At 43.3% G+C, this 242,750-nt stretch overlaps 8 protein-coding genes across 23 annotated transcripts; 5 read left to right on the forward strand and 3 right to left on the reverse strand.

Annotated features, from left to right (window-relative positions):
* Window positions 1-7,729: 7,729 nt before the first annotated feature.
* Window positions 7,730-13,451, forward strand: MYOG (myogenin). Its single transcript, XM_053393747.1, has 3 exons — window positions 7,730-8,401; window positions 11,350-11,431; window positions 12,535-13,451. Exons 1-3 carry the CDS (start codon window positions 7,847-7,849, stop codon window positions 12,654-12,656), a joined length of 759 nt encoding a protein of 252 aa, XP_053249722.1. The 5' UTR covers window positions 7,730-7,846; the 3' UTR covers window positions 12,657-13,451.
* Window positions 13,452-14,878: 1,427 nt separating this feature from the next.
* PPFIA4 (PTPRF interacting protein alpha 4) lies at window positions 14,879-119,538 on the reverse strand. 8 transcript variants are annotated; one of them, XM_053393749.1, is made up of 32 exons: window positions 119,422-119,522; window positions 113,525-113,611; window positions 84,413-85,288; window positions 66,842-66,943; window positions 64,784-64,948; window positions 64,058-64,132; window positions 63,041-63,142; window positions 62,415-62,636; window positions 61,192-61,338; window positions 60,233-60,367; window positions 59,228-59,311; window positions 58,228-58,359; window positions 54,527-54,589; window positions 53,520-53,611; window positions 49,301-49,442; window positions 47,442-47,647; window positions 45,508-45,748; window positions 45,108-45,143; window positions 41,318-41,451; window positions 39,235-39,401; window positions 38,342-38,435; window positions 37,653-37,734; window positions 36,485-36,685; window positions 35,111-35,173; window positions 32,385-32,411; window positions 31,057-31,232; window positions 29,975-30,072; window positions 29,189-29,364; window positions 28,388-28,456; window positions 19,659-19,836; window positions 18,710-18,806; window positions 14,879-16,089 (listed from the first exon to the last, which is right to left on the reverse strand). In XM_053393749.1, exons 3-31 carry the CDS (start codon window positions 84,647-84,649, stop codon window positions 18,748-18,750), a joined length of 3,705 nt encoding a protein of 1,234 aa, XP_053249724.1. In that variant the 5' UTR covers window positions 84,650-85,288; window positions 113,525-113,611; window positions 119,422-119,522; the 3' UTR covers window positions 14,879-16,089; window positions 18,710-18,747. The 8 variants fall into 8 exon arrangements, with proteins under 8 accessions (XP_053249724.1, XP_053249723.1, XP_053249728.1 ...); XM_053393748.1 differs by lacking the exon at window positions 113,525-113,611 and having other exon boundaries at window positions 119,422-119,538; XM_053393753.1 differs by lacking the exons at window positions 54,527-54,589; window positions 113,525-113,611 and having other exon boundaries at window positions 119,422-119,538.
* A 3,460-nt stretch (window positions 119,539-122,998) lies between these two features.
* On the forward strand, window positions 122,999-131,469 carry TMEM183A (transmembrane protein 183A). Of its 2 annotated transcripts, XM_053393757.1 has the most exons (8): window positions 122,999-123,311; window positions 123,415-123,504; window positions 125,081-125,233; window positions 126,033-126,192; window positions 127,806-127,986; window positions 130,526-130,600; window positions 130,805-130,960; window positions 131,179-131,469. In XM_053393757.1, the coding sequence occupies exons 1-8, from the start codon at window positions 123,248-123,250 to the stop codon at window positions 131,359-131,361; spliced, it is 1,062 nt and encodes a 353-aa protein (XP_053249732.1). In that variant the 5' UTR covers window positions 122,999-123,247; the 3' UTR covers window positions 131,362-131,469. The 2 variants fall into 2 exon arrangements, with proteins under 2 accessions (XP_053249732.1, XP_053249731.1); XM_053393756.1 differs by lacking the exons at window positions 130,805-130,960; window positions 131,179-131,469 and adding an exon at window positions 128,816-128,964 and having other exon boundaries at window positions 123,071-123,311; window positions 130,526-130,599.
* Window positions 131,470-132,699: 1,230 nt separating this feature from the next.
* On the forward strand, window positions 132,700-137,706 carry LOC128416259 (probable G-protein coupled receptor 142). Its single transcript, XM_053393758.1, has 3 exons — window positions 132,700-134,021; window positions 135,438-137,093; window positions 137,203-137,706. Exons 1-2 carry the CDS (start codon window positions 133,949-133,951, stop codon window positions 136,361-136,363), a joined length of 999 nt encoding a protein of 332 aa, XP_053249733.1. The 5' UTR covers window positions 132,700-133,948; the 3' UTR covers window positions 136,364-137,093; window positions 137,203-137,706.
* A 1,303-nt stretch (window positions 137,707-139,009) lies between these two features.
* Window positions 139,010-162,919, forward strand: LOC128416260 (alpha-1,6-mannosyl-glycoprotein 4-beta-N-acetylglucosaminyltransferase-like). Of its 7 annotated transcripts, XM_053393761.1 has the most exons (6): window positions 139,010-139,324; window positions 150,616-151,050; window positions 151,625-151,658; window positions 152,647-152,826; window positions 155,559-155,706; window positions 159,521-162,919. In XM_053393761.1, the coding sequence occupies exons 4-6, from the start codon at window positions 152,725-152,727 to the stop codon at window positions 160,663-160,665; spliced, it is 1,395 nt and encodes a 464-aa protein (XP_053249736.1). In that variant the 5' UTR covers window positions 139,010-139,324; window positions 150,616-151,050; window positions 151,625-151,658; window positions 152,647-152,724; the 3' UTR covers window positions 160,666-162,919. The 7 variants fall into 7 exon arrangements, with proteins under 7 accessions (XP_053249736.1, XP_053249739.1, XP_053249734.1 ...); XM_053393764.1 differs by lacking the exon at window positions 151,625-151,658 and having other exon boundaries at window positions 152,585-152,826; XM_053393759.1 differs by lacking the exon at window positions 151,625-151,658.
* Window positions 162,920-163,877: 958 nt separating this feature from the next.
* Window positions 163,878-171,217, reverse strand: TIMM17A (translocase of inner mitochondrial membrane 17A). Of its 2 annotated transcripts, none has more exons than XM_053393767.1 (6): window positions 171,090-171,217; window positions 169,191-169,290; window positions 168,693-168,756; window positions 166,995-167,123; window positions 166,459-166,569; window positions 163,878-165,052 (listed from the first exon to the last, which is right to left on the reverse strand). In XM_053393767.1, the coding sequence occupies exons 1-6, from the start codon at window positions 171,113-171,115 to the stop codon at window positions 164,982-164,984; spliced, it is 501 nt and encodes a 166-aa protein (XP_053249742.1). In that variant the 5' UTR covers window positions 171,116-171,217; the 3' UTR covers window positions 163,878-164,981. The 2 variants fall into 2 exon arrangements, with proteins under 2 accessions (XP_053249742.1, XP_053249741.1); XM_053393766.1 differs by lacking the exon at window positions 171,090-171,217 and adding an exon at window positions 170,440-170,570.
* Window positions 171,218-174,701: 3,484 nt separating this feature from the next.
* On the forward strand, window positions 174,702-199,661 carry LMOD1 (leiomodin 1). Its single transcript, XM_053393770.1, has 3 exons — window positions 174,702-175,155; window positions 194,566-196,305; window positions 198,829-199,661. Exons 1-3 carry the CDS (start codon window positions 174,895-174,897, stop codon window positions 198,853-198,855), a joined length of 2,028 nt encoding a protein of 675 aa, XP_053249745.1. The 5' UTR covers window positions 174,702-174,894; the 3' UTR covers window positions 198,856-199,661.
* Window positions 199,662-211,761: 12,100 nt separating this feature from the next.
* Window positions 211,762-234,035, reverse strand: SHISA4 (shisa family member 4). The gene is made up of 5 exons (XM_053393780.1): window positions 233,821-234,035; window positions 218,431-218,602; window positions 216,581-216,714; window positions 214,818-214,997; window positions 211,762-213,611 (listed from the first exon to the last, which is right to left on the reverse strand). The coding sequence occupies exons 1-5, from the start codon at window positions 233,876-233,878 to the stop codon at window positions 213,565-213,567; spliced, it is 591 nt and encodes a 196-aa protein (XP_053249755.1). The 5' UTR covers window positions 233,879-234,035; the 3' UTR covers window positions 211,762-213,564.
* Between the last annotated feature and the right edge of the window lie 8,715 nt (window positions 234,036-242,750).

Genomic DNA, 242,750 nt, shown 5'->3' on the forward strand with positions numbered 1-242,750 from the left:
CCACCTCCTGCCAACCTAGCAGTTCAAAAGCACACCAGTGCAAGTAGATAAATAGGTACCACTGTGGCAGGAGGGTAAATGGCATTTCCATGCGCCCTGGCTTCCGTCACGGTGTCCTGTTGTGCCAGAAGCGGTTTAGTCATGCTGGCCACATGACCTGGAAAGCCGTCTATGGACAAACACCGCCCCCCTCGGCCTAAAGTGAGATGAGCGCCACACCTCAGTCACCTTTGACTGGAATTAACCATCCAGGGGCCCTTTACTTTTACCTTTTTACTTGTCATTATCATCATCATCAATAATAATAATAATAATAATAATAATAATAATAATAATATTTCAGGAAATTTGTACACTGCTTGATTGTTAAAAAAAAGTTACGTGGTTTATAAAATATGGTTATCACAAAGTAAAATTAACAATAATTAAAAACCTTTGAAATGTTAAAATGTCAGTAAACAAAATTGTTTTTATCAGGTGCCAAAAAGAGTACCACCTCCCACATATCAATAGGCATGGAGTTCCAAAGTGTGGTGAGAAAGAAAGAATAATGTTCTGTAAAATTTGAAAGCTGTCCCTGCTTCTCATTGAGAGAGGTAGGTAGGCAGGCACCATTGGTGGACTGCAAAGTTGCCAGGAGTTGTGCAAGTTCAGAAAGAGTATTTGTTGAAATGAGAGAATGGTGGATGTGTACAAAACCTGGTTTGTTTATTTATAAAGGGAGGAATGCTGTCATTGCAGAGTGCAGGACAAGGTCAATATGACAGAGCAATGGTGGAATAAGAAACAAAATGTGAGGTTTTAGTCACCCCAAGTGCAGGAAACATTGGAGGAAGATTAGCATCCATTTTAAGACGTTCTAACTTTAAGGATAAGAAACTCCGGAGGCACATGCTGATCAGGACTGGCAACGAGGCGTAGACAGCATGAGCTACTTAGATTTTCTCAAGTACAAATAATTTGCAATTAGCTGTATCCCCAGGGAGGTGTGATGTTACATGACTGATTCAAGATGGTATAGGTAAGACTGATTTGTGGCGGAGGGTAATGCAGTCGAGAGCCATGAATGGAAGGGGCAATGAGCAAGAAAGGAAAGCTCTGCCTGGAAAATTCAGAAAGGCTGATGGCAAGATGCCACGCTGAGACTGCCATCCTATACACACTTACTTAGGATTAAGTCCCATTGAACTCAGTTGAACTTCCTTCTGAATAGGCATACATAGGATTTTTGTCTATCACCCCACCCTTCAGGCCAGCTCAAAATGTGCAAACTTAGATTTCACAAAAGTTATATACAGTGGTACCTTGGGTTAAGTACTTAATTCGTTCGGGAGGTCCGTACTTAACCTGAAACTGTTCTTAACCTGAAGCACCACTTTGGCTAATGGGGCCTCCTGCTGCTGCCACGCCGCCGGAGCCCGATTTCTGTTCTCATCCTGAAGCAAAGTTCTTAACCTGAAGCACTATTTCTGGGTTAGCAGAATCTGTAACCTGAAGCATATGTAACCTAATGCGTATGTAACCCGAGGTACCACTGTAAAACAATCAAGCAATGAGACAGGATGGGGATGCAATTAATAGAAACATAGGAAAATGCCTTATATGGAATCAGAGCTGTGGTCCATCTAGCTCCATACTGTTTACACAAACTGGCAACAGAAGCTGCATTGCCTTACCCTGACTGGCAGCAGTTTTCCCGGGTTTCAGAACAGCTCAATCTCAGGGTTGTGGGTTTGAGCCCCACCTTGGACAAAAAGGTTCCTGCATCGCAGGGTGTTGCACTAGATGACCTTCACAATGCCTTCTAACACTACAAACCTATGATTCTATTACCTGTTTCTCTCCCAGTCCTACCTTGAGATGCTGGGAGTTGATCTGGGACCTTTTACAGGCAAAGCAGATCCTCTGTCACTGAATTAAGGACCTATCAGGGATTATTGGGAATTAAATCCTATTGGACACAGTTACCAGGATTAAACTCCACTGGATTTAGTGAGGCTTACTCTGTGTAAACAGTCACCTCACTGAAATTAATGAACATGATTAATTTAGCTCCACCAATGGGTCTACTCTGAGCAAAACTTAGCTGGCTACAAGCCAGTAAGACCTATTCAATGCAATGGGGCTTGTTTCCAAAGAAACATGTGTAGGACTGAGCTACAAACTAGCCCTGGCTTCTGCGCTTTTACATATTTATTTATACGAACTATATTTATACCCTGCCATCTCACGCCAAAGCACTAAAAAAAGTGGTTTATGACTAAATAACAGGAGCAATGTTTTTAAAATGAGCTAAAACAATAAAATAGGCACAGGTGCAAAAACATTACTGGGGTGACGCGTTGCCAAAAGAGGTCAGATTTGCATATGGATAGAGGCGAATTTAGAAATATCCTAATTTAAATAGAAACGCAATATATCTCGCCACAGTAGGGAAGAGTGGGGCTAGGGGACCTGTGTGCTTGCTCCATCTGCTGCCCAAGTGCTCGCTGTGGATGGGCAACTTCAAGGTCCTCTTGCACTCCCTTCTTGGGGGTCCTTTATTTATAGACGCTGTGCATGGTTCTAGACAAAAGTTAACGGTGCTGAGATTATGGAGTAAATGGTTGGGGAAGAGGTCCTCACCTCCTGATCCCTTGCTGGTTTAGCCAGACTGTAACCTTTTAAAAAGGTTTTAAAAAGAAGTGTGCATGCACACGAAAGCTCATACCAATAACAAACTTGGTCTCTAAGGTGCTACTGGAGGGATTTTTTTTTTTACTTTTAAACACAGTAGTTAAAGGGGCTGCCATGCAGGAAAAGCTCCTCCCTTGAAACACTGGAGCTGTTGTCAGTCTCAATTTTATATGGTTTTATAGAGAGCAGATACTGATCCTGAATAACAAGAACAGGGTCTTAATAGGAAACCTATAGATAACCTTCCATTGGACATTATGCACAATTTAACATATACTGTCATACAACCCAGTATTTTCATATTCAATTCTGAACCACAGAGTTTTACCTTTGTTACTAAATTTTCTAAGCAGATTTATCACAATGCACCAAAGGTACAAATTTCAAATCTGTGAAGTAGTCCCACTGAGTTTAGCAGAACTGCTTAAGAACGTTGAGTTGAGCGTTCTTCCTGCACGGACTGTGGTGTTTGAGCTGGCTTTTAAAATTTATATTGTCCTTCCAGTGGTTTTTGCATACCTTGTAAAACAGTCTGTCTTGAGATATCAGACAGTGCTGCTTTTTCAGCAGACAGAGGATTTCAGTTTGAGGATTGGGTTACAAAGGCCCTAGACAAAAGGTTTGTTCCCATTGCATGGCTAAACCCTAGTGATTCTTCTGTGTTCTTCAGCCCACTGGGATCCACAATCCACTAAAAGGATGAGAGATAGCAGGGGCAGAGTTTGGTAACTTGGTGCCCTGAGCGAGGACAAAATTGGGGAGGGGGCTAAATATTTCTTAATTTCATAATTCCTTTGGGTAAAGTTGCTTTTTATAGATCTTCTTAGTAGGTACCTGTATAAGATAGTAGTATCTTGCACCCCCTTGGTTTGATGCCCACTGTAGGGGAACCACCTGCACCACTGTAAAGCTGGCACCTTGAATGTCAGGGTGGTAGCATAGCATGGTTTACATTGCAGCCATGCCAAAGTAAGAGATTTCTATGCACGCACATCTCCATCCTCGATCCAGGCAAGCAAGAAGCACCATCACAGTTCAAGGACACATTTCAGCCAGGCAAAAGTATTCTAGGAAGATGTGGGACAGAACTAGTGAAAGATGTAGCCTGGGAAGACTCCTGAGAGGCCTGGAGGACTATATTTGACCTACAGATCTGAGGTTCCTCCCCACTGGTTCAGATGACTGTCCAAACCCAGCCTGTGAATTGTGGCAGAAGAAGAGATGACTAGCCAAGATATTTTGCTGCCAAAGGCAAAGGACAAGATCAGGGCTGGATTTAGGTTTGATGAGGCCTTAAGCTACTGAAGGTAATGGGGCCTTTTATATGTCCAGCTGTCCTTTGACAACACCAATATTGTCACTTTTTTGTGTTGAATATATGCTACATGGTAATTTATGGACCTAATAGGTATCTAAAGCCATTTGCACATAACAAAACATGTATTTTATCAAAGTAATTGTTGAACTGAAATACAATTAAGAAGAAGTATATTAATAGTGAAATTTGGGGGGGCAAGAGAGTGGGGCCCTAAGCTATAGCATGTTTAAAGGTAAAGGGTAAAGGGACCCCTGACCGTTAGGTCCGGTCGTGGATGACTCTGGGGTTGCAGTGCTCATCTCGCTTTATTGGCTGAGAGAGCCGGCGTACAGCTTCCGGGTTACGTGGCCAGCATGACTGAACTGCTTTTGGCGAACCAGAGCAGCGCACGGAAATGCCATTTACCTTCCCGCCGGAGCGGTACCCATTTATCTACTTGCTTTCAAACTGCTAGGTTGGCAGGAGCTGGGACTGAACAACAGGAACTCACCCTGTCGCAGGGATTCGAACCTCTAACCTTCTGATCGGCAAGCCCAAGGCTCTGTGGTTTAGACCACAGCGCCACCCGCATCCCTTTATACGTAAATCCGGCACTGGCCAAGATGCATCTCTCATAGCTACTTCATAGCTACTGGGACCGCTTCCCCCACCCTACCTCAGGGCAGCAGGCTAGTTTAGAGAGTGTTCAAAGCTCTGTCTGGGTGATCTATGCAACTCTGCCCTCCAGTAGAGGTGAGCGGCTGTGTGTGTTCAGTGGAAGAACCATAGCTCAGTGGCGGGGCATCTGCTTTGCACACAGAAGGTCCCAGGTTCAATCCCCAGCATCTCCAGGTAGGGCCAGAAAATATCTCAGCCTCAAATCCTGGAGGGTTGCTGCCAGTCAATGTGGTCAGTGTCTTCAAACTCTGCCCTCCAGATGTTTTGGGACTACAATTCCCATCATCCCTGACCACTGGTCCAGCTAGCTAGGGATCATGGGAGTTGTAGGCCAAAAACATCAGGAGGACCGAGTTGAGGAAGCCTGGTTAAAAGGTATGTTGCTTTGTTCCTATGAACAATATGAAGGGGGGACTGCTGCCCCTCTTCCTCCAACCCTAGGCATCTGCCTCCCTCTCCCTTACTATCCAGGCTGGCCCTGAGGCGACAGCAAAGTCCAGTGAATTACACACACAAGATGGTGATGACTTGTAGGGAAGGCCAAAGCTCCCGTATTTGTATAGAAGAGAGAATTTTGACAGGTTGCCACTATTGTCACCCTGCAGCGCGATGACATGAATAGGTTGCACTTGTTGAAATTCCTTGGTTGAATACAGCCAAAATTTCAAGCGAGGGAGAGGAACGCATTCTCAAACCAAGGATATTTGTGCTTTGTTTAAAATTAAACCTAAGATTCTGGTCTCGTTCGGCAGCTCAGCTATGAACTTCCAAAAGGGGCCCAGACTTATCAGATGAATCATAGGCTGGTTTGATGTCTAACTGTGAAGAGGCAAACTTGAAACATGCGAGCCATCTGCCCAAAGTCCCTCCCCATTGAGCTTGTGGGCTGAGAAATGTGAATAAAATAGAAAGTCCCTCCCTACTGGTAGGGGGATGTTGAAAGGGAAAATATTATCACATTTTTGGCTGACATTCTTTCCATTGACCAGTCCCTTGGCTGGTATTTGGCCTAAGGGAAGGCTGTACCCAGATGTATGAGCAGACAGGAGAGACTCTGACAGTACACTCCAATGCATGTTGACTCAGACGTTAAGTCCCACAGAGTTCAATGGGACAGACTTCCTAGTAGGCATGCCTAGGCTTGCAGCCACAGACCTTGAAAGTGGCCAATGGAATTATGTGGGGAACTGAAAAATAAAAGCTTGCTTGGTATTGTAGTATAGCAGCTAGAATTCTGGGCTTTTGAAAGAGGGCAGAGACTTGGGTTCAAATTCCTGCATGGCTGTGAAGGTCACTGAGTGGTTTTTGTGCAACTTGTTGCCTTGTAGGCTAAGGGTTATATCCAAAAGTTAAAGTCATTGACTAGTATACTTATTTGCACCAGCGGAACATTCTTGTGCAAGAGAATGCATAAGCAGTTTGCTGGCAGCTTAATTGCGCAATGGATTGCACTATCATTGCATAATGAGTTTCTGCTAGTGCTAGTGTGTTGGATTCCTCTGTTGTGCCACATAAAAACTCACCTGTTCACTAACCCTTGCACTAGTGCACAAAGATCCCTAATCTACCTCTCACAGGGTAAAATGAGAGAACCACACACATTCTTTCTGAAGCCCAGCTGGCACTGCCATTGACATTATTCCAGCACCAAGGTAATACCATGCTATTGACATAAGCATTTGGGTGGCATTGACTTCCATTGTATTTGTTCTGCTTATGTTGATTCTTACTGCTGAGGACTGGGATTTAAATTTATAATCTAATCACCATCACAAATATGCAGTATGAATGTTTGTGATGGTAAGGTTGTATGTTGTCATTTTATGGATTGTAACTCTCCCTAAGATCATTTCATATAAATAACAGCAATGTCTAGAGTCGTGGAGGCAAGGGAAGGGTCAAATGATGCTGAAACACATAACCCTGTTCCCAGCCACATGAGGCAACCACTTAAGGCCAGTGGCGCAGCGTGGGGGGTGCAGGGGGGGCCGGCCGCACCGGCCGCAACATCTGGGGGGGGGCGCTCGCACTCGCAGCTCTCTGCCCCTACCTGGCTCACTCACTCTAGGGGGCGCAAATTACTTGCCTTGCCCAGGGTGCTGACAACCCACGCTACGCCACTGCTTAAGGCATCTCATAAAAAGAACAGAAACCAATCACAATGTAGTCAAACAAATGCCAATATGAAATACAAGCTGGCACCAATATAAACCACCAGAATGAAGTATTAGTGCTTTTCCTGCAAACATCTTTACTGCCTACCATGAGGTGATACTGACTCAGGCATACTTCCCCACAGAGCCTATTCTCTCATCTAGCTGCCACTACTGAGGAGGGTCCTCTTCCATATATCTGTTCAGTGAAGCTGAAGTTTCTGGGCAACATCCATGGGCAGCCCCACAGAGAACACATGACAGGATCCCAACCCTGGTAGTGACAAGGGCGTTAATAACTTCTTGCCTTCGGTTGCTGTTCATCACCTTTTTTCAGTGGACGCAGGCACCTCAAGCTTTGACCCAGGTGTCATGATCAGGGTGGCCATCTGTAGAGGCAGAAATTCCATGCCCCTCACAGTTACCTGCGAGACAGAAAACCAACTTCTCCAGAAGCGTTAAGAAAGGGACTTCACCTGTTGGCTTTCAGCCTCTCACACCGCTGTGTTAAGGACACATGGTTTCTATTCATAAACAGGTGGTGCAATGCTAATGATGCCACCTGAGCCAAGACAGAAGCAGAAGTGTTTGGCAGGCAAGTGGCTCTTCAGCTCAGGAGCAGCTTTGGAGCTGCCTTTGTGCCTCTCCCTGCATTGCTGCTGTTCAGGAGGGCCAAGAGGCCTTGGGACTGGCAGGGAGCAGTAATTGAAAGCAGCAGATGAGGCAGGAATGCTGTGCAGAGCTGCCAGCTCAGGGAGCCGACTGATCATCAAGATCATTGTAGGAGAGCAAGTGAAAATAAATCCAATGGGGCCGTTGTTTGAGAGGCGGCTGGGCTTCTCTGGAGCACATGCCAGCTCCCCACCCCCCCACCCCCTTCAGCCACACAGCACTACCCCAACCAACAGACTAATCCCCACAGGGAGAGTACATGAAATCAGATGGACAAGTTTTGATGCGAAGCAGCAGCTTAGGGCAAGCTCAGGTTTCCTGGAGGTTTGCTATATTTATCTCCATGATTTAATGCCCGCACGGGGTTTAAATGCCACCAAGCAGTTGGTGCGAGGAGCCAGAGTTTCACTCCCTGACACAGGCTCTGCCTTGCCAGACGCTCACCATGGAACTCCTCGAGACCAACCCTTACTTTTTTGCAGACCAGAGGTTTTACGACGGGGAAAACTACCTGAGCCCTCGCTTGCACGGCTACGAGCAGACGGCCTACCAAGACCGAGCAGCCATGACCCTGTGCCCCGAAGTCAGGGCTGGCTTAGAGGAGAAGGCCTCATCCCTGCCGGACCACAGTCCCGGCCAGTGTCTGCCCTGGGCGTGCAAAGTCTGCAAGAGGAAAAGCGTCTCCATCGACAGGCGCCGGGCTGCCACCCTGAGGGAGAAGCGCCGGCTGAAGAAAGTCAACGAGGCCTTTGAAGCTCTGAAGCGGAGCACTTTATTGAACCCCAACCAGCGGCTTCCCAAGGTGGAGATCTTGCGCAGCGCCATCCAGTACATTGAGCGCTTGCAAGCTCTGCTCAGCACTCTCAATCAGCAGGAGAGGGACCAGCGAGAACTGCGCTACTGCAACTCCAGCACCCAAGCGGTGGTAAGTGCCAGGGGAAGGGTACGAGCGAGCTGTTGCCATCAAGCGTAAGAGCACCCATGCCACAGTCCGACTGTAGGAGCCAAATGACTACTCTACTGGTCGCTCTTACTGAATGACTATTTTGGCCCATGGACATAGGAATATAGGATTTATACCAAGTCAGATAAATTATCCATTTAGTTCAGTATTGTCTACACTGACAGTCAGCATTTCATGCAGGGGGCATCTACATCCTTACATAGAAAACCTGGGGACCTTCTGCATGCAAAGCAGAACTGAATGATGGCCCTTCCACAACAGCACCCAGCAAGATGTTCCTAAGTTGGCAGTGAATGACAGCTTTTCTAGTTTCAGTCATTGGCTCCTACACCATACCTATCTTGCATAGAATACATATATTTTGAGTTAGCTGTATCTTCGCAGGGAATAGCATGCATCATGTTTCCTTACGTGTTCTCACAAGGGGTTTTTTCACCGGAATTCAGTTCCAGCACCTCTCAGGTGGGCACTATTGCCATTATAAAGAGAACAAAGGAGGTGTCCGTGGTGAGGTCTGGAACCTTTTTTCCTAGAAAAATTGCACTGGTTCTCACCATTTATGCAGCCTAAGGCAACTGTAAAGCCAGCCTGAGAATTGATGCAGAAAAGTCAGCATGGACTGGAAGATTCTACCTCCCCCCCTTCCAAGTGAATTTATCACAGTGGGGGAAAGAGTTGTTTTAGCATTATGTTGCCATATAACATTGGTTGAGTTACAGCCTTCGTGTTCTCAGCATGCAGTGCTAGTGGATAACCTGCAGGAATATATTATATTTCTTCGTTGTGTTTCTCCAAAAGTGCAGTTGTGGCTACCTTGCTACCTCCCACTTACAATTAAGTACCATTCAGCTATTTAAAAGGCTGCAATAGAACTGTGGTAGTCAAAGCTGGGTTGAATAAAAAAAATCAATTTTGAAATATACTTAAAGTGCATTAGATGCTTTTCATACCAACAGGATGTTCCCTTTATTGTCTACATAGAAGATGGGAATAAACAGCAGAACCATGACTGGCACACCCCTTGTAACCAAAGTGACCAGCATACAGGACTTTATTCAACAGATGACAATTCAGAAGCGAGTTCTAGCATATGTGCCAATGAGAAAGTATGGCTGGGGGGGGGGAGCATTGATAGCTGGACACCTGTTGAGTTCAGATGGGTTACTGGGTCTCCATTTAAAGATGCACAAGGGCATTTGGGTACAAACCTGGACCTACAGTCCAAAGGGGACAGAAGAGGCGATTAAAAGGTGAACAAATGCTTTAGAAACATTACTGAGTTTCTCTTCTGAAGCTTCCCTGTAGCAGGAGGACTTGCTTAGCTCCACCTTTCAGGGCATCCTTTTCAGGATCTAGATCTTGCTACACATTTTGTTTCATGGTCTTCTTGACATTGACATGTAAACATCAATAATGATGGAATACACAGGTGGAGAATATTTTTATAGCTTTATTATTTGTAAATGTGATCTTTGCATGAGTTAATACTATTATTCATTTGGAGCTGCACTGTCCTTTCCAGGCTGTGACACTTTATGGTTTACATTTTTTATTTTTGCTATGTCTGCACTTAAAAAATAATAATACAGAAATCAGGAAGACAGCTGTTGATAAAAGAAAGAAATGTGTGAAAGCAATTGTTCTTCCTGTCTTCTGAAAGCTGTTTCACACTAGCTGCTGTCTGAAACCAAAACTGTAAACTTCAGGGCTGGTTGCAGCTTATACTGATCTTCCCCTTCCATTGTGTTGAGCAGCAACAAGTGTTTTGATGTCTGTTGATCAATTTCAAAAAGGGTTTGGGAGGAACAGCACTAGAGAATTTTTGAGGTATTTTGCAACATCTAACAGTTCTATTTAAAAAGCAGGGTGAAGTCTTCCTTTTTAAATAGGAAACTCCCATTTCCTCTACATTGTCTTTAAGAATAAGAAAACTATTTGCATGGTCACTTTTTAGCCCAGGAAATTCCCAGCTGTTAATTAGTTGCAAACAGAGGATAGCTGCACTTCTGTTTACTAGCCCTGAAGGATTCCTTATGTTTCATACCTGGAAAATTTTCCACACATGCAAATGTATCCTCCTTACTGCAACACAAAGAATGTGGTGGCCAGGCATAACTTGATTGTTGTGGGGGATATTTTGTGAAAATCAACAGAACTCCCCCTTTCATATCTGCCTCACTTTGCAAAACTTGCCCTCTGGCTCTGCTGGACTAAATTAAACACTCATCCACGAGCAGTAGTTTCCTTTATTTTTAAGGTCAAAGAGCAGCATGGTTACCCCATCTTCTTTCCAGCTACCTTATCATTTCAGGAGTCTTTACTTTTTGTAGGCTGCATACTCCCATATAGCACAAAGCCGGCTCTGGAATGCTCATCCAGACTGAGAGTAATGAACAGCTGCATGCTACCCACCTGCCCCCCCCCCACTCACATGCACACAGCATGGCTGTACACACATTGCCATTGAGGATAGGTTACTGTACTACTGGCTCGGAATTCAGCTTACAGGACTCCCCCCCCCACACACACACACATTTATGGCACTTCTTTAATTATGCAGACACAAAGCAAAAAGAACAGTGGGAACACCAGTATCACATGCTATAAACTAAATCACCATCTCTCTCACACACACAAACAAAAACAATAAGCTCATGCACACACCCCAATCTAAATTCCAGGGGGATCCTGTATACAATGCCATTTCACTGCCTTTAGGACTTTGTCAGTATTTTCAATCAGACAGCTGAGAGACCATTCCTGGCAAAATAACAAATAAATTCCATACAGGATGCTAAAAGGACAAAAATAACTTTTGAGAGTTAGTGAAGGAACAAATGCAAGGGCACATTCCTAATGGAGATCCTTAAATGTAACCAAACCTAACAGCCTCCATCTTCCCATTTCAGGTGACTAGTGACCATGGATCCAGCAGCACCTCATGCAGCCCTGAATGGAGCACCCAGCTAGACTTTAGCACTCATCCTGGAGGTAAGCAGGAAGCCTTGTCCAATGACCAATTCCTCTTTGGAGGTTCCGCCCTGCCATCAGCCAGCACCATCACTCTCAAGAGCTCCTTCCAGGCTTTTCTGCTCTCTCCTCTCCACCTCTCTAGGCATGTTCCTGCTGCCTGCTTCCAAGGTCCTAGAGGCAGGAAAGCCATGCACAGTCATGAAGCTTCTGGGTTTCTAAGCACAGGCATCCCAAAATGTTGGTTGATCATTAAACCATTGTTTTTCCATAAGCAGTTGACATCCAATATAAAAATCCATTGGTCTATCAAGATGTCTCTTTCTCCCTCTGATCTGAATCAGCTTTGATTTTAAAAAATCAGAATTGAGAGACCATTTGATTAGGAAGAGACTAGCTGATGGGCTTGACTCCATTTGTCTCCTGATAGAGCATATATTTTTTTGGAACCTGTCTGTTCCATATTAAAATATACCATATCATTCTGATGGACTTTCAAAGGTGTCTACCAACAGTTTGATGGGATAAAAAGCTCTGCAAAAGTATCGATACAGTTGTACGACGGCATTGCTAAAGTGCAACAGGAAATTAAAAAACCAGAGCAATAGCCCAAACCAAAAGTCCCAGGATTCATTTTTGTAACCATGCAGTGGAATGTCATCAAGGGCAGAGGATCTGCCGTACCTTGTATTAAAATTAAAACCATTTTAACTTAAAATGCAATTTTGAATAACCATGTTTAATAACACTGCTTCTTAAATTCCAGCCATTGTACAAATGAATAGAGTTTCCTCTGTAATTAGAAACCAGAGGAAATTCAAATGAACTGGAACAGAATCCTTTCTTGCAGGTGCAATGGATGCTGAGTTGTACAAAAAATGGGGTTGGTGTGCTTTAGCCTGCAATCAAGTATCATTAGATTTAGTATGAAGGTTGTGGGGTGGAGTAGGGGGGAGAGAACACGTCCTTCAGACAGAGAGAGGCATACACAGCACTAAGCTACATTCCACAAATAGTCTGAGCCTTTATTTCCCCCCACCTAGGATTCCCTCTACCCTTGTTCAGCAGCAACCAAATTCTCAGAGAAAGCCACCTGCTTAAGGTCACTCTCTTGTTCTCCGCAGATCATTTGCTGAGTGATGATTCTTCCGAAGACCACAATCTTCACTCGCTGTCTTCGATTGTGGACAGTATTGCTGTGGAGGATGTGGCCGTTGCGTTCCAAGAGGAGAGGGCTCAGAACTGAGGATCCAGACAGTGATGTCCATCTCAGTCTTTCTTTATTAAAAAAAACCCCAAAGTCATTACCCGCAGATTGTAGGGTAGAAGAAACGTGATACTAGGACTTTACAATTAAGAGAAGTTTCTCTGCTCTCTTCACTAACACTGGATGATGTTCCAAAGGGGGAAAAGTCCTCCTTCCCAACTAACACTGGATTATTATTTTTTTATTTCCCATGCCAAAGTCATAGACTTTAACCACTGAAGCCACTTATCCAATTCCATACACTTGAAAAGTGGTTCTTTTTTCTTCTGCTTTCCCCCAGTCAGAAGCAAGCTAATGAGAGAGGGGCCTAGTAATTTTCATAGTCTGCTTGCTTTCCAGAAAGGAAGGGTATCATGGCTTTACTGATAAGCTTATGGATCTCATTTCCTCTGGAAATTGGGCTGGAGTTGACTGATCAAAGCATTCTGATGTATTACTGGGAACACTAAGTATGTGAGAAATTACACTCCTGTGTAAAGGAAGGATTCCAGTGTGGCCTTTATTCTTTCTTCCGTTTTTGTAGAAGTTTTGTTTCTTTTGGGGGCCAATGGTCTTTTTTCTAAAGAAATGTGGGTGTGTGCAAGTGTGTATTTTTTTATTTTACTTTAAAAATACTGTCTGACCAACTTCTTTTGGCAGTCTGCGATTTCCAGGCCCAGAAGCCATATAAAATGCTGCCTCTGAAGTCTTTTCTACTGTGTGAAGTTGCCATTTTTTTGTATTTTTGCTAACTTATTGTGGGATTTCTTTTTTTAAAAAAAAAAAATAAAGGATTTTTTTGTTTGAACTTCTTTTGAGATTGTATGGAAGAGTTTTGGTTTCCTATGGAAGTCTTGAATCAAAGTAACTGAAATGCATTGGGCAATATGTCATCTTCAATATAACTCTGTGGTCTTTGCCCCCTTCTTACTATAGTTGATGCCTGCCCTCATTCATTCCATCAGAACAAAGCAAAATATGCTGTGCCGTACCAAAGGGGCAGTACACATATATCCCAAGTGTCAGACACCCAGCTAACACCAAGTATTAGTTACTGTCATGGACCCTGTGACAAACTGCTCAAGGTCTACTGTACCTGGACAGACAGCAGAAGGAGAACATAGCCATGAAATTTCCCTTTTTCCAGCAACCATTCTGAATTATTTTGTTCCTCTACATTCATAAAATGGAACTCTTAAGAACTTCCAGGGACATAAAAGCTGATCCCTGCAAAAGGAGGGAAGTCCAGCCACAATTTCCAGTGTTACCTCTTGCAAGAGCATAAATGCTCAAGCATACCCTGGTTCTATGCGAGAAAGTATTGATTGGATTTTGGGGTGGCTCTGTGTGTCTACCAAAAAAAGAATCACCCTCTGTGATCCTATTTCATTTCTTGATACTTTGCCATTCAACCTGTGTTATAACTGATAATTATCTCATATCTCTGTACTGGATATGATTAGATCCATCAAAACCCAGTGTAAAAAACCCCCAGCAAAATTGCCGACCCTCAAATAAGCCTATCATTTGTTTCTCTGCATGAATTATAAAATTAAGAGCTATACTCAAAGACCCACCTAGTACAGCATTCTATTTTCCGCAGTAGCCAATCAGAAGTGCATGGGAGCCCTGTAACTCATACACATTCCTCAAGTAAATCTTTTTTTGAGTGTATCCCTGTATTTAAATGTGCTTCAGCTATTGGATGTCTAGGGGTCAACTGCCCATGTCTGTTATGTGTACTGCTACGGGATCTTCATACATAAGATCAGCACAAAGGATGTGCGCCTTGTGAAATCCCAAAAAAGGAATCGGTGCATCCAAGGCCCCAAAATGTTTTGTGCACACAGGCCCTTGAAACACCCCTGATGCAGATGCCAAAAGAATAGCATAATTACATCTTCACTCCCTGGGCTGCTAAGGGACTCCTAGATGACTGGGTCTAAAAGCTTCTGACTGGCATGCCTTATTGAAGTAAGGAGACTACAGTGAAAAGGTGGGTGGCTTTGGGCTTTTCCTTACTTCTCATCCCACCCAGCCATAAGGATGTAAGATGGTGCTAAAATGCTCCATCAAGCCATAGGAAGTGTTCAGTCAACTAGTGGGCCAATTAAGCATCATCATTATCAGGCCAGATATGGCTCACATGCCACCAGTTACCACAAACATCGTGCCCAGAGAATCCGCTTTAATGCAGAAGAGAATTATGAATCCACCGAGCCTTGCTTTAAAATCAGATTTATTGGAACACACATACACCCATTCCTGACTTTTTTTGCAGGGTTTGGAATCCATGCAGTACCAATAATATGACAAAAGAAAGAGGTTGTTGATATAAAGGGATCACTTACTCTTTAAATTAAAAAAATATTTAATACTGTATTAGGCAAGTCGTACACCAAAAAGACATTGCAACTGTACAGTCTCTTGGATATTGCACTTCCAAACAGCACGGTATGAGTATAGGGCATTCCAGCCACCAAGAAATACCACGTCAGTAATAAGAGGGCCACACTAGGCAAAAGGCAGCATGAGGAGACAAACGGATCCTACCCTAGAAGGAAGAAACAGCTAGGAACCTTTTTGGATCACAGGCTATCTGTAAATGCAAAGAGAAGAAAGGGGAGATTTTCTGTTTGTCTACAGGGAAAGATAAGAGCATTTACTGTTTACCCAACAGAGATCTGAGGACATCACTTGAACTCCCAGCGTCAGATTTCATTTCATACATGACAAAGGGACCTGGAAGACATACAAACTTGTTTGGTAGCTACTCTCTCCTTCTCACCAAGCACCTCCATGCCCTGCTTTCAGCCCTGGCCCTTTTACATCAGAGGAACAATACTGCCCATTGGCAGATGTTCCTTGTTGCCTGTGGCATGGTGGGCAGTCCCAGCAGAAATGCCTGCTGCTGCGTTTGTGGGGGAGTTCAGAGCTGGGTCTCCCATAGTCTCATCATTGCCTTTGTCTCCTTAACGATTGTCTTATTGGGTCTGAGCTGTACGGTGGGAACAAGCAGCTACTGCTGCTCTCAGGCATATTGGCAAAATGAAACACAGGCAGATAATGGTGCAGGGACTGCTGCAGACCACTATTAAGGTGCTTCCATGTCTTACCAGACCTACATCAAGATCACTGCATCACACACAGTGGGGAGAGAGATGTCTGTTCTCTTTCTCAGTGAGAGCATGTCTAAAGCCAAGGGAACGGGGGAGATAAATGGGAAGCCACAGATATAATTGGGGTTTAAGGACACCAAACAGGAGATCAGGGGTTGTGTACAAGCAGGAGGAAGAATCTTCTTTTGGCCATGTGGCCTAAAATGGTTGGCCTGTAGCTTCTGTTCTTTGGAGCCAAGGAGCAGGCACAGTCTGGTCTCTGGCCTAATCTCGGAAAGCAGCCAGTGTATAACCATACAAGTAGTGGGAATGTGCTGCAAAACAAAAGGGTACAATGTCTACATTAAACATGAAGGATGTGATGCTGTGGAAAATCTGCTCTGTGCCTGTGCTCCTCCTACAACTATTCACTAGGGACCGAGTGAAAGATTAGGCATTCAACAAAGCCCCAACAGATACAACAAGGCCCAATGCTCCAAGCACCTTTGCATGGAGTACCTAAGAGGGTCAGAGAAAGGTTGAGAGAATCCGCAGTTTGCATACCCCACCTCTGCCAGGTTAGGAGATCCCACTGAAGCTGCCTTGCTCAAGAATCCTCAGAATCCTGATGCTGGCAAACTGCTATTCACCAGCCTTTAGCACAGATTTAGAGTCCACACGGATCAGCATAGAAATAGCAGAAGCTAGACACAAGCACAGTCATGGCTGATCCATGGATTTTGACTGTGAGACCCACAATGAACATGGCCAAGTTTGTTCTTGTCACTGGAAGCGTCAGTGCTGATGTTGCCTTGGGGAGAAAGGGATAAACTTTGCTATCTTTATCCAACAGCTGTCCCCTTCATTTCTATAGATGCCTCTCCAGCCCCTATTCAGCACATTCCTCCTTCCTCCTCCTCTTTGTTAGTATGATCCATTAAGATTTTGCCGACACTTCAGTCACCGGAATTTCTTGGTTATTGAGCTTACAGCATGCAACTAGACTAGAAAGTTTCCTACTAGGCAGGAAACAGCTTCTATAATAATCTGAAGGAGAAAGTATCCAAATGGCTCAACTGTAGCAATTTCTCTGCCAGTAAATGGGCCCTGCCTACAAACACCGTAACTATTAAACCAGTCTTGGAGGACAGCTTTATAAAAGGGGAGCAGTTTCATCAAAATGAAGCTTCTGTTGGAATAACAGCTTGATAGTCGGGCTGAATATATTGACCTAAAATTCGTATGTAGGCAATTTGTGGCTCTGTAAATAGTGTTGGATTGTTGTTGTTGTTGTTTAGTCGTTTAGTCGTGTCTGACTCTTCGTGACCCCATGGACCAGAGCATGCCAACTCTCATTATCCCTGACCACTTGCCATGTTGGCTGGAGCTGATGGCAATTTGGGTTTAATACTGACAGAGCCACAGGTTGCTTGTCCCTGGTTAGGTAGGTAGGTAGGTGCATCTTCTAGGCAAGATCCAAGATGTTTTGTCATGTACTATCAGTTTCTACCAAATATTCATGTTATAATCCTATTCTTCCTTTCTTCCAAGAAACTCAGAATGACATTTTAACTTCACAGTAAACCTGTAAGGCAGATTAGCTTGAGGGAGAGTGACTTCCCCAAAGTCATTCAGAGAGCTTCAGAGCTGAGCACAGAATTACAGACAGGTTTTCCAGATCATAGCCCAACAATATATGGTTCTCTGCTGAATCAAACACATCTAAAAGTAATGTGTGAACTCCGTTAAAGTTTAAGAAACTGTGCACAATATTTTTTCAGAAGCTAAACCCTCTACCATCAGGAATATCAGCAGTTCTTCTTCATAGAGAACCCGGGTGGCCAACAATTAAGCCAAGAGTGAACTGCACTCAATCAAGTATAATAAAAGAACAGCTACTATGGCAATTAAGTTCTTTCCTGCACTGTGCTATATAGAACTGGGTGATAACCAACTCTGGAAAACAGCTTGTCAATATGTTTTAGATGATTATTCTCTTCCTGAACTGAGCTCTGCACTGACCTTAAATAAGTATCAACTAAGGGATTGGCACTTCTGGCAGAAAATGTTTGGTTTCTTTTGAGAGACAATAATAGCTTCATAACACACTGAGTGGCCCTCTATGTACTGGCTGCAATATATATATATATATATATATATATATATATATATATATATATATATATATACATATATATATATAAAACAAATCGTGAAAAGGGAGTTAGATAAAATTGCTATAACTTAGTTGTTTTAGTAATTCAGAGGTTTAATCTGAAATCAAGCTAGATTTAAGCTTCTTGGTGTCTCTCCTCTCTTTCTTCATGGATGTTGGCTTATTTTATGGGCTCCATGGCTTTGTCCACTTGTCTTTGCTTTCTATTATTTAAATGTTGGATTGCAATATCTCTGAAGAAAAATGTGCCTGTGCCTTATTGCCCTACAAAGAGAGGCCACTGAAGCAGTACTGGATGTTTCGTGTGCATTGAGAAATCACCTATAACACATGCTAGATATTGCTGTGCTAACAACTGCTCCTGCAAACACCAAGACAGAGCTAAAGTGTTGAAGCCCATGTTTGTTGTTGTTGAGACTAGGGTTGTTGAATGAATAAATCTGGCACCCATCAGATATATAACAACTGTGCTGGGTCCTCTGGTCTGACATGGACTAGAGAAATTGTGAGGCCACTGGGGTGCTGAAGTTCAAACATGGGAATACAACACAATCTCCTGTGCAACTTCTTTTGTCATGATACTGACTCTCACACATATAGCACAAAAAGCTGAACTGGTGATACAGGAAACTTCCCTGCAAGTGAATTAAGGCAGACAACAAAAATTGTGTTTAGAAGCCTGACGACAGAGAAATTGATTTCTGGTTTATTTCATTAGTTTCTGGAAGTTCTCTAGACTACTGAGAATATAGCTACTCTACCCTAATTTCTACACTTACCTGGGCCCTGGGCCAATGGTCCCATTGGAAACTGAATCTCAGCAGGAATATGTGCGAACTGTGGATGTCTCCAGCCTTTGGGACCCAGATGCACCAACTGCAAACCATTTAGCAACAACACATAAAAAGCATGCAATTAGTGAGATCAGAGCTCTCATGCAAAGCACACCATTAAACTCTTGGTACCCTGTTGCCTGACTGCCTAGCTTGGCTTATTACAAAGGTCAGGCGCAATTAAAGTCAATTAAGCAAGTTTAGTCAGTTAAAAAGTACTAACTAATGCTTTTTAAAAGGCATGAAAGTGCAGCTGCCTAGCATCAGAGGTATATGGCTTCAGAGCTCAATAAGAAATAAAATGTCAGACCACTGAATGACTAAATAGACAGGAGTCTAAAGCAGCCAAGGGAGCTATTCAAGGAGCAGAACTGGAGGGAAAGGAGTTGTTCTATTATGTGAGGGTGTAAATTCACATCAGTTGGACACCACAGAACAACATACCCAATTTGCAAGGTCAGATCCTTGAAAGGTCCTTTCTTCCAGACTGATTAGAAACTCATCAAAATATACAAAATAGCTTTCTCATTTATCTTTTCATACCTTCATCCCTGGGCTAAAGCAACTCAGCAAATCCCCTGCATGAGATTCAGAAAGGGGTAATCTTGGCAAGATCAAATGGGACATCAACTGTTCTCAGAACTTTCTGTGCCTATCTAAACTCTCTGATACCAGCATCAGATGCAGGGAGTTCATGAACCAAAAGTAAGGTCCATATGTAGTCTGGGCAGGCAAACCATGTTAGAAGTCCAATTAGTAGTGACAATCTTATTCAGGAAAACAGAGTGTTGGGCTTCTTATCATCAAAGATCACACACCATGCAGCATCCAAACACTTGGCGGTTTGAAACTGTCTTATTCATCTCTCATGAACAAGAGCAAAGCTGGACCTTACCTTCTGGTGGCATTTTTTTCGGTGGTGCTGAAGGAGGTGGAAGGGGCACCAAGGAGGTCACTCGGAACCCTGCTGGGAGCGTCTCTGCTGATCCACTGAGCATGCTGATGCTGTGAAAGTCTCGGGGGCGGAAGCGCTTTCGCCAGGAGGGAGTTCGTCGAAAAGTCTTGTCATCACCCTGTAAGGAAAGAGAAGATTATACCACATACCAAGCAAAGCAATCAGCTAGGCCTTCCTCAGGGAGAAGTAGTAAGTACTGGCATTTGTGGAAAGGAAAAGACTCGTGCAGGTCTCTTATGCTACAGGAAGATCGGCAAAGTCTGAAAAACATTGACAGAGAACTCATTGAAGGGAGTTGGGCTGGTTCAGACCAGCTAGTTTTCCTGGGTTTGGGGCATGCCTCTGAATCTTAGCTAGCAGCACTGGCCACTGTGAGCTGTCCAAGGTACTGACAAGCTGCCTTTTGCTCTGTCCTGCTTTCCTGGCTGGGATCAAGCAGAGTTGACTCGGACCGGATTACCCATTTTGCCATGATCCTGCTCTTTGGCACACAACTTCTGTGCTATCAGTGAGCACCCTGGCATCAAACTGGCCTCCCCTCCCCTGAAACTTTAAGACAAGACTCCACAGTGCACATTTTGTTTCCTGCAATTAGTCTTCCACATACTGGTGTATATCTGTTCTTAATTTGCTCTGTGTGGCATGCCGAACCCATGCTTCTTCTACATTTTGTCCACTGGCTGAATCTTCATTACCAAATAGGCATGTTGATAAAGTAGGTTGTGCGATTACTTCATTATATATCCACCTCAACTCACATAGACTACACTAATGCAAAGATTTTGAAAGTGGGTTAACATGTGGTATTGTAATAAATTTGGATTCAGTTGCAAACTAGGATTTGGATGAAATAATCACTCACTTCTATATTTCATGCTGAACACAGCACAAATCAGCTCAATGAAATTGTGTGAATAGGCCTTCAATCTCCTTTTTATGGGGTCAAATAGTACAAAAACCTCAGCATTCACAGTAAGAAATCTCTCAAGGATTATATTCTAATTTTCTAACTGAGTCGCATACTTTTCAGAAATTGTCTCTCTTTCCCTATGGAAACAATCTAGAAATTTGGCCATCCTACGAAGTGGGATAATGAAGATAACAATATACCAATAGTGTTTTAAACCAGCATTTGTCTTGGTCAAGTGATAATTCTATCTCAGATACAAGGAAACTTAAGCAGAACACAGTTATGGAAAATTAATGAGAAGCCCTTGCAGACTTTATTCTTTCCTTCACTCACTGACAAATACTGGGATGCTGATGGTGATTAACAGAAATGTGAAAGAATTCAATTTTACTTCAATTTGCTTCGAATAGAAATAAGAGTTAACTTGCCAGAATAACAACAGTAGATGTTGTTTACTTGAAATGACCAAATCCCTTTTTTACGTACTTTCTAATCCGGTGTCAAAGTTTCTGATTCAGTATCAGTTTTTTTAAAAAATGTTTGCCTTGAGTTTTCTAAATGCAGCCTACTTGCCTTGAACCCCTAGATGTTTCCCTCTTAAAATTTTAAAAATTCATCACAAAAGATGATTTCAGAGTGTGATAACCCAAAGAAGATTGCCCAGTGTCATTATTCCTCATAGCCCCTTATTTTCTTCCTTTTGAAGTTTCCTCATTGTGACCTCTAAAACAAAAATGTTGCATATTGCTGATGGTAAATAGGTTGTTTAAGCACATAGATAGCTGCTGAAGATTCAAATTCAGAGGTAAAATTAAAACACCTCATTAAAAGAGATATATTCATTTTTAAGGCAATCAAAGCAATTGGAACGCTAGTTTCATGTTTGCATTGATGGCTCCCAAAATGGATTTTTACAATAGAAGCCAATAATGTTAAGCTGGTGAAATCTTAGCAATCATGATCCATATTCACTCACATAAATTGTACAGGTTTCACAGTTCAGCATCCAGAGCTATTCTCTCTGGCCTGTCACTAGCCAGTTTCTGACTGGTGAATACCAATGGTGATGCCACACCTGTGGAATTCTCCCTCTAGAGAGATCAGAGGTGTTCCCATTTTTTAAAGGCACAAGAATATGTTTATTCTAGAAGGCATTCAATGATTGACTATTTTTATTGCCTTCTATTGGTTCTTAAAGCTACTGGGTATTCTTGGTGTTTTATTTGATTTTTAATATTCTATTCTATTGCTGTAAGTAGCTTTGGGAAACTTAGCCAGAAAAGCCAAGTATATAATAGCTTAAATAAATAAACACAGGCCAGGGTCTTCACAAGTTCAGAGCAAAATTACCATTTCCTTATCATTCTTTATTTTCTGAAAATCAAAGACCTGCCTTTCCCAATACAAGCGTCCTTGAGTATTATGGTCATCAACAGAGGCCCTTCTGCTCTCTGTGAGGAGGGAGCGGACTTGTTCAGTGGCTGAGTTCAGGCTCTGACACTCCCTGCCCAGGTAAGTCTGCCTCATTGCTTCTTTGATGGCCTTCCACCGCAGTGTGAAAGCCTTCTTTCTTATATCTTTAGTGGCTTAAATGAAACCTGCTTTACTAATTGCAGTGGTTATTCTTATGGTTTTACCAGCTCATCATTGGCTGCTTTTCTTTTTAATAACAATGCATTCCATGTTTTCATAGTATTTGTAACTTTTTTTATTGCGTGTGTATTCTCTGTTTAGTTAGCTGCCTTAGAATAAATGTTTTAAAATTTAAATGCATCGCCAGTTGAAAATACCATGAAATTGGTTGTTATTATGGGATGGACTAGTACTATGAGATGCAATATTATGCGAGATACATTCTCTCCCTCTTCCAAAAGGGAGGAAGTCCCCGTAATGTACTCTCTCTGGCTACTTATTTAAAAACACTTAAAAACTTTAAACCAAACTCTGTATATGGCATTGCCATACTCCCTTCAAAACTTCCATGCTCATTTTTTTCAGCTGTATTCAAAATGGCAACAGCAGAACAGCTTTCTGGGTGGCTTGACCAAACAAAATGCAATGCCCACTCCTTCACTAAATTATTCCTTAAAATTATGGGTGCTCAGCTTTGAATATGGTAGAACTCATGTTCTACACCTTAAAAACCTTGAAGTAGATCAGAAGTGGGCAATCACAAGCCTAATTTCAAAAGCCCTGTGCAAGTGACTTGTTCAGGCCTCTGGAAAGTGTGATCTGTCTCTCCCCAGCAGCCTACTGAGTAGAAAGGGGAGAGAGGAGAGTGTGTCAGAAAAAGAGAGAAATGGTGACCGTGTCCACTTTTGGCTCTGGTCTCACTCATCACTGGCTTTAGCCCTGCCCAGAGAGTCAGCATGCAGTCCCCCCAAATTATCCCCACGTGAATGCAGCTTCTGACAGAAAAGAGTTTGCCCATCCCTTAAGTAGATTAATAAATGCCCCTCAAGGAGCATAATACATTTCTTCTCCCCAGACAGACAGTTCAGTCAAGAGTTGGGGAGAGAAGTATTAGTGCCTTAGGAAGCCACAAGGTTAGTAACTAGATTTTGAAGACAGATGAGGGACATTTACTGCCTAGGCAGAGTCCTTTATGGATGAGCAGAGTAGTCTGCAGCTCCAGTGCTGCAAAAGAGAAAACTATTCCGTGCCAGCAGAGTCTCCTAAGAATGCCCTTGAGAAGGAAACACAAGACAGCACTGTGCTAAGTGGGCTAGAGCAGGGGTTTTATTCCTCCAAAGTAGCACATGCTACTGTACATGCTACTGGATCAGCTCTATGGGATGGGAATTGGGGCACAGTGTTATAATGGCTCCAGCACTATCTACAAGACCATCATTAGAAGAGTCCTTTTTAGACGCCAGGCAGTTATGCTAAGGAGTGCTGCAGGGTACTATTTTAGCTCTAATACTAGAGGATAAGGCAATGTGGAGCATGGTGCTATCAGCATGCTGATGATACTAAGCACAGTTTTTTCATATCAGAATTAGGGGATCCTGTGCCTGAATGCTGCTGTGGGCTAGCTGTGGAAAATAAACTGAATTTGAGTCCCCAAAAGATGAAGGTGCTCTGGGCACGTGGTCCCAGTTTCTGAGAAACTAGTCAACTGCCTGCTGTAGAGAGGGCTGCACTCTGAAACTACGTAGTCTAATGGGGATGTAAGCTTTGTCACTAGAGGCGTAGGCAGCCTCGGTGCACCTTTTATCAGCTCCAGCTGGTACAACAGCTGTTGCCATTGATGGACTGGGATAGCTTGACCACAGTTGTCCAGGCACTGGTAATTTCAAGAGTGGATGACTGCAATGCACTCTACATGGGGCTTCCTTTGTCCTTGAATTTGGAAGCCACAGTTAACAAAGAATGTTGCAGCATGATTACTGACAGGAGACCTTATCAGTATATTATAACACTGGTCAAAGATCTGCACTGGCAGCCAATTTGTTAGCAGAACAAATTCAAGATATTACTGGCAGTATATCAAGCTGCCAACAGCTTAGGACCAGTTTGCTTGAAGGATCACCTAACCTATTTGTGCCCATTTGACCACCCAACTTTTATATGTGCTATATAATGTCTGTTCCACACTTGCGATGAATTAGTCTTTTACTGAGGCAGTACCTAAGCTCTGGAACTGACTGCTTATTAATATCAGGCAAGCAACTTGGTGGTACTGTTTTCAAGACAAGCTAAAAACTTTTTTCTTTAGGAAAGCCTACCCAGACATGTATTTTCATTATGTGAACTCAGATCTTATTTATATAATTTGATCATTTTATTATGTCTACTTGTTTTTAAAGTCTGCTGATATTTTCAGCAGTTTCTTATGAGTATTTTATACTATTTGATGCAAACCTCTGAGAGATTTATTTAATGTTTAATTGAATGGTGTATAAACCTTGTTGAATATGAACTGATGGGGACCCTGTGATCATGATCTTCATGTGCCACCTCCACCAGAGGTCCAGAGGGTGGCAACACAAAAATAGGCTTTTTCTGTGGTTCTTCATTTGTGGAATGCTTTCCTCATGGAGGTTCACCTGGCACCATCATTATCTATCTTTAAGTACCAGGCAAAACCTTTCCTCTATAACCCGGCCTTTGGCCTGTAACTATCACTCCACCTCAGATAGTAGAAATTGGGTACATGGAGATCAGAGTATCTGGGGCATTTCTCCCCTCTAGCCCATTCCCATTGTAGCACAGAGGATTGAATGTTGGATGTGATGTGGTCAGACCTGGGTTCAAATTCTAGCTCAGCTACAAAAACCACAGAGTAACTTTGAACCAGTCACACATCCTCTATCTAATCCACTGCAAAGAGATAACGTGGGATAATTCCCATATATGCTGTCTGAGACACTGGGGGAAGGCTTGTTGGTTTATACACCACCCTTCAGCAATGATGCTCAATGACAAAAATGAGATAAAATGCAAGATCAAAGTGACAGCATACTAAACTAACAATACATTTAAAACCCTGGGATTTTATTTTATTTTATTTTATTTTAAACTTCCTTCTGGGGCCAAAAAGGTAATGGGTGGAGTTCACCTAACCATGTGCAAGGGGCTTTTCCTCCATACTCCCTCCCAAATTGGTTCTGGAGGGCAGTCAAGAGAACCTCTGAAACAGCGTGGGAGGGAAGGGGCTATTGTTCCATCTGGTAAACTGAAATGCTTGCATAGACAGAAAGTTCGTAATACTGTGATATTGAATTCCTCCCAATTGCAAAATTTGGGCTGGGCTACAAATAGTGCATACAAAGCACATGCTCCTATTCTGGGCTAAAATGTATTAGTTATGCTGTGATAGCCAGATTATTTGATTTCATTTCTGAAGTGGAGATTATGGGTCTCTATACAGTAATTTGCAACATACTTACCAGTACTGAAGCTCACAGAGATCTGTGTGCTTACCTGTATATCACTTAGAAACTTCCTCCATCTCCAAAGATTTGAAGGTACAGAATCCATTGCATCTGATTGACAGAACCTTCCCTATATTGTGGAAAGCTGAACATACCATCCTATGTGTCCTCTCCTCTCCTAGAGAATGTTGCTTCTTACTTTATGATCTGCTTATCATCAGCTGCCCTACCATTAGGCTGCAGCCAACCTCAGGTAGTAGATTGTGCAATTTCATTAAATGGTTGTAAATTTTTGATGATATCGTTTATTATACATTTACCCACTGGAGAAAGTTTGGATTTTCTGCCTTCAAAACCAACACTTTGGTGAAAATAAAAGTGTGCATAGTAATGATGTCTGAAAATGGCACAGTATTTGATTTTGCTTCAGTTACATGAACATTGAATCTGATCTGTACACCAGTTTCCATCATGAGTAACTGTGACAAAATAAAGCTATTGCCTTCCAAAATTGTGGTGTACATGGTGTAAATATTACCTGCACAGAGATTATCTCTCTGTAGAAAAATGTTGCTTTAAAGATTAAGCCACTGGTATTTCTTCACTCTGTAAACAGTGGATCACCCCTTTAGAATGAGTAGATCCTCACAAGGGTTTTTATTTTTGACCTACAATTTGCACATTATGAGTGCTTTAGAAGCATCAAAAACACATACACATTCCTCAGGGCATGTTTTATGGATAGTCTATGTGATAATCTTAGTGTCAAGATGACTCTACATGAGAAAGTAGAATAGCTTGCAAAATCTTATGAGTGTAAATGTTGAAGTGGAATAACAGAACCACTTGAAAAATAACTCCAAAGTACTCCAGAATATTCAGCCCATGCAGGAAGTGGTACACTGTCAGCTGTTGCTACTGTTTTTTATGAGGACTAAGTCACAAAAGGATATATTGCCTAACTCACATAAAGACAACTGAGCGTACCACAGATTTTATCCTAAAGCAGCCGAATGCAGTTATGGATAAGAAGGAGCACCATCAAGAGAAACCAGATAGGTAACCAGTACGTATATATACCAGATTTTTCTTCTTGAACAGAGAATAGAGTTTTCAGCTTTGGGGAACCATTTGAATAATTTCTATTCCACTTTGAAATTTTAGGTGGTAATATTCATCATCTAAACAGGTGGTCTTCAACCTTGGGTCCCCAGATGTTTGTATGTTTATCTATAATAGTATTCCTATACAGCCAACATTTCAGTGAGGTAAATGCACATGCAATGCTCAGGTGTGTGCCAGTTCTTTTCACTTGATACATTCCCTTCCTGAAAATGCAACAGATTGCAGGCGAAATCCATACCTTACCCTTGTCCTTGAATAATGCTTCACTTCAGAGTTTCTTCTCATGAATGGATCATTTCATGCATTACACTGAGGAAACCCTCAGGCTTACACTCAACAAGCAGCTGCAATCAACCAAAGTTCTGTAAGAAGTATACCCGTGCACTACTTTCCCCATGAAATAGCTAATTTCTGGCCAAAAGTAACTCCTCTTGGTAGAAAAACTGCTGGGGAGAAGATGTGAGGGGAGGGCAAGTAAGTGTTTCACTCTCCCTCCTGCCTCCCCATGCTGCACTTTAAAACTCCCCATACTGCCCTTTGCTTTAGAAGAATTTGGCATGACCTGTGTTAGGATGCGCTACTGTCACCTATAGCTTTGCGCTAGGATCACTGAGGGAACAGTTAGTGTCTTCTATTGTTGCACTAAGCATTCCAGGAGATACTCCATCCTCCCTCCCATATCCCTCCCTCAACTATGTCAGCAAGATGTGTGTTGATACGATCTTATAATGATTATTTAAAAGGCTCAGCCAGAACTGTCAACTACATCAAGATGTTCCCAGATCCCCAAGTTTAAAGAAACCCTTCAATATATTTCCAGTCCAGTGTTTATAATTTATTGACTGACCAATACAGATAACTTTGGTACACCAAGCAGTGTGACAGTGATTCACAAAGCATACAAAAAGGTTGTACTCCACAGAGCAATGTGTCTGTGTAAACTCACTTCTGTTACAATAGTACAAGATCATGCTGTTGACAGGGAGAGCAGCTCCTCGCCTCATGGGGTTTGGTTCACAAGAAGTTATGACAAAGGAGGGCTAGGAGGTCCCAGCTGAAGGTAGGAGTGTTTTCAACATCACTGGTCTTCAGAGCTTTGTCCAGAGCAGTATGAAAACAATGATTCCTACTACTTAGGGGAGTAGATTTCAGATAGTCCACAGACTGAGCTTTTGTCTATCAACATACTTACATCATTTTGACTAGTGGGATGGATTTAAAATGTATGCAACCATGTTGCTGCTCAGATTTTAGTTTATAGTCCTATTCAACAGAAAATGGTTTATGGGGAACTAAAATAGGAACATTCATGCGGGGATGGTATTACATTTCCTAAAGGAAAGAAGAGCAGGTTTGTTGGAGCCAATGCACAAGTGAATGGCAAGCAGAATTTCCTTGCAGATTTACCAAAAAAAAAAAAAAAAAGTAAGCAGCATAGGCTCTACTAACACCAATCCTTTCTCACATAAGAAGTGAGAAGGCAGTCTGGGTTCCAGCACTTCTCACAGCAGACAATTTCATAACAGGGGATCCTATACCTGTCTGCAAGTTGAAATCTCTCTGGCTTACCAAATGCACTTGCTCTCTTCATGAACAGAATTTCAGCACTTACAATGTTCCTTCACAGAAGATAACTGCACTGCCAGTCCTACTTGCAACACTTCTCTTGCTTCATCAGTTTCTTAGCCAACAGTATGGGCCCAAAATTTCTCAAATTCCCAGCATGTTTTAGTCAGAGGATAGTACTTTGTACTCACATCGTCAAGCCTCCTATCAGTGCCCAAGGCAAGCAGATTGTTGAATTCTCTCTCCATCACTTGTCGTGCCTGCAAAAAGTATTAGATAAGCCAATAATAGTTGTCTATCAAAACAAAAACAACACTAACAGTGCTGCCAAATTTCCAGTCACAGTAAATGAAATATTTCTTGAAAGTTGCTTTCTCTCCATGGAAAGGGCTATTGCCTTTATGTCCTGTTTGTATTCTTCCCAAAGCAGCTGGTTAACCACTGTGGGGAAAGGGATGGTGGACTAGCTAGACTTTCTGCCTTGTTTGCAGTATGCACTTTGGGGCAAGTCATTCATTTCTCAGCTTCACTAGTTTGCCTTCAGTGAAATAGATGTTGAAATAGATGTTGTGCTGCTGCACAATTGTAGGGCCAAACAAGTGGTTGATGTTTGCTACTTCAATCCCAGCTCTGTAACTTAGTTTGTGGCCTAGGACAAATCACTTGTCTCCATCTATTCCAGAAATTTGTTTTTAACAGTGCCCAGACAAATGCCTTTGGGAAGCTCATAAACAGGGAATGAAGACAACAGCACTATGTCATTCTGCCTAACCAATAAGTTGGGTGGCCGGGGTCTTCCATAGGTGAAGTCAGTAGGAACAGTGTTGGGGAGAATCAACCAAATGAGGCACGTAGGGGAAGTAACTTAGCAGGGAAAGTTGTAGACTCCTTATTTTTTGGAGATGCCAGCTGCCACTAATAAAAACACATCCAACTCAGATCTCTTTAAAAAGAAACATATCATGGTCATCCTAAAAACATCAGTTTCCTACCTGAGTGTTCTGAGTGGGTATTTGTAACACAAGTGCCAGACTATTATAATCAAAATTTTCATCCAATGCTATGAGGGCTCCATGGACTCCACTCTCAACAATATTGTTTGCATATTCTCTAAGCCCAATAGACTGAATCCAGTGAATTACTTGATCATTGGTCCAAACCAACACATCTAGAAGGAAGTGAAGCCATACATTCAGGACAAAACACAACAATATTTAAGTCCACATAAGTTGGTTAAGAAAAAATAGAAAAAAGCACAATGACTGATATATTGTTTAAAGTTTGCAATGGAAGCCACAAGATTAAAAACAGACAGGTTATAGCATTTTCCTAAGCTTGCACCTATCAGTCACATTGCCCAAAGTGCAGCAGTCTCATTTGTTCACATTATCATACACCAAAAACAGAATGGTCAGAGCTCTAGCACTGAAGGAAGAAATCCCAGGAGGACAAAATTAAAATGCAGAACATAGAAGGCTGGTGCCCCAACCATGTAGTAAACATGAGCCAACCAATAAAGATAAATCCACAGAAAACTATAATGAAGAAATGCAGGTACCATCTGACAGCAACAGTTTTTCAGTGGCTGAAAAGCCTCTAGAAGTAATAGAAGTAGAGGGGATGCCTGATTCCCCTTCTCTGCAACTGACAAATGTTGAGTTTGTAAAACAGCACTGATGATGCCTCAAGAAGGGGAAAGCAAAATGGCATCAAGAGCTCAGTCTCATTTCCTGTTCCTTTGAAGCCTGCCACAGGCAGATCTCTTCATTGTTACCTACCTTTGATTTCATGCTGACTTTCCTCCCGCCTCCTCTCCAGCTCTTTTCTATCATAGTTTAGTCTTTTCAGGCACATGATACCATACTGCAGGCTTGTGCTGCAACGATACAATACAGCACTTACTTCAATGCATTTCAAACCAAAATCTTACTATTTGAAACATCATTTATTATATTTAATTGCAGCAATTATAACACACTGTGAGGAGGTTGCAGCATTTGTGCCATGCCTCTGTGAGTCCTTGAAGGCTCAACCAGTGATAAACAAGGTCTGTCTCCTCTGCCAGTGGACAGAGATAAAGCACAACTGTTGAGGGAGAGGTGTAGAATTGAGGGGGGAAGGAAGGAAGGAAGGAAGGAAGGAAGGAAGGAAGGAAGGAAGGAAGGAAGGGGGAAAGAAGCAGCTGTAGCAAAAGCCCCAAAGCATATGGCCCTATTAAGAGCACAGTCAGGCATAAACAGGCAAAGAAGAGAGTAGCTCCTTCTGTGTGATTGTTGCAGATTTCCAAAAGCCTGACAGGTTTAAGGAGGGTGGCAACCACAAATGCTAAGAACTAAAAGGAAGCCTAAGACAGTGCTCTGGACTATTCAGCAGGGCTAATCCTAACTGTGCCATCTAATTCTACACAAATAAGGCTTGAGAATGAACTGTAACCATCTCAGATCGCTGTATAAACCACACAACCCAAAATGTGTTTCTGTCCCCCCCCCCCCAATTACTTATGCTAACAGGTGAAACTCTTCACATCTATTTCCAAAGGTTTTGTTGCTGTTTTTAAAGTCTGTGGCAAATATGCATAACAATATATTGTAGTTTCACTGCAAATGATAACCACTGCACTCATCTCCCCTTTTGCTTTAAGTATATTATAACATGCAATTTCTAATACATATAGTAAACACACAAATCAACCTCAGCTTCATCAGTGTGCTTCACTCCAAAAGAATAAACTGTATGTTTAGGTGAGATAAATTCAGATGGGGGCGGAACAGGAAATGAGCACATTAAACCATTCTTAAATTGGTTGCAAGAAATTCTAGTTTCCTGGGATGAAACAATAACCCTCCAAGAATTTGCTTACCGGTGAAAACTGTCCACCATCTTGAGGTGCACTCGAAGATCTTTCTTAGTCAGATGATCCAGCATTCGTGCATCCACAAGACACTCCATGAAATAGCTGCGATATTGTGGGAGACCCAGACTAGGAAGCCATTCATTCCCTATCCACTCATGATTCATGTCCCCATAAGCCAATGTCTTTGAAAGTAAAGAAGAAGAATGTAAGAGCAGGTTCCTCAGAAGCATTAAGAGAATCCTATTGGGAAGTCTCAGAAATGTAATTTAGAATAATTTAATAAAGGTACAGTAATCTCATGTCTTGGATTTATCTTGATTGTTTATTGATGCCTTGATAATATATATACACTATTGTATGTGATAATGATTATCACAAAGATGAGAGATTCTCATATTGTTGGTGATACCACATTGGCAAGTTGTCTGGATCAACCAGTGTCCTAAATATTGCATATCTTGAAAACCTTAATCATGAATAAAACATACATAATCTGTGCTCCATTTTCAGCCCCTTGGGCAGAAATATACCACAAAATATAAGGAACAAAGCTACAAAGTACTGTGCAGGGATCCTTCCTTACAAGCTCATTTGGATGCAGTGGCTTCTGGGTCCTGCTATTAAGTCTAAAGACCTAGGGCAGTGGGCTCTATTATACATACTTCCCACTGAAGCCAGTTCTCACTGAAGATCAGCCATTCTCACTGAAGGGTTTGGATAAACTGAAGGGTCTGAATCTATCTCTACCCTGTATCTACTTTCAGACTTTCCAGTGATTGGGAAGAAATATTTGAAAAGAAAGGAAGCAGTGATGGCCTAGTCATGCATGCCAGAATTTTATTATGTCTGCCTTCTATTGGCAAAATGAGGACACATCTGGTAAGGAAACAAAGGGCCCCAGGTATTTGCTCCCTTTGCATGGGAATTTAGAGGTGTTCCAAATCCGGCTGAGAACAAGGAATACTAAAATTAATGTGGGAAACAGCAGTAAATCAATAGAGTAGATCTGTATGGTTTGCAAAACTATAGCTGTAAAGGACTAGGTGAGGGGGTGAGAAATGAGAGCTCTCTTTTATTATGGAATCTTTTTTCTATTTGGAGAAAACTGTATAGCATTAGTAATCAGAAAGTGTAAGCAGGGTTAAGAGCATTCTACATCTGTCTTCATTGAGAAAAGTCTTCCCATCTTATTGAAACAAAACAAAACCAAAGCAAGGTGATATAATCAGATTGTAAGTGTCATTGTAGAATCAATTTTGATGTGTTCTGACCATTCACATAATTCTGTGTCTCTAAGCACAGTGGAAAAAGGCAAGATAATATACAAGTCTCACCTGTGCCCAACTGCCCTCCTCAGTGTCCTAAATGTAACAATGCAGCATGTCAACAAAACAACAGGCAAAGTAAGTTATCACCATATGGGGGCTGACAATATTTAAGATACAAGCAGAGACTCCTTTATTTTATTTTCATTTACTACATTTACATGCCAACTTTTCCTCCAAAAAGCTCAAGGTGCAATACATGGTTGTTCCCTTTCCATTTTATCCTCACAACTTTGTGAGGTAGGGTATGCTGAGAGAAAGTGACTGCTCCAAGGTTACCCCAGTGGGTGGGGATTTGAACTCTGGTCTCCCAGGTCATAATCCAACACTCCAACCATTACACCACAGTGGTTCTCCAATGAGTGTAAAACAAAATAATCAGGATACTTTCACACAGAGACCACACACATGGCACAAGCACAAATATGATTTCACTTTCAGGCTCTCATTCTTCAGCATGCATAACATGAGGGATCTCACTGTAGGCAATATTTAGAATCTCTCAATAATGAGCAGAAGAGTCATATTATACTGCACATGCCACCATGTTACATGACTCAAACAGAGAGGCATATTCTAAACTCAAGAGATAAATAACAGATGCTGCACTAAAGGAAGGAGCAGATGAGACTTCCTGGAGATTGATTGATTGTTTATTAAATTTCTGTATCACCATTCACATAGGGCAGTTTACAAAATAAAAACACAAAAATGCACTGCATAGTAACAAAAACATTAACATCCATTCTTAAAAGACTTATTAAAATTGGCAGTGTGAACATAAGCACTGTTAGTAGATGGTTCCCTAAACCGGATGGAGGGGTGGTGGCCTGTTCTTGATGAAGCTACACTCCCTCTAAAGTAGTGGGTACGCAGGTTGAGGGTACTTCTGGATCCATTGTCACTTGATGCTCAGGTGGCCTCAGTGACATGGAGCGCCTTCCATCAGCTTCGGCTGGTGGCCCAGCCGCACTCCTATCTGGACAGGGATAACCTAACTTCTGTTGTCTATGCTCTGGTAATCTCTAGGTTAAATTACTGCAATGCATGTTACGTGAGCCTGCCTTTGAAGACAGCTCGGAAACTTCATCTGGTACAAATTTCTGTGGCCGGGTCGCTCACCGGGGCAAGAGGGTTTGAGCATGTAATACCAATCCTGGTATGACTGCACTGACTGCCAATTAGTTTCCTGGTCCAATTCAAAGTGCTAGTTTTGACCTTTAAAAGGCTTGGGACCAAAATACCTTAGGACCACCTCTCTCCATATTAACCGACACCATCCCTGCAATCATCATCTGAGTCCCTCCTTCATGTGCTCCCTTCCACAAGAGGTCTGGAGGGTGGCAGCACAAAAATGGGCCTTTTCTGGGATGGCTCCCCATTTCTGGAATGCTCTCCACAGGGAGACTTGCCTCGCACATTCGTTATATATCTTTAGGTGCCAGACGAAAACTCTCCTCTTCTCCCAGGCTGACGTGGGTGAACAGTAGCCACAATATGTCAATAGCCACAAATTAATTTGTTTTCCTGATAAATGTATACCTTTCATCTTCAACCGCTAGTGCTCGCAAGCAGTAAATACAAAAAAGGAAATGATGCTGACATGTGCCGGTGAACAACTGCTAGCTACCTATGGCTGCGGTCACCACACAAATAGGTGAACAGCAAGTTGCCAACTACATGAGACAGATAAATGTGCTTCTTGTTAGGCATAACCCACATACATTACACTTGTATCTGCTTAAATAAGAGCAAGAAACCTGCCAGTCACCTTACATAAATATTGGCTGGGCAAAGGCACAGCTGCCAGCCACCCTTTAGGGATACATCTCAAAAGAGACCCTTTACTGTTATTTATTATTAATAATCTACAGGATTCATAACCTGCCAAACCAAAAAGGCTCTCAAAGCAACTTTCAAAAATCAGTTCTAAGATGGTCCCTGCCCTCAGGCTCACTATCTAAAAAGACATGACACACAAGAGAAAGGGAATGGGAGGGAAGAAAAATAATCAAGCTTAAGCATATGTTCTTAAAAGTTACAGTTAACTAGAATAAGTCAGTTACCATGCATACTGCGGGGGTTCCTAAATATTGTGGGTCATGGTTACCCGATAGAAAAGAATAATATATTTAGTTATAGCTCACATTTCCAATGGAGTAAACACCAAAGATGGCTCAAAGATTGTTGAACCCTCAACAATATGAAGTGTCCTGAACAACAATACATTTTGTATTTTTATCAAAGAAATGAATCACCTGGCCAAAATTGAACCAACCTCTTATCATGAGTAAAGTACAGTGGTACCTCTGGTTGCGGACACAATTTGTTCCAGGGTGCCATTCGCACCCCGAAAAGTCTGCAACCAGAGCAGTGCTTCTGTGCATGTGCGAAGCATGATAGAGTGCTTATGCGCATGCGCAAACTGTGCAGAATGCTTCTGCGCATGCGCAAACCATGTAGAACGCTTCTGCGCGTGCGGCAAAACCCGAAAGTAAACACTTCCAGGTTTGCTACGTTCCTAATCCGAAAAAACGCAACATGAAGCATTTACAAGAAGAGGTATGACTGTATGCTGAAATAGGTATACTGTAGTATTAGTCCTGAAAAAGCCTTACATTTTGATTAGATGCAAAATTATTTCCCTGCCTGTTTTTATGAGGATGAGATGGCAGGGATCTCAGACACTGAAGGACAAATTATACAAAGAAAACTATCACACAGAAGAAACTGACCGTTTTGGTTGAAGTTGCCATAGTTTCCATCTCTTCGTGTGTCACCCAAACATTTCCAGATGACTAGGGGGGAAAGATGAAATAAATTAATGAGAGGGGAAGGAACAACTGTGATCTTGTCAGTAAAGCATTTTAATCTGAAGTCAACTTAAATTAAACTATGGCTAATGTATGGATGAAGATAGTTTTCAGTGGCTGTGGAAATGACAATAATGCTATGAAAAATCATGCTCAATTTACATTAAGATCCTGATTTTTTTGTACATTAAGTTCATTCAGAAAAATATTTGAGGCTTTTAAAGAACAAGACCTCCTTTCTTCCCAAATGGTAGACATTGTACCAAGCCATCTGAATGAATATGCAGTTCTCTTTAGAGTTTTCAACAATATTAGAAGACCTGTAATTGCAGCCCCGTATTTCCTGTGCCTCACTGCCCCACTTGCTGTCTGATCCGCCTCCCCTTATTGTGCCAAATTCTTGCATTAAGTCACCATGCCCTTTGCTTCTTCAGGAAAAAAGAAGGGGGAAGGCGAGATCTCTCAGCATAAGTTAGTTAGTCCTTATATTTCTACCTATTGCTACTTCTCACCCAGTAAGCAGGGAAGTCAAAGCAAGAATATGATTTGAGTTTCTGAGAGAGCCAAGCACTCTTCAAATACAACCAATTCAGCTAGTGCCCTGGAAATAATGTTTGTTTGTTTGATTGATTGATTTTTTTTATCTGGCCCTTCCTTCCAAAAGGAGCTCAGGGCAGCAAACAAGAAAATAAAAAGTCAATTTTAATATTTTTAAACAGAACCTAAAATAATCACAACTAATATATCAAAGGTTGCCAAAAACAATATGTTTTAGTATTCTTCAGCCCTCCAAAACCTGGGTGAACAGGAACAGGTCACTGTCACTAATTACAGGAACAAGTCTAGAACACCTAGCACTAGAACAGCTACAAGCCAGAGATAAGGTTGTTTTGAACTGTCTACTGGCAATGACAAAACAGGTGGGCAAGGTACAATACCTTTGAGCAATTTTACCTGCCATCTTGACAGAAAGGCTACAGGCTCCCACTACAGCCAAGCAAATAAGTATGGTAAGTTAAATGATCCCCTAGTAAAAGCCACTGGCTCTCACAAGGTGAAGTAAGGGCCAAGCCTTCTTGGATCAATTTTACCAGTTACACCTGAGGCACAAGATTTACCAGACGCTGACCACAAAAGTTACCAGAATACAATGTGCTAGCAACAGCCTGCACGACTCTGCCTCTCACTAAAAGGCTTTAGGCTTGGGTTTTATCCCTTTACGTTGGATGCAGAATGAGCAACTGCAGTTTTCTAGGCCAGTTTGTTAATCTCAAGAATGCAATATGAAGCACTTACTGTCCTTGAAGTAGGTGGAGCTGAAGGGCTTGTTAGTGATACCATTTCCTGAATGGCCAAGCGCAGTTTTAATCGGTGAAGAGCATTACTAATGCCAATCTCCCTCTGGATCTCTGTATCCGACAAGGCAGACATGATAGCACCACTCTTTACATTGGCTCTGCAGGCTGCAACATACCAGGCAGGCATGCCTACCCAAAGCTACAACACAGAAGGTCACAGGTGAGCTTATGTTTACATCTCTACTCATCCTTCCCCACAGCAGAATTATTGTTAAACCACTTTGTTAGTCTGAGAGTACTGATAGGGAACAATAGGAGTGATTTCTCACTATTGTGACAGTAGCCTTGGTCCAGTATTGGTAGCTTAATAAACAAAATAGAGAAAGAGGGAAGGGCAGATTTTCTGCAAGAGAAAAAAAAGTTTTCCATTCCATCTTTCTAATTGTGGCTGCTTTTCCTAGTTCAATACAAAGTGATGAAATTGACTCAAGCAGTTTCTGGTCTAGTCAATTTCACCACTCAAGAGTGAACTTCAGGTGCTTTTTTCTGTTTTAATAGACTATACATCTATGCTTTCATGAAACAAATGGACTTTCTATGTCTCAGAAAAGCTCTGCAGCCCTGACTTGTGACACATGGTAGCATTAAATTGTTCACTTGTTTTGAAGAACAAATACAATAAGGCTGCAATCCTATACCAACTTACTTAGGAGCAAGCTCTCATTGGGAATTCTGCATAGACATGTTTAAGAATGCATTGCAAATCTAATTAAAATTTTCTCAGCAACACACCTGCTGAAACTGGCAGAGGCAAATACAACAAATAAATAGATGAATAATTGGGAGGCTGAAGCCATTATTGAAGATAGGAACCAGGCTGCAATTTATCTCCGGGTGGGAAATTAAAAGGCAGCTGCTTTAAATTAACAACACAATACTGTACCATTGATATGCAACTTCAAATAGCTTAACTAAAAATATATTCTAATTTAGGGACACAATTTTAAAGAAGACGCGAGAATTCATTTCAATGTGTGGTAGAGAGTCTGGTTGTTTGAAAAAACACTAAGTCAAATAATTGAAATAAATGTTAAATAACCTGTCTACAAAGAGCCAAAGTCATCTACTAGATACCATTAATCATCTGAAGCTAAAGGCAGGCTTACCTCCAACCAGGAGACTACAGTTGGGCCATCCCACTGAGCAAAGGGAATGCCCCTTCTTCGAGCATCTTCCAAAAGTTCATGTCTAGAAGGAGAAGCAGTAAGCAGTAATACAACCATTTCCTTACTAGCTAGCTGTGCACTCAACAGTTCACAGCCAGTAATTTATAAACTGATATAAAAAAATTATACTGTTTTCAGTCCCAACAAGTGGTTTATGTTTTTTTAAAAAATCAAGTAGCAAACAATAAAGCTAAAACCTTGAAATAAAAACGAGAAGGAAAACCTCCAGTCATATATTAGACACCATTAGAAACCACGTAGTGTGTGTTCACTGCCCATTTAAATGCCACCTGGAATGGGGCTAGTTTCACCTCCCTTGGGAGAGAATTCCATGAGCTACCCTAATAAACCATAGATTTAAAAAGATAAACAATACTCTCTTGCAGAGTGTAGCTGCAAGAAAGTAACTAGAGTCACTTACAGACCAAGTGTGATAGTTCTAATAGGGCTGGCTGGTGCCCCACATAAGAATTTACCCTGGCATACCTCCCAGAATCCTCTGCACCACACAAAGATTCTGTGTTCAATGTACAAAAGGTACATTTTATTTGGCAGCCAAATAAATGTTCTCTGAAGGTAGTATGTTTAAACAACATATCTGAAGGGAAGACTAAAGCAGGCATTCTCACTTTTTTTTGAGCCGTCGGTCTTTTTCTGCTTGAGCTCCTAGTTTGCCAAGACCAAGAGAGTCCTGTATGTTTATCTCTGAATCTGTCAACATAACTGAGAAACACAATAGATAAAGAATTAGATTAGATTGTGACTCACAAGTGCTAGGGCCCCCAAAAACTAAAAATAAGCTAATTTATCTACCCAACAAATATTTTGCATCATTTTCCCAGTTGTTGCATTTCCTTTGCTACCAAGAACTTAACTATGACTTAGTGTTACATGTGAATACAGGCAGTTTCAACTGATCATCAAGCCATCAACTTTATTATCTGCTCTGCATCTCCAGAATCCACTTTGGCTACAAACCTACACACAGTTGGCCTGCTAAAATCACACTGATTTCCATATGCTTTAAGCAGCCCAAATTCAGATAGGCTGCAGTGTTTGCTTTTAGTGCCTTGTATGGATCTCCACAGTTTTTGTGCTACCTGCTCCTCATCCCCACTGATTCCCCTGTCCTTATTTCCTCCCTTATTTGCACTGTGCTACTTACTTACATGGGCACCATATAAAGATGTTCCACACCAGTACTAAAGGGAAATTAAATCTGAGTCTTACAATAATTCAGGGGAAAGGTATAACTGGCATAGCGTCCTGATCTTATCACTTAAAATCATGGAATCATAGAATTGTAGAGTTGGAAGGGATGCTGAGAATCATCTAGTCTATGCAATGCAGGAATATGTAGCTATCCCATACGGGGATCAAACCTGTAACCTTGGTGTTATCAGCACTGCACTCTAACCTACTGAGCTATCCAGGCTGACATTTATTTTTCCTTTTTACTAAGGGTGGGTGAGTGAAAAAAGGACCCTATCCAAAATGGTCAGCTTTGAAGAGAGTCAAAGACCTTGCCCAGTAGCGCCTTCTCTGCTGAGCTGGATCAAGCGTCCTTTCTCTTTCTTTCCAAACAAGCGCCCAATAGAAGATTTGATGCCTTTCCTTTTGGAACCTTTGTGCAGAGAATCCTGGCTGCTGTTACTGCTGCTGGGATTACTTGCTTGGTCCTCTAAAAAGCTAAAGGGTGTGAAAGAAACAGCAAGATATTCAGTCTGTCAGCATCTACAATGAAGTAAATGCCATTGCCCTCTTGGAGTCAGTCCCATGTCTTCTTTTTACAAAATCCCTAATACATTTCACAGAGAACTGTTCAATCACTCCCTGTTTAGGAGGACAGCAGTCAGCATCCACATGTGCCAAATGACTGGGGATAAGAAAACAGGAGAAAGACAGAAAATGGAGTTCTGTCTATGGAAGGGTGGTGAACCTCCATGGACCTAATTAAGCCTGACACATGTCCCTATTTGGTCATGAAGCCATTCCCCATGGCCACTTACCCCACACCTGATATTGTATATGACATCAGGTGTGGGTCGGATGTAGACATGCCTACAAAAGAAGTATCAGAAATTTAAAGTGAGCTCCCAACTGTTCCTCTGCAATCAGGGCTGAACGTCTCTGACAGGGAGCCCTGTTAGGTTGGCTACACTAGAGAGTTCCCTATTGGAAATTCCCTAGCATAACCAAGGGAGGAAACAGTTTTCATTCAAATTGCTTCCTCCAAATATAGCATTTTTCCCTCTGCTTCCTCCAAACGGGGCTTCCAGAATCTGCCGGCTACAGCATCCTCCTCTGAACACTGACAGCTGTCAACCACCAGACATCATTATGTCCAACTGTCAAAGTTGGCCTGCACGGGTATGGGAATTAGGAATCTGGCTCACTAGTTGGATCCAGTCCCCCATCCCTAGTGTAAAGGGATGTGTTATTCTTTCAAATACAGGGAATGATAGTTATCAGAAAGACCCTAGAAATTCCCTAAGGACAAGTCTTAGAAAACATCAGTCTTCCATTTCCGAACAACTTTGCCTTCATGGGAAGGAGAGGTACTGTTAGAAAGTTAAGAGGAACAATGAGACGAAAGCAGCCAACAGTCTGGAGAAGAGCCAACCTATCACCTGGCAGAGATCCCCACCCTTCTTAGGAATTAAACAGAGACTCTTACTGCCTTAGGGAGTCTCACTGCCTTTGTGACATCCGCAGTCATTAAAACAATCACCACACACATCTCAAATTCACACCTATTTGCATGCCATGCAATCAAGGAGCAAAGAATGCCATACTTACAGGCCAGAAAGCAAAGGGCCAAGAACAAAGTTGTGGGCATATAAGGGTGAGATACATCACTGACCCAACCACTCAACTACAGCTGATGTTATAGCCATGTTTTCATGACCATTCCTGTCATTTAATGGACATTTCAGTGATTAGATGTAATGTTCCAATTTGTTGTTGTTTAGCCGTTTAGTCGTGTCCGACTCTTCGTGACCCCATGGACCAGAGCACTCCAGGCACTCCTGTCTTCCACTGCCTCCCACAATTTGGTCAAACCCATGTTGGTAGCTTCGAGAACACTGTCCAACCATCTCGTCCTCTGTCGTCCCCTTCTCCTTGTGCCCTCAATGTTCCAATTATGCCTCATCGATCCTTTACTAGGAGTTTTCTCCACAAAGGAAAGGTCAGATCATCTACAGGACATTCTGAAGAGCTATTGCCATCTATCTTTGAAGGAGCTCAAAGGAATGAAAAGTGCATGCTTGGGGTTCTAACAGCTAGTTGCAGACTGCAGTACACATTTAATTCTGGTACCTTTCTCATCAGAATTGGGACACAAAATCAGCTTTAGACACAGGAAACTTTTGTAGATTTTGATCAAGTACTTTATTCTGCAGGAAACTTTTGTAGATGTTGATCAAGTATGTACTTTATTCTGCAACACCAATGTGACACTCTCCTAACTGAATTGGAAAAGATTTCAGATTACTTTTCCATAACCTCTGATCCACCTGTCAATGTAACTGAACATACAGTACGCTGCTGGCTACCTACAGTAGGCGGAGCCCCTCCTCCCCTCTCTTTTCAGCCCCCTATACCTCTTGCCTTCCTCCTGGCTCAGAGCAGGATGTCCAAGCTTCTCCAGCCGCAGTGTCCTGGGTGAGGAAGGAGGAGAAGTCTCACATTTTATGGTGGTTTTATCTTCTCGACTCTCATCTCGACCAGCTGGTGACTGAACAAATAAGGGGAGGTCAGAGTGCAGATCCCTGTCCAAGCACCTCCCTCCCATCTCTATCTCACTCACCATCAGCATAGCTCACCTGCCAGTTCAATTAAAGGAGAAGGTGGAACAGGGTCACATGCATTTTCAGGGGCTGCTGCTCACTGCATGCCCTAATCCAAAGGCCTGGATGACTGAGTGACAATTATCAGTGTCACTTGGAGTGATGTAGCCCTAATGGGAGGGAATGGAGCCCAATAACAGCAGGAAGGAGGAGACAGGTTGCGACCCATCACCATCGTAGCAACAAGGAAAGCAGCCTCTGCCTTCCCAAGGCCTATGCTCTAACTTAGAAGCAACACATATACAGAGCTGCTTTTGAGTCTGACCATTCAAACTGCACAGATCTCTGAAGAAGGTAAGTGTTGTCATCATTTAGATGAGCATATTTCCATCTGGTACCATCAGGTCCAAAGTAGCTTCCCACTGTTATAAGGGTCATCCTTGAAGTATCCTTCCATAGTATGTTGTCCACAACTGGGAGCAGGCAATTTACTGCCTAAGCCAAGGAACAATCCTCAATCAGCACTATCCAAAGATTGACAGGAGGGTGAACATGTACCCTGCTTATGCCTCCTTGGCAACAGCAATTGAAGGGGCAGGCTTAAAGAGCACTGCATGCACTAAGTCAAGGTGAGAGAAAAGTGGTAAACATAAGCTAAGCATGTGCCAAAATAATGTATTGTTCTCACAGACAAGAGCCTCTTACGGTCTCTTATAAATATGACACGATTCTCAGTGTTATGATTATCTTAGGACTTCCATTTCTGTCATGCTGAACTATAAACAGGAAGTCAAGGGAAACTGCTTTGGCTTCCCCAAAGCATTCTCCTTAAAGTAAATAGAATCTGACACTACAAGCAAGATCTAAGCACCCAAACAGAGGAAGTAAACATGCTTCTAGAGACATAAGGCATAGCCACTGGAACAGGAGGTAGGTGGAGAGAATACACGCTACTGTTTAAACAGGAGTCATCTCCAAACTCATTTGCACTGAACAAATCACAGGCAGGCACTGAAGCTGAACACAAAGACAGATAAAAATGAAGAAGCGGGCGGAAGCATGCAGGGAATGGTAGGGGTATGCTGCTGCACACTACCATAGCCAGCCAGGCTGCAATTATGCTATTCATCATGTAGAGTGGGTTTTGAATGCAAAATTGGTAGGGTTTTTTTTGTGGTTTTTTTTTTTTTTTGAATCCTAAAACTGTGTATGGAGGTAATTTTTCAGAAGCAAAAGGAACACTTCCTTGTGTTAAGGGCACTCATAGATAGAGCCCCAATCCTGCACCAATAGTGGAAGATAATTGGCCAAACTAGATGGGTGTGGAGTGGTCACTATGAGGAAGAGCCACTTTGCCACCATTTAAAAAGGTTAAACAGGGCAAGCACATCCTGCCAAAATAAAATGGGTTTGTAGATTTCTCCCACCAAAACGTTTTTTACTTGATGGAGAATTGGTTCTTTTTTCTTGGTTCTCCATGTTTTAAGCTCTACACAAGCACTGCAACACTGCAGTGAAGAAGTGCTTCCTGAGAAGAATTATTTTTAAAGAACTAAATTCAACACACATTCCCCCACAAGTTCCTTGTCATCAATAATGCCACAGCTACTGTAGGCTAAGGATTATGAGGCTTAGAATTGGGAACTTCGGGGTACAAGACTGGAGACTGGTCCAGTGAAGTTCCATGGGTTGTGCTAAGGCTACAGACGGAAACAGGGGTGTGCATCAGTCTCTGCCCAGGCATGGTATAGATCAGGCACAGGCAAACTCGGCCCTCCAGATGTTTTGAGACTACAATTCCCATCATCCCTGACCACTGGTCCTGTTAGCTAGGGATGATGGGAGGACTTCTGCCTTTGCTTGAGCAAAATAGTATATTCCATTTAGTGCACCTCAGGCTTCAATTCTCTTCTTCTTCTCAGACTACTGATGTCTGGGACCCCTGAGCCAGAGAATACATCCTCCAGCTTTAGTTATGGCCACAAACCAGTTCTAGTCTCAACCTGGCAATCTCTAATCTAGTGCCTCTGACAGCCATACAACCAGCACAGCAGTTTCAGGGAACTGTCTGAAGTGCCCAGTTTAGGTATTGGGGAAATGGCAACAAAGTTTGAGTGAAAATGTTTGTATCCACTGTAATTAAAAGATGGCAAGGTTTTCTTCCTTTCTCACTGAAGATGTTGCCTGTGCACGGCCCAGAGATCACATTTTTATTCTATCATAGGTTAACCATTATGTACTTTGAGGAGGTGCACAGACTTGAGAAAACTACATTAGCAATGTATGCGTAGCACAGCATAGTGAGTTATCATAGATTAAGGTCCTCTTATGCACTTTATTTTTAAAATAAATAATGGCACAGTCATGGTGGGTAGAGTTATGATGTTTGTCAGTGATGTTACAGACACTGACCAATATGAATCTACAATAATATTTGCATCGCTACACCACTCTATAAACTGCAATATATGTTCCAGCAGAAAAGCACATTCAATAGATCTTGGTTTGAGTGCAGGGTATCTTGGTTAAAGACCACTGGATCCTCAGCAACCAACTCAGTTAGCAGTGTATTTACTGCTTGACATACAATTATCTATATAGCATTTAAAATGGAGAACCAAATAGTACCTGTGACTACAGCTACAGGATAAACTTTCATCAGCATCTTGAATGTCTCACCTTAAGCCAACTATAACAACAAATAATTGACATTTCCTATGCAAAGATTCTTGTTTAAAGCATTTTCAGTGTAACTATCTTTTACAGATGAATACAGTTGCTAGGTTGCAATCTAAAAAAATTGATTTTACATTTATCATTAACAGCATTAGCAGAGGGAAACTGTCCTGCAGCCCTGCTTCTGATGATTCCTCCTCTGATCTTCCTGTTGTAGAAGATTGTAATATTCCATTACAGCACGCAAAGGAAGAAGGTACACAGAAGACAAAAGTGAAATCAGATTCTCCAGGTTGCAACTTGGCAGCCCTAAGGAAGAATTTAACCAATTCTCTGCTTTTTGTGTGCAAACGTAACATGAAGGCTGTCAACATCAACCCTGCTGTGTGGGAATCCCTTGCAGAAGACCACAGTGCCTGGAGACAGGTTATCATGTCATGTAGCCACAGCAGTGACCAGAGGGGGAATGATGGCTGCGAGGAGCGCAGAGAGAAGAAACACCATGGTGCATCTGCAGCAGCAAAATTGGATGCCTTCATCTGCCCCAGCTGCAACAAAATAGGTCTCTCCCATATTGGTCTCTACAGCCATAGCAGGCGCTGTAACTCTCCAATGGTTTGACTTCACCCCCAAAGGCACACTCCTTCATTGTCTCCTGAGACAGATGCCAACAACATTTGTGGAAGCAATGAAGGTAGTATAAGCAAGTTAAGAGTCCCTACCTAAAACAACACAGTATTTTGCAACCTCCACCACTTCTCTTTTCAGCATACAGAGGTTTCCCACAATAAAGCCAGCTCCACTATGCTAGTGCACTAGACCGGCTTGACAATAGTTATGACAGGGTTAGCGAGGGAGCAGAAGGGCAACGAGGTTACAAAAGTGGAACAAGAATACACATAAAGAGAAAATAAACCAATAGACTCACAAGTAGCTTCCTCCTGTGTTTCCTCAAGTCACTAGGCTGCGAAAAACAAGACACAAGAGTAGAGAAATTAGTTTAAAATAACTGTATGAAGGAGAAAGCAAACTGTTGATGCTGTAAAAGGCCTGCTACAACTTGGACTGAAGAGAACATCACGAGATTGTGGGCATCAACCAGGATAGACAAGGCCTCCTGAAGACAAACAAAACAGCATATAATTTTGTCATTGAAGTAAATGCCTATGCACGATAAATAGAACCCATGTGGAAATGCTAAAGACCAGAAGTCCTGCAGTCTGCACAAACAATATTCGGAAGCAACAAGACAATTCTAAGGAGAGCATATATAATCAAACAGCCGACCTGTCTATCTGCATTATCACCCCTCCTCTTGCCCTGCTTACCAGGGTCATGCTGCATATCCGATCAAGATCCTGAGCTGCGCTGCGAGAGGTGAGCTTGGGAGTAGAGCGCCCACTGACAGGAGGAGATGAGCTGGCCAAGGATAAGGCAGTAAGGGAGGTGGGGATAGATGCTCTTTTGCGTAGCTGTGTTAGATTCAGGGCCTCCATGCTACCACTGGTGACACGGCTCTCCAACTGCTCAGCCCGCAGCTCAGTTGATTCTTTCTCCTCCTGGATCATTCTAAAGGGAAACAGGCATTTCAGCTCTGCTTGCAATGCATTTTAAAACATTTATTTAGACAAACACCACTTGGAATTCTTATCCGCTTACTCGTATTATGCAGAAAAATATAAAGGTATTCAATGGCTCCAACTCAGAACCATGTCACCCAGAGGGCAGCAATCTACCCCACTTCTCCTTGATGTGTTAGTTACCTCCATCTCCCCAAGGGCGTCCCTCAAGACTTACTCCATGGTTTATGCATCTACATGACTCAACAAGCTATAGCAGAGTTATTCAACCTGGGATCTCCAGATGTTGCTGAACTACAACTCCAGTCATCTCCCACCATCTTAGCCAATGGATAGGGATTATGGGAGTTGCATCAGTGCTTTTTTTCTGAGGGTACTCAAAGATATGCAGCGCCTACACCTTTTTTCTGTAAGAAAAACACTGGTTAAAGGTGTGGCACTTACTGTAACAACTTCATGCTGAGTACTGTCACCTTTTGTCTAGTAGAAAAGTAATGAGCTGCAGTATAACTTTGGGCACCCAAGGCTGAAGAACTCTGAGCTAGAACACAGCTTCTGATATTTCACTAAAAGACTATTTCCTAAGAACTGTTTTGCCAGGCTCTCAAGCTCATACTCTGTAAACTTACATATGGATCACATTTGTAATACTTTCAAAATCTATAGGGCTAACAAACTAATGTTTTTATTAAAAGTTAAGCTTGGCCTCCCTATGCTCCATAAGCTCCTTTGGCAGATTTATTGACAAATGATAAATGCAAGGTAACTTAGGGTAGGATTCACCTAACAAGTTCCATCAGTAGAAGTCCTGCATGAAGACTTCTGTTTGTGCAAGAGAGCTGTCCCCTCCTCTCCTCCCTTAGCACACACCCTGGCTTTTGGAGCGGAGTTGTGAGAACCCCCAGAACAGTGCATGTGGGAAGAGTGGAGGGAGGGCGTGTTCTGTCTGGCAAACATAGCTCAATGTTGAATTCTTCCCTTAAATTAGAAAATTAAAGCAGGAATTAGAATCCACCCTGTTTTATCACTTTGCAGAATCTAGGAAAAGATTTGATGGAAATCACCAAGCTTCCTGCACATTAGTTTCCTCAACCTTAAAAAATAAACAAAAAACTTCACAGTTTCACTTGAAGGCATTAGAATCACAACAAAATGTTTTCTTTGGACTTGCAACTATGATGTTGAGTTGGGGACAGATGGAAGATTACTCATTTTTCTTTAATTAATATAGCAATGTTGAGTTTTCTTAGAGCATGGGAGCACTGAATGAGAATATGCTTCCATTTAGTACTACATTCAAACCAGTGCTGAGACAACATTAGCAACTAATCATGTGCCTTTATGTGGCTAGGTTACTCTGCAGCAACCAAAATTGGTTGTTTCAAGTCTTCATCTCCCTCCCAGGTTCAGCTCTTCCTCGCATCTTATTTTGTTAAGGTTTCCAGAGAGAATGCTACAAGGTATTTCTTCAGGCTTTATGGATTATGCAGACTACTGTATCTTTTTTTTATTTCATCTATATTATGCTTTGAGATCTTCAGAAGGTTGAGATTAGAGATGACTGAAAGCAGTTCACTTTTTCTGAGAGGTAGTCCAAACAAAATTATTTAGATTTTTTTCAGCGTCACTGTGAAAATATAGATTCAAGTCAATATCATGAGATAGACTGCTCCATTCCATACCTGATCTCCTCATTGATGGCATCAAGCTGTTCCTGCAGCATCATAGCAAGGGTCTGGGCATCAGAGTGACCGCTTGGAGACAGCATGTCCATGGAACTAAACACAGTCTCCCGATCATCCTCATCAACATCAGAGATCTCTGGGTCACTGTCAAAGGTGTGAGATGTAGCGGCAAGGACCCCACCTGGCTGAGCAAGGTCCCAGTCCTGAATACATAAAACCACAAAATAACTCATGCAACCACCATCATGTTAAAACTCCAATAAGAAGGAGCCAAAAGGAAGAATGCCATTTCCCATAGCTGTACTCTGAAATGAAGGACCTTCCATTTATCCTGGGCTATGGGTGATTTCACCTAGCCAACCTTGACAAAACTATGCTGAGACTAGAACTTACGGGAGTTTGGATTTGTTCCTCTGAAACGCTCCAACTTTTGAAAGGTATAGCAGCATCAGGAGGACTTAAGGAAATTATTTAGTGGATTAAGCAGCCTTCATTGGCATTCACTTGGCTACAATAGAGCAAAGCGTAAATGGAAGGCCAGAGAAATGGCTAAGAGAAACATCGTTTCTGCAGTCTGGGAATGGCTTGCTATAGCGTTGGAGTTGCCATATTTGATACAGGTCAGCAGCATGCCTTTAAATAACTGTGTAGAAAGACGTTCCGTAGGCTTACTAAACCATCTCAAAGTAAGCAAGCAGTACTGCTATGTTGCTTTGTCTGGACCACATATTGTTGAAGCACAAAAACACAATTTATAGTCTGCCAGAACATCATGCAAAACATGGTTTTAAGGGTCAATAAAACATTTTGATATACAGTACACATAACAGTCTACTATTTAAATCTCAGCATAAATATGACAGTTTGCTCCCAAAAGAATAAGCAACTAATTTTTCTACAGTATCCACGTCTCTGCTATTAATTTCATAGTTGCCCATTCTCTAACTGTATTTGTGAGCTCCATACAGAGCTGTAAATTCATTACACTAGAGTAGTCTTCCCATATTTGGTTTACTATTTGATGTAGAACTACAACTCCCATCATCTCTGACCATTGGACATACTGGGCTGGGGTTGAAATTGAACATCTAGAGATCCAAATTTGAGGAAAGATGCACTAGAGCTTAACAAGAAAATCCTTGTTCCCTGTACTCTGCAACTACGGTAATTGGTCCTTTGAACTCTTCCAATAATATACTCACTACCTTGAGTTTCCTGATGGAAAAAAGGCAGATACTACATCTATCCACCCTTGAAACAAAACAAACAAAATTCACCAAGGTGTTCACACTTTGACTTTTGCCTGTTTTAAATGGACTGAATTGAGCCACATCCACTAAAACAAAACTTAAGTGAATTCAAGTTGCATTCAAGCTTGAAATGGGCCTTAAAGGGATGATATGCAACACATTCTCATTCTTCTCAACATGTAGCTACATCTATAGTATTCAAGCAAGTCCTGTGGCTTCTAAGAGTAATTACTGTATAACAATACAAGTATACGCTCAAACTAAGCAGTAAGGCATAAGGCTTCTTTCTTGCCCAGATTTCACAGCACAGCAAAGACCTTTGAAACTTCATCTCACCACCCTCTGCAGAAGCCCATCAAATAAGTACTATCCTGGCCACCATCCAGTGGCCTTTCTGCACAACAGGGAGTCTCTTTCCTTCAGAAGGGGTTTAGGTCTGCAGCTGTTACTGCTGAGTGAAAGGCCAAAGCCCCTCGTTTAAAGGCGCAGGACAGCTGCTGCAGCTGCTGCCATCACAAAGATTTTGTGATATGCTCCAAGATACAGGCGTAACTGGAGCTGCCCGCTACAGATTAGCTGGAGCAAGGCAAACATCAGGAGCTTTACCTTGGAGGGGTCTTCCCGCAGAGTTGTAAATCGGCTCTTTGGTGCCCGGTGAAGACTGGAGGGTGCTCCAAAGGGCTCGGCTGGTGCATGGACAATAGTACTCAGGGGATACCTGAGGTCTGGAGTGCTTCCAACAAGCGACCTACAAAAAAAAAAAAAAGAGCGGGAGAGGAGAAAAGTCCTAAGTAAATATAAATAGCATAATTTAGTTTTGTTTAATGGGGATAATCCATGATAAATAGTTTTAATATTTTTTTACTTATCTTTTTAACCACTAGTCTAAAAATAGATAGTAATTTCAGATACTGACAGTATAACACAACACACAATGAGAAACACAGTATGCTATCATTGTCTCACAGCCAAAATATTCAACTAATTGTAAGTCTGGAAAAACAGGAAGTCCATACAAGGATGCAAAGTGAATGAAGTTTTGGATAACTGAGATTCAGACAGCAATGTGGGTCCATAGCCAGTACCAGGGAAATCCAAACTGGGTGGGGAACAGGGTACAGTTCTGGTCAACACAGGTCCATCCCTTGGTAAATAAAACACCTTGAATTTAGTTCTACTTTTAAAGAAAACCAGTGACCTTCCCTTAGTAAAATCAGGAAAGCAAGCTATTCAGTAGCGCCCTGATTCCCAAGGGTGAAAAGAACATTCCAGGAGTTCATTTTTTTACAATGCTTTTTACTCTATAACAAAACAATTTAAAGTAGTCACAAGAAACTTAAAACAAATGCCACAACAGACTTTAAATAGCAATCACTAAGTTGGAGTTAGAGTGCTGCCAATCATCAGTCAAGGAAGGAAACCTCCATTTTCTCCAAACAGATGATCAGTGGTATTCAAGATCTTGCTCCAGAATCTCTTCATTGCTGGGAAACACATGTGCAACACCCATTTCCATGTCCCTTCTTGTTGGACAGAGGCCAATATATATAGCTAAACAAGCACTTAAGAGAGTGCAGGATGTGACAATCCAAACTTTGAAGAACTTGACCCTGAATATTAAAGAAGCATTCCGTTGATTAGCAAGTAATAAGCAGCTCATAATTTTCTACTTAAAGTTTAATGCAAGCCCACCAGGTCAATTGAAAGGGTATTAAGTTTCAGTTCTTTAGAAGCAAGCCTGAAATGCAGGGTGTCTTATTAAAGTACATGTGTGTGACAGTGCACACACACACTTTTGAAATTTAAAATCATACTCAAGTAATATTTTAAATGTTTATATGCCAAGCTTATCACATGCCACACCAGGCTCACATACAGGCTACCAAGCCATCTCTCATCACACTGGCTGAGCCTAAGAGCCTCATTTCAGTCTGGAGAGAAGGAGATCAAAGTGAAAGTGACAGCTGAGATCCCCAGTGGGTGCAGCTCTTTCCAGCCCTATCATTTGAGCACTCCAGTGTTCTAGGATATCTGGGGGTGAGGGAGAATCCAACATGATTATCTGCCCCTGAAATACAAAGACACATCCTGTAGCAAAACCTACAGAGTCAGTTTCAGTCCAATCTACCCTTCCATTCACCCTTTGGCTCAGAAAGACTGTTATGGTTTATTTTGCAGCATATCCCTAAACAAGAAGTTATTCTAGATTGCTAAAGTTAATAGCAGAATATGAAAATCATCATTGAAACCCCAGGTATTCAAACAATGGTGTTTGAAGAAGTTAGGGGTCTGTGAGACACCATGGGGGGGGGGGGAGAAATCATGGTAAAATCCCTTCATAGTACAATACATGTAATGTAAGACTGCAGACCCCTGTGGCTAAATGAATAATTTACAGAGTGTATGGAACCTGAACACAAAAACGGACCATTAGTAGGAACATATTCAAGAGTAATTGATGTGAGAAGGCGAAAGACAATAGTGTTTCACTTTCCCCCTTCAAACTCCAGTATCTATAGTACATGCACCTTCTTGTTCTGCTTGGAGACAGCAGTAGGGGAACATAGTATCCACCTCTGCAAAGCAGGGGAAAGAAAAACCTGTCAGGTGTTCCTTAAACTAGGCATGATTCAGACAAAAGAGGCTGAATTCAATCCATAATGGCTGAACAGTGTAGAGAATTCAGGTTGCAATCCTACACAATATTTACCTGGAAGCAAGCCCCAATTACCTCAGTGGGGCTTACTTCTGAATAGATATGCAAAGGATTACGCTGTCAGAGATCTGTCAGTAGGCTGTTTGAACAAGCAATGATAAGTGTACATGGAAGGGATATCATCTCTTTTCTTCCAATGAAGAGACTGCCACAAGTGATGAATTAGGAGTGAAGTGACATGATTTCATATTTTATATTTCATCTTACTTTTCTTCCTTATCTCATAAAAAAGCAGAACATGTCATTATATATGAACATAACAGCCACATATTCAACTATGTCTGTATGCCTCTTATTACCAGAAACTGTGATCAAACAACACAGCACATTACAGGGCTTGTGGTTTTTCTCTGAAGATTACAGTTTCACAGATTACGGATTACAAGGGTTAGCAAGACTCGGCACGACAGTTCCAACGGCTTCCCTTTACAATACGGCTTCAACTTTCTTTTCTCACCATCATCCCTTTTTTCCTGGCTTGTAAGTCAATTTGCATGAATAGTCATGGTTAAACACAGCACTCGCGGCTGATTTGATAATTCCACAGTGATATTCAACAATGAAGCTACTTTAAAAATGTTACATACTAGCAGGGTAAATGTGGGCTGAACTGCAACAATGTGTTCACTGTAGCAATCACATGGCTGTCAAAGACAGGACAAATTCCATTCAGAGCTGCATTATTCCAAATCATACCAATAGTCCATCTAGCCCAATACTACTTTATCTTCAGCATCTCAGGAAGCGTTATCTCAACAGTTTGCTTATTGGAGAATCTTTAATTGGACATGCCAAGGATGGAAGGAGTCATGGGCCACCACAAAAGGTGCAGAGTGTCTACTAACAGCAGGATTAGCACAATGGCGTAGACAACCTACTAAAGGTTACTGTGTCCACTATTAAAGGTTGCAATCAAAAGACAATACCTGACGATCAATATTTATTTTAGATTAAATCACAGAGGCTTAAGACAGGTAACATTTAAGACCACAATGTACTGACTAAATAAACTTTAGCAAGATAATCAGGTACAAAATGAAACACACCACAGTTGCCTGTTAAAAATACAGGTTTGAATTTCACCCTGTTTTATAAACTGAAGTAGTATCAACATATGAAACATGTAATGTGTGAAGAGAACAGATGCCCATTGGAGAGGTCATCCTTCCTATTTACCAGTGAGGCTCCAAAACAAAAGCAAAACACTGGTAGCTAGAGCACTGCAGGTGCTTGCTGTCTTATCTATTTTGCTGGCATGTTGTGTAATTGCACCCTCTACTGGATCACACAGTGATAGCAAAGAGTCAGATTTTGCTTTCAGATAAATTTTATTAGGCCAGTTTAGCATTTGAAGAGGCAGAAGAGAGTGGGAAAGCTTCTTTTGCGCTATTTGCAAGGAGGATTTGTAACAAAACATAACAGTCTGCAGTGTTCCTGTTCAGATCTCCAGGATGCCCAACAGCATGAGACTTTTAATCTCAGGTTGTAGGTTCGAGCCAGATGTCAGGCAAAAGATTTTGGTACACAGTTGTACTAGATTACCCTCAGGGTCCCAATTCTACAATTCTATTCTATAAACTGTGCAGCTAAAACCAAGTTGGACCACCAGAAATCAGGCTCTGCTAACAAATGTCAGGTATGCAGAAGACCTATGTTTTAGTTGCCATTAAGATGAAAACAATTTGAGACACAGCCACTTGGGCTCTGGTAGCCCTTCCATTTCAGGAGCATCTATCAAAGTTACAGAGGCCAAAACTAAAATTTTGCCAAGAACATTTTTACAAGTTTCAATAAATGCAGCCCACCTGATTGCTCATTCTGCCTCAATGTGAAGAACTCTGGGATGTGAGAAACATCAATGTAAAGTCTGCAGATACAGCAACACAGGCTGAGGCATTGGTTCAGAGAGACAACCCCTCTCCCATTAGTATGTGGGGTCATTGGTTTGTGTTTGTTTTATTATGTATTTTGTATTTTTCTGTTATGAACTGGCCTGGGATCTTCAGATGAAGGGAGGTATACAAATTTAATAAATGATTAGGATGACAACAACAACAACAACAAATTGTCATAGAGGTATTTGCAATGAAAAATAAATAATATTCTCACCTTGTATGTACACTGTCAAGAAAAGATCCACTTCTTGTCTTTAACTGGTCAATTTCTAATCTCAATTTGTCAATTTCATCTGACAGCCTTCTCTGTTCACAACAAAATAAGAAATAGTTTCTCTATAGCCAGTACAACTATGGTAACACACACATTTCATACCATCTGTGAAGTCAAAAGTCATGCAGCAATTGTAGATTATCATGCTGAAGGGAAAGCAGGGGAGAATAAGGGGACAAAGAGGCAGGCAATAGCGTGCAGGAAAAGCAGGCACTTATTGGTTGTTGGCTGTTACATGCAGCAAGTGAATGCTACTTGGACACTAATTGTATTCCTGTTGTTGCTCAGAGAATGTATTTGGTCATGCTAGCAAACAGTGAGAAATCTAGAGCTGTAAACAGAAGTGACCAAAAAGCCAAGGCTTATCCTAAAAATCATTGAATGCAAGCCTCAATACCATAAACAAGAAGATCATGCAATATAGTGCAATTTTTGTCCACATATTAAAGGTAAGGGAGTGAAGTAGTCCTGCTACATCCATACAAAGGGTGGGAGTCAATTAATGTGCCCTGCCAGCAGAAGCCTACACAAGAACTTTGGCGAGGGCAAAGGGGTTGGAAAGGTCTCCAGTTAAAATGCTGAGAAAACACTAGACAGGACTCCAAAGGGAGTTATTTGCAGTTTACTTTACTAAGATCCTTTTAGCTAAGATCCTATCCCTACTAAAATTCTGCCCCAAATGCAGTGTTTGTGGGCAGAACAGAACCACTTCAGTCCTCTATGAGGACATCCTGCTTACTGGAAATGAACAGAGTTTGATCAGCTTCTCTTCTAAAAGAAGACCCAGCAGGGAAGCAAAAAACTATTTATAGTGATCTATAAAACTATTTATAGTGATCATGATACAACCATTTGACAGTTTCTGATCATGCAATTTCAAGGCAACAAAAATGCACTTAACAAATATATTTGCCACTCCTTCCACAGTTCCCCGGAGTGGCATTTACCTTGTCATGCTGCTGCTCCTCTATTTGTTTTTGGGTATTTTCCAGTTCTTGTAATAATGTGTTCTTAAAAAGCAAAGGTGAGTAATTACAAGAGAGAGAAAGGGTGCTTCAAATTTGATTTAAAATTGGAGCTCTTGGCAAACAAATCCACTTCCCAAAATGATCAAACTTTTTGCGGTAAGGAATATGACAGAAAAATGCACTGGAAAGTGTGGGTTAACACTTTCTTGATGCAATTCATCTAATCTCCCCACAAACAAATCAGACTGAACACTCATTAAGAAACCAACGTTGTCTCATCTCTCCACAAACCAATCAGGCTGAATGCTCATTTAGCAAGGGACCAAAGATATAGGTCTCTAAGTAAAGTGTTCAAGTGGCTTTCTGGAGAACTCTGAGTATTGAGATTGAAAGCCATATATCAGAACAGACATCTGCATTGTCCAAAAGATAATTATAGAAGTGATCCCTCCACAAGAGTTCACATGAGCCTCTAGGGAGGATGCCAAAAATTAACTTCCAAAGGCAGCAATGTGCCAATTTACAAAACAAATTAAGCACTTAATATTTTTATTAGCATTCATAAAGGCAAATGGTATTGGGGAACCTACAAGGCTACTCAGATTTGACAGTGACAAATCTGAGCCAATGAAAGTTCTTTATGCCAAGTTTCTAAACTTGAGACCAGTAGAACAGGAGGGGTTCCCAGATGGTCAAACAATTAGGATTTTAGCCCACAGCATTACTCCCTAAACTCACATAAAATCACTTACACCTGGATGCAGAGCATGCAAAATGCTATTATTATTTTTCTTCAGCACCAGTATAAACGAGATAATGGAAGAGGTAATGACCCATTGGTGCCCTAAATTCTGGGCTCATTAGCTACAGAGGAAGAATTTGCTATAAATGGCAATGAGTGCTATCCTTGTTGATAGGAAGAAAAGCTGGCTCCCATAGAGCAGATCCCTACATGGTGGACCTTTTTGCAATTCAGAGAGGAGATGAGCTCAGCCTAATGGTTGCTTTGTGTGTTACCTGCCCATACACCTAACTCCTTGTATGGGAGTTTCCTCTGTTCCCTTTTCCATGCGGGGAGGGGGGGAGAAAGAGAATGAAGAGGTGTGAGTCAGGTCCAGAGTCGTCTTTCCCATATGACTTAGTGGTGCGTTGTGCCAGGGCGCCGGCCTCTCAGGGGCACCCCAGTCAGTGGGGGAGCTGTGCAGCTTTGCCGGCAGCCTCCCCTTTCCCTGCACGCCCGCCAGCTGCGCCCCATCAACCATATGGCTGGTGGGCGTACAGCTTGCCTCCCAAGCCTCCGCGGGAGGAGAACAACCCCTGCAGAGGCTTAGGATGGAAGCTGTGCCCCGCTAACTATATGGCTGGCGGCTGCGCAGCTTCTCTCCCAAGCCTCTGCGGGGATTGCTCTCCCGCAGCGGCATGGGGGAGAGTTGCGCACCCCTCCCATGGCTGGCAACGCGCAGCTTCGCACCCCCCCCCCACTATCCATGGTTAATTTGGGGGCGCTGAGCGGATATTTGCACCCCGGCACCACATCTGCTAAAGACGGCCTTGGTCAGGTATCTATCATACTGGCAACATAGCAGAGCTAGGGCTGAAAATGGGTAGGCTTCAAAAATGCATTCCACCCCTGAAAATGTACTGTACTGAAGAAGTCCCTGTCTTTCCCTAGCAGATTTCAGCTAGGCAATTGTGCCTCACTGACTGCTGTTATGGCTCCTTTTTGTGCAATTTGGAACCTGTCACACCCCAAGAGCTAAACAACTCTAGTTACAGGAGAACTGAGACAATTGAAGTTAGCATTCAAAATGCATAGGTGTTCTAATCAGGTCCATGAATTGTAAATGCAGAGAGGAATACTTTCGATAGACCTTGAGCAGAGCTTGTCAAAGTCACTAATGTCTGAATATCCAGCACAACAGTCATTTAAAAAAAAAAAAAACACCCTTTGAGATGGAATGACTAACACAGGGGTCATCAAACCAGCACCTGCAGGCACCGTAGCATCTGGAAACGATTTTGCTGGTGCTCCCGGACAGGTGTCCCACATTCTGAGCAACAACTTATTTATTTTTAGGTAAGTATCAACCCCTCCAGGACAGAAAGTTATGGGGCAAAATGTGCAGGTACCTACGAAGTGAACTCTGTGAAATGAGAGTGGTGTTGCTATCTTCTGTATTTTCCTAGTACTGAGAATTGCTCCTTGTTGCTATTAGACAGCAACAGCATCAGCGTGTGCGTATATGAAATAAATATTGTGTGAACTCCACAATCAAAACCAAAACTACAGAGCTGACTTTCTATGATAAGCATAAGGTTTTCCAGAGTGGCTGTCTCTGTTATGCCCCTCCTCATGGCATCCATTTTGCATTATGCCGCACCACACACAGAAGGCAAGTTTTGACTGGTGCCCCCAGAACACTCTCAAAATTCTAAATGTGCCTGTGGGTACAAAAAGGTTTGCAGCCCCTGGCCTAACACAATCAGAGCTCAACAGACAACTAGACCAAATGAAGATTATTTTCTTTATGACATTCTTTTTATCACATTTTTGACATGTGCAATGCAGCTGATCATCATTGCACATTGTACATGATAATAATTAGAAGAGAGTGGAGTGATTGATTCTTACAGAGCTTATTCTCATTGAAGTTGACACAGTGAAGATCCAACTTCACACAGTATAGATATTACCATTGCTACACACTAGCAGAAGAAAAAGAAAGTGGTAGGGACACTTAAGACGGTTCAGCTGAGGTATGAGGTAGTAAGTGAATTGATATCTGTGCCATCCAAATTACTAACAAATATTTATAGACCCTTTGCCATTACAGCAGTATTTATCTCAAAAGTACAGGCTAGACTGCCCCTTCAAAACCATGCACATGAGGTAACAATTTGGCAAAGTAAAGTAACAAAAACATTTTTAAAATCTCCCCCCCCATCCAGCCAATTACCCATCCATCCTCAATGAACAATGGTTTTTTGATACCACTACAAATACTTAGATGCCAATACATGAAGATGTAGGTAGATGAGACTTGATCTCACACAAGAGCATCCTAAAAGCCAAAATTTTATTCCACATTTATTGCAGCAGCCAGTTACATTGTACCAACAAATCATTCAAGAAGCCATCAGTGCAATCCTCTATCCCCTAGGATTAGTTAGAATACACTAAGTCCAAAGGAAGATGCAAAGGGACCAGCAGAGCCCAAGGCAACAAAGAAGGAGGCCTTCTCTGCAAAACCAGTCTCTAAGATCCTCTACTTGTGGCTTCCAGTTAGCTAAGCCAAACCATGGACCCCCTACTTTTGAAATTTTTGTTATCTCTATGGTAGTTTTTGTTACACATGAGTAGTGTCACAGACTCTCTGGATGGGTTATGCGGACCCCTTGGGGTCAGAAACCACCACTTGAGAACCACTGCTCTACTCCATAGCAATAGTATTTTGCTAACATTCATTTTTAAAAGAATCTTGGGCCTGACTCAATAGTTGGAATTAATTGATCAAGAATAGCTATGATCTCAATATCTTTTTAGGATGGCCCCAACATTCCAGTCAAACCCTGACTGTCAGCAAAATTATCTTTTCGATCTTAAACATAGCATGGCAAAAAAGCCAGTTGTGTATGACACCCATAGACCTAATTTTATGAGGTGTCTAATACATACGTACCTTCTCTTCAAGGGCTGCCATCCGTTCTTTTAAATGAAGCTGAAGCCGCTCATTGGACTCACTCAGCAGTCTATCCACAGTATCAGACAACCGCTTGTTGTGTTCCTCATTCATTTTCTCCCTCTGGCGGGCCTGTTTGGGAGTTGAGGGGGAATCATGATCAACCAAGTAATTCAAAGAAGATTGGCCTTGAAATTGCTGTAAAATTAGTCCTAATCATTGAAGAATCTCCTCCAAAATAACCTTCTTTCTAACCACCTAATGTAGTAAAGTTTTCACAAGCATACTATGTCCACCATATTGATTGGAAGATTTGAGAATCCACTTTCCAAACTGTTATTGGTTCCACTACATCAGCTTATACCAGTGGGGAGCCCAATTCCTATGAATATTATTTACACTACAAATTAAGAAGTGATTTTATATCATTCAGTGGTACAGATTTATTCTTGTGTACAATAATGACCAAAAAACCTTTCCTTGCAACTATTGTGAAACTGCTTACTGAAATTAGTATTAAAAGTCTTTGAAATGGCAACCCCCCCAAAAAAATAAATGCTTTGTTAGTATACATTTTAGGGCTATCAGGAAGGAAGATGAATAGATTTTGGTAGGAGTGAAATTATAAGAAGTCCCATTTTATTTCAGAACTTGGATTGAATTCAGAAGTGCTGACCACCATCTGTGATACAACTGTTCCACTACGCAGAGCTGAATTATAAAGGAGTTTCCTGTGTGCCTGGGTGTCACAACTTTAACCATGCCATCAAAACTCAGCCTTAAAGAAGCAGGCTATAACAGCGTGGTCAAAGACTTGCAGAAACCATGTGATGCAACACTTGTGAATAAGACACTGAAATCCTAGTAGCAAATGTAGAAGCTAACTCCAAATCATCTTTCTCCCTCCCACAACAGGATCCTGACCTAAACTGTGGTGCTGTAAATAAGGTGTTAAAAATGATAAAAAGCAGTGCTATATACTCTACAGAAGTCAACCTACCCTTGCTAGTTCTTGGTTCTTCTCCTCCAACTGAGTCTCCAGCTGCCGCAGTCGCTCTTCAATACTGCCATGCCTTTCTTCTGCCTACACAGAACAAGACAGTCCCAAAGGAATGAGCAATTCTTACAAGCTCTGGGAATTGGGATAGGGAGCAGGGATAAGAGATACCTGTTCTTACATAAGAACATACTGACACAGCAATTAGGCAGAGTGCAGTACTACCCAAATATATAGGAATGTGACCATAGTGGATTTGTTCTCATGAGATATTTGGGTGGGTGTTAAACATAAGCTGAGGGATACTGGGAAAGGTCTCTCTCAAGCACTAGCACATTAATACACTGGAGATTCTTACTCTAAAATAACCTTGCACGAAGCTAGGCTTGAGGAAGTGTCATATGGAACTTCTGAATCTTGCTGTACAAACTTCACAGCAACTTCCTGGTCCATATCAATGGACCTTGCAATGCCTATTTCATTTAACAGCTGCACAATTAGTTTAACAGAGATTTATGCTCCTGTACCATTTTTTTAATGCCTGTATGAAGGTAGCAATCTCTGAGGGAAAAGACTCAGGAATGGTAAATGGACCTCAAACCCTTGTTCCAAGTTTGCCTAGTCCAGTGCAGTGCTTGGCTTCTTGGTTGAAAAGAATGCACTTTAGGTCATTCTTGAGAAGCAAGCCCTGCCTTCAGATTCTGGGTGCCTAAAACATACCTATGAAAAAACCCAGTATAACCTGCTAGAGCATCATTTAAAAACAAACAAACAAACAAAACCCTCCTTAGGAGAGGCCACCATCTAAAGAGGTGGCTCATGATACCCAGCTACTGCAGAAGAGACAATACAGAGCAGAAAGGAAAAAGTAATACTTGTAACATGAATTAAAAAGCTCCTCTTTCTTCCACCTTTCTCCTCCATCCCAGGAAAGTTCTAAGTTCTGGAGAAACACTAAACCCTTTCTGTACCCTGGGCTTTGAAGCCAGCTTCTGGTTGCGTACTTACCTTGGTGAGTGCTGCTATCCTTTGGGCCAGCTCAGCTTCCACCTCAGGCAGCGTCTCAGCTTTCCTCATTGTCTGCTGAAGTTTCTGCTCTGCCAGTTCGAGAAGCTCCTGGAGATGCCGTGCTTTCTCCTCACACTGTAGAACAATGCAGAATGGCAGTCATGAAAAAGGGGGTGACCAAACACAGCTTCAGCCTGCATCCGTTCCTGGACAGGAATAGTCTGGTTACAGTAGTCCATACTCTAGTAAGTTACTCACAGACTTACTGTAACAAGTTGAACATGGGGGCTGTCCTTAAAGATGACCAAAGCTTCAACTAGTGCAGAATGTGGCTGCCAGAATGTTAATGGGCATTGACTAAGGGGATGCTATTGCACCAATTCCAAGAAAACAACTTGGGCTGCCTATTTGCTTCTTGCCTCAAATAAATGTGTTGGTTTTAATCTTTAAAACTTTAAAAGGATTGGAACCTGGGTAGCTTGACTATTTCTTCCTATATAGCTTGCCTGTATCTTAAGATCTTCTTAAAGTACTTCTTAAAGTACTTTCTACACACAAGTGTGTCAACCAAGCTAAGCCTTTTCCGTCATGGCACCCCAACTGTGGCACCCTCAACACAGAGATACAACTGGTGCAAACTTATTGGTGTCAAGTGAAAACGTTTCTGTTTCCCCAGGCATTTTATTTGTGTATTTTGACTGTATTTTATTGTTTTTCATTTCATGGTTGCACTTTTGGTTGTATGACCTTTTTGGCCTTATACTATACACCATGCTGATACCTACTTGCGGTTGATTAGTGTTAAAATCATCTAAAAATTAAAAATTAAAGAATATATATATATTCAAGAGAGTGTGTCAAAGGAGGGTCTTGAAGTACCTATGACTGTAGCCACACATGCCCTTGACTCAGAGGAAGGAAGCTGGCTTTTCAGATGGCATGCCATTAAAGCCTGTTACCTGGCGATGGAGAGACTCTTTATTGGCCAGCTCATTCTCTAGTTTATCATTGAGGTCATGAATGGAGGTGGCTTCTCTTTGGGCTGCCAAATAGCGCTTCTCCAAGGTGGTGATCCTCTCCTCCATGTCTTCTTTCTGTGCCAAAGCCTGGTAAGATGAGCCATGAAGAAAGTCACGAACTTTGTGGTTGTATGGCCCTCATGATGATAGAAAAATCTGCCTGAACCACAGCATGAGAAGGGCTTGTTATGACTACTGAGGTACTACACTGAAGCTCAAAATGCAAACTCTCTCTGCATTAATAAGCTGGCCCCATTTTGAAAGGTTATATTGGAACCATTTAAGCTTATTCCAAATGAAAGTTGGGCTCACACTTGCCTCCACCACTCTCCAGCCCTGCCCAACAGCCTCGTCCGTCTTTGCCCCTCAAAACAACCATAACTTGAGGGACAAGGCAAATGGTGGTGGAGGCTCCCACCACAGTCAAACCTCATGATTGCAAGAAATAATGCTCTATGCACCATTTGCAGCCACAAGGCCTTTCCTGTGTTGTTGAGAACCCTCCCACTATCTGTCATGTCTTTCTCTTCCCCAGGGTTTTTGGCTTGATGAAGTAGAGAGCTGGCAAGGAAGGGAAAGTGGCAGGAAAATGATAATTGTACTTTTAGAGTACAGTGGTACCTCGGGTTAAGTACTTAATTCGTTCCGGAGGTCCGTTCTTAACCTGAAACTGTTCTTAACCTGAAGCACCACTTTAGCTAATGGGACCTCCTGATGCCGCCGTGCCGCCACCGCGCGATTTCTGTTCTCATCCTGAAGCAAAGTTCTTAACCCGAGGTACTATTTCTTGGTTAGCAGAGTCTGTAACCTGAAGCGTCTGTAACCTGAAGCGTATGTAACTTGAGGTACCACTGTAGTCACAGGGAACACCTGAAAAACTGGTTCCCCCACCCCAAAGTATTCTACTAGAACACTGAAAGCCCAATTAATTATCTGGGCAAACTGAGAGAAGGCAGGGTCACAAATCTCTAGTTATGATAGATTTTTTTTACTTTGACACTGAATAACTAAGCTCACCGCTAGAAACAGCAATAACTTTCTGCAAGCAGATGCTCAGACTATTTTATTTTTGCTACACTTGGAAAAAATAAGATGGCTTTTAAAGTTGCTTCAGAGATTCTCTCAATAACATAGTTTATGCTGCTGGAACAGAACTCTCTCACCTCTCTTAGGTCCCTCTGGTACTTGCCGCTCATTTCTTCTGATTTGATAAGGTCCCTCCTGGCCGTACTTAGATCTTCTTCTAGCTCAGCAACACTGGCAGCCAAAGCAGCTATTCGTTCTTTAGCTTGCGCTACCTCAAAGTTTTGCTTCTCTAGAAGTTCCTGCAGTTCCACAGTCCGGCTTGCCTCATCATCCGGATGTATAGAGCCATTAGGAAGTCTCTGTGAAAGTCATATAACAAAGAACTATGTTTCCAAGGAATATACACTACCCAGTCAAACACAGTACCAAACAAAGGCCACTGAGCAACATTTCAATAAATTAGCTTACCAAATGAACTATTGGTTTTTCTTCTTTCTAACAGTATGCAAGAGATGCTAGATTGCTACTGTAACACTGGTCTTTTCTGAAAAGGAGGCATTTTGAGGTAGCTCTAACTTGCCACTCGACATTTATTCAACAGGCCTATTATTGCAGAGTTTAAAAATAGTAAGGGAAGATAAAATTTATCAGTAAGCAAAGGGTTCCCATTTTGTACCTTTGATTGAATGACCCACAGCTGTAAACACATAGTACTTCAATATTACATTGGATACTCTCCACTTCCAAGAAAGATGACTCTCACCTTCCAAAGTAGCTTCTGCCCAGATTCTTTTCCCTCAGTCCTTTTATCATCTTCTCCTACAGGTGCTTCCCTCTGGGAGGGGCCTTGCTGAAGAGCACTTACCTGCAAAATACATTTTAAATAAACACTTGTACTTAAGGTTTCCTTAAGTGTGAAAAATAAGAATGCAGAACATGCAGAGCTTCTTGTACACATTCTATTGTTGCTGTCACTGTTAAGAAGCTGTCATTGCACACGCTTATGAAGGAGAGTTCTGTAAAAGCCAGGATTTTTACTATGCAAAGTGATTCAATAACTTAGTGTGGGAGCATAGGTAACTGGCACTGTAACAGGTAATTTGACTTATTTTTGTGTAAGACCAGCCTGGAAAGTAAGGGCCCAACCACACAATATTGTAAAAGCATGAATAGATTTAATGTGTCCAATTATTGTTTTTCAAGTAGAAGCCGTGAGGTATGAGCTGATCAGGTCTGTGACATGCAGGGGTGTATCCTGTATCTTCCTTTCACCTTTAATCTTGTAACATATTTTTTTCTTTCTGCTACCTAGTCACATTACTTACCGCAATTATTTTGGGTCCCCCCCCCCTTTGCAATATTCTCTTGACGTAAGTTTGCTGCTGCAATGTGTGCTTCTTAGCAACTGGTCCTTCCTCCCCCTTCCTGTACATTTTTTGTTTTTTCCATTTATGAAACCCCATATAGCCTGGGTAGCTTTCCACAATTATTTTAATTATCTCTCATAACAATGGCTTCAAGTTTACCTTGGTTGTTACCAAAATTCCTTATATCAGTATAAAATAGCTTTAGAGGAGTATTTAAAAAGGGATTCTTGTCTAAAGAAAATAAGAGAGAAATATACAGGAGTTTGTGTCATAAGTCCAACAACTGAAACAAAAATATAAAGATCGCATGTCACATAGTGCTGCAGATACATTTTTTTCTGCAATCAACAGTCTTAGTTTCTTTTATTTCACCTCCCTGAAATCCACAGTACAATCTAAAACCCAGTATTTACCTGTTGGTGAGCACTAGAAAGCTGTTCTTCTAGTGTAGCTACTCGTTCCAGTGCTGCCCGTAAGCGCTCTCTCACCTGAAAGGAAAAAAATATATTTTCAAAGGCAGAGTTGACCCTTAGAGGTGCTTCAGGCAGTTTAGTGGCCTACCACCCCTGCTCCCAACCATCAGGAAATCTAGTTCATAACACAGATAATTCAATTAAGCCACACTCCCCTCATCATGAGAAAGGACACAAAAGAACAGTACATGGCTCCAGAAGCCCGGCATCTCAGCTAGATTTGCAAGCAACAAGAAATACTAGGTATGATGAAGCGGGCTAAAGCCTGGAATCTTGAGTTAACCTGCCAATTAGAATAAATGTAAAAGGATCTCAGCAGAGATCTGCCTAACTTAGAAGAGCTACTACACTAACACCATATAGCAATATCACTGGGTGTAGAGCTGAACTGGGGTTGGGAGAGTGGAAGGCCAGAATACTCCTTCAAAGGAGCATTGGCACAGATTCAATCCTGCTAACATATTTCTAGGATGCAAAGCAGTAATTTTTGAGACCATTCTTCAAAGGGCAAATGATTGGCTCAGGCTGGAAATTACTCATAACCAGAAAGTTGATGGGAGATCTGCAGGATAGTGCTGACCAAAAGCAATACTTTGGGCCATTAGAGACCAGTAACTTAAAGGTCGTAGGTTATAAATAGCTGGTTTTGCTCTAGCTATGCCTTACCTTCTCATCCAATGCTTTATGATGTTCAAACAAAGACTTCAATGCTTTTAGAACTTCAACTTCACTGGAGACACCAGATGGAGACTGAGCTTGCCGCTTCACCACAGTCATCCTCAGGGAGCGTTCGTGTCTTGAGACCAGGCACTCCAGGTGCTCTAACAAAAGCTGCAAGGCAAGGAACAGCTCTAGACATTTCTCATTCAAAGTCAATGTGAGGTGAGAAAAGGCTTTATCTGTCCCCTTGTTGATTTCAGAGTATAGCAAAAACAAATATTAGAGTGTAACCAAAAAAAAGTAGCCAAGTTTTACTAGCAGGCAATTTCTGCCATGAGCATGACTTGAAATACCGTATTTTTTGCACCATAACACTCACTTTTTTCCTCCTAGAAAGTAAGGGGAAATGTATGTGCGTGTTATGGAGGGAATGCCTACGGGTGGCATGCCTGCAGATTTTCCTCCTCTAAAAACTACGTGCGTGTTATGGTCGGGTGCGTGTTATAGAGCGAAAAATACGGTAACTTTGCCAGGATCTCTAACAAAAAGCACTCATAAACACATTGCTCAAACAAAACTATGATGACACAAATGACTTTTTTTTTCAGAGCTGAAAGCATTTTGAAAGAGACTCCCTTGTCACTTTTGCCTCAGATAATCAGGTTTTTGTAATAATAATAAAAAACACCCTGTTGTACCACATGCAAAAGTTGGACCAAAAAATGTACAGTATGTACACATCATAGGAAGCAATGCATTCTCAAGTCATTTTCATTTCTCTTAAAAACAGCTATCTCCAGCTAACATCAGCAGCAAGCTGCTTTAAACTAAATTAATGATGTACATTCGGAACAAGTGTGATGTATGTCATTAAAGAATATCAGCATGCAAAATATGTTACATAGATCATTTTGTTAAGTAACAAAACATTATTTCTGCCAGTGTCCGATGAGTGTCTTGGGTTACTACAGCTAAATTAATAAATGTTATGTGGTAGATGCATACAATATCTACTGGCTTACAGATAACCAACTTCTTCTTTCAAGAATGTATGTGTGTGTGTGTGTGTGTGTGTGTGTGTGTGTGTATATATATATATATATATATATGCCAGTAGCACCTTAGAGACCAACTAAGTTTGTTCTTGGTATAAGCTTTCGAGTGCATGCACACTTCTCCAAGAACACACTTAGTTGGTCTGTAAAGTGCTACTGGACAATTATTTATATATATATATATATATATATATATATATATATATATATATATACACACACACACACACACACACACACACTGTGTCAGACCAACACGGCTACCTACCTGCTTCAAGAATCTAATCAGTGATGTTCACATTTGTTCCCCAAAAAAAGGTGATGCAGTGAGATGTGGGTTCAGCAGGCAAAAACAGTCGAGTATAGCAATCTGCAGGGGCTTTTTGCCAGTCAAGGATTTGCCCTTCCCTTATAATCCCAGACCTAGGGCTATCACAAAACTTGATTTCTGCAGCACTTCAAGAGCATGCCAGAAAAAGCATCTGAACAGTAAAGGGTGGGTGCTATGCAGAAATGGTCCAGTAACAGGGAAATTCTGGAAGTGTACACAAAGCTATTTCCCTAGAAGGGGCAAGTTTAAATCTGCACACTAGTAATGGGGATGCTGCAGGCTGAGTTTTCTTAGCACACCTGGAGGCTCAGGATTGTTGAGATGTAGGGCAAAGATAGTTGTGACAGAGGACTGAATGGTCTCTGCAGGCATAAACATAAGCTGTACTGGAATAAGAATTCTCCTATCAAACTCTATTCACTGGGTGGGAAATTCCATAAAAAAGCCTTCTATCCTGTTAAACCTTATCGAGAGGGCAAACTGGATACCTCTGGCACAGCCAAGAGAACTTGAACTATGCTGGCATATCTTGAGCCTAGGTCAAACCAAGAATTTTTATCTATTTGTGTTTGTTTCATAAAGTTTATACACAGCTTGATTGTTTTAAAAAACGCTCTCTTTGAAGGTGGAGGGGGTGTTTCTTTCAAACCAGGCAGCCAACTGGGCTTCTCTACTCACCCTTGTATTATTACGCTCTGCTTTCAGTTCAGATATTTCCTCTTCCCTTTCCAACAGCTGCTCTCGGCATGCATTGAGTTCCCTAGTCAGTGCTGCAAATTCCTGCAAAGCAATCACATTTTTACAATCATGCGGAGCCACGTTTCCTCAGATTCCCCAGCTTTAAGTTAGCTTTTTTATGAAGAAAAAGAAGTATCTACATGAAAAAACATGGTTGCATCACATGCACCCAAGAGGATCCCCTTGTATTACCAAAAATGGGCTGTCACACAAAAGAGGATGAAAGTCATGAAAACAACAATCAGAATTAACAGCAACAGAAAAGTATTACAACTTTTCATTCTGGGATCTTTGGTGGGTTTTTGTGACACTTCAAAGGTAAGCAAAGGCTCTGTTTAGTGAATTACAGTACTTTGACATACAGTGGTACCTCGGGTTATGAACTTAATTCGTTCCGGAGGTCCATTCTTAACCCAAAACCGTTCTTAACCCGAGGCACGCTTTCACTAATGGGGCCTCCCGCTGCCGAACAATTTCCGTTCTCATCCTGGGGCAAAGTTTGCAACCCGAGGTACTACTTCCAGGTTAGTGGAGTTTGTAACCCGAAGTGTTTGTAACCGGAAGCCTTTGTAACCCAAGGTACCAGTGTATAATAAATGATATACAGACTAGTCTCACCCAGCCAGCTTATGTATCTGCAAAGCCAATATCAAAACTGCCACCCCAATGCATTCTAATAAGGCAGTACTGGTTCCACCAGAACTTCTCTCCTGGGTAAGAGCTTCTCACCTACTCCCCTTTGTACCAATTAAGGAAAGTAGAAACAGCAGGTAAAGCATTTCATTACAATCAGTTAAGGCAGTGCAACATGCCAGCAATCAAGTGTATCTTCTGGACAGAAAACAGCTTGAGACTTACATGCCAGCTGCTGCCATATGTGAATCACAGTAGTGCAGATATACAGTTTTTTGTTTTTTCCTCCCACATCCAGCAAAATTCAGAATACCCTCTTTAAAAATAAGCAATGTGGGCATCTACTTTTTTAGCAGTAGAACTCAGACATCATAAAACTAAACACAACAAAGAAATTTGCAGGCACTTCTTACTGTTTCCTTTCAGATTAGCTTTTGCTTCCATTATGGACTAAGGAACCGGTGTGGGTCACACACCAATGAGCCTTGCATTAATTAGAACCAATGAAAGGCTAAACCTGACTCAAAATACCCTAAGACAGGATGAAGTAGGGCAGTGAAACAGGTTATCACTTATTCAATGTTCAATAGATTTTCTTCACCTTTTCTGCTATACCCAATGCCTTGTAAAAATGATTCTAGCAAGTAACAATATCTGAACTATTTAAAAAACAAATCCTGTTATTTGCCCTGAGCATTTGGTATGAGGCAGGCTACACATCTAAAAAAACGCAAGTAAGTCAAAGTATTGTTGTCCCAGCCAGGGAGCAATGTCAAAGGTGCCCGTCAATGCAATCTTCACAATGAGCATGAAGTATGTTTCCCACAAAAGTATTCAATAACTACTGTTTTGCTTTTTATAACAACAGGGACATATATGGATTAATTTGTTACAGAAGCTGCTGTGATTATGTCTGTGCTAGGCGTGTAGAACCTCCCTGGCAACACAAAGATATGCACAACAAAGCAGGTAGTTAAGGCAGGCGGCTAGGGAAATTAAAATAACAGCAGACACTTCCCAGCCAGCCTTTCCTCCTTGTCCCTTCTCTAAACTGGAGGCCTTACAAAAGTAAATTCCAATTGGTAAATTCTAACAGCTGCAGGGATTACTTCTGAAAGGGCAAGGCTGAACCAAGTAGAGTTCAAAACAGGCAACCAAAATAAGAACTGTGCCAGGAGCCCACCCACCCACTTGATGAAGCATTTGAAATAGCTTGAAGGGAACTGAGTGGGCCTGTCGCTATGTTTCTTGAGCTGAAGAATGCAAACAAGGGAACAGCATTTATGCAGTCATCCTGAATTATCACTGCTTTATAGTTCGGCATACAAATTAAGATACTGTAGTAGTAGGAGAAAAATTCCTGCGTGCATGTTGATTTTTCACTGAGACACTAGAGGCCTAGCTTGAATACATGCATATTAGATGTGGCAGTCTGTAAGAGGATTCAGACAAGTTAATGGGAAAGGATCCAATAAGCTTCATGTTAATTTTAATATTCCTGACTTTCAAGAGTGGAAATTAGTCTAAGATTTCATCATCTGCTTATGCAGAAAACCCAATTCACAACATTCCAGCATATTTTTTAGAGTGGCCAAGAAACATAATCCAGAAAGAAACTATATAAACGAAGGCGCTGGGTTAGACACAGGAGCAGACTTGCTTCTCAACGCTGGGTCAGTAGAAGCAGCAGTGGTGTGTGGTCAATGGACTAGGGGGACTAGGCTAAATGTTCTTGGTATATTAGACTATTAAAGCCTAGTGCCTCCTTCCCAAAGTCCAGGAAGCTTCTGCCCGGTTTAGGGAGGGAGGTGTGATTCTCGGATAAGGTGCAGGGCCCTCCAGCCACCTTCTCAAAGCCTACCCAGCTTTGGGAATGAGGCAGCAGGGCTCCCGCATCCTGTCAGAGGCCTGGCGCTTCCTTTCCAAAGCCCAGGAGCTTCTGCCCAGATTAAGGAGGAAGGTGAGATGCCCACACGTGGGGCATCAGGACACTGACCCCCTGAATCGGCCTCACATACTGGTGCCTCTGGCCCTAACTGTCCCCTATGAAAAGAATTCACCGCACGCCACTGAGAAGCAGGGTACATTTTCTGCTCCTTCTCCAATGGTATTCATGTGCATTTCTTAAACAAGTGAACTGCTGCCCAAACAGCTTTCATTACATTTCCAGTAGTTTCCCATCAAGGTATTGATAAATAAAACACTGGATTTTGATGGATCTTGATCATTTTCTGATAACTCTGGAGGAATTACTAGCTAACATGGCTGGAAGTTCTGTGAAAGCAGCCTTTCCCAACCTGGTGCCCTCCAGCTGTTGTTGGACTCCAACTCTAAACAGCCCCAGCCAGAGCAACCAATGGTCAGGAATGATATGAACTGTTATCTAGAACAGGCATATCCAACTCCCAAGAGACTGCGATCTCTCCCAGTATAAAAAAACTGACAGTGATCTACCCATTGTCATTGCCCAGAGTTGTGATTGACCTGTTGTACATGCCTGATCTAGAACATTGGGAAGAAGGCTCCTGTAGTGGATCTTTAAAATCTGGAGTATCTCATGCTGAAGACATGGTTACTCACACACGTCATCTCACTAACTGGTAGTGATGAGTCAGTTGGTAAAGCAACATGAACACAAACGGAGAAAAACCCATGAAAATCTGACCAACCACAAACCTATGTGAAGGCACCTTGCAATGGTGATGGCAATGAACTATACATTCTTTACCACTAACACTTCTGTTCAATGCCATTTAGTAAACTGCACCTTGTAATACTTCAAATACCTGCATCCTAAACCATATACAGCATTAAAGGACTAGCAGGCCTTTGTTCTGATCCTATAAGGCTCTTCTCCTGTTCCTGTAACTGTTTTCCCAATGCCATCTTGAGGAATCCATGGCACAGGAAAAGCTTGCATCCAAGCCTTGACAAATCTAGGAGTAGCAGGTATTTTGAGACATTTTAGAATCCTTTTGAAATGCTAAGTCTCTTTTCTTGATTGCATATAACGGCAACTGCAGAAGCATCTCTAGAATAGTTGTTGATGCAGCTGTAGATGTTTGATGTTATGGATCTAAATTAAAAATGCCCTGTGTTTTGCCAGCTAGCAAATGACTGTGAAATGTAATGGGGGGGAGAGATTTTAGCTCCATCCTCCATCATTCTCCCCATCCCTTCAACTCAGCTCTATCCTGCCCTCAACACAACCTAGAACTCTTACCAGGACACTCTTCTTTTTGCCCATCCAATACGTCCTGGTTCTCATTCTCTTTATCCCCTGCCCTTTTGTTGCATCTCTTTGGCACTCCCACCACCACCCTTGGCTTTCTCCCCTGAACACTGCCCCAACTATTCCCTTGAATCCCTTCTCTTCTCCAGCAACATGTTGGTGCTCTAATCTTCCCTCCCCACTCAAATGCAGTGCTTTACATTTCCTCCCTAGTGACACCACACATACTGTATATAAATCATACTCCTTTCTGCATAACCATATCCTGGTTTCTGTTTCTTTACCCTAAGTGTGATGGAATGTTGCATGCTTGCTTTTAAGATTTAGTCTAACAGACAGACAAACATGTCCCCTAACTGATTAATATCCCATCTTGTATCATCTTAATTTCTGGGAATGTGAAGTCTCCTTGTGAACTGGGAGGGGGGAGAGGAGAAAGAAAGAAAAATGTTTTCACACCTTTTTTCTGAAGTCCAAATTTGGTAAGGATGTATACACAAAGGGATTAAGGCAAGTGACAAATTTTACTTCAAACTCTTTCTCTGGGCCTTGAATGGCAACAGAGAGACTGTGCAACTTGTATGTTTAAACCGTCAAAGAATTGTTCATGACAAATTTCCTGTAGCCAAAACGAAAATTGCCCTAATCATCAACCCTGTGATCAGACACTAGTGCATGTAGAGCATCTGACTTGTACTTTACTTTTTGGCTAATAACTTTGTTTTTTTAAGTTAAATAAGCATTTCCTTAAATTCAGTTGCATTTATCTTTAGGTTCAAGAGACTGCGCCGCCACCTATAGGAATGTTGCTTGCTACTGATTGCCTTCATGCCTGAAAATGAGCTATGTGCTAGAAGTGGTAAAAGTGTTGGCCTAGGACCTTAATATGATATGTCACATGGTGTACTCAAAATATAAAATGTAAGTTACAAAATTTAAAAAGTTAAAAGGCAATTTTAAAAATTAATATAATTTTTGTTACCGGTAAATGTATTATTTAATATTTATAAGAGCTACAACAAAATGCATATCAAACAAAATTAGAGAGGGGGATTCTTACACATTAAATGGGGCTGAAAACATTATACTTTACACCAAACGCTTTTCAAGAGCACTGGTTGCACGTTTCATTTTTTGTCAAAGTGTGGGTGTGGCCAGTTGCAGTCCTTGGTTCAACGCTTGTTGGAACTTGTGCTCACCCTAACTTAAGTACATCCTAACTAGATGGGTAAACAAATGATGATGCTGGCCCTGGCGGGTGTAAGGAGGTCACAGTTGCTTCTTCACTTTCATAGTCCACCAACAGCATATAAGTTAAGCAACATGTTTTATTGTATCCACAGGTCACATACCCAGTTATCTCAGTCATATCCAGAGATTTTGTACCTCCTTCACTGTCAAACTTCTCACTCTCATTGTTAAACGAGTCCACATTGGTCACAATTTCTGTTGGACTGGATGTAGCAATGAAATCCTTATGTTCCCCTGATCACTTTCACTCTTTCAAAGCGTCTTTCAGGAACATTTCTTCTTTTCTGTACTCATTTGTTGAAAATAAGAACTGGATAGAAGGGATGTTATCTCAGCACCAGTTAAACAGTTCCAGCCGTGTCATAATTTTGTTTGATATGTATTTTGTTGTGCTTCATGAAATAAAGTACTAACAATAATTCTTTCAAAGTGTTAATTCTATCATGCAATAGCAAGCTATCACTCAGCTTTGGAACACATTTTTAAAAGAAAAGCCTGACTAGCTTTATATAACTTGATAACTTTATAACGAAATGCCTGAAGCAACTAATATTATGGTTGTGGCCTTGTTTATTCTGTTATATTTTTCTTTGAGAAGACCCATTTATCCTAAATAGAACCCAATAAGGCAGACATGTATGTACAAAAAAAAATTTTTTTGTAAGGTGATCCCATTGAGATCCCAAGATGAAATTCTGCAGGTAGCTCTTAGAAATATTAAATGATCAATACTGTACAATTTTTTGGAATTTTAAAATCATATTAATTTTTTTATCACTTTAAAATTTTGTAACTTAAATTTAAAATTTAGAGTAAGTTCATCATGTGACATATATTAAGGCCCATGAAGTTCTGAAGAGATTGGTGTTTTAGGTCTTGACATATCTCAATCTTGGGCTGAGCTTTTAAGGTTTTTGTGTAGGTCTGGGAAGGCCAAAATTGTCAAATTTTTTAAATTTCAAACCCTCATAACTCAAAAATGGGATGAGATAAAAAAATTAATATTTTAGATTTAAACTTAGATTTGATCATTCAACAAGTGTACAAAATATTAAGAAAATTAGATGACATGAGATTTAAAAGTTGGATCACTTGATATGGAATGATCCCATTGAGGAAGAATGTCTCTACAATATCCCCAGGCAGGATGTTCTAATCGCCTAACATAGAAGCAAGAAAACAAAAAGGCTGCAGCTTTTAGAGATTAACTGGTTTATTACGGCATGAGCTTTCATTCAATTAGATGAAGATTTGGGAGATTTATTCTAATGTTAAGCTAAGTACTACCTTTCAGTCCTATGCTGCCTAGTCACTTTGGAACCATGTTAGAAGATGGTTGTCTTGTGGACAAGTTTAACAAGTCCTTCATCCTCAAGTTACTGAAATCCCTTATAAGCTTATACTTTTTCCAACAGACATTTTAGATTAGACCTTACCAGACCTTTTCTCTCAACCCTTGGATGGTAAATTGCATAGCCATAAGCTTTCCAGATTAGGCAGGGACACCTATAAATGGATTAGAAAGTGAAACACGGATGCCTAATCTTGGCTCAATTAAGAACTCTTAAAAACTTAAGGCTACTGAGAAACGTCAGAAGACACCAAATGCGATTGTTCAAGTATTCGAAAGCAATGAATTATTGGACGCATTTTATATCAGAGATCTAAAACCTATACTTGCTTCTCGTTTGCTTCCCGGTGTAGCTGAAGGTATCAAGTTTAATTTTAAAGCCTTAAGTGGATATGGCACAGGCTACCTTAAGGGGTATCTGTCACACCTCAACTGTTTGAGCAAAAACAAAAGAACTTGTGATTTTAAATGTTAAGAGCATATCAATTATGTAAAGTGATTTTCTTAATATCGGAAGAGCCAAACACAGCAATGACTGAGAATGTGGAACATTTTTTTCAGATACAAGGACAATTCTTCTTTTCCCTACTGATTTGCCTCAGAGTTCAAGGAATGAATTGGGTCCATTTAGGATGTAAGTCACATTTTGGGCATCTAATTGGAATAACTGTTTGTGCCAGGCATAGTGGATCAAAACAGATACAGAAGCAATCAGTGTTATTAACTGCATCACAGATAATAATTAGTCCAGTGTGCACATAGGAGAATTTTAAAGAAGAAAAAAGAATGTCCAAATGAATCAGTATTGGACTTAAGGAACCCATCTCCTGATGGATCAGACCAAAGGCCTATCTAGTTCAGCACTGTGCTTCCCACATTACGCAGCCAGATACTCAGAGGAAGACCACAAGCAGGACATAAGGGCAATAGTTCTTTTCCATGGTTAGTCCCCAGCAGCTGGTATTCAGATGTCTGCTGGCTCTGTGCAGGCTGCTTGTAGCTGCTATGACTAGTAGCTTTGTTGTAAATGAATTGGTCTAATTCCCTTTTAAAAGATTGGTTTTTCCTACAATCCTATGACAACTGCCCACTGTCAGGGGAAAAGCCGCTAGGTCGGGCTAGAAAATGACGAGATGTAAGGTAGACCATTATGCAGTCACCTTTCTGAGAGATATCAGGGGAGAATAAAAATGAGACTGCCAGGTGCAATCCATGATGTTAATCACAGCCTAATTCCAAAACTAGTCAAGCATATAGAGCAGGTAAAGAGACTTTATTATTTCTCTTGGGTATATCCAATAGATGCCCAGGATGGTCACAGGAAAATAAATACAAATACGTTGCAGCAGCAACACTGGTCGTGCTCCTGAAGGAAAATGTATTGTCTGTTCACAGGCTGCCTGAGAGGTATGCATACATAAAGACAGAAATGAAAGGAAGGAGTAGGCAGGTTTGAGGGTGGAAAACAAAATTTCACACATTTTTTGATAGGTGTGAATTTTTAGGTATCAGTCCCACATGCATGCCATGTGTTTTGTCCAGTTCCATGGTGCTACCAATCAAAATTCTAGGAGTCTGGTGACTATAGAGTCCCTGGGATTTTCTCAGCCCTCATAGTGGGCTTGGAGAAGTGCCTTTTGGGGCTATGGCAATTAGTTCCCAAAAAGGTAAATCACCTATCGTCCACCAGGAAGGAAAAACTTCAGCCCTTTGAAAGTATGACCCTAGTTCACATGGACCCTTCAAAATAGAAGAACTAGCCATTTTACCATGATGTACAGTGGGCAGCTCACAAAGTAGTTTCAAACAGCAGGGGGAAAGCAACAGGCTATATGTTCATACTTAGGCATTTCCCACTTCTAAATTCCAAACCTGCAGTCTCTGTTTGTTCAAGCATGTTAAGGTAAACAGATCAGTTATAAACCAGAAGCTACCAAAGGTCAACTGCTCTAAGGGTTCAGCTTGGTAGGAAATCTCTGCTCCATGCAACTCTCTAGGAAATATTCTTTGTCTTATCTGTCAGGGGAATCACCTGATAGCACTAACTGTGCCCAATACTCTTTCCCGGTGCTTCTTTTCTGGGGGGACATGGGGGGACGCATACCCCTAAACATTTTGTGAATCTAAGTTTGGCCTTATTGAGGAGCAGTATTTCAATATGAATAGGAAAGTGAGAGTACCCCTAAACATTTTTAAAGGGGAAAAAACTGCTCTTTCCCCCTCTCCCCTCAAGACATTTGGAGTAGCCTATAGCACTGATACTTCCATTTCTTAACAAACAAATATGAACAGAAGTTCATGCCTATAGGCAACACAACTCCTGAAAGAAGTAGAATTAGAAGAAAAGCAGCTGCTTGTGGAGGTTCGGATAGGCCTCAACACTTGCTTTAAGAGCCTGGAGTATTTCCATCTACCAAGAAAAGGTGAAATGCAATGGTAGGCAGACACTGCAAGGGGTATCCTGCTTACCTGATACATGTACATGCTGAAATTAATGCCATTGGACAGATGGATGGTTATGGATTTGTTCCCTGTATTCATGCTGGGGAATCATAGCCAGCTTGATCTGTAAATCCATGGCTCTGCCAGGCTGAGGGGAGAACAGCAACTAAATCCAGAGATGAAGAGTAGAGGCAGCCTAAGTTCCATGTCCTGCTGCAGACCCTGGTGCCTGAGGTTCAAATCAGCAGGAAGTTGCTTCTTGCAGAATCTGTCTGTCCGGGAGGAGGAGGAGAACTGGGCACTGGAATAGTGTCAGCGAAGCCCTTGTCAAGAGGAGGCATTTGGAGCTCACGGAAATTCCCCATCTGCTGCCTGTGCTAATCACATCCCTTTTCAAGATCCAGGGGAGGCAGCAGTGCGACTTGGTAAGGGAGGCAAAAATGCTACAAGCAGAAGCTGGGAGCCGGGAGAGCCAGCAGCCTCCCCCAGAGGATCTCACAGATGCACAAAGTCCCTTTGCAATGACCTAGTTTGCTCTGCATTGCTTGCATGTTCCCTATACAGAACGTCGGAGGGAGAGGAATTGAAGCAAGAGCAGAGAGTAAATCCGCATAGCCCCTTAATCCAAGCGGCTGCAGAGCTCGAGAGGCGTAACCCTCCCTTGGCTGACCTGGCATGCTCTCTGCCCAGCTGCTCAACATGGATGAGTGCAGACACCAGAGCTGTGGCTCTCAATCCAAGACGTGGGCATTGAGCATGTGAGGCCACAAAGGGGCGTGTGCCTGAAAATCAGCTACGGCAGAGCCCATTTAGGGCCACGGTACCTTTTGACCAGCTTGGAATTTATTGGATCTGGCTGACCCAACTGGGAATTTGCCAAGGGCAGGAGGTCACTCAGCTCAGTGAGGAAGCAGAAAGACCAAAATGTGTCAAGGCCAGAAGGTGCTCATACTGGGCTTGTAAGCAGCCTATCTGGCTGAGTGCTTAGCTCTCCCTCCCTTGCCAAGCTCTTGCAGACTGCTGTCGCTGCTCAGCTGAATGTGAAGTACCCTGGGGTTGGTAGTACTATAATGCAAGAAATATTTGAGTTTCTTTCCCCCTTCTAAAAATACAGGTCCTCCCCCTTCTCACTACAAGCCAGAAAGTGAGCTGTCATACCCTTGGCTAGGCTCTGCAGCATGCTGCAGGGCCTAGCATCTCAGTTTGGGGTTCATGGTTGACCTGCTAAATAATCACCTCAGAACATGGCTGCCAAGGTTAATCCCAACCCTGGGCTGTCTTCTGTTCTGAGAGATATGCACATGAGACTCAGAGCCTTGGACACACAATATTAGTAACAGCCACGCACACTGTTTTCAAATAATCTTGTCTGCATTTTATTGAGGGTAAACTCAACCATCCCTACTCCACACACATACACATTCAATCATCGGAATGTGTATTCACGGAAGAACCCCGACCAAACCTAAGAGGAGGCGTGTAGTGGTGATAGGGGATTCCCTGCTGAGGGGAACAGAAGCAGTGATCTGTGGGCCTGACAAGATGTCTCGGGAAGTGTGCTGTCTCCCCGGGGCTAAGATCCAAGACGTAACTGAACGACTGCAAGGAATCATAAAACCCACTGACAAATACCCCTTCCTCTTGGTTCATGTGGGAACCAATGACACTGCAAGCAATAGCCTCCAGAAGATCAAAAGAGACTACGAGGCTCTGGGCAGGAAATTGAAGCAATTAAATGCACAAATTGTCATCTCATCTGTCCTCCCAGTTGAACGACGTGGCCCAGGGAGAGAGCGTGATTCTATGATTCTATGATCTGCATGAAACAAGGAGACAGTGACAACTACATTTAGGATTGGCTTATTATCCTCCTGCCTGGAAGCTGCCAAGTGCTACAGTGTCGTGCCTACCAATTTTCTTCAGTAAGATTGCTAAGACCACAGGTAGCCAAACACAATGCTCTTCAGATGTTGATAGACTGCAACACTCATCAACCCTCACCACTGGCCATGCTGACTGGGACTGATGGGAATTGTAGTTGAACAGCTTCAGGAGGGTATCACATTGTCTGCACTTGCCTTAGACAATAAAAGTCCATGTCAGTTAATGTTGGACTTCGTGCAAAATCTTTGTAATGCTTTAAAACTGCAGCTGTTCCTAGTGGCAAGGAACCTTCACTGCACTCTTTTTGGTGCCTGCTAAAAACATTTTCATTTAGGCGAACCTATCCAATACGTGAAATGTTGACATGCACTTTAACCTGGCTTTTAAGCATATACCGTAATTGAATTTAATTTTTTTTAATGTTTTAAATAGTTGTTTTTAACTATTTTCTTTACTGATAATTCTTACTGTAAACCACTTGGAGGTTTTATTGCAATCTAGTGGTGAAATAAACAAACATAAATAAACCTAGGTATATGGATTACTTTTGATTCAAGCCAATGTCAAACTTTGGCTTGGATTTTATGCATCCTTTGAGTAAAATTATAATGTGCGTGGAAGGGTAGAATACTTACTCACATCTCATTGAGAGACAGATAGTGGTGTGCCCAGAATTCAGGAGCAGCTTAGTACACCATTGTATGACTCAAATACTTGCCAAAAAAAAAATCCACTGTCTGATTTTGTATGAATGACTTCTAGATTCAGCTCCAGGAGGAGTAACGTGGGAAGTAGACCAAATATATCCCCTTTGAAGTCTTCTAAGCACTGAAGTTTAAATAATAAATATATGGGAGACACCCATTATGGTGCCCGGATTTCAACTACCAGCTAATGGAGTAGGCAATGAAAAGGCCATGGCCCCAGAGACCTGCTCTGTGCAAGATCTGCCTCTCTGAGGTGAATTTCACAACCTCCACCTGTTTGACAGTATACAGCCCTCCTCCACTGCCGACAGCGGCAAAGGTGGAGGAGGAGGAGGAAGGAGCAGCCCAAAAGGGCTGCTTTCAGGCTGCTTGTTCCTCCTCCACTGACAGCCACCGACAGCTGCCGACAGGGACCCTCAATCGAGTATAAACTGAGTGGGTCAGCATAAAAAATGTGTTCCACCCACAGCATCTTTGGTTGGGTAAGGTATGCCTTTTCCTAGGCTGTTACAGTAAACATCGAAAATTACTGTGCTAGATGATGTAATAGCACAATAGTTACCCATTATTGGAGTATTTCTGCAGCCTAGAAGTCTGCAAGATTTATGATAAAACAAGGTATTAAGGTCTGTCTTCTCTTACCTTTTAAGTACCGTGTGAAGCTGGATTGAGCAAACTATTTTCTCTGGGCTCATCCCTCCATGGTCCAGATCGTGGGTGCACATGAGCGACCGCAACCGCAATTTCCAGCATCTGCGCAGACGTCTTTTCCAGCGTCTGCGCCAACGCGATTTGTGGCACTGTACTGTGCCGGTTTAGTGCAATGCGCAGGGACTCATTGAGCGAGCGGCTTGGTTCGGGGGCAGCTCGTGAACTGGTAAAACAAACCCCGTGGGCCGCTTGTGGCCCATGGGCCTTAGGCTGCCAACCCCTGGTTTAAATAATCTGCTTCCTTTAGGTGTACCTGCAGCTGGCTTGCCACCACCATCTCAATCACCTTGCTCAGGAAAGGAATACTAGAGAGGGGACAGTAATTCTCTAAGACCTCTTGATCCAGGGAGGCCATCTTTAAGACAGAGGCATTAACCACACCCTGGAACTGTATTACACATATTTTTCCCTATGACAAATATTGTCATATGTATGTATGTTGTTCCTTTGCAAGAGAACTTGAATGCCTTCTGTCAAGCTTCCAAGTATAAACACTGTATCTTTTCCCTATATAAACTGTCTTCCAAGTGTAAATCTGTATTTAATGCCCTTGATATAATATGAATCAACTGTAAATGGTGTGATCAAGGAATAAATGTTTGGGTTTGAAAAGAATGCACGAAAGAAGCAACAAATGATGTTGATAAGATACAATGCTCATACTTGGAATTGTGACTGGAGGCATCCAAGTTCTCTTATAAACGAAGAACACACATAGTAATGTATGTTATTATGCGTGTACCTAACTTATTAAAACGCGTAACAGAATGGAACAGTTTGGGAGAAAATAAACAGGCAAAGGCATGATTAAGCAGTTCCTGCAGCATTGTAAATGAACACCTCCGATTCCACCTGAATTGGGGGGGGGTGGGGGGGTGGAAGCTAGCATAAATAAAACATTACCCTGGGCACCAGCTATGGGTCTTCCCTAGATTTCAGCACCACCTGCTGGTACTACCACGCCACAACACTGTACCAAACCTGTTCAGCTTCCCCTCAGTTATCAGGGATGGATTTTCATGAGAATAAACACTCTATAGCATCACAGTATTAATGTTAGAGTACCTGTAGAAAAAATGCTAATTATGAATTTGCACAATCTGTTTATAAACATACTGCAAAAAGATGGTAAGTTCTTCATATCCTACAGTGCTATGTGCTAGCTCAGAACTTCACATTTGGCTCTCCCTCACGTAAAAGGTAGTAATACAGGTAACTCGCATCTTGCACAAGGGTTATGCTCCTGGTCATTTAGTGTATAAGCAAAATTGTGTAAAACCAGAGCAACCTCTTGAAACCTCAAAAAACATTGCTTCACTTACCAATGAGGAACAAATGCAGCTCTTAGTCTCCCTCCTCCTCTTCTTTGCTAATTGATGCTTTGGGGGATTATGTGCGGACGAGAAAAAGTGCTTGGCTGTGGTTTGGAACCACAGGTGGGTTGCGTGGGCTCATCTAATGTTGCTACTGGTGGTTTCTTCATCAAGAACATTGTGATTGGCAACTGCCACTGTTGTTTCTTGGGTTTGTCAAGCATTTCCTTTTATGGTCTCACAGTGTCTGTAATGCCACGGATGATCTTGAGGCTGCATTCCATGGAGGCATGAAACTCTGGAATCAGATCATTTGCGTGCTTTTTTACTTGAAAGAGTTTATAAAATTCAGATGGGTAGCCGTATTGGTCTGACACAGTAGAAATATATATAAAAAATAATAAGAAAATTGTCTAGTAGCACTTAGAGACCAACTAAGACTGTTCTTGGTATGAGCTTTCGTGTGCATGCATACTTCTTCAGATATGAGTTTATTAAAGTTATGCAGGTTCCAGCTTGCTGTCTCACACTCACCATCCTCACATTCTGAACTTGATCTGACCAGTTCCTCAAGCTCTTCAACAGTCAATACCTGTTGGCCTCCAATTAGCTTTCCCCCTAAATATGGTCAACAAAGCTATCACCACCCACTTGCCTGGCACAATGTCCTCAAGCTCAGTGGCAATGCTTGGAAATCCTGCAAAATCATGCAAATACATGTTCTGTCAGCATGCATTCACTGTTTCAGCCCTGATTGCATTCACTGTCTGTTTGATGTAGGTGATGCAATGGGCAATATTGAAGGACTTCCAACATCCATCACATTGATCATCCAAGAGAAGGTGAGCTTCATGTAAGCAACCTTGAAGCAGTGAATCACACCATGATCCAGAGGCTCAATGAGGGAAGTCGTATTGGGAACTATGTGCAAAGCAGAGTGCCTTGGGCTACCCAGAAGCAGTATCCACAAGCAGCATCACTTTAAACTCCAGGTGAGACTCTCTCAGTTCCTTCCAGTCCAGAAATGATGGGAAAGGCATCCAGGCCTTTTTGTTGGATTGCCAAACCACAGGAAGGAGACCTGTACAGCAAGCATGGCTTTATTAGGTGTCCAGCCACTTTGCCAGAGAGCAGCACAGTCACTGGATCTTTTGCAAGCCAGGGACTTGTTTTTCAGCTTTGGCAATCTAAGTCACCTCAGGCATTTTCTTCCAGAACAGCCCCATCTTGTCTGCACTGAAGACTTGCATTGAAGATATACCTTGTCATACATCAGCATCTTTAGTTGCACATGGTATGTTTTTGCAGCCTCTTGTCTGCAGCTGCAGTTTCCCCAGTCATTTGGACATTCATGAGGTTGAAGTGGGCCTTAAAGCTGTTATGCCAAACTGGGCTGGCTTTCCACAACTGTGGTGGAAGGTTTGAAGCGGTCATAGAGGCTGAGAACCTTTTGGAATAAGATGCTGCCCTCCACAGGAACACATTTACGGTTCATGTCTTCCAGCCACAAGTTCAGTGCCTTCTCTGTCTTCACCAAGGCCTTGTCCCACACCTGGCTGGTCACCTTTGCAGTTAGTGATGTGCTTGCTGCCACAAATCTCCTTCTCACGCACCTTGATGGCACAGGGGCTGGACTTGTTCTGTCCATATTTGCATGCCGCAGCACACACAGGCATGGCATCCTTCAAACAGTCCAGCACAACCACTTTCTCTTCCAGCATGGGAGCCACCCTCTGCTTCTTTGGTTTCTCAGTAAAGATAAAGGTAAAGGGACCCCTGACCATTAGGTCCAGTCGTGACCAACTCTGGGGTTGCGGCGCTCATCTCACTTTATTGGCCAAGGGAGCTGGCGTACAGCTTCCGGGTCATGTGGCCAGCATGACTAAGCTGCTTCTGGCGAACCAGAGCAGCGCACAGAAACGCCATTTACCTTCCTGCCGGAGCGGTACCTATTTATCTACTTGCACTTTGACGTGCTTTCAAACTGCTAGGTTGGCAGGAGCAGGGACCGAGCAACGGGAGCTCAGTAGCTGATGACAATGATACCTTGTGTTTGGGGGCTGTTCTGCAGTCTGCAACTCTCTCCAAGTACCTCCTCCACACTCCAACCTCCCCCAATGTCTTTCCAAACTCCTCCACAAGTCTCTCTGGCCTCCTCCAATCTCTCTTCAACCACCTCCCAAACTCTCTGCTATCTCCTCCACTCTCCACACTCCAATTACTCTCTCAACCACTCTCCCAAAGACTGACGGATTGCTGGCCATTTTTTCCTCACTCTGCCTCCTCCCACCCCCATGCACAAAATGTATTTAATTATTTAATGGTGTTCAGCATAAAGCTGTACTCAAGTACAGTATAATAAGCATAAGATGCAAGTTACCTGTACTTCATTTAATTAGTTACAGAGTAACCTTCACTACATGTACATACACATCATGCCCCATCCAACAGGTAGCACACTGCTGCATCAAATTCCATGAAGGCTGAGTCAGGAGGGAATCACAGAATTGTAGAGTTGGATCATTTAGTCGAACCCCCTGCAATGGAGGACTATGCAGCTGTCCCAAACAGGGACTGAACCTGCAACCTTGGCATTATCAGCATAACGCTCTAAACAACTGAGCTATACAAGCTGACTTAGGAAGAAATGAGAACCAGAATTAAAAGGACTATGAAGATCAGAGGAAATCTGTTATTGGCACACTACTAGTTAAGGTGTTAGAAATTAATTAGAACAACTCTGGAAATAAAACTGCAAACAATTATGACTGAACAGTTCTTTTCCTTGGAATTTAGCCTGGGGCACTGAGGCAGTCTCTAGTTTTAAATAAATAGCTACAAAAAAGACCAACATTCAGTTGCTAAATGTAGTATTTTACATGTGGCAGCTGGCCAATTCCCCAAGAACCAGATTTTATGTTCCTTACACAAGCTTTCAGAACAGCCTTCCTGGACATGTGGAGAGATTAAGCTCCATCGTAATCAGACATGGGTGCAGTTATGGCCATTTGTGACCTAGGCCTATAATTCCTGAGCCCCACAAATCCTGCTTGGAACTGCCTGCAATCATGATAGATAGACATATGAAGTTATGACTGTATATATAAAGTTACTACAGCATGTATAACAATGTCTAGTTTTTCTCCAGCAAACGATCAGCTGGAAAAGTAGCTGTATTGAGCACTTCCAAATTGTAAACCTACTCATTCACAGGGAACTGCAACCCCCTCCAGAAGAGGCAACCCACCTGCTCCTAGGCCGACTGGCTCATCCATTATCAGCTCCCATCATATCTTAATTACACTTAAGCATTTTCTACCTCATCTAGCCCACCACCAACTTCAAGCATCAGCTCAGAGAATCCAGACACACCTGGATCCGAGGACAAGGATAAAAAGAGTTAGGCATCACTGATATGTCACCTCTGGTTCCCATGTTCTTACCCACAAGTTTCATATGGATGTTAAATTTCTTAGAAGGCAAATTGGACTCTTATTACATCCAACAAGATGAATTTCAGTGGAGCCAACTGGTGGTCTTCTAGCACTATCTCCTAGTCAGAGCAAAACCACTGCAGAGTTGTACCAGTCAGTCCAGAAAGACACTGTTGTCAATGCTATTGAAATATTGGGAGCAAGAAAGTATTAACACTGAGAAAGTGATTGCTGCAATTAGAGCTGGAAGGGGCCTCAAAGATCACCTAGTCCAACACCTTGCTAAAGCAGAAAATGCCGTATTATATAGTACCCGCTATAAGCAGCTATGCAGTTAATTTAGAAGGAAATTAGAAAAGGTTTCAAAACTCCATCCCTGGCAAGTGCCTACAGTGATGAGAAACCAATGCATTATGCATTATATTCATGTCCAACTTTAGCCATATCCTCTCAAATTAGACTAAGAAAGCCATGCCCTCTGTCTTGGCATGCCCATGACTTTTCCTGCTGTTGCCATCTTTTAGTTTCCACAAAATCTGTGTATTTATCTTACCTGAGGTAAAGCAGAGTTCAGTTGCCTCTGCAGCTGGTCTCTCTCATGCACGGTCTCCTGTAGCCGGCCCTGAGTCACAGACAGAGTCTCACGTGTTTCCCGAAGAGTCTCTAGCAGCTTGTCTCTCTCATCAAGCATATTCACCATCAGCTGTTCAAAGTTGGCATCAGAATCAGAGCCCGGCTGTGACCCCAAGGGGTCACTCTCGCTGATGGTAGGCATTACCTCACACATCATGGCAATACTTGGCAAATGCCCCGCGTTACAGTAAGATCAGAGACTGGCAGGAAATTCCTCCTCAGGATGCCTCTTAAGGCTCTATAAACAGTAAGCTAAGGTCACATGGTTACTGTAGCCAACTGCAGGTTGTGGCAACTGTCAAATGCAGGCTGCATGGTAAGGTCCGTAAACCCTCCATTTCTCTTTGCAAACAGCTGAAGTTTACATTACATCTATCAACGTCTGAAAAGGTCATCAGAGCATTTTTAACATCAAATACATAAAGTAATTAAGACCAGCAAGACCCCAGGACTGAAGGGTAATCCTGTGAGGGTTGTTCCAGATAACTCTGGCATATATTCCTGAGACCCCTCCAGTGATGGTCACCAGCCATGGCAGAGCTCTCTGTCATTCAGAAAATAGGATGTCCCCTTTCAACACACATATACACACACATTTGCTGCCTTGAAAGATTCAGAGGTATTAGGAAGTCCATTAAATATTTCATTTTCCTTGATATCGTTAGCAGGAAGTCAGCTTGGACAGATCAGCCAATGGCTTGTGAAGTCTTGAGTGGCATCAGAGCAGACTGATCACTCTCCAAGCAAGGTTACGGCTTTGCCAAATACCTGTTGTACTTCGCTCTTGATCTAGAATCTGTGGAAAAAGAACATTTTATGCATTAGAAAAGTGTCCACCTATTGCTTTGCAATTTTTTTCCTCTCAAGAACTTAGATTAGTATATTGCCTTTTTTATTTCCATGAGATAATCCAAAAGAGGGTGTTTTTACAGCAAGCTCTGCACCACAGGTTTCAATTAACTTGTTTACCATCTGTTTCTTGTTACCACCCTTAATTTAGACATGATATTTCTATGTATAGATTCTAGATGCCATGAACCACTTCCCCTCATTTTGATTGTTTTTATCTTGTTTGAGGTTCCATTTCTCAGCCCATTTTTATAAGGTTGTGTCTTGGAGTTAAGTATCACGTTCACTTGCATCATTCCACCACATTTCCAAAGAAGAATATTGTATACATTATTTCTATTTGCTATCTTAGTTATTGGCCTTTCTGCATGACCAGATAACAGGTACAATAAAAAAGCAGTAATGTTTATTATTTATTGAGCACTTATAGTAAGTAGGTATGATACAAGCTGAATAAAAATACAAGGACCTGCCACAAAGCTTAATTCAAATAAACAGAAAAGAAAAAAAAGTGGAGGGGTAAAAATAATAAAGTCAAGATACACTATATCAATTAAAATGTTCTTGTAAGAATCAATGAGATGCAGATGATCATGCTTTGATATATAATATACCGCAGGTACAAGTACTAGCTAATGAATGGACATGAAACTGATTTAAACAAAAGAAAATTTAAAGCTTTTTTTAAAAGGAGAAAGAACCAGAAATATGCAAAAACAGGGAGGACAGAGATAATAATAATAGTAGTAGTAGTAGTAGTAACAACAACAACGATTTTTACCCTGCCATTCTGGGGAAATGAAGGAATAAAGGTATAATAATTTGTTTAAAGCATTTCTATGCCATATTTATGGCTTAATAGAAACTCTATCAGCCAGCTCTACAAAGGAAGGAACTGAGAAAGAATTATTTCACATTCCTGCTAGATGAGTCATAACTATTAGCAATAGGGACCCTCCAGATTATAAGAGAGTGGGCAGATTCATGTTAGGAGACTTTTAGATATCTTCTTCCTAAACTGTATGGGGCTTTAAAGAGAATAACCAGTACAGAAACACATCAGTAACCAGTGCAGATAACACAACTCAACCATATGCCCCAATCACAGACTCAGGTATGTGGTGCTTCTGCTGTGTGTAGGTGCTCATATACCCACATATGTAGACACACACATGCCTGTGGACTAAGCAGACTTTTGTCCTCTCCAATTCTATGATTTAGTACCGTATTTTTCGCACGATTGGACGCACCGGACCATAGGACGCACGTAGTTTTCAGGGGGGGAAATCAAGGAAAAAATATGATTCCCCCCCCCAGCTCTGGGAGCAGTGGACAGGCTGCACGCAGCCTGTGCGCTACTCCAAGACCTTCTCCCTGCTTTTGCGGGAGGTGGCAGAATTCCCTCACCTCCCGCAAAAGCCCACAGGAGCCCCGCGTGACTCCTGCGGGCTTTTCGACCAGGAGGGAGAAGGGACTGAAACGGCCCGTCAGTCCCTTCTCCCTCCTTGGGGAAAAGCCCCCAAGAACCGCTCGCTCTTTAAAGGCTGTGCGGCTCCTGCGGGCTTTTCTAGGAGGTGGGGGAATTCCTAGAAAAGCCAGCAAAGCCGTGCAGCCCCTTTAAAGAGCGCACGGCTTTTGCCTGCTTTTGCGGGAGGTGGGGGAATTCCCCCATCTCCCGCAAAAGCCCGCAGGAGGGAGAAGGGACTGACTCGGCCAGTCAGTCCCTTCTCCCTCCTTGGGGAAAAGCCCCCAAGAGCCGCTCGCTCTTTAAAGGGTGCGCGGCTCCTGCGGGCTTTTCTAGGAGGTGGGGGAATTCCCCCACCTCCTAGAAAAGCCAGCAGAAGCCACGGAGCCCCTTTAAAGAGCGCCTGGCTTTTGCCTGCTTTTGCGGGAGGTGGGGGAATTCCCCCATCTCCCCCAAAAGCCCACAGGAGGGTTGGAGAGTAGCGGGAAGGCGTCGCACGCCTTCCTGCTGCCCCCCATCCTCTGGGGCTGGCGATGGGGGAAGCCCTGCTTTCCCCACCGCCAGCCTCCAACCCGGGTTGGAGAGTAGCGGGAAGGCGTTGCGCGCCTTCCTGCTGCCCCCCATCCTCTGGGGCTGGCGATGGGGGAAGCCCTGCTTTCCCCACCGCCAGCCTCCAACCCGGGTTGGAGAGTAGCGGGAAGGCGTTGCGCGCCTTCCTGCTGCCCCCCATCCTCTGGGGCTGGCGATGGGGGAAGCCCTGCTTTCCCCACCGCCAGCCTCCAACCCGGGTTGGAGAGTAGCGGGAAGGCATCGCTGCCTTCCCGCTGCCCCCCAATCTCTGGGGCTGGCGATGGGGGAAGCGCTGCTTTCCCCACCGCCAGCCTCCAACCCGGGTTGGAGAGTAGCGGGAAGGCATCGCTGCCTTCCCGCTGCCCCCCAATCTCTGGGGCTGGCGATGGGGGAAGCGCTGCTTTCCCCACCGCCAGCCTCCAACCCGGGTTGGAGAGTAGCGGGAAGGCATCGCTGCCTTCCCGCTGCCCCCCAATCTCTGGGGCTGGCGATGGGGGAAGCGCTGCTTTCCCCACCGCCAGCCTCCAACCCGGGTTGGAGAGTAGCGGGAAGGCATCGCTGCCTTCCCGCTGCCCCCCAATCTCTGGGGCTGGCGATGGGGGAAGCGCTGCTTTCCCCACCGCCAGCCTCCAACCCGGGTTGGAGAGTAGCGGGAAGGCGTTGCGCGCCTTCCTGCTGGCCCCCATCCTCTGGGGCTGGCGATGGGGGAAGCGCTGCTTTCCCCACCGCCAGCCTCAAAGAGCAGACTCTCCTGGCTTCAGCGGAAGCAACGCAAAGCCTCCGGAGCGCAGGCTTCGGAGGCTTTGCCTTGCTATCGCTGAAGCCAGGGAGCCTGCATTCGCTCCATAGGACGCACACACATTTCCCCTTCATTTTTGGAGGGGAAAAAGTGCGTCCTATAGAGCGAAAAATACGGTAATTCCTGCACTAGCAACTTCAGGCACTGTTACACAAGTGCAATGAATTATTTTAGCATCAAACTAAAATCAGTAACAAGCTAAGAAATCAGTTATCTTTTAAGGAATTATTATCCACACAAAAAGGAAGGAGTTGCAAGGAGAATCTAGCCATAAATTTGATGAAAAATACACTCAGGGGGGAAATTTATCACATTGTTAGAGTCATTCAAGCTGAAACAGTTCTGCTTCTGTTACAAGAAGATAAATGTCAAGCATTTCTGGGAAGAGGTTTTTCAGCACCACTTTACCCGGAAAGAGGGTACTGGATGCCACCAGCAGAAGACAATATACATTCTCAGAAAGAAAAAAGCAGTCTGCAATTTATTAGTATGTAAATATAGATTCAAATGCCAAGCTTTACTGAAGAGGATGCTACTGAATGCTAGAGCTGCATGAAGACCCTGATCAGCTCAGGTTCTTGTGGTCTTCATATTTGACATAGCAGAATGTTGGAGATAGCACCATCACTGAAACAGCATTTTTGTGTCATTTCTTCCAGAGACTGAAGTCAGTATGCTTCAATGACATACTTTTCTGCTGATGGAGAGAAAGTATTGACGAGGAAAGGAAGCAATATTTGTATCTTAGAGAGATTTGTATCTCACTATTATAATGCAAAATCTTTACTCAGGATGATTTACTATCCTTAAAACAATAATCTAACAAACACACACAATACACATAAGAGTATAAAGGAAACCAGTGACAGGCTCAGCAAATAAACTAGCACCTGGCAAGACAAAAAAATCTTCTGGCATAAAAGTTTCCACTGCCTGGCAAACACTGGGTAGAGGGGACCTGAATCTGTTCCAGTACCACCAGAGTAGGTTTGGGAGGTTTTTGTGGGGGGTGGGAGTGGGGGTGGCGAGATTGAGGGGAAATTCCAGCAGGTGAGCAGAAGTTATTCTACAAACACTGTTATTGTGAAGGATACAACCCTTAATTTCACAGAGTATGCTTTCCTGATCATAAGTTATAACAGGAACATTTTCATGAACCATGCTGCCTGCCTCTTAAACCTTGACCATGTTTCATTCTTGAATGAGTGAGCCATGCCTTAACTACTAAAGCTGGGGTAGCCAACATGGACGCAATGGCAACTTTGTTAACTTTCCCCATTCGCAGAAAGCCACACATAAATGGCCTACAATAAGCAAAAAAAAAACCCAAAAATAGTATGCAGTCATCACCAGTCCACTAATGAATACCCAGATGAACAGGTGAGTTTTATCCAGGCACCAAAATGCCAGTAAAACTGCTGCCAGGCATACCTCTTGGGAGAGGGTGTTCCCAAGTCAGGGTACTACCCCCAATATTATTGTAACCTCCATGTATATGCCATTCCACCAAGAAGGATGCTGTAAATACAGTATTATTTGTTACCTTGCCTTTCAATCACCTTAACAATTCAAATGTTTGAAATTTGACACAATGAAGATGGGGTGTTTCACTTATTAAGACAGTGCACATTATTTGTGACAAAAAAGAATGGGGTTGTAAGTATTGGTCAAGAATATTTTCAGTTTTAACTCTTCCTTGGATACAATGGTTCAGATTCAAGCCATTTCTCCAATTACATGAAATGCATTTCAGTTATGAGCTGTACAATTTGTAACCACAAAGAGGCTGAAATATAGAAACTGATTTTATTTTGTTCTCTTTGCATCACACATTCAGAATAAATAATTATGACAGCAGCAGACCAAGAATGCAAACCTCAAGACTTCTCATCTTGTCCTGGAATAGAAACTAGAGCTAGCTTGCATTCTTGGATGTTTAGGACAGAGCAGACCTCACTTTAACTCCAGAATACCTGGTTAGGAAGTAAAGCAGGCAATTTTCTTCTCTTTTTCCCCTTTTTGTTTACTTGTTTTCACCAGACCTCCTAACATTCTGCATCTCTACTGCCCTCACCCATAGACTAAAATTATAGATCCGCATAATTGGTCCAACTTTTGATCCCTTTAGACTTTCCACACTCCCCACAGCAGAAATCAGAAATGCCTAGAAAAATAATAATGGTGAATTCCAAAACATACCATTTACTTTTTTAAAGCCATTCACACAATTGTCTGGTTTTCAGTAAGATCTTTATTATACCATTGATTTTAGTGGGTTTGTGCAAATAATAATGATAAAGAAATAAAAGAAATACTTTATTTATACCCTGCCCATCTGGCTGGTTACAGGTAGGTAGCCATGTTGGTCTGCCGTAGTCAAAACAAAATAAAATAAATAAAATAAAATAAAATAATTCCTTCCAGTTGCACCTTAGAGACCAACTAAGTTAGTTATTGGTATGAGCTTTCGTGTGCATGCACACTTCTTCAGATACTCTAGGTGGCTTCCAATACATATAAAAACATAAAGTGTCAAACATTAAAAACTTCCCTATACAGGGCTGCCTTCAGATGTCTTCTAAAAGTCAGATAGTTCTTTATCTCCTTGACATCCAATTAGAGGGCGTTCCACAGGGAGGGAGATACTGTGTAAAGTGCTAGCACCTTCAGAACCTTCAGTGTGAATATTCTCTCCACCCTAACCTGCAAAATAGGACAGACTCTAGAAATAATTTCTTCTGTATAAGATAATGAAATGACAGTTAGTGGAAGAAGATCCTTCTCTGGTCAATAATCCTGTACCATAATTTTCTATATGAGAGAAAGGCCAGCTGAGTTTTTTAAATGTGTAAATCAACAAGTAATCAGCTAGCATATTATGTCCCATCTCTCTGATATAGAGGAGTCACAAGGAAACAGGTTACTGGATCCAATTTTTACCTAGGCCCCATGGGAAAATGTGTGCTCACATGTGAAGATAATTCTACACTGGAGGGTTCTTCTCAGTTGAGCTGTCACTTTTCCTGAAAGTATGAGTAACAGCTCAGGATGACATAAGCAGCAATGGAAAGAGCTGAGGGGCTCAGTTGTACTGCGCCAAAGGAGGAAGCAAAGAAGAGCTCAAACTATTTTACATCCAGATTCAGGTAGGTAGCTGTGTTGGTCTGATGCAGTAAAAATAAATTAAAAAATTGTCTAGTAGCACCTTAGGTAAAGGTACCCCTGACCGTTAGGTCCAGTCGTAGACTATGGGGTTGAGCGCTCATCTCACTCTATAGGCCGAGGGAGCCGGTGTTTGTCCGCAGACAGCTTCCGGGTCATGTGGCCAGCATGATTACGCCACTTCTGGCGAACCAGAGCAGTGCACGGAAACGCCGTTTACCTTCCCTATTTATCTACTTGCACTTGACGTGCTTTCGAACATCCACATGAAAACTTATACCCAGAACAAACTTATTTTATATCCAGCGCACTTTGAATACTTCAGCAAAGCTCACATTCATATGCTCAATTAAAACATAATTCAGTGACACACACAGAGAGCATCAGAAAAAGGAAACTATATCTTTCAGTTGCTTTTTCAGAAAGCCATATGCTTCAAGCAATCTTGTAGAAATACAATTTCCTAAAGAAAACAAAGAGAATAATCTTAACAGTTGTTCCATAGCCAAGTAATTCCAAAAATACAGCACTGTATATACCACTGGTGTTATAAATGTTTATTTATATACGCACTTAAAACAACTGACTAGAGTAAAATGTGATACACATGTTGTTTTTTAAGATCAGCTTTCTGCAAATGATAAAAAGGGACTAAAAAAAGATCAATCCTAGCCCCTGCCAGATGGCTGATGGACATGGCAGTGTGGTGCAGCCGCCACCACATCCACAGTTCTGCTGCTCATGCCAGCCAGGGTGGAAGGCAGGGAAACTTATGCCAGCTGTGTTTTGGGCTGGGTGAAATGAGCCCTCTGCCCCATCCTCCACCACAAGTGCAAAAGATTGGGGATTTGAATTGCAGCTCAAGTAAAAAATCTCTCCAGTGATAAAAACAACCACCACTTACTTCCCAAGCTATAGAAATAGGAATAGCAGAAACAGTTTCACCAGACAGCAAAGCATATACTGTTGTCTAATTTAAGGTAGAGTCATTAAGATACAGCATTCTCTGGCAATATTCCAACAACAGGTAAACAAAGCACTTCCCAGTCCCAACTCTGACTTCACTCATTGGCTAAAAACACTGACAGGCAGGAGCTGCCAGTCTGGCTCATTTAACAAAAACAGCACATTATACTTCATTATTTCTTTCTAGAAGGACTAGAAACTTAAATTTAGAAAAAAGAAAGCTCAGAGCCTGGTGCCCCGTTCTGGAGCACCAATTAAGGCCAACGAAGGAACTGGGTTGGCAACCCCTGTCCTAATTGACAAGCCTCCACAAACTTTAGAATCATAAAGTTGTAGAGCTGGAAGGTACCCCAGGGTCATCTCTAGTCCAACCCCCTGCAATGCACTTTAATCAGGAAGTAGTACAAATAAAGAGTGGAAGCAATGAAATAAACTGAAATAGCAGAATTCAACAATGGCAATTCATGGTTCATAGGTTTATGTTTCAAATGTTAACAGTCTCAGTTAACAATGTACAGTCTACAAATACCGGTAACTTTGGGTGGCCATCAGCTATAGGGAGGTCTAATTCTACACATACCTATAAATCCACCACTGGCAATATGGCTCTTATAGGGTTACAATAAATATTTACATTGTGTGTGTCTCTGGTCTAAACAATGCTTCAGCAGTCAGGCTAAATATTTTGTCTCTTTTGACTTGCAAGCCTGAGAAAATATTCTGTATTGGGGTGAACCAATGAAAAGTGGAAGTACCACTTGGTAATGAGTGAGGGTTAAATATAAAAAATCATTTACAAGCAAGCTACCAAGCTGGAGACTACACAGTTTCAAAGAATTATTGATTAAATAATGTCAAAACTACCAAGGACCTCTGATAAATGATAGGATGCTGCAGAGTCCAAGCTGCTGCTTTTCTGGCTACTCCAGCCAAAGGAAAGATCAATGTTCTAATCAAAACTCAACATTCTACCATGGATTCTGGATAGGAATCCACAAGCAGCAGCTCAGAAACTACAAAGCAAATGCACAGCTTTAAATGGGGGCAAGCCTTCCTTATTTCAGAAATGAGAAGTGGTGCCAGCACTTATTTACCATTCACCTTTCAGACATCAAAGCAGAAGGAGCTCCCAGTGTCATGCAAGTGCCAATATATCAGTGAGTAATTATCAGTATCACTGTGGAAATGGAGCAGCTCTGCAGCTAAAGCAGTCACTGCTTTCTCAACACACAATTCTTCCTCTGCATTACTGAGATCATGACAACAAGTGCTAATTTATTCAGAGTCACCAGCACTGAACAGCACTGCCGAAGTCTATGCTATAACACACTAAAGCTTTGATGAGACAAATAATTATGCCTTGCTCTTCATGAGTTGCAAGCTTTAACATATCACGCCCCCTGCCTTAGCACCCAAGTCACAGTGGGGAGTGATTTCACCTCTAGATCACAGACAAGAAAACTGTTCTTGAGAAGGAGGGGTCCGACCGCCCATTCTATTTGGAAAATGAAAAAGCCAGCATCAGTAAGAGCATTTGCCACCAGCTGCCTCTTTCTGTATCAATAGAACACATTGGTCTGCAATGACTGCAACAATTTAGCAGCTACTCAGTCTCAAAATATGAACCTATTTTCCATGGAACTCACAAAATGCCAAAGCAAACCAGAGAAACCAAACAAAGAGCTCAAAATTCAAAAAGCATCATTATAAAAACATGCAGATAATATCTCACTCAAATTCCAGTTCTAAGGCAGGCTATACGTATTGGGTGGCATTCATCTAATGCGCTGTCAGTGGTAATTCTGCACAAGAAAAAAAAAAGAACTTTTGCTTGTGCAATGGGGTTTTACCTTACTTTCCTCACCTTACTCTCCTCTTCCTACACCCCTCTCAGAATTGGCAGGGGGGCAAAGGAGAACCCTGAGAACAGCACATTGGGGAGAGAGGGATCATCTTCCACAATACTCTCACACAGAGACAGAACAGTTGTCATAACACAGCAGTGAATTCCATCTTTTATTTCTAACTTAACCCATCAACCATGCCGTGCCAATTACATGACTTTTTAAACAAGTGCTGGCATATTTTAGCCAGACAGACCAGGACACTGATTTTCAGATAGGCTGAAAAGGCCAAACATAGCCTGTTTTATCAGCCACCAAGACTGACATGAAATTGCACCAGAAATGGTTCACGTGTAACCTTCAGGTATAGTAAAGGTGTCATAGAAAGAGAAAGACGTAGAATCTGTCTTTACAGGCCTTCCCCAGAACTAAAACAAGTAAAGAAGGGACATGTCCCAGCTGCATTGAAAGACAGGCAAATGTGTCTCTATGCTGTCAATTAACATAAATGTCTATCTAAGTGTGCCAGCAGGCTTCTCAGACTAGAAGGAAAAGCATCAAGAGGCAAAAATAAGCAGGCACATTGAAATTTTAGAGATGGAGACCTTCAGGAAGGGATTACATGGGCATTCCAGAAGACAATCTGCATGCCTATATACAGGATTTTTTCATTGTAGCAGGCATCCCACTCTATTGTAGATTTTAAAAACAACTCTTTGGCAAAACAGCAGATCCACCCCAACTACATTTTCCTGTGGCTACAAATGGGAGCATATGCATATAACTGGGGAAGGGTTTGGAAAAGGGGGAGTGTGTGAAAGACCCTATACAACCCCTCATAATCTGCTTTAAAATGTAGGCAAGCAGTGCAAGAAGTTGAGATATCCCCAACTGTCTTAGAGACACCTCCTTCCACTAGATGCTTCAACAGTGTTTGCCAGTCCATACTGCTTCTCTCTCCACTAGTACATTATGACTATAAACAAAAAATCCGAAAACCTAATATTGCAACCAAAGCAAAGCATAGGAACTAAGGAAATTCATGAAAATCAATCCATTTGCACAATTTGCTCCCATTAAAGTTCTATACCACCTCCCATGTCAAGTTCGAAGGTGGTGTGTTCAACAGTATTTAAATACATGCCAGTACTTTAAAATACAGAAAGAAAATGCAGTTGAAAAACTAAGGCAGAATTAAAATTATAATATACAGAAATCAAGCACCATTGAAGATCTGCAAGCAGAAATGTGTTTTTAAAAGGTGCCCAAACATCATTAATGCAGGTGCTCACCTAAACTCAGGGAGAAGGTGGTTCCATAGTACAGGCACTGTCACAGAAAAAGCCTTCTTTCTAGTGGCTACAAACCATGCTTCCATGGGCAGCCACACAACCAGGACCGCCTCATCAGTGGATTGTTACAATTCTGCAGGCCAAAAGGGAGAGAAACACTCCTTCAAGTATCCTGTGTCCCAAGATATTTAAGACATGGAACACAAGGAAGATTAAGCACATGGGGACACTGAGGGTGGAGCTTGCAAGTGCGCTGTTGTCCTCATAAACACTTTGAGCATTTGTGTGTACAGGCAAATTGTCAAGAATTGCTGTATTTCTGACCTCTCTGAGGGGAATTCCATCTGTCTGATCATCCTCACCCCTCTGTCCTGATGTGAACACTGACCAGGCAAGGCTAAAGTGGCATGGCTAAAATACTATAGGAGGGCAAAGCTCTAATGCTGCTTAAGGGTAGCACTTCTGTCACAATCACAAGCTTTGCTTTACAAAAATGTCCCTCTTCAATTAAAGAGGTCCAATCTTTAAAGGAAGGGAGGATACTCTGGCTAAACTGTGGCTTCTGCAATGACGTCCTGTTCTCACCATGGCCACCAGATGCCTATGGGAGGCCCCAAAGCACACCAGCACTCTACCCACTTGTGATTCCCAGCAACTAGCATTCAGAGGTCATGTTCAGTACATGCCCAGAAATACTATATGCATTTTGTTGTCCTCCAGTAGCTTCCAGTGAAAAGTCCCTTATGCATTTATCTTCATCTCTACCCATCACTTTCAAAACCAGTTTCAAAGTCACCTGCCCATAGCAGTGTTTTTTCTTGCCACAAAATAGAATTTAAGAATAAATACTCTCATAAAAGGAACCAAGCTGGCATCATTTACACGTATGCACAATTTGTTAGTGTTGAGCCTCCTGGATGAACATTACATAGATTCTGTTCACACGCTTTCCTAGTTTTTACTTTTTTATTTCCACTAAAAGATAAGGTGTGTGCTCAGTCCAATCATTCAAGATTCAAAGCTCCAGGAATTAATCAGACAAGCTTCTGCTTTCCCACCAGTTTAAAAAGCTTGTTAATGGTTACTTTCACTATCCACTTATTTCAGACAAGAAAAGTAGTCAGCACAATAGCAAGGCCGTTTAGATGCAATGTCAGAGAACCAATTAGTATTTCATGGCTAAGCTCATACACTGGCAGGCAATTATGAAATTGCCTCCAAAGCGAGTTCTGACTGGCTCTGGCTCTGGCTAAGCTTTAGTCCTCCTGGGCATGCATTTAAAAGAAATCCCACTTGGGGTCTCTTAAACCAACACTAATTAAGTCATATTCAAGTTAACAGCTTCCCTGCTGGCTTACTCAACTGGGATGTCCTCAATTATAGAGCTTAATTTTGGCCACCAAAGAAGTTGGGAAATAGGAAAATGGGCTGAACATCTGTCTCACCTCAGGTCTGAAAAACCAGAGACCCTGGAGGAAGAAAAACAAGTTGCTTACCTTTAACTGGGGTTAAAGGTCATTAGTGCTGCCACACATACAGGATCAGAACATGTGCAGAGCCATCCACGGAACCTTCTAGCACTTTAACTAAGGAGATGGTGCTCCTGCCCACCCACCCTCTTAGGAAAAGCATTTTGACTCTCAGCATCTTGACTTTCATCACAATTGCCACAAAAAGAGGAGTACCTTCTAAGAGCAAGACACACGTAAAGCAGGAAATGACGATGGATTGTGGGACTAGACTTATGGCCAAGCAAAGGGAGCCAATTTCAGGTAAGCAATGTATTTTCTTCTTGGGTCTTTGCAGTCTCATGTAAGAGCGCCTAGGGGGCTAAAACACAAGAAGGAATGTACCTATGAGAAAAGTGTATAAAGAACACCATCAAAGGCAGTGTTTGATCTGGCACACATAACCAAGGACAATAGTGCTTTACGGATGTGAGCAGAATGGACCATCAGTCAGGGTCTATCATTAGACAGAGTGAGACTACCGCTTCAGGCTGCGGATGCTGGAGGATGGGTAGTGGTAGGGAGATGTTGGGAAGACAGAGCTGTGTGGGTCAAACACCCTGCCCTCTGTCAGCCTGTTGTGATACATATGGAAGTGGGCACCAGCCACAAGAAATGCACAAAGAGCTGAAACTGTCCTCCTGAGCAGGAGTGACAGCTCCCTATCTAGAGCACTGGAACATTCTGGAAAAAGTTTGCACAGGCACATACATACAGATCCCATTTGTGTGATTAAGAAGAATGCAGGAATCCTAAATATTGCAAATATATTACTTGAATCATTTCAAAATCCAGAACCTTGGCTCCCCCTAGCTCAGGAGTAGGCAACCTTCTTTCTGTTGAGATCTGCATTCCCTGGGGGATAATCTGTTGGGAGTTGCATACAGACAGTGGGTGGGGCTTAAGCCCAAAGTAGGTAGGGTCACCTTTTCTCTCTGCCACCCCCCCCCTTTATTCTCTGTCAACCAAAAGTACTCAACGACAGTTGGGAGATAGAAAACATTGTCCTTTTTTACAGCATATGTAATAAAACAAGTCTTTTACAGCATCTCTGAAATTTTATAATGTCATCTCCGGGTCTGTCTGCTGCCCTGGGCTTAGGGTAAAGGGTTTGGTGAGCTCCGTCAATATCACTTTCTGTCAGCTCCATTTCAGGAAACAGACCATTCAGCCATACAAGCAGATCAGTATAGCAATTTATAGCATTATTTTCATCATCAAACTTACCCTAAGGTTGTCTGCAGCAGCATTCCTTCCAAATCCCCCATTTGTCTCTTTATACCTAGCTGTTCCTCTACAAGGTTTCTAATGGTTTCTAAGTCCAAATTACTTTTCCTGACCCATCAGAGGGAAGAATAGAAGGGCCTGATGGAACCTGCTGTCTTAGGACACTGTGCAAAGGCGGGGTGGGGATCTTTTTTGCCCTGGCAGACCAGATGCTTATCTCCTCCCTACCCCTGCAGGCCACCTTCAACAGATAGCTGGGAAACCCCACGTCAATCATCTGGCATCACAATAATTGACATGTGTCAAAGTCCCTTATGCAGCACTTTTTACAGTACTTTCCAAACGTTCAACAACCGGTCAAAAAAATGGCCAATCCAGTGTACAGTTGTAGAAGAACAGCAGCATTAGCAGCACTGGTTCTGCAATACAAGCATAAATCTATTTCTTTAAATTCTGGGTCCTTGTTCTATAGGATAACAAGTTTTTGTTTCAATATGTTTTTGTTTCCTCATATTTGCAAAGAACCCCAAATCATCTTAATGAAACAAGTGTGAGGAACCTTTGGCCCTCCAGATGTTGCTGCACTACAACTCCCATCAGCCCCAGCAATCATGGCCAAAGGCCAGGGATGGGGACTTTTGTAGTTCTGCAATATCTGGAGGATGAAACATTCCCCATACAGTAGAACCTCAGGTTACATACCGTCCTCCTTAAGAACGCTTCAGATAGCGAGCTCCGCTAACCCAGAAGTAGGTCTCCTGGTAGCGAATTTTGCCCCGGGATGCAAGCAGAAGTCGCATGTCGGCAGCGCGGCAGCAGCGGGAGTCCCCATTAGCAAAAGAACACCTCAGGTTAAGAACGGTTTCGGGTTAAGAACGGACCTCTAGAACGAATTAAGTTCATAACTGGAGGTACCACTGTACGTACTTGTAATAAAAGGTAAAAAAGCCTAAGAGGCATTGGAAGTATAATGAAACATGATTTCTCATCCCTTGCCACTGTTCATGTGATTCTGCATTTTAAAAAATAAATATAAATTTCAGGAGCTTATTTCAAATCTATGAACCAAGTTAATCATGCAGTGTTACATAAACTTGAATTTATTATAATCCAGGTAGCAGCACTACAAATGTCTAGAAGAGAAGGACTGCAGAGGCATGACATCAATGCAGAATTTTGCTCAAGGACTGCAAAACTGAAGCCTTTAGACATTAACACTGCAGCTGAACAAGATGTCTATGGTTATCACAATATTATGAACACAAAGAAAGATTGAATGGTACTCCTCTTATACCAAATTGCCCAGAGGCTACAATGCGCTTTGGGAATTTATGTGCACCTCAGTCCACCATACATAATGAAATTTCCTGGAACCAATACAGAGTCACAAAGTCTTGACTTCTAAAACCCTGTGGGAATGAGTACTACAATCCACATCACTGCTGAACATATTTTTATTTTTTCAAAAGACAGACAGCAAGACTTAAACTACAGTATCAAATCAATGGTATTACTTTTGCTATTCTGTTAAACTTGGCTGCCTGTAAGTCATGAAGACCCTTCAGCACTGTGACTATTTTCATTTACACATGTGAAATTTTGGTTTTATCAATAAATAATTAAGTTTGGGAAACAACAATAGACAATTATTACTTTTGGGGGCGGAGGACAAAACACACAACCCTCATTTGCCAATATCGTAACTTTCAAGCAGGGAAAGGACAGTAGGTACTAGACAATTCACATGAGGAAACTGCACCATATGAATATATATTTTTGTATTACAGCCAGCAGGAGACATGTGCCTACCCCTTGACATCCAAAGAATTCCTGCACCAGAAGGCTCATTCTACATTTATCTGTATATAACATATTATAAGCACTTAACTACCCAAGAGGTTCAATACACACTTAGATAACCCTCACTCTTATCTATTAGATTATAATATTCCTACTTTCCTAGAGGTCATGGTAACTGATCTCCCTGGCATAGAGAGTTTGTTCCAAGATCTGACAAAAAGCCACTATGGAGAGAAAGTTTTACATGGATAGGGGCAGGAGCTGCCACTACAGAACCCAAAACTAGTTTGGAAATGCAGGAATAATCTATAGAACATTAACTCCTTGGGACCCAAGTCTCTCCAGTCTGAGTTTTTCTGAGTTGTCCTTAACACAGACCGACAACCTGCCACATTCTTGTCTGCTAAAGGAGGAATGAATGAGTCATACGATTCTCCTACATCTGGCCCTTAAGGTTTAGCAGATGTTTGGCTCCCTTAGTAGCACAGAAGTACAGTACTCTGTTCAATTAATTCTGTTTTTGGAAGCACAATATGCTTTTAAGCATAAAAGTGGAACAAAGACAAATGAGGCTTTGAGTGTTTATTCTTAATGCATTAGGCCATCAAAGGTCCACTTCAAAATCAGAATTTACACTCCTAAGCCAGTGGCGGAGCTTCATGCTCTGGCACCAGGGGACAGAGAGCAGGTGGGGGCAGGGCTGGCACGTATCCCGGGGGCATGGCGCACCACCTGTAGGGGCGTGGTGCGCATCATAGGGGCGTGGCGCACCGTTTGTAGGGGTGTGGCACCCAGCACAGGCAGGGGAGCAGCCACAATGGCACCCCGCCAGGATCGCGCTGCCGGGGGCGGTGCACTCCTCCCGCAAGCCTCTTCCTCCGCCAGTGTCCTGAGCATCATGCAACTACCCTGGGATCCTATGGGAGGAAGGGCAGGATCTAAATTTAATAAATAAATCCAAGCACATGGATAGGTTAGTAACAGCAACAACTGTAGCAGCAAAAGGATTTCTTCCCTATCTGGAAAATGAATTCTATGACTATGAAAAGAACTACCTATTTATTTGATTTTTATGTTGTGTATTGTTAATTCTCTTCAGAGACCTACATAACAGATTTTGCTGTTTGCTTCCTAGCAACGCAAACTAATTTAGCTGCTACATTCCTAAATGGAGTTAATATTTTTAACATTACGTAAGTGCAGCAGATATATTAAAAGTCAAAAGAGACACAGGATCTTATGTATCTCTTATGTGTCCTGGCCTTTTTTGTCCCATTTTTCTATAGCCCTTATCTTATCTCTGCCTGCCAAGAGTAACACTTTTTCTCTGATTAAGTGGGCTCTGGTCTACAATTAAGAAGTAACAATAAATCTGTTGTTTTTAAAGGTACAGTAAGATTTATTTCTGCTGTAACAAAAGTGCTTTCTTTCAAGGAACATTTTTTCTCAAACACGAGCGGAAGCAGATCTAGACATGGTTTGGCTATTTAATAAGTGCATCATCTGTAACAGATGAAAACCAACATATGCAGTGGTCTGGATTGAGAAACATTCTGCACTAAAGAAGATCACAAATGTCACAGCTGCATATTTGAGTTTAAACTAGTTTTCTATAAATACGCACATAAACAAAATTTGTTTTCCTCAAGGTGTAATACAGACAATCCACAAAAAATGCAGAAATGTTTCAACTGTCAATGTCTTAACACCAAAAAGCAGTGTCAAGCCTTTTGGATCAGTAATAGAGCAAATGCTTTGCATGCAGAAGGTCCCAGATACAATCCCCTACATCTCTTGTTAGGGCTAGGAGAGAATCCTGCCTGAAATCCTGGAGAGCCTCTACCAGTCAACATAGCCAATACTGAGCTAAACAAACCAATGGTGACTAAGTATAAGTCCGCTTCGTATGTTGCTATATAAGTAGTGTAAACCAGTTAGCTGCCTCAGAGGTAGATACTAGGGGGAGCAGCAACCCCCAAACCATTCCTTCTGAACCCCCTCTGCACCTCCCCACATACCTCCTTAACTAGTCTTCTACCATCAGCTGCAAACCTTTTCCTAATTTTGAAAGCCAATGTAGTATAGTGGTGAGGGTACTGGACTAGGACCTGGGAGACCAGGGTTAAAATCCCCACTCAGGCATGAAGCTAACTGGGCAACCTTGGGCCAGTAACCATTTCTCAACCCAACCTACCATTCAGGGTTGTTGTGAGATACAATTATGACTGGTGAATAAGAAAATAAAAAGTTACCACGTCTGTAAAATTTATTTTTGGGAAATAAAAAAAAAAATAGAAGACTAATTAATTTGAAGAAAACAACCCTAGTAAGCAAGCAATGCAGTGGTGACAAATAGCAAAGAAAGCTTAAAACTAGTTAAAATAAGATAGATAATATTATATTCAAGAATTTGGTTTTGTACAGTTACAGTTATCAAATGAACAGGTGGACTTATCTCAAAAGAAATCCTTCAGAACTGACATAAGAATAATTTCTCTGCTCTTTCTGTTATTTGCTAAAATGACAGTGCTAATTTCACTCCAAAGAACATAAATAAACTTTCTGAATGTTGGGTTTAAAACTTCCTTACTGTTAATATTTGAAGAAGTAAATTACTGGACTTATAAGGCTCCATTATGTTATGTCTGCAGGGCTCATTAGATGACATTATCTTACAGAGTTTTTCTCATCTTAAGTCTTTTAAGTCCTGTGTTATTTTAAATCCATTTGTGAGAGCATTTCTCACACAGATGTGCTTAACTGTAAATCAAGAGGTTGTTTTCAGATTCTGTCATCTCAGGAACAGCATCTAGAGGTTGAATATCCTCTGACATTTGTTCTCATCACAGGTGTGAAAACTACTCATAAAGATAACTGTTGCCCACCCCTGGAAATAGTTTAATTGTGTAAAATAGTCATTATTCCCATATCTTTAGACTTCCACCCAAAAAGCAAAGCTTACACTGAGATGCTTAAAGAAGTAAAACTAATCTTACATAGCTGAACTCTGGCCTAGCCAACATAATTTTGAATGGATACCTTCCATTGTTTGGAAGAGGCTGGGAAGGCTAAAAGCACTAAGAGAGGCAAATTGAGCTTTACATGCTGATCAACTTTGGGATCTGGGGCAATGAGAAATAGCAGTACAGTGGTACCTTGGGTTAATTCGTTCTGGAGGTCTGTTCTTAACCTGAAGCACCACTTTAGCTATTGGAGCCTCCTGCTGCCGCTGCGCCGCCGCTGCACGATTTCTGTTCTCATCCTGAAGCAAAGTTCTTAACCCAAGGTAATATTTCTGGGTTAGCGGAGTCAGTAACCTGAAGCGTATGTAACCTGAAGCATATGTAACCCGAGGTACCACTGTGCGGTGACATTGTAATGTTTGCCAAAGGATAACTCAAAAGCTTGATGATGATCATAGGTTGAAGTATATATGCCATTATCATAAAACAGCAAGATGGAAGAGACAATAGGGCTTGCGTAGCCACCCCCTCAACTTTATCGATTACAGAATGTGAGCGGTATTGGCTTAGGCATTGAATGGACCCGAGTATATCTGACTCGTGCCCCATGAGCAGGAAGTCCGGCAAGGGTAAACCACCGGAAGGGGGAGCCCTGTCAATACAAACCAACTCGAGCTCCCCCTGGTGTTTCCGTCTGGGTCGTGTCATGGCCCTAGCCCCTGACCCGGGCTTCGAACAAGATCAACACCCCCGGATTCCTTTAACGGAATACCCTTAAGCTTGGAGGGGCAGGTGATGGCCATACCTCCCCTCCCCCACCACAAAGTCATACAATGCCTAACTGCAACCCTAACAAAGTTGTGACAATTGCTACAAGGTAGGCGAAAACCAAATGGCCAGTGCCAATTTGCCATGTAGAAAAATTCCTACCAGGCCCCTTAACGGCGACCAACCGAGGTCCATAGCAAGGCCAGTGTCTAAAACCTGCAAAATAGGCAGGGAGGGCAGGTGATTGAGGAAGCGAGCCAAAGAGGAAGCCCTCCGGCTTGCGCCTCAGCTTAAACGGACCCGACCATGCCTGCCCCCCCGGCCAGCGGATTGGCCGGCCGGGCTCTGACATGGCCGGGATCCCCCGGACAACGGGGGACAAAGTCCCCCGCCCCCGGTGGGGAGCGGGTGGCCACGCAATCCACTGCAACTCCTCCCCACTGAGAAGTGGAGCAGATTTGCATGTCAAGAACCCGTAGCCACCCCCTCGTTGGGAAATAGCTCACACAAGGAACTATAATCCTTATCTTTTCTAGAACTCATGGAAAGAGAGATGCTGTAAGATATTAGTGTTGCCTACATGCTTACAGATTGTGCTCGTGTAACAAATAAAAATACAAGGTCAGCTCCCAGTACTGTAGCATGCACTTTTATATTCAAAAAGCTCCAATTACACACCAGGTAGCAGATCTGTTTCCAGTCAGATTCTGCTGATGTAGTTTAACTATTAGATTTCCTGAAATCAGCAGAAGTGCTGATTCTGCCAATTTCCACCTCACACTCTCAACATCAAGCAATTATTGGAGTAGTTAATGAGTAACATGCATTCAGCTTCTAAGACCATCATCAGCAATGTCCTGAAAGGTTGCTGTGCCAAGAGAGTACTAAATAGAATGACTGGACCTGTTTTAAACTTTACGAATTATTTACGGTAGTTTACAATCCTTCATATAAGGCAGCCACACCATGCTAAATGCAAGTGAGCTGAAAAAGGCAAATATGCTTGCTTCAGGGTTAACAAATTAGTTTTAGAAGGTACAGGTATGCATGCCCATGTCCAAACATGTGTTAATATTCAACTAACCACTGGAGGGCAACAAGTATATTTCCCCAGAATTCAAAGCATATATTTTCCAGTAACTGGCCCAACCAGTATCTTCTTTATAAAACTTATTTAAAATAAAAAAGGGGAAATATCCCTAGAAGTCTGAGTGCATTAAGCATGTTCAGAGTGGCAAAAAAAAAATGTCCTTATGCATTTCTAAATCATTTACAGATCACAGAAATAAATATTACTTCAGAAAATTTGAAGTCCTATACTGAATTTCAGAACACATAGCTGCTAGTGTTCTGCTAAAATGGTGTGCATTACAGAGTAGAAGATCTACACTTAAGCTGATCATGCACACAGCAAGTTGTATGAAGAGTCAGATGCTACAAGGTGCTGCTGACTCCACAGAAAGTTCTTCAAGTACGGTACTTCACATTTATTTTTATTCATATGCAATTAGTGTATGTCCAACATGAGTTCAGAGCAGAGTACATGGGGTTCCAAGTTAGTCTCCAACCAAGGACTAGCTTGGCTTCAATTTACTTAGCTTTAGAAAGAGAGCTACACCAGGTGCCATCAGGCTGTGATGTGGGGCTATGAAACCATTTCATTGTATGAATGCAGCATGATTACTCTTAATTATTTAATAGCACTGCTAACAGTATTTTTAGTTTGAATTCTTGTGGCAGGCGATGAATTTGGATTCAAAATTATCTGGATGCAGTATTCACAGACCAGATTGTGATCTTCTGTTACCCACACTGAGGGAACAGATGATGTACAATAGTGGTCTGTTCACATGGAAATGTGCCCAGATTATTGCAGAAACAAATCCTGTACTATCTGCAGGTCTCCAGAGCCACTATGGTGGATTCAGGCATGCACATTTCCTCACCAGCAGAGGAAGAAGAGACACATATGTTGTTCATGCAAGATAATGTGGCTTCTAAGCCTAGGTGGGGAAACTGTAGTCAATTCTTGCTCCATAGTATTTGCAGAAGTCCACCCTGATTAAAATATGTTTAATGAGTAAAAAGCAAATACAAAGGAGCACTGTGATGCTCCACGCCAGAAATACTGTGGAGAATTCTCTATGGTGCCATACAGGTTGCAAATGAGAACTCTGAAAAGAGCTGCTGGGAAGCAGCAGCAGTGGGGGACTGTCTATATTAGGAAAGTACACTGTGTTACTAACACAGATTAGCATTCTCTGTCAAAACATATTTGTTCACACAATTTTTCCTTGAGGACTGGTAACAATAGGGTGTTATAGCTCACTTAAAGTTTTAACAGAACAAACAATGTATTAACATGCTTTTAATGCCTCAACAAGACACATACTAACAGGCTGGTTCAGACATAATATTCCTAACTTCATAATCCATGGAAGACAGTTTATGAAGTTTCTAACTTCAACAGCACCGAGAGTCCTGCCACTGTGCACCAGTTTTGGTGCAGATATCCTGTTTCTTTAAAACAAAGTTCCCCACTCTGCATGTAATCCAAAACAAAGGAGGATCTCCAAGTCAAACAAGAGGAAGAGACTACATGAACAATGCTTGTTCCTGGCTTCAAAACCATAGTTTATGGTTTATGAAGCCAGGAACATGACACTTGAACTGTTCTATTAACACATGCTGGCTTATTAGCATTTTTAAAAATCTATATTGTATTACACTTGTGGCATTAAAGCCTTTGGAACAGTTTGGGTGATGGTGTGAAATATTTGGGAAATTAAAAAGGGAAACTAAGAAAACTGCAGCCTGGCTTTTCAGAGAGAATGCAAAGTTGTCAAACTGATTAGTTTTCAAAGCCACATACAGGTTAGGTTGAATATGGAAAAGAGGTACTGTGTGGGACATAGTTACAGGTAGGTAGCCATGTTGGTCTGCCGTAGTCGAAAGAAAATTAAAAAATTCCTTCCAGTAGCACCTTAGAGACCAACTAAGTTTGTTATTGGTATGAGCGGTATCTGAAGAAGTGTGCATGCACACGAAAGCTCATACCAATAACAAACTTAGTCGGTCTCTAAGGTGCTACTGGAAGGAATTTTTTTTATTGTGTGGGACATAGTGAGGCTAAAGGACAAGGAAAAAAGTATAGAGTAAGCAACGGATTGAAGAGCAAACATGAAGGATAGATAGTTGGAGAAGAAGATTTGAGGATGAAGAACAGAGGTGGCAAGGAATCTGTGACACAAACTAATAAAGGAGGAGATTCTGAATAAACTTTAGAAATATTCCATGACCCTCCCTGCCAACAACAGGCACATTTGCTCTGTGATCACAAGAATGAAAAGCAGAAAGAGCCACATGGAATTTGATCCCATGTCAGAAGACCATTGTGCCTAGCAGCATAAAAATCTACTTGTGCCCCAAAGATGCTTTGGTCAGTGTCATTATCTTCTGTCTCATCAACATCAGTTTATCATGAGTCTAGAAACTTAGAATCCTTTGCCAAGAAAAAAATGAAGTTGTAGTCTCCAAGGCAAGCATCATAGATCAGAACTGCCTCTCTTATTCACTAGATGAGACTCAATAAAGATAATTTGGAACAGTATTTTTTGTTTTCATTAACTTACAGACCAAGATGACAGGTGATAGATCTAAAGTTTAGATTCTGACAAGGAATTCAGTTATGGTTTCTGCTGTCACTGCAACCACCATCAGTATGAGTCCTCAACACCACCTTCAAGACCAGCTCTGTAAGCTCGACTGCTGAGCAATGATGCTGGCAGTAAACCAGCAGAGACTGAATTTCTATAGACCACAGCAACTTCCCCTTCCTCAACCCTCAAGTCTGCCCTGATGCTGCACCATGTACACAGGTGGGAATAGCTGGATGAGACCAACTCCACCCTGCTCACCCACCCAGGTCTCAGTGATACAGAGCAGATCAGCTCTTCATCCACAGTCGGATCATGGATGAGGGATATCTTATTCAGAGCCAACCTGGCATTCAACAGCAGCAGCAGCAAACTTGAGGGTTGGCGGATAAGAAAAAGTACTGATAAAGTATGTCACTTGTTGGGTACCATGACATTTAACATTGTGTCCCAGGTCCTCTAGCCAAAACCAGTAAACAGTTGGATGAAAAGAATACCTCTTGCTGTACATAAAACTCAAAATTTGTTTTCCCTATGGTGTCTGAAACAAATAATGACATCAGTAAAATGTTTAGCAAATTTAAGTCAAGGCACAAGGGGGAAATGCAGCTTCACATCCCCAATGTTCAGCTGATTATTATTTAATAATAAGATGCTCACTGGCATACAACACCACTCTATCTCAAAATCGCTACTGAAGAATCTGTCACAATTTTGAAAAATTAACATACCCTACAAGCAATTTGACAGACCAAGACTTAGCAGTGCAAATGTGGCATTAAGCATTTGTGAACTGTAGATTTCTCTCTAATGTACATAGCAAGAACAGAACATGTTATCTCAATGCAGGCAAGTCTTGGAATGAGCAAGCAAAAAACCAAGAAGAGTGCTCAACTGGCTCTTCTAGCCAAGACACCAATTAACGGCACACACTCTTGACTGCATGCAAAGACATGAACATGTGCAGGGCTTGAAATATTCTAGGCATCTGCCCACCAAAATGCTTAACATGATGCTGAAACTCAGAGAGACAAAATATTTCTCCCTACTGAATATATACAATGAATTTCAAAAATCTGGTGGCTGTTAGATTCAAAACTGGCTTTAATCGTTTCTATGAGAAAACAAAAAAATAAAAAGAATCATAAAAGTGTGTCAAACTCACACAATGTCCACAGGCGTCTCAGCTCATATGTACAGCCATCTGACTCAAAATAGTAATAATGCTGAAAGTACAGAATCCAGTACTCACAGGCCCAATCCACATGATTGCCACCCCTCAGAATCAAAGTGTGTGTTCAGCCATAATATATACCTGCCCTGTGCATACTGGAGTATGTGCATAGGCCTTTTCCCAACATTATCTTCAATGTGTGGCTATCAGGCACCCCTAGTGGTCAGAGATAGCAGGTACAATCCCACTCCACACTGCATGGGCTCCACACAACTGGAGCTCTCTGTTGATCAGTTCAGCAATATAGAAATAAAGTCAAGGCTTTGGGGTAAAGACCTCAGACAATAAGTAAAATAATAAGAGAAACTAAAACGAGTTGCTAAGAGTTTACAACCATACCCTGAAATAAAATAGCAAGTTAATTTTCAGATGGCAATAATTTACTATGAATTCTTCAAAACTCCAAAGAGAGTCAGATACTTGTTAAGAAAAGAAACTGCACTCTACTACCATCAGTCTTGCTCCCTCGTCATGCATGCTTGCTCTACCTACCAAAGCTGCTTTGGGGTTGCTGAACAATGTCCAAATGATCTAGCCTTCTAGGCAATCTCTACTGGCTAACAGATTTTATGCTTGTCAGTTTTCAGTGCTGACGTTTTTGACACTAGCTGAAGTCTGAGACACTTCAGAACTTAAACATCCCTTCGTCCATGGTTGCAGATGCATGCTAAGTAGGGATGCAGCCAACATTTACTCTTCAGCAGTTTGAACAACACCCTATCCCCTCATATTCCAGCCAGCTAATCAGAATACTTGGTTTTAAGAACAACTTAGTCTCCCAGTCAGTCTTGGTGCCAAAGAATCTACTCATTGTCACAGTCATGCGTTTTATTTTTTAATTGAGGAGTACTGGATGGAAAGCATGGCTGAAAAAGCTCTCACTGCTAATTCCAGATACTAATAATAAACCATTACAAAACACCCCTTTATAAGCAAGTGACTACTTTAGCTGCAGATCTTATGTGGATAATTACAGAGAAATATATTCTAAAGATATTGCTTTTTATATTAATGAATGGCATAAGAAAGAAAGCATTGTTCCCCACTTTACTTTAGAAATAATCCTATTGAGGGTATGAAATATTTTGCTGTAATTTCTTTAAGTAACTGCCTGAAAAATCCCTAGAGTTGAACAGCTTGGGCAGTGCAAAGTAGGGGTGATGTGTTGTTGTTTTTAAATAAACAGAAGGAATGCAATGCTATTTATGAATTGTGCTAGAGAAAAAACTGTTATCTGTCAAGGTAAGGGAGCTAATATTCAGGAAAATAACTACAATGAAAAGGTACAATGGCCATGAGTTTTGGCACTGGCTATAACATTGTTTTACTGTTTTTAATGTATGCTGCTCTGACCTCCCCAGATAAGAACAGCAAAATATAAATTATTTTAAATTAAATAATGTGTTTTAAGTTTCAAAACCACTGCTACAAAACACTGGTAAAAGGAAGTGTGGAAAGAAGAATATGAGCAGGACTATCTGTCTGCTCATAAACACAATTAGATCATGAAGATTTGCACTTTAGCAACAACTAATTCAGAGTTCAGTGATACTGAGGGCAGCAACTGTTATTAAGCAAAGATAATATCTAGGACTTCAAAGCAATACTTCTGCAATGTAGTATTTCATGGCTGAACTAGCAACGTTTAGGTACAATGTTATTTGTTCAGCTCTACTGCCATACATTCTTTGAGGACCTGGACTTACATAACCGTAGCCCCTACTAAGACTGTAATGTCACCACCCACTATCCTCGTCTTACAGTATTTCCCACTACCATAATACCATTGCTCTATAATTCACAAAAGCATAGTGTGAGACCTCAAACTGTATTAGATTACAAACACGTGGGGATACTGCAACTATTCAACCTTTGTGCAAAGATTATCTAACTATATAAACGATTCCACCAATCCAGTTTTAGCCACCTCAAAAGCATATTATTTCCATGGATCGGGAAATACAAAACTAATTCTTATCAAAAGAATTATCATTATAATTTAGAGAATGCCCCCCACAGCTTGGTGGATTAGGGCAAATCAAACTGTAAATGAATGGGTGAATCCATTTAAATCAAGTGTCCAATTCTAAAAGTCAAGTGTTTCCAGAATAAGTATGCTTATTCTAATTAATTTGCAACTATACCTTTTATACCACCTAGCAGTGCAATTCAATATATTTCATCATACAACCCACAAATCTTTTGCCCTGCACATTAATATCCATTCAAAGGTGAGACAGATTTCTGCTTGGCTTTCTGTGTATACAAACAGATGCGGTACTTATGCTCTCCAAACTGAAATAGAACCAGTGAAAAGTTTCAAATGGGGGGGGGGGGAAATCAAGCATAAATACAGCTGCAGAGCAGCACATGTGTGACTCAATGCTTCATTAACACTCCCTTACCAGAAAGAATTAAAATTGAAAGGTGGGAAGTGTTCACAAAAGACAGTACTAAAGAAAACACAACGCACTGGGGAAATCAAATGGTGACAAAATAATCAGCATAACTATATCATACCATAAGGGTTGCAATGCAATGCCAATCTCTTGCTTAAACCACTTAAATGAGGCCAGGATCAAAACCCAGTGGTAACAAGTAAGATCTTCCCAATACTGCAAGACAGTTCAAATACAATCAGTTGGGGAAGAACTAATTAAAGCAGTTGGATGGAGAATTGTGATTGACACAGGAACTGAAACATAGAAATGGGTGCTTTGAGACAATGCATTTTATATTGAATATAAGTAATGCCATATATGATGAGCACCATGACCAACTATGAGAGTCCTCAGCCCCAGCTGTTATTTATGAAACATCTAACTTTGTGCTAGGTGCCAAATTCTCACTTGAATGCTGGTATTTCATTATAGAGGAGCACAGAAAAATAATTTTACCTGAGCAGGATGTATAACACATATGCTCTTGAAGATTATATTTAAACAGAGAATCTAGCATACTGAGACTCTCAAGTTCAAATTTTAGAAAAGCCCATTCCTAGCCCTTACAAAATATTAATAATAGGCTAGAGGTAGAGTTGTTGCAAGGTTAAATACCATAAACTGTAGACAGGGGGCAGCAACAGGGCTTCAGTGTCCTACAAGCTCCTTCCTCATCTCATAAATGTTGGAAACAGAATACGTTATTGAAAATAAGCAGAAAGACATTAAATTCTATAATTAATTCTGGCCACAGAATTATGCTTGATATAGAATTATGATCTTTTTTCAAAGTAGAGAATGCACACACTTTATTATCAAGAGGAAATATTCAGAACTCAATTATGTGCCAGAGAACAACCCTCTTGCCAATTTACCAGAGCCTCATTTCAACCACATTCTGTGGCAATGAGTGCCATAATACAATTAATTGCATATATTCATGGTTTAGTTAGGTAATTTTAGTCTCTTGACTAAATAGACTCACAAGAGCCTGCTTTTTAGATGAGTTTCTATAATTTTAAATACTTCAGAATATGCCAGGCCCAAGGGAGTCTTGGTGTTACTGACTTACTACATCTCTCATTTTGCTGAGTGGGGTCCTAGACTTTTCCCCCAGGTCTTGCCTAACAGCATAACTTGTAGTAATTTTTTAACACCAACTAATACATGTCAATCCTACACACATCTCTTAGAATTCCCACTGTTTTCAATGGAACATACAAATCACACTTACTTTGAAGTTCCCTTGTCTCAAAAAATGATCTCATAACTACATAGGTCTCTTAACTACTATCAGCAGGTGGTAACATCAGCAACTCTTTTCAATGTATAAAATTTAGAAATATCTATCAGTTCCCTTATCTACTAATTCATCAACAAAGAATTCTCTTTGCTTCATATGCTTGCAAAATAACTGGTGATTTCAAGAGACTCTAATTTATCTTTTAATTTTTTTGTTTAATTTGTATTACATTCCACTAGTCTACACTGCAACTATGAGATTTTTAAAAATGTTGTTTGTTCTGATTCAATGATAAAACATGGTTTTCCTGGGGAAAGCACTGAGACAAAAAACTAAAACCAAAAACTGCCTGGACATGGAGCTTTAAAGCTTGGCCCTGTACCTAGAAAGGTAGCATAAAAGGCAGTCCAGACGAGCCCTTGGGTCATGGTACTCCATGCTCTGGTCATTTCCAGACTGGATTATTGCAATGGGGCTACATGGGGCTGCCCTTGAAAACAGCTTTGAAACTTCAACTGATTCAAATTGCAGCGACCAGATTACTGGCTGGGGTTACCTTTAGAACTCATATAACCCTTGTTCAAAAACAGCTGCACTGACTGGCAGTTCATTTCAAAGCCCAATTCAAGGTTCTTTGGTTACTGTTTAAAGCCCTGAATTTGTGAGACTGCTTCTTTCTCTACAGACCTCCTTGGATGTTAAGATCAGAAGAGAGGGCCCACTTGGTAGTTACCAAACCCTAGATATTTGGAAACGAGGTGGCCCAGAAGAATGCATTCTCTGCGGCAGTCCCTAAATTGAGATGTGTCTGGTCCCTTCACTATACAGCTTTTAGCAAATCTTTACACTGGCCTTTGAAACATGAGATGGTGTTTTCAAAACCCACCCTATTTCTGTGACTGTAATTAATTTTAACTGTTTTTAATACTGAATTTTAAATTGTTGTAGCCCACCCTGAGACCTGCTGGTGAAGGGTGGATAATAAATTTAATAATAACAACAACAACATGCAATACTTAAAGTTACTTACAGAAGTAAATATACAAAATAACAATTATCTAATATCTAAGAGAAAATAGCAATAAACAAACAAACAGGCCATACATCTTAACTGGCTTAGTGGAAAAGACTACTAAAATAATGATTTCCATACTCATGAAACAAGCAGGAGTGTGTATGTATGATGCAGAGAAGAGGTTTTGCTGCAGGGCAGCAGCCTTGCTACAGAAAAAAATCTTTGCTCACCCTCCTGCTAGTTGCAAACCTGCCAGGAAACACGTTCCATGGTGTTGAGAAGTGGAGCATGTATTCAAAGAAAAGTTTGTTGAAATGCTGTGTGGAAAGGGGGAGAAAGTTTCCTTTATTACCCATTTTAAAATATCCGTATCAGGTATGGGAAGCCTCTGACTATCCAGATGCTCAAAACAAACAAACAAACAAATTTCTTTCCAGTAGCACCTTAAAGACCAACTAAGTTAGTTCTTGGTAACTTAGACCAACACGGCTACCTTTCTGTATCCAGATGCTGTTAGACTACGACTTTCATCACTCCTGACCATTGATCATGATTCCTGGGCTATGGAGAGTTAGAATCTAACAACATAAAGAGGGCCACAATTTCCCCATCTCTGGTATTTTTGAATGCTGATGTGGTACAAAGGCAAAGACTGAATACAGTAAAGACTGAAGACAAAGATGAAATCTAGTCTGAGGTTTGGGTTCCTAATATGCTAGGCAACTCTAGAAATGTGTACATGTATTCACTGGCCTGAATCTGCAGTACAGGCAATTTCAACACTAGCATAATGTCTCAGTGAAAGCAATGTCTTATTCCTAGAAACATAAGAATGCTTAACATTGGAAACAGGCAGAGAAGGTTCTTAAATACTGCAAAGAACTATTTCACGGTGCAGCAAATTAAACTGCATTCATTTTCTGTGGCTATGCAACAGATAGAAATAAACTAAACACGCCATTATGGAAAGTCAGTACATGAAAAACCCTGAATATTTCTCCAATCTTAGAATTGCTATGAAAGGAGAACTGCAGCAAGAATTAGATTTATTTAACATTATTTAACAAATCTAACCTAATTTCTTAGGCATTAAGAAAGGATTTATGTGCAGCTTTCTCACTACAGAAAGCTAGCCATCTTCTATTGATAACATATTCAGATTTAGCACCCCAGTTACTATTTTGATTGACTTAGTGATTATTTCATAATCTGATGTAAATATATTGCTTTAAAAACTAGTTTGAAAGAATTATCCTAAAGTCTTGGAAGCCCAACAAGCTGATAGCTACACAGATTACAGTACAGATTAATTCCTCCAAGAAATCTGCCAATATAGAGTGGTACCCAGTGCTTCCATTCTGCTAGCATAAGAGACTTGCAGTGGCAGAACAGAACTCGTACTACATGTGCCCTCAAAATCAGCTCCAAAGGGAACCCTCTGGAGAATATTTCGGGTGGAACACAAAGGAAAAAAAATGAAATGGAAATATCACTACACCAGCAGATCTCTGCTGACACTACTTTAGATACAACCTTCAGACTTGATTTCAATATACTCCAGTGCTTACCTTCTCAAGAAAGATATGAGAATTGTCTTGAGACAAGAAAACTATGAGGGGAACCCAGACTAAGTGAACTGAAATCTATTCAAATCAGTGGAACAAATCAGTCCTGACATATTTGTCATAGTTCATCTAACTTAGTCTGGATCCAGCCCAATGAGTTTAAATTTCAAGGATGCAGACATAAGGCTAGAATCCCTCTCACTTTTCCTTCTTTTTTCTGTATCACTTTAATTCTTTTAACTGAAATCACCTTAACAAAAATAAATATGAGAATCCAAAGTACAGTGGTACCTCGGTAGACAAACTTAATTCGTTCCGGAAGTCCGTTCTTAAACCAAAGCGTTCTTAAACCGAGGCGTGCTTTCCCTCCTGCCACACCCGGTGCCCTTCCACTGTTCGGCTTTCGTTTGTCTTCCGGGGTAAAGTTCGTTAACCAGAACACCTACTTCCAGTTTTGCGGAGTTTGTTGCCCGAATAGTTCATTAACAGGACTGTTCATAGACTGAGGTACCACTGTATATTCACTATGAACTTGTTTATTTTACTCATGGTGGGCAGGCAAGAAAGGAACAGGAGTCCAGTAACATCTGGAGGGCATTATGTTGGCTACCTCTGGCTTAGATACTGCTGTGCCTAAGCCTGAGGTAGCCAACATGGTGCCTTTCTAAGCTTTGCACATGTGATACAAGTCACAGAAACATAAGAAACTGCCTTATAGTGAATCAAACCATGGGTTCATTTAGTACAATATTGTCTACACCAGAGATCAGCAAACTTTTTCAGCAGGGGGCCGGTCCACTGTCCCTCAGACCTTGGGGGGGCCAGAATATATTTTGGGGGGGAAATGAACAAATTCCTATGCCCCACAAATAACCCAGAGATACATTTTAAATAAAAGGACACATTCTACTCATGTAAAAACATGCTGATTCTCGGACCGCCCGAGGGCTGGATTTAGAAGTCGAATGGGTCAGATCCGGCCCCCGGGCCTTAGTTTGCCTACTCATGTTCTACACTGATAGCAACCCTTCAGGGTTTCAAACACAGGCCTTTCCTGATCCCACCTTGAAATGTCACACAGTATGTACTCTTCCACCGAACTATGCCCATCTCATTTTTCAGAATCCAAGTTCTAGTAGTCCCCAATATCTTAAAGAGTACAACCATCCATTTTTTATTTATAAATGTGAATAAGGCAAGGAAATTAACACCCAGAATAGAAAGGGAGACCCATATGGCACAACTCAGGTGGCTGGGTTTCCAAAAAAAGTTTGGCAACCCTATAGAAACCTGAATACTTGTGTAACACACTGTGAGGGCAATATTGCAAGGTACATTCCCCTGCATTTACTAATTGAGAAACATGCTTAGGATCATGTTTTAAGTCATGTTTAACAAAAACTCAAAACTAAATTCTGTTTTTCTTAGTATACATTAGATAATTGAGTGTAAGTATATAATATTTGGATTTTTGGAGCCCAGAATATAGAAAACTCTGCCCAAAGAAAGACCTCTACTTCATTCTTTCTCCAATTATTATTTCTAAAGAGCCTCCATTAAATAGTTGCTATCCATAAATCAAACTGAATACAGACTTGCAATCTAAAACAACAGACCCACAAGGCTGAAGAGTGAATTATGACAGCTATCAGTTTGATAGTGGGAAAGCAATGAGTACACTTTTAACAGGCAGTTGGGAGTCAGATTAATCTGTTGATGTTCTTGCTAAGATTAAGGTGATGCAACTACTCAGAGGTCCTTGGTTCTTTAATCATTTAGACTTTTGAGGTGGTCTTTTGGAACTGAGGTGGAAAATAAGGTCCTTGCAGCTGCTCATTCCCTGAAAACTGAGCCTAAGATGTTCTTCTCCTTGTTGTGTGCTCTTTATGGAAGACAAAAGGTACAATATCCCTTCTGTGTAGTGACAATTGCTAGACTGCCCACTCCCCTCATTGGTTTTACCAAGTCCATGTTTAGAATAAAAGTACTGTATGCGCTGCCAGAAAAGACAGTCTTTCTTTATTGTAGATATTACAGATGAGTTGTTTTACAAGCAGCTCAACCCATTTGTTTCTTGACTTCAGGAGATCAAGAGCTTGTCTAGAAAGCATATTCTCCTTTGGCCGCAGCAGAAAGCTAGAAGCAGAGGTGAGACACTAAGCCATTGATTCTCAAAGGGTGTGAAGCATCATGCTGGTGTGGCAGGAGAGGATGGCAAGTGTGGTGAGAAGATTCAAGGACAATCAATATTATATTTTGGGAATGATTCATGTTCTTAGTGGTGCAGCAATGAAACTGCTAGCACATTTGCAAAGCTAAGCAGTCTGATATGGTTTCAAACTTAATGGGGGACCACATGTTGAGTGAGGTTCCTGTATTGAAGGAGATCCTCAGGGTCCTTTCCAACTCTAAGATTCTTAAGTATCTGCACTGTTTTATACTTTTTGGATGGCCCATGATCATATGATAGAGTAGTCATGTTCTATGTTATAAATCACTGCTAGAAGTTGTTTATTTTTATTTTCCCATTTATTTCTTATCAATAAAATATTCACTGTGGCATGAACAAATTTTTATTCTGAAAGTGTGGCCCAGAAACAAAAGTTTGAGTGCAGTAAGCACTGCTGGGTAGTGCTACAATCAATTTGTCTCTGCTACCTATGCCAACCCTATTCATCCATTCACACTAGGCTACAGTGATTAACAGGGGCATCACAAATAGACCCCACATAGCTTGCAAGTATTAGGTGCATGGATAGAAAGAACACTCCTAGCACTCAAAAAAAGCTTCAGATTAAAGAGCTAGAGTAGGAGGCTGCAACCTTGTCATTTTTATTTTATGTAAGACTGAATTTTATTACTTGATACTAAAAAGCAAGGGGCATAGTTTCATTTAGGCATTCATTTGTGACATCTGAGTGTAGATGAAATCACTTATTTTGTCTAATTCTGTGTGTGTGTATACATACATACAGTTTAAAAGCAACCATGATGCTTACAGAATGCTCAAGAATGGTTCAGCAGCTGGTGTGTTATGACAGCTGTTTCTCTTGTTCTGTACTATCATGCTCTCCCCTTGTGTTTCTTTCAACCATTTGTCACATCCATCTGTTCCTCCTTATTTCAGGCTTCATTTTAAGATTTTCGGGACAAGTACTGGAGAGGGAGGGGCCATTTTGCATATCACCTTTGGAAATTATGGCAATGCTGAGAAGAGAGGGATCCAAGTAATTAGAGTATGCAAATGTTCCATGGTGTAGTGCTCCGATTTCATAGGAATCATATATACAAAAAAAAGCATATCATTCATATTTTAGGAAGGAATACAGCCCTGTGACATGGGCTGGATTTCACAATTGCCTATTATACACCACCCAAAAAGCAAATAATAATTATGCAATAGCATGACACCCTAATTGCCAACTGAAAGCGAAGTCGCAGTTTTGTAAAACAGTGAGTATCAACTGCAGATCTCTATCTGTGCCTCAAATTACAAAACCGAAAGAATCCATCTCTAAGCTAAATACATTGGGTTCCAATAATAATCTTCCAAGTGTTGAATACAACCCCTCCCTGATCCACACAAAAGCAGCTGAAACTGAACACCTTCTAAGAGACACAGGGAAAAGAATTCATACTCCTGTTAGAAGCAGGTGCCAAGGTTTAAAATGAAAATAAACCAGCAGGAGCTTTTTATTCTTTTTTACTTTTCCACAATGAGAGCCGCAAGCCACAGCAAACATGGCACTAGGCCCGCACGTTCCCCTTCTCACTCTGTGGGCATCATCAGTATCAATACACCGGACGAAGTGGCAAGGCCAGGCTTGGCTACACGAGCACGGTACTCTTTCCCAGCACTTGAAGCGTCGCGGTCCCTGAGTGACCGCCGTCTACGCCCATCACCTTTACCTCCAATGCTGTGGAAGCGAAGTAAGCTTCAGAAGAAGAGAGGCAGGCGATATCTACTAAGCTCAGAAGACTCCCCCCCCCCCAAGGTTTGGAGGGGCTGAGAAAGACCCTCGCTTCGCATTCCCACCCTGCCCGACTCCCAGCATCCCTGGTATGACGCGAGCCCGAGAAGCCAAAGGGACGGTGGCGTCGATGGATGCGCCTCCGCCCGCCACGCTGGGCACCTGCTCGCGGCCTCATTCGCCCCCCGCAGCAGCGGCGGCGGAGCGAAACAGGCGAGGGGGGCTCTCTGACTGACATGCTGCGGCAAGGACAGGCAGGCAGAGGCCTGGAGAGAAAGAGCGGGTGGTCACGCTCGCTTCGCCCGCCCGAGCCGCCTCCACCCCGGCCGAGCCGCAGCGCCTCAGAACGGCGAGGCTAAGATGGTACTGGGCAGCCACGTTTCTCCGCCGCCCCGTCGCCTTGCATTCCCGACCACGGCAAAAAGCCCCCTCAGCGAGACAACGGCTCCCTCGCTTCGCCTGCTCCCGCTTCCATCCGGGCAAGTCGCCCTCAGGCGCGCTGAGGTAACCAACCTGAAGGCAGCACCCCGCGCTCTCTTTCCCCCCTCCCCCCTCATCATCTCGTTCCCCTCAGGAGCAACCGCCACTCACCGGCTTCGGAAAGGAGCTTTCGCGCACCGCAGCCGCTACCACGGCAGCTTCCCTGCTCGCGGAAGGCCCCGCCCCCCATGCCGCCTCACCCTTCTCTGCTCGTCGGAGGCCACGCCCCCGCGCCGGCCTCTTGCCGAGGTGGCCACGCCCCTTTTTGTTCCACTATTATTTCCCAGCGCCGTTTCAATAGGACGAGGCCCCGCCCCCTCGCTTACCCCGCTCTCTCAGGACCGCTCCTTCGGGCCCCGCCTCTCCGCATGCGGAAAAGGAGAAAGCGGCGCTGGCGGTACGGAGTTTTTCTTACGTCCCTTGTCATTTGCTAAAGGAAGAGCCTGAACGCGGCTGCCTGGCAAAAGGAGTCGCGTTGATGTCAGAGGGATGGATTTCCTCCAAAGCATACTGAGGATCAGAGCATTTGAGTTGAGTGGCTGGCTGGCTTGGAGTCAGAATGGTCCTTGCTCCTTGGAAGTGGGTGCTGATGCTCATGCTCAGCGGGACATAGCAGTGCACACCCACCTGCTTGCATTTAACAGCCCGATTCTGTTCGTGTTTGAAGTTCTGTTGAGCTCAGTGGGGCTTCCCCACAAGCTAAGTGAGGGAACACAGGTTTAAGGGGCTTGGTTATTGAGTAAAGGCGCATAAGATCATGCCGTCCTAATAATGTCTGTTGGAAACAGTGGGAGCTACCTAAAAGCACACAGTAATTAATGGGATTATATGGACGCCTATCTGAGAGCCCAATAAATAGCACTGGGGTGCAAGTTGCACAGTACAGTATTGCTATTCAATTCTGGGAGAAGGTCCTGCACATATATATATGATCCAAGTAAAAAGATTCAAAAACTCATTTTCCATGTGCTAATCTAAAGGAGAGTCTAGCTAAGGAGCTTATTAGGCTGGAGTATGTACTACTGCTAGGAAATGGGCCTCTTTCCAAGTTTTCTCTATTCTGCTGGAGACATGACTTCTAGCTGTACTTGGGAGAGGAAGGAAGGTTCTGAATTATTAGCCAGTGCCAACTTCCATAAATAAACATTTAATTCATTATGCAGTATGAAATATTGAGATATCCTTCGGCATCAAGGCTAAGCTGGAGCAGAGAAAGGTGAAATAGGAGAGGAAACCAGTTAATGTTAGGCAAAAAAATAATGTCCAAGCTCACAGAAAGTGCCAACATCTGTTTTTAAAAATCTGACATCATGGTCTGAGCGCATCAAAGCACAGTGTATAATACATACACATAAGGTACTGAGGATTAAGTCTCACTGAATTCAATACAGTACTTCAATTTTTTTCCAGCCTTCTGTACTTTCTTCAGTGGCACAAGAACAGCAGTAGGGATGAAGATCTGCAGCTTTAGGGCTGCAATCCACTGTAGCAGACCATAAAGGTAGTCTAGGAGGATGAACACAGTATTTATATTCACTACAAAGTACCTCCTTAATGGTATAGTTCTCATAATCTCTGTAGCTGTTTAAGCTATTGCTAAATCCCTTTACTACCTTTTGAGCTAAAAACCATTACAGTATTTTTAAATTTAAAAAAAAGTTTCTTACAGGCAGCCTAAATCTAATTAGGCCTTAGGATGCACACCAGCACAAAGTAAAGCAGCTTCCTAGTGTCTAAGTTCTGGTGTAGATTACATTAAGACATTGGACCACTTAGCTTGCTGCATTCTACATAGCAAATCATCAGTTAAATTTCAATAATTAAATTTCCCATGTGAGATAACTGCTAAACTTTGTCACAATCCTGTGCATGTTTACTCAGAAAGTGCATGTTTAGGATTGCAGTCTTAATTTATCTGAAATTAATTTTAAACATGATTGGCTTTAGTCCTCTAACACTGAATATATGACTGTGTACACATTTTGCAGACTATGATTGAACCAAAATGAGCTTTTTGTTAGATCTTCTGAGATTGGCAACACATCTATATTTTAACCAGTTCCTGCAGCTATGCCTTTAACAGCAGCTTGATCTACAATTAAGCAGGAAACAATGTTAAAAAAAATTCACTTGCTAATATTTGCAGATCAACAATCTGCAGTTATGAGAAAGCTAAGCTTTCCCCCCTCCTTTATCTGTTTGCAGCATATTTATGGTCGCCCCCCCCCCCCAATGTGGTAAATTGCATAAAGAATTCTGCTCTGTTGGTTTCGTTTTTATAGGCTTTCTTAGTCTATATAAATCAAGTTATTTTGTTACTGCATAACAAAAAAAAAATCACAGCCTATTGCTCTCTAAATATGTAATTCTTGGCTAAGTTGCTGGAAGTAATGATTTTATCAGCAGGAGCAGCTATAGCTGTTTAGAAGATGGGAGGGGGAACTGTAAGTGTTGTGTGAAAGAAGAAATGAGTATTGATTCCTCTCATCTAGAAAAAGCTGATGGTAAGTGAAGTAGGCCAATATATCAGAATTTAATGCTTTCAGGTTTATGCTAGAGTGTGATCCTTTGATATTATAATACAAATTCAGTTGGGAAAACTTGGGAGAAAAGATGAGGCGACTGTTTGAGAGAAAAAATGTAAAAGTTATTAGAACCTGAGTGGGGAAGGTTGAAATAAACTGAAGTACAGTACAATGGCAACTTACATGCATTTAACTTGTGCACATTCAGATTTACGCAGATGGCAAAAAATAAGGTGGACAGGTGTCCGAGGGGGAGGGAACTTTAGCAATCCCACCCACCATTGCACCCAATATGCTTTGATTATATGCAATTTTGGCTTTGGTACAAACCCCAAAGTGTAACCCCCACTTAAGTTGTGGCCTCCTGTAGGTTAATCTGGGTATCACCCATTTTACTACCTAGCATGGGCATAGCTGGGGGCGGATGTTTGCCCCCATGTGTTTTAAGGGCTGTTGTGTGTAAAAAAAGCTACTCTGCTGATCCGTGGGGGTGACCTTGGAGCAGGCATAGGCAAACTCGGCCCTCCATATGTTTTGAGACTACAATTCCCATCACCCCTGGCCACTGGTCCTGTTAGCTAGGGATGATGGGAGTTGTAGTCCCAAAACATCTGGAGGGCCAAGTTTGCCTATGCCTGCCTTGGAGGAACTCTGTTTAACTTTCTGAAGAGGAGAGTAATAAAAAGATGTACATTTCATTATCTTGCCTATCATGCTGCAGAACACTTTAAAAAGTCGCTACTTAGAGGAATCAACGAAGTTTGCAACATTTCTTTCATCAGTGAGTGGTATGAAGTTATTGGATGGAGAAAGCGCCCAGAAGGCAATTCACAATATATTGGCGTTTCATCCTGAAAAAGATCTCTCAACAACTTTGTTAAATGGGGTCGCCTGAGAGTGATTTAGAGCTTAAGCTGAACAGAAATCTGACCGCAGTTCTTCCCGGAAAGTACTATCTATATACGGTGCCGCCCTGTCTCTTTGAAAGGGGTGCATTTGGGACGCAGGCCCGTGGGAAAGCCTTAAAAAGAGGAAGGACCCGTGGTGTTGTTTTCAAGAAGAGATATCTCATGAAAGCGCATCGGCGGCGGCGCCCAACCACTTTCCCGTCGGTGAAGAAACGAGGCAACCGCAGCGGGAAGAAGCCGTACTGCCCCGCGCGCCTCAACGAGCAGCCGCGACTTTCGCAGGCTGATGACGTGGCGGCTTGGCGTCGCGGCCCGATTGCGTCCATCTCGCGCGCCGGGGCGCTTCCGGATGTCGCGAGAGTTGCCGGTAACGTCGGTTTACGGGGCCGGCCGCAGCGGGGATGGCTGAGGAGCTGCCTGGAGCCGACGAGCGAGGCTCCACGGCCTGGTTTTCGCCGAGGAAATGGCGCCCCGAGACCGGCCAGTAACCACGTCCACTTTGCCATGCGTAAACGCGGGGCCCGGAAACGTCTCAAGGCTCGGGCCGGCGACGTCTGCTTGGAGCGCGGTGAGTCGCTGAGGCCCAGTGCTAGTGACCGGGGCGGGGGGGGGGGGAGGAGGAGTCGGCCATTATTGTTCCGGATCCTTAATCTCTCGTTTTCTGCCTGTAGTGACCGTAGCCGATTATGCGAATTCGGACCCCTCCGTGGTGAAATCCGGCCGCGTGAAAAAGGCTGTGGCCAACGCGCTGCAGCAGGAAGGTGAGTTCGGGCTTGAATGGCCCACGGAGGGTTTTTTCTGGAGATCTAAGAAAACGACCTGGAGAGTCGTTACAGAGGCTACTTAGAGCATGTTGGCATTAAAAAATTAGCAATCTGTATTTTAGTGTCCAACGCTTTCGGGTGCCCTCTTGCCTTCCTCTACCCCCCCCCCCCCCACAAATCTCGTAAACACTGCAGGATTTAATTAGGTCCCAAGGTATGGTCTAATCATAGCACCTGGGACCACCACATTGCCCACCAGGACAAGACCTTAAGCAACTATATTAATTGTTTTCATCACTGTAGACTTGTCAGAGCAGGAGGCTCCATGTATCCTTGATGCATGTATATGTGGGCCTTTAGAACAGAAGAGTGAGCACGTCCCTGTAATCTTTTCATTCTGGAGAAATGGTACGCTTGCTATCAGAAACTTAGAAAACGCTGTTATAGGCTAACAAACTATTAGAGCCCTGTAGTCAAATAACCAGATGGTTAGTATAAATCAATAAATAAAAGTCAGCTACTTGCTTTTATCATATCTGCTTTTTGGGCCCATTACTGCTCTAAATGCACAAACATCTGAAGATGCAAATGACAGAATTTCTATGTGCAGTCTAGATTGAGTAGTCCTATCCCCTCTCATGTCCCAAGTCCACAGTCCTCCAAATCTCCCTTCCCCATTTTACATCTTATGATTTATCTGGAAAATGCTTGATTTGGTTGTGTACTTTCAGCTGTTCAATTATTGTTTATGACTACCTTAATTATGTTTGTAATTATGGATTTTCTTGTTGTAATCTGCCTTGAGCATGGTTTTAACTATGGGAAGGCGGAGTACAAATAAAAACATGTATGTGTGTACACAGCTTCTCCTCTAGGTGTAGGACAAACATATAGCATTGTACCAGTCCCATTTTCTTTTTGGCTTTTCTTATTTCTTCCTCCCCAACTCCATTTTTCAATCATCCATTGACTCAAGTTTCCTGCTTTTCAGACCACTACTCTCTTGCTTGCTTTCTGTAACCAGAATGTGTTATGAGCTAGCCTTCCTAAAACTCCTCTGTATACTAAGCAAACTTTTCTTTGATTCTTCTTGTATCAGTTTCCCTGTCACCTCTGAACTTTTCCCAAGCCCCATTCTCTCTTACCATATGTTCAGATTTCTCTTACTTAGTCTGTTGCTTGCTGTTCACCCTTCCTTCAGACCCACTGCCTCTGGACTCCCTGTCTTGGCTTGCCTAATTCCATTATAGCTTCCCTGCTCTTGACCTTCTCCCGTGTAAAGTTTTAATCAGAGCCAAACCGGTAACTTCCATTCCTTAGGGAATCTGGCCCGTAAACTAACTAGTTTACTCTGAAGCTGAACATTTTGTGCTACCACACTACTTCCAGCAATTGGAAATTTCACCACCAGTGCAGATAGCAAATCACGCTTGGTAAAATAGGCTCCATGTTGTTTTTGAAACTACCAGTTGGCTATTTATTTCTCCTCTAACAGTTGGATTACTAGGATAACATTCAGCATAGGCATTTGCCAGCTCTTGTATCTTAATATGTTTTTTCTTTGTGGTTTTAGCAAAATCACTTTGTGGTTTGGAAGCCTCTTATGTGCCTACTGATGAAGTGTTATCAGTGGCAGAATCTTGTGATAGTTGTGATGAAATGGATTCTAAGAATATCACCAATGATTCAATATTGTCTGGAAAAAAGAAAAGCAAGAGACATAAAGGTAAGAGCTGAGTTGATTTAATCAGTCATTCCCATTTGTCAAATTAATTACTTTGTGTGAGAGAGAGCTATATAGTTTCTCAAGTTTCTATCCTTATTTGGCATGCAAGCTTCCTTTTTACTACCTCTGTAGCTGGTAAAAACCCTAGCCAAAAGCCATTGTAGACATGCTCCAGCCATGAAGCTTACTGGTTGAACTTGAGTCAGTTAATTGGCTACCTGAAATACAATCTTAGAAGATGAAGTTGTTTGAATGGGCAACTCTTTATATTGCAGCTGACTATGCTGATAACTTCCTAGCACTTGCTGGGGAGCAAAGACTAACTGCCAGGTTCTTGATTGTAACATACTTGATACTGTACATTGCCTTGAGACATGCGTGGAAGACGATTTTTAAAAATTGAGTGTTTTAAAGAAATTCCCCATACATGTAATCAATCAATCAAAACATTTATACCCTGTCCTGGTGCAAAAACACCACTTGGGATGGCTTACAAAGTTTAAAACATCAGTAGTATAAAAATGATATTAAACAGTCAACCAAGGAGGTTGGAACAACAATTAAAATCAAGCATAAAAACATTTATTAACCACATATGACAAAAGCCTGCCAGAATAAAGTAGCCATTAATAATCAACCAAGAAAAGGGGCAATGGAGAGGGCCAACTTTACATCATGATGCAAGGTGTTGTAAATCTTACTTTGGAGCCTAGTTCTAGCAAAGCAATGTCCATTTCTTGCTAGCCTCGAAGACTTGATAGGATGAGTGTCAGTAACGGGTTTTTTCCCTTTCCTTCAGATGATTCTGATGAGGTGATAGGCAAAGACTATCCCATTGATATTTGGTTGGTGCTGGCTTCCTACATACGTCCAGAAGATACTGTGAATTTTTCTCTTATCTGTAGAAAAGCCTGGATTGTCACTTGTACTGCTGCCTTTTGGACCAGACTTTATAGAAGGTATGACAATTTATAACTGTTTTTTTGTCAGTAGTAATTCATCATACAGGAAGAATGGAGAATTGAACTGTAGGCTAGTTTTGATGCAGGATGTGGTCTGCAGTCCTCCCATGTGCATAACATATAACCGGCACACTGCATGGAGGTCAAATTAATGGAATTCTTTTCTTGTGCAACAGTAGGGAGATATTATATGGCTCACTGGATTTTGACACAAAGCTTTGCATTGGCTTTATGAACGATGGACAAGAGAGCACACCAGTGTCTGCATCACAGGAAAGAGGCATAATTGGCTATATCTCTATGTTGACCAGCTCAGTGTTTTGTGTAGTACTCGTTTTTTTCAGCTTCTGCTAAAGTAACTGTAACTGTAACTGTAAATATACTAATTGCTGTTAATGTGACTACACTTGTATTACTGTGTGAGGGAGGATATTATAATATAGGTGAGCAACACTTAGACAGTCTTTATCTCTTCCGCTGTATTAGCTATTGTACTGTACTTTTGCTTTTACTTCTGCCTGTTCTTCTCTCAGAGCTGGAGAGAGAGGACGCCTGAATCCCTTTGTCTGTACGTAGTGTATAAATAAATACATAGATTAGCTCTACAGTGTCTCACGCTTCTTGCTGTGTTAAGTTAGAAGATTAGTGTGCATATATCATTTGATATATGCCGCTGAAGTGTACTGGAGAAGAAGAGAAATGCCTATTCCAGAGCTGCGCATACCAGAAGACGCTTGAGTTCGGGGCTGCAGGGGCACCCCCAGGCTGTTTTCCAACAATCTGGTTATCAGATGTATATGATAAGTGGATGAATGAGAATGGGAAAAGGCATAATGACCTGGTACATTCAGCTAGTATTCCTTTTCAGTTTTTTTCTACATTAATCTTACTAACAAGATTTTTCATGTAGGTATGATCAGCATTTTTAGAATGCTGAACTATCTGGTTCTCCACTGTAAACCTGGACTTTGATTATGCATAGGTTGACAAATAGTACAGGAGAAAAATCCATGGTGGCGAACATTTAAAATAAATGTGATGGGGGGTGTTATAGGGTGGTATATGACTTTCATACTTGGAGCAGACCAAATAAAATGGTGAACTTTACTAACTTTTGTCCATTGATTTCAGTGGGTCAAATCTTAGTTTGACTTTGTCAGATACCTGCCATTTTTAGTATTTTTCTGGGTTTACCTAAAAGGGCAGGGATGCTGAGGCAGATGGAACCTCCCTTCCCTCACCAACTAAGGTACATGAGTGGGCTGCATGCGCTCTTCACATTAGTTTTAGTGAGGGTCATTGCTCTTCCACTTTTTTTATTAGGAGATGTTAAGATGCCTTGTGGAGTTCTCATTCTAATTCCAGTGTTGGCTTAGTGCTCCAGTCCATAGATCTCTGACACACAACCAGGCTACATGAACATAACTTCAAATGAATCTATGCTTGACATTATGTGGAACAGATAGTTGATACTGGATTTGGAGAGGGTGTGGCCAAAAACAGAATCCATCTCAAAAGGGGGAGCAAACTCTGTCTGAGAAACACTGGTTTAAGTAGTCTTTGCATGAAATTTAGTATTTGTCTTACATGAATTTTTGTTTGCATTTTAGGCACTACAACAGAAATGCATCCCTTCCGGTCCGTTTACAGCCAGAGTCAGTGGAAAAGTTGTACTGCCTTCGTGCGTGTGTAATTCGGTCTTTGTACCACATGTACAGACCTTTTGTTTCTCAGGTAGCCAGGAATCCAGCTATCCCAGAAACTACACCAAGCACTCTCAAAAATTCAAAAGTAAGTTTGAAGAAATGTGCTCTTATCCAAGTGGCGTGGTGTTGTATTTCTGTTGAAGCAATGAAATGCATGTGTTTGAGCCCACTTCTCAACTCACATTTTTGGACAGGATTTGTTTTTGCCAGCAGCACATTTGTGCATATTTACTTACTGTTTATTAAAGCCTTGGCTCTGGATTTCTGTGGGCATCTTATTCTACGAGTGCCTGATCTTTGACCTGCCAAAGCAGAAATTAAGATGTTTACTCTTAAAATACAAGATTAACATTTTCCTTGTCCATTGGTAATGTGTATGCACAACTAATATCTGTTTCAAAGCAGCTTGTACTCCCTTGTCAGATTTTTCTTTCCTAGGAGGTTGTGAGCTAGCCAGTTCCCAATCTAATGGAAAAGAAGGATTGACATCTTTGATTCTTCATGTTCACATCACAACGGCTTTGGTGTCCACAGCTAATAGTGCAGTCATACTAACAATCTACGTCCCATGTATTTGTAAATTAACTTTATAAAAGGAAATTAAATGTCAAAAATCTGTGTTGCAGTAACAGTTATGGTTTTGCTTAAATTCTGCAAGCGTAGGCATTTGCCATCAATCTTACTTCATTGCACCTTTGCATTATTGAAATGCAAGTTACGCATTTGTGTATATAGCAGTGTGTTTGCGCACTGTGCAGCCACAGAGCCTCTACACTTTGATTTGGGTATTCCTCATTTAGAGTCTCTCTCTCTCTTACGGGAGATGACTGCATTGAGCATGCAAGGCAGAGGAACTTGGACCCTTTGGTTACTGAATCCAGATCTTGTATTTAATTTCCCTTTCTCTTTCCCAGTGTAGCTTCTGTGGGACACTGGAGCCGTTGTGGTGTCAGCAGAAGTTTGCCCTTAAGGACATCCCCCTGTTTGGAGCAGCAGGCCACATGGTACACATCTGAAGGGTAGGGCAGCTGACATGTGGATGACGTCCTCAGCCCCTTAGGAGGTATTCATGTGTTAAACTACTTTCCTCCTTGTGACTCATACCCAAGGCTGCTCAGAGGAGTGGGATAATTAACAGGGGAGCATGCTTGTGACAAGCTATGAAGAGAGGCAAGTTTGCATGAAAGCTCCTTGCTGCATGCTTCTGAACTTAACTAAAATTTGGCTTGTGCATGTCTCCTTTATGAAGAATGAAGGTTTGTTGCTTACAATAGATAGTTACTAGTGTAGGCTCTTATCTATACAATATCTAGGACTAAAGGGAAGAATCACCCTTGAATAGAAGAGTGTCTCCCTCTTATTGTCTGTAAGAAGAATGAATCAGCAATTGTTGCCTTTGGACTTGGGTCTTTTTCTCTCTTTTTTGGAGGGAATTGTTTAGTAATAATAAAAACTCAGCAGTTTACAAAAGATAAAACAGTAAAGTCAAGAAAAATACAACTCAACTTGAAAACATACACAAGTTAAAATACATAACATATTAAAATTACCTCAACTTTCTAAGCATTGGATAGGCTTGTACAGTGGTACCCCGGTTTTCGAGGGTCTCGGAAGCCAAACATTTCGGTTTTTGAACACCGAAAACCCGGAAGTAATTGCTTCCATTTTCAAACATGCCTTGTAAGTCGAACGGCTTCCGCTGCATTGTTTTTTTCAAATTTCCCCATTGACTTTGCAGCTGCTCTTCGCGCCTTGGTTGTCAAACAGTCTTCCGGAATGGATTACTTTCGACAACCAAGATACCATTGTATAAACAGGAATGTTTTTAGCAGGCACCAGAAGAGTACAGTGAAGGTACATGCTTGATCTCAATGGGAAGGGAATTCCAAAGTGCAGGCTCTGCCACATTGAACAATCAAGTTCTTACAAATGCAGAACAGGTAATATGTGGCACCTGCAGAAGGGTCAATTCTGCCAATCAAAGCAGTCATGGATGCATGTAGGGTTAGGTGATCTTGTAGGTAAACTGGTCCAAAGTTGTTAAGGGCTTTATATACCAATAATAACACCTTGAACCTGGCCCACTAGCAAATCTGCAATCTGTAGATCTCTGAGCGTTAACATGCTGACAAGTCTTTAGCCCTGTCAGCAATCATTCTGCACCAACTGCACCTTGATAACTGTAAGTGTAGGTGTAAATTGTCCCATGTGGTTATAAACTTATCTACAGAATATATGCCCCTAACCTGAATGCACAACTATGTGCCCTGAAGCTTCAACTAATAATATACCAGTAGTTCATCTTATTGTCACTTTTCTGCTCTTGGTTTCTTTATTTTTAGGTGTTTCAATGTGAGTGCTATGTGCAAATAGCTATATTGCATGACTGGTTTGTGTCATGTTTGACACAGATTTCACATGTAATGTTTGGGGCAGAAGCATGTTTTAAGCTTTTAGCAAGTGCTATGCTGCCTCATAGCACTGTAAAAAAATAACAATTTGATTCATGCGCAATGCAAAGTATATTAATTTGACTATGTACAAACTGCTTTAAAGCTATAGTGTTGTTGTTGTTGTTGTTGTTGTTTTGTTTTAAAAAGAAACCTTTCTCTTTTCTGCATCAGTGTCTGCTTTTCTGGTCTAAAAAAGTTGGTCGACAGCCTTCACTGTGGGAATTCAGCTTCAAATTCCAAAGGCAGGTATGAAAGCTAAACAACTTAGCAATTTCATGGATGTTATTTATATACCACAATATAGTAAAATAATAAACATAATATTAAACCACAATTAAAAACAGACATAAAAAGCAGCAATCGAAAATATATCAGGAATAGTCTGCAGTTATGAAAGTTTATAGATATGGAATCAATTTCTAGCAAACTAATGGGCATATTTCTTTCAAGAATAAGTCTTTCAAGAATAAGTGTTTGAAACATCTTCAGCCACCCATCCGGTACAAAGATGTCCACATGAACCCTGACCAAGACTGCTATCTGCTGCAGATCACTACTCTTGATTTCATATATATTCCTATAGTCATGGGCATGACAGTTACTTTGGTAAGTGTTAGAACTTCTGTACTTTTCAACCATAGCTTCAAAAATATGTCCTGTGCAATCTTTCTACCAGTTTTGCTAGAAAAAAATTATATTGTGAGGAAGTATTTCCTCAAATGATAAAGCTTATTCTTAAAATTTGCACATTCAAATCCTATAGTAAATAGCATCCATATTTGACAGGTCCAGATCTTAATGTTTCTGATTTATCTTATTTGCAGTTCACGATAAATGTGAGCACCGACATGAGGCATCATAGAGTGAAAATGGTGTTCCATGATTCTCCAGTTTGGAGTGGCAAGAAACACAGATTTGACCATGGAGTGCAAGTTGTAATGGACCCTGTGCACAGTGTGCGCCTATTTGATTGGTGGCACCCACAGTTCCCTTCTTCATACACCTGAAAACTCTCAAGTAGTTTGTCATATGAACTGGAAAAAAATTCAAGAATCCTGGTTATATTTGTAGACTATATTCTATATACCATCTCCATAAATGACTAAACTTGATAAGCCAAGTCTCTGTATTTGGTCAGCAATGGGAGGAATATTTTATGATAAGGTTGCAGAAGCACTTATGGAGGGCATTTCATGATGGGGGGGAAGCTTCAGCTAAAACTTGTCTGGTGCCAATGAAAATTATCACCACCTATATGAGAAAAGCATATTGTTTCTATATAGAATGACAGTTCATGTACTAGTGGTATATCCAAGTTAAAGTGACTGGTGTGCTCAGTAAGGAAACTATAAGGACTGCAGGGTTATATATCCTCACCATATATTACTTCTAGCAGGACTTACTCACTCTATTCCTTGGACATAACGGTTCACAGACTATCTTTGTAGAACAAACGTGACGTAGAACCGAGAGCTGAATTGCTTAAATGTGTGTCTTCAAAAGATACTGGCTGTAGTAGAAAGTTCTCTGTAGCTGGGTGTGCTTGCACATGCTATATAACTACTTCCCTGTGTACTGTACTTCAGGGAACTGTATAATTATATTAGTTTCAATTTTGCAGTAATTGGAGGAATGCTTACTACCTTGCTAGCTTATTAGGATTTATTGGAGTAATTGGTCTATAACAAAGTCACTTCTGACTTGGATAATATACTAGCCAAAATACTGGAAAGTTCTATAAGCAACTTGCTCATAACTCTCCATGCTTCTTAGCTATAGAAAGAAGATACATGGTCACCAAAGTGTAGCGTTAGGGTACACAGTTGGGCAAAACAAATTTTAACATAATGTCATTGGGTTGTATTCACAGAACATTTCCCCCTTCTCCCCCCGTGCACCAATTAAATATGTTCTGTGGCTTTCCCCAACACTTTGGAGTATATTTTGGTTGGGGGGGGAGGGAAAGTCCTGTTACCCACGTGGAACTTGGGCTTGCACAGTTATTTAATTTAATACCACCCATTAATTGTAGAAATTATTAAACCTCTACAAGTGTTGCCTCTTCCTCTTGAGCTATTCAACAGCGCAGGCCAATGAAGAGCCCATTGACAAGATGTGAGGAAGTAAGATAAGACAATATGTCGGAAATCTGCAGCCTTTCATGTGGCAAATAGTGTCTTCTCCCTGTCTATTTAGCTCCTTTGCTAAATGCTACTTGAGGGAGACCCTGCCTTTTCATATTCATGGTCATTACACTACACCTGACCCTCACTTCCTACCCATTTAGGTGTCAAACAGGTGACACATAGGAAGGAAAGGGGTGTGTGGCTTGCATTAACAAGAATTGAAGTTGGACATTCAAATGAGATGGCTGTTGTCTGGAAGTACTATCTAAGGCTTGGACAATGCAGTAGTTACTTTGCTAACAAACTGAAGGGGGGTTCTATTTGAATAGGAAACAGCTAAGAGCAGCAGATGTATGCAAGTGAAGGAACCAATGGGAAAATCACAGGCTAAGGAAAAGAAAGTGGTGTGGGAGCTAGCTTTAAAGGGAACCTGAATTTGCACTATCCCTCCCACTCGGGTGCAGCTCTTTTCTCCTTATATACACACACACAGCACACTTGGTGGGCATTTTATGTATTCATTCAAAGCATTTATAGCCCAAATGCTATTTTGTAGAAAAACTTCCAGAGTGGCTTACAAGTAAACAGAAATAACATCTATATATAATCCTACTTTGAATACTGTTAAAACTCTATTATTATAAAGATCAAATTCAAGCTACACATAACATGGTTTGAGGTGAAACTGGTGACTTGTTCAAGAGATTATTGCACTTGCTGCTTCTCTTCACTGTGGTTTTGACTTCTACAACTCTTGCATTTATTAGGTCTTGTATGAGTTTTTGCAACGGCACGGTTTCCTCACATTTCCTTTTCTTGTATTTGATACACCTGTTTCAGTTCTCCTGCGACCTTTATCTGATTATCACCTTAATAGTGGGAGGCTTTCTGCTTGGTGCGTAGTTCTTCTATATTGGGAAGATCGGTGTGTTTGGCTTTCCAAACAGAAGAACATTTCAGGTGTTGGTGTCAAGTGGCATTTTCTGAGTTAAAATTTTCCTTCCTCGTGAGCCATAAAACTGAAATACAAAAAGCAAATTCTGGTCATATGAAAGGCAATCAAAGTTGCAATAGCAAGAAACATGTTAAAGAGTAAAATCGGAGACAAGTGGGGCAAATTTAAAACAAAATAAGGCTAAAATTCAATCATGAACCTAGAGCAGCATCCATCCTTATTTTGCCTGCACTAGAGAATTTACGCATATATCCATTACCTTATTCTACCACTTTAGTTGATCATGTTTAATTTTGTGCTCATAATCTTGTCTCTGTGCATATCCTCTCCTTTCATAACTAACCTGATAATAATTAACCTGAGATTTGTAGGTGCTAAATTAAATTAAGTTACTGATTATTTAAACAGATAGCAATTAGGAAGATAAACACAAGACAGTCCTGCCATAAGGAAATACTGGACTGTCTTTTAACACTAGCAGACAAGACATTTGCTAGAGAACTGGATTTCAGAATGCCGTCAGAACACTGGATGGTAACACTAAATAAAGTGTTCTATCCGCTTCTAGCAATAATCGGGATCCCATGTAAGTATGCTGGACATAAGCAGAAATTAGAAATGTCTTCCAGAATTGGGCTGTCTTCCTGAGCAAGGGATACAACCACAGAAGCAACAAAGATTTAATGTCTGGTAGAGCAACAGTCAGCGATGTAGGAATGGAATGAGGAGAGAGAAATGTAGGGATGGAATGAGAGAGAAAAACAGTCCCTAAAGCTGGGTGGTGTTTTAGAAGCTGCTCTCCCTCCTGGGTCCTTGAATTTCTGACAGCCTGTATAATGTCTGTAAGTGATGCTCATGCAGTTCTTCCATGTTCTGACAGCCATTAGAGATGTTTACAAGTCAGTATTCCAACTGAGCCTGTTTTGAGCTTATTTCTTGGTGATCTTCAGCTGGCATATCATGACTTGCTACTGTCTTGAAATTTACTTCAAATGTGTTTACACTGATAGCATTGGAACCATTTAAAAATAATATGAGAGAAACAGTCGTAGATGTTTTAGGATGCTGAATGATAATCTAAATAACTCTTCTTCCCAATTTGTAGGGGATAGAACAGGGTAGAATTTAGCTCCTGAAGGACCACTAATGGCCTGAGAAAATTCTGTTGACTTACTCCAGAGTTGTAGTGTCAGAACATAAAAAGTGCCTTTCTGCCAATGTATTCACACAAGGTGGTTTGGTATCTTTATTTTAGATACCTTGTGTGAGTACATTGGCAGAAAGGCACTTTTATATTCTGACTCTACAACTGTGGAGTAAGTCAACAGAATTTTATATTCCGACTCTACAATTGTGGAGAACTTGTTGAAAAGCTTACCCGGTTGGATGCCAAATGCTGGATACAACCCCTCAGCATAGTGCCATGAAAGAGGAAGCTCTATTAGCTTTCTTTTCTCTTGGAACCTGATCCTTGGTTGCCAGCTGAGCAATAGTTTATCCAACATGTACAATGAACTTATCTGCAGTTATAACTGCAATGGGGAAGCCAATTGAGTGAGCTGATGTGACAGTGTTTCCAAATATTTGAATTGCTCAGGGAGAAGGAAACAGCAACGGAATGTTTGTAGCCCAACATCTATGAGAGAGGAGAATGTCGTATATTTGGGATCCATTTTTCATACAGATTTTGGGGAGGTATCTGGAGAGCAAATGGGCTGCTAAACTGAGAAGAGGTCCCTCAGTTGAGGTGACAGGGTAGCTGAAGGAATAAACAGAACAAGCAGATATAAGGGTTAGCAGAGGAAACAGGTCTAGGGAATGGCATAGTGGAGGGGGAAACAAGAAGACAAAAGTGTTGTGAAAATACAGGGCCAAGGCACAAAGGGGGTGGGGTCAGGGCTACACCGATGTGTATTAGGCATACGGTTTATTGATTACAGGCTTCCAGTTACAGAATTTGGTCCTGGTTCTTGGGTTACATGGTTCTTGTTTTGCATTGCAGCAAATATTATGACATTGTTCATCTTGTGGCGAAAGAACTGTCGTATTGCCCCTTCCAGTCGGTACCACCTCATGGCCATGTCCTTCTCAGACACAGTGGTCCTTGTTCTTTTCGTCCTCCTTGAGATGGTCACAGAATATTTCAGTGAAAGACCATTCTGGTACAATGACCCCTGGTGTACCCTGCGGGATGTTTTCTGTTATGGTGCTGTCAACACTTCTGTCTGGCTGGTGGTCTCCTTCACCATTGAGCGCTTTATCACTATCACCACCTTCAGGCTAAAGATGAGAATCTGTTCTGCCAGGAACACACTGTATGCTATTGGTGTGATCCATTTCTGCAGCTACATTGTGGCCATCCCCCATTACTGGTCAAACTATTCGGCGGTGGAGAATGCTACAGGACTTTCTATCTGCAAGTATAACCCTAAGCTCTCCAGAACATATGTTGAAGCGCTTGTGTGGTTTCAGACTTCTCTGCTCTATATTATCCCATACACCATCATCATCACCTTGAACAGCCTCATTCTAAGACAGATAATGCGCCATAACAAAGTGCACTGTCTCTCTCGAGAGATGTTGCATAGAACCCCACCTAAAACCCACTTAGGGAAACCAAAAAAGAAGTCCGTTATCCTCCTGGTGACCGTTTCAATGACATTTGCCTATCTCTGTACCACAAGGTTTGTTACCCAAATCATCATCAAGACCTGCTACTATGACATAGAAAGGAAAGATTACTCCAAGACCATAAACGTTGTGGCAGATATAGGGACCATGCTGGAAATGACCAACACTGCTGCCAATATGTATCTCTATGCCTGCACCCAATCTGCCTTCCGAAGGGAGCTTATCCGGTATCTGAAGATCATCGTGCATCCCTGGCAAGCAAAAAGAAAAACCCTACCTGTTGTTTTCCAGGCATAGAACAACATACCATCCAACAGAGATGTTCTGATACATCTATTTTGCAGCTGAGTCAGGCCACCTGAGCTCTGCCTTCAGTGCTCTCGCAAGTGGGAAGATGCAACTGGTTCCATGTCCCAATGGCTCACAGCTTCAGCCTACCTGGATGCCTGATTTTCAGTGACAGCAGCAAAGGCACCCAAATGGATGAGTTTCTCCCATGATTCTGAAACAATTTGCTGGACCATTACCAATCCACTGATACATATATTTTCACACTGCCTCCCATTATTTAAACAGCCTCTGCACGTACACACACAAACACCACAAGTACCAGCACCGTCTGCTTCATTTCATCACCAACCTCCTACTCTTTCAGGCAGAGAGGTCTTTATTTGTGAACCGCCCTGAGATCTTTTGATGAATGGCGGTATATACGGTGAATGTAATAAATAATAACATCAACAACAACAGTACCATTGTTACAGTAAGTGCACTTTTAACATTTGCGGGGGGCGGGGAGTGCTGGTACTGCATACCCTTGCGTACCCCCAGAAAAGAAGCACTGAATAATAATAACTATAACTCTGCATTCTGTGTAGCTGAAGCCCAGCCTAAAATAGCAGCAGCCCACTGCCTGAAGTAGCGGAAGCCGATGGTGCTGACTTTGCTTCTTGTAGAGAAATCTGTTTCTTCCTCCCACACACTACTAATAACCCTTACTTTTGCTCAATAATGTGTACCTTTCTGAGTATAGCAGAATTCTATTGCTTAGTTCTGCTTTGCCTTGGTGTCAAATTGTGTATGGTAAAACGCTTGTCCAATCTTGTGGTGGGTTGGACATCTGTATCATTTCAGAGCCACAATACAGATCTAAACAGCACAGCCCTGACACTGGAAGCAGAAATCATGGATTAAATGGCCGCCTCTCTGCCCTTGTACTTGATTCCTGTGAGATTTAACACCCACATGCTTTATTAATGCTGAACAAACATACAGGGAAGCGGGGAGGGAAATATATTTGTACTATCAGTTCCCCATACATTTAATTTCCTGTAAGACTGCCGTTCTTTCCTCTGTTGCCAAGAATATGCTTGCTGGGAAACACGAAGGAAAAGATGGTTATTGGCATTGTGAAAGGAAGGAAGAAGGGGTGTTGGTAGATACTTAAAAGAACCTGGCACAATTTGTAAACAGGGATGCGAACTTAGGCTTTCAGGGAGGGCAGGGGATGACAGATGCTGGTTCTCATCCTGAACTATGGGACATGAACAGGATTTTCTCCTCCCAGTACGTATGTGGATTGGGACCTCTGCAAATTAAAGTGGTGAGTGGCTCAGTTCTCACTGGCACTAAGCTTTGCAGCATGCCCAGCAGCTCTGTAAGTATTTTAAAATATATATCAATAAACAACATGTTTTTAAAAGGCAGCAAGAGATCTGGGGCAAGAGATCTAGAGGCGCAGGTTTTTTGGCAACAACATCCCTGAAGACATGTTCATTGTATGTATATATTGTGCCTGAAACAGCTGCTTTGCTCTTGCACAAAACAGCTGTATCAAAAATACAGCAGGAGTGCGGTGAGAGGGACCACCCACTGAAACATCACCAGACACATGACAAACCATCAACCCGCCCCCAAATGTGCTAAAGGTTTCCCCACCAGCAGCTACTGCAGATGTATCACAGATTATTTTTGCTTAACAGTTTTTCTGTAGTAAATGGAAATCTGAATTAAGAGCACTGTTGCCAGTCAGTTTAAACAACACTTACCTAGATGGACCAGTAACTAGATGGACGAGTGACTAGGCATAAAGCTTACTCTGATGGGTCATTGGTTGTTAACAAGTATACAAAAACCTGAAAGGTCTCTCTCTCTTCATTTGGTACAACCTAGGGTTGGCATACACCTGGAATTTCCTTGACATAGCTGGAATACTGCAGTCGGAAGCAGTGTCCAGGCAGAAATCTCAAAAAATGTCCGGGAAAATCTGGATGCATGGCAACTCACGTTGACAGTGTCATTTTTGGCGATTTCCCTTAAAATAGCTCAAAAACTTCTCTCTCTTTTTTTGCAATTTTACACTTTTGTGCCCGGATTTGCACCGGATATGGCAATCCTAGCACTACCTGTTTTGTTTTGTTTTGTTTATTTCTTAAATTTATACACCACGTTTTCCTGCAAGGAGCCCAAGGTGGCATATATGGTTCTCCCCTCCCCACAACAACCCTGTGAGGTAGGTTAGGCTGAGAGACAGTGACTGGCCCAAGGTCACCTAGGGAGCATCATGGCATATAGCAATATAGTTGGGAAGTAACTTAATTTAAAAGAGAGAGAGAGTTTTTCAAAAAACCCATTGCGGGGGGTGGGGGGACAATAACCAACAACCACTTGCTTAGCTATCTAGAAAATGCACCAAATTATCTTGCATTCCCTAACATAACTTACTCTTGAAGGTTATTTAAAGGAGGAGCCTAGAATGTGCCACCTGGTCATGACTTTCTCTGGATTAGTGGACAATGTGATGCCTAGGATTCCCTAGTCTTCTTCCTCTTTACCTCGTGCTCATTCATTTTATTCTCCTGACTGCACTCCTAGACAGGCTGGGGAGCTTGAATAATGGATAGGGGTAAGGTCAGCTGTAACCTGATTCAAGGGTGCTGCATTCCTCCAGAGTCTCTTTCCAGCTTTCATCTTATCTGCTCTTATCCCTACTTTTGTGGGATCAGGTTAGTCTATTGTCTTTGTGAGTTCTAGTGAAGGAGCAGACTGAGTGCTTGGGGCTGCAACATGATGCTGCCTCTAAACCGTCACTCAAACTGCTCCTGTGGTGCATACCAAAACAGCCCTGGAGGCTGGAGAATTCCTGGAGGCTGCCGAACTGCATTTCTTAGCATTCCTGGCAGCAACACCCAATAGCCCAGTGGGAAAAATTGAAGTTCAGGAGCTCATCGTGGCAGCCTTCATAGCTGCGCTTCAAAGGTAAGTCCCAAAATGCAAGCATGATCCACTCATGCATGCATGCATATAAATCACAAATAAACGATTTATTATTAATAATAAAAATTTATAATTTATATCCCACCCATCTGGCTGGGTTTCCCCAGCCACTCTAGGTGGCTCCCAACAGAATATTAAAACATGATAAAGCATCAAACATTAAAGACTTCCCTAAACAGGGCTGCCTTCAGATGCCTTCTAAAAGTCTGATACAGTAGTTTATTTCCTTGACATCTGATGGAAGGGCGTTCCACAGGGCGGGCGCCACTACCAAGAAGGCCCTCTGCCTAGCTCCCTCACAGCAAGGGAACCGCCAGAAGGCCCTCAGTGCTGGACCTCAGTGTCCACGCTGAACGATGGGGGTGGAGACACTCCTTCAGGTATACTGGGCCGAGGCTGTGTAGGGCTTTAAAGGTCAGCACCAACACTTTGAACTGTGCTCGGAAATGTACTGGGAGCCAATGTAGGTCTTTAGAGACTTGAGACAGCCATGCTGAAATCCATCACTCCATGGTGTTAGAATCAAGTTGGTTAGAGTGTGGTGGTGGTGGTAATGCCAAGGTTGCAGACTCGATCCCCATAAGGCATTGCATGGGGTTGGACGAGGGTTCCTTCCAACTCTATGATTCTAAGAAATGGGTCTGCACCTTCACCAAGGCTGAATAATTTTTTTACTAGCAGCGTCCAGCAGGGAGGGGTGCAGTGCAAGCACATGGACTAGAGCACTAAATGAGCTCCACCAGTGTATCTGGTCACCATTCCCTCCACCTTGCCCCTCCTGGTAAGCAGCAGAAACTGCTGCAGGGAGACCAGGTGCATGGCAGGGCTCCTCCAGATCAGGCGCTGCTTGTTTCTGCAGTTTTTGATAGACCCTACATGAAGCATGCCTGCACATCCTCTGTGAGTTCAGTTTGGCAGTTTGGAGGAGAACTGGAGAATGTTATCCGTGCAAACCAGAAGATTATAATAACTGCTGCATTGCACTGGTGACGAAGCATTTGAGCAGTGCCAGCCCCGTCCATGAGGGGTGAAGCCGTTGCCTCAGGACTGCAGGCTCCAGATAACTGGGAGAGGTGGCTGATCCATCTGCTGCACATGTCAGCCCCCTCCTCCTCTGCACACTCACCCTTATCTGCACACCCACCACTGCTTCCTCCCTTGAGTATCTGTTGCAGTTGGCAGGTGGTGCACAGCAGAGGAGGAGGAGGTGGCGGCTGTGAGGGGGCACATTTTCCTCCAGCAGCAACAGCTTGTCCTGTATTCCAATCTTACAGGCATCACTGGCAAAATACTGCTCCAGAAGATGGCGCCATTGCTCCTACTATGAAAAATAGAATTCGTCTCACTGAGGAAATTCCCTTCCTCATTTACAACTCTGCATGGAGACGCTCCCTCACATGGCTTTCTATGTCTTTTACTTACCGTATATTGTTGGGCAGGCATCGAGGAGGAGGAGGAGGAGGAGGAGGAGACTGGGTCCTGTGGGACTCAAGGACCCCAGAATTGTTAGCCCGCTCCATCCCCTGTGCCAATCTAATTAAGAGCCAAAGGAAGAAGAGTCTCCAAAGGGCACTGCTGTCCCAAAACCTATCTATTTACATTTATACTTTCTCACCTTTCCTCCAAGGAGCTAATGTGGCACGCAAGGTGTTTTCACACCCCTTTCCCCGCACAACAACCCTGTGAGGTAGGTTAGACTGAGATACAGTGACTGTCCCAAGGTTGCCCAGTGAGCTTTATGGCTGAGTGGAGATTTGAATCTGTGTCTCCTGCACCCACAGCTCCACAAGGGACTGGATTCACCCACAGTCGTGCCAGGGTGATTTTGAGAAACAGCTGTCCCCACAAATGCAAGTTGTGGGATACTGTTGGTTACTCCTGGGATCTCTTAAAGATATCGCTCCACTTTTCAGAGAATGCAAGTAGCCATAAAGCAACGAGGTCTGTGTGGAGTTGGGTCTCTGCATTACTGCTTCTCTCCCACTCGAGTACAGTCGTTTAAAATATATTCCTTATCTGAGATGGTGCTTGCATGGAAGAATGGGGCAATAATCAATCACTTGGGATTGACTTCGTTCTCCGACTGCTTCAGCTAAGTACGTAGCAGCCACTCTGTTAGCTGTGCAATATAGAACCACAACCCATTACTCAATCTTGCTTTGTGGCTGGGGCTGGAAGGAATACTCCTAAGTATTCAGGGTCATTTGAACATCTTTTAAAAACGAGGCAGGTAATATATAGAGTGCATATGTTAAGTGACTGTGCAGCTTAAGTGACTTTTCATACATTCACCAATCTATCCATTTGTCTGTCTGGCTCCAGGCGAGTTTAGTCTATAATCTGAGGTGACATTTGCAAGCTTCTCTTTGCAACCAGCAGGAAGAAAACCCTGTTAAAAAGTCCTTTAGAGTCATACAGGCTTTCAGAAGCACTTGAGACTGGGACAGTTCAAGGCTGCCAACCTAGCCTGCTTAATTGTCTCTGAATATCTTTGGCCTTTCATTCTTGTCTGACGATCATAGGGCGTAAGCATTGTGGTGTTTTTCCAGGAGCTAGTGCTGTAAACTGATCCTTGCAATTTGGTTTTACAGTGACTCTGTTCACATAAAAGTAAGTGCTTCCTCTCAATTGTCCAGGCAACTGGGTCATGTGAAGCAGACAAGGCAGTTTCATTAGGCAACAGCAGATGGCCAGCTGGAAATGTTTAAGGGTAAGCCAGCCTCCTTGATATGTATGAATTGCCTTTCTAATAATGGCTTTGTGTGTGCGTGCATTTTAATAGATTTATACTTTGGTTTTTAAAACCACACAAGAGGGGGACAGTGATCACATTTGATTTCCACAATGTTTGTGAAGATTAAATACGCACTGTTTCAGAAATTAAAGCAAAGATTCCCCTTCTTTTTATTGTTTTGTTGAGTACAGTTAAGGATACTGGAAATACAAACAACTGTCATCTCAGTGACATTTGACTTTAAACACCCATCTAGTTTAAGGGAAGTTTATTTCAACAAAAGCTGCATGGCCGGAAAGATCTTGCAGCACTAACATACTAACACCACAGTCATTGAATAGCGCCACTTGCTCCTGTACTGTAAAAGAAAGGAAGTTCTCAGGCCTGTAATATCACGAAAGGAAGGGGCGGAGGTGAGTCTAAAATAATTCATGTCAGGAAGTTTAATACAGTACACAGCAAGAGGTCAGCCCTGCAGGCATTCCAAAACAAGACGCTGACAAGCCCTTTCCAGGTAAGTTACAATTTCATTAAACAGAAGCAACAAGGACTGACGTGGCACATTAAAGACCAACAAATCTACTATGGCATAAATTTTGTGAACTGCTGCCCAATTTCTCAGAGTCATGAAGTGTTCTGCTAGGTTCCAGGAGACTAACACAGCTTCCCCCGGGAAACGATTCAACAAAAGGGGATGCAACACAGAAATAAGACTCAACATGGAACTACATCACTTTTGGGGTTTTTTTTAAACCAGTTAAGGTATTTGCTAGGTTACAAAGCAGCACCAGCTGTCACGAGAAGTCTGATTTTTTGCAACATAGATCAAATGCCACACACACACAAAGAGAACAAAAAAATTTTAGACCCTGTCTCCGGATCTCTGGCTAGGAAATACATTTTTTATGTCAGTAGGGGTTTTTTTTCCTGCTAAGTGTATTCTCAGTCATTTAAACTTTTTCAAGGCATATTTCCTGTATTTTTATTGTTGCTGTGTGTGTGTGTGTGTGTGTGTGTGTGTGTGTGTGTGTGTGTGTATAAAATCATCATCATCAATCTTTATTACGGTCCAGAGACCCAATAAGTATATATAAAATATATAATTGTGTTGTGCTTTTAAGTAGTTGTTAACTGCCCCAAGTGGTGTATAGACACCAGAAGGGTGGCACAGAGCTCTTAAACAATATATACAATAATTTAAAAGGTGTGGCAGGCATTGCTGGTTTGCAAAAAGCTGATTTATTCTGTGGCTCTGAATTATGAAGGATGCCTGATTCTGTCAGGAAGATGATGAAGTAGATTCTTTATTCATCCTGATACCTCCAAACTCCAGTGTGAAAAAGAAGAGTTTAAGCCCAACTGGGTCAATGTTGCTGGTGATGAGCACGCAGTGTGCACATGGGACTCGAGCAGGATTTTGCATGATGTGGTGTTGATTTGTCACTGTGCTGCACTTCCTTAATTGTCAAGCCTTTTTAAAAAAACAAGCACATTTGATATCATTTGCTCTTATGCTGTCCCTCGTTCTGGCTGTTGTTCTTGCCAATCTCTACATTATGTTCATGATTTTGTGATGAAAATCGCCTCACTTCTTACCTCCGCTGTGCTTGACTTGACAGCTGCCTCCTTTGAAACAAACTTCCCCACCCATGCTTTGTACCTAATTCAGTTTACTGAAGGTGCACTCAATGATATAACTGATAAGAGGGTGCAAATGCATATTTGCAGAAATAGATTTTCCAGGTCTCTGACGCAAATTCACAGCAACCCGTGTGCAGTTTTTGCCATGGCTTGTCAAACAATCCTGAGCCTTCTTTCAATTTTAACAAATGTTACATTACTCTATGCTATAGACTTGATCTGGTTGGATATATTCTGCTGAATAACTGAGCACAGGACATAATGGCTTCTTCAACTGCATCAGATGGCTGGATGAACACAGTGGGGGGGGGGGTTGTCACCCCTCTCAGCTCCCCTAGGCAGAGTTTGGTGGAGGGTTGGGGTGGAGCTAGTGAGCAGAGTTGTTTCTGAAAGCACATAAAAAGTAAAGGCAGCAGTGTTGGTCCATGTGGGGGGAGCGGAACCATGCATGTAGCCAAGGGGGGCAGGAGGGCAGATGCCCCCCCCGCCGATCAAGTAAAACAATAGAAATACTTAAGTAACTGACCAATCACTTGAGTTCTGCCCCCCCCCCAGAAAAGTCCTGCCCCCCCAAAAAAAAATCTTGGCTACGCCCATGAGAGGAACCCTCCAAAACCTACAGTTGACCAGTACCTTTATTAAAACCAAGCAAACTGTCATGAAATAGTGGTATGTGGAGATGAGGACAAAGGAAAGAAGGAAGGAATGCTTTTCAAAAAAAAAAAACCCACCTCAAATTTCCTGCTTTGTGCATGATGTTGCTTGTTCTGGAGAACTTGAAGGCATGCCACCATTTGGGGCATTTGGGTTGGTCCTTATAAAGGTCCTTGCCTATTTGTAGATTTTACAGCTACTTTTGGTGGGTCTGAGGGCACAGCCCAATGAGTTTTGGTGAGCCTAGGAGGAGCACCCATGTCTCTAGCATATTTGGGCAGCACTTTGAAGAATCCAGCACAAAAGCTGCATATTTACCATAAATGTACATCTGCTTTTAAACACTGATATAAAGCGGGGTGGGGAGGGGGACAGCCTTGTCCCTTCCTTTCCTGACAAATGGCCTGAAGCTGGTTGACAGGAGCCGGGGGGGGGGGAGGAGCACAAAATACTTACTGTGCCAGTTTTTTGTGGTTGCTTGGCAACTAATTCAGACGTTTGTTTTTCTGTTATATTGCTCACCTTTTGGATTATGTATGTAGGTAATTGGATCTCTTCACCACCACATGCTCCTCATTTATAACTTGACCTTGCTGGTTTTGCTGACATGACTCACAGGAAAGTCAATTTATGAATAGGCAGCGTTGAGGAAACTTTGAACTACAAGGTTACCCCATGTAGAACCAAGAGCCACCAAGCTGCAACAGGTTCCTGGGAGATTACTCAGACCTACCCTAATCCTGTAGCAATGCCAAAGAGACAGTGCCAGAAGCTCTGCAGGAAGAGAGAAATAGAATTTTTAAAACCACTTTCTTGGATTTCCTCACCACCACCTAAGCTTCATACTGTTGCACACCTCCTCCGTCTCTGAGTAGTGCAAGATTTCAGGGGTTCCAGACTCAAGGTTTGTGTCGCCTTTTGGGAGGCACAGCAGAAACTGGGGTGTCTTTGTGAAATATAGTTTATTTACACATATATATAACCTGAACCTACGAAGGAGGGGTTCACAGCATCAATAGCCCCAAAGGGTCTTGTTTCTCCCGTAGCCACAGCCTTGGACTCCAGCAGAAATCAGCAGACTCCAGCAGAAATCTACTGGAAGGGCTGCCTAGTAGCTCCAATGCTAAACAAAGATAAGAGCAGGAGTCTTGAAGCTGTTCATCAATGGTTAACACCTAATGAGCAGACTGAGAAGCCATGGGCAAGTCACTTGCAAGTCACTTGCTCACAGACTTGCAAACCTGCCACTTTTCATTTGTAATATATAGTGTGCATACTCTATTCTTCTGTGGTCTTTCAAGTCTGGACTGGACCTGGTACCATCTGCAAGCCTAGCTGTGCCGTGCCACTGAGCTGCAGCCTTTCCCCAAAGCATTGTAAAAGAAAAAAGACTAGTGAGCTATAAAACTAGTCCACGAGAATGGGTTTGATCTAGAAAGCTTTGTTACCTCTGTCCCAAAACAAAACAAATTCTAGTGGAAAGTTGTGCAGCCCTTGGAATTACAAAGAATGCTTGTCAGCTGGAATAGAAATCTCAACCCAGAACAAGAATCTGCTTTAGAGCAGATTCCCAGCGTAAGCAGATTGAAAGAATAAGTAGAGTTTACTCATTATGCTACAGGGCCCTACTACCGCTCATGACATTTCTGATTCCCTCGCTTTCACTCATTCATCTCAAGAATGGAAGTTGTGACTCACATTCTCAACAAGCCCACATTTGCTTTCCATGCTGCCGCTTCTTCTTTCCGGTGAGATAACAAGAACTGTATTTGTTCCCAAACATTTTGTAAAGGAATCTCTGGAGGCGGGTAGGGAGGGATCCTTCCCTGGAAATGCACCTCGGATAACCATGAAATTGCACAGAGCATATGAGAAAAGAGCAGCCTTTGGCGCTCAGGAGAGGTGTCAGATCAGAATGCAAGAGGCAGTAGGAGTGCCATGGCTTTGTGGCAGAGGCCCAGGGGCCTCACTCTGCAGAATGCGTAGGAGGGTCCTCAAAACAAGGTACACAGCAGACTGGCTCATCACACTTTGAAGAAAGTGATGTAATACACGTATACACATTACCATGGGGGGGGGGGTGAAGACCGTTTAAGAAAAACAAAACACATTAGCATCTAAAGAGTCTCCTCCTATTATGTCCAGAGTCTACACACACCGTTGATTTAAAGCACCCCCAAAGAATCCTGGGAATTGTAGTTAAGGATGCTGGGAATTGTAGCTCTGTGAGTGGTGTACTATAGTTCCCAGGATTCTCTGGGATGGGGCTTTAAATGCACACCATATATCTAAAGTTCATTTACAGCAGACCCTGGCCCTGGCCCCCATTAGCCTAGCCTGAACCCCCCAGCTTGCATAAATCAGAGTGGCAGCTGCCCACATGGAAGAGAATTAGGCAACCCATTGAAGTAATTTTATAGGAGGGGATCTGGGACTGATTTGGAGTTTTAAAATGATTTATTCCTTGCACAATGTTAGTATTTCTATGCTAAATTTCATATACACATATATGCTGTTTTTTTAAAACAATATACGCAGTATTAATTTTGGAAATGCAAGTGTGGGGAGAAGCAGTTTCTTCTTGCTTTAGACCAGCTTATCATTTGTCTCTCGGTGGAGGATCTCCTTCCCCATATTTTTTGTGGTCTTGAGGGCGGGCCAGGAAAGTAGCAACTGCGGTCTCTTTAAATCGTTGCTTCCGGATGTGCTCCCCCACCTTTTCAACCCTGCTGTGAGCAAAAGGGCTTCCTCCCAGCACGAGCAGAGCATGGCTGCCTCCACAGAGGAGGATGGTAGCAGGAGTCCTGGGGACAGCACAGGCAGGCAGTCAGTGGGTGGCTCAGGCTGGGCTAATCACTCAAGAAGGAGTGGAGTCCGGAGGAAGCAGAAACAGATGCTTGATTGAACAAAAATGGCGAGAGAGGGAGAGAAAGTGTAAACAAGTGCTGGACAGGTGAATTGAGTCCTATTCACCCACGCATCTGCCGCTATATAAATATTACAAAAAGTGGCCAGCTCCCTTTGTGGTGGTTCTGGTCCTGCTTAGATAGCGGTTTCCAGAGGGGGATGCTTTTCAGCCCTGTGGAGCTTTCAGTGTGGGGTTCCTCAGGGTTTGATTTTATCCCTCATGCTGTTTAACATCAATATGATGTTAGCAATATGCTGGTGACACACAGCTCTACTTCTCCTTTACATCTGCAAGTGTGGCTAGTGGATGTGCTGGACTGTTGTCTTACCTCAGTAATGGACTGGATGAGAGCCAACAAACTGTTGCTCAGATGATGATGATCATGATTTATATACCGCCCTATACCCAGAGATCTCAGGGAGGTTCACCTAAAAGAATCACAGTACATAAAATTAAAATAAAAGCAATAACCCAATACAGTGGTACCTCAGGTTACATACGCTTCAGGTTACATACGCTTCAGGTTACAGACTCCGCTAACCCAGAAATAGTGCTTCAGGTTAAGAACTTTGCTTCAGGATGAGAACAGAAATCGTGCTCCGGCGGCACGGCAGCAGGAGGAGGCCCCATTGGCTAAAGTGGTGCTTCAGGTTAAGAACAATTTCAGGTTAAGAACGGACCTCCGGAATGAATTAAGTACTTAACCCGAGGTACCACTGTAATACTCCCCCCAAAAAAGAGCCACATCTAAAAGGGTATGGGATGTTGATCAGGTCAACCAAAGGCCTGGTTAAAAAGGAATGTTATTGCCTGGGGCCAAAAGGTGTATAGTGAAGGCACCAGGTGAACTTCTCTGGGGAGAGCATTCCACAGACAGGGAGTCACTGCAGAGAAGGCCCGTTCTTGTGTAGCCACCCTCCGGACCTCTCGAGGAGACGACACACAAAGGAGGGCCTCAGAAGATGATCTCAGGATCCAGGTAGGTTCATATGGAAAGAGGTGGTCCTTGAGGTATTGTGGTCCTGAGCCATTTAGGGCTTTATAGATCAAAACCAGCACTTTGCATTGGGCCTGGAAACTAATCGGTAGCCAGTGCAGTTGGACCAGGATCGGTGTAATATGCTCAGACCGTCTTGCTCCAGTGAACAACCTGGCCTCTGAATTCTGCACCAGCTGAAGTTTCTGAACCATCTTCAGAGGCAGCCCTACATATAACGCATTGCAGTAATCTAACCTTGAGGTTTCCAGATAAGACAGAGGCTCTGTTAGTGGGTGGTTCCCTAGACCGCATGGCTGGGAGGTTGCCTGCTCTTGATGGGATTACACTCCCTCTGAAGGAGTAGCATGGAGGTGCCACTGGATCCATTGCTGTCACTTGAGGTTCAAGTAGCTTTGCTGGCATGGAGTGCCTTCCATCAGCTTCAGCTAGTGGTCCAGCTGTGCCCCTATCTGGATAGGGATAGCCTGTTGTCTACACTCTTGTAACCTCTGTGTTAGATTATGGCAGTGTGTTTTACTTGGGGCTACCTCTGAAGTTGGTTCAGAACATGGGCGTAGCCAGGATTTATGGGGAGGGGGCAGAACCAAGCTATCTGCAACTCTATTGGTCAGTTAGTAAAGTATTTATTTATTGATTTGATTTTAGAAGGAAGCTTCCTCCTCCCCCCCCCACCTACGCCCATAGTTCAAAAACTTCACCTGGTGCAGAATTCAGTGGCCAGCTTGCTCACTAGGGCAAGACAATCCTGGTCTGACTGCACTGGCTGCTAATCAGTCTCCCAGCCCAATTCAAAGTGCTGATTTTGGCCTAGTAAAGGTAAAGGTAAAGGTAAAGGTAAAGGTAAAGGTACCCCTGACAGTTAAGTCCAGTTGCGAATGACTCCGGGGTTGCGGCACTCATCTCGCTTTACAGGCCGAGGGAGCCAGCATTTGTGGCATGTGGCCAGCATGACTGACCTATGAAGCTTTAAATGGCTCAGGACTGCAATATCTCAAGCATTGCCTCTCCCCGTATGAATTTTTCTTTATCCACTTTCTTCATGTCACGCATAATTTTATAATATTATATCCTGTCATCTCTTTCTCACCCTTTATATAAAGGTCCCAAATGCTGCAACCTTTGCTCCACTTTGGGATTTTTTTCTACTGGAAATTGGGGGCACAGGTGATCAGTGTCTTTTCACCTTTTCCCTGGAAGAATCTGTCAGTGGTTCAAAAATATGGCTTGAGAGCTATCTGTGTACATTTAAAGCACACCCTCCCTCCCTGGGAGTCCTAGGAAATGTAGCTTACCCCTCACAAAGTTACAAGTCCCAGCATCCTTAACAAGCTACATGTCCCAGAATTATTGGGTGTGTGCACACTTTAAATGTATGGTGTTTACACAGACCTAGTTTGTAACCCATGTTCCTCAATACCTGCTGAATAGGTATGGACAACGCACCTAACAAAATTCCCAGAGATCTGATCGCTCAGCAAAGATCTCACTACCTCATTGCCTTTGGAGTTTTGATAGCTCTTTAAGTGACCTGCAAGCTGCATGTTGCAGAAGGGACCATCTCTCCATTCCTGTTGCAATAACTCACCCACAAGGCAAACCATTCCTATCCTACAGTTATGTCTTCCAAATGTCGGTTTTGTCCATATTTATGGAGGATGGAATTTTATGCCCACTCACCTGGGAGTAAGGACACTTTCAGACAGTTGCTATTTTCTGTTGGGATTCAACTGCAAATTCACGTTGCACAATTGATGTTGATTTGGTGTTCTTACACAACAAGCCTGCTTTTCCCACCCACCCAGAATCAGACTTTTTCCAAACAGGGAAGCAATGCACAAGGAAGTCTAGGACAGCACTTGCTTGCCACAACTTGCTTGTTTAATATCCCTGCAAATGAATCAGAATGAGTGCTCAATAAACTGGATTGGCCAGAATCTCACACAATTCAGTGAGGCTTACTTCTTCTGAGTAGGTACGCGTAAGATCGTGTTCTTCTAAATACACAAGTGCAGGCTGCAGATGTTTATCCTGCTCTGGGTTTCAGTGTCTTGAGAGTTGCTTCCTCCAATTCTTTCTGTATTTGCTTTCCTTTCTTCAATGTACAACAAAGGCCTTATTGACTGGCTCTGCCTTGGGCCAATGGGGAAGCTTCTGACCACACATCTGTTCACTGATTTGTCATGGATAGTCTCTGCTGAAACTGCCGGGAAGTGGTTAAGCAATAAAAGCTAAGTGGAAAGAGCATTAGCTGTGCTGACTCTGTAGTATAAATAATATATGGAGAGAGCTCTATAGGTGTATAATGTTTCTGAGACAAACATTTGCTTTCTCCGCAGGCATTTCCCCTCGTATTATCTGCCTAAGACTGGGGCAAAGAGCCACCTGATGTGGAGAAGAGAGCAAATGATGAGAGAATCTTGAAAATACCTGGGTCCTTGCCAGCTGCCAGTGGAAAGGATGGTTGTGGAAGTCTGGTTGCATCACTCGGCTCTTGGAAGACCATTCTGAATCCTGTGCTTTGCTGGAAAGCACTTGTCCCTCCCTTGGCTAGGATGATGCCTTTCTCTATAGCCAACCTATCTGGGAGACTTTGAAGACTGGGGTCCTTCACAATACATCACTTCTCAATGGAGCATGACTTTCAGGTTCCTTCTTTTGCTGCTGTCACTTCCAGCCACCTGCTCAGCCACACCCATGAAAGGAACCCACTGGATGAAGAAATAGGGAGGTGCACTCTGCCCTGCTGGGACGGGACAAAGGTCTGTGAAAAGGTAGGCTTAGTAGTGATTGGGCGGTGCTAGTTTGCATCTCATTTTGGTGCTAAATGGAAACACTAACGTCTGATTGCCAAATGCACTGAGCAGGAAGTGGCTGGGTAAGAGCAGCACTGATTTTGCTTTCGGGCTGGGAGATCATTATTAAAGAAAGGAGAGCTTGCCTTGTGTGACTGTTGGCTGCACAGGGAATAGTATTGTGGGCAGATGTGCAGCCCTGTCCTGTGCTTTTTTTACTTTGAAGCAGTCGTTGAATTCAGTGGGACTTCCTCCCGACTTGAAAGGGGGTGTAGAGTTACAATCTTAAACCTCTCTAGCATCACTTTAAAAGGTGAGGTGCAGATATTAGGCCAATCAGAATTAATTGATATTTTTGGATGTTTTATGGCTGTTTTATTAGTATTTTGTTGACATTATCTTGATATTTTGTACTCTGCCTTGTTACATATTTATAAATGAGCAGATTATCAATTTATAGAAAAAATAAAATAAATGAAAATATTCTACCATATACTTCGTTTGTGGTCTAACCTATTTTGCTTTCATTCCCTTCTGTTTATTTTCTTTACAGGGGGTTTCCCAGGGTCAGCCACATACTAGTTCAGGTAGATATTTATAAAGAGAGTTGGGCAAAAGAACCTTAAACTTACGTTGTTTCAGGGTTACTATATATGGCAATGTGAAATTCTGCATTTTATCTGATCCATCCACTGCATTTATTAAGTTTGCAGATGATATAACCATAATGGGTCTAATTACAGGTAGAGATGAATCAGCGTATAGGGAGCAGTTTCAAAAAGTCTCCACATGGTGGCTAGAGAAGAACTTGCACCTAAATATCAGCAAGACAAAGGAGATGGTGTTGGACTTTTGGAGGAAGAGAGAGGAACTAGCCCGTTGTATATCAGGGGTGTCTGTGTGGAGAGAGTCTGTTCCTTTAAATTCCTGGGAGTTTACTTTAGTGAAGACCTCACTTGGAAAATCAATACAACCCAGGTGGTTAGGAAGGCCCAACAGAGACTCCATTTATTCAGGGTCTTGCAAAAGAACAATGTCAAACAAAAAATGATGATCTCCTTCTACTGGGCCACAGTAGAAAGTGTCCTTTCATACTGTATAACAGTGTGGTATGCTGGTTTGATCGCCACGGACAGGAAGTCCCTATGGAGGGTGGTGAATACAGCACATGACATCATGGGCTGTCCTCAGAGTTCGCTAGATGACATCGTGGGGGACCACTGCCTCAGGAGAGCAAGGAAAATTCTTAGGGACGATTCACACCCTGGCCAGCACGTCTTTAATCTCCTACCTTCGAGCAGGAGATACAGAAGTATAGTCAGCTGCACCAACAGGTTAAAGAACAGTTTGGGCTGTTGGGCTGCTGAATGGAGAGAAAAAATAGTGGTGTAATTGACTTCCGACAAGCACACAGAGCGTGAACAACACTGAGTATATGGGGGGGGGGGCTTGTTTAATTTCACTGCACACAGGTGGTGTGACAAGGTTTATTATTATTATTATTATTTATTAGAAGAAAAGAAAAGAATACAGATCTCAGCCTTTCTACTCAGATCTTCATTACCACCCCCCCAGGTAACAGCGTGAGGACCCAGGGCCTGTGGAGTTGCCAGCCTCTGGGAAGGAGCCCTCATATCCAGGGTTCCAGTTGCCATGCGGTTCTTCTTAAGGCGTTCACTTGCAGCAGCTATTTCCCTGCTTGTGTTCCTGCTCCTCGTAAGTCTGTCTCCTTGGACCCAAGAGGATTCTGAGACGGTGAGTATAGCATAAACCACATGTTCTGGGCAGAAAAAAAGGAAACTGATACCCAACAGGCCTTGCTACTCCCATCCTGTTGTTCTGCTGTTTGGCTAGAAGCCAGGGATTCTGTCGAGACATTTCTGCAAAATTTCTTCAGGGAACATAGGGACCTGACTCCTCACCCCCACCTCCATCTTTTTTTGCAGGGGGGTGGGGATCCAGATTCTTACATTTAACTGGTGACACGTCCTTCATTGGGGAGAGGGGGTCAAAGATAGCTGTGGACACAGCTACTGAGGCAGAAAAGCCAAAAGCTGCTTCATTGGGGATAAACAATTAATAATAACTGATGGGATTGAAAACGTTAAGCCTTTGTAATGGTACCCTGAAATCAGATGTAGGATCATCTTCCTCTTTTCCTCAGAAACTGGTCTTGCACCCATTCTCTCACTTGATAGCAGGAACATGGATTGAACGTGACAGGCATCAAATCACCATATATATCTTGGGTTCTGATTCCTCATTCTAATTCTTCCAAGTGATTCCTACAAAAATACATTGTGGTGAATCCCCACCCCCTAAGAAAAGTACTCTTGTTCAGGGCTGCTCAGACCTCTTGGGACAGGGGGAGGTTTTGAAAGGTAGAAGAGACTCCTACATCCACCTGTGTTATGTAGAGTCCTCTAGAGGACTCAGGTTGCAGCGGACAGGCAGTGGGGGAGGGGGAGGCTGCCAACCCTAAACTTCACATTGTATTGCTAATTGCAGCAGGTGGAGTGTGGCTCTAAAGACTAGGAAAGGCAAAAGGTGTCATTTCCTTCTTTTCTCCCTCCTGAAACTTGCCACAACATATTGCAGGGAAGGCTTGTACCCAACAACCTCTCCTCCAGCATTCTTTCTCAACTGTGCAAGCAGCTCAAACAAACCATTCCCTCTGCTACCCATTTTCTTCCTACCCCTCTGAAAATTAACACCCAACATTATTATGTGTGTCGACTTCCCTTGGTGGTTTATGTCATTGATAGGCACACATAATCAGCTGTTCATTACAGATAATGGAGAAACCCGGGGTTTTCATGTAGCTGTGGCTAGGAAGCAAGTATGCTTACACACAACAACAACAACAACAACAGCAGGAGTTTATGCTGGCTGCATACACACCATACATTTAAGGCAGGTCCCTCTCTGCAATTCTATGATTCTACAAACTTATCATTCCGCATACCTTGGGAGTCCCTTGAGTATGAAGCCCATTTTCCACCTTGGACCTGGGGGCAGGTCCCATACTCACCACCACAGCTTATAAGGCTCCAAGGAGGCCTCGGGGTGAGATGGATGTTTAGTCGGGTGTGGGAATTTGTTTAATTTTGGTGTGTTTGTATCTTTTACTGTTTTTGGTTTTTATTGTTTTATTGTTTTGTTGTTGTTGTTGTTGTATAGGTTTTAATTTGATTTTAAGGGGAGGGGTCAGGGATGCCTGGGAGTGGGTCCCAGCCAACAAAATGGCTGGGGCAGGTTCCACAGGGGGGGATGCACTGGGACAACCAATCTCAGTGATCACGGGTAGGAGGAGGAGTTATGCTAAGACCAGACCACGTCATTACCGAGGAGGCAGGCTTAGTCGTTGTTTGAGGACTATCCCTGCCTCCAGGTCTGGTCTTGACTGGACGGTTACTGAAATCAGCAAGGGATACCCACACGACCTGAAGGTGCTGCTGTGCAATGACAGGTCAATGATCCATAAAACCATTGTGATCCATGACTTGATCGTGGATGGAGGACTTGACCTGGCATGTGTAACAGAGACTTGGTTGGATGAAGCAGATGGGCCTGTCCTAGCTGCTGCTTGTCCATCAGGTTTCTCTTACGCACAGCAACCCAGGCCTTGTGGGCGGGGTGGGGGGGGGGTTGCAGTGATTTTTAGGAAGTCATTAGTTTGCACCAGGTGTCCTATTGGGAAGATCCAGTTCTCTGAGTGCATGTTCTGGAGGTTGGGCAATAGGGACTACTGCAATGTGCTCTATGTGGGGCTACCTTTGAAGGTGACCCGGAAGTTAATCCAGAATGCTAATCCAGAATGCAGCAGCCAGACTGGTGACTGGGTGCAGCTGCTGAGTCCACATAACTCCAGTCTTGAAAAACCTGCATTGGCTCCCAGTACATTTCCAAGCACAAATCAAAGTGTTGGTGCTGACCTTTAAAGCCCTAAATGGCCTCAGTCCAGTATACCTGAAGGAGCGTCTCCACCCCCATCGTTCTACCTGGACACTGAGGTCCAGCGCCAAGGGCCTTCTGGCGGTTCCCTCACTGCGAGAAGCCAAGTTACAGGGAACCAGGTAAAGGGCCTTCTCAGTAGTGGCACCTGCCCTGTGGAACGCCCTCCCACCAGATGTCAAAGAGAAGAACAATCAGACTTTTAGAAGACAACCGAAGGCAGCCCTGTTTAGGGAAGCTTAATATTTTCTTGGAAACCGCTAAGAGTGGCCGGAGAAGCCCAGCCAGAAGGGCACGGTATAAATAAATAATAATAATTATTATTATTATTAGCCATCCCCTTTCTGCTTCCAAACTGATAGGCACTCAGCTACCCTGTTTTGAGCAGTGATGGTGGTAACGTTGGGAGTTGCCAAGAACCTACCTTGCTTGTTGTCTCCGTATCTAGAGATGTAGAGCGCATTGTGTTGGTCCACAGATGTGCTCTGGAACATATACTTTCTTCCAAGCGTTGTTGTCCTGTTTTTTCACAGAGGGAAGTACGACAGTGGGCCCAAGATGTGGGGCTACAGCAACTGCACACTAACTGGAACCAACGTAGCCTCCAAAAGCTAGGGAATGCCACCAACTTCCCGAACATCTCTTATCGCTATCTTGCTGGCATCCCCCCACCCCAGAAAAGTGAGTACAGCACACCTCCCAAAGGGCAGATCAAAATTAGAAGGTGCAAAGCAGGCAATGGGTCCATATCAGAAGTCCATGTTTGCATAGAAGAAATTTGCATTTCAGGCTGTCGCAAGAGAATGTGGACTGTGCATGCACAGATCTGTCACATCGGCACCATGCCTTTTATGTATTCTTGTACCACTTTAACAGTCATAGCTCTCACCCAAAGAATCCTGGGAACTGCAGGTCTTTGTGGTCAGTGCCCTTAACAGACCACAGCTCCCAGGAGTCTTTGGAGGAAGTCATGACAGCTAAAGTTCCATGAGAGTGCTTTAAATTTACGGTGCGGATGTGATCAGAGAGAACTGGGAATGTGGGGTGCCTTTGTGGGCTCACTACTAGGACCTCATCTTTTGCTAAGCTCAGACTTCTGCAGTGGAACCATGTTTCTGCCTTTAATTCTAGGGCAAGGGTCAGCAAACTTTTTAAGCAGGGGGCTGGTCCACCGTCCCTCAGACCTTGTGAGGGGCCAGACTATATTTGGGGGGGGGGGGGAAATATGAACGAATTTCTATGCCCCACAAATAACCCAGAAATGCATTTTAAATAAAAGTACACATTCTACTCATGTAAAAACACGGTGATTCTGGACCTTCTGCGGGCCAGATTTAGAAGGCAATTGGGCCTTAGTTTGCCTTTGTTGCTGTTTAGTTGTTTAGTCATGTCCAAGTCTTTGTGACCCCATGGGCCAGAGCACGCCAGGCACTTCTGTCTTCCACTGCCTCCCGCAGTTTGGTCAAACTCATGTTAGTAGCTTCGAGAACACTGTCCAACCATCTCGTCCTCTGTCGTCCCCTTCTCCTTGTGCCCTCCATCTTTCCCAAGATTAAGGTCTTTTCCAGGGAGTCTTCTCTTCTCATGAGGTGGCCAAAGTATTGGAGCCTCAGCTTCAGGATCTGTCCTTCCAGTGAGCACTCAGGGCTGATTTCCTTCAGAATGGAGAGGTTTGATCTTCTTGCAGTCCATGGGACTCTCAAGAGTCTCCTCCAGCACCATAATTCAAAAGCATCAGTTCTCTGGCAATCAGCCTTCTTTATGGTCCAGCTCTCACTTCCATACATCACTACTGGGAAAACCATAGCTTTAATTATGCGGACCTTTGTCAGCAAGGTGATGTCTCTGCTTTTTAAGATGCTGTCTAGGTTTGTCATTGCTTTTCTCCCAAGAAGCAGGCGTCTTTTAATTTCGTGACTGCTGTCACCATCTGCAGTGATCATGGAACCCGATAAAGTAAAATCTCTCACTGCCTCCATTTCTTCTCCTTCTATATGCCAGGAGGTGATGGGACCAGTGGCATGATCTTAGTTTTTTTGATGTTGAGCTTCAGACCATATTTTGTGCTCTCTTCTTTCACCCTCATTAAAATGTTCTTTACTTCCTCCTCACTTTCTGCCAGCAAGGTTGTAAATCTGAGACAGAAGAGAGCCCCTTGTGGCTGCTTCCTTCTTTACCTGGATGGGTAAAAGTGGGGTTTTCTGTCCATTTCTAGCCTTACACTGCCACCCAGTGGGGAAATAGAGCTGGAAGCTTACAGTGTACAGGAACGTGCTTGCTATCAGGGAAAGAAGGAAAGGGGCAATTGCCCCTTCTGTCCATTTGCTCATTTTCCAAGGCAACAGGTGAGGATATGGTTGATGCATCTCATAAGAACGGAAGGCAAGCCTGATGGATCAGGCCTGTTCCCATCTAGAACATCATCCGGTTCTCACAGAGGCTGACCTGTGGGAAACCTGTAAATTGAACATGGGTATATCAGCACTCTGCCCACCTGCAATTCACAGCAATTGGTATTCAGAGGCATAGTGGCTCAGACAATGGAAAATCTTCCTTCCCATCCAAAAAACATATTTTTGCTCACTTGCCTTCCTTGTCCACTGTACTCAGGAGGCCACTGGGTTCCTATAGTACCACAGATGTGGGAAGGGAATGGAGGGAGAGGCAGTGGAAAGGGGTATGAGGCACTGCAGCTATATCCTCTCCCACTGCCTCGGTGTGGGAGGATCTCTGGCTTGCAATGCACCAAAAGTAGTCAGGTGTGCATGGGCACAAACAACAACACCTTCATGTCCTCTTTGTGTGCACGCACATTCAAGGCAACCTATGCCCTGCATAGATGCATGATGGTCCCTCACCTCCCTTCTCAGCAAATGGAAATGATAGCGGAACAAGCCTGGGCCATCCTCTCAGCCTTATGTTCACCTGTGCTTTGCTGTCACTTCATTTGGAGGTGATTTTTTTTGTTTTCTGATTTGATGCTGGGACAGGTACAGAAACATTTGTGCTGCTGTACCACAGGTAAAATTCACAGGGGGGGGGGGTTTAAGAGAGTGAAGGAGCATATATATCACATTCTTTTCACTTTTGCTCAGATTGCACAGATCTTCCAGGCAACCTGGTTTCAAAACTTGTAATTGTCATGCTTCCTAAAACATTCTGATTTTTAAAATCCCATTGGTACTCAACAATGTTGCTGTGAGCCCAAGCTGGAGGAAAGCCTATGGAGATTCATGAGAAGCAGGAGTTCCAAGAAGAGTCTTAACCACCAGAGTGCAGAGTTCTGACGCTTTATTTAAGATAGGTATGGGCTTACAGCAAAGCAACCTGCTGGTTCCCCTTGCCCTGGCTCAAAGCCTTCTGTGGGACGGACTCTACAGCAAGGAGACAGCTTGTCCGCACCTAAGCAAAGATATATACAGTATTTATACAGCAGGGCAGTCTGTGTCAGCCACCTGACCAAGTTGCGGATAGCCAATACTGAAAACATGATAGGTAGTTCTTCTTCTGGGCTCTGTGCCCAACATCCCAGTTCCCACTGATAAGGGTTCCATCAAAGCAAACCAATTAGGATATCAAAGCAGGCATGTGTAAACATATATGAGCTCAAAGCCACAGCAACTACCAATTAATTGTAGGCCTATCATGAGTGCCAAGATGATGTAAGCACAGCTTCCAGAGCCGTTCACCTTTGGTACAAAGTGCACACTTATGGGTCAAAAGTGCACACTCTCACTTTCTTGCTGCTAGTGAATAGGACTTGTGCAAAAAACTTGTCTCTGTTAGCCAAGACCTATCTAAATTTGAAATTCTGAAATTAACAGAGGAATCTATCTCCAGGTGAGTTACATAAAAGCCAGTTGAAGATGTAGAGCACAAAGGTTTTGAACTGGGCTGATCCTTTCATACACAAAGATGGTCATTTGTTGGCCTAATCCAGGCACATGTTGAGTGGGCAGAGTTTGAAATCCAAACTCATAAAGCTAACAGGGTGGGAGAAATTAGCCCCACAGACATGCAACCCTTTAATGGTCGAGTTTATTTTTAATATACTAAGCTGACCTTGAATTCTTCATATATTCCAACCTCAGCAAAAAATTATGGTCAGAAATGTCCTGAGATGACATTTTAGCAGAAATTTAATAACTCTGCATCAAACAGTAACAACACTGTGTTTAGCCTTTTCTATTCTGCAACTCTAAACAGTTTTGCTAAATGTTGTTCTGACATTAGCTAGAGATTTTTCCAGAATAAAATCCTGGATTCACAAATGCATGCTTTGAAAGAAGCCTGCTTCAGTGAAAAAGCACTTTCATTTGTCTGTCTTGAATTGACTGCCAGCCACTTTGATTTAGCGATGTTCTTGCGGATTTGTGTAGATGCAAGGAACTGCTTATCCCATTGACTGGAAACAATATGCCAATATGCCTGTTATAATCTGCTGCCAGCCTGTCTTGCATTCATGAGGTGTCCCCCCTTTGGCTCCTGATTTCAGAGTTTCTGACTGTGGGGCTGTGTTCTGTCAAGCGGAAGCAAGAGAACTACCTTCTGGAAACCCTACAGTCTATCTTTCAGCAATCAACGCATGAAGAGCTGAGAGACATGGTGGTGGTGGTCCACTTAGCTGATCCAGACCAGGAGTGGAATTCTCAAGCACTGGAGAAAATTGCCAAGAGGTTTGCTCCGCAAGTCCTGCTGGGCCGCCTGCTGGTCATCCATGCGCCTTCTGAATACTACCCTCCCTTGGAAGGCCTGAAACGGAATTTCAATGATGCCGAAGACCGTGTGCGATTCAGATCGAAGCAGAATGTGGATTACGCCTACCTCATGAACTTTGCAGCCAACCTCTCCACCTACTTTCTCATGATTGAGGATGACGTCCGTTGTTCCAAGTCCTTCTCCACGGCCATCAGAAAGTCTGTGGCATCTCGGGAAGGCTCCCCCTGGGTCACCCTGGAGTTCTCCAAGCTTGGCTACATTGGCAAGCTTTACCACTCCAGCGACCTGCCCCGTCTCACTCAGTTCCTCCTGCTCTTTTACCAAGAGATGCCCTGCGACTGGCTTTTCGTGCATTTTCGCCTTCTTCTTACCCAGAAGGACGCGATCCGTTTCAAGCCATCCCTATTCCAGCACATTGGCCACTACTCTTCCTTCCAGGGCACAGTAAACAAGCTGAAGGATGAAGACTTTGAAGAGGACCTCTCCACACACCCTGACAACCCCCCTGCAGATATGATTACAGATATTAAGACGTTTGAGAATTACGTTCCCAGCAAGGCTTACAGCAACATGGAAGACTACTTCTGGGGCAAGGACCCCTCTGCTGGGAATTCATTCACGATTGTTTTTAAGCAAGCTACCCAAATCTTCCACATCCAGATCCTCACAGGCTCCAAACAGCGCCCAGGAGACTATCTCCGGGCGGGGACTGTGGAGTTGGGCACCCAGAAGGGCCGGGGTGGCTTGCGCTGTACTAGCTACACCCCAATTGGACACTTTAAGCATGGAAGCTTTGACAAGCAAGGCCTGGAGGGCAGGACTGCCTCTGCCCCCGAGTGTGTGCGCATTACAGTGACTACGACTCAGAGTGAATGGCTGATCATAAGCAGCATAAGCATCTGGACGAAGGCTGGCCCCTGAATTGGATAACAATTTTAGTTCAAGCGCTCTCATGACAAACTTGTGACACTAAGGGTGGTAGACCGGTGGGGTTTTAATTTAGCTGAAGCCAGTAATTAAACATCCTACACCAAATCTGTAATTCAACAGAGGGAAGGTTAGCCTCCAAGCACAAAGAAGCATTTGGAACACAGGATGGAACAGAGATTTTTTTTGCCTTAGGAACTTAGATGTTCAGGTGGCAATCAACATGATGGACAGTACTAGAGCTAGAGAACTGGTGGACAGTGTCCTTCCTCCACTCTTTTGCCTCCCTGATGCACAGATGTGATTGCAAAATCACAGCTCACTTCCTTCCCAGGGTGAGTAGCTACGGGTGGCAGTAAGCCAAGAAAAGTCCTGTGAGGTGGTTTCTCTGTTTCATCCTCCAGTTATGTTAATATTTCTATGTGCGGCTATACACTTTTTTTAAAAAAAAAGGGAATGTCAATGGGATCATGAATATGAAGATGGGCACAAGCTGTGCCAATCTGGTGACACAGAGAACTTAAGGAGAGAATATCACTCTTTGGGTGCAGCTGAAAATACTGCATTATTGGTGAATGCAAAGATTTCTAACTACCATAGCAGCTTATTATGATCAAGAATGCAAACTCTGATGATAATAATAATAATAATAATAATAATAATAATAATAATTTATTACTTATACCCCACCCATCTGACTGGGTTGCTGCAGCCACGCTGGGTGGCTTCCAATAGAATATAAAAAACATAATGAAACATCAAGCATCAAAAACTTCCTGAAACAGATGTTACTTTCAGATGTCTTCTGAAAGTCATGTAGTTGTTTATCTCTTTGACATCTAATGGGAGGGCGTTCCACAGGGTGGATGTCACTACCGAGAAAGCCCTCTGCCTGGTTCCCTGTAACCTCACTTCTCTCAGTGAGTGGAAAGACACTTATGCCCATTTGGAGATGGCAATATTGAGTCTGTAGCTCATGTGCTTCTAGCTTGCACTCTTTATAAAGATTTTAGGAGTGAGGTTACTACTATCCATACCAGGTCGCTCAACCATTGCTATTGTGTCCTTTCTTTTAGCAGATCAAGATAATCAGGTGACAGCAAAAACTGCCAGGTTTTTACCAGGGGCAATCAGAATAAAATCTATTATTTGATTATTAACGTAAACTTCCAGAATGTATTTTGTATAGTTAAGTTTTTACCTCTGTCTTCAGTACATTGTCTTTTACTTTATTGCTACGGCTACCGGCTGATGCAAATAAAGATTATTCTGATTCTGGCACCTGATACAATGTACTAGGGTCAAAAATGTAGCACAGCGACCCCACAAATGACAGTGCAACAAGACAGACAGTAGCAGTGAGTGGTATCGTACTTCTCATCAAAATGACTTGAAGCACATTTTTGCAAAAATTCTGTCTCTAAAGATGTTTCCCCTAAACAGCCATGTTTGTTCACCTGTGTTATCCTTGCTGCATTTGAGATTTCCCATTATTTAGCCAGATAGGCTCTATTGTTCAGTGGGGTAACTAGATTTAACTTTTTTACTTTTATCATATTGTCTGCCTTTTAATTTATTTGCTCAACTAGTGCTCAAAATGCAGTCCTGAACTAAGCCACTACCAGTTTTGATCAAGATGGAATAGTATGTCATTGTACCTTAAATCTATGTCATTGTACTGTAAATCTGAGAAATCCCTTCCCACAAAGGACATACGGCACTTCAGTCTCGTATATCTAAAAAAACTCTTGATGACCAGGAGACTTTCCTTTGGAAGAATATATGTTAATGGCACAGAAAGACTGCTAGATTTTTAGAATGCATGGGACCTGAAACAAAAAGTTTAAGTATGGAGTGTTCCTGCTCAATGCCAACCAGCCAATTCTGCCCTATTTTAGGGTGCTCCATTCCATCCCCCCTTCCAGATTTCCATTCCCATTCCCCTCAAACACCACTCAGCATTGCGTGGCCTTTGGGCACCATTTTGGAACTCCCCGTACATGAAGTTGTTTGTACTTCTGCACACCCAAAATCTGCTACCTCTCTTGTGCCCGGATGGAACCACACCCAGTGATCTTTGCTATTTGTATCTATGATGGTTGAGCAGATATCAACTATGGAATGCAAAAGCCCCATCCCTGGGCTAATGGAAGGTCTCTCTGTGTGAAGTAACAACTCAGTTTCACAGAATCATAAAATTGTAGAGTTGGAAGGGACCAGGAGGGTCATCTGATTCAACCCCTGCAATGCAGGATTGAACCCACAACTCTGACATTAAGAGAATCATGCTCAGCCAACTGAGCAAAGAGGAGGCAGAGAATTAGCAAAGAACCTAGGAGCATTTTGGGGTGCAGTGTGCCTCTCTCTGAGGATCTGATGTGGGACAGTGGACTATGAATGCAGTGGTGCTTGTATCCATCTATGTTCTACTACGTCTATGTTTTTGTGAATAAACCAAATATTCCAACATGCTGTAAGTATCCAGTGTTCCTTCAGGAGCTTACTCTCACTTGTAATTGAGAAGTTGTAATTGGGAGGTATAGTCCAATAATGTATTGAGGACATCATGTTGGCCATTAGTGCTCTAGGCCAAACTCGTGCCACCTGCTTCCACGTCAGCCATTTTCTGTGGATTAGCCACACTTTGTTCACTCACTTCTATGAGGCATTAGCATGACATTGTGCTCAAAAACATCCCTCTCCCTTGTTTTCCCTGTTCAGTTTTCTCCAGAGCTTATAAAAGCCAACATTTTCAACACTACGGAACAACTGCACGATTTTCTCAGGTGCAGGCAATCCATTGCATAGCTATTCTGTAGGTTTGGGGCTAGTTATGGGCCTATATGGCTTGCTCTTGGCTGATCTGTGTCGTCTCTTTAGAAATCCGCTCTTATCGTTTTTACCATTCCCTTTCCAAAGACTAGTTTATCTGAAAGCCATGTGGATTTATCTGGGGCTAGAGTCTGACAATATTGCTTGCCCCTCTTGCCATGCCAAAGGGCAGGCTGGTGAGTGAGATCCACACAAGGTTTCCTCCCAATGCTGGAGCCACAAAGGGGGGGGTGATGCCAATTCCCTCCGCAGCCCCCAAATTTGTATCTCTGCACTTGCTGAGAGCCAAAACAAAGCTCTAATTGACTTGGCTTCTGAAGCCTTTCACCTTGTACATTCAAGTTCTTCATTCACATAATTAGGTCAAAGACAAATGACATTTATAAATAACCACATTTAATGGAAAAGCACGGTCAGTAACGAGGAACACTGAACAATGCTGAATGTCTGGAATAGCAGGAGTATTTCAGCTTGTTCAATTTTCCACATTTATAGACACCTGCAAACAGATTTTAATTTAGGCAAAAGTAATCATCATTGATCCAGTTAAGAAGACTGTGGATGTAATATATTGTCAATTCATATTTGGATGTGGAAAGTCCATTCAAAGTGTTAAAGAGATATTCAGGCTGTGCAAGTGTTGAATACATTTTGGGGGTAATAGATTTACTCTGAATACTTCTCTTGTTTGAGAAGTAGACCCTACAACGTGCAAATTACACCATAAAATGATCAACATTCCACTCTTACATTAATATGTGAATTACATACAAGATCTAATTGTAAAGGATGCAAAATGGCCATTCAAACTTGAGTGTCCTGTAGCCCAGGACAACTCTGGAGAAAGCAAACTGAAGTCCTTAGGTACTCTGCAAAGAAATGGTAAGAGTTTTTATGAACTATCTTCAGTAGTTCTGCTATGAATATATCCCTTTGAGTGCTTATGTTGGACCACTGTATTAAGAAAAATAATTACCACCTCTCACACCTGTCTGTGCATTGAAGATAGTAAGGAGGAGGAAGAAAATAAATACTCCCTATTCACTTCTGTCCCTAATTCCAATTGTCTAGTATAAAACTGAAAGCAGACAGCCTCATTTGCCCTGATACTAGTCCACTCTTGTGGAAGACATCAGATCTTGGGCTAGGCAGCTCTGTTGCAGTATGACTGTTCTTTTCCTTAAAATTGGCACCAGTGTGATAAATGCTACACTGTAAAGGCCACAGGTTCCTTTCCTTCTGTAATACATTGCTTGATCCTCTTACCACAAGGCTTAATTAGAGAGTTTTTCAAGCACCTCATATCCACTTTGCAATAATAGAATCCTACTATTCATAATTATCTTTTAAATATTGTGAAAAGTACAGAAAACCAAGGTGCACACATCCAACGAAAAGTCTTCAAATAACGCTGCATTTTGCTCGTTCATAAAGGATGACAATTTGTTGTACCGCACAAAACAGGAGGACACACAAAATCATTGATACTGCCTATAGTCCCCAAATGGAGAGGGCTGCAACTGAGATGGGTCTTCTGTAAACTGAGGACCTGCATTTGAAACACAAAACAAACATTAAGTATTCAATGCTCTGCAGCATGTTAACAGTGGGTGTGTCTTCAGATCAAGCATTTATAACTTACTCTATACACTTGTTTTAAGTACCTACTAGTAGACCAAACATAAACTGCAAACACAGACTGAGGTTAATCTGTTTCATACCCAGTGCTGTGCAATAGCAGATTTTGAGTATGAAAAGGGGCATGGATTAGCTCCTCAGCACTGTAAAATAACACTGGAGCTGATGGAAAGGAAGCCAGGCCATAGAGCCCACAAGGTTTCTAGAGGATTTACAGCACAGGCTCTATGGCTGGAAACAGGAAGAAGGAAGATCAGACAGGGGCAGCAGGATCAAATATGAGTTTAGTGCAGCAATGAAGTGGAGGAAAACCACCCCTAAAACTTCTGAGTGGGACGGCAAGCAAGCAGAAGTCCTTTTATGTTGAGCTTGGCTGTTGCAGCAGCAGCAGCAAGTATGGCAGTAATGGTGGCAACGGGGAACTGGCAGGCCACACAGCAGGAGGGGTACATGCAGCTTACTGGTTGCTCACATATGCCCTATCAGCTTATAGTAAGGATCCTGAAGGTGGGAATTACAGCCAGGAGCATATAGTGCAGGAGGTTAATGGAGAAATAGTGCACTTTCAGCTACAAGCTGTATATTTCAGTGGAAAGTTAAATGCACATGGACATTTGCAAGTTGCCAAGGAAACATTCATAGTCCTGATGAAGCAGGTAAGACTCAATGAAACCAACTGGGCTATTCCTGGGTAAATTGCATACTTGGGCAATTTAGGCTATTCATCATACATATCTTTCCAAAGTATATTTGCTGCTTTGGCTAAACAGATCCCATTACTGATTTTCATAGGCACTACACATGGCATTGTGGGCATCTTCCTGTCAATTGTAAGCACAACCACTTATCCCACTGTATCCTCATGAAAGCCTAGGATAAAACCTGAAAAGTTTTTCTTTTTGACCATTTCTGTTGGTAATCCAAGCTTTAGTGTAAATCAATAAAAGTTTAATGGTGTGCATATAGGCAACCACCTCACTGAGAATTAATCCATATATGGTTCAAGAACCATGGTTTTTAATAGTTGGTTTATATCAGTGTGCATTTCCCAATTCTGTGAAGATATCAAGATATTGATCTTATGGAGTAATCCATAATCCATAAGAAAGCTCATCTTGTCACACTCCTGGTCTCCCAGATTCCTCAATATTATACCATCTTAATTTCCCTAACAAACCATTTGGTTTAAAGATCTTTATATAGTTTAGAATAGCCTTCTCTCAGATAAACAGAAGTCAAATGGCTAAACAGCATAAAGTCTCAAGGAATCATGACTAACATCTTGTGTTGCATCCGAAGATGCGATAGGCATCTTACCATTTGGAAACTGTGTAGACGCAAACCTCGTTAATAGGATACCAGCTCCTTCAATTAAAGCCAGAAGAATTCCTCCCATAGCTGCAGACCCAACCATGGCAACTGGCCCATCTGAAAAGAGGTAGAATATGAAAAAGGTTGCTTTTAAAAATATTTTATAATGGTACACCAGATTATTTCACAAACATGTGCACATATTTGCTGGGAGAATAATTAAGCTAATACAGGAAAGAAATAGCAGTACGGATTGTTTACCAAATAAAAGGCATTCAATGATTCTATTCTTGAGTGAATTTACAACTCAATTTCCCCCCCTCTCAATGCTAAAATTGTCGAAGTTCCTGTCTTAGCAATATTGATGCAATCATGTGTTCATTATAAATTCTTACTTTTATAAACAATACAACCCTTACCGTGGAAAGAATGGTCAAGCGCATATGTGCACATAAGACTGTCTAACATTTTTTTAAAGTGACATTAAAATATTTTCAGTGGAATATTTCCAATAAGCATTCACTACAAACTGGTGTCCTTACTTCTTGCAGCTAAAATAGCTCCGGTTAAGGCACCACTAGTGATGGAATTCCAAGGATCTTCTTTTCCTCTTGCTTTCACCATACTGCAGTCAATCATGGAGAAGAGACCACCCCACACAGCAAAGCTACCTATTTGAAGGAGAAAGATATCTGGGTTCAGAACTGGCGAAAACAGTACTTAACAGCAGTTTCCTTATTTGGGTTTCTGGATATCAGTTTCATGTTCCCAGCAAAGGCAATGGTTGCTGTAGATATTCCGCTTCAAGCCCACAACAGAAGCAAAGGCAAATTCATGACAAAATCTGCCAATAATTATTCAGGAAGCTGACAATACACAAATGTCTTCATAAGTATAATTCCTAAAAAGGTAAAGGACCCCTGATGGTTAAGTCCAGTCGCAAACGACTGGGGTTACGGCGCTCATCTCTCTTTACTGGCCGAGGGAGCCAACGTTTGTCCATAGACAGTTTTTCGGGGTCATATAGCCAGCATGGCTAAGCTGCTTCTGGTGAAACCAGAGCAGAACACGGAAACACCGTTTACCTTCCCGTCAGAGTGGTACCTATTTATCTACTTGCACTTTGACGTGCTTTTGAACTGCTAGGTTGGCAGGAGCTGGGACCGAACAACGGGAGCTCACCCCGTCGCGGGGATTCGAACTGCCAACCTTCCGACCGGCAAGCCCAAGGCTCAGTGGTTTACACCCACATCCCGTAATTCCTATCATGTTAACTAAAAATCCCGAAATAAGAATAAAGTCTCTCACTATCCAGATTCTCCTTTCCTAACAGACTCTATTCACTGCACTCTACAACTGAATCTACTGGCCGCCACCAGTCGTTTCTCATCAACAATTCAAAGCTCTGGAGCACTATATTCTGTGCAAGTCCTCAATCCGCTTAGCAATATTAATAAAATGCAATTAGCAATGTTAAAAAACCAGGCACTTCAAAACAAAGTCAGTTGAAACAAGACAATTGTTTTATTTGGCTGCCTGCCCAGTGGCAGGGGAACAGGAGCAAATGCCTGGTGTTGGCTGTGCTTGCACATTGTAGTAAACCACAGTTTAGCATGACATGCATGAGTTACACTGCAAAGTTGATTTTTAAAAACAAACAAACAAACAAACTTGAGAAAAGACACCCTGCTCATTTTCAGAAAAGCACCAAGTAGATATTTTGGTCAAGGCCACAATCCCGCACACATCCTTAAAATGTGTGCAGGTGCCACTGATTTCCATAGATTCTATGTACACTTACCTGTGCACATTAGATTCTTTCATTTTAAAAAATGGAAGCATAACCCTGAACAAGTCTCATCTGCACTTTTCCAGACCGTGCAACAGTATATATTATTAAGTACCTCATAAAGTTGGAGAGAAAGCTATGTAAAGCCCAAGATAGGCTTACAGAGCTAAAAACTGATATTGGATATGGGTTGTGTTCAAAAAAAGGGAAATGTTAAGAGGTAGCAGTGAGGGGAAACATAGAAAACAGAAAACAACATAGCCATAGTCCATAAGAAACCAGTTGTATGAATCAATATACATGTGTTCTTGGAATAGAAATGTTTCATCATCCCATTCATTTAAGAACAATTATGTACTGAAGGTAAACTAAGGGAAGGGAAGTGAGAACTGTTACCAATATCCCTTTAAAAACAGAATAGAAAAAGAGATTATGTAAATAGTGCAATTACCTCCCAACTGTGGTGCTCTGGTTTTAATAGCTGTCAAACTACCCCGCAACCGATAATTTACACCCTGCAACAGATAAAAGAACGAAATTGGAACAATTTCAATAGTTGAAGCTCTTCACATACTAAATTTAGGATGCATTTAGCCTGAAAACAACACACTTCATATTTTGTTTGCTGCAAGTTGCATGTTTTGTCAGTTTCTTGTTTCTGTATAGCACCTCACAGCAAATAGGGTTGTTGGTTGTTGTCTTTTTTTAAAAAAACCACACACCCTGTTTTTATTTGCACATTGGTTTCATCTTCTGAGCTAAGCTCAAGAGGTTCTAAGCATCTAATTTTCTCTCTCATGGAAGGCCCTTCTATGCCTGATTCTGCCACATCCTGAAATAGAACTTGATAGAGTTGTCTCCATTTTTTAAAAAAATGTGCATTAATTTTCACTATCACTAAAAAAAGTATCATCATAAACCTTACCCACAATAAATCATTTAAACTCACCACTGGGGAATTTCTGAATCCTTTGACAGCTTGAAAGATGCCACCGCCAATGGCTCCCATTGTGAAAGCGCCACCGCAGTCGTCCACTATTCTCCAAGGGCTAAATGAAAGAACACATACATTAATGTGCTCAGTCTCGCAAACATCACATCATAGTGAACAAATGGATCACTTTATTATTTTATAACCTTATTCACTAAACCTAAAAAGATTATCTACCTAATAGATTGTCTCACCTCTTACATATTCAAGAGATCACTGAGCTCTGCAGGAGAGGGCCTACTGCAGATTACATCTCATCAAGGCATCTGTTCTGTATAATGTCATAATTGGCCATTTCGTGTGGCAGCGCCCACCATTTAGAATACCCTCCCATTACATATCAGGCAGGCGCTGTCTCTATTGTCTTTTGGGCACCTGCTGAAGACTCTTCTTTTTCCACAATCCTTTTAAGTGGAGATTCCCCACCCCCCGCCGGGTCTGGTATCTGTTTTAAACGTTGATGTTATTATTGCTAATTGCTTTGTTATGTTCCATAGGAAGCTATTCATAAATGGAAATAAATGAAGGAAGGACATATGACATTGTAAAAGTATAACAGCCATTTCCCATTAACTATTTACTCAAAATCTCTCCTCCATATTTTGCCATTGCAGAAAATTATTGGGTCTGGAACACTTAAGCTTTAAACTATACTTCAGAGGTCAACAACCAGTTTGGACTCATCTGTAAACTAGAGAAGCTGCTGTGGGCACAACACACAACGAAGCAGACACATGTATTATATTGGCTATAATTTCAGGACTATTTTTTCTCAAGAGGGGGGAAACCTGTGGGTGCCAGGGAAGGTCTTTGAAGGTGATGTCTGTCTGTGCACCCTGTGTATCTCCAATTCTGCATCCACTATGGTGTCCCGTCCCCCCCCCCATTCATTAACACAGGTCAGAACTGATGACTTGCAGAGGTTTCCCTTCTTACATTGCTCCAAGCACTTCAATTGTCCCCCTTCCACTCTCCCCTCCAATACTAGGCCAAAGGCTGCATGCTCCTCATGAATGATTTACAAATGCAAGCCATCTCCCCACCCCAACCCATGTATAGTGGATCTAGCAACCTCATCCATAAAGTGCTGGCAAGGTGTGCGCTGATCCCACTGTTCTGCAGTATTATATTTTTTGTTTGCATAGTCCTACAATGTGCTTTTAATCTTATAAAGCAAAAGTGTACACTCAGCATCTCTTAAAACAACCCGCTTTTAAGTGTAACCTGAGCATGCACCATGTTGCTGAAGAATACACATAATGCACTGGTTGTATCGGTCCAGCAATTTCCTACAAAGCCTCAGCAAATTGGAAAGATTATGGGTGAAGGACGCACGAGAAACTGGCCGGTATTGTCCCCATAGAGCTGCAGAGCACCTTCTCTTATAGCCAGTTATAGCCATGTAAATCCAAGTTGCCACATGGGAGATTAAAAGGGCACTCTGAGGAGCTTTCAGTTTAGCAAAAAGACGCCCTCCTTTCTGCAATTGCGTTCCGCCAAAGGACAAAATGAACCTGCCCATTTTGCCCAGGCACAGGGAGCTTCAGCCCATGTCGCGTCCATTGGGATCGGGTACTTCATCCACCCGCAAGGGAGCTGGCCAAGGCAGAAGCGAGGCGCTCCCCGCCGCCCCGGCCAAGAGAGGCTTCCCCAGCCCCTGCAACCGGTCAGGCGGCGGCGGCGGCGGCGGCTGACCCACTCGCGGCTCCCCAAGGTCACTTGCCCCCCGCCGGTCCCGAAGAAAGGGAGGCTAAGCGGGTCTGCCAGCCCTGCCTGCTAAGGACCAAGCCCGCCGCCCCTCCGTCCCGCTCTTCGTCTCTCCCGGGAGAAGCGGGAGGCGGAAATGCGGCTCCTCACCAAGGCTCGCGCGCGTACTCCTCCATCTTGGCTCCCGGCTTCCGTACCTAACGCGCTCGCTCAGCCGGCGGCCGGCATGCGAGTCACGTGGGCCCCCGCGCCTCCGCTTCCCCGCGAGACTCCTCTGAGCACGGCCATTGGTCGTCCGGCTTCCAGGAGCCGAGCCAATAGGAATGAGGAGAAGGGGGGAAAGAGAGCGACACACTGTAGAATGATACGTACTGTGAACATTTGGTGAAGGACGCGGGAGTGCGGGGGGGGGGGCGGTCATGAGTCTGGCAAGTGTGGTGTCGCTCACGTTTGTGGTACACCAAGAGAGGAACTTTCTGTACTTTGCAGAGTGGGACACTAGTTCGCTTTGAGAGCAAGAGTGCCGATTATGTCTGCGAAAGAGCATGACTCTACATTTATATCTCTATGTTTACAAACGAGGAGCGCCTCTGAAGAGACGACAAAGTGGGGGCGAGAGGCTAACGCGGAGGCTCTTTTGAAATTCCGCCATAGAACTAGAAATAGTATAGATGTGTTTTTCCTTGGTTTCCCACTCGCTCTTCCAAAGCAAAAGACAGACGGTAGAGATGTTGAGTCAATGTCGGCAGTTTTTTTATAGTGAGTTCATTTCGTGCGCCGTTTTAAATATTCAAAAAGCAACAAATGATGTTTTGGCACCGGAAAGACTAACGCATTTATTATGGCATAAACCTTCCTGGATTACAGCCTATTTCATCAGATGCAGGAAGAGTTATCCTGAGTATCTGGCGCCCAAATAAATGGGGGTGGAATAGTGTAGAAAGTGAGGTGGTGCGGGAGGAGGGAGGGAAGGAAGAAAAGCACAAACAGTAATTACGTGGCAATTCACGAAACAGTTGAGTGAAAAAGCAATGCTAAAACAAAGCAAAACGAAAACAAAAATACTTTTAGATCCAAACCAGGTATCCTCAAATGATCATAAAAAGCTGTGGATGGGGTCCAGCGGGTTTCTGTTTGCTTCTTTTTTTCAGAAGAAAAAATAAAATAACAATAATAAAAACAAAAAATAACAAAAGCCGCCAGCAGATGGGGCACATAGTTTGTAATGCTTCTGGGCTTGTCCACACTGGAATTTAATGAGTGTTTGCAGCTGTTTGCTTTTCCATTTAATTTGTGCAGCCTACATGACATTACCTCAAGCAACACCAGCGTTGACGCTTTGCTCCTAAAAAATCAGGATTGCTCAAAACAGGGATAATCTGATAAGGAGGGAAAAATCAGGCTCTAAAGTGTTCTACTACGGATTGCAGGCTATTTGTTTTGGTGTTTTGAGTTGGTGGTTTAGCTGTCACTTTCTGCTACTCCCCTTTCTGTGCCCACTTCATTTCTTTTCTGGCTTTGCTCATAACTATCTCCAGTATGCTCCTGAATGGAGGATTTTTATTTTTTATTCCTCCGATTTGCACAAAACCAGAAAACTGCACAAGCAAACCACAAAGTTCTACACCAAAAATATTGAGCAGCAATCTGAAAGTGAGTGCTGAGAATTTACAGTTAATTTCTTTTTCACTGGTCAGGAGCTTAGCTTTTTGATGCCTAAGATTTGAAGAAAACTAGAAAACTGCAAAAGCAAATTTACCAGAAGGGAGAAGTAAGCAGAACTCCATGAGCACTGGATGGGAGAGGCTGCACCAAGAGGTCAGGAACCACAGCTGGCTGCTGCTTTGGACCCAAGCTTGCTGAAACTATGAGAGGAGCAAGGAGAGACACTCTTGGGGTGTAATTTTGTGTGCTTGCTCCATTGAAGGCTTCAGGTGTAAATATGAGTAAAATAACCATATTTATCTGTGATTCTTGCACTGCAGGGCCTTGAACTAGATGACCCCTGGGGTCTCTTCCCGCTCTACAGTTCTATGATTTTATAATTCCTTTGTAAATCTAAATAACAAATGTAATGAGCCAGATTCAACTATCAGGTCCCAAGAGCCTCAGATTGCAGAAACAGATTGGATGGATGATCTGCAGTTGTGATTGGTGGGGGAGGACAGTGGCATAGACTTAACCTCCCATCTCCTGCATCACTGAAGCTTACTGGTGGCAAAAGGGGCCAAGCAGTGCAAGGTCAGTACAGTGAAAACACACTAGTGGCTCCAGACTGATTCTATTGGTGTGTCAGCACCACACCAGTCTTGCCGCTGTCTTGCCCCTCTTCCTACTGGTATCCTGCACTGATGCCTGTGACAGGAGGTCAGGTACCGTAAGTGCCACTGCTCCACTCCCTTGACCACTACTGCAGATCATCCAAACCATTTCTGTGTTCTGAGGCAGTAGGAGAAGATGCAACTGTCACACCTTCTTCATTGTACACCCTCTCCTCTTGCTTGCTGTAGTAGCAAAGTAGGACTCTAGTATTGTCCCACAGCAGCAGGCAAAACAGGAAGACAGGCAAAGGAAACTGGAGAAATTGGACAGGAAGCTCTCTAAAAGCTTTTAAATGGGGTATGAGGAACCTGTGGCCATCCAGATGTTGTTGGACTCCAAATTCTATCAACCCCACCCAGCATGGCCAAAGGTCAGAGATGATGGGACCTGCAGTCTTAACAAGATCAGGAGGGTCACAAGTTCCCCATCCCTGATTTAAAGGCATAGGCACCTTAGGTTAGCTTAAGACCCGGCAACCTGCAGGGTAGAAGAGATGCACCATTTAATTTGCTCTTCGTCTCACCAGATCAGAAAACCATATCAAAATATGTTTGACAATGTGAATGTTCAAAGGAAGACTGTATTTTCACATGCACATAGTGACAATGAGCTAGAAATGTGTAATCTAATATTACAGCCCTAATCTGTGTGCTTGGGAGGAGTATGTGTCTGCTTTGCAGTGCTTTGAAAGTGTGCCATACCATACATAGCAGAGAAATGGCTGTCATTTTCTACAGAGGAAACTCCCTTATACTGAATCCATCAGTCCTCCTAGCTTAGCATCCATGGACAGGCAGCAGCTCTCCAGGATTTTAGACCTACTGGTAGGTCCCACCCAGCCCTGCCTAGAGATGCCAGATGGAAGGAGGAAAAGCTTGCATGCAAAGCAGAGGCTCTTCTACTGAACTACGGCCCTCCCCCAATTGTTTGTTTCGTTCATAGAAGCACATTGTGTTGCATAACATTCCAAAGGAAGACCCAGATGCTCATATACTATAAAGAGCAGAGCACGTGTTATTCTTTTTCAAATGGAAACATTTAGTGAAAATGAAAGCCACAAGCATGTCCTGGATCTCCTACATTCTCTTGCAAATTGACTTAATTAAAAGGATGCTAAGTGCCAACAAAACTTTGTGAATAAATGTGATGTTGAAGTAGAGGGTGTCCTGCAAACAGTTCTGATACTTTTCATGCAGCGTTTGTTTAATCTCTTGTTTGGGGGTGGGGATTTTTTCTTCTTCTTCTTCTTTTTTACATGTTTTCTTTCCCATTTAAAAAGCTAAATGTGCAGGACTAAATTTGGTCATGCAGCACTTGAAGATTCCCTGGAATGTCCTCAGGTTTCAAACTCCTCTGATAGACACCAGCTCCGCCTCCTGCCATGTCTGATTGGCCTATCTGAACCAGGCCGCACCGCTTTGACTCTCATTGGCCAACTGTTCTTCAACTGCATATCCATTATACTCAAGGCTGTGGGGAAGTCACAGCTGCTTTCATGTAACATCTCAACACCTCCAAAGTAAGAGAAAGAAGAACCTGGCTTCACTGGACTGTTTCCCCTGAAAGCCTATTAATTTGGCACTTTTCCTTTTCAATATATAGACATACTGCGCTTCATCTGCAAGCTACCAAAATGTCTAGGGTAGCAAGATTCCGAAGTCAAGTCAGTGAGGATCCAGATATTGACAACTTATTGTCTACGCTGTCTGCTGAGGAGATGGAAGAGCTAGAAAAAGAGCTGGATGCCTCTGATACAGATGCAAACATTCCTGTGGGGTTGCGGCAGAGAGACCAAACTGACAAGCAACCAAGTGGCAAATACAATCGAGAGGCAATGCTCAATTATTGTGAGAAGGAGAGCAAGAAAATTCTTCAGAGGGAACAATCAATGGATGTAAGTTGTTGCTCTTACTGAGTGTTGGGAAAAGGAGTATTTGTACAATTTGGGGGGTGGGGAGGCAGGAACAGGACTTATGTGTTATGAAAACCACTTAAGGGTCACTAGCAAATTTATGAGTCAATAGCTGAGGACTGTCCCTCCTAGAGAATAGTAATGAGCATGGTAAGATGCAGCAGAATTAATACAATTTTAAGTGTTAGCTCTTCCAAAAGGGGATAATCAATAACCCAGCAGGGAACATCAAGGTGTTAGTGTTTTACTGCTAACTGCTACCTCTATTATTAATATTATTTCATTGTATTAGTTTGTGCTTCACACATAAAGAGTCTCCAAGTGGCTTCAGAATTTTTAAAGCATAACATAAACTCAGCAAGGAAAGAACAATGCATCATAATAAAAGGTGTACAATAAGCTATAAAACAAATCCAATACAACAGCAGCAAAACATTCAGCAACATACACATGCCGTCAATAGATAGCAATAATCCATCAAATGCCTGGGAGAAGGGGTGAGTTTTAACTTGGTGCCAAAAGGATGCTTATGATTGTGTCAGGGGAATCTTGTTGCCTTCCACTCTCGCAAATATGTCCCCAAGAGTTATGAAATATAAGTCACTGTCACAATACAGTATCTTTGTTTCTGCCATTTGGACTCTGCTGCTCTGTGTCCTCCAGCCCAGCAGGGGGCAGGAACATATAAGGGTCAGGAGGCCATTCGTTTTCAGTCCTGACTGGGGTTCCAGGTCTGATTGCTTCCTGCCACCTTCCTTACCAAAGGCTGTGATACTGACCTTGGGAATCTAGCCTCAATGGTTGTACCAGCTGTGCCTGAGAGCAGAAACTGAGGCAATGGCACACGGGTACTTTCTGGTGCTCTGATGGGGTGGAGCATGTTGTGGTGAGGATGGCACAAGCACCATGTTGGCGGGGGTGGGGGTGGCAGGTTCTCATGCATCTGTGCCCACCACTGCCAGCCTGATACCCCTCCATCCCTACCACTGCTGTGCCTCATCCTGGTCCTGGCAAATGACAGCATCAACACAGCTGGGTGGGGGGCAGTGCAGTTGCAGCAGCACTCAATTTCATACACACTAAAATGGTAAATAAATGGGATAAAACAGCAAAATGAGAAGGGAAAGCAAGGCCATGGAGGAGTTTGACAGCAAGAGGAAGAAATCTGAGAACAGACAGGAAGCCAGGGCAGGAATAAAAACTGGTGTAAAATAAATGATCTACCTTCATTATTCTTGATGTATTTTATAAAATTTGATAATATTGTGTGCATAGCAGTAGCCTTTGCAAGCTGTCCAGTTCTATATTCTGATAGGATGCCTCCTGCTGCTGCTGCTGCTGCTGCTGCTGCTGCTGCTTTGATGCTGGAATTTGACTTGGGGCAGCATAGGCCACTGAGCAAGAAAAGCTGGAGAAAGGAGACGTATTTATTATCAGTGGTGATTTGCTTCACAAAATCAGAGCCACAGTAATGTTGACTTCACACAATTGAAAAGTTGCAATATTTTGTCTTGGAGGGGTTGCTACCAGTCTGTGCAGGGGTTGTCTGTGTTGTTGTTTTTAAATAATTGCATAGCACGCAAAAATTCAACAGGTTAAGTAATTCCCATAATTGAACCTCCATGCTTAGAGAAGCTGAACCTGTTCTATTTCTGTCTGCCATGGAGCTGGAAAAAGTGGCTTGATCTCTCCCCACTGCACACAGACTGATCACTTTTGCAGAATTAAGTGTTCACTACACAAGGGTGTGGTTGTGAGGGCTCAAAAGAATTCAGTTACTTGCGAGGGAAGGGGGATTGTAAGAGCTTTCAGGGGCATAGGCTTATCTTTAACATTAACATCAGGAGTCCTGCGAAATTCTGTTTGTAATTTGGGACACAATACCGCGTTGAAATACCGCGTGCTTTTTTCTGTTTAAAAGCAACAACAGAAAAACTTACGAAATGTAACAGACAACTTAGAGAGGTTAAATCTAAAAAACCATTTTCAGTCACTTGGTCTCTGTTGAATTTGTTTTGAGACAACAGGGAGCAATTCTCCCCACAGATCTTCAGTGCCCATGATGGACAGGTATTATAGCTTGAAATCATCATCACTGACTGGCAGTGACTGTACAGGCAGGAGTCTTTCCCAGCCCTTCCTGGAAAACCCAGGCATTGGTTGGCATCTATCTGTCTCGGGAGACAATAGAGGAGTGTGCTTTTGGAAGTGAAGTCAAACCGTTTGAAGGTTGCAGCGCCTGCTGTGGCTGTAGAGACTGATGGGTGAAAGACATGCTTTGTTGCAGCTGGGGCAGAAGAAGGCATTCGGTTGTGCTGCTGCAGATGCACCATGGCGTTTCTTCTCTCTGCGCTCCATGCAGCAGTCATTCCTCCTAGGCTGGGCTTTTGCATGCAAAGAATGGATGTCCTCTTCCACTGAACTTGGACCCTGTGTTCGTGCATGCAAATAAAGTTGGCAATAGTTAATTGATTTCGAGTGTCGAAATATATAAAATGTGTTTTTCTTTGCATTGGCTGTTCTGTTTGGAAACTAAAACATGTAATGTGTATGAAACTAGCACCAAGAAAAATGTGGCTTTTAAAGTGCAGGTTCTGTATTTGTTTGTATTTAGACTGCTAGGCTATTTGGTCCAGCCTAGGGGCTTGGAGCATGTAACTGGGAATACATGCCTGTTTTTCTGCTCCAGGATGAGCTGAACGAAGGCCAGAACAACAACAACACAACTGTGGTATTTCAACGAACAGTCATTCTTGACAGTTCATTTTTCAGTCTCGCCCAGGAAGTATTCTGAACTGCAAAGCTGATGAAAACCAGTGAGACAAACGGAAAACATAGCTGCTTGTGGATGGGGCCTTGCATGGCTTGTGACCCACCAGACTCAATCTAGCCCACCAGCCAACCTTGTCAGCCAGGTGCTTGATAAAACCCCTGTGTGTTTTCAGTCCCAGGAAGCAGCAACAAGTTCATTGAGCCCCTGGGACTGTGGGCTGATTGGCTGTCTCTTGGTGAGTCACAGGCTCTTTCATGTATGCATAGTTCATGCCTCCTTTATAGCTCCAGTCCTGCAAATAATTATGCAGTGTTTCTCTTTATTTCTTTGGTTTCCCACTAGATAAAGTTAAGCACACTGTGTATGCAGCACGATTCTTTGTAAGCATCCAGTTTAAGGGAATCTGCATAAACAATGAGTTTAACTAGAGCATGCAGGATGATTTTAAAAAACCCTCCATAATAGGAAGTAGACAGTTGAAGACACTGTTAACCCTTATTATTATTATTTGTGGCTCAGGGTTCACTTGAATGCTATGGAGAAAATACATCTCTCCTAGAGAGTGTTTCTTTAGCAGAGGAGCTTCATGAACACTGTACTTGCCAAGTTGTGTGCTGCGAAGAGTGCACAAGCAGTTCAATCCTATTTAAAGCTCCCATCATTGTAGCCAAACATTTCCTTCCACCCAGTTGCTAAAGCAGCTGTGCCATCCTTTGCCAGGCAAACAGGGCAGGTGGACAGCTCTGTCCCACTTGCCTCTCCTTAAAACTACGCATGACATTAGGAGATTTGTGATGGTAAGAAACTAAGAGGAGCCTGTTGGAGGAGGCAAGTAACCCGTTTAGTCCAACATCACTATTCCCACAGTGGCCACCCAGACACCTGTGAGAAACCCATGAGCAGAACCAGGCACAAGAGCAGACTCCCCACACTCCTCCATGGGTTCCAGTATCTGGTATTCAGAAGCATTACTGCCTCTGACCATGAAGGCAGAGCACAGTAATCATTTATCAATAATTATCCATTAAGGAGGCCCTAACCTCCACAACTTGTCCAATCTACTTTTAAAGTATCCAAGTTGGTGGCCATCAGTTCTTCCTGTGGTTGTGAGTTCCACAGTTTATGCACTGAGTAATGAAGTACTTTCTTTTATCTGCCCTGAATTCTCCAGCGTTCAGCTCCATGGAAATTATCAATCTCATGTTTCTTTGTTTGTAGTGAAATTCATCATTCAGATTGGGGTGTGTGTGGAAATTTGATCACAGCCACAGCAGTAACAATGTCCTGAAAGAACTCTGGAAGGGACTCCCTTGGAAGGTGGTGGACTCTCCTTCCTTGGAGATTTTTAAGCAGAGATCGGATAGCTTTAGTTGAGATCCCTGCATTGCAGCGGATTGGAGTAGATGATCCTCAGGGACCTTTCCAACTCTATAATTCTATAATTTTCCTACATGCCATTTTTGTGATCACTATCATACACATACACCCAGCTGGTTTCCCATTGGTCAGTGTCTCTCTGTGTGTACATGCACACACAAACACACACACACACACACACACACTTGTGCACAGGGAACTTCCTTACTAGCACCAACTTGTGTTGGTGCCAAGATTGTGAGGCTGCTATCAGCTCTCATGATTGGGTTCAAAATGTTTCTTATTCTACCTGCCCACGACCTGGTCAAAAATCAAACACACATAGGACAGAAGAAGAGCCTTTTTAGATCAGATCAAATGTCTATCTGATCCAATATCCTGTTTCTCACAGTGACTAGTCCAGAGATGGAGAACCTGTGGCCCTCCAGATGTTGCTGAACTAACTTCCATCATCCCTGACCATTGGCCATGCTGGCTGAGCCTGACGGAAGTCTCAACAACATCTGGAGGACCACAGGTTCCCCATACTTAGTCAGGTTAGATGCTTCTAGGAACATAAATGCAATAGCCTTCCCTTCATGTTTTCCTATCTGAATACTGAGGTTCCATTTAACTATTCTTGCTAATGGCTATTGACAAGACTAGCATGAATTTGCCTCCATGCCTTTTTAAAGCTCCTGAACCACAGAGACGTCCCCCTAGAATCAATGCTGTAGTGTCAATGGTTGGTGCTACCCCAGTGTTACTTTTTCATATGTGCACCATGATGCCATCATGGGAAGTCATAAGCTTTGCTCTGTGATTGTCTGTTGCTCTGAAGCAAGAACAGAGGATTGGTTTCAACATTGTTCTGGACTTAAGAGCCAGCTGTAGAGAATCAGTTAATGTAAAGCAACCAAAGTCCAAGGAATAAATACTTACACTATAGTGAAAGTAACAAGGGAGTTAGAAGAGCCAGCGGAAAGGCATTAAAAAGTGCCAATTGTAGCTACTCTTTGTTTAGTGGATTTTTGTTACTTCAGGTGATCAACCTCCCTGCCTGTTTATTGCTCCATGGTTTGTCTTTGATGAAATCAGTTTCATGTGTAGCCCTACAAAAAGTACAGTGGTACCTCGGGTTACATATGCTTCAGGTTACATATGCTTCAGGTTACAGACTCCACCAACCCAGAAATAGTGCTTCAGGTTAAGAACTTTGCTTCAGGATGAGAACAGAAATCGTGCTCTGGCGGCACGGCAGCAGCAGGAGGCCCCATTAGCTAAAGTGGTGCTTCAGGTTAAGAACAGTTTCAGGTTAAGTACGGACCTCCGGAACGAATTAAGTACTTAACCCGAGGTACCACTGTACTTATTATTTCATTGAGGTTTTGTTCATAGCAATAATACTGATTAAAATAAGCTGCTCAAGGGGTTAGGTAATACAGTATAAGAAGGGCTCCTTTCAAAACTTCAACTATTCAGCAAGTTATTTAAGGTATGACAGCTAAATTTTGCTGAAGCTTAACCAGGTAAGTGTAAAATGTAAAGCTTTTGAAGTAAGAGAGAAATTGGGGGTTGCATCCAATGTCAATGCTACTCAAAGCAGACCCATTACACAACTGACTTTGTTCCATTAAATTCACTGGATCTACTCTGAGTGGGACAATCAGTACACATTAAAAAAAAAATCTGGCTCAAGGGCGCTCCCACCTCTGATGTTTGGAGTCATCAGGTGCATACAATGTAAGCTGCCATCCATATGTAAGCTGTAGTTTCTTGAGAAATACTGCTGGCTGGTGCCCTTTCTCTCAAACTTCCATCCAATTTGAAAATGTAAGCCACATTCACTTCTCAGTTCAGCTGAGGTGTGCACATTTGAGGTAGCCATTGTGTATGCACAGATGACAGCTCTTGTGCAGATGACAGCTTTGTGAATAGGAATTCGGGGTTTTGTGTGCAGTGAAACCAAACAGATAATGTGCATTGGGTGAAAGTGTCCTAACCCCCTCTCCAGTGTGTACAGCAATGGACAAATGCAACTTGAAACGCAGTGAAAGGAAACAACCTCATTGCATTTTAGGCCACTAATGCATACATAGCCTTAGTTGGATACAGCCCCTACTAAGGTCCCCATGTGGACAGCACATGTGTGCCTTCATGGTACCTTCAATAATATAACGCCATATAAATGTGTACTGAATCATCACATGGAGGATGGGGACAGGATCACACCTGATGCTCCCCACCCCAATATCCTCATATAGATTATCAAAGCTAGAGGTCAGTGAAGCATTATTTGTTATTTTTAACAATGTTCCCTCCTCGCCCCCCCAAAAAAGTTTGTTCCTAAGAAATGATATGGTGTGCCTTTGGATCATATGGTTTTGTTCCTTTTTTCTTTGGAGTCCAAGGGTAAGGTTAAATGCCACCAAATAAACTGGTCATTTGGATTTGTTTTATTGCTCTTAAAAGCCTGGGAACCTCACCTTAAGATATCCTTTGCCAGAGGACATCTGCAGCCTAGTAAGAAAAGAATGCATGTTATGTTAAAAAAAAAACAACCAACAAAAACCCTAACTTTACAATATGGCACAATTGGATTTCCAAGTTTTTGCTTTCTAAAATCCATTTAATAACAGTATCTGAAAGAAAGCAAATTTCCAAATAGCATACCCAGTTTCACTGGATTTACTTCCATTGTAGTGCAAAGTTCTGCAAAGAGTAGATTTCATGGAATCGTGATTTCATGGACCAAGCTAAAGAAAGGCCCCAAATACACATTTTTAAAATATTGAACGGCATCTTCAAAGAGTTACCAACTTGCTTAATTTGAAGTATGCACTACAGAGCTAAACTGTAGAAGACAAAGAACTTATGCTGGTGGTCAAGCTGCCTGGTAAATCTGCCCCTTTAGATCATGTTGCAGTAATAAGAGCTTGCCTAGCTGACTCTCTTCTCTTTCCATCCCCGGAGAGAAAGAAAAAATACCCTGTCCAATCCCTTCCTCCTCCTTGGGCTTGTTAGTAATAGGGGGATTAACACTCCTGAAACCCCAGATCCCAGCAGCAGCGGGCCTGAAACCAGGGCCAAATTTCTTATGACATGAAGATCTCTCACAGGCTGAGAAGATCATCATCCGAATGCAGTCTTCCTTGTGCTCCTCTGGTTCTTCCATAAGTAGAGTAGTGACTTTAGCATTCTCTTGTTTCAACCGAACCCTTTTGAATGGTTGGAACTTTTTAAGTTCTGTTAGTTTGGAATTTTCTCAAGGCTGAAATTAATTCTGGGTCACTTCAATCTAGTCACAGCTGAGATTCTAGTGTCACTATTTGGCATGTTGCTATCATCTCCCCCCACCCTTCGCTCCACCCCAGGTATGCAGCACCTCCCATCTCCCCTGGGTTATACAAGAATAACATGTGAATCAGCCTTTGTTAATGCTGTGACTTCTGTCATGATCATCTGAGACACTGGACTGTATTTTGAGCAGAGATGGGCAACCTGTGGCCCTCCAGCTGTTTGTTTGTTTGTTTGTTTATATATTTATTGTATTCATATCTTGCCTTTCTCCCAAATTGGAGTTCAAGGTGCCTCACAGCATTTTAAAACACCATTATAAAATACATAGTACTATAGTATAAACAAACTAGTTAAAAACAATACAGTGGTACCTTGGTTCTCAAACTTAATCTGTTCCGGGAGTCCGTTCGACTCCTGAAACCATTTGAAAACCAAGGTGCAGCTTCTGATTAGCTCCAGGAGCTTCCTGCACTCAATTGGAAGCCATGTCGGACAGTCGGATTTGTTCAGGAGCCAAGCCATTCGAGTACCAAGATACTGTAGTTGAAATATATTGAAACACATGTAACATTATAGTTGTTCTATAGTTTGTAATAACATGAAGATCTCTCACACACTGAGATCATCATCCCATTTCTCTTGACTGGAGACCCACAGATTCCCCATCGGTTTTTCTTACCTCATGGAAATGCAATATGTCAAACCATAGAGCTTTTAGTCCTGTGCCCAGTGGTTTGTTCTCCATGGCTGATTAAGTGAATTAATACAATAATGAAACAGATGTAGAAGACCAGAGTGAAGGCTTGGTTGAAGGCCTGCTTAGCAGGTGACAGTGCTCAGGCTGAGACTCAAAGCATCCTTAGAGCTGAGGGGTGTCCATAGAACTGCCCAGTTCATGGCTACTTCCTTTTCTCTTAGCCCATGCAAATCCCTGCTTGTGGCAATGCATTTGCCCGAAGCAGATATTGCCTCATTGATTTGCCAGGAGCAGAGCCTCCAGTTATGCTGCAATAATCTTTCTCTAAATGCTCTGCTTGTAAGTTCCCCAAAGGCATCTTACTAGTGCTGTTGGTGACAGAGTGTGAGATTAAGTGGAGGTTTGATCTGATCCATCAAGGCAATTCTTGCATATTCAGTGTTGCATGCCAACAATTGACAGGCCTTTGGGTGGTATTTATAATGTGCCTATTACATTTTTATCACACCCTGCAAGGCAATGCACCTACAAGGAGCCCAGGGCTTCTTGTCCCTGCATGTGCAGTTCCTTCCTGTCCCTGCTTGTATCCAGGGCCGACTTAAGCATATCCGGCACCGTGGTGCAGAATGGGTGTGGGGCAACATTCTTGGCACCCCTCCCCCTCCCCATCCTCCCCGCGGGCTTCCTTAGCAGTCCCGCTACTGCCGCGGGGTGGGCAGGAGGGAGAAGGGTGCCACATAGCTTTGCGCACCGCCGCCACTGCCTCCTTTCCCAGGCAGGCAGGAAGCGAGAGATCGTGGCTGGCCATAGGAAGAGCCACCGCCGCCCAGCATGCCCTCGCAGCTGTTCCCGGTCGGTCCCAGACACCCGCTGCTGGGCGCACCTGATGGGCGGGTGCCATGGTGCAGGGCACCACTAAACCTAATGGGTAAGACAGTCCTGCTTGTATCCTCACAACAAATCTGGATGGCAGGTTAAGCCGAGATATAATGATGGACCAACAGCAAGTTTCGTGGCTGGGAAGGGATTCGAGCTGACAGCTCCCCCAACATGCTAAGAACCATACCACATGTGAGAGGCAGCTTCTGCTTGTGGCAGATGAGTTCATTGCAAGCAGGGAGATGCCCTAGGTGGGAATAAAGCTCTTCCGCAACTCAGGATAGCCACACGCTTTGCCTCTATCTTCAAGTAACCAAAGTCTATGTGATAAGTACACATAGGGCCATAGTTTAGTGGTGGAACAACTGCTTTCCATACAGAAGATCCCAAGTCCCATTCCTGGCATCTCCATGTAGGGCTGGGAGACACTCCTTGTCTGAAACCCTGAAGAGACACTGCTAGTCAGTGTTGACAATCCAACGGACCAATGGTCTAACGTAGTAGAAACCAGCTTCCTGTGTTCCTCTGTTTGCCTCATGTTTCCACCTCCATGCTGGATGTCAGTCTGCAGCCTTTTCTTCTGTGTAGGTATATGAGTTGAAGGCAGTGGCGTAGCGTGGGTTGTCAGCACCCGGGGCAAGGCAAGTAATTTGCGCCCCCTAGCCCGTGGATTTGCGCCCCCTAACCCCCAAATGTTGCGCCCGGTGCGGCCGGCCCCCCTGCACCCCCCACACTACGCCACTGCTGGTGAAGGCGCTGCAATTGTGCGTAATTGCGCGGCGAGGTAAAACCAGAGTCCCGAGAACAATAAGCGAGGCTGCCACAAACCCCCGAGGGGTATTTAGCTGGAGGGTCGCCGCCGCCCGAAAGAGAAGCAGCCGGAGGGCCCCTGAAGAACCCGGCTCGGAAGAATCCTCGCCACAGAAGGGCGACTGGCGATTAGGAACTGCGCTAGAGGGAGCGTGACTATCTCTCCAGAGGGAAAGGCCGCAAAGGGCGCCCCACATGCCGGTCAAGGAAGGCTCCCCTCCTCCAAAGCAGACCCGATCCAGGCGGCTCCATAAAGCTCCTGGAGAGAGGCGGGGGGGGGCGCGGAGAGACAATGCCAAAACTCAGGGGGCTCCTTGAGCAGAGACACTTGCGGCAGTTTAAGACAATTGCCAGAGATGAGCCCCGCAGGGGGAGGCAGGGTCCTCTATCGCCCACCCCAGCTGCCCTTCTTGTATCTAAAGCCAGTTTGGCAGGGGGCGGTGGAAGGGTCTGGAAGGAGCGGGGACCACCGCGGAGCACACACACCGGGAGCTGGAGAGGCGAGGCCCAGCCTGATAAGCCGAGAAGGGGCCAGCCCAGAAGGCGCAGCTTCACAGCCGAAGCTGTCCTCGGCTTGGGGAGCCGGAGAAGCTGTCGGGTCAGGGCCCTGGCGCAGGCCTAGCCGCTCCCGCGACGCCTCTTTGCTCCCGGGATCGGGGCCGCCAGCTCAGCGCTGGAGCCGAGGGAGCCCCCAGGCAGGCCTGCGAGCAAAGGCAGAGCCGCCGGGCGGTGGCCGCTTCTGCAAGGCGGCCGGAGAAGCGGGGACCCCCTCCCCTCCCCGCGTCCCCCCCCACTCGCTCCCCCCTCTGAAACTTTGCTAACACTTCCGCGCTGAGCCTCTGACAATGGGGGCGGGCCGAGGGCACGACACGGCTGGGCCCTCTGGACTCGTGCCCCCCCCATATGTTGCGCCCGGTGCGGCCGGCACCCCTGGCACCCCCCACGCTACGCCACTGGTTGAAGGGACCCCATATATTATTGTGATGTTTTCAGATGGTGTTTGGTTAACAAGGCAAAATATTGAAGGGCTGAGAGATACTTCACTGTAAACTGACTAATCTGGAGTTTACGACTTTGCTGCTATCTAAAATATGCACCTTTGATCAGACCAGACATCCACAAACCAATACCTGCCAGCTGTGCTGGAGATTGCTAACCCAATGTCCATTCCTCCTAGACAGCTTTACCTACTCTGCTCCTTTGAGCTGGCGGAGGAACGGGGGTGATTTTGCATCTGCTTAACCTTGTATGGTAAATACCAATCATTTTCCTGGAATGAGAGAAAAAGACAGAAGCCAGGTCCATGAGGTTCATTTGGAATTTATCAGGGATGGGAAAGTAGCAGGCATATATGATCTTGGTTCTCTACTGAATCTCAGAAGAGCAAGTTATATTTGGAACTACTTTGACTACATAATAACAGGTTTTCTTTTTCTCTGATGGTTAGGACAACCATAGGTAACCAAGAAGCTGTTTATAAACAACCTAAAATAGAAATGAGCATCTCTATGACTTCTTCATACTCAAAGAGCCAAATGCACACAGCTCAGGGGGCATCAATTAACCTTATTGGTAGCGAAAGGAGTGCCATTATAATTGTGTTTATTCATCACTAACTACATAAAATGTTTCAAAGCCTTTTCACTGTGAAAACATCAAGGGTAGTTTGTCTGTGGATAAACACCAACTCCCTCGGCCTGAAGCAAGATGAGCACCGTACTCCACAGTTGACTTTGACTGGACTTAATCATCTAGGGGTCATTTACCTTTACCTTTTACCTTACCTAGTTATCAATGAAGTTTTACTCAGAACAGACCCATTAAAATTAAAGCACATTAAGTCTGTTACTTCTAGTGGGTCTACTACTTCATTTCATAACATCTGCAGAATACAAAACTTAAAACATCAAAAAGATAAAACTCACCCAGCAATGTTATAAAAAGACAAATCTACCCCAACCCACTAAAGGAGGAACATGATAAAATTATTTAGTAAAAGAGCTTATCCTGCAATAAAAGGTGAATTGTGCCATACCCTATTAAAAGACTGGTCCAGACTAGAGTAACATACCATATGATCCCAGTTAAGAACTGAATGCTACAGTAAACAAGAACGTATTTGCCTGGTGTCTAAAAGTTGATGATGATGGTGCCAGGGACATCTCTCTAGAGATGAATCCTGACCCTACTCACGCCCCAATTTTAGCAAAGCATCTCTCTAGGAAAGGACCATAACAACTCTCAGATCTGCAAAGAAAATCATGGCCCAAAATCATGGTTGTGTAGCATCTACACCAGAGCTTTCCAAACTGTGTGTCATGACACGTTAGTGTGTTGGCTGCAGTGTGTAGGTGTGTTGCACAAACACTCCCCATGCTCCTCCCAGGGCTGGAAAGGGGTTAGTTTAATCTCAGGTTTGCTAGTAAAACTGAATTACTGTGTTGTGAAGTGATGCATGTCTAAAAAGTGCGTCACCAACATGAAAAGTTCGAAAAGCACTGTTCTAATTATTTCCTCTAATAGCAAACTCAGGCAGTGAGTTCCTATTCAGGCATATAGCCCAAACTGGAGAAACAAAAGGAAAATATTTGATTAGAAGCAGGACCTAAACAGCCTTTCTGTGGAACCAGTGAACATAAGAATTTACAAAAGTAGTTAAGTAATTCTCTAATACTTGTTACAATCCAGAAAAATAAGCCAAGAGTGGTACCCGAAGGCATATTCTGTTGTGTGTGACCAGGGTCAGAATGAGGAACAGAGTTAACCTCTGTGACCTCTCCGGCTGATGCTGATGTGGCAGCCAATGTCAATTCACCATTCCCAGAGTCACACTATGTCCAGCCAGAAAGTCCAAAGACACGAGTCAGCTGGAGCCTGTGAATTGCTTTGTTTGGGGGGGGGGGGAGAAGGACCATAAAAGGAAACTTCTCAACGAAAAAGGACAATTGAGGTTAGTGGTAGCGTATAGGAATCTGGAAGGGGTTTATCAGTTCCTTGTCCAATAGGTTGTTGCTTATAGAGCCTACATAGGAGTTCATGCAGAAGGAGAAGAAAGTGTAAGTAATTCATGCCAAGGCCAAAAATCTTGATTTCCCATATATACTCATGGTGGTGACTGACTGGGAATGAGACCTAGGAGACATAGTGGCCACCCCAATAAAGATGCCAACCTGGTAAAGCTTCAGAAGTCATGCTTCTGAATCAATGGCTACCAGCCACAGTGGCATTGTTCTGCCTTCACTGTTGGAGGCAGTATGCTTGGAGGATACCAGTTGGTGGAAACCACAATTGTCCCTGTGCTTGGGTCCTGCCTGAGGGTTTCCCTATGAGAGAAGGATGCTGGACTGGAGGGGCCTTTGGCCTGGCCCAGCAGGATCTTCTTGTGTTCCTAGTGACAGGTGTCTGCCCCAGGTTTAGTTGTTTTGTTAGCTCTCTCACAATATCCATTGTCTGCAAAGTCATTCAGGCAGAGAATGAGCAAGTTACAGTATTTGAATAGGGGTAAACAGCTGGATTCAGAGAGAGCACAAAAACCAGCAGGCGAATTTTGCACCTGACGAAATGATGAAGACATCAAGTTGATCATCTTCAAGTTTGTTTTGGGGCAACAATGTTACTTAGCCATATTCTCTTTTTCACACCGTCTGAACGGTTCACACTGAAAGGTAATTGAATATCAGTTGACATTTGAGGAACTGTTGACACCTTCAAGTTGAGAGATGCAGTTGGCACTGCATAAGCTGCTGCTAACTGCATAATCTTTCTGCAGCTTGGCACCACCAACTCATCTGTGATGGGAGTGTATTGATCTGAATGCTAGAGTTTAGCTGGATGCTGCACAACTGAAATGTTTCTTCATGGAAATAGGCTTTTGGGTGTTACGGAGCTAGTTCTGTAGTCAACATTATCCACAGTCATGTTTCTGAATGCATCTCTTCTCAAACAAGTAGAATAAGCTGCACTTTCTTGTTAGCAATGTTCATAAATAGCATTAGAGAGATCTGTTGTGATTGTGAGTAGTCATATAAAATACAGTGGTACCTCAGGTTACATACGCTTCAGGTTACATACGCTTCAGGTTACATACGCTTCAGGTTACAGACTCCGCTAACCCAGAAATAGTGCTTCAGGTTAAGAACTTTGCTTCAGGATGAGAACAGAAATCGTGCTCCGGTGGCGCGGCGGCAGCAGGAGGCCCCATTAGCTAAAGTGGTGCTTCAGGTTGAGAACAGTTTCAGGTTAAGTACGGACCTCTGGAACAAATTAAGTACTTAACCTGAGGTACCACTGTACATAGACCAAGATGAGTTATGGAATTAGTTTTCATGACTAGATACACTTTGCCTCCTTGGAGTCCTCCTGTAATGAACATCCTCAGATACTGTGTGTCATGCCCCTTTTCCCAATGTGAAGTGGTGTTTCATTTTCTGCTGTGCCATGTGGTGTGTGACTGGCTTACTTCCTTGGATTATTTAGATTGTTTTACTGAATTATTCCTCACAAATCCTTTTCTTTAGAAAAAAAATATCCTGCAGCTAATGAAGTTTTCCATCTCTGTCTATGCTGAGAAAATGCCTGTTGAGTTTTGGTCTTACAGCTCTTAAAAGCAAATCTTTTCCTTTGTAAAAGACTTATTCTTATTTGCTCACCCTTTTGGGGGGGGTGAACCTCACATTTTTAATAGCAACTGGAAATATTTGTTAAAAATATTTAACAAAGGAAATAGAATAGACTCTCAAACTGGGTGCAGTCCTAAGCATAGTGCATTAGTGTCAGATTTATACTGGACTGTCCACACATCATTCTGCTTTATTAGTTGTTCTGTGATGCTTTGCCAATGTCACCATATTGTTGCAGTTGAGAGGGACACTCTTGCACCATAATGCAACAAAGAGGGACAACGAACTCACTCTGGAACACTTGTGGTATGAAACGTTCCAGGGATTCAGAAAGAAGCTATGGTACACATGCACTGACTGGAAACAAAGTAGTATGTCTGCCCCAAAACTTGCAGATGCAAACGGTATTGAAAGCAGGATCCCATATAACACGGGTGTCAAACACAAGGCCCGCGGGCCGAATGCGGCCCGCCAGACCTCGTCATGTGGCCCGTGTAGCCGCCGCCGGCCGCCAGCCTTCACCTTTTATTCTCGCTTTTTTTTTGTTTACACAAGAAAGCCGCCTCTTCAGCGCATGCGCAGCAGCCTACAAGCCAGAGAACGTCTGCCCTCTAGCGGCGCTGGCCGTTCTACACAGGAAACCTCCACTTTACATGCATTCGGGAAACCTCCACTTGTTTTTATATTGAGCGCATATTGAGTCCTATAGATACAACCGGCCCTTTGAGGGTGACCAAACTGCTGATGCGGCCCCCGATGAATTTGAGTTTGACACCCCTGCCATATAACCACCTCCATACCATCATGAGCACAAATCATTGTGAATAAAAAGATGTCCAGAGGGACCTTTCTTCTTGTTTAGGATTGGTGCCTGCCTTGTGTCTGCATTGCAGAGAAGGTTGGGATAGATATTATTATTAAGGTAAAGGTACCCCTGCCCGTACGGGCCAGTCTTGCCAGACTCTAGGGTTGTGCGCTCATCTCACTCTAGAGGCCGGGAGCCAGCACTGTCTGCAGACACTTCCGGGTCACGTGGCCAGCGTGACAAGCTGCATCTGGCGAGCCAGCGCAGCACACGGAACGCCGTTTACCTTCCCGCTGGTAAGCGGTCCCTATTTATCTACTTGCACCCGGGGGTGCTTTCGAACTGCTAGGTTGGCAGGCGCTGGGACCGAACGACAGGAGCGCACCCCGCCGCGGGGATTCGAACCGCCGACCATGCGATCGGCAAGTCCTCGGCACTGAGGTTTTACCCACAGCGCCACCCACGTCCCAGATATTATTATTATCAATACATAATTAGAGGGTTAATGTGGAATACAGAGATGCTTGTTGGGGGATGTTTATATGTGACAGCATACATTTTTTCCTTGGGTGCTCTTATAAATCCTCTGATTATAAAAAGGTAAAGGTAAAGGGTCCAGTCATGGCCGACTCTGGTGTTGCGGCGCTCATTTCACTTTATTAGCCGAGGGAGCCGCAGTACAGCTTCCGGATCATGTGGCCAGCATAACTAAGCTGCTTCTGGTGAACCAGAGCAGCGCACAAAAATGCCGTTTACCTTCCTGCCAGAGCGGTGCCTATTGGAGCTGCTAGGTTGGCAGGAGCAGGAGGGACCAAGCAACGGGAGCTCACCCCGTCGCAGAGATTCGAACCGCCAACCTTCCGATCGGCAAATTCTAGGCTCTGTGGTTTAACCCACAGCGCCATCCACGTCCCTCCTCTGATTATAGTCCTCTGATAAATGACTAGGCTGGATCAGGTCAGTCAAGGTATGTTCACATTACTCCACATCAGTGCATTCCCACTGCTAGTTTTTGCAGCAACTTTCACATGACGATCGATATCGATCCCATAGTTCCCTCTGCAAAGGTGTTTTGGCTTGGAGAAGTGGAAGAATCATAGAGTTGGAAGTGACCGTGAGGGCCATCTAGTCCAACCCCCTGCGATGCAGGAATCCCATCCACAGCCATCCCTGGGTGGACTCGAACCACCAGCATTCTGCTTAATAGCCAGATGCGCTGACCTATGGTACCAGTAGGTAATAAGTAGCAGGTGATGTGGTAGAGGGTGCATGCCTCTTGCTCAAAGGGTTCCACGCAACCCAACACAACTGTGGGCTGTATCTGAGGAAACCATTTTGAGCTCCCCACTTTCAAACGTTCGCCCTGTGCCTACTTCAGATCCCAGTTGTAAGCCAAGCAACAATGTGGAAAGCCCAATTTAAGACAGGAATGAAGACCAGGAAGGAGATCAGATTCATGCTTTCCAGACATATGTTTAATGTGCACACGCCCATTCCAGAAACAGTAATGCTTTTGGGAGGGAGGAAATCCCTACCCAACCATCCCTGTGCAGGCACTTCTCAGAGTAAAGGAATCATTGGCAAGATTTGAAGCCTGCCATAGTTACCCCTAGGAGTTATTTCCTGTCCCATGTGGGCTGAGCTGGCAGCTCCTAGGATTCTGGGTTTCCTGACCTTCAGAATTTTGCCAAGGTCATGTCTTTTCAGGCTACAGCTTAGGCTGTGTACACATTACCATTTATTCTGGCTCCCACATGCTCCCACCACTGGTGTTTAAAGTTGAGTACCCATGACCTTGGCCACAATCCATATAGTTGTAGCTTCTAGAGGAATGCTCCTAATGGATTGTGGCTTCAACCTGATTTGAACATGCAAGACATGCTTAAGCTGTGTTCAGACACTTGTGCAGATGATGGCTTCCTTGAATAGGAGTGCAGAGGGTGTTGGGGCACATGGAAACAAATAGGGTAATGAAAGACCCTCCCTCTCTGGTGTGTACAGCAAGTGCAAATGCAACCTGAAATGCAGCCAGAGGGAACATCCTCACTGCATTTTAAGCCACTTAATGTATAAACCCTTTATTGGACTGTGTACACACACACACACACACACACACCCTTTCCCCCCCCCCTTTTTCTTTTTTACTCTGCATCCATTATGCTCCAGCTGCTAGTTTGGGAAGCAATGTACACACAGTGTTAGCCACAATCCTGCATCTATACTATCCTGCATCTATCCTGCCACTCCTTATGAAATACTGCATATTTATATGTTCTTCCTCAAACCAGCATCAATCCGAATTGAGAGAAAGAACTACCTAGCTGTGTTTTAAGCTGGTCCTGCGTCCACAGCCTTGATTTAAGGATAATTGCTTGAGGGTTATTGAGGACTGTTTTAGCGTAGTACTGTCTTCCACTGGATGCTTAATGTAAATAATCTTTTCTTCTCGGTGACCAATCTAGATTTGCTGCTAGGGGTTGCACTCATACTTACATAGTCGTTGTTACTGACTCTCTGCAAGGCTGAAGAGCAGAGATGTTGCTTAGTAAGTATTGGCTGTTAACAACCCTTGAACCCAAGTGTGCCTTTCACATCCCTTGCCAAACACCTGCCAAGCTCTGCAGCTCAGTTAAGTCACTCTGTTGGTACCTGCTGAATAATACCCCTTGCACACAGCCACCCCTGGGCACCAGTCCAGGAGGCTAGCTGCACCAGGGAGAGGACCAAGGAGGGGATCATTAGTGCCTCAATGCCCAGATTCCAAACAAGAAGTTCCCAAGTCTCCTTTTCCTTTTAAGGAAACATCTGAGTGGGGCTGCGGAACAGTAATTGCCAGCAAGCAGCAGCAATGCTCATTTTAGTATGTTTAGGAGGAACTTGAAGCGCTTTAGTTTGTCAAAACATTTGTGATTAATCGGCGCAAGCAACAGGCTGGTTCTTTTTAAAGAAAGGCCAGGGTCAGAGCATAATAAGTTCGTGCCAATCGCTGCAAGGCATGGTGACTAGGGAGACATTTTGTCCACTCATGGGATGGTATAAGAGGGTAGGTCAGAGGTAGGGCTGCAAGTGAATTGCATAGCCTCCAGCGTTTCTCCGATGAAAATAGGGGCATCCTTTTCAGCGACGACAACAACAATTGTATTAATTTATACCCCACCCATCTGACTGGGTTGCCCCAGCTACTCTGGGTGGGTTCCAACTTATATAAAAACATAATAAATTACTGTTTAATCTACTGTCAAAGCTACCAATATAGGTTCTTGCCTCTTGTCCCTCTCTGCTTTTTCACTTAGGTTAATTCCTTTCAAAAAAAATAAATGCCAATTTCCTTTATTGTTTTTAAATTTTAAAATATTTGCAAAGGCTAGCAAGAGAAAGGGCTGTTGTTGCATTTCTAGGTGGCATAGGGCTATAGGTTGCCTTTCTGACCCAGCAGCAAACCATGTCTGAGGGTTTGGTCCACTTGTTTGCATTCCAGTCCTGGAAGGGCAGCTCTAGATACTGGACTCAAATGAGTCTCGTAATCTCTTAACTAAATACAGAGATCCTTGCTTTCTCAAAAGGGAGTCTGTTTATGGCCATAATGTAAATAATGTCTTAAGGCAAATTTGTTTTAACTATGTCCTGGGTTGTTGTTTTTCCAGATTTCTTAGACCAAAGTCATATAAAAGATAGCCTTTTCTATGGATGTCCTTTAGCTAGAGGGCATGTTGAAGCTGGATATGCAGATTCTAGAAAGTTTGGGTCCTGGCCATGCCAGAAATGAAATCCGTGTAAGCCAAAGAGATTCAGATGTAGGATTTTGGCTCATAAGGGACAGCAAGACCTGATGTTTATAGAAATGCTCATTGAGATCCAAAGGGCAAGTTCATTATGTGGAGGGTTTGGCATGAGCTGATCATGGATCCACGTCAGAGTCAAATGAGTGTTAATAAGACATTCCTGTCTTAAAATGCATCTAGGTTATTCTTCTTCTCAGTTCTAATTAAAGCTGATTTGGGGAGGAAATGGATAGGCTCTCCTTAACCACTGTCATTTTCTCCTATTAAATATGACAAAGATAGCCTCTGGGAGCAAACTGCATTTTTGCTGCATCATTAGCATGCTACTGTCTCAACAAACTTTTCTTTCTGTGTTTCTCCCCCTGCTCTAGGAAGAGAAAGCAGCAGAGAGGAAGAAAGATGTGAAGATTGTTGAAGAAAAACGAAAGGAAACCCATGGTAGAGATCTGAAAAGAAACAAATCTTCTGATCTCGGAAAAGAAGGGAAAAAAGAAGAAAATGTCCAGAAAGCTAATCAGAAAGGGAAGGATGAACTGGACACTACTAAGAACACTGGGCCAGTCAATGAAGAGAAGAAGGAGGCAAAGAAGTTACCCAAAGACAAATACAAAGCCATCTCAGTGGACAACAATGAAATTAAAGGAAGATGGGAAGAAAAGGGCCTGGCAGCCAAGATCAAAGCAGTTGAGGAAAAAAGGAAAGAAGAAAAGGCTACAGAGCTGAAGAGGGGGACTGAAAAGGACAAAAAGACGGGGGAGAAAAAAGAACCTGAAAAAACAGAAGCAAAGGGCTCAGCTTTAAAGTCAGGCTTAGACAGAAAGGCAGAAGACAAAAAGGAACCTGAAAAAACTGGAGAAAAAGGTTCCGCTTTAAAGTCAGGCTTAGACAGAAAGGCAGAAGACAAAAAAGAACCTGAAAAAACTGGAGAAAAAGGTTCCGCCTTAAAGTCAGGCTTAGACAGAAAGGGAGACGATAAAAAGGAATCTGAAAAAACAGGAGAAAAAGGTTCTACTTTAAAGTCAGGCTTAGACAGGCGGAGAGAAGACAAAAAGGAATCAGAGAGAAATGGAGAGAAAAGTCCAGCTTTAAAGCAAGGATCAAAGGTTGGCAGTGAGGCAAAATCCCCAACAGATAGCAAAGGAACCTCTGAGGGGAAAACCTCAATGTCAGGGCAAGAGAAAGGGACAACAGAAGCTCCTGAGAGCAGCCCCTCTAAACTGGCAGATGGCTCTTCCAGCCAGGGCACGGAAGAGGAAGCCACCAGCATCTTTGATGAGCCCTTGGAGAAAGTGAAGAATAACGACCCAGAGATGATAGAGATCAATGTCAATAACTCCGACTGCATCAACAACGAGGTCCTGGTGCGTTTTGCCGAGGCCTTGGAATTCAACACCGTCGCCAAGGTCTTTGCCCTGGCCAACACTCGCGCAGATGACCATGTTGCTTTTGCCATTGCCATCATGCTGAAGGCCAACAAGACGCTGACCAGCATCAACCTGGATTCCAATCACATCACGGGCAAAGGGATCCTGGCCATCTTCCGTGCTCTGCTGCAGAACAACACTCTGACCGAGCTCCGCTTTCACAACCAGAGGCATATCTGCGGAGGGAAGACGGAGATGGAGATAGCCACGCTGCTGAAGGAGAACACCACCCTCCTGAAGCTGGGCTACCACTTTGAGCTAGCAGGGCCCCGGATGACCGTGACCAACCTGCTGAGCCGCAACATGGACAAGCAGCGGCAGAAACGCCTGCAGGAGCAGAAGCAGGCTCAGGGAAAAGGGGAGAAGAAGGACTTATTGGAGGTGCCAAAGGCAGGAGGCCTGCCAGCTGCTTCTTCACCTAAGGCCTCACCAAAGCCATCCCCCAAAACGTCCCCTAAGGTTTCCCCTAAGAAGGCTGGAGCCCCAGAAGTACCACCTCCACCTCCTCTGGCCCCTCCTCTGGCTCCTCTCCTGGCTCCTCCCCTGATCAATGAAAACTTACGGTTGTCGCTCTCTCCGGCATCTCAGAGGAAGATGGTAGAGAAAGCTCTCCCACCACAAGAGAAGAACTCCAGAGACCAGCTTCTGGCAGCCATTCGCTCCACCAATGTCAAACAGCTGAAGAAGGCAAGTAAAGGGCAAATGTGGGAAGCATCCTGGGGTGAAGTCCTTCCTGGGTTCATTGAAGCTACACTCTTAATAATGCCAGCTATCTAGGATTAGTGCTACATACACACACTCCCCCTAGCCCATCCCAATCTCCTGTGTCTGATAAAAGGCATATTTTCCATCACTTGCGTTCTAAAGAAGTATGGAGTGTTGTTGAGAACTGCCCAATGAGTACCAAGCCCAGAATGGCTCATTACTGTTAAATAACATGTGCATTTATTTATTAATAGTATTTGTAGGCCACCTTGCTCTAAAAGCAGCTCACAACTTATGATATTCTTCTGGAAGCTGCCCAGAGTAGCTGGCAAAACCTAGCCAGATGGGCGGGGTATAAACAATAATAATTATTATTAAAGATAAAGCCACTGAAAACTCAATAACAATTGAACAAGCACAAGTGTTGGGCTATGTAAAAATGCTTCTAACAGAGACGAAAAGACACCTTAAAGCTGAGACAGCTTAAAAGGCCTGGGAAAATTAAAAGGTACCAAAATGGCAACAAAATAAAAGGAAATGAGCCTCTCTGGGGTCCTTGCAAGGATGATAGCTGGATTATCAGGTTCACACTGGGAGCTGATTTCATAGAATACCGGTAATTTAAAGGAAGGAAGACGGGAAGAGGTGAGAACTGGAAACAAAAATGATCCCTTTTTGATACATGAAACGTTTTTTGCATTGATGTAAAATCCACAAAATATGTACACACATATGACAGTTTTGTGACACCTATGCATCTGCTCAGCTTTCCAGTATGTGAACTCAGGGCTAAATAGATACTTTCATAAATATCTTATAAAAAAAAAAGATACTTTCATACTTCACCATTGATGCACTACACACTTCATACATTGCTTCCTAGTTCAGACAACATGCCAAACCATGGTAAAGGAAGCTTTGCCATGTTTGAACACCATTGTTTGCAATTGACAAAAGAAACAGAATCATAAATTACTGAATTGACAAACTAGACTTTGTGCAAACAAGGTTCAATTGATAAGCTATAGTTACCGTGGTAGTTCTGTCTTCGGAGACTGCTGTGCAGTTGAGATAAGAGTGTCATTGTGGATCTTAGGTGCTTAAAGAATGGAAAATGAAAGCAGACAAATACTTCTTAACCATGGTTTGCTGTACATTTGGAAGCTCAGACCATGGTTTGGGATGTTCAAATCAAATCTGGTATGATGCCTGAACTGAGTCATTGTACAAAATATGTAAACTAAAATATGAGGAACCACATGTATCTACTTTGCCAGTATTATGCATGTTGTGATGCTCATGCACCAATAGGCTTCTTAAAACATTTCCAGGACATATTTAATCTTTAAAACCCTAACTGATCATGAACCTGGGTTCCTAAATGACCACCTGCACTCACATGGACTTCCTGGTTATTAAGATAATCCCCGAAAATAAGAGGTGCCCCCCCACAGTGCCCCACCAAACAGGGATATGAACTATCAGGTGGTGGCTCCCTTTGTTTTGAATGCTTTCCTGGTGAATATTACCTTGAACCAAGTTTCATGTTCTTTGTATGGGTAAATCAATTATTTACCTAGGCCTTGTGGAGGTTTTATTATATCATGCCCTGTTAACGCTATTTTTTTCTGCTTTGGTGTTATACTGTATATACTTTCAAAAAATACTGCATTGGTTTAGTTATGCTCTGGGAGTTTTAACTGAAGAGCAGCTTATAATATCTCAGACCACTAACCAACCAAATCCATAATAATCATAACAACAACAACAACAACAACAACAACAACAACAACAACAAATTTATTATTTCTACCCTGCCCATCTGACACTCTGGGCGGCTTCCAACAGAAGGTTTAAAATACATTAAAACATTAGTCATTAAAAACTTTCCTAAACAGGGCTGCCTTCAGATGTCTTCTAAATGTCATATAGTTGTTTATTTCTTTGACATCTGATGGGAGGGCGTTCCACAGGGCGGGCACCACTACTGAGAAGGCCCTCTGCCTGGTTCCCCGTAACCTGGCTTCTCACAGTGAGGGAACCACCAGAAGGCCATTGGAGCTGGGCCTCAGTGTCCAGGCTGAATGATGGGGGTGGAGACTCTCCTTCAGGTATACTGGACCGAGGCTGTTTAGGGCTTTAAAGGTCAGCACCAACACTTTCAGTTGTGCTCGGAAACATACTGGGAGCATATCCATGGCATATACCTCAGAGGCTGTGTTCTTAAATATATGTTGTAGATGCTTGTAAATCCATGCAGGAAAAAACACATACAGAAAAATAAAATGAACGGCCCTTCATATGTGAAGCAAGGTTCACATAGATGCAATTAACAGGCACATTTTTATAACGTAAATAGCAGATGTGGTGCACATGGGGAGCACTACTAGGATTGCAGGTCTGGATGAAAATTGCTCCCCCTTCCTGCAAGCTGCTATTTGCATCACCAATAGCTTTCTTTGGTCTTAGATCTTGCATTAACAAGCACACCTTTTATCTTGGCAGGTGGAGGTTCCCAAGATACTGCAATAGGGAGCGGAATCCAGATTTCCCTGGAAGGATGAGATTGCCAAGGCTGAATCACTATGTTTGTCTCTCAGGTGACTGTTTACACGAGAAGGACTCAGCAGGAGCAGGAAGCTGCCTTGCTCCAGTCCCAAATGAGCAGTGTTCTCTACGGGGTTGAACTGAATTGGATGGAAGGACTGAATGAGCTGCCAAGGAGACGTTGTGTCAGGAAGAAGCAATATTTATTTTTAGAGCTTTTCAACCACGAAACTTTTTTTCCCCGTGCGAGGAGAGGTCTGCAGATGCTCAGAGTGTTATGTAGCTGGGTTAATTGTCCAATTCCCTCCCCCCTTTTCCGAGTTTTGAAAGAAAAGTGGGAAGTATTGAAGAAGCCTATATTTGCAGCATCCCTGCTTATCTTAAGACAGCACGGCAATCACTTGCCACTAGAAATATATACAAGAGTAAAGCCACACTGGGGTAGCAGCACAGAAGAAGAAAACTGCCAGGCTCATCTTCAGCACAAAATGACTCCAAAATTGTGTGTGTTTGCGCGCACACACACACAAAGCAGCAGCATGTTCTTGCCATTTGCTGCTAAATCTAACTGGTAGCACCAATGTTACTCTACCTGGAATATTATGAAGCAGAAGGTTGGAGGAGAAATCACTGGGCCAAATCTAATTTCCTAATGTCTCTGTGATCTCAAGGATTCCATTTCTCTGATAGATGATCGTGCAAAGGCCGGCTTTGTTCCCTGAAGAAGCATGAAAAGCATTGCATGTTTCTGTGTTTTGAATGTGTGTGTATGTAAATGGCTTCTCACCCTACTGCAATCAAACCTTTAAGCACACGCGTGGGCAATGGCTCTGAAAGGGTTACGGATTGTGCTGCCGTGATGGGGGGGGGGAGCTACATGGTGCTTGAACCTCTGACATAAGCAGCATCTTCCAAACTACTATTGTGATGCCTAATCTTAAGAGGCCTCATGGGAGGGAAGGTGCACATTATGGTTGGCCATGTAATGGAGGTGATGGCAAACGCAAGCAGTGGCTGTTATGTGTACAACAGAATGGGGCGGGGGGAGCTTGAAAGCTTGCATTGGGAAACCTTCATTCAGAATCTCCAGTGCTCAGGGCACACAAGTTCTCATTCATATATTTCTGGCACTTGGGACTTGATAGTCAAGATCAGGCTTCCTCAATCTCGGCCCTCCATATGTTTTTAGCCTACAACTCCCATTATCCCTAGCTAGCAGGACCAGTGGTCAGGGATGATGGGAATTGTGGTCTCAAAACATCTGGAGGGCCAAGGTTGAGGAAGCCTGGTCAAGATGACAGTAACCTAGCAGAGAGTACAGAACTCCTGCTTCACTTGTTTGCTACAGAAACAGCATAAGGCTTGTTTTTGGGACCAGAAGGTTTCTGTGCCAATTCAGAACTTTTCAAAATAGTTCAACATCTGCTCATTTGAAGTGAAAGAGGCACTCCCAAGGGAGTAGCATTTGTGGCCTGTTGACCAGTGTCTCCTGAACTATGGTCAACAAGCCATGGCATGTGGGCTGTGAAGATACTATGTCCTTCAACCAACCTATGTGTCAGATTCAGCTTCCGTGTCTTGTCTCTTCTCTTTGCAGGCAAGTAAAGCCAAGCTCATACATTACCTTTGCAGCATGGTGGCTGCTCAATGCTCTCCTGAGGTTGCTTCCCATTATGCACTGGTAACATGTGGATGTTCTGCATCTCTGCAGATAGCCTGGATCGCAAGAGTATTTCCCATGCCAGCAACAGCAATTCCAATGGAGGGGCACTGCCCATGTATGTAATTCAGACTCCCTGGGTAGTGTGCAGGAACATCCATATGCTGCTGATGGGCATTTGGGTCAAGCACATGGAAGCACTTTTGAAGTGGCAAATGTGCCACAAAGAGAATGTATGGAGGGGGCCTGCAAGAAGAAGAGTAACCAATGGCATCCTCTTTCTTCCTTACTCCTGCATGGAGTGGGTGATGCTCTATTGAGCAGCTGTAGCTGTATACCAGTTCAGCTACAAGGATGTTGCCCAGTTCAGTTCCCTGCAGCTTAAGTAGTTTGTGGCTCAGCCTGTACATAAAGAAAGATTATCTATGCATTTGTATGGCTGTAAGAGTTTAATATATAGACAGATGGATATATATCTTAATAGTATTTCCTCTCTAAGGAGCAGAGTTTTATTTCTCACACAAACTGCCAAAGCTTGTCTGCACTGAGATGATGCCAAGTGATGCAGGTGACGGGGAAGTGATTCGCTTACCGGTCTGTTTAAATCAGTTTCCAGATCAGGAAACTCATTCATGGTTCCTCTGCGGTAGGAGAGAAACCAGCAAGATTTCTCACCCAAGAACAGGTAGTATAGAACGCTCTCTCCCCCAAGCTGCACATGTGTTCATCCTTCCATGAAGGACAAGTGGAACTCCTGTTAATGTGTCTATGGAGATCCTCGCAACTCAAAAAGGCTTTCCCTGCCTCTTCTCTTATCCAGCTGAGCATGCAAACTCTGCAGTTAGAGGGGTCCTAATAAGTGAGGGTAAAATACAGGAGGGGGTTTATGTAGCACTTGAAAGAGAACTGTTCTTTGTGGGTTTTAGTTTTTTTAAATCAGTCTTTGGAGAGGGAATCTGTGCTTGCTTACTGAAAAAGAAAGTAGTATTGGATTTAGATCTGTAGCACATTTTGGACAAATGTTGGAGAAGGAGAGAGAAATAACAAGAGACAAATCGCTTGAGCAGGTGATCTCAGTTGCAGAAGCTGCTGCAGTTTTCAGTTCCAACTCATGAATGTAAATCTTATTTGAAATATGTACAAAATCACCCACACTTTCATTAATAAAGCTCACAAAATACTGCTGATGGCGAGTAGTGGAAAATTCTGAGGCTGTGGGTAGTGAATACCTTTAGACTTATGCAAGTACATGCAGATTTGGACAGCTCTGTAGGTGTGTCAACTGGCATCTGGCATCAGAATCATGTTTCAAATGCCCCATGAGCTCATTTATTACTGATACCCACTTGACACGTGGGCAACTGAGGTTAAGAAGCAATGGTTTTCTTGCAGTTGTAGTTGGTCTGATCACAGAGTCCAGAATTTTCATTTCAGGTCAGGCTCAAAATAGTTGATAAAATAAGTGGGGAATTGGTTCCTTTTCTCTGTTCTTTTTAAAAACTAACCAGAGCATGTCAGGAACTTGCAGAAATCCACAGCTGGGATGGGACGTTTCTCTTTGTGTACAAACACAAGAAGCCCACCGTGCAGCCTGAGTGCGCTGGGCACTGGGCCAGAGAGGAGCTTCACCCTCCTGTTGCTGCCAATTCAGAGGGTTGCCTGCCAGCTCTGTGCAGAAGTCAATCACTGCTGACGAGGGTCTGGCTGACTCCAAAGGCAGCTGAACTGCTCCTCAAGAGTCCAGAGAAATGTCTATATTTGGGCATTTTGCATAGACTAACCCAAGCAAAACTTCATTCCTTTGCTCTTCCTAATAGTGGGAAGCCTTCCAACTGCCCAGAGCGGCCAAGAAGAGGAGAGAAAACAAGGCTTAGTTCACAAGGACCTCTTCCTTCGTTACCAAGCTACACTCCCAGCAGCACTGCGGTCCTCCCTCATCTGGTGCTTCTTCCACCTGTGGCTCTCCTGTCATTGCCACCAGGTTCTTTGCCATCAGCACACAGCTGTCCTCAGTCATAAGAGCACCCGGCAAGCTCTGCTATCCTATCACAGATGCCCCTTGACTTCTGTAAGTCGGTGCCACATTGCAAACAGTCCCACAGGTGGCAGATGAAAATAGAAAAGAAGGGCAAGTGATGTGAAAGCAAAGGAGGAGATTTACTTTCATGCTATTGGGTTGCATGACCTGCCTAAAACGACCGGCTGATGAAGTCACAAAGACTTCATTTCCCACCCACCTAGAAAGCAATTCCCACCCCCCCGCGCAAATCCTCAGTATGGGTCTGAATTTCATGGTGTCACACAAATTCTCCCCTGTTTCTCCCACACTGCTACAGTGATATCCAAGACCAAAATGTTGTCTGGTAGTGTCCCAGCCAATGAGGTGAAGTTGGAGAAAATGCCACAATATTAGAAACAGATTCAGTGCACACCAACAGCCATATTCTGAGGTATTTCAATAAACATAAAATTGGAAGACTGAGCACTCAGTGGCATGAGGAATTTGCAAGGCTTAAACACTCATATGGGGTGTTCCTATTTGCAGACCCAGACTTCATTTTTTCATACAGTTTCGTAAATGGAATTGCTTATATTTCTATGATATCAGTGAGTTTACAGTGTTTTGCACACAAAACAACCATGAAAAATTGTGGCTAATGTTGAGAAAGGTAGTGGAAGAAAAGAGGGCTGGCTAACTGATTATTTGTGGGGCGGACTTTTCGGTCTGTGCAAGCCAAATACAGTAACTTGTGCCATTGCATTTGTGTCTGCAATCTGCACAGAACTTGGGAACTTAATAAATGAAGATGTTTACACTTAAAACAGTTTTACATGAGCATCTATGAGGGAGCCATTCCAGCAGTGACTCAGAGCCAGATAACAATGTCTCGGGGCTATGGGAAACCATAAATGCTAATTGCTTGAGTGGCGCAGTCCCTGAACGGAGCAACTGTAGTCACTTAAAGAGGAATTTCTGTGCTCTTCCCTTCCCTCTAATATTAAAAATGTAATAATAATGTAATAATAAACATGTAATAATAATAATAATAATAATAATAATAATAATAATAATACCTTACGATACCTTGAGATGAGGACAATTCCCTACCCTTGGTGGTCTCTCTCTGCACTGCAGTGCATAAAATGAAGCAATTTGGGGTCATAACACCATCACTTCCCCTTGGCCACTCAGAGCTGTGGAACTTCTGCTTTCCACTGAAAATAATGAAAAATGGATGGCCTTGTCTTTCCTCGGTAAACACTATGGATTTCTCCATCTAATGCTGGAAAGTATACAAGGGGACTTTAGCACCCTTTGTTATTTATGGCACTGAATTATGCTGTCCCAGGATTACTAGAGGGATTTCCAAAGGATTCGCCATGCTGGTTTGTTGCAGCAGAAACAACAAAACAGTAGGAGGAAAGGAGTTATCCTTTCCAACACCACTGTCCCACATGCACAATTTTTAAATTTTAAAAAGAATGAGGATTATTGGATCATGGATCTCCCAATGTCTCAGGAGCTCAACATGACATAGCCATGGTCTTTTCATCTCTGATGCCCAATTACTGATTTTTTTTTTTAAAGGGCAGAAACCTGCATTCCAGGAAGCTTTCTGTCCTCCCAAGTGCAGCCACCCCATGTACATCCAAAATCTGTTCCATAGACTCATAGAGTTGGAAGAGGCCACAAGGGTCATCTAGTCCAACCCCCTGAAATGAAGAATACTTTGCCGAACATGGGGCTTGAACCCATGACCCTCAGATGAAGAGACCCCCAGATGAAGAGCTCTACTGACTGAGCTATCCCAATCCTCCAGACCAAATTTTGAGGGCACACCGAGGGCTGCAGGCAGAGGAAAGGAACATGGGCGTAGCCAGAATTTTTGTTAGGAGGGGAAACCTCAGATTTGTATTGATTTTTATCAATACAACCCCCTTGACTACGCCCATGGAGAGGAAGGTGAAGTTCAATGGGGCTAGCACACTGTTTAATCAGTTATCACTTTTTTTCTTTTTTCCAGAACTGATTAAAATGTGCAGGGTTGCCAGCTCTTTCTGAGTGAATATTGTCTACCAAATTCCAGACAAATAGATGCATTTGTTTTTCTGCTGGGCACCTTTTAAGTAGGGGGTTGTTGTTTTTTGTTGTTGTTGTTTTTGCAGGGGGCAGTGAAAATGGAATCATCTGTAAAGGGGCCTGCTTTTTATTGGGAAGAGGGCAGAAATAAAAGAAATATATGGGAATTCTTGTTCAGCTTCATTTCCACATTCCCCTCCTGGTGAAAGGATCAGTAGAAAGATCAGGGTCCTTAGATCCCACTTTCGTTAGAGCACCAGTAGTAGTAACCATTATCACAAGTTGTGGAACACAACACTTAGAGGAAAAACACAAGTGGCAGGGGCAGAGCAATGGATTTTAATCAAGGCTGGACACTGTCTTACTCCAGTGTTAGTTAATCTTGAATAACTATCATCAACCCCGACACTTTGATTTCACCAATCAGCATGCACTGAAAGGATGGAGAAATAGTCTGGGACTTCGCTTTCCGCTTGGCTAATGCAGCCCTGCCCTCAAGTGGTGGTATTCTTGCCTCACATGCTCAAGGAAAAGCACATTGCTATTGGTTGAAGGGCTGTGGTTTTGTTTTTTTGTTTTGCAGAGGTATTTTGGTTTTAATATTCTGGGATTCAATTAAGGCACAATCCAGGAATTTTAAGTCCTATTAAGCACATGTTTAACTGTGCAAATGATGGGAATTTATTGAACCAAGTGATAGCCCTAATGCACGTAATGTACGACGAAGGAAATCCTTAATCAACCTGCTCCTGGCTAGAGCTGAAGGAAGTTGAAGCCCAAAACAGTGGCGGCTGCAGAACACCAGGTAACCTAAGGCGGAAGTAAGTTCATCTCCCCGCACCAGACAAGCGGGGTTCCCTAGTCAACAAAAGTTTATGTCACAATATATTAATTAGTCTTTAAGATGGGATTCCGGGCCTTTTGCTACACGTGTGATGTGCAGGAGGAATTACAGCAGGTAGCACCTTTCACATCACTGCCTCTCCGTGAAAAGCATCACCTGCTGAACTTCTGCCCGCCACGTGGGAGAACTTCTGCCGGGTGGGAGAGCGGGGATTCCACATGGATCAGATTTAGCCTGCAGGGGGACAGAGCCGGGGTCCAGCTCCTTTAAAGGAGCAAACACAAACACGCGCACACCGATTCCCACGCCGCCCATCTCCTTTCTCTGCGCCAAGTGCCTCCGCCAGGGGGCGAGAGACGGGCTGGCCCGGCGCAGCCAGCAGCAGACAAAAGGCCCTTGCGCTCTCGCTCTCTCTCCGCGCCACCGCCGCCCGCGCGTTTCTCCCGCCGGCGGCGGAGAGCGATGTGTTTGGGGCGTGCGCGCCGCCGGGCGGAGGCCGCGCGATGGCCGGGCGCCGCGGGCTGCTGAAGCGCAAGCCCAACTTCACGCTGCAGGAGATCGACGTGCTGATGAGCGAGGTGCTCCGCTACGAGCAGCTGCTCTTCGGCGCCGCCACCGTCAACGCCTACGAGAAGCAGAAGATCTGGTGGCGCATCACCCACAAGATCAACGCGGCTGGGCGCAACCAGCGTGACATCGGCGAGGTCAAGAACCGCTGGCGGGGACTGCGGCGCCGCGCCAAGGACAAGATCGCCCGGCACCGCCTCCTGCAGCGCCAGGCCCTGGCCGGGGAGCGACCCCGCCTCTCCATTTGGCCCGCTGGATGCAATTTGGCCCTCGGGATGCTCTGGTTTAGCACCGCCCCCTCCGTAGGCCACGCCCCTCGCAGACCCTGTCACGCCTTCTCATATGGCTTTCTGGAATGTGTGTCCTTTGGGAGTGACGAATACCTTTTGCTTGCCTGAATAGATGTATGAGTGTGTGATATGCCCTGTGCACTTAAAAGTGCATGCGGTGTGCTTTTAAAGTACATGGCTTCCCCCCAAAAGAATCCTGGGAACGATAGTTTCCCACCCACAAACCTCACATTCCCAGTACGCTCAACAGAGTTCTGAGGATTCTGTGTGTGTGTGTAGAAACCTCTGGATTTCATCTCTAGAATGTAGCTTTCCTCTCAAACTAGAAATCACAGCCATTGGCCCACCCATCACTGACATGTGGCTCCTGGAAGGTTGGCCCACAAAGCTTCCCCACCTCTGAACTGACCAGTGACCCTTTTCATCCACCCAGTGGTGGCACCAGAAAAAAATGTTTCTGGGTAGGAGGCACAGAAGGGGCAAGGTATATTTCTAGATGGGCAAGTTGTAACCCACATCACTGAAAGAAAATCAACAGCATATATTGATGACAGTAGTCCAGCAATGGGAGTGGGGCTTGTTTGGAGAGTGATTGCCCCCCCCCGCCCCTCTCTGGCGCCACCCATGTAGCAGCCTCATGGAAGTTGAGTCATCGCTCTAGCAGCACTTAACTCCATTTGGGCTGGCATACTCACGGCATGCCCATAAGGCACATGTATCCAATGCACATTTAAAGCACATGAGTTCCCTCAAAGAATGCTAGGAGCTGTAGTTTAAGGGCACTGTGAATTTTAACTCTGGGAGGGGAAAAACTACAATTCCCAGGAGTCTTGGGGGGCAGGAGCCATGTGCTTTAAATGTACAGTGGTACCTCGGGTTAAGTACTTAATTCATTCTGGAGGTCCGTTCTTAACCTGAAACTGTTCTTAACCTGAAGCATCACTTTAGCTAATGGGGCTTCCTGCTGCTGACGTGCCGCTGGAGCACGATTTCTGTTCTCATCCTGTAGCAAAGTTCTTAACCCGAGGTACTATTTCTGGGTTAGCGGAGTCTGTAACCTGAAGCGTATGTAACCCGAGGTACCTCTGTATGGTGTGGAATTGCCCCTGGACAGGTTTAAAACAGGGATGGGGAGCTTGCAGGCCTCCACACATTGAATTACAGTTCCCACCATCCCTCACCAATGGTGTTGCTGGCTGAGGCTGGTAGGAATTGGGCATACAGGCACCTGACCACTGATGTAAAAAGTCAGCTGGGGTGTATTTGTTGGACCAGCAAAACAAGATTTTGGTATAGCTAAGAAACACGAGCATCCACTTAGCGGTGAGAAGTATTTTGATAATAGGTTTACAGTTGCTGAAATTAGAGAAGCAAATATATTTTCCCATGTATCCATTTGTCCAATAAAAATCAATCCAAAATCTCTTTAGTAGTTCCATTATTGCACACCCAACATAAATTTGTTATTGCTGCTTGCAGACACTGTGGGGAGGCATGTGAAATCAAAGCCCTATCAAAGGGCTAAGCTGCACTGGGAATAACACATTTAAATACCTCTGCTTACACAAAGCCTACCAAACTGGAGGCATGTGGGGAAACAGAACTGTAATTAACTAGCAAGTTGTTATCACATTTGCCACTAGTTTATATATACCGGTATAAAAATATAAAAAGTTCTCTTACTGCTGGAGTGTGAACTCTGGAAGTCTCATTGCACTTTATATTATTGTGATGTTGGGTGAAGGCAATTATTTTTCCAAACAGAGGCCACATCCGCACCCTGATTTAAAGCGGTATCATCCCACTATAAGCAGTCATGGCTTCCCCCAGAGAATCCTGGGAAACGTCATTTGTTAAGGGATGTTGAGATTTGTTAAGAGATGCCTATTCCCCTCACAAAATTATAATTCCAATAATACTCTGGGAAGAGGACTTGATTGTTTAGCCACCCTGCCAATTGCAGCACCCTTAACAAACTACGCTTCTCAGAATTCTTTGGTGTGACTAAAGTGGCACCGTAGCACTTTAAATGTATGGTGCAAATATGGCCAGCATTTGCTTTCATAGCCTGCTCTCTCAGCTTTCTGATGTACTTCCTGTTATTTTGTCCTCTTGGCCTTCAGGCTAGGTTCATTTTTATCAAAATCACTATTTTTAACAGCATGGATTGGTCTTTGAAGTGCTGACATTGCCATGCATATCGCATGACAAGACAGGAAGAAGTTGCATTGATGATACAATGTAGTGGAGAGTGGCATCCTGATAATGCGGAGAGGTATTTCTTCACAGCAACAAAGGATGAAGGAAGTTAGATACAGCAAGACAAGAGCCTTTTAGACTGAGGGGGAAAGCATTTCTTCCTATGGCTATGTACACATATTTTTGTCAAACTATTTTTACAGGTTGTTGACATAGTGGAAAGCTCGTGTGTTTTTTTTCAGAGGTAAAAATGGCCCAAGGGCATGCATACAATTAGAAATCCCTCTTTCAAGCCGCCTTTGACTGCCTAATAAAAAAACCTATTACATGGACCAGTGGTCTAACGTGGTATAAGGCATCTTCTTATACTCCATCTTGCAGTGCATATTTTTCTTTTCCACTTTCTTGTCTCCCTGTACCAAAACATTTCTGTATGGTGATAGATCCTTTGATATAGGCTCTTGGGACAACTTGAAGTTGGCTTTCTCTCTCTCTTTCTTTTTAACTGCATGTTTGGATATCAGGAAGAGCCTGAAAGGGCTTGTGGTTCTAGCTGGCTGCTACTTTGAGTTAACCTGATCTGTCCTCTCTGCTCTGGGCAGGTGTGAAGGAGGAGCCAGTGAAGGAAGAACCAGTAGATGTGAAGTCAGAGCCATCCCACTCCCTTCCCACTAAGGCCATCCACCAGCGTGGGAGCCAGGGGGCTGAGACGCAGCTGCTCAGGAGCTCTGCCCATGCCCCCAGTGATCCTTGTGAGGGCTGGAGGAGAAGCCCCTCAAATTCCTCACAGACTGAGCTCTCAGAGGCCCTGGGTTCGGATTATGGAAGCATCACATTTGACCACGAGTCACCACCACCTGGGCACCTAAGCGACTGCAACATAGGAGATATGGTTGCTCCTGAGACTGTGCAGATTCAGGAAGGGCTGTCGGAAAGCAGCCGCCTGAGCCTAGCAGAGAGGCGGATTGTCCAGTCAAATGAGCAGCTGGCACAGGAGGTGCGTGCCTTCCGGCAGGAATATACTAAGAGCCACAGGGAGACTGCCTCCATCTTGCACAGCATTGCTGAAGCCCTGAGTGGCGTCTGCAGCAGCCTGTCCGAGATCCGGGACCTCTACCTCCGCCAGCAGGTGGTACCCAAGCAATGAGGGATCCACCGGCAGAAGATCCCGAGCACCTCTGGGTGCAAATGCCCTTTCGCGGAAAGGTGCCAGCTACTCCAGAAGTGACTAATATGGGGAAGAATTTATTCAGCTATTGTGGAGTTACAGGTTTGTTTGTTTTCAGGACAGGTTTCCCTTTGGATTCTCCTTCCATTCCCAGCTCAATAAAACTGTGAAATGGATATCTCTGCTTAAGAATCAGTTACCAGGCAGGGCATGTCTGTGGTATTGATGGTAAAGGTAAAGGTAAAGGTACCCCTGCCCGTGAGGGCCAGTCGTGTCCTACTCTAGGGTTGTGCGCCCATCTCACTTAAGAGGCTGGGGGCCAGCGCTGCCCGGAGACACTTCCGGGTCACGTGGCCAGCGTGACGAAGCTGCTCTGGTGAGCCAGCACCGGCGCAGCACATGGAAACGCCGTTTACCTTCCCACTATAAAGCGGTACCTATTTATCTACTTGCACTTAGGGGTGCTTTCGAACTGCTAGGTGGGCAGGAGCTGGGACGGAAAGACGGGAGCTCACCCCGCCGCGGGGATTCGAACCGCCAACCATGCGATCGGCAAGCCCTAGGCACTGAGGTTTTACCCACAATGCCACCCACGTCCCTTTGGTATTGATGGACCATCTAGCTAAACAGTAGTTTGTGCACTGCGCCACCCTGCTTCTGTCTCTTCTGAAAATCCAAAGTCCTTTTTCTAAGGGGTGAACAACCCTGATTTTTCTACCTCCATTTTACTTACTTGGTCTTATTGCTCCAACTGCCCCTCCACACTGCTCTTTTTTCCCCTCTGCCTTTCACAGTTACCAGCAGAAGGGGCTTGGTTTGCCCTGCTGAAAATCATCAAGAGCTAAAACTTGTTGTGGAGTCCACTTATGGTCACCCTGGGGGCAAGAACAGTGCCCACTACAGCAGAATTATTGATTGTTGATCAAGATGGCAATGCTGTAGCATACATACAGTACTTTTAAGCTTACAGCCTCAGGCTGAAGTGGCAGTGGCAGGAATACAGAGATCCAGTTAGATTCCTATGGCTGGGTAAGACGCCATTCAGAGGCAGAAGAAAGATTTCTCATGACAAAATTTGGTCCAAAATTAAAACGTCTGTTAAGTGGTTGTACTTGCAAATGAAGTCAGTTACATGGGGGAAATGTGTGCCCATTTGGGAAGGAATGCTTCAGGGAGAGAGAGAGAGAGAGAGAGAGAGAAAGCTCTGAGGGTCAAGGAGGAGAGCAAACCTCTCCTCCTTACCTCGGGTTAAGAACTTAATTCGTTCTGGAGGTCTGTTCTTAACCTGAAACTGTTCTTAACCTGAGGTACCACTTTAGCTAATGGGGCCTCCCACTACCACTGCGCTGCTGCTGCTGCACGATTTCTGTTCTCATCCTGAAGCAAAGTTCTTAACCTGAGATATTATTTCTGGGTTAGCAGAGTCTGTAACCTGAAGTGTCTGTAACCTGAAGTGTCTGTAACATGAAGCATCTGTAACCCAAGGTACCACTGTACCTCTGTGATGGGGAACATGAGTGCCTTCACCTATTGTTGGGCTGTCAACGCCCATCAGCCCAACTGGAGAGACGGATGAGTTGCAGTCAGGTAACATCCGAAGGTCTACAGGTTTCTCAAACTGCACTGTAATTAAAACATGGGGCTGCAGTTCAGTGAAACGCTGTAGGGATATTTTTGTACACCAAGAGCACTGTTCCAAATTCAAGCCCGTGTTACCATGGCAACCAGGCTTTAGTTAGCTATTTTATACCGGCTGGGCTACTTTGGCCTATATTTCCCCCCCAGCTTGCTTGAGAATTTACACTTTACAAGTGGGATTAGCTTACCTTTGCAGCTGTTTGTAAACATTATTACTCTGATTGTCAGAGTGGCCTGTGAGTGCACACCTCAGTGCAGAATCACACTGACTCACTTTCCTTCCTTTCTCCAACATATTCGTATTTTCCCCATATCAAGCTCTTAATCCTTCCAAAAGTGAGAAAAGCGCTCTTAAGTGTTGTTGTTCTCCCAGAACCAGCTTCAGGTTTATGTACCATCCTGTATGCCTCACAGAGAGGAAGAACACACACGTAAAACAGTTGCTTTATCAGTATTTACAAGTTTAATCCACATTTTAGCCAACGTTTTGTGATGCCAACACTTGACATTCTGACTATAACATGAGCTCCCGGAAAATAGCAGGGCCATGCCCCCCACACAGTGGGAACAAGACTTGATCTAGGGTAGGGGTGGGGAACCTGGGGTCCTCCAGATCATCCTTTCCCAACTTTGGATTCCCAGCTGGTTGGACTGCAATTCCCATCATCCCTGACCATTGGCTGATGGGAGTTGTAGTCCAGCAACATTTGGGGACCCAAGGTAGGGGCAGGTTGTTCTAGATGTTGCTAGACTACTGCTTCCATCATCCCTGCCTATTAGCCATGTTAGCTGGTGTTGATGGGAGTCCAGCAGTGGGGGGAGCACAGGTTATTTATTTAAGCTATTTCTATACTGCCCATACTTCAAATAAATATTTGCGAGATTCTCCACCCTAGAGACAGAGGTCTGAGCTTTCTCCTGAGATGTACTCCCAGACAACGTTCTCGGCAGCCCAGCTCCATACGACAGCAACACATCATGTAAAGTTGTGCTCTGGTCTTGCGATAAAGGTCACATGCATGGTGCATTTTCCCTCTTGACAATGGGCCCATTGGCCTCATCCGTTCCTAAGAGCCATGAGCTCAAGGGGAACTGCTTCACTGCTGTGACATCAACATTTTCCTTTTTGCACACAATGACTGCCTTTGTACCCTGACTGGTATATTGTGCCTTTGTTCCACACTCTTGCCTTGCTCCCTGTGCCATGATTCTACTCCAGATAATTAAACTGTAAGAGTCAGTTTCCAACACTATCCGCTCCAAAGGTTGGCGTCAATGAATCAGGAGAGAGACATCACCCTGGACCTTGCATCCTCATCTCCACAGACCGAAGGTTGCTATCGTTTGAGAGGAAGGGCTGGTTTAAGCCTGCAGGAGCAAATTGGTGAGCTGCTCAGCCAAGACAAAGAGCCATGCAGCCAGAATACGGGCAAAGCTGCAGGGAGCACCAATAACTTCCTGGGGAAATGTGAAATAATGGCAACGCTGCAAAGAACCTCATTTAAAGTAGATGCTCTAAGCTCCACCCACCCCTCAAAGGCCACAGACAAAGCTGAAGTGGAAAGGGTTTGGGTAAGGGATGCTGGATAAGTACCCAGCTTAGCTGTTTTTGTAAAAAAAGAAGGGACACTGGGTGAGTAAGTTTAATGGCGTATAACAGCCACATGTGATATCAGGCTCCTGGGGTATTTGCGTATCCTCCCATCCCCTTTTTCCAAAGTTTCAGGACTTCCTTAAGAGACAAAACTTCAACCTAGGGCCATGAACAGCAGGCGTAATGGATCCTTGTGCTTTGTCAGGGAACAGGGTGGACCAAAGTCCTTCTGTGAGATACAGACCATTGCACTTTGCTCTTCGTTGCCACCTTGAGATGGTCACCTCTTCCTTTCCCATCGAAGAGACTCAGCTGCACAGTCAATGGAACAGTCAAGTGACACATGTGGCATTTGTGGCGGTCTTAACACATGCTCTTTCCTGAGCCCAGGTGGAAAGCAAGGGGGACTATCAGCTTCCCCACAGTGACACAGGCAGGAATTGCAAGAATTGGGGGTGGCGGGTGCGCAGGCAAAGATGCAGAGAGTCATGATGCCTCCTACCATGCAGAGCAAAAGGTAACTAGTAGGGACACTGGCAAATGCTGAAGCTTGGGCTGGAGTTTCAGTGCAGCGGGAAACCCAATACAGGTTCTGTGGAAACAGCAGACGCAGAGAGAAAGGGCTCCTTTGGATAGTCTCTGCAAGGTCCTCCTCAGGTGCTGGGCTGTGACGGCTGTGGTGGGATATAGGGTGGGGGAGCTGCAGCAGAAAGAGAGGGGCAATCAGGATGTGGCCAGAGGCATGGAAGGTTAAAGTGAGACTAGCCTCAGAGGGAGGGGTGGATGTGAAAGTCATCATTCAGCAGATGCATACTGCACAGTGCACAAGGATAAGGGAGGTGTTGTCCCCCGCATCTCAGGAACAACCAGAAGAAGCTCTTGCGCAACATTCACACCACAGATTTAAAGCACTATGATACCATTTTAAAGAGTCATGGCTTCCCCTAAAGAATACTGGGAGCTGAAGAGTGCTGAGAGTTATGAGAAGACCCAGATTCTGCCTCCAGAGCTACAATTCCCAGAGCTCTCTGTGAAGAGGAATTTATCGTTAAACCACCCTGGTAGCAGTGATGGCTAGTGCGCCCATTGGGACTGGTAAGACAGAAGGCAGGGAAGCCAACAAGACATGGAGCCAGAGCCAAGGACAGTCGTACCTTGGAAGTTGAACGGAATCCGTTTCAGAAGTCCGTTTGACTTCCAAAATGTTCAGAAATCAAAGCGTGGCTTCTGATTGGCTGCAGAAAGCTCCTGCAGCCAATCAGAAGCTGCAGAAGCCCCATCAGACATTCGGATTCACTTGCGGGTTTGCGGCGTTTGGGAGTCAAAACTTTCGAGAACTAAGCTGTTCGAAAACCAAGGTACGACTGCAGAGCCAACTAATTTGAGTTTCCCACCTCCCCAACCTCCTCCCTGCTGAGTTGGCAATGGCTGAAATGCAGCCTACTCTACAGATGTAGGAGTCAATAGCAACCCTGATACCTGGGAGGAGACAGTGCCACCCCCTGGAATGAATGTAAGTTAAGAAGGCAGGCAGAGGCTGGCCAATGTTGGTAGAAGAGTTCACCATTCGCCCTGTTGGACCATCTTCCACTTCCCGGTAGTAACCTCTGTTCTGGAGATGTTGGTCTAGAACGGGGCGGCTAATCTCAGAAACCTGCAGAAGTTTCTGGACCACAATTCCCGTGATTCCTGAGTATTGTCCATGGTAGCTGGGGGAGATGGGAGTTTATGTCTAACAAAACCTGAAGGTTCCCAACACCAGCCCCCTTCTTTCCCCATTTGTTGGCTGAATGAAATGTAACACTTCAATTCCTAAGGCAGGTTCTCTATACAGATGGAGAGGATAAGACAAAGCTTTAACTAAGGCCCACTTGTCTTCAAGTCTGATTTCCCCCTCCTTTCTTACCTGCAGGGTTGTAGTATGGTGGCCCAGGTGGGTATAGAGGATACTGTGCAGCTGGTGCTGTGGGAGGATAGGAAACAACTGGTGTATAGCCAGGATGATACGGTGCTGGCCCAGCTTTGGGATCCATAGGGTAAGGCCCTGGAGGCTGGGCAGGGTAGCAAGAAAGTGGGATCTCTTGACCTGGGACAAAGGAAACAGACTCTGTGAGCATATGCTGGGCTGATGAGTCTACAAGTCAGGCGAGAACCTGTGGTGCTCTAGATGTGGTTGGACTGCAGCTCCCTTCACATTTGGCATGCTGCTTAGTGTCGATAGGACTTTGGAATCCAACATGTGAAGACCCACATGAGAAGACTCCCCTAACTTGCTTTCCGCCCCCCTAAACTAAACAGCCCCAGACATTGTACCTCTTAGGGGAGGTGTTCTAGCCTCTGGTCTTTTGGGAGTCTGGTCCTGCAACTTTTTGAGATGTCCTGTATTGTTTCTTAAGTGCACAGATCAGAACTGTGCACAGTATTCTTAGTGTGGTCTCACCATAGATTTGTATTAAGGCATTACGATATCAGCAGGCTTGTTTTCAAACCCTTTCCTAAGCTTTCCGAACGTGAAATTTACTATTATTATTATTATTATTATTATTATTATTATTATTATTATTACTATTATTATTATTATTAAAGTGGCATACTGAGCCAATGTTTTCATTGAGCTTTCCTGGTCAGTCACTTGCCAGCTCAGACCATATCGGTGTAAACATGAATGTAGGATGTTCATCATTTTACACACATTTTGGAATTATTTATTTTGGGGGACCAAAGCTTTCCCATTTAATCCCCATAGCTTCATTTGCTGTTGTTTATGCTTTCACATAAGCTTTTCAGGGAAAGACCCTGATGCTGGGAAAGATTGAGGGCACAAGGAGAAGGGGACGACAGAGGACGAGATGGTTAGACAGTGTTCTCGAAGCTACCAACATGAGTCTGACCAAACTGCAGGAGGCAGTGGAAGACAGAAGTGCCTGGCATGCTCTGGTCCATGGGGTCACGAAGAGTCAGATACGACTAAACGACTAAACAACAAGCATGCTTTCACAGTCCACACATGCAAAGAAAAGGACAGCTAAGTGCCCCAATCTACTAATGTGTAGGTCAGTTGTCTTGATAAATATCCTTGCAGAAAAGGCTACATAGCATATTTAACTGGGCAACAAACACAGTATGCTATAGATAGATTAACATCTCCAAGACAGAGAACATCAAGGCTTAAGCCAAATGTTCTGTAAGGCCTGCCTTGCTGGATCTGACCAAAGTTCCATTTACTCTAACACGCTCTGTCTTCCACAGTAGCTAGTCAAATGCCACAGGAAAGATTCCCCATTGGAAAGCGCATCTGAACTGTAAAAGTCCCATTGCAAATATGAATGCATTTTATAGAAAATGGGCTGATCCCCAGCTGAAGCCCTCTCTGCGTGTTATATGCTCCATTATGAGACATGAATATATCTTGTTATCCAGAACAGGTTTAAAACCAAAGAAAATTTGATTTGTTTTTGCTTTGCATGACCTTGCACATCCAATTGCTGCCTTAAGAAAAATAAAAAACATTGATATTATCAGACCTGCAGCTTACCAGAACACTTCCACAAAAGCATATAAACAGTATCTGCATAAGAATTTGCAGATCGTGGAGATTCATATCATCTCTAATCCTGAGCTACTTGTGAGAAAGAAGGTCATGGCCCACATCACCAGGACTTCTCCTACCTTGATAGGGTGTCTGAAGGTGATGCCGTCGCTGGTACAAGTAGCAGCAGGAGCACAGGAAGCAGCAGACAATTGTGGCAACAATAGCCACAAAGAGAATCACAGCTGAAGCGATGCCAGCAATGGTTTTGGGGCTAGAAGATACAGACAGAGGTGATAAATGAGCTGTGCATACAATAGCATCTGATACCAAATCAGACACCGGAGATTCCAGAAGTAGACTTGATTGAAGTAGAAATAAATGGGTTTTTCTTAATAATAACAGGAGGAAATTGTGTTGTCAATATGGATGAGCTAAGTGACAGATTACTTTTAGCTGTACGGGGGGGGGGGGACCCTCCCTCTACCCTATACCTATAATTACATGATTAAGAATAAAAGTTTCATGAATTAGCCTGCATTGAATGTGTGGTCAAATGCTTCCTCTTCTAGTTTTTAGCTACCCTGATTGTGGGTTAAATGGAATAAATAGTTAACTCACCAGGGCATCAATAGAAAGCCTTGATAAGCTAACTGAAAGCTGATGAGGGCAGAGTGGAAACCTACTGGATCCAACAACCTTTGGGGCAGACAATTTTAATATATGTGTGCAGAGAGACTATAGAAACTATGCCAGGAGTGGAGAACATTTTATAGTCAAAAGGTTGCAATCCTTCCTGGGCACCCTTTGGAGGGAGCAGGGTACATGCCATTGATGGACAGGGGCAGAGACAAAAAGTGGGTGGGGTCAGAGGCTAAAAATGGGTGGAGCAACCTTTGTATAGTAGGCTGCACTCCAGCTGCACAAATGTCAGAAGTTGCTCACACAGCTCTCCATCTTCTAGCCAGGCAATCCAGAGGTAATATCAGAATTCAAGGATATGTTCCAGCTAGGCAGTAGTACTTAAGGAGGACATGGAGCAGACCTCAGGGCCAGACAGAGAGGCCTGGCGGGCCACATTCAGCCCTTGGGCTTGTGGTTTTCCAACCCTGGAGTAGGAGATCCCATGAGGTTCACCTTCACTAGAGATTGATCTTACCTATAATATCCATGATTTCTAACTGAGGTATGAGCTCTGTACTTTATGCTCAAATCAGTGAGGTGTGTTGATCACAGTGTGTGTATACATGCACGTGTCTGCAGTAGGGGTGTGAAAAGGCAGTGTTTTTCGTTCTGCCCTGTATTCCCAGCATGCAGAACTGTTTCCATTCTGCTGCAGCTCACCTTCTGCCAAAAACAATGTTATTCATCTCGCTGTCCATTGTAGCGAATTTATGTAACTTACATCATTTATGTAATTAATTAAGTAAATTATGCCATTACCTTGTCGCTGCATTACTCCACCCTGATCATTTCAATGCAAAGAGATGCAATGCAAATAGGGGGAGGGATGTAATGAATTGTTTATCATTTGAGGATGGAAAGCAGCAGCAGCAGCAGCAAATAACAATCATGTTCACTGGGTGGATGTCTGTTTTGGACATGGGGCAAATAAATGAACATTGGCAAATCCCACTCCCATTTCTGTTTTGTCAGAATTTTCCAACATCCCTTAGGGGCCATCTCCATGGTGAAAGCCATTCCCAGCTGCACAGCAGGAATTTTAAGTATAAAAACCACTCAGAGAAAATTATTCCCCTGTCTCCACACAGCCACTATTATGATCTGATCAAATTTGCAACCCCTCCATGGCTGCATATCAGGAACAAAAAGGAGTGGGGGATCATAAGAAGTCTCCTCACTTCTTTCCTCCTCAGCTCCATCTGGTCTAGCCTTTTCAAGTACTGAAGCACAACCTTGACCCTTTCTTCTTCTTCTCTCTCTTTCTCCCATTCCTCCCTTTCTTGGCACACATCTTGCCTGTTCTTACCCAAATGCTATGCAGTGCTTTTGTTGCCGTTCAGTGAAGAGTTTCCTGAGGTCAATGCAGCAGTAACGCTGATAGCAGTCACCACAGCAGAAGGAGGGAATGTGGCAGTCGAAGCCAGGATGCCATGAGCCATTTCGGTCCATGTACCACTTGCAGTCCTCATCGGCTGAGACTGTGGGGAGGTTGAATAAGTCATTTGTTAGTCTTTACCTGCCTCTGAGCATGTGCAGAGTACATTTCCCTCACCACTTGTCAACTGCAGCCTGCCTGCTTCCCTACCCACATGCTTAAAATAAATGGCAGTGATGCCATATGACAGCACAACTTTATCACTGCTAGCATTCATACCAGAAAATAAAAAACCATCTATTTTCTTTCACCACTGGAATACAGTCCAAGGAGCGCACTAGAATGCAATCCAATAATACAAGATGCAGTCTTTGTCATCTAGCTATTCCCTGCTCAAGATCCTCTTTTACAAGGACCAGGATATCAGGATATACTGCACATCGTCCTCTAAATGCAGTATAAATTTCCTGCATGAATGCATACAAATGGAAAAGTTGTATCACAATTCCATATCACAATTCTCTTTTTTTTTAATAAATGTTTATTAGCATTTTCAATGATAAAACAAAAACAAACATAAACAAAAAATAACCAACATACAAAAATAAAAACACATAAAATTTCCATTACTTATTTTCTTTTACCTTATTTCTCTGACCTTCTCACACCTCCCCTTCTTGTATTCCAATTTAAATTGTTAGCTCAGCAAATCCTTATTACTTATTTCTCAACCTTAACTTAATAATTTATTTTAACATATTATTATTTTACCTTTTCTCTTTAATCCATTTCCTCAATTTATTTTTGCTAACCTTATTTTCATTTAATTTAGTTCATTTTAAAAACCAATTTTGCCTTATCCAAACTTAAACATCAATACTTATACATCAATACTCATTCTTAAAACATTTTTCTAAGATCGACCAATATTCCCTTCCACGAATTTCCCAATTTTCATACCAATAACAAAACAGAATAAAAACAGAACAAATTATAATTATGTCCCCTTTGGATTCCCAAACTCCACCCCCCCTTTCCCGGTTTCAGTCCCCAACAAATATCCATCAGTCTCAATCTACTATCAGCCTGGAGATCTCATATCCGAGGCTCTTAATTCTCTCTCAGTTCCTCTCTGCCGGTCTTTTTGATAGTCCTTAATTTTGAACACCAAATCTCGGAGAGGCTCCGGTCCAACAGGATCCATGTTTCTTCCAGCCAGGCCTCCATACTTAAAAGTGGAGCCTATGGGGTACTCCAAATCTTGTTTCTTACTCCTTTCAAAACCAAATGTCCCAAAAGCTTCGACTTCCACAATCAAATTTATAATCCTTGGGTCTTCAGATCTCCACATAAGGAGATCTTTCCATTTTTCAGTCTCCAATTCAGGGCAGACTTTCCACATCAAATTTTTATCTTCCTTTGTTGTCATCATGTCAGGCCTCAAGCTCTCCTCTGAGACCTGCAGAATTACAGCTCCTTCTTCTTTTTCTTCAAAAACAACATCTGTCTCCTTCTACAAATTCTCAAAGCTCTCGAGATTCTCTGTTTGCCCAGTTGAATAGGCTTCCTGATTCAAATCCTTATCAAACTCAATGATGTTGTTTACTGTTAAGTCCAGAGTTGTAACACTTGTAGCCAAAACATCAAGTCGGCCTTGTATCTTTCCCAAGAGAACAAATGCTCTGTCCAATTCCATCTGGATTTTCCCTCCTCCAGCCATTCTTGTAACGTCCCAAAACCCCCTCTAGAGGGATTTTGGTTCCTTAATATTCCTTTCAGCTCAAATCCAAAAGTCAAGTTAGTTTGTATCAGCTCTTCCTTATTTTCAAATTGTATCAAGTATTTCCAAATTGTAACCAGCAGAAACAAGAAAAACAAAGTTCTCTTTTTCCGTCTTGACAGCTAATTTGACAGCTGTCAAACTCTTCAATACCTCATCAACAGGCTCTCTCGCGGGGCGCTCCCGGGTCCGGGGGGGTGACACTTCAGCTCCCAAAATTTGTTCTTTATCTTCCAATAAGATTTCTTATACTGCCAAACCGTGAAATTAAAATCCTTAACCAAAAAAAAGAGAGTTCTCTCGACCCTAGTTAGCAGGTCCTTTACTTTAAATTATTTACAAGACGGGGAGGCAGACTTCCTGTTTAAGCCTTCCCCGATCGTGCTTAATTCATAAGAATTCTTTAAAGATCCAATTTCCGTATTACTCACGGGTTGTTACTTTACAGTCCGATTGCTCACAAGAAGAAGTCAGCGCTCTCCGACAATGGCAATGCGGCTTCACTCTGCAGAAGAAGCAGTCTACTCTCAGCACCGTGCCGCTCACCCCTTCCCTGTTCCGGAGCCTTTAAAAAGGCTCCTTCGCAGCTTGGGGGGGGCACAAATGGTGCCCGCCGAGTCACCACGCTCACAGGCTTCACCGCCTGTGATTTTTAAGGGTCCCCGCTTCGCCGCAGCGGCAAGACCCGATCCTGCAGAGCTGATTCCCTCCGGAGCTCAGAGGGAATCCGCCATTAGTCGATCGCGCTAACCCGGAAGTCCCCATATCACAATTCTCTGTTCTTTCTCTGCGATTGCTTCCAGAGGTGGACAATTTAGCAGCACCCAAAACACTACTGCTCAAAGCAGAACAGCAAATCTGTTTCCAAACTTCTAACACTCTTCAGCCAAGGGGACACTCCGCTTTTCCACAGCCCAAATGTTGGAGTGGGGCCATTTTCATTGGGGCCATTATGTGTGAGGGAAGGGTTAAATACTCCCCATTCACTGCACTGTCAATCATGATTGCCTCTCCACCATAGAAATGGAGGGGTTAATGTGATAGTGTTTATTCCTAGAGAGGTGGAACAGTTGACAGAGAAGAAAATGACTAGGGCAATCTATGCAGACCATAACTGGCCAAAATAGCCACCCAGCAGGACATCTACACATGGGGAAATTATGCAACTATTCTATAGAGCTTTTAAAAGTTGGATTTTAGGACTGCTGGGATGGAAACAAACCAGAAGCTGAACAGACAGAACATGTAAAGGTAAAGGGCCCCCTGACCATTACGTCCAGTCGTGGCCGACTCTGGGGTTGTGGCACTCATCTCGCTTTATTGGCCGAGGGAGCCGGCGTACAGCTTCTGGGTCATGTGGCCAGCATGACTAAGCCACTTCTGGCGAACCAGAGCAGTGCACAGAAATGCCGTTTACCTTCCCGTTGGAGCGGTACCTATTTACCTACTTGCACTTTGACGTGCTTTCGAACTGCTAGGTTGGCAAGAGCAGGGACCGAGCAACAGGAGGTCACCCCGTCGCAGGAATTCGAACTGCCGACCTTCTGATCGGCAAGTCCTAGGCTCTGCGGTTTAACCCATAGCGCCACCCGGGTCCCTGACAGAACATGAGAGGGATGTTTTTTTCAGTGTGCAGATGCCTTCATAAAAAGAAAAAGTGACTAAAGCAGGCTATTTCACAGTAAATTCCCTATCAAAGTAAGAACAGTTGGGTCACACTAAGTGAGACAGCAACACTTTCGAATTCTCTGTGGCTAAAGAATTCCCATAAATAGAAGTGGTGTGCAACATAATAGCTACCATCAAGGGGACTTTAACCAAAAACTTCCATTTCATCTGAAGGGAGCTAGTAAAGATATAGCAGGCCAAGATAAAATGCACTTGAAAGTTTCCACTGAAGCCCTCTATTTAAATGGACAAGGGAGTATTGACACCCTCTGTACATCGGCTGGGACTCCTAAAATAGCTAATGCTTAATCTTCATCCAGTTTCTAATCCAATCAAAGCAACACTGTATCACCTATCAAGTGATCAAGAGTCCTAATGCCAGTAGTGTCCTTTGCAATAAATGTGCTAAACCTCACATGAACTCCTCTCCTTTGTAAACCAGGTAAAGGTAATAGTCTTTATTTCACACTGGAGGAGAGCCCCATCTGATGAAGGATCTTGGGCCCAGTGGTAAAGCTTCAAAGTGACAAGTGATGTAGGAAGCTGGGCAAGGAGACCAGGGCAGGCTATTCTCTCCAGCCTGCTATTCTCTCTGTAACAAATCCCAAGCTCCAAAACAAATTAGCATTAACAAACCATAATATCAGAGATGAAGCAAGGATGTCAGTGTATTCAGTGTATTGTACAGAATGTCAGAAGTATGACTGTCTGCCTGCTGGACAGACATTGTGGGTGCTCAATACAATGAGCTCCTGGCCTCCAGGTAACACGTTTGTTGTTCTAGAGCAGGGATGTCCAACCTGTAGATCGTGATCTACCGGTAGACCACCGGGGTGCTCCAGGTAGATCGTGAGACGATAGGAAGTGAACACTGAGAAACAGCTTTGGCCTCTCCCCCCCCCCCCAAAAAAGCTGAACAACCCTTGGCAAATCTCCCCCCATTTAGTTGCCACCTTTGGTAGATCACTGCCAGTTTTTTTATACTGGGAGTAGGATCAGAGTCTCTTGGGAGTTGGACATGCCTGTTCTAGAGTAAACATCTCCCAATGGGGATATGTAAGAAGCTTTTGGCACACTTTCGCCCTCTTCACTTTTTCAAGTCCTACTTCAATTCCCTTCTCCTTTTCCCTCGGAAGCAGAAACAATTAACCAGACAGCCTCCAATTCCCTATGTCCTGAGCAAGAGAAGTAACAGATCACTGGGACTATCCAATAAAGCCAAATGTTGGAAGGACAGGCACAGCACATAGTTAAACGGCACACTGTTGAAAGGTGTTGTGATGGCCACCAGTTTGGATGGTTTTAAAAGGAGATAAGACAAATTCATGCAGACAACTCTATGGCAATGCTCGCTAGCCATTATGGATATCAGAAGGAGTGTGCTTTGGCATACCAGTTGCTGAGCATTGCAAGTGTGGGAAAAGAGTGCTGTAGACTAGATGGGGCCTTGGCCTGATCCAGCAGGCTCTTCTTTTATTTTTTTAATGGGCTCTATTAACTCATTGTCACCCCTTATCTGCAGTTGAACAAAATGTAGGACAAAACTACTTTTCCTGTTGTCCAGACAACATGGTGCACATGTAGCCATTCTGCTTTTAAAATAAATAGACGAGGGGGCAGGTGCTGAAGTCACATGCATGTCCTTCCTTCTTGGAAATGTAGATGAGCATGCATATATAAAGCCTCTCACAGGCGAGAAAAATCAGGCACACATAGATCATATTACATCAGACCTGGCCGTGAGTCAGGGCAGCAGGGGGACAGGAAACTGAAACTCCTCCGCTCTTTGAGACATGTAGACTGGGCAGCTGCTGTGGTTTTATATTGCCACCTAGAGTATCATGTTTTGGAAGTTCATACTCACGCTCCAAGTCCCCTTCTCTTCCAAATGTAATCTCCACATATGGAACATGATCAGCCGCCTTGGAATGGATGGAAATGATGCATGCCCTGCTCTATACACACAGCACGGCTTTGATTCATGAAACCTGCCTTATCCAGCCAGGTCCAGCTCCTTACTCAGGAATCCCACCCTCCTGTCATTCTGCCTGTGACCTTTGGGCCATAGCAACTTCCATAAGCTCTCAAATCTTTTAGGAAGCTGTATCGATGCACTAGGTGCATAGAGCATGCAGGGTCTGCTTGTATTTTAGCAGTGAGGAAACTATCTAGTACTTTGGGGCAATGATGGGGCAAATTGGCAAATCCATCTAGTTCAAGCTTATTTCAATGCCATCATAATGACCTGCACTTAAACCATAAGTTATTTTAATACATTTTGTTTTCTAACTATGCTGAACTTCTGAAGGAACTGTCATAACCATCTGTCGTACACAAGCTATTTTATTTACTTAAATTTTGTCCTTTCGCCAAGTAGCTCCAAATGATGGGCATGATTCTTACCACCACCACTATATTCTCACAACAATCCTGTGAGACAGGTTAAGTTACAACATCACACATTGATGTGGAGATCTGAACCAGCCCTAGTCCAAAACACCAACTACTAACACAGCACTCTGTTTTTTGACAAATGTTAGTCCCTTCAACATCTGCAATTCTAAAAGCAGCCCCTCCCCACCGTGCAAGCAATTCCCTTGCAGAGAAGGTGTATTCTCACCATGCCACAGAATCTAGAAATGTGTTTGTAATCTCTGACAGTAAGTGCAAGATTAAGGCAAATCTCAAAAGTAATGATCTGATGATTACTCAATAAATACGATTCCCATACAGTGACTTCTGTCTTTATACTTTTGTCTTTCCAGGCTGTGATGCTTTATGGTTTGCATTTTTTATTCTTTGTTTTCTTCCTTTTTGTTATGTTTGCACTTTTCTCTTTGTAATGAATCAATAATATATATATACATTTTAATAAATACAGTGACTTCCCTTTATCTTGGGTGTGCTCAGTGTCCCCCAGTCCATGGAAACTACGTTTATTATTTACGAACATATTTTGCATTTCTATTATTACTGTTGTTGTTGTTGTTGTTGTCATTGTTGTTATTTTATTACCCGCCCTTCACCCTAAGGCACCCAATTAGCACTACCCTCTCAGTCAACAATAAATGTTAAAATCATTTAAAAAAACCAGAACCCTAAATATTAAACAGAAATAAACCTGCACTACAAAATTAAACAATTACATAAAACCAGGTGCAGCAAAACATATATGAAAACAACAGAATTAAAAATACCAAAAATCTTTAAATAATTTCAAAATGTCTGGGGGGAAATAAAACAAAATAGACAATCATGATCTAGATGCCATGCGAGATTCGAGGGTGTTTCACAATTGGGATGCCATTGCTGAAAAGGACCTTTCTCTGACAGTCCCCACTGTCCCACCCACAATACAGACTGACTGAGAAACATTAGCTAGAAGTTGCATGGCTTTGTGGGTTAAGAAAGTTGAAAAACAGCCATGAGACCACAGAACTACAGGGCTGACAGACAACTAAAGGTCATAGCCACCTGGTTCAAAAAACAGAAATGGAAATATACTGGGTCTCAGGAAAGAAAATCTCATCAAGGGCCCATATTTGCTGTGCTCACTTACTGAGCCAGGACTAGCAGCCAGGAAAGGCAATATATAAGTTTTTGTTTGTTTGTTTGTTTTTTGGTAGGAGGAACAGCTGCACCTCCCTTTCTCTCTCTCTCTGCAGACCACAGCATCACTCTTTCCCCTGGCACTGGAAGCCCAGAAAAGAGAAAAGGGTGTGCATAGCCACCATTAACACTCTCATATTACTTCTTCTATAGGGTTTGAGGCATGCAGTAGGAATAGCTCTGCAGTGACAGGATGGAAAGGTAGAAAAGCAAGCTAATACAAGCATAGCCTTCTAACATGTAAGCTATCCATCTGTAGGAAGATTTGGACATTGGAAAGGAATTTCTTCAGTGTCTTCCAACCAGAAATCTGAATCATATACCTCCCTGTCTATTTCAATATGATCTTAGAGACGCTCGTACAACAGACTTGTTTTTGGCTAGATAGTCGATTTACTGAGTTTAATCACTCTTTAGTATTTTGTGCAGAGATATTGCCAAGCATGGAAAAAGCACTCTTGCAACAGAGCTTGAATAATTAATGTTTCTGGCATCAACTCCTTTAGTGCAGTAAAAACATCTCTTCCTTATACAAAACTGGAAAAAAGGAAAAACCACCCTCCTAGTATTATTGGGGTCATAAGCAACACAGATCCAAGGCAGAAACAAATGTCTATAGAAAGATAAGTGTAGGTATGGACATATTTAACAGAAGCATCTAGCCAGATCCACTCAGAAGTTTTTCAGAATAAAAAGGTCCTCACCAACCACCCAAAGACTAAGACAGATCCAATCAACTTGATAAAAAAATTCTGCTTCTACAGCTTGCAGATCACAAGTGCACAGAATGTGGGGGTGGGAGTAGGAATCTCAGTATGGAAGTTGCCCCATGTTGGCTCTGAAGCAATACCTCACAGTACTGTACCTGGTCATTAAAATGGTACCACAGATGGTACCACGGACAGCACCACCAAGATGCACAATTGGATGCAAGAAACCCACATTAAACCTAATACAGTGGTACCTCGGGTTACGAACTTAATTCATTCCAGAGGTCCGTTCTTAACCTGAAACCATTCTTAACCTGAGGTGCGCTTTTGCTAATGGGGCCTCCCGTTGCCGCTGCACCGCGATTCTGTTCTCATCTTGGGGCAAAGTTCGCAACCCAAGGTACTACTTCCGGGTTAGTGGAGTTTGTAACCCCAAGTGTTTGTAACCCGAGGTACCACTGTACTGAGGTAATGAGCAAGGGACCCTGGCAATCATTATATGATTGGCAGATGGATGGATAGATAAATTCAACCTTGTAACATGCAGAAAATAACATATGTTGATAAACCAGAGAGAGGAGCTGAGGGAAGTCTGGGGGGGGGTATGTTTTTTGGGGGGAGGGGAAAATAGGGGGGATTTAAGGATGATATGTTTTTTGATAAAATGTTATGTTGAAATTACTAATAAAAAATATTAAAAGAAAAAAAAGAAGATAAATTCAACCAAACTCATGACAGTGGCAACCTTCTTAAGGCAATTCAGCACTTGACCTCTTACAAGGCTTCTGTCATGAGCCATGATCTCAAATGTCATATTTCTGCTCAGTCTCCCCCTTAGAAGCATAGACTGGTAGAGTTGGGAGGAATCACAAGGGTCATCTAGTCCAACTCCCTGCAATGCAAGGATCTCTTGCCCGTTGTGGGACTTGAACCACAACACTGAGATTAAAAGTTTCGTGCTCTACCAACAGATATCTGCCCCCCCCCATGCTTTATTTTTCCTCCCTTGCTGTCAGGATTTCCTCCCTTTAAGCGTTCCCAGACATCATTCTCCCAGCTCCCCCCCCCCCCGCAACAATTTTTCATTCAGCCTTTCACATTTAGCTAGCAACAAAAGAATCCACTCTTGTTACTGTAAGTAGATTCATTTCCCGTACTGTTTCCACCATGGGATTATCTTGTCTTCCTTTGATTAATATTTGTCTGATATACATCTTCATCTGATTATCCTCAATTAAAGCATTTAGCTCTGAAGCCACCAACTCCCTCTCTCCCTCCCCAAGCACACACCAACAGCAAGTGAGTACATCCTTGATCCTCTAAGAAGGTGACAAGGAGCAGCTCAGCTGCAAGAACATAGGCATCATTTAATGACTAGAAGTCTCTTATCTTACAGATAGTTTTGGACAACACAAAGCATCTGTTTTTCAAGAATTCCAAGATTTTGTTCTGATTCTTCCTTCTCTTTCAATTCTATTATTTTTTTGGTGTTGCTACAGATAATGAGGGGGGAAATAAACCGTTATCAAAACAAAACAAAGCAGAAAACCCAGACAACCAATCTGAGGAAGGACTCTATGAATTGCAAACAGATATGCTGTACAGTATGTACTTTTGTTATCCGAGAAAATATTTTAATAAAAGTAATTTTTGTTATTAAACAGGAAACCCACACAAGTGGCACTGCATTGTACATATAATTCCAGAGGCTGAGTTCTTTAACCAGCTTTTAAATGTATCTGACAGGAAGGGATCTCAAATCTATAACTTCTATGCAGTATTTCGAAAAGTTATTTGGCAAGGAAAAGATGGAACAGCTACTTTTGAAATCTGTGGGATGGTGGGCTAGTGAATAGAAGAAGAGTGTTTGCTTTAGAAAAAACACAGTTCTAATGAAAGATTACACTGAGCCCACTTAAGGCTCCTGCTTTTGTGTGCTGGTGATAGGGGTGATGTGTTTTCTCCTCTGGGGGGGCTGCTTCCTCCTCTGGCCTTTTTATCAGTAAGTAAGCCCCTGTAAGGGACGTGGGTGGTGCTGTGGGTTAAACTGCAGAGCCTAGGACTTGCCGATCAGAAGGTCGACGGTTCGAATCCCCACGATGGGGTGAGCTCCCGCTTCTCGGTCCCAGCTCCTGCCAACCTAGCAGTTCGAAAGCACATCAAAGTGCAAGTAGATAAATAGGTACCACTCCGGTGGGAAGGTAAATGGCGTTTCTGTGTGCTGCTCTGGTTCGCCAGAAACGGCTTAGTCATGCTGGCCACATGACCTGGAAGCTGTATGCCGGCTCCCTTGGCCAATAAAGCGAAATGAGCTCCGCAACCCCAGAGTCGGCCACGACTGGACCTAATGGTCAGGGATCCCTTTACCTTTACCTTTAAGCCCCTGCTGCCCAAGCTGCTTTTCTACCCAAGAAAGGAAAGAAATATAGGTATCACAGATGAAAAATGAGTCAAGATAGTAATTTTGAACAGTAAAATGGCCATGGTTAAAGAGACTCTTCTACTCTTGAGCACAGCTTTCCATGGTTGATTTGATTTTTAAAGGAAGAGGCTATCACTGATCCAGAGACCAACCCTCCAGATGTTGCTGGACTACAATTCCCATCATTCCTGACAGCCAACTATGGTTGGAGTTGATGGGAGTTGGAGTCCAACAACAACTGGAGGATCATAGGCTCTCCTTCCTGTCTGGCCTACACCCCCACCTGCACACTCTTTTTGCTCTATAAATTAGGTTATCACCCCCTCCTTTTTTGTGCAATGATGAGAGCCCCTGGTTTTAAACTGATTGGTCTGCCAGCATTATGTGTAGTTTGAGCCTCAGTTACTTAGATTTGTGGCTCACAATTTCTCCTACCACACTGACTTGCTCTTGCCAGAACCTTTCCTTGATTTTTTTTAATTAAAAAACCCATCTCTTTGCAGCTGTATTTTGTGTTGGGAATAGCAGCATAACTTCTGTATGTGTTTTTAATTGTCGCAAATTGAAAACTGCTTTGAAAACTTTTTTTAATCTCAAGTGTGGGGCAGAGACTGTGGGTGGAACTCAATTCAGTGTAGCACTAATAAAGGAAACAAGGTTTACTTACACAGTGGGACATTTCCCCCTGCACACCCCCTAAATCTGTTCTGGGATTCCCCCCCCCAACCCTCCAGAGAAGATATATGGGGCAGAGGGGATAGGAAAGGAGGGAAATCCTACTGCATGAGCAGAGCTCATTCCATGCATGCAATGCCTCCATTGAATTCCACCCTATATCTAGATCTAAGGCAGAGTCATCTGACATGCGACAGATCTTAGATTACTCCTCTACTGAACAAAACTACTGCCACAGACCAAACACAGCAGACTGTTACAGACAGAGCCCCTAACACTCCATCTGCCAAAGCACTGGAGAGGTTTTTCTGCCCAATAAGCACTGTAGCTTCAAGAATAAAGGGTTTTTCTGCTCCTCAGTAGGAAAACAGGACTAATAAACATTGGGGTGCAAGAAAAATAAGCTTTATTCTGTCTCTAGGAACTGTTATGGAACTGTTTATTTACATAAAGAAGCTGGGTAGAAATCAGTGTCTGAAATCAGCAGTAAAATTGTGACTTATTGGAAGTCAGTTTGGTGGTTGGACAGTTAAAAAAAAAAGGTAAAGGACCCCTGGATGGTTGAGTCCAGTCAAAGGCAACTGTGGGGTGCAGTACTCATCTCGCTTCAGGCCAAGGGAGCCAGCGTTTATCCACAGACAGCTTTCCAGGTCATGTGGCCAGTGTGACTAAACCGCCACTGGCGCAACGGAACACAGTGACGGAAACCAGAGCGCACGGAAAAGTCGTTTACCTTTCTGCCACAGAGGTACCTATTTATCTACTTGCACTAGTGTGCCTTCCAACTGCTAGGTTGGTCGAAGCTGGGACAGAGCAACAGGAGCTCACCCCGTCGCACGGATTCAAACCGCTGATCTTCCGATTGGCAAGCCCAAGAGACTCAGTGGTTTAGACCACTGAGTCCAGTGGTTTGGACTAGGACCCAGGAGATCAGGGTTCAAATCTCCATTTATGAGGCTCACTGGGGGACCTTGGGCCAGAGTTGTTGTGAGGTCGAAATGGGGAGGGGGAGAACCATGTATGGCACTCTTAATTCCCTGGAGGAGAGTTGGGATATACCGTAAATGTAACAAACAAGTAATAACTCTAATGGGTATGTTAAGGGATAAGTAATCTATATTAAGTTAATCTGAGACAGCAGTCTGGGACAACACTCTGAGGACAGACTATTTTTCAGGATTGAGGAATCAATTCTGTATCTCTCTCTTGTAAATATCATTGCTGGCATTTACGTCGTTAATCACAGGCCCATCGTAGTTATCAGCACTATTTTGGAAATGGCACCCCACAAGAGAGACAGAGTTTATAGATTCCATACAGATACTGTTTTCATAAAACATGCAGAAATATATTTGAGGCTCTATAGTACTTCTTGTTCCATATAGCAATAGTTGTTACCATAGGATAAAATGTGTAAAAGAAACAAGAAGTGCATTCCTGCCAATACAGGCTTTCCATTTGCTTTAGATTTAAGGAAAAGCAACTACAAGCAAATTATTGGAGGGGCCTTAGTTCAGTGACAGAGCACACAACTGGTACATAGAAAGCCTCATCAACCCCTGTCACCTCCAGTTAAGGAGAAATACTTCTGCCTTAATACAGCGGAGAGCTGCAGCCAGTCAGAATAGACAGTATTGGGGTCATAGGAGCCAATTCCTAGGGGTCATAGGGGCTTCGGCCCCCACAATAAAATATTTTAGGGGGCCAAGTCCCTGCAAAGTTGATGGGCATTCCCATTCAAATAGTGTGTCTGCATGGCATCATGTGATCAAGAGCTTGCTGATCAGAAGGTCGGCGGTTCGAATCCCTGCAACGAGGTGAGCTCCCGTTGCTCAGTCCCTGCTCCTGCCAACCTAGCAATTCGAAAGCACATCAAAGTGCAAGTAGATAAATAGGTACAGCTCTGGCAGGAAGGTAAACGACGTTTCTGTGCGCTGCTCTGGTTCGCCAGAAGCGGCTTAGTCATGCTGGCCACATGACCCGGAAGCTGTACACCAGCTCCCTCGGCCAATAAAGCGAGATGAGCGCCGCAACCCCAGAGTCATCCGCGACTGGACCTAACGGTCAGGGGTCCCTTTACCTTTACCTTACCTGGGCCCCCACAATATTTTATTCAAGTTGGCACCCCTGGTTGGGGTTGATGGCCCAATGCTCTGAATAAGGCAGCTTCATATGGTCACAGAGGTGCCTAATGTGAAAATGCTCAGTGTTTCAAGCGTACAAAAGTACGCTTAGTATGTTTCACTCCCAGTTCTTCCATAACATCTAACATGTTAGCTTTTCATAAGCTTTCAGGGTGGGAGTGTATTAAAATATGTGGTCCTCCACTTCTACATTCTGAAGTGGTATATTCTTATGTGGTAAGTAGCACTGGGAAGGGCCACAGCTCAGCAGTTCAGAGTCTGATTTGCAAGCAGAAGGCCACAGGTTCAATCTCTAGCATCTCCAAGTAGGGCTGAGAGCCCCCCCCCCAAGTCTGAAACTAGGAGAGTTGCTGCCAGTGTAGACAATACTGAGCCAGATGAACCAGTGGTCTGACTCAGTATATGGCTGTTTCCTGTGTCATAATTTTTTTCCTGAGTATTTGAATCAGCTCTGCAAACCTCAAACTGCAAAGCAACAATCTGAATAGTCAATTAAAAGAGCATTAGCAATTACACTCTGGCTCTTTCTATAGTATAGTCAGAAAACCCTGCTTTTTGGGGAAATAGAAAGGAATTACTGAGAGAATCAGATAGCAGCATGTTCAGTTGCCAGGGATAAGTTACTGCATGCATTCAAGTCAATGCACAAATCCACATTTCTTTAAAAAAAAAAGGCATAGCTATTTTTGGAACTCACACTGAATAAGACATTTAATTCTCTTGGTCCCCTCTAATTACAGGTTCAACATCCTTCCTTAGCCACAGACAAAAATTACCCACAAAGAACTCTATGGGGACGTGGCAGGAAATGGAAAAAAGGGTTCAGCAGGTAGGCCTTGGTATGTGCCTTTTCAGTGGCTTCCAAGAGATGCCCAAGATGCAGCAACAGAATGCATGGATTGGTGGCAGTGATCACAATACCTACAAAGTGCAAATACCATTGAAAGTTTTTCCCTGCACAAACGCCACTGAGATAAATACTCACATTCTTGCACAGCTCCCATTCACTTCAATGGAGCACACTCAGAAATTTTCAGTGTTTAGTACGGCAAGTTTCTTATATTTGACTCTTTTCTGGCTCCTAAAACCAATCCATGAATTCTACTTGTTTACTTGGGAAGATTATATACCACTTAATAATAATAAAAAGGATTGTAATTCAGTAGTAGAGCATTTGCTGTGCATGAAGACACTGCCTGGTTCAATCCCAGACATCTCCAGGCAGGCCTGGGAATATCTGAAGTCCTGGAGATCCACAGTGTGGATGATACTGGGCAAGATGGACCAATGTTCTGGCTTGGTATAATGTAGCTTCTTAATATATCTAAAAGTGGTTTAAGATCCTCATTTTTAAAAAAAAAAAATAATGATGAAAATTACTAATTGAGGGAATACATAGTTTTAAGCCAAAACTCTAAGACTTAGTAGATTCCTGTTGGGTTTGTTTCTAGGCAATCCATATGGTCAAGGACCAGTTTGGGCGTGATACTCTCCATAGGGTGTCTGCCTCCATAGGAACAAATCGGGCCTTGCTAGCTAGGGGTGATGGGAGTTGTAGTTCAACAGCATCTGGGGACCCACAGGTTGAGAAATGTTGTGTGTAACCAATTCCAGTTTTAACTACCTGCACTTTCAAAAAGCGCTTCCTCTCTGTCCTGAATCTCCCACCACCCAGCTTCCTATACTCAGAGAGGGGTTAGGAAACTTCTCTCAATCCACTTTCTCGCCACACCATGAATAATCCATACACACCTCTGGTTAGCTTCAATCTAAGACGTAACTCCCAAGGCAGAAAACCTTGAGAAATATATGGGGTGGGGGCAGCCCTCAATTCACAAGCAAGCAGCAGCAAAGGGCCCACAGGCAGAGCCACCACGCGAGGATCCGCTTCTTCCCAACTAATGGGAGCTGTGTGAGGGGCCCCGGGGCATTTTGCACATGCTCAGAGGCGTGGCTTCTCAGGTTGAAAAAAACAATCTGGGGAACAACTTGCCCCGGGTTCGAATTCCGGGGAAGAAACAGATCTCTCCCCCCCCAGCTTTTCCTCCTCCCAGCAGAGGCGCGCCCAGACCCGTGACCCATATTTCCAAGGGGCGCCAGGACAAGGCAGGGCTGTTGGCTCCACAGGTCGGGCCCGAAGCAGGCGCGCCCCCAGCGCCCCTGTTGTTCTCCTGGGGCGGGAGGAAGAGAAAGGCACCTCGGGCGGGGCAGCGTGTAGCCTTGGGGCGGCCCATCCTCCTGCCCCCCTCCCCACCTCGCCCAGGCCCCCCTTGCCTTCCCTTCCCCTCGCTTCTCTCGCCTCCACCGCCTCACCGGAGGTTGCAGCAGCCAGACTGCAGAGCACCATCGCCGCCAGGCCCCAGGCTCCCATCGCGGCAGCTCCCGACGGCTCAGACCAGCTCGGCGCGCCCCAGGGCGACGCTGCGGGAGAGGGCGGGAGCCGAGAAACCGGATCCGGGGGAGGGCGGGAGGCGACGCCTCCTCCTCCTCCTCTTCTCCCGGGAAGGGCGGAGATCCTCACCCCACCCCAGTCCACTAGCGAGCACGACGACCGGCTTCGGGGAGCCAGACGCGGAGGCTGCACCGCGGTGCTTCCCCTCGGTGCGTCTCCTTGGCACCGCTGGTGGCGGGGGGCGAGATCGGGGAGGAAAAGAAGGACTAGTCTACACGGCAGCGAAAGGCTGGAAATCGATGGCGAGAGGTTGGAAACTGGAGGGCTCTTAGGTATGCGTTTTGCTCCACGTTTTGCTAGGTATGCGAGAGAAGAGAGCTGTGGAGGGCGGGAAGGATGCCCCCCACTGCAGAATTTATAGTATACCTACTGCGATTTTTGCGCGTCGTGCGTTAGTTGGGCGTTTTGTGGCGACGTGCAATAGCACCATCAAACACCATACAAAACTAACACAATTACTGTCGAGTCCAATCAACATGCTGAACATTTCCACAGCTGCCAGCATCAACGGCGGGCAAGGGCTGTGTTGAACAAGGGAGAGATTTAACATGCGCCGAAATTGTATCCTCGCATCATTTTCTAAGTGCTTGCAGACTGTTTAATTCTCTGTTCTAGGACCTTTCCTGGTATCAACGTCAAGCTAACCAGTTGGTAGTTGCTTGGTCGTCCCTTCTTCTTCTTCTTCTTTTGGAAGATGGGGACATTTGCCTGCCTTCAGCCCACAGGAACCCCAAAGAATTCTCAAAGAATATAGATGGAGCCTCTAAAATTGCATCTGCAAGTGCCTTTAGTATCCCTGGGAGCAGCCCTGGAGATATGAATTCATTTAAAGTATCTAGGTGTTCTCTTATCACCTCTTGGGCTGCAGCTCCCTTTATGAATAATTTATTCTATCATCACCAGGTTGTTGGGCACTGTTTTCTTTTCGGGCAAAGCAAAGGCAGAGGCAAAGTAGGTTTTGAGCAGTTCCACTTTCTCCTCTGCCACTCAATAGCATCTCTCCATGCTTAAGAGTCACCTGTGTGGCACACATACACCTAGGTCCCCAGGTACATACTTGGGAGCATCAGACTTGAGAACAACCAAAACCCTCCCCAATATGGTTCCTTAGTATCATCTCACCATGGCCTGAAAGAAATGTATTCAGCTCAGTTATCAGAGGGCAAGGTCCTTTGTTGCAGAAGGAGCTTCTGAAGTCATCCAGGTGAACCAACCTTACCAAGCTTCCACCAAACCTATTCTCATTCACATACTAAGCCTGTGGGCAAAATCATCCAAAACAATGAATTCTACAGTTCCTTGATCATATTACAAAAGCCCAGATACTTATTCTGGGTAAAATGAGAATTTCAACTTTTATTTTAAAATATATAGCTAGCCCTTAAAGCAGAAATGGCTAGTTCATGGGCTGTATGTGGCCTGCCAAGATAATTTTGCTGGCCCATCGGACCCCCAACATATGGGTAATTTTCATCTCTGTAATTTTCTAAATACACCCCCAAAATGGCTCCCTTTTAGCTCTTTATAGTTCCATGTAAAGAATGCTTTGCCTTAATTTTTGGCAGCACTATTAACAGTGATACTTACTGCGTTCAATAAATGAAACAGTCCAAATATTTTCTTTGCACCATCTAGAATCATAGAATCATAGAGTTGGAAGAGACCACAAGGGCCATCGAGTCCAACCCCCTGCCAAGCATCTACATCTGTTGTTGCTGCTTTTTGGTACTGTTTCTATTCTTTTGCATGCGCGCACACAAAATAAGATAAAAATAAACACAGCACTACTCAGTAGCTGCCTGCGATGCTGTCAGCAGCCAAAGTGTGGACCTTCAGCAATCTGTCCAGAGTTCTGCTGAATACATCAGAGTGGGGACAAGCAGTTGCAGCCAGCAGCACCACTTTAGCACTTAACAATAAGCACTGGTGAGCAAATTGTGTGTTGTGATTTGTAGTCTTTGTAATGGAGAACAAATGGTGTTGGGCAGGGAGGGGCAGTTGGACTGCTGTCAAATAAGCTTGAAGGCAAGGAAATTAATTTTGGAAGAAGAGATTTATTAAATAACTTTTAGAGGGAAGAGGAAGTTAAATGTATTAAATTGATTGGGGAGGGGGAGAATAGAAGTCAAGAATTTAATTATTGACCTGGAAAGTTAATGGAATGAATTTGGGTTAAGGGTGGAGCATAAATTGGTGTCCTTTTGGAGGTTTAGACAGCATGAATTGGTGAGTTTTGGTTGTACTCCAATGATTTTAGCAGGGTGGGGTTTTGCTACCAAGGTACTGTTAGAGTAGTAGGGAATTAAAAAAAAATTGATGTTCAGGCAAATCACCAGAAACATCACCCACAAATCCCCCACTCTAGAATTATATACAAAATTGTTTCAACCAAAGTAACACCATGTACATCTCTAACTGCTGTTAAAATAATCCACATTGTAACCAGATTCAAAAAGCAAGTAAGAACAGTGCAAAAACATTGTTGAGATGGATATACTTTGAGCCAAGCATCTTCTCATGCACCCACCCCCAGGCTTGGTTTGTACATGTTGAGAAACGGAGTGGCAATGTAAACCATAGGAAGGTTGAGAAGCTAGGAAGCTCCTTTGTTTCTTAACCTCATAGTAAGACCAGAAGCTTTCCTGGCCCATAAAATGTCCAAGTGGCAGGAACACACACTGATGCAGAACTAGTGCAAAACTTGAAGGTGAGGCCATAAACAAGGGCTCACCTTCCCAGCTGTGGCACCCAGTATTTCACAGCAGACTCCTACAGGAGTCATCTTGCAACAGAGCAATCCTAACTGTAGGAATTCTGCCCCAATTATGCCAGCATAAATTGCACTGGCACAATTTAGCCCCTATTCCATTCTGGAGGCACTTGATTTACACCACCCACGCCACGTGATGGAGCTGAAAGCGGTTTGGGCCCAGGGGTGCCAACTTGAATAAAATATTGGGGAGGAGTTGTGATGATACATTGCGCTAAAGCAGGCATAGGCAACCTTCGGCCCTCCAGATGTTTTGGCCTGCAACTCCCATGATCCCTAGCTAACAGGACCAGTGGTCAGAGATGATGGGAATTGTAGTTCAAAACATCTGGAGGGCCAAAGGTTGCTTATGCCTGGGCTAAAGATTTTGGATATAATATTCAATTAGAATCATGGGAAAGGTTATGGAAGGAAGGTATTAATTTTACTGCATGCAGTGCACTTAAAGAAAATGTTACGAAAATGATGTATAGATGGTATTTAACACTAGCAACTTGCCAAAATGTATAGGACAAGAACTAATGAGTGATGGAAATGTAAAGAAAAGGAAGGTATCTTTTACCACATGTGGTGGACTTGTAAAGAGGTAAATGCTTTCTGGGAAATGATATATAATGAGTTAAAGAAAATGTTTAAAAATACTTCTGTTTAAAAACCAGAAGCCTTTTTATTGGGTTTAGTGGGTGAAGAGATATCAGGGGAAGATAAAAGACTGTTTATGTATGCAACAACTGCAGCAAGAATTCTTCTTAGCCCAAAAATGGAGACAACAAGAAGTAGCAACGAAAGAAGAGTGGCAGATGAAGATGATGGACTTTGCAGAACTGGCGAAGCTGAGAGGAAAAATCCAAAACCAGCAAGATCAAGTATTCCAAAAGGACTGGAGTAAATTCATACTATATTTGAAAGATTCTTGTAAGCAATTAACATTACTAGCAGGGTTGTTTGAAGACTTGTAATTGAAGGGAACAGGTTAGGTTACCCAAAAACCTGTGTGATCACCCCCCCCCAAGCAGGCCTCAAGACTTTTAAATTACTTTCTCTGAGGAGGGTTCAGTAGCTAAAAAAGCGTTAGCTAGCATTAGCTTTGCTGTAACAAAAAAGGCTAAGAAAACAATGCTTTTTTGCTGCCCAGGCTTTCAGTGGCCTTGTCTTACCAATTGCAACTTTCTTCCGGGAACGGCGCCAAGAGAGCGAGAAAGAAACAATTCTATGGAAGATTGCTTCTGCCAACATTCATGTGTAAACTCATGAGGCAGGGCTCCTAAGGAGGGGGAGAAGGGTACACAGGATGGCAGAATAAAGCTCTTTCTCTGAATTAACCCCTCAGTGTCTGTGTTGGCTCCTTCTTCCCTCCCCGGGCGCAATGCTCTTCCTACCCATGAAAAAGGCCTAGAAAGGCTACATAATGAGAAGCTTCCTACCTTTCTATATTCATTTAAATTTTGAGTTATTTTGTAATGTGTGTAATTAGAATTGGAAAAGGTACAAAATGCAATGATATAAAGGTTAATTTTGAAAGTCATGAGGCGGAAGGGAAGGAAGCTGACAGGCCCTAAAGAGCCAGGGACGTAAAGTGGAGCGTAATGATGTGAACGTATATTATTACATGGAAAATAAACAAAAATTGTGTGTCAGAGAGATATTGGGGAGAGGACAGGTAAGCCCCGCCCCACATAATCGATCACATGATGCGGCACATGCACACTATTTGAATGGCAATGCCCATCAACTTGGGGCGGAGGGCGTCCCAAAGTTTTATTTGGAGGGACCTCGGCCCCTACGAGTAGGTAGATTGGCACGGGTGCTAATCTCTCCTTGCTCCATCCTGCCACGGGGTTGCCGTGATAGCAGCGCTGGATTGGGGGGCGGGAAGGCCATGACATCCAGCCAGCTGTCGAGGAGTTAAGCGTAGGGACGGAGAAAGGTATTGCCGAGGCTCCTCCTGATCCTCGCACCCGCGAGCTGCTCTCCCTCTTCCCGGCTCGCCAGCCCCACTTCCCCCAAGGATGCACCGCCATCCACGTGGTCCCTTGCGCCCTCCGCGCCTTTCGGCTCCGCCCCCCGCCTCGACGCTCCCTGGTTTAGCTCCGCCCTCTCCAGAATGCCGGCCACCAGGGAAGGAGCCGGTCCAATGTGCAGAAGTGTTCGCCTCTCCTCGAGGCCTGCTGGGGCGCGAGAGGGGGCGAGGACCCCCTGCAAATCGCCTCGCATATCTCACGTTGGCAAATCGCCTTGCAAATCTCACGTCGGTTACAGTAGCTTTTTATTTCATGCATGCACCCCAAAGCACTTCTCTGGGAAATGCAGTGAAATGCCACACGAGACAATAGGAGACCATCATAAAAGTTTTTGTTTTTATTTTTAGGGGAAATCCTTGGCCACCCAAGGATGGATCATGCCTGAGGTGTCATGAGCCGGAATTCGGGAGCTTGAAACGGAGCTAGTGCTCCGTCCTGGAAACTGAACAGCAGGGCATGCAGAGCAAGCCAACAGTCAGACAAGAAGAAGGGGACTTAGCACACATGTAAAATGTGCTCTCCCCCCCCCCTTCTTCAATGAATAAGCACAGTTAACTAGTGTAATCTGACATTACAGACTTGTGCATATGCGCATTCCCAACTAGGCTTGAACCTAGCACCTATGTTTTTTTTATTTTCAGAAAGTAAGCATTGCCATGATTGTATGCCACAAAATTATGTTCTCTTTCAGTTTACTTGTTTATTCAGTTTCATAGGCAGTATCAACTGTCGGTTTGTGAGCAGTGACTGCGGCAGTAACTAACAGCCTCTTATGCCCAGATTTTCTGGCTCTTCATCGAAAGCTGCTGGCATTTCCTAGGCAAGCAAAATGTGTGAGACACCCTCAGGTTTGTGAACAAGTTAAAAAGTAGAGGTCCCACTACTGACCCTGTCTTAGAAGAGGTAAAGCTCTGAATAGGACCAAAGCTTTTTTTCCAGATACGGTCTGAAATTATTTATAGTGTATTTATATTAGTAATCTTACTGAATGGCTAAAAATACCACTATCTCAACTTGCCTGGAATAGCACAAATGTTATTAAACTTCTTTCTTTCCTTCCTTCCTTCCTTCCTTCCTTCCTTCCTTCCTTCTTGCCTACAATGTGTCTCCCTCTCCCAATCAACCATGAAAGTGTTTTGCTAAATTTGTACAGCTAAATGTGAAACAATTAGGAAAGTCTGCCATCTTCTGGAAGAAAAAAGGATTCCCAAGTTGGTAATTTCCAGAATACAGTAGTAGCATGTCGCAGCAAAAACAACAGTATTGTGGCACTATCAGTGTGGGTCCATGGGGGTGGGGGAGGGTGTTTGTTTGTTTGGTTGGTTGGTTGGTTAATTAATTTCTATCCTGCTCTTTCTTTCAGAGGAGCCCAGCCAAAGTAGTAAAACAATACAATTAGGACTCTGTGACTTGTTATCATTTCTATTATATAAAAAGTCTGGAATGTGTTACTGATGTCTCTGGCCTGCTTTTTGTCTCTTTTTCAAATTTCATACCTGTTTTCTGTGATAATTTTGTTCTGTGCTTGCTTTTGAATTTTAATATATAACAGAGTGGCTAATTAAAGACAAACAAAAATCATTCGGCCTCCCAGTTAGGAAGATGTGACAGAACAGGACATGCTGATTAGCTCCCTCCCTCCATCAAATTAGCATCTCATTTGCATGCATAAGGTCACAGGTCCAGGTAGGACTGTCTGAAGCCCCTGTCAGCTGTTGTCAGTCAGTGTAGTGCTGAGCTAAATGGACCAGTGGTCTGACTCAGTAGGATAAGACAGCTCCCCATGTTCCATTACTCTCCATGTGTTGGAAGGGTAACTTCTGCACTGGGGAGGCTATTCTACTGCTGTATGATTTAAAATCCTAATAACCCAATGAATACAGCAGGCTCCCCATTACATAAGTTGCCCCTCCAATGTATAGAGAGCAAAATAAGTACAATGGGAGTAGTAATAAGCACATCTCCGCTCAGGAACTCTGTCTCTAGTTTCAGATGTCATGTATCTGATCCTGCAAGGAAAAATCAGTCATGAATGTGCATCCAGCAATATGTGGTGTAGGATCAAACTACATGTCTAGAAAAATGAGTCACGTGAAGCCCTGATCCAGATCAGAACCATGCTGCACAGCCAAGGAGTGAGCCTACTCTTCCCTCCACTTACTGTTCTCCAACTAAAAGGTCCCCCAGTTGTTGCTAACACCCAAAGGTGCTTTGCCAAAAAGAAAAAAGAAAACCAAAACACCAAAAAAGCAAGTTGAAATATACTCAGAGTCGCAAAGTGATTTCATGCTCTTTATTCAGCTCATAGTGGTGAGGAGGAATGAATGAAAGTCCCCTCAAAGTATCTGCTTTATATACATTATTTACACAATGGGCTGCACATGATTGGCTAATTCCGGAATTCTACTGTAAGCCAATCAGGTTGTGGATTCACTTCTATCTGGAGCATGATTGGGTAGTTCCTGCCAACCAATCATACTGCTGCATTGTTCTAGGACCAATCAGACTGCTGCATTCTGAATCCTATTGTTCTAGGACCAATCAGACTGCTGCCTTTTGGATCCTATTGTTCTAGGACCAATCAGACTGCTGCAGTTTGGATCCTATTCAACTCAGTACATAACACCCCTCCCCTCTAAGTTCCAGTCCTGCCCGGGAGGTCGCATTCATAGTCCTCGAGGTACGCTGGCGGCCTACGTGTGCGTTGCGGCCTGGGGTGTTCCCTGGTCCGGGGTTCAGGTTCTGGCTCGTGTTCCAAGGATGCTGGCTGTGATGGGGCTATTTGGTCTGGCGCAACCGGCTCGCTCAGTCGTGGTTCTGGTTCTGGTGTCCTTTCGGCCTCGCAGGTCCTCTCTGTATTTACTGATTCTGCCTCTCCTGCTGGCCCCTCGTGCTCTATGGGCCTCACTGCCCCTCTGTTCCCTTGGGACTCCTCTGACCTTTCCTCCTCCTGGTTTTCTCCCGGGAATCGTCGCCGTATCTGGTCGCAGTGGCGGCGCCAGCATTGCCCCCCATCTGTTAGCACCTCGTACGACACGGGGCCAGTGACCCTGGTGACTGTGGCGGGTACCCATGCTGGGCCTGCCCCAAAATTCTTTGCGTACACTGGGTCCTGGGCCTCGAAGGTCCGGGGGTTCCTGCCTTCCCCCACCACTACCTCATCCTGAGCTCTATCGGGGTGAATGCGGTCCAATCTGATTGCAAGGCGCCGACCCATTAGTAGTTCAGCGGGGCTCCGGCCAGTTGTTGAGCTGGGGGTGCTGTGCTGTGCTAGAAGGAATGTGGCAAGGCGGTACTCCCAATCCCCTTGCGTCATGCGGCGAAGGGTGTCCTTGGTGGTCCGCACCATGCGTTCTGCTTGGCCATTGGTGGCAGGATGGAATGGCGCCGAACGGATGTGGCGGATGGCGTTCTGCGCTGTGAAGGTTTGGAATTCTCCTGACGTAAATGCAGTCCCGTTGTCTGAGACGAGAGTGTCAGGGAGCCCGTGGGTTGCAAACAGCCTGCGTAGTACCCGGATGGCTGCGGACGTAGAAGTGGACGGTACCAGTGCGACTTCCAGCCATTTGGTGTAGGAGTCCACCACTATGAAGAATGTTTTCCCCTGAAAGGGGCCAGCGAAGTCCACATGCAGGCGTGACCATGGTGCTCGGGCGGACTCCCAGGACTGGACTGGGGCCCTTGGGGGATCTGGGCGGGATTCTTGGCAGGCCTGGCAGTGTTTGACCCAGGCCTCTATCTCTCCGTCGATCCCCGGCCACCACACATAACTCCTGGCAAGGGCCTTCATTCTTACTACCCCTGGGTGTGTCTCGTGTAGGGCTGTGAGGACCCTTTTGCGGAGGGGCTGGGGAACAACGACCCTGCTTCCCCATAACAGGCACCCCTTGTGGGCCGACAGTTCATGTTTGCGGGTTGTGTAGCCGGCGAATTCTGGCCCGGGGCTGCTGCTGGGCCATCCCCTCCACACCCAGTCCAGGACCCGGGAGATGACCCTATC

The sequence above is a fragment of the Podarcis raffonei genome, chromosome 6 (assembly GCF_027172205.1).
Source record: "Podarcis raffonei isolate rPodRaf1 chromosome 6, rPodRaf1.pri, whole genome shotgun sequence".
In the NCBI taxonomy this organism is placed as follows: Eukaryota; Metazoa; Chordata; class Lepidosauria; order Squamata; family Lacertidae; genus Podarcis; species Podarcis raffonei.

Excerpts from the sequence above, each read along its gene's own strand:
- MYOG (XM_053393747.1), top strand. The coding sequence starts at position 7,847 with ATGCCACCAAGCAGTTGGTGCGAGGAGCCAGAGTTTCACTCCCTGACA. Across the intron at positions 8,402-11,349 it reads ACTCCAGCACCCAAGCGGTG|GTGACTAGTGACCATGGATC; the intron begins GTAAGTGCCAGG and ends TTCCCATTTCAG. Across the intron at positions 11,432-12,534 it reads CTTTAGCACTCATCCTGGAG|ATCATTTGCTGAGTGATGAT; the intron begins GTAAGCAGGAAG and ends TGTTCTCCGCAG.
- PPFIA4 (XM_053393748.1), bottom strand. The coding sequence starts at position 84,649 with ATGATGTGTGAGGTAATGCCTACCATCAGCGAGAGTGACCCCTTGGGG. Across the intron at positions 62,637-63,040 it reads GGCAGAAGCTACTTTGGAAG|AGACTTCCTAATGGCTCTAT; the intron begins GTGAGAGTCATC and ends TGACTTTCACAG. Across the intron at positions 18,807-19,658 it reads GAAAAAAATGCCACCAGAAG|TTGGTGCATCTGGGTCCCAA; the intron begins GTAAGGTCCAGC and ends AATGGTTTGCAG.
- TMEM183A (XM_053393757.1), top strand. The coding sequence starts at position 123,248 with ATGCGTAAACGCGGGGCCCGGAAACGTCTCAAGGCTCGGGCCGGCGAC. Across the intron at positions 125,234-126,032 it reads GAAAAGCAAGAGACATAAAG|ATGATTCTGATGAGGTGATA; the intron begins GTAAGAGCTGAG and ends CCTTTCCTTCAG. Across the intron at positions 130,601-130,804 it reads GCTTCAAATTCCAAAGGCAG|AATAAGTCTTTCAAGAATAA; the intron begins GTATGAAAGCTA and ends ATTTCTTTCAAG.
- LOC128416259 (XM_053393758.1), top strand. The coding sequence starts at position 133,949 with ATGCCGTCAGAACACTGGATGGTAACACTAAATAAAGTGTTCTATCCG. Across the intron at positions 134,022-135,437 it reads AGCAATAATCGGGATCCCAT|CAAATATTATGACATTGTTC; the intron begins GTAAGTATGCTG and ends TTTGCATTGCAG.
- LOC128416260 (XM_053393761.1), top strand. The coding sequence starts at position 152,725 with ATGCGGTTCTTCTTAAGGCGTTCACTTGCAGCAGCTATTTCCCTGCTT. Across the intron at positions 152,827-155,558 it reads CCCAAGAGGATTCTGAGACG|AGGGAAGTACGACAGTGGGC; the intron begins GTGAGTATAGCA and ends GTTTTTTCACAG. Across the intron at positions 155,707-159,520 it reads CATCCCCCCACCCCAGAAAA|AGTTTCTGACTGTGGGGCTG; the intron begins GTGAGTACAGCA and ends TCCTGATTTCAG.
- TIMM17A (XM_053393766.1), bottom strand. The coding sequence starts at position 170,471 with ATGGTGCATGCTCAGGTTACACTTAAAAGCGG. Across the intron at positions 169,291-170,439 it reads CAGGTTACACTTAAAAGCGG|CCCTTGGAGAATAGTGGACG; the intron begins GTTGTTTTAAGA and ends TCTTTCATTTAG. Across the intron at positions 165,053-166,458 it reads GTCTACACAGTTTCCAAATG|GTCCTCAGTTTACAGAAGAC; the intron begins GTAAGATGCCTA and ends TTTCAAATGCAG.
- LMOD1 (XM_053393770.1), top strand. The coding sequence starts at position 174,895 with ATGTCTAGGGTAGCAAGATTCCGAAGTCAAGTCAGTGAGGATCCAGAT. Across the intron at positions 175,156-194,565 it reads AGAGGGAACAATCAATGGAT|GAAGAGAAAGCAGCAGAGAG; the intron begins GTAAGTTGTTGC and ends CCCCTGCTCTAG. Across the intron at positions 196,306-198,828 it reads ATGTCAAACAGCTGAAGAAG|GTGGAGGTTCCCAAGATACT; the intron begins GCAAGTAAAGGG and ends TTATCTTGGCAG.
- SHISA4 (XM_053393780.1), bottom strand. The coding sequence starts at position 233,878 with ATGGGAGCCTGGGGCCTGGCGGCGATGGTGCTCTGCAGTCTGGCTGCT. Across the intron at positions 218,603-233,820 it reads TCTGGCTGCTGCAACCTCCG|TCTCAGCCGATGAGGACTGC; the intron begins GTGAGGCGGTGG and ends ACCTCCCCACAG. Across the intron at positions 213,612-214,817 it reads ACCATACTACAACCCTGCAG|CTCCCCCACCCTATATCCCA; the intron begins GTAAGAAAGGAG and ends TTTCTGCTGCAG.